The following is a 288,358-nucleotide window of genomic DNA, read 5'->3' on the forward strand; positions in this document are numbered from 1 at the left end:
TGGTAGAGATGTGGCCAGATTTAATTTGCTTGTTACTGATCTTCCCATGGCAGTTGCTACGAAGAGACACAGCAGAATGCATGGACATGCATATATGCGTCCCGTCCCCCCCTTTATTTTTTTGTAGAAAGGTTAAGACTACATGAAAAGCGATCAACTTTCTAAAATCTTAACTGAGATTACAGCTACGGGAAACATATTTCTGAGGTAAGAATTAATTATTTACGTAATGTACAGGTCTAGGAAAGAGGCTTTAAAAGCCTTTAACTCCGAGGCTAAACCATAAGGAGTCCAAAAGCTTCTGTACTTGCTTCAGTCCAGCTTTCACAGGATTGGAGCAGAAGACTGCTAAAAATCACTTAAGGGGAAGAAAGTAAAACTTACTGTAGGTGCACTAACTGTGTGTATCAGCAAGTGAAAAAAAAACCATGGTAAACACTTAAATGTTGGAACTGGCTTTGTATTTTTTGCATAGCATTAGCAAAAATACACTCTTCTCTAACTTAAGCTTGTGCACTCATCCTCATGGTATGCACACAAGGCACAATCATTCAGGAGAAGTTACTTCTGCCCTGCTTGTCTATGATATATTTCCTGTTCTACAGATATTTTAATTTATATGCGACTATTTGACGTAACGTGCAGCAGTCTCCTTGATAAGAATTACGGGTATCTCTTAGGTCATTAAAAGTAGGGAAGAAAGTAGTCTGAGAGACAGGCTTATTAAGAAAAGGAATATGCTTTACATAAAGCAAGCACACTTTTTGTGGTGTCTGCTTTAGCTCATACTCTGTCAATTTAGCTTATAAAAACAGATGACACTTACTCAAGTCAGTCGAGAAATGTACTTTTCCCGTAGTTTTCACAAATCCTCTTCTACCAAGTATTTTAAAGCCTGAAATTGAGTTCTAACTGCCTTCATTAAAGACGTTGAGAACTAATTGCAGTGGAAGAGAATGGGACCAGAACTGTTTGCATCTAATATTTCAATCTAGATTTGCAAAAAATGTGAGCTTTGGCAGCATTTCCAAGTATTTGTTTAAATAATAGCATTCTGAAATAATTTCCTTAGAGAAAAGAATAAAAATGGAACAAATACTGAAGTTAGTCTGCGCATTAACTTTTCCTAATGGCTCTAGTATCCAGTTCCTGAAGTATACACTCCAGTTCAATGCTGCTCAGGCTGTAATGTCTCGTCTTGCTATGTTGTCCTTTCAAAATCAACTGAGTAACCTTGCTAATGAAGTTTCTGAAGTAGGTAGCAATATTTTCACTTAGAGGCTAGTGGCACAGCATCTTTCTTGACCCAAATCAAATAAAAAGAAAACCAATGCTAAAACATATGGAAGAATTCAGTTTTAGTGATGAGATTAAAAATGTCCCTCTGATTTTAAATAGTTGCATGCTGTGGGTTGCATGACAGTGGCCAGGATTGTCTGAACTAGGTTACCATTTCCATGCAATAATCTTACCACTCTGAGACATTGAATAACCTAGTGTACTTTTATTAAGTAAATGGAAGCAGAGGTTAATGAACATTTATTGGACCAACTTAACACCTTGAAATCACAGGCATCAGTCAGACTGAGAGGCAGCATACTGAGAAGATCAAGTTTTCTTTACAAATCTATGAGCCCCTGTACAAAAATAAAGTATAAAAGGGGCAAAGAGAAATATTTGTTTCTTCCCAATCCCAGGGCTGCTTCTGAGGTCACATTCAGCATAAATTTAGAGAAGTCCAAAAGGCGCTCTAAATCATGCAGTGATATTTACAGTACGAGGAGGACGCTTCTCCAGTTGGAGATTGGGGCGGGGGGGAATCATAACATTAGCTCTGCACCTGCATGAGTCTTCCCTATGGAAGCGAAGCTTCCAGCTGAATTTATGGCAGCCTTTTGCCCTCTATGTACCACACAAATAACAGAGACGCATCAGAAGGGTTTGGGCAGGGCAGGAGGCAGGGGAGGCGTGGATCGGGCAAACTGAGGAGTCCCGGACTTACTGAGCTTACTGGGCTGCTCGGTTCAGCTGTACTTAAAGCCTAAGGGGGTTCCGAGTTAATCTTTTGCTACTGAAGGTTCCTACAAGGAAAACAGTCTGTGGTAAAGAGGAGGCAGGACAGCATGCTAACGGATGTACTTTACAGTTTTTGTCTCTTGATAAAAGGCTATACAGTGAGAATAAACGAAACAAAGCTCTCCAAGTTAGTCTTTCTACTGTGTAATATTAACTGAATGGTAGCTCCACTTAAGAGAAGAAAAGCGTATTAGTTACATTAAATCACTACTTATTGTCATCTACATAAGGCAGAAGCACCCTCATGGGCCTTACGAGTTTTCTTTCCTTACAGGCTGGATACACAGAAACTCCAAGAAATTCACATTAACAGTCAAAAGTGTGTAGCCAAAACATTTATGGTGGACTATACCCGAATTATCAAAATTACTTTACCTGTTTAATGTCATAAACATTTGAGGTGAAGAATGTGTCACTGAAGTCACATACCAATGCTTACCAGAGAGGAAGTTTGTATTTCTAACATCAGAAACACTCCACTGCTTCATTTTCAGTAGGTCTTCCCATCTTTGTGCTTTACTGGGAAAAGAGGTAGTTTTGAGAGTGAATGAACCTGTCACTTCGATGAGCTCAGCTAGTCTGTAATACTACCATTGCAACAGCTGATCTTCAGGAACACCTGCTAAGGTTCATCCAGGACTAAAATGACATGGCACGACTACTTGAAAAATTACCTCTTACTCACTAAATAGTTCACAGTTCGCACCTATCTCCTTTTACAGGGGCTAAATTCAGAACAGATGAGCAGCTACTATTACTCCGATAGGTTCCCTCTTACTCGCTGGCGTGCTTACGTGAGGCCCACACAGACAGTTTCTCATCGGTTAGTTTCCAGCACTCCACAAACTACAAACTCAAGGGACTCGGTTACAGTACTTGTTTTGGGACGCAGTCGCAGAACTGTGATTCCAGCTGTAGCGTAAGTGGGTTCAGCAGGTGGGGTAAAGCGACGGATCAAGTCCCCTTCTGCGCTGCAGGCTGCAAGCTGTGCTGTCAATGTCGCACAAAACAAACACGTTGCCGGACCTGGCTGGATGGGATGCCTAGCTGGGCCTAGTTTTCGCCTAAGGATTTTACAAGAATAGAGATTTGACCACCCGACCTGCAGTAGGAGTAGGCAGAAGAAAATTAGCAACCTATGCACTTTATGGTAATTCCCCCTATGATAAAGGTTCAACTGTGAGAACCTTTTCTGATTACACGTGCAGTGGTCCCAAACAACTGGACCAGCCCACAGATCAATTCCAGCTGACAGGTCAACTGAGTATAAATCCTTTGAGAACACTGTATCATTTTAATCTAAACACTAAACTTCATACTATACAACAGCACAGCCAACCAAGCTTTGAAGATAAATCATTTTAAGGAACATCGTATTTCTGATGTTCCTAAAAAGAGGTGGCAATGCTTGCTTCTGTTAACCATTATCAGAAAAAAATGCAAACCATCTGGGCCAGTGAGAGCATGAAGAAGGGAAGCAAAACACCAGGTCAGCACATGGTTAAATTTCTTACTTGGCTCTGCTCTAATTCTAAATTAGTTGAACTTGTGCTTGTACAGGCGGAGCAGAGCCTCTGGAACAGACTACAGGCTGTGCCCTTACAAGGGCCTTCCCTTAACAGACTTTAAGAAACCTTTTCTCACTGCATGAGTCACTGATTTGTTCTTGAAACTCCCTGCAATGAAATGAAGGACCCAAAAGCATTTAATTGTTGAACACATAAAAGGAAGTATATTTAAAATAAAAAAAATTGGTCAGACTGTAGAGTCAATTACCATTTTAAAAGGAATTTACAGGGCTGTTGTAGATGAGTCTTTTGGAATAGTCAGTTTATCGCAATGCCTAAACTGGTTTCTTCATTGCACAGTATTTTCTTTTAAAATGTGTGCATTTTTAAACAATTACATACATATTAAAAATCAGCATTTCTTTGCTTAAACTTAATTAAAACGTTAATACTCTCAGACAACACAGATCTGAAATGGTGAAACCAGTAATTGCCCCCTCCCACCTTACAACAAATTAAATTGAGACAAAATTACAAACACATTTCACTACATGATTATTATTAATAAAAATCAGTTTTTTTTTTTTATAAAGTTGCCCAAAATGCAAGGGATGTGCATAGGTTTACAACTTAGTCAGAATAATATTTTACTTTATTCCCTTGGGTACGTGTTCCCATGAACGGAATGTACTTTGCTGTAGATTACAGGTTTTATCAACACAGATACACCAACGGCATGAACGCTTGCGACTGTCCACATGCATTAAGAGTCAAGACCCAATTTCAAATTTCTAAAAGTTTTACAGAGTTCTTCAAAGAGACAGTATCACATTATCTGGATGTTACACAAAAGTACTTAAAAATACTACCCTAGGGGGAAAAAAAAGCGAAAAAAGGCCTTTAAAATTATGAATTTGTTTCATAACCACTAGACTAATTACTTCAAATAAATAAAGGAAAGCAAAGTATTCCAATCCATAAAATCAGACTCTAAAAAGAATGTAGTGTTCCACCCCCAAGTTAAGGTAACAGAATCATATTATTATTACTATTAAAATAGATTATAGAAAGCAGCATCTATTTTGTGCAGTTTTTAGGGGCCTTTGAAATAAAAAGCTATGATTTCAAAAAATATAACATTCCAAAGGACTGAATAATACATATATTTAAAGATACATTTTATTAAAGTTTAGGAGAAATGATTAAAAAAAAGATACTGTCTCTTTAAATTAGTGTTTAATTTTTTTCCCCCTTCCTCCTATCTATTCGGACATGACAATAATTATATTTTAGGTCACACTACATCTAGGTAGTCTCTAGGGGCCAAGACCTGTTGACACAAGGTCAATAACGAAGAGGTTTTCCATGTATGAGGTGGTTCCCAGTAATGACAGATTTTTTTTTTTTCAATTCTCTTGTGACCGGTCTAGTAGACCCAGGAGACCGGGACCCACTGTGAGGCTGTACACACAAGCTCGATGGCTTCCTCCAGGTGTCTGATAGTTTCATCAATTTCATTGTTGATAATTGTTAGGTCAAAGTAGTGTGCATATGTTCTCTGTAAGATTTCAGACTCCTTCTGCAGGCGCTGAAGAGATTCGTCCTGTTCAGCGGTCAGAAAAGAAAATGGGAGAGAGAGAAGTTGGATCCTTTTGTACTCTTCTACAACAGCTCTCTAACTGTTGCTTACAGAGAAGGAAATGGGCAAAAAAGCCTTAGGGAGGCCTAGGTGGTTTAGATCCCCCACCTAAATCTATGGAAATCACACGGGAGAAATGGCACAATTTCTCTCTTGAAGCTGACATTCAAACAGCACTCGGTTATTGACATTACTTGAGACAAAACACAAGTCTAGCCTTAAAAAAGCAAGGCAGAGGATGGAAGCTTAGAAAAGCAGCACAGACACGAGCAACGGAGACCATATATGAATAAAACGTACAAAGTGCACAAATATGAGCTATTGGGCCTACGTCCAGGTAAGAACACGAGAAACAGGAGAGGGTATATTGTCAGGTATCAGCTGTTCCCGGTTTTGGTAATGTTTTCTGTTCAACATCAGTCTTCTGGGTCTACTTCCTTTAATAATCATTTACTGATAAGGAAGTTCTCACTCCGCATTACTCTGCGGTTCCTATTTCAGAGCATGCCGTTTCCAGCATCTCTTAGTGTGAGATCCTGAAGACAAACCATGCAGGTTCGTCAAGAACTGCGCTCAAGAAGGGCCAGCGACAGCAGACTGGTGCTCTCCATGGCTTTGTGTCAATGTCCTTACAGAAACAAGTGCATCCTCCTTTGTGGGTGTGCTACTGGGCTCTGTGCAGCCAGCAACACTACAGCGATGGGCTTTGTTAGTGAGGTCTGCCTTTCTGAGAGAATGGGATTGCAAAAGGCTTCTTTCTAGGGCTCTGCAGCAATTATAAGTTTGAATTTTCTTCCTGCAAATTCCCTTATAAATTAAAAAAAAAAAAAAAAAAAAAATCATTTGCTGCTTTCAGGAACCTTGAAATAGCCACAGGAAAGTAATCAAGTGCTTCCCGCCCCGCAGGTTTGGGGTGGATATGGGGCAAAACTACATATGAACAATATAGACTCCTGCTGCTCTGTAGTATCTATACGGTCACCCTACTTGGATCAATCAAGGGGATACACTTTATTATAACAGAGTTTTAGGCTGCAGGAAGTACAGACACAGTGCCTATAGCTGTTTTCACGAGAAATTATTCTGGGAACAGAATTTTATCCAGCTAATAAGAGACTCCCCCCCTCCCCTTTTTTCTGTTTAAACTTCCCAAGTATTTGTAATTACAGTGACAAGTAGCTGTGGAACAGCGGCTTTCAGGTCCTCTGAAGGGAACAACCTGCGCTGAGACAGTTCTCCTTCCCTGTAGCTACGAAACCAGCCACTTTTGGAGGAGAAGTTCTGTACCAAAGTTACAGTTCTGCTTCTCTCCTGAAGCTGCAGCCTCAAATGAGGGGGGGATGCTGCCTTCACTTCATAATCACTACAAATTTCATTCAAAGTCAGACAAATACTCCTCACATGCACTTCTGTACAAGGGATGCTCCTTGTATGGACCATTATGCATCGCCAGCGATGCCTGGAACTTCCGCAGAAAATACCAGTGCATCCAAATTTAATTTATGCTATTAACAGATCGGACAATATGGATCAATACTAATACTAAATATTTTTGTGAAACATTTCATGTGGCCCAGTGTCTTTAAGCAAAAAACCTAGTTAGGTAAACTGCCAGCTTCTCATAGATTCCAAGAGACATCAATTTATATCAGCAGAGAATCTAAACTTTTCTGCTTAAATTAATCTACAGAGGAAAAAAAAAATCATACTTGTCAAGCAGAATATTTTCAGTGTTTTAAATGTATCTAGCTAAGATTAATTTTATATTTAAAGCCAGTCTTAGCAAAATCATATTGCACCTTTAAAAGAGTTTTAATCTTATGGCACAAGGCTAACAGTACCTGAAAAATCCCCAGGAAGCCTCAGAGCTGTTAAGTCATTTGTAGCTTTTTAACGGCTATTCAGATTTCCCATCAGTGTCATCCTTACCTACAAGTATGAGAATGCACTTTTCTCACTAAAGCACCTATCTTACTGTGACTGACAAGAAAAATCTGAAAAACTTACAGCTATCTCATCTTAAAAAAAACAACTGGTAAGTAGAGAAGAATGAATACTAATATTTACCTTGCACACATTGATGTCACAAAACTAAGAGTTTCAAAAATTCATTAAATTTTAATATTTTTCTGATTTAGAGTCTCCTAGATCCAATTTTACTGGGATCAAAGTGGGCTGTATTTTGGAATATCTAAATTTCCTAGCCTGTTGGAAATGTAAAACATTACTTTTTTCATATACTTTTAGAGGCAGTAATAAGTTTGGGATAGGCCATTGCAGCAGTTTTCAAATAGGTTCAAACTTTCTCAAGTTCTGCAAAAAGAAAAGAGATTACAGTTCTTGATTTTTGTTTTATTCTGGGACCAAATTTCACCTGTGTTTGTGATAGAGTATCTATTTGTACATTCAAAACCACGTCAGACTTGGCTGTTTCCTCTGTGTCTGCAAGTCTTAAATGCCAAAATTCATCTTCGAAGCTAACACTTCCTCAAAATTTTTGCTGTAGTGAGTTCCTCTCAATTTATCTAAAATTTCTTAATTAAATTTTGAATAGTGAACATCCCAGATTGTTCTCCAAGAAGAATATTCTCCAGCAGTTGTGCTCTCAATAGTGTCAAGAAAGAAGATATTTATCAAAATGTTCAGCTAGCTGCAGACAGACACATGAATGGCCACAACTTCAGTAATTTCACATTTGGGAGCAGAACATCTGTCTTTTCTTCTTCCCTCAGCTCTCATGCAATAGGCGTTTTATGTGGGTCTAGTTGCAGCGTGTCCACTATTGGAACAGACTTTTCTTTCCTTTCACTAGAATTCAGTTCACTTTCCTAATCTCTCCTTCTCCACCATAGCTGGGACAGAAAGGAGTGAAACATGGCTTTTATCCATGCAGTCTCTCCCATGTGCATAATGGCCACCAGTGATGTCTTCAGTCTCTGAGGGCTGGGGTTTTTTTGGCCTTAAAGTACATAGGACAATAGCTGCTGCTTGTGACAGTCAAAGTACAGCCTAACAAATTACTAATATTCCCTTCTAAGGCTGTGAACAATGTATAAACACACCATCAGGCCTTTGCCTATTTTGCTCCAACAAAAAGAAATTCTCCTCAATTTAAACAGCTGGGGGACTGCAAACTTCTTAAGAAAAATTCCTTTTATTCTTTGGCTGTAGGAAGGGAGGAAGCATAGCTAAAATTCAGAAGAATTTGGCTCAATAAAGATTTACACATGGCTCAATAAAGATTTAGATCAAAAAAGTGGAGCCTGTCAACTCCTCTTTGCTGCTGTCTGGGCAATGGAAGGTAGAAAACAGCTGGAGGAAAGAGGAACTACTCCAGTGTTTCATGATATACTCTCTCCTCTCTCCGTTTTAGCACAGCAATAATCTGATTTAAGTTTCCTTCGTGATTACACAGGTGGGTACACTCTGGGAGATTTCCTATATATCATTTAAATTGGTTTTGTGCTTTGCAGAATTGCTCATAGTGCACTGCTATATTCAGTTGGAAAGCATAATATTTTGTCTCCTAACTCTTGCCGTGTGGTCCTTGATTATTGAGATATTTTGTGTGGTCTATGATAGGCTAAAGTGTCTCAAGAGAGATACTTTTAAGATTGGGCCTCTGCACTGATTTTACCACAAAGTTCAGATGTACAGCTGTAAGAGTAGAAATTTTATTCTCTAGATTCTTTTTACTAGCAGATAATTTTAGCGCAGATATCTGAAGTCATTATTACATTAAATTTTTATTCCAATGGTGAAAGCAATGTTGAATGGGAACGAGCATATCTACATTCTAAAACTACTGAAATAACCAGGACTACCTTGTCAGCCCCTAGCTGGTACTTACAGGCAATTTTCTGCACCATTTTGGCAGCTATGTACAATTAGTACGAGTGCAGGAAAATGAAAAGAAAAGCAAAGATGAAATTTAAGAAAACATAAGGGAGGAAAAAAGGACAGTAATTTACAGATGTGTTCTCAAAAAGCATAAGTAAAGTAAACAAAGCAGGATAAGAGGATAAACAGAAAGGGATAATCATTATGCAAATGAACCTTTCAAAAAGAAAGCATGAATGGGAAATATGAAACACACACTCTCCACCCTTGTTTGCTGCCTTGCAGGCTGCTAACACACAGACACAATTTGCATATCTCCCTTCATGCAGCCCAGTAAACCTTGGAAAATAGGATCCTGTATTCGGGTAAGGTCTGTTGCTATTGCCATTTCCTGCCCCTCCCTCTCCTTAAGTTTAATTGATTCATAAATTAGCATGCTTTATAAGTGTGGCCTCAGTTCAGCAATTCATGTGCCTGAGTGAAACCCTGCGTGCCCAGAGACTTTAGTCACAAGCGCTTAAAATAAAGACACAGTCTTACCGCATGAATGCAAATATTTAGAATGTAATACTTCTACTAATATTTCTTTGGCATGAACAAATATTTCCCCACCACTACTATAAAAGGTACATTTCTGTCCTCTTCCCAGCGTACCACAGAAAACATTTTCTCCCTCATATGAACTGTCCCAAATGTCTCTGTATTATATCCTACAGCTGGAAGATTAAAAGTTAAGTACACTGGCAGATGAGTGAGGCCAAGGAAGAGTATTTGGGAGCTGAGACACAGGTATGGAGGCAACAAACCCAGGCAATGACATAATTCCACAGGGTACCTGGCTGCCTGAGTGCTGCTGTAAGCACAATGCTTGCCTGACACATCCTAAGAACGATTCTAGCTATTTTTTAAGTGATGCCATGCCATTTGCTTGCACAAAGGCAAATTCAGTGTAGAATACAAAATTTCAGTATTTTTTCAAGTTCGTACTGATTTACAGCATACGCCAACACCAGCAGTTAGACAAACTGTCGCTTCACTAATATTGCAAATTGTGACGTTCTGAGAGCTCTTCGTCTGTACACTCGTGCCATTTACTAGTTAGGGTATGGGTCCATAAGACACAATGAAATGACATAACTTACTGCTGTGAAAGTTAAAAGATCCTTCTTCCCCCTCCCATCTCTCTTCCTGGCTATATGCTTTCACTGCTTGTTCTGGCATTGGTGCTTGTCAGAGCCTTTGTGAGCCGCTTGAAAACTGACAAAAATCCAGTTTAGAGCTAAAGTAGCTCACTAAAGGATCTGGTAAGTGCCATGGCCCTGGCAGTACATGTTCCAGAAGCAAGTTAGAGAGAATCACTCCCTTCAGCAACAGCGAACTACTAGTATGCCTCAGCCGCCAGTAAAATTGCAGCTCGAGGCCAATATTTTTTACTCTCCACTTGCTATTTAATAATCATTCAGGGTATTTGCCTTTAAATATGTTTGCCTTGTTCCTTATTTTCCTCCAAGTCTCTGCAGTGATGTCATAGTTTCATACTTATGATATTGTAATTACATTTCTATAGAAACAGGCTGTAGAGACAGGGCTTCTGACTTTATTTTTGTGTGATCAAGGAGACATCTAGGAGATTTGGAACAGATTTATGGTCAAATCCAATTGATTAAATACCTTAATATTATGGTTTAAAAAAGGCTGAGCAGATAAAGTGTTTGTATAAATACCGTTTGCCCTGTTGTGAGCTAAATCCAGAATTGCTTGATATCATCTTTGAAATCAGTAGCAAACTGCAGAGCGGATACTTTATAAAAACTAAGTAGGAAATTCAGGATGTGGACCTCCATGAATACTTAACATTATTCCACAAGCAATTACCCCTTTGGTCAAAGCTTCCAATCCTTAGAGAACAGTCTTCGAAATTAATAAGCCTATTTCTGATATATATTTGCTGTACAGAAAAAATACTAAAAGATAAAGGTGGGATGACAGCACAGTCACACACACCCATTTCTTCAGGTCAGGCCAGCTGTAACCTAGTGCTAGCATTGCAACTCAGAATTGAGTAATTTGTGCTAATGATTTGTCAAGGATTTGGAAATGGATCTTTGAGCTAGGGCAGGGAATGAAATAAAAGAATATGTATTTTTAGAATACATCATGTGGATCCTTCAACTTGAAGTTCATATTTTGAATTAGAAAAATCAGTTAATAAACAATAAATACATCTCAATCAACATAATAATGCTGCCATACAACTTACTTTCTGCCTCTCCATTTACAGACAAGGAAACAATTAAAGAGTCTTATCTGCATATTTGAATCTCATCCTTAATTCTGTCTCTGATAGGACATCAGATTGCAACATGCCATACCTCGTTAATGCCTGGGGTAATCGTAGGTGCAGCAATAAAAACAACAAAAGGAGCAAACTCTGCAGTTCTCAGGACCTTCAATGCCTAGGTGAAAAAAAATCAGAGACTTTAGAAGAATCCCCCAACAATCAATGTGAAATAAGTATAGTCACACAAGCAAAAGATACAAAATCATGATTTATCAATGCTGGTACTTGTTTTTAACTGATCTGGAGTCAAGACCTTAGTAATACAGACACGTAACTTTTTGCATTATTTTACATTTTTGGTGGTCAAGCTGTATATTTATCCTTAATTAAAGTGAGTTTTCAAGACAATGAAAGCTTTAGCATTTTCAGAGAGGTTCTTCCTATGCAGTCTCAAAGATTGCACAATTCTGTTTGCATTTAAATTGAATGATTAACACCAGGTAAAAAAATTCAGTCACGCCATAAATAGGGAAAAGAGCCAACTGTATTTTAGAATAAATATTGATTAGAATATCATTTTTTGTCTTTTTCTACCAACCAACACTTTTTTATTATTATTTTCTGAAACAAATGAAAATGTGATGTGAGAGGTTTGACGTTTTTAAACAGTAAGCATAGTGAAGTTTTTAAAAAGTGAGCATAGCACTAATGCAGTAAATGCAGCACCAATCTCCTGAACCAAATCTATGCAAAAGAAAAGAGTTCTCATTAAAAAGTTGACTTAGTCATGATTTACTGAGTGACACACAGAGCTGCCATACATGAAACTTTGGTACAGATCCAAGCTAGACTGAAGTGCAGGACAGCAAGTAAACATACCTCAGCTGAACTCAAATGGATGGACAAGATAAAGTAAGACTACTAAAGGTCAGTCTTTTTTTGTTCCTTCCACTTCCTGTCTTCTCCCAAGTTTTTTTTCTTTTTTTTAAAAAACAAACAAAAAACGCACCACAATCCATCCTTTTCCCAAGCTAAAGAGGTTTCATCTCTGCTGCTTGAAACCCACCTATATATATCATTTATGCCAACCTCCTCTAAACAAGAGATAAACCCCATATGTGAAAGTCAAGAAAACTCACATAACTAAGAGTACCCAAGGGAAAACAGGCAAGCAGTGTAAGGTAACTAAGTCCACAAACAGGTTGGCCTTAATGAGCTGAGATGGATGCATGAGGAAGCTGGTTAAGAAAGAGGCTTGCTAGACACGTGCTGGAGGATGTGTAGCAAAGGTGGCTGTTACCAAATGTAAATATATCGTAACAAAGATTAAAACAGCTTCTGAGAATTGTAATGCTTCTGAATAAAGCAAGTTGAAAAGGTTTATCAAGAGAGTTTGCTTTTAACAGCTGCTCTGTTTGAACTAACTATAAATGCTGCTCTCCCTGAAAACTGTTAAATGTGGGATTTTATTTTTCAGAACAGCACCCCACCAACATACTATGTGAACTGTCCTAAATAATTTAGTTGGGTATCTTATTTCTGTTATGAAGCTCTTAAAGAATTTGAACTTCTTGAATCCATTCACAAAGAAGAAAGAAGGCAGCAAATTTAAATAGATAACACTGGTCACAATTTTAATTTGTCTTTCCTCCCGTTTCCTTCAATCTGCTAGAACTATATAAACATCACATTTGTCCATATTCATGTTGTTCCACTTAACAAAACAAATAAACACATCCCTGTGAATTGAAAGTCATGACTACATGGATGCTTCAAAGGAAACATATCAGAATTTTCCACTGAAGATTTTATATAATGAATGAACAAACTACTAGTGTTTCTTGAAGAGCCTGATTTTCCTTCTTCCTCTTCCGAAAAGTATAATACCGCAACACAGAAAGGAGTTTATAAAGTAACAACACTGATCTGGTCATTGTGCAAACAGGATCAATATCGGTGATTGACCACAAATGTTTCTGACCATGCTCAATAGTGATATGGAGCCAAGAGTCAGTTAGGAACAAGATTACTCTCTAATACAGCATCAAAGAGAAATTTTTGAAAATATTGAAACATTACTCCTGGCAGGCAATGACAATCACTTGTTTTGATGTGTTTCACTGGACATGAGGCTAATATAGTAAGAAGTTACACGGTAAGTAGATTTTCAAGCTACAGTGGTTGCATACCAAGCTAAACTATGAATTTGTTTCTGCTGTACGTTCTTCTAACCAGATGATTACCAGAATTCTACTTCACAGATTGATACCTTGGTGTTCCAAGGACTTTTGCTCCACATTACTGTATGCATTACTTATCTCGTGTGCAATCAATAAAAATAAATATATCTCAATAAAATAACGTTGAAGGATTTGTGATGAGTCCCATTTTCATATACTTCTAATTAGTTACCTGAGGTTCTACATCAAGTATTGCAATTAGTCCCTGCTCATGGATCTTTCGTATTGTTTCCAGTTTTGTCCCATACATTGCATCCTCATGGCTGCCATATTCCAAGTATTCATTGTTTGATATATCCTGCATCATTTGGTCATGTGATACAAAGTAGTAATTTTTCCCATTTTCTTCATCTTTCTTTGGAGGTCGGGTTGTGTCTGAAAATACAAAATATTTTTAGTACAAAAGCAATATTAAGCTTATATATAGCTTTTTGTTTGGTTTAGCAATACTTATTCACTGATTGATGACCTGTCAAATCACATATAGAACAACAAAGCATGAGCTCAAGGTAGGCGGAATGACAGGGGCTGGGAAAAGCAAGAGTCTGGGGGATGTGTGTTGGGAAAAGCAGGAGATGAAGGGATGTGGAAAAGGTAAAAATCAAAAGGTAACAGAGGAAGAACAGAAGGTCATAAATAATGTTTACCTGGTCAAGACTATAAGACTCTATCAGATCTCACAGTTTTTATAGTTTCTAAACAATTCGATTAACATCTCCATTTTACCCCAGGGGCCAGTACTGGGTCCAATCCTGTTCAATATCTTCATTAATGATCTGGATGATGGGGTAGAACTGTACCCTCAGCAAGGATGCCAATGATACAAAACTGGGAGGAGTGGCTAATACACCAGAAGGTCGTGCTGCCATCCAGAGGGACCTTGACAGGCTGGAGAAACAGGTTGACAGGAACCTCATGAAATTCAACAAGGGGAAGTGCCAAGTCCTACACCTAGGGAGGAACAATCCCATGCACCAGTACATGCTGGGGGCTGACCAGTTGGAAAGCAGCTCTCCAGAAAAGGCCCTGTGGGGGGTCGTGGTAGACGCTCAGTTGAACGTGAGCCAGCAATGTGCCCTTGTGGCAAAGAAGGGCTAAAGGTATCCTGGGCTGCATTAGACAAAGTATGGGCAGCAGGTGGAGGGAGGTGATCCTTCCCCTCTACTCAGCACTGTGAGGCCACACCTGGAGTGCTGCATCCAGTTCTGCGCTCCCCAGTACAAGAGAGACATGGACATACTGGAGAAAGTCCAGTGAAGGGGCACTAAGGGACTGGAGCATCTCTCCTATGAGGAAAGGCTGAGAGAGCTGGGACTGTTCAGCCTGGAGAAGGGAAGGCTCAGGGGATCTCATCAATGAGTACAAATGTCTCAAGTGAAAGTGTAAAGAAGATGGAGCCAGTCTCTTTTCAGTGGTGCTCAATGACGGGACAAGAGGTAATGGGCACACACTGAAACACGGGAGCTTCCGTCTGAATGTAAGGAAACACTTTTTCACTGTGAGGGCGACTGAGTGCTGGCACAGATTGCCCAGAGAGGTGGTAGAGTCTCCATCCTTGGAGATATTCAAAAGCCACCTGGACATGATCCTGGGCAACTGGCTCTAGGTGGCCTTGCTTGAGCAGGGGGGTTGGACCAGATGACCTCCAGAGGTAGGGATCTCAACCATTCTGTGATTCTGTAGGCCATCTGCTCCTCTTTTCCCCACAGGCACGCTGATACCCACTTGCTTCTCTTTCTTCTAATATTCCCTCACAAACTGATTTACTGTCATATTTTTCCACTATCATATTTATGTTGGTGACATATCTGAAACACCACATCTCTTCCCTATCTAATCCCACATCTTCCAACAACCCTATCATAATTTCAAACAAGGTATCCAAAAATTGAACTCATCTTCTAATTATACCTATTACTGTTCTGAAGATTAATGAGCAATGTTCTGAGTATTAATTAGCATATTTCAAAGATGCAAACTTCTATAGAAATATTATAGATCACAGTTATTATTTTAAGGAATTCAAGAACAATGGATTATATAAACCATATAATATCACTCACTGCTGCCCTGTGTCTACTGAACTTACTCTTATATTTCCCCTAAATCTTCTTCTTTTGTAAAAACATTTCTGTATTTTCCTTTTTTTACTTAAATTCTTATGAGGTTTTCTTCTTGAGTGTGAAAGTGTAAGTCTAAAAAGTGGGTGAGGGCCTGATTACTTGTGGTCAAGAGAGATGAAAGCTACTTAACAATAACATACTTTTTGAATGTATTGCTTCTGCAGACCTATGTGGTAAGAGATGTACGGCCTACTAATCCTTTTAATTAACTACCATTGTTTGTGACGTGACCTTTACGATCAGGTTTTCAGGAGGTAGATAATTTATTCATTAAGCATTCCCCAAAACTCCACACCCAACTTAAGGCCTATCTCAAAAGCTACCTACTCCTATCATGGTTTTGTAAAAGAATGCAGAAAATGCAGCAAAATCCATCCCTGAGTGTCGGAGAGAATAAGTTCAATTACCTAGAGTCAGCTGAAAGTCAGATCAGGTTCCCATAATACTTAAAGAGTATGTGATATATTTTATATGATCTATTTATATCACTAACATAAGGAACTAATTTAGGTCTCTAAACACCAGCATAAAGTGCTATGTTAAATGCCCTAAATGCCTTAAATCTGAAACATCCATACAGGACTATTAGATATAACACAGGAATTAAAGGAGACCATTGCTCTTCTGGAGTGGGGCTGGAGGTCAGGTGATGTCTAAAACCAGCATCTAAACATCATACTGATGCTTAAGCACCTGAATTTCATCCTGATTTGCAGTCTAGTCTTGTTAGTCTTCTTATATAATCAGTAAAGCAATTTCAGTGCTTCCACAGAGCAGGAACCTAATGCAGACAATCTAAGGCATGGTCGTCGTGGTACAGGTGAGTCCATTTTAATAGGTATTTGAAGATAAAATAACCAGTTCAGCTTCTACCTCCCCACAGCAATACAGTTAGTACTTGAGAGAGATGGGGTGAAAAGAATACTGTAAAACATTTATTACTCTTTTAGTTCTTTGTAATGGAGAACATATCTGCTGGGTTACTACTCCCTTTCCCCCATATAATCTTGTCTGTATTGAATAACATAGGTACAACGTACATCACATACTCCTGATACTGCACTTTTAAAGTGTCTAATCCAGGATTTTAGTGTCTAGATATAAACAGTAGTGTGACAAACAGTGCAGTTTCACATTGCTGCTGGGGTGATCTAATGGCTCATGCTTTCAAAAGGGCTAGGTCTTTCTGTTTTCCTTCTGCTGGCACTGGTCTTATGTCTAACTCCTTAGTGAGCAAGCCTCGGGAACTTAAATCAGCAGCCAACTAATCCTTTTCCCCTTCCAAATAGGTTTACAGATAAGTTCTCAAAAATAATACTTTCTAGCAACAACAAAATCCTTATAGGTAGAAAAATACCTAAGTGCAATTTTAAAGTAAAGCACCAACAATGTATAAAGAAAATTATATTAATGCGTAACGGTCATCAGTGTCACTTCTGAGCCATGTATGGTGTTTCTGAAGTCAGCCTGAAATAGAGTGGACAGAGTTAGCTGCTGGATGCTCTTGTTTCAGAACGCCTAGCTTGAGGAAAAAGGGTGCATCTCCAAGAGATCGTGTAGTAGGATATGCAATTCCTGCCATGGTATTGATAGAGATTGTCATGAAGGGAAAACACTCCTGTGCTCTTTGTAACAACCCACTTGTAAGCAGAGACGTTAATTGCGTTTTCTTTTCCTTATTGTCATCTCTGGAAACTTAAAGTTATTTTAGTATAATACCAGTCCTGAAGGCTAGGCTGTGAAAAGTAGTTTAAAACATTCAGATAAGGTACACATTAAAAGTTTCTAAATCCAGTTTATATTTCTTCTCACGGGAATTATGCACTGTTTTAAACGTCAAGGCTGTTCTAGTCTTACCTGAACTGTAAATGTAAAATTAGCACAGAAAAATGAAAAAGGTTTTAGCCTTCATTCTAAATTACAAACATTTGGGGTAGAGAGACGTATGCTTAACAAGAAGTTTTGTGAATACTAAGAAACATTCGATGTAAAAGTGGTGCTACTTACTACCCCCCTGAAAAAACCAAAAGAAGAAATATACGCAGTCCTATCACAGTTCCCACCTTTAAGATAGGATACGTCTCAGCAGAACTGAACACATGTAGTAATACAATGGGTGGGTTGTCAAGGATGATACAAACAATTTTGCAGTACATTGAACATTGCTACTTACGAGGAATGGGGTAAGCAAATCTGTCCGGGTGTTTTGTGATGAGTGTGTTTTTTATGTGTCTTCTTCCAACACCGTGTGCACCTAATCCAGAACACAAAAATGAGTTATAAATTTTCCACCAGAAGGGGTTCAAAACTATGCTGTTATGTTCAGAATAATAACTCAAAATTACCTAGTAAGACTAGTGTTTTCCTTTTGAATGCTGGCAGTTTTACTACTTCTTCATATGTGACGAGATCTAATTGATCAAACACTAAAATACAAAAGAAACCCCCACAGGGATAAGAAAAAAAGGCATATTAAGGGTGATAATTAATTGTGCTACAAATTATAATTTTAGCAAGTTTTAGATTTACAATACAAAGTAATATGTTATGGAAAATAAACCCATTTCATTATGCAATTTTAACAAAAGTGTTCATTTAAAAAACTGTTAAAAAGCAATAACAAAGCTACTGAAATGCTCAGGAAAGTTTGCATGTCCTTTCATGCAGTATTCAGCAGACCACAAAAATTAGCTAAAATGGCATGCCATTCACGTTTGCATTCCTAAGAAATAGCAATACTAAAGAAAAATCTGTAGACAGTAACCAACATGAATACAATATGAGAACATCTATTTACAGTAAAGATAGGGATACTTTCATAATCATGTTTTAACAAGATCTATGAGAAATGTATAGAGAAGAGTGTTAATACTTTGCGGTATTTATTCTTCAAAACTACCACCATGTTAATTGTAATTAGAGTTCTCTTTAAACACACGTGCTAGTTAAATTGACATGCTTTTAAAGCTTGTTACAGAATGAAGAATTCTAATGAAAAGTGATGGCATTACATAAAAGAACCTCCACCATATTTAGGGAAAAATTGTAAAAGTATTATTTCGGAAATAATTTCAACTGCAGTTGAAATTGGATGAACTCCACCATGCCTATCAATCTGTTGTCAATTGCCAAGGTATATAATGATTGACAAATCAAGTTTTGTTCATTAAAACCAGCTTATTCCTCCTGTGCCCAATAACACAACATCTCTGGTAATTCTCGCAGAATTCTAATGAAAAAAGAAGTCAGGAGGCCGTTAATTATATTTATAAAGATTACAGCAATCAGCAATTGTGAGCAGAATAATGAACAAGAGTTTTCAGTTCTGTATTTATGCATACTATAAAAAGAAGGGAGGAGAGACTGCATCTAAAGTATGGGATCTTTGAGTGTTTCCAAGTCCTAAGCTGGGGTATTCACTTCAACTATATCCCATCCATCTTTTAGGATGAGTCTGGATATATCCCTCTCCCCCTATCCAAAACCCCTTAGGAAAGAAGGCAGTGGCGGGAGCTTTAGTTTGCTTGCTCCAGAAGTCCCCAGCCACCAAGATCAGCATTAAGACTGTTGGAGCCTACCAGAAAGCACATGCTCTTTGTACTAAGGTCCCAGTTAAAGGAGCAAAGGATTTAACTTAATGTATTTTTTTTTAATAGGGCAGATTTTTCAATTCAACGGCAGTCTTTCTACCCTAGAGAAAAAGTACAACTACTTCAATTTGGTCAAACTACAAATTAGTCAGTTGACATACTCAACTCTTTAAGACCTTGAAAAGATACAGATATGAAAACTTCCTAGTCCATTTGAAGCATTTTGAATTTCATCCTAAATAAGAATCTCTTTCAACCTTTCCCCAAATATTACAAGCAAGAATTTAGTAATATTTTTCTTCCATTCCACAAAGATGGAATTCTTACTACTGTCCTTTTTGCAACTTCACACTATTTAAACTAATTAATAATTCATTTCATATTAGAAAGGGTTAAAGATCTACATGTTAAACAGTTTTACCATTCTAACCATCTAGGCCTGCAAGTATCTTTTCCAATTAAAAAAAAAAAAAAAATTAAAAAAATCAATCCTTTATTTTCTTCTTGAACAAAACCACATTATGTTAGATACAAACAACAGGAACAAACAACAGAAATGATACATATTAATGCCTTCATCGCAAACTAGCAGCATGGAGAAGATGTGTCTCAGTCTACATGGATTTAACTAATGATTGTAGGGTTTTCAAATGCAAAAGAAAAAGGATTAATTTTTTAATATACGCAAGATATGAGGAATACAGGGCACATTTAAAGACTGAACTTTAATGCTTCTGTGTTACTAGCTAATAAAGAAAAGGAGTTCTTGAAAGGAAACAGTAAGAAGCAAATAAAGAGGCATTGTCACTTGACAGGTTACTTACATGCACAGAGGCCATTGGGAGTAAGACAGCATGAAAAATGTACAGGGGTCATTGAGATATGGCTTGTAATATATTAGTAAAATAAAAAGTATATGCACAAAATAAACTTTACCATGCAATAGTCTAAACACAAGGCAAATAAATCACATTAAGAAATGATAAACATATTTTATAAAAGCTTGGCAATTTTCTACGTTATGCATAATACGAAGCATAGTTCTAGCATGTTCTAAAGAGTGTTCTTTTATGAAGTCCTGCAATAACATTTCAGTAAAATAAATAAAAAAAATGTATCTAGATATCACTGCAGTATATCTCTAGAGCATTTATAAAAGTGTCAGTGAACCTAATAATGAAAAACATTTAATTTTTTTCTGTGACCTTTGGTTTAAAACTGACTTTACAATGATAAGATGTATGATTGTGAAATTGTCTCTCGAAGGACACAGTAGTCTAATATCAAGTATGGAGGAAAGAAAAACGGGATGATATTTTTCTTGTAAAGGAGAATATATTTGCTTTTAATTATAAAAAGTAACTGAAATATTCTCCTCTCTACTTCATAAACTATGTCTGATTTGCAGAGTAATTTCATTTCTAGTTCCAGTAATATTCAAATATATCACACCAAAATCTTAGCTCTCAAATCATTAGCTAGCCACACAAATCTTAGTTGACTATGAAGTATTTTACCAGGTCATTTCTCAGCACCCCACTTCAGTCTCATCCCAAAGACAAAAATAACAGGGAAGTCCCAATGGATTACATACTGCTAAATGATTTATTCAATTTTATACTACGATATAAGAGAAATAAATTCTACTTTCTTGCAAGAGCACTATGTTGACATCTGGATTAGACTTCTCAGTTCCAAATTAATTATACTTATTTTGGATCCAACAGAAGAAAAAATCTGGTTTTTATTCTGAGACAGATGCCCTGAAAGCTTGCAAAAGCCAGTGTTGCCATATTTCTGACTAACAATACCAGACGTGATGGAGAGGTTCAGAGAAGGTAAATTCAGTACCACCTTAGTTAAACTCATGTGAGCACCATAGCATATCAGTGAACCTCTTTATATCCTACATTTGGCATCATTCCCTGGAATATTACTGGCATCACCTTTAATACCTCAAGGACACTAAGATCAATAAACATTTCTAGGAGAAATCTTGATTCCAATCTGTGCTTTCATTAACTTTTTGACTTCTTAGGGGGAAGGGGAAGTGTCAGATAGTATTCTGAAAAGAACAGTTTCTTTTATGGTCATTATGATAATTTTTAGTGTTCATGTTTCTGATTTTTGGCAAACACTGTGCTCTGATGTTAAGTGACTAACGGCACTGATGATGGTAAGCACTAAGGCAGGCAAACTGTGTGACTCAAAGTGCTGTCAACCTTCTCCAAAATGTCTCCCCTACATCAAGATAGGAAAGTCTAGATTACCTTCCTTTCAAGGATTTGATACAAAGTCTTTGAGCTAGTTTTGCTCCTAAAGTATTGCCTGCTTCTTCTCCTTCCCTGGACTTCCTCTTTCCTTTGCTTATTCCTTTGTAGCAAGCCATACTTAGTCACACGGACATTATTAACTATGTAGTTGCACTGTGAACTGTGTTAAGAAATGTATCTGCCCTAAAGAAAAAGAATCAATGTTTTTTGTTGGGTTGTTCTTCAGTCAATCCAGTCAACAGCATGGCCACGCAAAGTTATACTGCCACAACTGAAAGGAGTAGCAATGCTGTGGGAATGTATGCTGGGAGCAATTGATAACACTTTAAAACCAGTATTGTCAAAGACTTTAGGTCATAAAATACAGTTTATTCTCAACACTTTTGTTAAGGTCATAATTAGTAAAACATGGTTTAGTGCTACTGCAATGAAGTGGAAACATTAAAACAACCAGAATATTGAACCAGTAAAAGGAAGAAAACAAAGCTTTCTATCTCTACTTGTAAGGGTTTTCAGGGTAACAAGTAATTTTGTATTTAACTGTGAACATCTTAAATGTGATGGTGAATTAAGGAGTATAAATGACAATTACTGTTCTTTGACTTTCTTAGATTTTATTTTCAAATGACTTAAGTAAACGTAAGTTCTGTAGTATTGATATATTATGAGCTCTTATACTGCACACAGATTGTACAGGTAAGGAGAAATGTGAAAATACAGATTTATATTGTTTAATTCGTGCGTTCAAGAATGCAACTGAAAATAACCCAGAAATTAATGCCATATATAAAATACTTTCATTACACTGTTTGGACAGGTATATCTTTTACTTCTAATAAAAATCTCTGCAAGTCTCCCAAGAGACCACAACAACATATTTATCATCACAGGATGTGATATCAATACAAAAGCAATAGAAACAGTTTCAACACATTGAGTATGTAATATTAAAAGACGAAAAGAACTAAATTCCACTCATGAATGAAGGGGTCTTCCTTCTTTACTACTAAGACTAATGAATTTTGCTCAGCAAGGATCTCTTACTCTACACTTCTGCTTTCAAAATTTTCTAAAACAATTCAATTTTTCAGCAGTCTTAATAGAAACCCAAAACTTAGGATTCAGGCAGAAATCATTGCAAGGAGGATAAACTTCCACAGTTTGTTCTATTTGGTAACTGTAAATAACACATTGACTACGTGATGGCTCTTGTTCTACTTCCAGCTGCAACGCTTCAAGAAAAATGCCCTTTCACGATGTTTTCACATATATAATCTATAACTATGAACACATATTAACAAGGATGCTACTGAAGTCTTCTGTAGAGCACAGTACAGTTGTATAGATTGCAAAATTCATATCCTGTTGGTTTCTAGTGCTACTTTAAATATAAAACCCAAAACAATGTAAGCCTATATTAGGATACATTATGATGCATTTATTTTGTTGCAGCTTGTCTCTCACTGATTAAGCTGTATGTTTAAATAGCAAAGAACAAGCAGAGTAATGTTGGCATAATTAGAATTTTACTTATATTTTCCTAAGTAACTCATTAGATTTATATAACAATGCCAGCTGAACAATTAGTGGCAAAGTTTAGATTGTAAAAAATTTAACCTGTTAAAGATACTTGCTTTTTTTTTTTTTTCATACCTGCATTGTGCTTTGCCAAATATTTGTCTTTGTACTGCTTTTTTTTCTTTCCAAACCAAGTACAGCTGGCCTGTTGCTCCTGTTTGGTCTTCTCCATGGCAATACAAGCAACTCGCCTGGCATACGAAGGAGAAAAAATTTTTTTTTGTTGTAATCAATGTATTTTTAAAAAGCCACACAGAAAGAATTAGAAAAATAAGACTTTGTAACAGTACAAGGGTACAGCAAAACTTTTCAAAGCCTTTTTTTTTTGATGACTTAAAAGCACTTATATACAGAGGTATTTTGATATAAAGAATACCTTCTTAGTGGTAGGTCATTAAAGATCACAGATCAAGTGAGCATGGGAGGAAGGGTAGCTACTAAAATGGCTGTAGACCACTTTGCAGCAGATGAGACTGGAAGAGCATGAGGTCTGAAAAGACTACTATGGTCTAAATTACTTCAGAGCAAGTTGTGTTGTGTAACTATTTTGAGGTCGATCTTCAGGATGAAGTATTGCAAATGTTCCTGTTGCAATGTATACGAGTGTCTCCCCCATATCAGGGCTTGCAAGAGGGCTCTTGAGATGGAATGAAATGTCTCGTCTACCTCTGTTTCTCTTCTAGCAAAATCTCCCTTAGCCAGTCCAGGTGGCACAGGTGCTGTTAAACCCTTTACAGCACTCTAATTCTTTTAACGTAGCAAATCTTGTGTGAAATATTTTGGGCTAGATTATCCATATTGATAAACTTTCTTGAGTTATGGCCATAACTTTCACGGCCCAGGACTTGCTTGCCAGAGTTTGTGCTGATACATTTAAAATATTTACTAAACAGTTTCCGCAAGACATTGTTTAAAGGCTCTGCATTGCTTTTGTGGTACTCAGTGCCATTGCTGTTCATTGATTTTGTTATTCAGGAATCTTTGCACTGTGATTTCTTTCTACTTTTTGGCTTTTACATGAAAAATGAAAAGGAGAGAAAACCCCAAAGCTCCCTCAGTGACCTTTGTGCTTGACATCTTGCTAACACCTTATTCCTGCAGCACTTACATGTAAGCTGTTCGCAATGTTTTCATGTTTTCAATAGAAAACACTATTTAGAACCTAAAAGAGAAATTAATTTGACCCCCTTACATGAACAATTTGTATGTTGCCTTCAATCCTAGTTTCCTATAGTATATCAGAAAGCACAAACAATGTTTACTAACACAGGTATTTATTTTTCTAATGTAACCACACATATGATATTGCATGCAACCCTTACTGCTATGCATATATGAGAAAAAAAAAAAAAATCAATGCCACACAAACTGAGGCAATATATAGACTTTATCAATGCCACACAAACTGAGGCAATATATAGACCTTTTTTTTTTGAAAAAAGAAAAAATTATACAAAAACTAGCTATACAACAATGAAAAGCGTGAAAGACAGAAATAAAAGCAAAGCTAAATTAATTTTTACAGAAAACTTAAGTCATACCATTCTTGAAGTTCAGGAGAAGGAATAAGACCCGCAGTACCATTTTTGGAGTTCTCAAGTTTACCCTGCCACCAGTTGTGATCATCTTTGCTAATGATTTGGATAATATCACCAACTCGGAATCTGATGCCAGCTTCTTTGCAAGGAATGAGGTCATCCTTTGCTGGATCATATTCAAATTGTGCTCTTACATATATCTATAAAAAAAGAGTTTATAAAAGACACTGCGATATTATTACTGGTACAGTATTAACAGTAACAGGTAAAAATTTGATCTGTGCATGTAGCTACACATACTGTTTGCAACAAGCAAAGGAAGAAACAGAATGGCAAAAGCATAAGTGATAGTTGAAAATGAAACAGAACCCTCCCCCAGCAAACAATGGAGACGTATGATGTTATTTTGAAAGCTCATGTCTTCTACATACTGTAAAACCTGAACAGCAAAAATGAACACATGTAATAAACGGATAGTCCCTCAAATCAATATTAACTATCATGAATCATTACAGACAATAAGCCAGCAGCTTACAATTTGAACTGTACTGTACCTTCCAACTGAAGTCCCATGATATGTTTTAAAAATTTGTATGACAGGAAATTTTATTGGACAGTATAAAGGACTTAGGCTACACTACTGATCTTTAGTATTTAGACTGAAAATTTAGTACCTTTTTTTAAGATTAAATAGGAAGTCCTGTGTTGCACCTATCACACAGAGTTACTTGGGAGGAATCTGGGAATTCTCTGCGTGGGTTTTTCAGTAAAAGTCTACTCCCATATAAATGAAAACTAATGATTTGAGTAAGTTATTCGCTAAGCAACATTAACAGAAAGAATTCAGATTCTGACTTCACAATTTAAAATAATATACCGATCCTTGCTTTTTGTGTTAGTGAGGTCTCAACCCTAGAAAATAAAAGTGATCTACAGTTTTGGTTGCTAATTACAGCCCTGATGCATCCAAGGATCTTAAAATTGGAATTAAATGTCATGTCCAAGATGGGTAATTTCTATAGTTTATGAACTTCAAACATCACCCTATAGCATCTCAGCCAGCCATGTATATTCTACTGCTGATTTTCTTACTAAAAATTGACTAGATTTTTAAAAAAAAATTTACATTGCAAAGTAATATCCTTCATTTAAACTGTAACAAACACTTTTCAACTTTGCTCAAATTCTGCTCCAAAAATAGCTGTAACTATGCAGTGTTAGCACTATTCATGGCACTTTAAAAAGTTCATTTCTATAGTAATCCAATCTGCAACCCAACATATGAATAAATTAACTTAAAATGGCTAATCACTACTATCTTGTACCTGATGCATTTTTATCTGTTTACACTGAGAGCATCAGATGACAATACCAATATAGAACTCAACTTTTAATATACTAAATCTGACCCTTGTTCTGCTGTGCATTGAGTGTGTGAGTTTAGACAAGCAACCCAACTTCTTTTAATCACCTGAAAAATAGGGTATTTTGAAACCAACTACGTTTATTTAGTAATTGGCTTTCTATGAAGTAATCAGTATTGAACCAATCCCTTATTTCTCCTCAACCTTATCTAATATAGGTCTAGAAATGTACGCAGTATTTTTAACATCTAGAAACTTCCTTGCTTTTCAAGTCCCTGCTCCAGTTTGAGCCATTATCCACCATATACTGGCAGTTCATGGAACATTACAGACTTCCTTACAGATAGCAATGTATCTGTTATCCAAGCCCTTACCATTCTCAAGGATGACAAGCTACCAGAAAAATATGCTGGTTCAATGGGAAAAGACTCTTGAAAAAAACAGGTAACTATAAATGCTGTGAGTATGAGGAACTTCATTATTCTGATATTGCCTTGAATAAAGTCTCTTCTCCTGGGAAAAATACCTTATGAGGCAAACGAAAACCTAACACAACAGCCTGGAAGGTCTTTCATGGAGCCTTTCCAGGGTTACATTCAGGTAGCTGGAAACTTCAGAAGACAACAAAAAGTTGAAAGAACCATATAGCTGTAAGCTTTAAAAATGGGAAAAGAAGTGAGAGCAATCCACTCTTGTAATAGATATTCCAGCCAACTTAACCAGACAGTAGTATAAAAAGATTTTCAAAGACAACAGCTCATGGACTTAATTGACTCTTTTGAATGGAATTGCAAGAGTTATTATTAAAACCCTTGGTAGAGAAAGAGGTTGAATCCACAGTTAAAGATTCAGAGGCAGATTCTGGAAGGGCTATATATAAATGGAGCAGTTGCTGAAGATGAATCACAAATCACTTGATGGTATGTGTTGATTTGGAGGCTGCAGTAAAAAAAAAAAGTTCTTAAAATTGCAAAGGGAATCATAGGGAATCCTCTGCAGAGCCTTGAAGGGCTTTCTTGGAATTCTCTGGAGAGGGAAGATCTTTCTTTGGTCCATGATGACATGTACTACCATCAGGTCAAGGTAACAAAGTTAAGGGAGGTTACTGAACCTGGGCCTTAGGACTGAAAATTTAAGAGGCTATCTTCAGACTTATCAACCCTTAACAGAAACTGTCCTTCATGTTTTTCTTTGAAGAGCTTTGTTAATGTTAATAATTAGTTACAGATCAACTCAAGCTTTAAAATCTTTGTCAGTACAATGTTTTAGAATAGAGTGTTAGACGCTTGCCCTACTAGTCTCCATTTCAGCTAAAATATAAATTTGAGCTTTCCTCTAAGATGAAAATCTGCACAGGTCACTGCACAACAGTAAGTCTATTAATGCATTCTGAACTAAAACAACATCTCCAGTTAAATTTACAATGACTTTGTAACTCTCACACATATGGACACATGAAAAAAATGCTATTTTGAATTAGCCACAAACAAATGAGTTAAAAAGAAAAATGAAAAAAATGGAACAAATTTTCCAAGCTTAAATGTTTTAGTCCAGCACATACAGAATACGAGGGGGTAAAAGATAAGCAGGGATGTTCACTAGCAGCTAAGTTTACAAAAATTCCCATGGAAGATATCTATTCACCTGTCGTCCTTTTGGTTGTGTTGTCGATGGCAAGTCCTGCAGAATAAAGTCAACCCAGGAGAAGAAATTTTCATTTTACTTTTTAAGGGTATACAACACCATTTGTTAGTGATTCATACTACATTACAGTAAAATGGTAAGTCAGACAAAAGTATAAAGCATTGACCCATGTTTAGAAATATTTTTTTTCTTAAAGAAAAATCAAACCCAGGCTGTTTAGCAGCAAGCTGAAGAAAGCAGGTAAAAAGTTTAAGCAGATAGAGAATGTGCTTTTTAATAAATAATTCAGCATCTTCAACACAAAAGCACTGTCAAGTGAAAGAGGCTCTTTATGTGAACGCCTTTTCCACTTAATACTTAGTCTTGTTTTTAAAAGAGAAGGATGGCTATTATAAATATTAAAAAAATTATTATTAAAAATGTATAATGTGATTAATTGTGCCAAGGAATAAGATTATAACTACTAATCATGTTACAAATTCAATTTAATTCACAAAAGTTTCTTAAATTTTTCATCCACACAATTGTTTTTCATTGCATTAATTAATAAGCACTTTACCTTGTGGCAAATAATTTCTAAGTTGTAATTTTTTTTATAGTTAAAGGAGTAGTTACTCAGCTGTTTTTTTTTTTTAGCTAGTCCCATGAACTCATGATATTGACAGCACTCTTACTGAAGGAACTTGCATGTACAGTGACTACAGTGGTCCAAACGATGACAAATGATAAACAACACAAATTTTAACATTAATATATTTTAGAAAAGCAGGAGATCAACAGCACCTTTCTACCTGAATACATACGAAACAGAAGTACTTTGTGTTAAAGATGTGATGATAATAGCTTGGTTTGTAGTGCAGTTTAAAGCCGCTTCCTTTTGCTTTTCATATCCAGGCAAGGCTCATATTTCACAAAGTATGTGCACGTACCACAACAGCAGAGGGCACACCAATTCGTTAACTCAGATAGCGGAAACCAGTACACGTTCCAGAGGTCTCTCAAAACACAAAACTTAAAAGAGTCTAAAATGTCTTGAAATACCAACTGCACAGTTATTCCTTCTTCAAACACTGCTTCCAAAGTTCAGGATGGAAATAAAACTTCCACTTTAAACCTTTGCATAGTTTTGAGGAAACTGCTAACAGTGATTTAAGGATGACTGAAGTGTCACATTACAGTTATTAACATTTAATTCACTGGATGGCTTTTAATGAGAAGAATATGTTGGAAAAAACCCTTAAAAAAAGAAAATGGGGAGTTACATATGTAATAACCTTGGTTCTATCAGCAGGACAAAATTTTCCACTGACCACACGATAAGTATAACAGTAATGGCAGATGAGCACCAACAAAACTTTCACACTTGCTCTGTGTGGAACTGGAAATCTTACCGAAACAGAATTGTTAGTGCTGCTATGACCATTAGCTGGGGACTGTCTGGATGTAGAGGGGGAATCTCTCTGAAATAAGACACAAGGTTCATTAACAACACAACACTATCACAGGAACACAGATATATTTAAAAGAACAGTTACATCCACAGCCTTATAACCATTTGCTTAGCTGCTTCATCTGTGAAAGTTTCCACACTACAAACTCTGTAAATCTGAAAAGTTTTCCATAGTTTAAGACTCAGGTTTGACATTTTGATGTATCCTAGGTAACAACTATTTCTAGATTGCCTTAGCAATCAAACAGCTTTTTAATTACTGAGTATCTGGGACCTCTTAGATGTCATGTGGCTGACAATGCTAAAGGCCATTAGTCATACTGGTGTCTTTGTTAAAGGTAATTACCTGAAAGCTATATGCTGAATAATACTTTGGATAGAATGAGGCACATATTCCATTTTAAAAATGCTTCTAAATCTTTTTTCAGCTATGTGGTGGAGGTCAGTGTTGATCAGTTTCTAATCTGTAAGATGCATCTCTCTGCAGTGCCTCAAAGACACTGAAGCTAACGCCTGCAAAGGAAGTTGGATACTCTTTTCTCCCTCCTCACGCATTTTACAGCACACTGAGGTTTTTTTCCTCCAACGTTCTTACGGGCTTAAAAGTATTAAACCTTGCCAAAATATATCACTTTAAAAAAGCCACGTCTTGTGACTCAGACTACCAGTGTGGTCCTATACTTCAGTGACGAGACAGCAGACGCAGGGTACATACTGGGAAATTCTACAGAAAGGATAATAGGAATTTCTGACTGGGTTTTGCAAAGGCAAGGAAGTCACTTGTAGAGCAATCTTTTTCACATGCCATTTTGATTGTGTAGTCCTTAATTCCATAAGATCTGATAATTGAGCCATCTCTTCAGGAAATAAAATAATTCACTCATATGTTGTGAAAAAAAAAATCCCCTTTACCCCCAAAGGAATTTTGGAATATAATATTCCATGTCAAAGGTCAATTTAGGAATGTCTGGTAACTTTGCATAACGTCAAGGATAGCATAAAAAAAGGGCTAAAACAGTTTTCAAAGAAAACAAAGTTATCCCTGTCACATTTTATCAATACAAGTGCCCTTTGTGAACAAATTAAAAACCAGAATTGGAGCTAAACTGTTCATGCAACATTAATCAGGTAAAGGTCTTCTATTAATATTCTTGAACTTATACTAATTATGTGATAGCACTCATAGCTATTTTAAAGCATCAAGAAAAGTTAAAATGACAGGCAATACTTTATCCCTCTTTCTGCCTGTACGCTTGATGTGCAACAAACTCATGTGGATCTTCTGCACTTTTTTGTGGACTCATTAGATATGATTTCACAGAAAGTTCCATATGTAGCTATCTAGATGCTTTCTTTGATTTTAACACAGTTGGGGACAGATCTGACAATATTATGGCTGTAAGATCATTGTGGTTCGAAGTATGTAGGTCTGTATACTTCTGCTACATGCATAAGAACAAAATGCTCATTTGGCTCCCACAACTATTTGCAACATGTAATGGACTGGGGGAAATCAGCTCTAATTCTATCTACAAAATCACTCCAGCATAACAAGTTTAAAATGTTCAAGTGAGACCAAATAAGTTATTCATTACTGAAAAAAACCCCATAGAAAAAAGAAAAAAGAAAAGCCTAAAGGCACCATTATTCCTTTTTTTGTGTACGGGATTATCAGCATCACCTTTATCAAACAGCAGCAGGAGATACTTTTTTCCAAAAAAGCAGTGACTTCCTTCTTTTATAAAGAGATTTTCTGCTTGCTCTGCAATTCTGTCTCTGCCATTTTCTCACTTTCAAGAAGAGGTGAAAAATTAATTTTACCTTTTTTCTTTTTTTTTTTTTAAAAACCTAGTTTGTTATGATCTGCTAGTCAGTGATGGTTTAGCAATGGAAAGCTTTGCAAAGTAATGCAAGCACCCAAGTAATTTGGGGAAAAACAAGTTTAGAGTAACTTGAAGAATGCCACTATTTCTGAACTCTCTTGAAGGCTTCTCCCTTTGAAGGAAATTTTCTTGGTTTGAGAAAGTTTTGATTTGTATTCCTCCAACAATTCTCAACAGAACACAGCATATTACTCAAAGCAAATGTTCATCATAACACTGAGGAAAATACACATTTTCAGGGCTATTGGTGATTTCAGTACTAACTGTAAGAAATTAATCTATCAAGCTAGTCAAGAGGCATATGTACAATTTTTAAATAATTAGGCAGTTCAGCCACAGTTTCAAAGGCATTTAGATTCTTAGTTTCCTAGGGACCTGGTCTTTCTTTCAAAAAATATCAGACTCAAAAGTTAAGAGAAAAACTGTATTATGCACAGCCTCATGAGACAAATCAATGAGTAGAGAGTTCCTTGTAGAATGCTAGGACTGCTTAGAACTGGACTGGAAAACTTCAGCTTTGGTTGTGAGTTTGTTTCTCCAGTAAATCGGAAAAAGCCCTAGTTCTCCTGGGGATAAGAGCAGAAAAACACTTGGAGGATCCAATGATTCTGAGTAGTGTCGAAGAGTTATCATCATATTTCAGTATAACTTGACTATCTAGACTTCCCAACCTTGCCTAGCCCCAAGGCAAATAACAAAACGGCAGTCTTTTGGATCCTTGCTCTTCAGTTGAAGCACCACAGCTGAAGCCTTAGAGGAAACAATCACAATTATTTCCAAATGATGGCAAAACTAGTTTCCTGTTGATTCCTTGTTCTTAGGTGTGGATTATGAATGATAAATCAATGCATTTGAGATACAATCTTACAGCAGAAGTCAGTTATGTCTGCTAGATGTGGCCTGATCAAATTAGACAGTGACAAGAACAGCTAGATTAATGACACTGTTGCCAGATCCACAAAAAAAAAAGAGAGAGAGAGAGAGAGAGAGAGACTTCCCAAAAACCTGAATACACTTCAATTTCAGTCTTGCTCAAGAAACCTTTCTGGCAGTATTTTTAATACAAACGTAAAAAAGGTTTAACACTATAAAAAGTCTTACAGTCTGAGCACTAATGGAAACATTGCAAGACAAATGGAAAAAATCCATGGTGATTACCACCAGATTTTTAAAATCTCATATATGTAAGGGCTTTTCTTCTTAATGAAACAACTTCAGTGTTTCGTGAAGACAATCTGAAACATAAAGGGTGTTTATAAGGAAAGTTTTTTCGTAAAAAAAAAAAAAAAAAAAAAAAAAATTACTTCCCTTACCATTCTCACATATCTGACACTATAAAAAGTTACTTGGGGTATTTTGTCAGTACAAAGTAATAATGCAAATGTAGCTAGAGCAAAATGCTTACTCCATTGGATAAAGCTGAAATGTATAAACAGCATATGCAGTCATCAGCCATAAGAAGAATGTGTTGCAATAATTACTTAAGTTCACATTTATATAAGTCTGTAATTTCCTGGGTATCTGAAGCAGAAAACACAACATCCTGACCTCTGTGTTATCTAGATATCTAAGTAACTTAGGCCATTTGCCACACCAATGACAAAACAGGTCACACAGCAGATCAGCTGATCAGATTTTTATACAAGGGAATTCATAAGTATTATGTTTTCAAGCAAAGTCTACTCCACAAAATAGAAGGCCTGGTAACTGAATGGAAGGCATGGGTGCAGGAAATGCCACAAATCCCTAAGAAACTTGAAATTATTCAGCTGAGATTTTGGAAACTGCCTACTGACACTGAAGTACCATTACATACTATAGGGACAAGACTTCCCTAAATATGCAAAAGTGGCTTAATATTTAGAAAACACCACTAGAACACTTCTCTTAAATGCCCACAAAAGAAGAAAAATATGGCAAGTGAAATGCAAATCTCAGTTACTTAAAAATATAACATCCTGTGCCCCCCCGCCTTTGTATATAAAGGCATATAGACAGATTCTATATACAAGGCACATCACCTCTGATTCTACTAATATTTAGTTTTTCTTATTCAAGATTAACAAGATGTTTTGCAATTCAATGACGTGATCATGGTAGGAGCCTCAAAAAACCCCTAGTTATCGGTTCTGTTTTATATTCCTCTTCTGGTAAAACTATACTACATGAGCACCAGTCCATGACTGAAGGGAGGGGGGAAATCAAACATAAATTTATACTGAAATATTGCCAAAAAATACCTTAACTAGTGAAGACCCAATATGTCTGAATTTATCCTGCTAGAGAGCATGAGAAGCAAGCTTTCTGTGTTTTAGTAATGTCATTCAACATTCATTCTTAGCCTTTATCAATGGTTAAGGATTTGATTCATCGTCTGAATCACAGTCCTGAAAAATTCTGTGAAAAAAATTCTCTACCAAAGGACTAGTGGTGCTTTAATAGGATGATTTAAAAGTGTTGGCTTTTTGTGTACACTTGTAACAGTTGAAAATCTAGCCAAAGTCTAATGCGGCCAAGCAGGTGGAACAGACTCAGCCACCTCTGATTAAATGAACGCTAAATGCCACAAAGTGTGATAATTAGACATGCTTATTTTTTTCCTCTGTCTTTGATCACACATTTCTAGTTTTGCTGTTTTTTCCAAAGGAAGGTAAGAGTCCATTTTCCTCTCTTCTGTGAAATAAATAGTCATGAAGAACCTAAGGACACAAAGCCAAGGAAAAGAGATGACCTGCTACTACTAAAATAACACCTAATGGTATTAATTTAAAGCTGTATGTGGAATTATTTTTTCCAAATAATCATCTTCCCAGCAGGTCTACAGTTTCACCAGTTTCTGTATTTTAATATTGGGAAGTGAGATATCTTTTTATTATTACAGCACAGCTGTCAATACATAAATTTGTTGGCACACTCCAGAATTTCTATTTGAGGTTTTTTTTAAAGCCTTTGCATTTCATGAAAAACTTTTGCTTCCATATTTATACCTTTTCAGAAAATCGGCCTCATAGGTGAAAATTTGTCAAACCTTCTACCTCTAAAACCTTTTAGTTCTTGTTGACTTCTATTAGAAGTACAAAAGGCAACCAAAAAACAGTAATTTTTTTCTTGCAAACAGATTGTTCTGACAATCACACTAGCAGTTTCTGTGTGTTCTAGCATCTGCTGAGACACAAAAACAATTAGGGTGAAATCACAGCTCTAATTAAGATAAGGTGCTTGACTTCAACAGGGATTGTGATTTCACTCTCAGAATTCTAATTTGGGAACTGTTTGCGCAGTTAAGCATGTGGCACAGAAAGACTGGCATCATCTACATAGTCTACATCATCTACATATGCCATCTGTATGCTTAAATTGGAACAGTATCTCTCAAGTAGCCATTTTCTAGAATTTAATTCCCTTCAGTTGCAATCTGGAACAAAACTTTGTGAGCAGAAGGGAATTAAACGTTACTGTGCAAAAACCATAATACAAAGTTTCTAGTTCAACAAGAACTAACTCCAAATCTGTTTATCTTCTGTAATGACAAATACCATTTTTTCATGGAAACATAATATTAAGCCACATGTAACTGTTACAGACAACCATCACAAATTTACCTCAACAGGGTTATACAGAAACAGATTCTTCAATTAACCCTTAACAGCCCAAAGCAGTAAAATAATGTTTAATGCCTAAAAAAAGGAGGATTGTTCCTCAGCTTAGGAACTTTAATAGAGTTCCCGAGAATGAGTTTAAATTGTAATTTTTTTAAAGGGGCTTCCTAAACGCGTGAGTTGAGGATCCCCTTTCCTATTTTTTTTTTTTTTTAAATAGGCTGTAAAGAGTTAGTTAAGGTGCTGATGAGATGAATATGAAGGCAGGGCTGAGTAGGTAGGTGGGACCTACTCGTGTTCCGTTATCTTTGTTGTAAAATTGGTGTGCGTGATCTAACAGGACAGGCAGAAACAATTTCCCAGAAAGCAGTAACATTCAGCCATCAGCAGGCAGTTAGTTACAGGACTGAGGAAGAAATGGGATGGTTCATTAAATTCATTACCTCACAGGATGAAGATTGCGTGCGATAACTTGGCACAATCTTGAAGGTAATACTTCCACGCATTTCCCTCTGCAAAAAGAGAAGCACTTCTTTAAAGACCAGGACACTGAAGATAAAATCTCCAAATCACTAATGCTTGAAAGGAAAGCATCATAGTTCAAGAGCAGCAGTATGTTTTCCTCAAGTAGAAATTCAATAAAGCTAAAACGCTACAGCTAATTTGTCATTTCACTTATAAACATTTAAATCGTCTCTCATTAATCTAAAAGATAAACATACACTATTAGTTTGTTCACCTGACCAGTTTTCAAATGCCTAGAACCTACAGCTGTATTTTAAGGTGCATTTACTATAGTATAAGAATATTCATAACAAGTAGTAACTGCAGAATAGCAGCAGACTGTGGCAACATATTTGCTCGGCCATATTTTCTTAAACGACAGTTTGAATATAAGTGCCATCACATGGCTGACAACTGCAGGACTTGATCTGGGCAGAAAGGTAAGCAGATCACTTCAAGCGATCTTGGAGTTTTTCCCCTTTCTCTCTTTGCCTGGCTTATTGTAAGCCAAAAAAATGCTATTTGCCTGGACTCACTTAAGCTTGTCTATATGGTTCTGGACACAACAAAAGGATTAGTGATATCATCCAAGATCCCAAGGTTAGGGCTGCATGCAGAAAAATTTGCAAGTGCTATGGAATGAATATCAAACTGACTCTACTAGCAAGGCCCAAGATGGAGTTTTCCTTCAAAAAGCCAGACTGTCTGAGCTCAAAATATTTTTTTTTTTCTTTGTAACATCAATAGCCACGAGCCACAATAGTTATAAATTGAAAGAAGGGATGTTCCAGCTACATGGTGAGGCACTGGGACAGGTTGCCCAGAGAGGCTGTGGATGCCCCATCCCTGGAAGTGTTCAAGGCCAGGTTGGATGGGGCTTTGAGAACCTGGTCTAGTGGAAGGTGTCCCTGCCCATGGAGGGGGGTTCGAACTAGATGATCTTTAATGTCCCTTCCAACTCAAACCATTCTATGATTCTATGATATAAGGAACACATTTTTCCCTATCATAATAATTAAGTATTGGAACAGGTTGCCCAAAGAGGCGCCTGTCCTGTCAAATCTCTGTCCTTGGATATTTTCAGGGCTTAACCAGACAAAGCCCTGAGCAACCTGGGCTGCATTCAATGTTGACCCTGCTTTGTGCAGGAGATTGGACTGGAGACCTCCTGAGGTTACTTCCAACCTGAATGGTTCTACGATTTATTGTCTTTGTATTTGTGTAGCAATTATACCAATGGTCAAGAAAAGTTTCTTTTCTCTCATAGTATATTCAGTGACTACACTTGGTGTAGATTGAAGATTTAAAATAAGGGCGTGATCTTTATAGACTAACTTGGGATGAGTAATAGGAGGAAAGCAGTATTTTTTGTTATGTCCACTAGAGACAAGAGAAGAAACTTCTGCATTTCAGCAAAGGAAACTCAGACATTAGAAAAAACTTTCTAAGACCTAGAAGAGTTATACACCAAAGTCAACTGCCTGGAGAGTTTGGGGAACATCCATTACTCAAATTTTCTTAAGAGCTGGTCAGACATACATCTGTCAGGAATGGCTGGGTGTCAATGATCTTTTCTGCGGGACTAAATGGACTAAATAAAATGACACCTGGAGGTGCCTTCTACCATTCCTGCGTATAAGGTGCAAAAAAAGACACTCCTAAAAAAGGGGAGAGCCTGTAGAAGGCTTTAACAGCTGAACACAGGAAGACTTTGTGTTACATGCACATGTAGGCTATCAAGAATAGAAGAAAAAGGGGAAGTCACAGTGCAATTACATAAAAGTTTTGTCAAAATAAGACAGGCACTTTTATAAAGAACATGAGTAAGATTTCAGGCACTTACAAGCATCTTTTGTAGTTGCTCTACAGTTTGATTTGCCACACTGATTCCGTTTATTTCTCGGATTTCATCCCCTACATGTAGCGTACCTGCGGAGTTAAAAAACCACACAATCACCTCAAATGTGTTTTTACAAATTGAGATAATTGTAAGACAGCACTAATATTCATACAAAGGCATAAATATGAAACAAAACTAAAATACGTTTTTTGGCTAGATTCAGAAAAGGAATTTGGTAGCTGTGTATTAGCTACCACAGACTATGAATCTGTCTTTCAGAGTGCACTCAATACACTAGCATGAGATGCCCAGGCACCCTATAAAGTACACGGGGAAAACATCAGTCCCTTACAAGGACACCACAAAAACCCACACATTGAAAAGAAAGTCACCTGCAACTAGTCAGCTGGGAACATTCAACAGAGATATTCAGGGAGTATTTTATCAGATGACTACTTAATGCAGTTTGGCTTCTGGACATAGTCTTAATTTTATCTGTCAGACTGCTGTATTTTTTCATTTCTCTGATTTTGATTTGCCGTAGTTAGAGCATGCATTTTCTGTATGTACACTTGACTTCATCTTGAATGTAAATGATTGGTGTGACTACCTACAATGTCAGATGATGAAACAAATATCTACTTAGCTTAGGCAAGTCATAAACTGACCTGCTGAAGCTGGGATGGGAATGGCATGCTACAACATGGCTCTAAGACACTACAAAAGCTCAACAGGGAGGAGGCAGCGAATGAATTAATTATCTTCAGGATTAGAAGCAACCTAGGAGGCTCTTTTTGGATGATAATTTCTGAATTGAGTAGCTCAAGCCCACCTAATTCTCTAGCAGTTCTCAAAAAAACCATGTTTTTCTTATAAAATGAAATATGACAAGACCATTTACTTCACATATATTTCTTTCTCCTGTATGATTTAAATAATTTGTGCAAGTATCCTTTTGTAAATACTGTACCTAATATAATCAATCTTACTTGGAAAACTAGCAACTGGCAAACATTTCCTAAACTAAAACATACCTATGGAAAATTACCTGAAAAAAGTCAATCAACTAGAATCCTGAAAAATCCTTAAAATTCTTTTCCTGAACCAAAATAATCAGTTTTTCCAAAGAATACCATACAAGCAAAACTTTCAGCTGGACAAACGTATGAAAATCAAACTGTGTGCCTGCTAAACACAAGCACAGCCTGAACCAAGGAGAAGAATCCTGAAAAGCTCTGTTACTATGATTCCCTTTGGGCTCTCTTCTGCGAAACAGAAGCTCACTTGGCAGTGCTACAGGAGAGAGCCCGAAGTTTACAAAAACTTTCAGTACTCTCAAGAGTAAGTCCTTCAGCCACTTTAAATGCTCCAAACAATTCTACAGGAGCTGATCTGCTGATATGAAATTATAAAAAAGGACTCATCACAATTCTTCTTCCACTCTTCAGTCGAAAAATTATCACAATTAATAGTCTACTGAATGTGAATGCAACAGTCCTGCATCTGAATTTCAAATTAATCTAGTTCACACCTAGAATATTAATGACCAAATCTCTAGTGAAACACTTTGAAAGTTCAGTTTTGGCAGACTTTCTCAGGAAGGCATTCAATACTCAATTCTTAAAAAAATATTAAAAAAAAAAAAAAAAAAAAAAAAGAGCCTCTGTGTTGACTGTATCATGCCAAAATTAAATTGTGTTTGAAGTGAGTGTGATTGTTATTAAACAATAATACTGAATCAGAAAGAGCATATGCCTTGGAATAGTATAAAGATTCTTTGGCATTATTCAAAATATAAATCTAATGGAATTAAATATTAGAATGAGAATCAGACTCAGTAATATCCCTGTATCAAATCGTTTCAACAGTGCACTTAAATAAAATCCCCTCTTCTGGAGCATTTCCCATTTCTTCTGACAGAAGTGAATATTGTTCTGTTCACGCCTGGAATGGAGCAGTATAAATAAAAGTTGGTTATAAAGCATGGACATTTAGCAGTAGATGGTCATTCTGTTTTGGGGGGTGGATGCACTGATAAACCATAGGAAGACATTTTCAATCTGAGGGAAGAGGCTTTTATTATTTGCAGAAACTTTTTCCTCTTTATGAGTATTTGCGTTGGAAAAGAGTATTCTTGACATCTTTGAACAACGAGTCTTCCATACCATTTGTAGCTCCCATGATACCTATGCTTAACCATCTAATTTTGGTTGTTTTTGGTTCCTTTTCTACTGACAGTGCAGTGTTTATTCAGAACTTAAGCTATTAATGACTTATTGATGTATAACACATCTGTAATAACAAAGAATGGATGTATTTCTGGAGTAAATGATTTCCTTCTTTGTCTTTGCAAGCCAGAGTGAAGACAGTTTTAGGAAGTGTGTGCTCTTGCTCTGCACAGAAGTATGAGAAATCCTACCCTATTAGGAAGAAGACAGAACAAGTTCTTGGAATCCCTATTTGGAAACATGTTTTGTAGCCAAAAGAAAATTCTGTAGCTTGGAAAGCGAAAGGCTGGGAATGTATAATCATATTTTCACCAAGTCATCACATATATTTTGTTAGAGTTGAATAAACCTTAGCGGGGTATCAGTGTTTTAAAAATTGGTGTGACTTTTACATTAAGTCACTTTGAGAATGTAGCATAGACAATGTACAACTGCTGTTTTTCTGGTGAGGTTAAATGGGCAGCCAATAAGTCCTCTCTCTTCTTTGGAAATCTTTTTAAATGCCATACTGGGACCTCTTCTTAAATGCATCTTAAGAATGAATTCACATTTAAGCACATATGCCCCAAAACCAGTCAGCAGCAAAAACCCCATGGGTTAAGATACTGAGAGCTGCTGAGAATTCAGGTGGTATGCAGATCCCCTGAAAAGAATATTTACACTATGAGTGGTCTAAACAGAATCCACAGGTAAAAAGTGAATGGACAACTGAGCTAAGTTAAGGCACAGACGCAAAGGTGAAAGCCAAGACATAATTAAAAGCCTGAGATCTAAGACACAATTAATTTACTTATCCTAAAAAAGCAGACAAGTCAACAAAAAGACAATTTGTAATGACTGAAACAGGTGTTTTATTTTCATTGAGCTGAATCCCCTGGAAGGTGCAAGTAGATAGCATCTTTACAAGCCTATCTTCCCACTTCAACTCCCTCACCTTTTGAATAAGGACAACTATAATCAGCAGAACTAGATACAGCTGGCATAGAGATAGGAGGCAGACTTCACAGCAGCTACTATTTCGTGACTGGGAATTGTGCAGTTTGTACTTAATATTGCTAGACTTGAAATTATACAGTTCTTGTAGCCCTCCCAGTAGATCTATTATCTAGTCATTGCTGTTATTGCCTGGCAGTTTTCCATATAGCAAGAGGAGACAGCAGAAACAACAACATAAAAAAACCCCCAAAACAAATAAAAACCACAGACCCTGTCAATAGGATTCAAAGACACGTTGTGCTCGAGATCAGTGTCAACTTACATTTGCATTGTTCTATTCAGTAAAAATATTCTAAATATAGGTATGTTGAATGAAGCAGTGAAGCTAAGAGGCATCTAGAGCACTAACAAAATTAGAAACATAAAAAAAAAAAGATGACAATACTATGGAAACACTGAAGTATAGTTCATTTTCGAACTAAACCCATGTGCAGAAGAGCTACCTTAGATGAAGCACATATAGAATAGGTTAAATTTCCCAAATCTTTAGAAATAAAAGACACTGTATAATTAAAAAGAAAACAACAGAGTTTTAATGGGCATAGTTGGATTTTTTACCCAGTTTTAACAGGTTTTATTACCCCCATTATGGAACAGTCACGTGAAACAATACTCTGCAGAGAATCACCACTACCTAAGTTAAGTACAGTTGGAAGAAAACCTTCCTCCTGTGAATCTTAGAGCGATCTCCTTTTAAAATTCACTTCTAGAAGCCAAACAAATTTCAGTCCAGAGGGTCCTCTAAAGGAATATAGAAGTCTATATGAATTGCATCTTTGCTTGTATGAAAAGTTTTATGTTTCCTGCTTCTTGACAGGTTTGATCATATCAAGGAGACAAAGTGAATATATCAGGGAAAGGATTGCTGTACCCCTTCCCTGTTTTATGTTTTGTCTTCCTAATTACCTGTTCCTAGCTTCCTTTGAAACAGAACAGTAGGCCAGAAGGAACTTTGGTCTGACAAATGATGAAAATTTTTGTGTTCACCAAAAGAAAAAGTTGGCAAACTGGAAAAACTAAAGTAACCCTTTTAAGGGTGCAATCCAAACTTGCAGCTAACAACCTAGCAGGGAAGTTCATCTGTTTAAAGTAGGACAAAACCCAGCTATTTTTTGACACCTGATCTGGACACACAAAATGGAAAAAAGGAGTAGACTGGAGATGAGAAAAGAAGTATGTTTGCAGGGTTTGCTATAGTAGTGAAAACTGAAAGTAAAGATTCAAGTTCTAGGCACAAGAAATATTTTTATTTCAAAAATCATTTGTATGAGCCTCAACATCAAAAGTACAAAGATCCTCAAGAATTGTGTGAAAATACATGGAGAAATTTAAATTTTTTGTTGAACAAAGCTCTTTCATTTTTGCAAGGAAAAGTACTGTAACTAGTCTAAGGATTTTTTTTTTAAACAGAGGATTAAATAAGTACAGCTCCAGAAATTATTGGCATTTCAATCTCTTACTGAGCTACTCCCATTATCCTAATTAAGGCCTAAATGAAACATAGTGGGCCCTTATCTCAAGAACGCTGGCAAACATCTGCAACTGGAAGGTAACAAAGACAGTTAACAGGACTCCATCCAGATTCAGAGGTATGTACCATTACACAGTTTGTACAAAATGATCTAAATAATTGCGTTTGAAGACAAAACCATTCATGACACATGATTACCTTGCCGATGAATCATTCCTCCGTGCATAATTCTTGCCACAATGCAATGGTTCAGCTCATTCATTTTTAAAGTGATTCCCTAGAAAAAAGAAATGTTTATATTTTTAAAATAAAACGTGAAGCAGTGTGATTCTTGAGTGGTTAAGAACAGTCACTTCTCCTAAAAGCTTGAAGGCAGGGTATAAATTTTAAGGTTAAAATAAAAACTTTGCCACTCACTGAAACATAAGCGATGAAAATAGATACTATTTGTAAGTGAAGATGCAATACTTTAATATATGAGCATATAAGGCTCTAGTTTGTTAAAAATGTAATTTTGAAGTGCAAAGTGTCCAGTTTGGTTTAAAGCCTAATCTGCTATAACTACTACAAGGTTCTTTTTAAACACAACCGGCTCTAGTGGTACAGCAGTAGTATGAATGCACACGTAGCATTTTAAATTAAGGATATACACAGGCGGATAAGTATCTACAATGGCTGCTGAACTATTCCAATTATACTGGCAATCCTACTTCAAAGTGCAGAAATGGTCATTAACATCATTATAATACTGGTCTTTACCAGCACAGAGTCAAGAGAAATACTGAGGTTCCCTCCATACCATTGGTTCATCTGTGTTCTTCTGGAACTGCACCAGTCGAACTCGTGTTACATTCTCCATATCCATGTCGCCGTTGGCGCTTTCTGGAGAATCTCCGTTTAAGTATGGAGAGGTGGGAGGAGGTGTAACTCTCAGCGCTTCATCACTGTAAACTTCATGTGCCACTACATCATGAGTTTGAAGTAAGGCCTAGAGGAGATTACAGCAACAAAATATCAGACTACCATAATCTCTGATGCCCCCTACTCATTCCTTATAAGTATTTTTGAAGCTGTTCAGAAATTAAAGGAAATCCAAGATATTTGTACCTCACTTTCTATATAGGAACTTTTCCCTTAAAGTAAGATAAACTTCAGCAGAATGCAAATGCATACGCACATACCTAGCCTTTAAAATCTGCATGAGTAAACCTGATTTTCTACTGTAGATACCTAAATGAGAATGATGCTGCTTCCCTCTCGCGCATCTTCTAGACTCCTGCAAGGTGTCAGAATTAAGCCATCCTTATTTATGTGTCTAGACACAGAATTACGAAGCTACCTTTCTGAGCAAACTATTCTATAATAATTACCCTAGTAAAATGGAAAGGTATTCAGATCCCATGGTATTTCATTCTAATAAAGACAGACTGTGGATCGGTATTGACTGAAAGACTGAAATACTGTTTTTTATTGTTTACTAGCATAATCACTTCCATATTCTCCCATTCCCCTAGAGCATGGACCCAGCACAGCCACACTGAGTTCAAAATGCCTGATAAAAATTACAATCTAAACCAACAAACTGCTCAAATACTACTTCATTAGTTTTACTCTGTTTCTTGATGCAAAGAATGGTACAACATGTAATTGATTAAATGTATTTAAATATCTTTGATAAGCAGAACAACTGACTGTGTAAGAACTCTAAGCTAGGGCAAAGACATGAAGCCTGTATAACTGTAAAAAGTGTAACATAGTATTATTACAAGATAAAAGTTGGACAAAGTGTAAACATTTGCAAAGCAGTATTCAATAGTACCAGGCTTTTTTATGGTATGACATTCCACTGTTCTCCAGGATATCTTTAAAAACCCCGTAACACATCCATTTCACATTTGCATTCAACTCTTAATAATGAGTATGTTATAGGTAGTTTCCTTCTGTCCAAAAACTAAATACGACTTATATGTGAACATGCTAGTTCTACTCCTATACTAACTCATAAAGGACCAGAGATAGATCCTGCCTCTTTATCCAAATGGACAGGTTTCTCAGATAAGGATTGATAAATCAAGCCTAGTTCTTACAATATCTCTACAATAGTAGAGATATCAGCCACCACCGCAGTTAGGTCAATCTACATTATAGTTAACATCTTGTTAATTTTCATTTAAATGCTCATAGCTCTTAATTTGCAAAACCCATCAATCTTGCAAGGCTTGAGATTGACCATCTAGAATTTGTTTTGGCAGGAAATCTGACTTTGCAATGTCTTAATCTTCAATTAAAATGTTTAAGTAGAACTTAAACTGAAAAAAGTGATAAAAAACCATCCCTACAAGATGTATTTCTGAAGTGGAATCCAAGGCAGAAATGGGATTTTCACGGCCTCTACAAAATCCTAAATTTGTTCCCAAGGTAACACTTCTAAATTGTACCATGTTATAAAAGGTAACTTCATAAACAGTTTAAGTTGCCTTTCCTCAAATCAGTTTCAAACTATAGTTGGGAATTCAGCATTATAACGATGGAACGGAATTCCCTAAAGTAGCAATGGTCTGCCCACATTCCCTCCTGTTTTTCCAGTGTTTCAAGCCCACCTACACAAATACTGGTTTTAGTTAAATACTAACCTGTATCTGCATTTTCTGTTTTTCATCTTACTTTGTCAACCACTAAGCACAAACTTGCAACCACTCCTCTGCATTAGTCTGTACTACTGAAGCAACGTTTTAGATTAGACATCTGGACCATATATGTAAGTTAAACCACTTTAATTAAATCAATTCTTAATTTGATTTATTTAATTGGGTATAAAGTTATGTGTGAATACTCCTATATAGGTTTAGGGATTTAGCTTAATTCTCATTCTAGTATCTGAAAACTGTTTGCAGTTGTCCCAAATAAGACAAGAGCAGCCACGTGCAATCATGCCTTAGCTCTGGCTGTTACAAAAAAAATCCATTCTAGGAGTGAGTGTGGTCTTGGCTTTGCGTGCAAGCACTCTTTAACAGAGTAGGATGATCTTCCATGCTTCCTTCAGCTCAATCTACTCAAAACTACTTACTCAACTTCATGCACCTGCCGGTATCTGTTATACTCTCCACACTTTAATATTACATTTCTTATGTAATTCAGGGCCTTACATTTGTTTCACATCAAATACTTGCCTGGCTTTATACTATATTTTTAGCAACAATATACATCTTGTAGGCAGTTAAAATATGGTAATTTGAACATTTTTAAAGGTTCATAATTATACTAGATGACTTCTGAAAGTGTTAACAAAAATTAACACAAATTCAGAAACACCAGATACTAAAGTACAGCAAGCTCAATTTAAATACTGAAAACATTAAATATAAAGGCTGCTGTTGGACTTTACTTAAAGATACCTCTTCTCATGCATTTCTGTTAATTTTGATAATTTAGATTTTTTCCCTCTCTTTTTTATTTGCAGAACATGATAATCCTGCTGAAAATAAGTTTAGTGAGAACAAGTGCTTTCTACTATATTGCAGGGTCATTTTCTGCAAAGAACAGCATAAGAAGACACACGATGATGCATAAAACTTCAATATGTAATTAAGTGTCTCCTAGTACAGCAAACATTTCAATTGCTGCCACATACTAAACATATATAATAGAACCTTTTACAGATAAAACTGGCACATTTGAAAAGCTACTCAAAGTTGTGTAATGGAATAAAAGCTCCTTGAAATCTGTACACAACAAATGAGGTACTGGATAATCTTTTAAAGAATTCTTAAATTAATTATCTGCTGAAAGACTTCCATGCAAAATTTACATACATTTATTTAAATTAAAATGTTAAGCATGTACAGACTAAATTCATAATTTATTCCTGTACCCATAAGGCACACAAGGGTAAAACAAAACTAAAACAACAAAAAAACTTTGAACTCTAAGATCTCAGTGCCAATAAGAGTACTTACAAACGCATACTTCATTGGCTTTGGTTCTGTAAAGGCCTATACATTGTCTGAACCACTAACACTGTGTTTAAGTAAACGAGACAGACCATACTCCATTGTCTTCTGATTAGTTATACACATTAGATAATATGAATAATAGCAAAATACTCTGTTATCATACAGGTGTTAATGCACATGATCCTACTTATTACACCTCATTGCTTCAGTCTGTGCGTCAGAGCTCAGCAACTTACTAACCAGAGTATTGGTCTGTACAATGCTTGGTACACACATTGAGTGTAGGCTGATGATATTGTTCTATACAATTATTTCCTTTCCTAATAGTATCTATTTTAAAGGCTTTGGCTCTGAAGGAAAGTTTGGCAGAATGCCACATACATAAGAATAATTTTGTAAGGTCTGCAACCTTATAAAAGGTGTATCTGGGAGCAGGAGTGGGAATGATGGGAGAGGATGGGATTGCCTCTTTGACATCTGGAGACTCTTTGGTATCCGCACCCTAAAGGTATGGCTCCACAGCAACATATGCCAATTTAACTGCTGCTTTACATGTTTGTGCCATTCCTCCTGGACTGCATGTTTCTGTCCCCTTGCTCATTCTGGCTCTGGCAGTATTCCAGTTGTCCCTTATTCTTTTTGCTAAAAGGATCATTGTTTTGTTGGAGCAGTTTTCTACTAGTTTAGCACAGTGCAATACCGAAGTGCAGTGTCAGATGAATATCAGAACAACTGCAAGGGAGAGGATGAAACATGGGGAGAAGGGATGGGACTCCATCAACTAGCAATTTAGTGTGGGATGCCATAGACTGACTTACTGAAATTACTCCTCATCAAAAATACTTGTTATGGAATTGCAGCTTATTCCTTATTAAAAAATACTTTTTATAGAATTGCAGCAAAAGAATTCAGACAGATGGTTTTAAATTTGTGAGGATATCAGGTGGAAATAGAGATATCTATAAAAGATGATTTCCAACTCACTTTTCCTGTCGCTTGATTTGATACATGAAATTTTTACATGCCACAATCATTTTTGTTGATGCCTACCCTGAAAACAATTTATACTTAAAAAATGCTTTCTCCACAGTGCCTAATGTTTTTGCAATACTGTGTGGTAATTACACAAAAAAAGGTAAATCAAATGAACCTGTCAGATTCCAAATAAAGAAGCTGAGTACCAAAGAGTATTGTTCTTGGTTGGTTTTTTTTTTAAATCTTTCTTACAGTATGGCTGTGTACCATTCCACCTTGTTTTACATTCTATTTCAAGCCAGTATTCCTGCTAAAAGTTGAACCAGATATGTTACAGACTTCAGAATAGGTATCATCTCCAGGCAACGACATATCAGTGTGTTGCTGAGTACAACATAAAAAGCCAATGTCTGCATTAGCAATTAGTGCAATGAAATAAGAATGAATCAATAAGTAAAACAATTGGGTTAGGGAGGACACAATGTACACACTGAACGCATTGCAGGAGTTTTTACTTCTGACCAGCTTCCATCTTGCCCTGTGGACTGAATGCCCATCAGCTGCTGGATTACATTGGCTTCTGGCATACATCTTAGAGTTTAATTTTATCTGAAAGGAGTCTAGTTTGCATACTCTGAGACCCTTAGATGATACAAACCAAAGCATTGTAAGGGGACAATCAGGAGATTCACTTCAAAAACACACTCCTGATCTGATTTAAAGTACTAAAATAAATGCACCCAAACCTACAGTGGCCATGAAAAGAACACACTGGGACATGCAGCTATCCAGATTTCATCTTATACCTGAATATGAGGTTGGTTTCAGTTCACTCTTTCCTGGAAATTAGGTTTATCCTTCAGACTTACAGTAATTCAGCTTTCAGGTATGCAAATTCCACAAAGCCCCCTGCATATAATCCTTGTGTTAGGGAAAGTCAAATTCATGATTTCAAACTGACAATAGTGTATAGTAGATTTAAGCAAACACTTTTATTTCTAAACTTATGAACTTTATCCACAGCGCAAACAAAATAAATCCTTTAAGCAGTTTCAAAAGACTGGACTTTAGTAACTTGAACTAAGTTATTAAGCAGTCACAACCTGAACTTAGGACAATTATTGCCCACAAATCAGGTTTGTGAAACAGACACAGTAGGAGTTGATATGTAACACAAATCCACTAGGCTGTACAAGCTATTGATTTATTATAAAATAATGTTAAATAAACACTTATTTTGCAATGAATTGACACACCTTTATCCTAACAAGATCTTGGGAAAAACAAAAAGGAGGATCCCAGCTCTACCTATGGACATCCAAAAGGATTCATTCTTCCTTCTATGTGCAACACAGCTCCCCCAAAAAGACAGTGAAACTGCTCTATAATTAGCTTACTCCAAACTGCTGACAGTTTTCAGCACAGTAATGGGGACCAATAGTAGTAGTAATAGTAACTATTTTGCCGGAACAGCAGATTAGAAATATTTATTAATACGTATATCGTATTGTATGCAGTTTCATCACTTGTAGATTTTAGGGAGAACTTACTGAACTTAAGTTTTCTAATATGAAGAATATTAAAAAAAAACCACCAACCAACCCAACAAGAGTAACATTTGCTCACCATGAAATGAGGTTGTGTTAAAATACGCTTCAGCTCCTTTGCATCATTGTTCTCTGGGTAACATGAAATTTCTTCCAATACCTGCAAAATAAGCAGGAGAAATGCCCATAGTAAATTTCTTTTAAATAAAGCTATTAATCAAACAAATGAAAACCCTCACTGGTCAGTCAGAATATCTCCAAATTATACAAAAGAATATTTTTGACAGGAAAGGGCTTAGGAGAATGTGCCTTCCCCGCAAGAGAATAAAATACCTCATTTCAGTTTTCTTTCTGAGAGAGATTAAAGCAGTAATTTGAAGGAAACAGTTGCTCTTTTTTCAATTGACAGTATTCTTCCAACAGCTAGATATATGGAGGTAGAAATGAAGCGCTAATAGGTGACACATCACCACCACCAATTGCTACTTTCACACATGGTCTCAATTTATTAAAACAATCAGTTTAAAAGCAGAATAAAAAATACTCATAAAACCTACTCTCCACAAATTAAATTGTTAAAGACATCAAGTGTAGGTGGTCCATCTGGTATCCCACCTCCAAGCTCCAGATTTTATAAAATCTGAGCCATACTTCAGCTTATCATTGGAGGAAGGAGGAGGGAGTAAATAAGCTTTAACTCATTTGCCTGCAACCTGATACTTACACTTTTATTTTCACATGCAACTACTTGGACAACAAAAGCAGAGTATTTTGCTTCTGGAAGCACCTTCCAGAATTAACTGCCAGAAAATTTTGCAGCATAGGACTTGAGGGTGTCTATCAGTGTAACTTCAGTAATTACATAGTGTTTTAAGGTCTTCCTGTTAATTCTGTTTTAATAGCACTATGAATAGTGTTTTCCTATGACATTATCCCCAATAACTGTGCTTATTTTTACTGATAATATATAATACAACTATTTTTTTTTTACTACTTGCAATAAATAAACAAATAAAATACTGTTTGTCAGGTATAAGAATTAAGAACATCTGTGTCTATTTATCTTTCATCTTAATGGGCCACCTTCATTGCATTTCTAGGTCTGCTCTTCTTAAAACTATCTATGATAAACTTGGTTTTTCAATGTAAAAAGCTGATACCTAGAAATATATCTTTTTTTGTGACTAAGTCATATAAACATCAAACTTCTGCTGCAGATAAATAAACTGAACATGAAAGATACTGCACTTCCCCAACTGGAGTATTCCTTTTAATACCACTATTGTTGCAGCAAAGGTTAAATGATGAAACTGAGTAATATATATAATCCTTACAGACATAATGGAATTCTGGAAGTTTATGCAACTTGTTATGTAACTTAAAGAAGCAATGGTAGAATTCCAGAAATAATTCAGATTATGAGCCAGAATACATATCAGTATCTTAATGAAGAAAAAAATGTTCCACTTCAAATACAATCAAACTTTCAAAGTAAAAAATGTATTTATAGCCATTACCTCTTTGGCTCTCTGTACAGCATCACTTGGAGGATTCCTGATTTGTGGTGAAGATTTTGTGTTTATTTTGTCATAAAGCTGAAATAACAAGAAAAGAAACTACTGAAATCATATGCTACTTTATCTAAAGTAATGATGAGCACTAACAATAGCCTGCTTATGTTACCACGATTAAGATGACTGTTAAACCGCAAGACCGACAGCTGTTTTGTATACAAAATCTAGCGGCTTAGGGTTTTGCCTTTTCATTTTTAAACATTTCCTGATTTGAACAGTGCCATAGATTCAGAGTTCATAGGATGACATGGGAAAGTTCAAGAGGTTAAGGGATTCTGCAAACCTCCCATGATTTTTCCACAGATTTACAGAAACTATATTCTTCTACTAGAAGCGATCCTATGAATCTTGAATAAATGCTTTAAATCATACATTCTGCTATAAAATCAAATTAATCTGCATATCCAACTTCTCAATAAATCAAATCATCAAACATTCCGAACAGTAATTTAAATAAACCTCAGAATATGGGAAAATGCTCTTGAAGATAGAATGCCACAAAAGCCAAAGACTTTGGAGAAGAGAAAAACAAACCTTTCCAAGAAAGAGTGCTCACAAAAAAGAGAATCTGTATTTTACTAGGATTTTCTATTGGACAGAAGAATGCCAATGTATTTAAATAGGAAATTGTAAACCTTCCAGGTTAATTATTTTTTTAAAAAAACTTTTAAAAACCTCTCAGCTATGCAAAACACAATAGAAGAAAGATCTGTCTTCAGTTTCAAATCAGAGATATTACAGGCTCTGTTTCATACAGACCTAACAGATTGTGCATGTTTTAAAGGAATAAATGTATACTGAAGAATAAACAGGCACTGTAATATATACTATTTTCAAATAAAAAACTTTTGGCTTACAGTTCAAACAATATAAAGATGGTCATACCTGTAATTATTTCCTATTTATGTTAGACTATTTCTTTGAAATATAAGACAGAAAAAAGATACAAATAACTATTTTTAGGATATTAGAGAAATTTTTATCACAGTGAGGGTGGTGAAACACTGCAACAAGTTGCCCAGGGAAGTTGTGGAATCTCTCAACTTTGGAAATACTCAAAATTCAAGTCAAATTCATAATAGTGTATGTAAACAAACATTCAAAATACACAAGGGACTCTTAACACCTTCAGCAAATCCTAACACTGTAAAGGATGAGTTGATAAGAACGCCCCATTTAGGCTGCTCAGCAAGGAGTTCTCAGGAGCCTCCTCTGAGAAGCTTACAGCTCCATTTTCTGGCTGAGGACGGCCTCGGATGTTTGAAAAAGGGAATCTTGTCAAGCTACAGAAGTGCCCTCTTCTCCTTCTCACATGAAATACCATTCAGTTTTAGAAGAGATGTAAATTGCAATAAATGCAATCCAATATCATAATCATTCTTCTTGTGTCCCTTAACAACCTAATGCACATGTTGAACATTTCGAGTTCATACGCAAATAAATACAAAAAGAGGAAACAACGTCACTTCCAAAAAAAATTGCCTGCAGGACAGTTATACTACTATCTTGGGGAAAGAAAGGTAGAAAAGCCAAGCTAAATCAGTTTCTTCCACATCCAACAACTTCACCTTGTGCTGCCAAAACACTGCTATACTCTACAGTTTAAGCACCCTTGACCACTGCTGAAGTTTTTAAAATAAAAGCTTTCTGCTATCTTATAGTTCAGGAGATACTTTAGTTGCGTACACAATTATTTGTTTTTACCTTTTCTTAAATAAGTAAACAAAACCTACCCAAACTCCAGCAACTCCAAATTATTAAGTATCACATTTATACACCTGTTAAGAAACTGCATCAAGCATGGTGTACTGAGTAAAGCACAGTAGGAGCTGTTGAAAATGCATGATACCCAACATCAACATTATTGAATGTATTTTTCTAAAAGTCACACACACATCCTGTTTAAGATTAATGAAATTACAGAAAAGTTAGCATGAAAATATTTTCATTAGTTATTTCTAGCAATTGTTTAAAAGCTAAGTCGCTGAAGTTGCTGACTTCACCCAAGTCACTATGTTATTGTGATCCAAAACAACCGGCAGTTTACAGAAACAATTTTTTCTCACTGTCATGGGTGAGTTATCTTCTGAGACTACGAAGGAGGCAAAAAGGAAAGCAGGAAGCAAAGTGCCTCTAAGAATGTTTAGAAAAAAATCAAGGCAAAGTTCAGACTAAACAAGGGTGCATTTATTTTTCCGTAGTGCCTTCATGCTGAGGCATGGCACTTAAATTTCATCTTCTAGGACTGCTACTTACTGAGATTTGTTTCCCAGGCACCAAACCATTAGGAGAGACTCTGACAGTACTTAGAAGAGAAACCTTCATATTTGCATTAAGGCTTAAAGCCTATATATTACCCAAGCCACGGGATCCATTCATTGTTTCTGGAGGTAGAAGACAACCTCAACTAGAGAAAGGATGTATTTTTGGCAGCTTCACTAGCACGAGCAGATCTCTTCTAGAGAATCTTCTTGGGTACTCTACCTCCAAAGCTCATTACAGCGGAAGGCACTCATTCCAGGGTCTAATGGAAACACTACACAAACAGCCTACACCGCATTATGTTTTAACCATGAGTATAATGTGTTTTTCTCCAAAGTTCTGTCCAATCTTAACTCTAAAAAGCAAGAATCAAACAAAACCCACAATAAATCTGAAAAGAAACTTGAACCTCTCCAACTTGAAATGCATTTTTAAATGGTAAATTCCTAATTAAAACCAGGGACATTTCATGAAGGTATACTGATGTAAGAAAAAAAAAGAAATACACATTTTCATTTGTTTAACTGGGTTACCATTACTTTAACCTCTGCATGCAAGGAAAAAGAAAAGCGTATTTTCTGCCCAAATAAAAGACCATACATCTACGAACAAAGAATACAAATAATACTTACAAGAGGGGGCACTATCTTGGCATGGGGAAGGAGGTATCTCAGGCAGTTAGAAAGCATAAAGTCAGCTATGTATGAGTTTCTCCCAGGGAAGACTACAGCCAAATGCCATTCCATAATGAGAATATCAACTAAGAAACAAGACTGTTATATGTGTTTGTGGCATGCCCACAATAGACCACTGTTCGGTTCTACATTCAAAATACAGGAAGGATGTCAAGAGGCAGAGAGGGCTCAGAAAAAGCTTTCCAAAAAGATGAATCATCTCTCCCTCTAGTACATTATAAAATGCTTAAAGACAGAAGTTTGATAACATAAGGGAAGTCAGTTTAAATGACAAAACTATGACATGATCCGAGTAAAAGGAAGTAGTCAGGACAAATTCAGAGCAGAATTAAAGCACAAATATCAACACTGCAGGTAATTAAGGGTGTAATTGATTTACTCTCTTGGGAATTTTTAAAAAAATCAGAAACAGACATTTTTGAAATGGTATACTCTAATTCAAGTTAGTTCATGGAATTTTTAGCTTACAAAGGGACCGGGCTACATAATTAAAATTGCTTCTCCTAGCCACATACTCCCTAAAAAACAAATTAAGCTTTAAAATTTAAGTGTAAATAATTTATTCTGTAATTTGTTGGAAAATGATATCTATATCAATAAAACCGGTGTTTTACGAATTATCCTAAAAGGAGCCCAATAGCAGTAGTGAAAGATTTATTTTTGTATGTGAAGTTATCAATGGTCAAAGAAGATTTCCACATGAGAAAATCCAAATGACATAAAGAAAAATGTAGTTTGTCAATTCCTGTACAATATTTTTTAAGCACACTGTAGTTCTTCAGCTAGTTGTTACTATCTCTGTGCTCTGAATTACTTTTAAAACAGAAGCTGACTGTGGCTTTCATCATGTCAAGGTTTTTTTGTCTTTTTATAGATGAGCCACAAATTCTTAGGTTTTAATTGTGGTTCTTGAAATGATGGTGAACACTGTCTTGACCTAAAACTGTTTTTAATCCCTTTTTAGCAACAAAACAGCTGTACTTATTGCTGACATTTGATGTTAGCAACAGAAAAATTTCCTAGTGGAGACAACAAGTATCGTTACCGAACTGTCTCAGTTTCTATTTTCACATCTCATCTGGAAACAACCTTTTGTTCAGGCCATGCAATTTCTCTCTGGTATAATGCAGTATAACACTAAATTATTTTGGAGAGTAGTGGCACAAATTACAATACACGAGACAAATGCAATTATTACACACTGAAGACAGTAAAATAACAAGACTGTTTTCAAATCTATAAATACATACACAGCAATACCCCATGAACCATTTATCTTGTTCAGGTTCACATGTCATTACGTATTTCTAATGCATCCTTAGGAGAAATTAAAATAATATCATGTACAAGATTGTATCAGAAGTACTATTTCTACATTAACTGTTTATGTAGTCAAAGCAAAAATAAGAACATACAACCAAGATGTCTCTTTAAAAACATATGAAGTAATAATAAGTAAACCCAGAAAGGAAGTATTAGTACCTCTCAGTACTTGCTTTATATTTTAATTTTTTCAATATGCCATTTCAACAATGCTTTCACAGAATTTTTTTGGACATTAAAAAAAAAGTCTGGTTCTAAACTGTCTCTTGTTTGGTATGTACTTGTATAAACAGAAGGATGAATCCAGGACATTATTTTGCATCTCTCATTTCCAATTTTAGTAACTGTGTATTCAGTCTGGACAGAATCTTTTAGCATTATGTTATTAAGCCTATTTAAAAAAACACATTAACTCTAACAATAATTAGTCTTTACTGGTTACAGAAGATGATTAGAAGCTTTCCGCCAGAACACAGCAGAAGCTGGTAAGAGGAGCAAAGATTATACTATGCATTAATGCACCAGAACTGGTGAAGCAGTCCTGCCTTCTTTGCAATCTTTGAAAAAAGACTGTTTTGCAATACTTTTCAAATATTTCTGCACTTAAACAATAGCTATAGCAGAAGCAATTTAGAAGAAGGAATTTACAGCTCCATAATTCATCTCTGAAAGCACTGAAATTTAGTGGTTTCATTTAGACACATTAAGAAGAACATTTGTTCCCTTAGACACAAGAATCCAACACACCTTTACACAAATGTTTTACAAAATGTTTAAGAAAACTCTGAATGAAACCTGTTCGCACATCATAGATTAAAGTAAACATTAATGACAATTACAGCCAGGCTTTATACACTCCTGTAGTGCAGAACACATTACTATGTGCAGTTAGCTACACAATTTTAATCACAGAAAACCAGCCTGTTTACAATGCGGTTGTCTTTCAGCAGCCCTGCAACTCTAAGTCCTTCAGGGACCATACCAAAGGTGGTTTCTTGTGGAACAAAATGAACCGGTTCATTCTTCACTGTCCTCAACAGAATGCTTTTCTATGTAATACCAACAGACTTTCAGCAGGGCAAAATCTGTATGTGCCCTAATGATGGGCTTTCTTTTTGCTGGGACACTCTATTTTCAAGCAAATAACTGCTTGAAATATAATGCTTGAATAACCCCAGTAGCCCAACCTCCAACAATTTCACTCAGCAATAAGCATAAACATAAAAATTAAAAATTTCTAATAATTAAAAAAACCCCAAACAACTGTTGTAAAACACCACAGCAATTGTAATCTTTGGAATTTCCAGACTTTTGAATACTTTGCATCACAGTCTCACTCCTCAGTACCAGTTCTTCTGTGTTTGCTACACAGAAAATTAAAATTATGAGCTTGCTCTAGAAAAGCTCAACAGTCACAACTGATACATTAACAAAACGTGATATAACAAACATAAATTGACATTATAGCTAATTAACAGAATAGTACTGCTTCTTAAAAAGACAAGTTTTGCTTTAAATTTTGCATGCTAGAACACAAATGCTATGAAAAGAATACCCACAACAAGTCAAGTAGTGTCACTATCAGTTGACCAGCTTTCGTAGGAGTCCAGACTTTTTGTCTTCTGCCTGTATAAAGGGAACTCGTTTCTTCTGATATTGAAAAGCAGACAGCCCAAAGCCTAATCCACAATCAGGCAGGCGAGACAAAACAACAAACTCTTCTTTTCTGACTAGTTTTTCAGATGTGTAGAAATTCCTTTTTAACCATTTCCTGTAAGAGGAGTCAGAATACTGTCCGAACACAACCCCCATTCAATGTCACACTGAAAAATTTAGATACATCACAACTAGCAGAAATTTAGCCTCACTGTCTGGTCTAATCTTGAATGTAAACAAAGTTAGATCACACAGTGAAATCAGTAAGTATTTTATCTGTCCAAAATCTGGAAGTTTCTGTGATGTAAACGAGAAACTTTTGTTAAAACAAGAACTACTGAACTGCTAGAGCATAAACCCGCATGATCTTTCAACACAAATACACATTTTGTGAGGATTCAGTTAGAATTCAGACAGACAGATACTGGGTTGCCAACCTCAAATATTAAATCCCCAAATTGAAACATGTAAAAATAATCATTAAAACATGTCCTTATATATTTGACTTTTGCTTTCTGAACAATATAACCATATGCAACATAGTGATATTAGAGGACTGTTTTTTATCACTTTTAGGTTTTTGTACCATCTAAAAATTCTCCGGTGGAGGTGCTGCCCCTTGCACAGCAACATTTACTGACAAACAGGCTTGTTACTCTGTTACCTTTCACAGCTCCCTATCGTGCGTGGTACTCCGTTTACCCCAGAGGATTCATGTACTGCAAGTCTGAAAGAAATCCATGACCTACTGAATGAAATAATATTCACAAGCAGTAATATCAAAGAAGCTCTAAAATTAAAGAGCAAATTAGATAATTGATAGATCACTTCATTCTTTCTTCTGCCAGTTCTGTTTCATGTCTCCTTTTCCATGCAAAATGTTACAACCTTCCCATGGGTGCCTCTTTCCTTGGGATTCTATGCCCTCAAGGAAACACATCCCTGAAGGTAACAATTCCTACTGGAAAACACACTGAGTAACAAGGTCACAGTCAGCAGGGGCTTTATCTTCAACTTTGTTTAAAGACAGTTTGTTCTTCTAAACCCTCTGTTTTTCACTGTTAAGGACTGTGCCTGAAGCTCCCTGTCATCATTTTAGCATTAGTGACCTAACATTCATTTCCCAGCATAACTGTACAGCACACGTTACAGTCCCATCCCGTATGAAAGTCCGAAGCATATTTAAGACTCTACTTTGTGACCTCTAGAGCATTACAGGTTACAGCTCTCCACAGCTTCAAGCTTTCTTCTGTGTGATACACTTATTGTAGAATAGGAGTGTGATCAACCTTTGCATTCAAGTTCCTTACACAGCGAAATGCTGTGCTATTGAACAGTGAACAAAACTACTTCAATAGAAGGTTTCAGGAAGTAGTTTATCAGCTAAAATGACGATTCCCTGACACAGTGTTCACAGAACAAGACAGTCTGAAGCAGTACATTAATTCTGTCTGAACAGACAAGTGTTTGCTTCTGTCATGCCACAGAACTGACAGCTGTCATCACTGCAGCTTGTTACTTCAGGCACTCAGACTTTCAGTAACCCTGACAGAGGTTATGTTAATTTGAAATATTCAATTTCTTTCTACATATTCACATTCATGCAACACATAAATTATCTTTTATGTAAAAAAACTCTTATAGTAGCAAAGAGAACCCCGAATTTCACTTTAATTTTGATTATTTATGTGATAGAACTGAAATACACATATTAATTTTTAGAGGAACTTTTACGTGCAAAATTTAAGCCAACTGTAATTTGTTTTTAGAAGTCATCTGTATTCTTACATATTCATAATGTGTCACTTGTAGAACAGAGTTACACTTGCTGCTACCTGTGTCAGAAATGAACATAAACCCAGATTTTCTTATGCCTTTACTAAAACAACAGGTAAGAAAAAATGATGCCAGGTAAATTCAATCAACTCTATGGAATTTCAGCTTTTACTCCAAGCTGCCTCCCTTTTTTTGGGACCATTCCACATTTGGGCTTCTTCGCTTGTTTTACTTTAAATCAAGAACTTAACTTTTGAGGGGAAGAAGAGAGAAGAGGAAACCAACCAAACTGGGCAAAACATTTTTCTCTGTGTATTAGTTCAATTCCCACTGCACACAATTGGCAAACAATTGTCTTCTAGAGAGTAAGAATGACAAATTTCATTGTATTGCATACACAAAACATGAAATTCTGACCACACAAAACTGACATACCAATGAAGCTAAATGCCAACTGGAAAACGTTTAATACATGTTAGCAGGTTGTTAATGACCACATTTCTGATGCATGCAGAGGATACTACATGTTTCTTATTGGTCAATGCCTTACTACTGGAGAAGGAGGAAATATATTAACTGATCTACTTCAAGAACTGCTAGAATAAAATTCCTTGACCCTTCAGTGCGCTATACATGACAACAAACACCGCCTGTCAGATGTGGTCCTACTGCGTTGCCAGAACAGCATCTTAGTAAAGCACAAACTATCAAGGTTCATTCTACTGAGGATGAATATAAATTAAAGGACAGAAGGTGACAGATATGGTATCTGTTTTATTAAGGTGGAACCCTGAAATGATCGTAGGCTTCCTTTCAGAGAGAAAACATATCCCTCCAACCCCTAAGAAGTCCACAGCCAAAGGACTGTGTATGCACTGCCTTCGTAGTAATTCAAGGGGTAAAAAGGAACCAAGAAAGAAATCCTCCTCATTGCCTTCACAGAGTCTGTCTATTGGTAGCAATTTGGTTACATGACAGTTGGAAGGAAAGCACACAGCCCTTTGCCAGTGTTGGCAATAGGCAAATATGCCAAGTGGCATTACATACATTACTGCTCAATATTTTATTATCTAAATCTTGCATTGACATATTTTGTATGCTTGGAAACACCAGGGGAACTAGAAGGTTAAGGCATAGAACACTAAAAAGGTTTTCCATTCTGTTATGTAGCTAAATGGGATATCTGTTGTGTCTATCTTTTGATCAAAACTTAAAAAAGTGAAAATGTATCCAAGTTTAAATTCTCTCAATAGGTTACAATCCTGTAGCAAAACTGCAGGCAGTCATGAACTGTGGGAAAATCACACAAAGCTGAAACTAAGACTGTACAGATCTGTGCAGCTCCATACACTAAATCCACTGTGCTTACATATGTGGGTGTAACCATTTTTCAGCTGTAGTTCTTATACTGCTAGTTTGGACAAGCAGCAATTTTAGCTTTTAAAATGATAAAGGAAATATTTCTACTTATGCATATTACATGGCACATTGCTTTTTACAGTCTTCATGGAACATTAAATATTTTCACAGTTTGTTCTAAATCAATCTTTGATCTAATTTTATTTTTTAAACTGATATAGTTAAAAGCAGATTCAAAGACACACTTATGCTTATACTGGTTCAGACCACATAGTCAAGTGTCAAGATGTTCACTAATATCTGACTTGTATGTTCTATATCTTTGCAAGGGGCTAACTTTTTACCTTCAGCATACATGAGCTATGAACAAATTTTAGCTCTATTGTAGAATGTTTTCCTTTTTAGCAGAAACTACCGTGTGCTATAGACTTACTCTGTAAATTCAATGCCTTCACACTTCAGAAGTAAAAGAGCTGAGGAAAGGACCATATTCTTACAAAATATAGTGCAGGGTGTGTGCGGTTTTTTTCCACAACTGCCCTTTTAAATTGTGCCTCTTGATTTGCGTCATATTTACCAAGAAGTTTTTTTTTTTTTTTTAATTGTGTGACGGAAGTACTGATAATAAACAGTAATGCTACTCCTCAAAATCACACAAGACATTATTTTCTTCTATTTAATTTCAGGTGCCCATAAATGCCTCATTCATGTATAATGAATCCAGACTCCAGTACCTGACAGCATTATATTTCACTATAAAATAGGACTCTAACCTAGTAATTTGTCTCATATTTTAAGAAAAACCCATATTAATACTCATCATAAAAATTCTATTGACTGTAGAAGCTGCAGTTCTCAACAAGTGATAGCAGATGTTAAAAGATATGCCAGACAGTACATGTACATAGCTTGCCAAAGAGGAAGAGCTTACAATTCAGCAAAATTCTATATCATATGCAATACGTGTAGGTAAACATGTTCTCTCAAATTGGAAAGTGTGGTAAGCAAAGCCTGGGATTGAATAATCTTAAATAAATACATGCTACACTTTAAAATCATAGTGACAAAACAAAAATGATTTAGATTTAAGTAGACTAAGATGTTTTCCCACCTCCTCAAAGGAGGTGAGAACTCTTCAATTTCTGCTGCCATGAGCTGACTGCAGGTATCCAGGGTACCCTTCAGTCCTCCACTATACACTGCAAGACATCTTCAGTATGCCATCTAATCTTTTTCTATTTCAGGAACTCTCTGCCACAAGTCCCTCCAGCCATTTTTTGGGGGGGTCTCAACTCCATTCCTATGTCATAAACTGGATTTTTCTCTGTTAGCTTTGCAAACGTTTTAACTTCTTTTGGAAAGATGAAAAAACTAAAACTAGGATGAGATAAAGGTACTGCTTTGCACATAGCAGTACCAAGAAAACTAGCACAGCTGTCAGAAAATCAACACAATGAAATTCAATGGTCCCAATAAAAAACCCCCACTCTCATTCTGGAACATACCAGTAGTACTGTTGTGAAAGACGTGGGCTTAGATCATTATTTCACAAGGTACTTTAACATATTTGTAATTTCAAGGACACAAAAATCCCATTATTTCAATAACATAGTCACTTAATTTTTTTTGCTACATCAGATATCTAATTGAAGCTGATCTTAACAAAAACAAGGCAAACCACCTTTTAAAGATGACACCAAGCAGCTGATGAGATAAAAGTAAGCATAAAAGACATTGAGGTGCTGGAGCATGTCCAAAGAAGAGCAGCAAAGCTGGTGAAGGGTCTAGAGCACAAGTCTTATGAGGAGCTGCTGAGGGAACTGGGGTTGTTTAGCCTGGAGAAAAGCAGGCTCAGGGGAGACCTTATTGCTGTCTACAACTATCTGAAAGGAGGTTGTAGCGAGGTGGGTGTCAGTCTCTTCTCCTAAGTAACAAGTGATAGAACAAGAGGAAATGGCCTCAAGTTGCACCAGGGGAGGTTTGGATTGGATATTAGGAAAAATTTCTTCACTGAAAGGGTTGTCAAGCATTGGAACAGGCTGCCCAGGGAAGTGGGTGAGTCACCATCCCTGGAGGTATTTAAAAGACGTGTAGACATGGCGCTTAGGGACATGGTTTAGTGGTGGACTTGGCAGTGTTAGGTTAACGGTTGGACTTGATGATCTTAAAGGTCTTTTCCAACCTAAATGATTCTATCATTCTATAAGTACCAGGGAAAACTAAACCCTCAACACAGGAAGGGCTATAAAAAGAGTTATGTTACATGGACAACACCTCGATACACCCCACAGAATAACCTTTGCCCCCATCTTGCCCCCCCTTCCAATATGGACTAATGACCTATAGCAGGAGCTACAGACTCAGGTTAAGCCTAAATAGGCTTCATTCCCAATTCTGTCAGTTGAAGTAACTCTTCAGGGTTAGATCACCATCTTGAAGAAAAGGATGCTAATGACCACAAACCTCATTTCAGGGGGATATAGAATCCATATAAAACTAGTTAAATCCACTGATTACAGTGGGTTGGCAAAGAACACAGCTTCTCACCTGCTTTGTGACATTGAGCACGTCTTGCACCAGGAGGTGCTAATGTTGGAGTTACAACCATTTTTGTTCCTCCCTATCCATGTAAATTTTTTGTAATGATATACTGAGAATAAAAATATACTGCAATGAGCTCATTAGTACAAAGAACAGTCAACATGTACCAGCCAACTAGTTGAACAACTGGAAGTAGGAGGCAGTGAGGCCTGACTGACTTCAAAGATAGAAGCATAGCTTACTGGGCTGTTACTATATTGCCTTTGGGTATTTTAATGTAAACTAAGTGTAGACTGAAATATCATTCTGAAGAAAGCTCCCAGCACCAACAAAGCAGAAGTATTATTCAAGATTTGTGGACTGTATCCCAGGTGCTGTAGCATTTCTTTATTTTTGTCATTTCTCAGAGTAAGTCCCAAGCTCCTGGAGAAACAATAAATCTGAGAATCTGAAGTTTTATAAGGAAAACAACCCCAAACAGGTAGCCCTTCTGGTTAAAAAGGAACTGAAACTAAGTTGAACTAGACTCAACATAAAAAGAAGAGAAAAAAACGTGGAAAGTAAAATATGAAAATGACCCTCTTTACCTCAAAACAATATCAGTGAAGTTAATTAACTGTTCTGCAAGTGCCAGGAATACAATTCTAGAGTTCTTTGACAGATCAGGGCCCAGTAACATAAAAATACACTGTAATCAAGGGAATTTTTAATTGCACATACTAAAAAAAATAGTCTATGGATTTATGCTTTTGGAGTAAGATATGTTGGTGCACACAGACACACACATTTGCACGGACACTCACAATGACACACCATTGACACAGGGAAGACGACGTTAGGCCAAGAGGAATGGGCTAAACAGTACAATTCTCATTTAAAGTACATACTTTATTAAGCTGAATTTCACCTGATGATTCACCACATCAGTACTATGCTTATAAATACTCAGAAATGACAGAACATTAGTTAGAAAGAAAACAGGTTAAGTGCAACAAAGCAACTATCACAGTGTCATGCAATCTGACCCAGAATTTTGCATCGTTGGAAAGTGGTGGATACACAAATTTCTCAAAAATGAATCTTAATCAATACAAAAGTTACTGTTAGCTCTTATTTGTATTAGTCTTGTGTTTAAGAGACCCAATCATATATCAGTATTATATAAGATATTATAAAAACATGGAACAAAAATGGTTTTTGCTCAGAAGACTAAATATAAGACAAATTCTCTGTATAAATTTGTAAGACAGAGAAACAGGAAGAACAAGAAAACAATGAGATGATGCTGACTAGCACAGTGATCTACCTATCCCAGGAACATAGAAAATGAAATGCAAAGATATGAAGGAAGTTGAAAATGGAAGGTATTTTAGAGAATGATTATGAAATAATGCAGAAGAAATTCTAGAACAGCCTCTGCTTTTAATGTTCTTTCAGATATGGCCTTCCAGAGAAGTTACCTTTCAGAGAAAAAGTATACTGCACTGGTGATGATGATCCAGCCCACCTGCTGAAGGAATTCTTCAAACAGTTCTCCCTAAGGTTTGGTCATTGTTCCTTCTACACTACTTGGGAAAGGAGTATCCATTGCAGTATGAGAGACAGTCCCTCCCACGCCCTGGGGCTGAGCATGCTGCCTCTGCTGGACTGGGATAAAAGCCAAATTTGATTCCCCAAATAGCAAGGTGCTTTCCTGCCAACATAGTTTCTTTTTCTTTTTTTTAACAAATATTTTCCATTTGCTTTTGTCTTACAAACATATCAATTAAAGGATAATTAAAAATAGGAAAACAAGGTATTTTAAAAATGAGAAAGGATTATTTCACATAAGCATAACACGTTCTGAGGGAGTTTAGCAAGACATCTAGCACACATACACTTTCTGATCTGTTTTTGCAAAAGAGACGCATTCATGTTTCACTAAAACATGTTCCACTTATTAGTTTTAACATAATCAGTATTCAAGAGGGTAAGGACCAATGTTGATCCAAAAAACTTGAACCACACTATGTGATTAACATAGAAAGCCATTCTTATTCAAATAAAAACATAGAAAAATTAGATGATTCATGAAAATATTTAAGCTTTTTATACACAGCTGCTGGTTTAATTTTCTTTTCTATATCATATAATATTCCACCAGTCTATTTATGATTTTAAAAAAAAGGAAGAAGGAAATGAAAGCATCCTGAAAATAGAAATCAAAATGTCTCTTGCTTTGTTTTTTTCCAAAGTATGTAATAGAATAGTTAAAATTAATACACTTTGCTCAGAAAAGAGTAAATCAGGGATAAATGTATGATGAGTTTAAAACATTTTCAAATAGAGAACTATAGTATCAGCCATGGCTGGACACTGCTGAATAACTGCTACTTTTACAAAAGACGTTCAAATTTACTGTGCCAACGTCGAACGTTGGGAGGGTAAACAGAACAAACCAAAACAAATCCAGTAGAAAGCTTTAGCCAGCCATGTAAGAGGCTAAACTGAGGTCCCAACAACATTCATTCTAGCAAAAGAGAAAATATGTTTCCTTAAAAGTCTGGACTTCAGGACCAAATCTGTTTGGATGACTGAGTTCAAAAGAAATACTAAGGGAACTGTGAAGTGTGCACAGATGCATGTTCCTTTGAAACATTACCATTAGCAGCAAAGGATAACAGACATAAAAGCGAGATTCTCTTGAAAAATCAGTATGCCTTAAATATATGCACTGTGAATATAAATTAAACTCTAAAGGGAAGAAGTGGCCACACATATAGATAAGATACACATAGTTACTCCAAATTTTATTTAATCTCATTTAGTTAAAACCATACTTGTGTAATATGTTACGCCAGCAAAAGGTAAAATAAATTTTCTTAAAAGTTCATAACGCTTCTATCGCAGACACACTTGCAGAAATAACAACACTTACCTTAACGATTCCATCTATGAAAATAATGTAACAAACTTCTTAAATTAACAGCCAAAAGATATCAGCCTAGAGAACTATCGGACTTGGGACAGACAGACGCAGACAAAGCCAGTAGCATAGAGAGGCCCCAGTCACACAAAAGCTGATATTGTTCTCCTGCTGAGCGAAAATCTCACTTGTAAATCGAACGACATCTGCATTCAGAATCACCCACTGAAAGCGTCCCTGGAGAGGTGACCAAACTACTTGACTCAACAGGAGAGTGATTTCTCTTGTCTCCTTCAATGTAGGCAGCTGCATAAAATAGCAGCTTCTGGTTTTACTTTTTAGCAAACCTTGCTTCCTTTGATGCATCGATACAGATGAAACATAATGTGTAAAGTTCTTCCCCATTCGGCACAGCCTTGAAGCCCAGTATACTTTTCGAAACAAATAATCATTAAAGTAAAATCTTTTGTCATGATACAGAAAATAGCCAAACACTAATGCCTCCAGAATTAGTAACCTCTTCACATTTATTTCCAACTTCTCTATCAGTACTGCTGACACAAGACAGCAATGCCTCCCACGATCTCTTTCATGAAAGTCAATTAAAAAAAAATAAAATCTTAATTCAAGCATTTGATAAGGCTTCTAAAAATCTGTCAGTGGTAATAAAAAGCTATTTCACTACTTAAATTTAACTCTGTTTTTCCATAAAGTTATTTATATCCTTTACTTAACTTTATTACATTCTTTATGATCTAAATTGGATACCAGAATGAAACAATCTATAAAGCTTTATATAGGCATAAACCCAGACAGTTCTAAGTCACACACAGGAATGTCCTACAGCATTCACCAGAATTTTGCTCATCACATTTCTAACAGAAGCGAGAAAAAAAAAAAAAATCTGTCCAACCCAAAGTTACTCTTTTACTTTACAATAAAGATCAATTATTAAACAATAGAATTTTTTTTTAGGTAGTGAATATTTCTAAATGGTTGTTTCTAGAAGGCCCTTTTCTTTACTCTCTCCAGTAAATGAAATTAAGTTTTTAATAATGAATTGTGTAACTTTTGTAACAATTCCAAAAAAGCCACTCAATACAACAGAGGGATTCTGTAAAATTATGAAAAAATCTCACAATGAAACTATTCAATAAGCCCACATCAGGATATGCTGGTGTATTGTAGGATTTGGCCCAGAGTGAATATAAGTTACTTTGTAAGTAGTTGGCACCTTTTCCCCCCCTTGTTTTGAACAGCTTTGGCACCCAAGTGGAAGAGAGTCTTAAGATAGCTATCTAAACAAACATACATAAATGAATCAATTAAAAACAATCGATGGGATGATAGGAACCCTGCCTTCTATGGCCTTCAGAAGTGCCAATCTTCATAACATCTAAGTTAATGAATTACTGAGAAAGACGACTTCTATTTTGTGATCTATAATACCTGAAAAAACCAACATGTGGGTAACTTGCACTCTTAACACAAAGGTTGTCCTTTCTTTTTTTTTGCTTTCAGAAAAAGAGTTAGTTCAGAAGCAAAAGAAGGTACTTCAGCAGCAGGAGTGATCTATCATCATGTGCCTAATCTAAAAATAAGGATAACTCTTGAGAAAGAGTAGGAACATGAGAACAAATTTAACTGTGGAAAAAGGCCAAGGAAGAGGAACAGTAGTTTTAATGCAATGTGAGAGCCACAACTTCACAACAGATTAGAAAATTCCTACTTAGTGGAATATAATGCTTTACAGGTGACTTGTTCTGGTGGCTTCATTAACCCCAAATACTCTGAGAGGAATAAACAGTTTCCCCAACAGAACTTCATCCAAGTACAACTGATGATTTTTTCAGAGTTCTGAGAGAAACTGGAATAGTATCAATGCATAAACAGAAATCAATCTCCCACATTCAAGTTACTGAAATGAAAAAGCTACCCTTTCAAATAATACTGTCTGTAACTTGCTTCTGTCTTTCAAATACGTATTTCATGACATTGCAATCTTTTAGAATTTTATTTTGTATTATTGTAATCAAAGTATCTTTGGGAAGATTCTATCATCCCCCTTCCACATAGCATAATAAAACAAAAATGCTTTTTGATAGTGTTTTGTTCTCACAAATATGTTATTATAGTGTGCATTTAAATGTATCCCTTTCTGTCTAAGAGAATGATCATGACTTTTAAGTAAAAGAATGGCAAAATGGTATGAATTCACTGCAGTTTTTTCTTGTTTAAAAGGCTACAGCAGACCATTACAGAACTAATAGATCATTAGTGAAGTACTATGAACCAGACTGGTACTGTAAAGAACAAAAAAAAGTAAAAGCATTGCAGAGGCGTGAGTTAATGTCCAGTAGACCTGTCATACAGCAAAACACTTAAAACTAAGGCCATCTGATTTACCAAAGCCCAAGAAGTTATATGACAACATAATAATGGTTAATAAATATCTAAAACCTTTCTGCATGAGTGACACAAGTGTTTTGGTTCTTATTATTACACTCATGTTATTCTCTTCCTGTCCAGATTTTTATTTCTCATTCATATTATCTGATCACCTTTCTATACTGCAGCACGCAATATAAAAAGACAGAGCATTTTAAGCATCTGGAGCACAAGCTAGATAAACTTACACTGGGATAAAAAGATTCATATTTTAATGCAAATTGCAAGATGAGTTGTTGGAGATGCAACTCAGGAAAGTCATGAGCTCCTAATCCCTTCTTCCTGCATGCTTCATATAATTTTATCCAATGACTGTTTAATGTAAAATGCATAAACAGTTATCAAGAACAAAGATTAGAACCGTAGAGTCTTGTGCCAGAGCAACGCCTTCATCACTTAACAGCTAACTATCGCTGGTTCCTCGAGTCATACAGGCAGCTATGTTGTGGGGAAGCTTTACCAGAAAGCTTATGTTCCCATACAGGCTAATTCAGAACCCTGCAGCTGGGTTTTTGAGCATTTTGATTTGATTCAGGAGTGCATTTTTGAAATGAATCTTCTAATTATGCCCACCTACCGTTCTTTGGTTTTCATTGTACAGTGTTACCAGAGCATATTTACTCTCGAATGACACTAAAATAGAAGATGCTGTTCACCTACCAGTGGTTATTCAGTCCATAGTCCACTAGCAGTATAGCTAGTAAAAAGTAAAAGCCCTCAAAATACACAGAATTGTTGACACTGGGTCCTCAGTGTCAACTGCTTTGCTTTATAGGTCTGCTATTGTTATGTTGGAGTACTTGCTAATGTGGACATAGCCTATGCCTCTGTGGATTTGGTTCCATGGTGACTTTTTTTCTCAGTGGAATGTGTAGATTGCTTCAGAAAAAGTTTGTCTTGCCAGAAAGCAAGTCTTCTGTCTTCAACATGAAGTATCCATATATCCCAGAAAAAAATCAGGGAAAGGTTTTTCTGCTTCTTTTTGACTTTTATTTTAGACTCCAATACTGTGTAGACACAGAAATCAATGACAGCATGATATGCTTTTGAATTTGTCCTTCAATGAGGGTCTTGGCACTCAATGTGAGGGATGGAGTGTAAGCCTGCAGTGATGCCGAAGGTCCCTGTTTTTGCAGAGAGTTGAAGTTCAGCAAATACTTCTACCTCAAAACTATATGTATGTTTTCCCAAATTCACATAATTTTGGAGAAGGTACAATGTATATGCTTGTTAGGCCTGCTTGGTTAAAAAACTATTGGGAAATATAAACAGGATTTCTGCATGTGACAAGATAACAGGGAACTTTGAAAACAGGAAGTTCTCAAGGCACAGAAAGATAAGTAGCGTGCAAGCATTTTTCTCTCAAACACCAGACTACTTGCTTTTCAAACTAATTTTTGCAAAATAGAGTACTTTAGTTTTCTGGAAGAAAATAAATAAATAAATCTATGAACCATCTGATATCACAGTCGACCTGTACATGTAGCCAGACAGTGAACTATGCTTACAGATAGGCAGTGAAGAAACAGGAACCAGATCCTGATTATGCCTACCAGGAGGCACTAACCTGTATCTTCCAGCTTTGTCATTTTTGCTCACTTTCTTGTGGAACCCCCACTGCTGTCTTATGGAGTAATAGCTCCCATGAACCACAGAATAACACAGATTTAAATTACCGAGCCTATTACATACTGTGTTCAAGTATAGGACAGAAACAAGCATACCTAGGTGTTTCACACAAAAAATGTTATACTTACAAGAATATCCATAGAACTGGTCCAAGATTATTACATTACTTAAAAATAATTAAAAAAAGAACGAATCTGTACAGTTATACAGTTACAATTCACATTTAAAATAAAAAATAAAATCCAGCCCTTATCAAAACAAAAAAGCCTATTCTGATGAAGTATTTTAAAGCAAAGCTATTAATTCAAATCAAGTCATTAACCACTTACATATTCTAAAATATTCTGTATGTATAGTCCTAAAATGTATTTTTGTGTAAAGTGCTAGTTGATTGTAATATTCCACACCTAAATAAATTCATTTTGGTATGAAACAAAAAAAGAGAATATATTCGGGATAAAACAAAATATTATCCAATGAACAACAGATACAGAAATGCATTCAAATTGTTTATCACAGAAAACTTACATCTAGTAGTGTGTGAAGATGCTGATCCTGGAAAACACTGTGAAGAAAATCTAAGTCTTTTTCGCTGCAGTCTGTAAGCGCATGAATTTCTTCCAGGCTGTCCAGCACCTGTGAGACTGCTCCTATGGGGCAATAAACAGGAAAAAACCAGAAAAAATAAAAATCAATAAAGCAAAGACTCACGGTAAACTGAACTTTGGAAACTTTCACTTCATCTGCTACAACTGGAACAGGAACTTTAAAAAGCTGGAGTTTTTACAGAACCTCACTGAATAAACTTTACGTATATCAACAGTGCCCATATATAGGGTAGTTATACATAAAGCTGGTTTTATTAAGCTTAGCTTTGTTCTATTTTAGACTGGTTTCCAACGATGTCTTACGAAGTTACTTGGATTATCTGCCCAACTGCCTGTCCTCACCATTCTCACCCTAACCTTCTCTTTTTTCACTTTTTGAACTGCTGGCCAATTTCAAATACATATTCCAAATCAGTAAAAATTTCAAAGAACCAATGCTCTCACAAATTCTTTTAAAATCAGCATCTGGATAGAGGAGGGAAGAGAGAGAAAGACCTGACTGCTGTGTCCTCCAGAGGAGGAAAAATGCTGTAACTGAGCTCCAGTTTTTGTTCTGTTTGTTCTGCTTGCCTGGTTATCTCAGACCCAGTTATAGCATTTGCTGCCTTTTGACCAGTGGATTGTTTTGGGTCATAGGAAGATGGGGATGATTTTTATATGGTGTAAGGGTGAAAAGAGAAGCTAGGGATATGGGGACAAAAAGGAGAAACAGGAGGCATTATGGAAGGTGGAAGTCCATGAGCAGAGTTGAACTCACAGCAGGGGAGGATACAGAACCACAACACAAATCCATAGTAAACCAGCCCATATTGGTTCCTTGTGGAACAACTTGTTTTAAAAATCAGGTATCAGTGGTGGCTGCCACTTGTGTGCATTACTGGAATGCTAACTTTGGCTTATCTAAACACCCACAGCCCATGTCTTCAGTTTTTCCACAGTGGTATAAGCATCTGGAAAGATGGTAGCATATCCAGTGTTAGTCTGCAAAAATGCTGGTGTCTGACAGTGAACTGCTGAATGCTTTTTCATAAATGAATTCTTAATGCTGGATACAGAATTCTACACATTCTATATTTCACTAATTTCTCCTTAATATGTTTATTCTGTTTACTTATTAATTCACCAGTGTCCTTTTGTCAAGCTAGATAATATCTAAAAAATTGCCATAGTTTTTGTAATTCCATCCTCCACAGTATGAACAATTCTTACTAGCCTTCCTTAACTCACCCTTTGGCATTTTCAGACTGTAATAAAAAAAAAAAAAAAAAAACAACCCCCTCTTAACCACACAAGGAAACAAGTTAAATTCACTTATTTCTCTGAAAACCTTGAAAAACTGGAATAAACAACAAAATACACAAAAACTACTATACAAGACTTGTGACCTCATGGCTTAGAAGGACAAATAAGTTACAAGTCTAGAAACTCTTGCATCACATTTAGTACAAATCTCAACCTAGGATTCTCCTCGCAGTTCCTCGTACACCAAGGTTAAGAACCACAGTACTCCCCTCACAACTCATGGCTCAGGAGCAATAAGACTTCTTAGTCCTCTCCCATTAAACGTGTCTGACTACTTATTTCCCCAACTGATGTATTAATTTATGTTCCTTTAAAAAAGCGGTGGCCGGTCAGCAAATGAAACTAATGGTTTGCCTTATCGTAGTTGCTGCACGAGGTCAGGTGCACTGAAGAAGAGAAAAAACTGCTCTGTCTTTGCTAATGAGTAAGCGTGCTCAACTGAAAGGAACTGTCCATATTCCTTTGCCTGCGCCACAGCTTCCACACTGGGAGACACAGCAGGAAACCTGAGAAAATACAGAGACTGGGAATCTGCTGGTAAGAGCATGGAGAGATCACAGCTAAGCCTCAAAGGCGAGGAAGAAAAACATTACCTAGGGACCCGAAAGGGACTGCGCTAAGTTTCTTCTAGCATTTTCAGTATGTCAGTTAAAAGTTTATGAACTTAGTGATCTTCAAGCCTGAAGGAAAGTGCTTGACTTTCCAGGATGCAGATGGCAGAAGGAAATTTGTTAGAATTCTCTTTTATTGCTATTCTTGTCATGCTCAGAGTTTAAATTAATTATTTTATTTTCTAGCAAAACTTTGCTTTCTGGGTTCAAAGCCCTTTCTGTGTATTTGGAGTGTTTACTTTAAGGAAAACTCAAGAGAAGATTCACTTCAGAGGCTTGGATATCTTAAGAGTCTCTAATACTGCTCAATGTTGCTCATAACTACTAAAACTTGAGCCAAAACCAGACCAATGAGAAGTACGTTCAAAGTTGTCTGCAGTGCTGTATTATTGTGACACACTAAATGCTCTGGACCATTACATTATTTATTTCACAGTATTATTTATTTTGGGAAGTTTATTTTGTGGAATACTTTGAGGTCTTTCAAATAGAAATAAAAGTTACTATTTTTTAATATGTGCATCTCAACAACCTTTTGAATATCTGGGAATTTCAAAACATTAAGCTTTGTTCATTAGGTCTTTTTTCTCCTGTCCATTGGTCACATTGCATAGATGGCTGTAAAAGAAAGTTTCCAAGCATATCCTTAACAAATTTGTTGAGAAGTTCTGACAGTGACTTTGCTAATCCCTTAAAATCATAGTTCTACCTTATGGGTTTTTTTACCTACAATCTTATGCTGTATCTACCGCCATGTCTTTCACGCATTTACAAATAACATGCACCTGCATGAGAAAATGGCATAGTAGCTATATACTGACAGCCTGTTATTGCATAAAAAAAGTGACAGAACAATTCTACAGGCATTTTTGTGAACACCTAAACTCTCTCTGTTACAGACATCTGGTTAAAAGAGTACCTTTCAGAAAAGTTTTAAATGCAGATAAAAGATACTACATAAAATAAAATTAACCAATCTTTACAGCACACCTGTCCCTAAAAAGATTCATATTCTATCATATTTAAGCGAAATTTCTAACCTTTGGGGAAAGTGTAAAAGTGCTCAATATTTGTAATTAAACCTTGTATCCTCTAGAAATAGGATTTAATCTCTTTTCATCATTGCAAATGCACCCATTTTAGCCTCAGCATAGAAGATAAAAGAAGGACTTAAGTCAGTTATTATACAGTCGTACAATATAAAAGCTCAGATTTCTCATGGTCTATAGCAGTTACAGACAGAATCTATAAATATAAAAATTAGAATGATGCACAAATACTAGGAAGCCAGGAAAAAAAGGAAGTTGACTAACCTGACTGGCTTTGTTTGTTTGTTTTTTAAGACTCTTTAAAGTAAACTTTGTTAGAAAATGCTGCTTACTGCCACAGAACTTTCAAGTAGCCCCAACCACCTAGGTAAGATGAATCTCACCCTGCACCTTAAGTTACTATAAAAATATATACACATACGATTGTGCAGGAAAGGTTGTAACTCCAGTGATACAAGTAGAAGACTCTTCTCCACAGTAATAGTAACAAAATCCGCACCAAACATGGTTCTGTGAGAAGACTGTGGTAACTGTGGATCCTACTGTAATTGCACAAATGTCCTCAGTGTGCAAATGAGCAGTGATATTCTGGGCCATGCACACAACCTTGTCTTTCTTGTATTCCCACAAGACTACCTAAGAAAGGATGGCTGCAACTATTCACAGCTCCCTTGGGGCTGACAACTCTGAAAAGTGAAAACTATGGGCTCTCACTATATTAAAAAAAAAAAAAAGTCAGAATGCTTATGACAATCTTCTGCAGTCAGTACTAGTGCCTGAAATACTATAGTATTTATAGTTAGTGGAATGACTTCTTAAGAATGATACCAAATTGCTTCTAAGAAGATGGAGATGAACTGAGTAGCTTTCTGCCTACTGAGGCAGATCTATTTTTTTGTCAGACATATTTGCTTTATAAGGCAATAACTTGGGATTATTTCTTCACCCAGTGTGTAGTCAAAGTTATCATAGGTATTTCCTGCAGGATCTGTTACCTCATTTATGGAGATGGCCATTCAGAAATAGTTCTCTCTTACAGCTGAATTGTATCTCTAGAGTCTTTGTAGTTCTCATACAGTGCCCTTAATACCACCTCAATTTGGTAGGGACACTGGTTCATCAAGTTGCAAGTAGGTAAAGCTTTGGTAAAATAGACTCCTGTTATTACATCCTGGCATCTAGCTATTCTAAACTGGAACAGGTGGTTTGGCTAGAGAAACTGAACTTTAGAGGTAGGCAGGAGTTGCTTACTTCTCTCCAGAAGAGGAGAGAAGAGAATAAAAGAGAATAAAAGAAGAGAAATCTTTAAAATACTATTCCAAGAATTGCCTACATATTCTCCAATAGTAATATGTCTCCACCACACAACACCCCAAAAGATTGCTTTTCTGAGGCTCCGCAAACAAGGCAGGTACAATTGACTTCCTCTCTTACGCAGCAGGCAGTACAGAGAATTATGAGCTTCTTTTCATGCAGCAGTGATCTGTGATAGTATATGACTAAAAGAGTGCTCAGGTAAAAAGACTTAGATCTTGCTGCAAAACACAAAGACTACATTGTGACTACAAACACATTCTGAGAGAGGGTAAAAGAATTCTTTGGGTTTTTTTTAAATATTGAAGATTACAAACGCCCATTTAAGTCTTGGTCAGTCATAAACCCTCTTCTGAGCAATGAAAACTTGTTAGAGGAAGCCTGACCTTGTTTAAATACAAAACTATAAAACCGTGACCTTTTTGCAAGTCTCCTGCCATTAGTACTCCAGGAAATGACTCTGCAGAAGACCTTATAGCAACCATTATAATAATAGCATATTTTTATTAAAGAGACACTGACAAAATCTAAACCCCTTAGATTTGTATAAAATGAAGTTCCTGACACCAACCACTTATTTTAATCCTGTTCATTCTTATAAACTACCTTAATTTGGATTGGCTTTTCAACTATTCTTTATGTTGTATAAATAGGTAAGTAACTATGCCTTGAAGATTTTACAGTGGTTTTTAAATGACTAACCAAAGCTTAGCTGCTATTTGCAATTTCTCTATATATCACAATTCAGTCCTTATGCCAGTCAATCTACAATCAACACAACCTGATTTCTCACCACTTCATCTCCTGGCTGCCTTCTTGTGTGCAGCCGCTGGAAATGAAATTAAAAAACAATCCTGGCTCTCAAAGCACAGGCATTTCAGAAGGTAGGATTTACATTTCACTTGGTTTATGAAGAGGTCTGAGGCTAGCACATACAGCAAGGACAGAAGAAAAAAACCAACAAAAATTGTTAGATTTTAGAAAGATCAAATATTAGAATCGCTACATGAAGTCACTGGATACAACCTCATAAAAACCAAGCATAGGCATTATGATAAAGTGCAGTTATTTTCACACACAAAAAAATCTTATAAATATTGTGAGATTCTGATAAGAGCACACGTGGTGAAGTGACAATGAGATAATTTTTACCAACTCCATAACGTGAGATTCAAGTTTAATGGATTTTATTTTTATTTTTCACGTATGACAAATAAAACAAAGATTCTTTGCTTCTGCTTTAAGACTCCAGTGACACTTATACCTTTAAATGACCTATTTAGTGATAACTGTATAAATCAGTGCCTCCAGTAGTTCTGTTTTGCTGGCATCTGATTACGATACCCTAAAAACACAAGGCATAAATGTTTAACACATTAGGTAATTAAACACTATATCAAAATGCTGTGGAAATGATGGGGTGTCTGTTAGCTGAGGTTTTCAAATCACAATCACATACACATTTAAAACTGCTCACTTTAGCAAAACATGAACGTCTAAGCTCGATATCAGCATAATTGTGAAATACTATGCCCATGTTATATACAAGGCCAGGTTTGCCTTCATAGCAGCGGACAGGAGTTAAAAATATGTAAGAAAGAACACCTCTATTTCCTGTTCGTCCTGTAAAGAAAATACTATACATATGCTGTTTCTGTTAAAGGCAAGAAAACAATCTTTTACAGAGATGGGACCTTTCCGCTCCTTCTGCTGATTTAACTTCTTAGATTAAGAGAAAGCCAACTGAGTACCAGATGCTCTTCATCACTTTAAACCACATCTGCAAGAATCGCTGGAGTTGAGATGCCCCTAACCTCACACAGCAATTTGTTGCTCTTTGCTGTTCACTATATTCCAGAGCAACTATCTCTGTAAGAACAGATGACAGCCAAAGCATGTGTATATATATGCCTATAATAGTTTAAAATAAGGTGGGAGATACATGTTTCACATACATACACAACAGTGTAATTAAAACGAAAGGCAAGTAAGGACTCTATCCTCCTCAAATTTGAGCTATGTAGTGTTTAATGACTTCTTCCTTCTTGGATGGAAACCAAACAGCCAAGTTTAGACACTCTCTAAATTTACAAATCAGCTCCTACATGCACACAGTTCTGTGAATGCTACTGGGAAGCAATTAAGACAGTAATAATATATATACACACACTATATATATATTTTTATGTCTGTGTGTGTATATATATATATATAAAAAACAATCAGGAAGAGTCTAGGGAGACAACTAGAAAGATGGAGGTTTATGGAGACTACAGTGAAACTGCAGAAAGAAGGCAGTTGGTGCGATGGAAGGGTATCAGGATTTACAACTAAATTAAAGAAGGTAAGAACACCTAAGGAATACAAGAAGGGAACTAAAGGCGTGTAAAAGTCAGAGAAGAAAACCAAAGGAAATAGGTGCAGGAGAGAAAAACAGGGAGAAAGAGGAAAAGACCAAACAAAGAAAAAAGAAAAAAAAAAAACCCAAACCAGAAGAGAGAAAGTGTTCCTAAACAGAAGCAGGAACACAGAGGAGAGTACTATATATGGAAATACACAAAAGGAGGGGGTGAGGGGGAAGTGGCGGGGGAAGAGGGAAGGGGCTAGGGAGAAACTGATGCTTGATTTTGAAGATAGCCTTCGTTTTATTCCGCACGCACAGGGGCACTATGTGTATGCATGTCTCCAGCTTTCTCCTGTCTCCATACTTGGGACCTTTACACAAAGTTTGCCAATTCCTTTTCCCAGTTATCTCTCACTGTAAAACTAGCCACAGATATGACAGAAGGCAGTCTACTGTGGTGGTAAAGAAATACGTAGTGAGAAGGTATTGTTTTTCAGACCAGACCTGCACCTTACAGGTAGCACACTCACATGCAACTAAACAAATAAATATTTTAACAAATGAATGCCCTTCACTATTACTTCCTTAGATACTTTCTTCCTCATTGCAAAAATACATGGAAACCCTCTTCTGACCAGTATGAGGGCAGCACACTCTATCAGTCAATAAGTTTACGAAGAAAGTCTCTATGCACAAACAAAAACCAAAAATCAGTGGCAGAGGCTCCGTATAAGGTTTCTTTTTTCCCTACAACTGTATAAAAATAATACTGTTGCAAAAGTTTTATATAAAAATCCACTGAGGTCTCACTCTCATATTACTGGGCAGGCATTCTGAGACAGGGAAACAGGAGGACAAGGAACAACATCCCCCACAACCTGTAAGATCAAAAGAATAAACCAAACAACAACAACAACAACAACAACAACAAAAATCTATGACTTTGATCAGAAATGGAGACATGGACATATGTCTTGCTGCCCTGACCTAGGACGGAAGAACTGTTAGCCTACAAATCTCAAAATGCTGCAAGAAAAACCCCACTTCTTATAGCTTGTATTTTGAGATGCTGAATTTGTTGGTTTTGAAATGGTTGCGGTTTTTATCAAAGGGTCTAAAATTTCACACCTTCTCCTTTGTCTAGTATAGTCTGCAGGTTTTAGAAGTGCTTGCGCTTTCAGTCTCTGACGAAGCGTGCAGCTAACTTGCAGCAGAACCTCCTCCCTACATGTCAATAATACTCCTTCACTAAGGAGACACATATTGGATAGTTATTTAAATCAGGTGTATGCATATACACAATGCATATGCATCTATCATGTATCACATCACCACAGAATGATCAAGAAAGTTCATGCAAGGGTATAGCAAGAAAATAATATATGACTAATACTACAGTATATATTTAGTGTGAGGAGAAAAAAGCCCATTAGCCCATGAAAACATTAATTTTGGAACTAAAACACAAAACCAAACCATTTTATCCTTTATTAATTTAATGAAAATTATATTTTCTTTCAGTTGTGTTGCAAATATTGAAAACAAAAAACCAGCTAATTTTAATACTGCCTCTAAACTAGAATCTTCAGAATGCCCTGGAAATCATATTACTTCTGGTTAATTATATTTTCAAAGTTATAGACAGATTTAGTCAAAAAAAATACAGGCTATTTTTCTTGAACAGGCAGTATTAAAACCGAAAATAGCAAAGAGAAGAGAAGAAAGCTGATTTTTAAACATGCAAAGACACACATCATAGCTGAATGATATGCCTTAAAGGAAAACAAAGGGATACCTACTTTCTGCTGCTAGAAGTCCTAGTAGGAAGGCAGCATTTGGACAAACAACAAACAGTATGAAGATTTCAGAACAAGCAATTTATAAAGCTGCAACCTAGCATGCTAGTTTAGCCACAAAATAGTATGAACAAAGTGACAAGACCCCCCTTCTATTTTTTTAATACGGTTTCTATGTGTGAAGCAAATGGGACTTGCGGACTGGGATGGGAGGAAAACAAACACTTGGCAATGGGAAGGTAGCACATGTACGCAGTGTTAGGTATCTACAATACCAGACTTTTTCCAGCCTTGGTTAAACTATTTTAAAAAACTCATGGACAAAAAATGATTTCAGGTAAGAATATCGTAAGAGGTGAACTGACAAACTATTTCAACTGCAAACGAAGCGTAACATCATATTAATTAATATATTTACTAACTAGAATTTAGCAATATATTGAAATAATTTTTTTTACAAAAGTTTCAGTGAGAACCATTATGAGAACCACTTAGAAATACAACCACTTTATTATTGATTTTAATTAACAGTGACTTTATATACTTACAAGTTTTTGTATTTAAACATACCAGAACAAATATTAAATAGCTGAAAAATCATAAAGATAATAATGGAGTATTGGAAACACTCAAATTAATGATCTCAAAACTGATAGTCAGCTATACCTGTAATACTAGATAAGGAATTAATAACAGTAAATGATAGGGTGAATGTAATTTTTTTTTCCAAGCACTCATACTTAAAAATGTTACACAAGACCCTTTGCAAATATTTACAAAATCAGTGGTAATTTTTGCATAAGAACAGTATTTCTTTTTCTTCCTCGTGTCAATGAGACCGATAATTTTTAAGATATGGGCTTATATTGCCCATATTTCACGGAATCTAAATCCCATAAAACTACTAACCACTCACTAACTTGTGAGTTAAGCTAGTTCCATGTGATGGAAACAATGATCTTACAACTTGGGCTACATTTGTTGTTTGATCTCACTCTGAAAGACTATCAGATTTAGCTCTTTTCCCATTATTATTACTTTCAAATTTGAAAATCAAGATCTCATACTGTTAAAAATTTCTCATTTGATATGACAATATAGAGTCTAACGATAAAAAAGAATGAAAATTTCAATTTACATACAGCAATCCTGAGACAAAATATTAAAATGCATTTGTAAAAATGCCATATGAAATTTGTACCTTGCAGTTTGAGAAAACAAGCTAGAAACACTGATGTAGACTTAACGTGCCTGCTTTCTGTGCAATGCAAAAGCACTGCTGCTATGTTCATCGTCTTACACCGTTACCACAGAGCTCAGAAAGCAGATAAATGTTCAGGAAGTACTGCAACAGTGTTATTTGTTAGCCTAGGCTAAATAAGTACATTTGGTCAGTCTGCTATAAAATATGCTCCTGTACATTCTCTGTGGTTAAACTGAGACACAGCATTATAAGATGCCTTACAGGAATCTAGAACTGTTTGCAGCAAAAAGCTACTCTGAAACCTGTTAGTCACCTTTCAGAACATGAGCACTATAAACCAAGCAATTCAAGCAGGCATTATAGAGGAAAGTCCTTTAACCAAAAGGTAAAATTTGCTTTAATCTAAAAATCAGTTATGCAGTTTTTCAAAGGCTATGGACTATCCACTGGCTTAACTCCAACACTGACTCAGTAGTTCTGAAAATGTGGCTACAAAAAGGTTTTTGGAAATACAAAGTTATAAAAAACCTCTTCAATTTATGGGCTTTTCTAACTGTTGGCCTAAAAACTTAAACAACCTGAAGCTACTTAAAACTCCAAAGTAAACTAAATGGTCTTCCTGAATTCAGCTTCCCAAGTCAACACGTCAAACAATTCCACAGCCTTTCCTTGGGCTGCTGCAGAATGGGGGAGCTGAAGAAGCAAAAGGAGGAAAAATGAAAAACTTTACACTGGTGATATTCATTCTTCAGCCTGAGGCATTGTTATCAAAACACTTGAAAATTATACCTCCGTGCTCTCCATTAGGGGACAAATGGTCAGCAGATGACACAAGCAGAGGAAATCCTCTGTCTTGATCTAATGTGCAATCAGGTGACAGGAGGGCCAGGGAGGGCAGGGGAGAGGGGAGGGAGTTGGATGGGGAAGGGCAGCAGAGAGCAAACTGATCGTGAATTTCTCTGGCACCTAATTAATTTCTTAGTCCACTTCAAATACTCTCTACTGGGCCAATTTTTCTCATGTGCCAGATTTAGCCTTTAGGGCTGTTGATTGCTAACTTCTGATTTATGTTTGCTTCAGGATATTAAAAATATCCAAAACATTCACTGCCTTGGGAAACTGACATTTTACAATGTCTTGAAGACAGGCAACCTGAAAGTCAAATGTTCTACATTCTAGCAAAAAAACATTTGCAAGATGCTTGTCATTTGTGCTGTTTAGTGGCTTTACTAAAGAAGTTACTGAACACAGCCTATCAGCAGTAAAGTAATATTTTAGTTTAAAAATATTTACCTAATTTTTCAAAACATTTTAACAGCCTTTATCATACTCTCAGAATTCAGCAAGACTGACTTCTGCCATGTTACCAACAGAATGATAGCGGGATTAAGTTAAGTCCATCAGAGGACAGTTGCTGACGAAAGAGGAAATAGATCACCCAGAAAAAGCTGTGGGAACCAAGAATTATTAACACACTCTGAACAAACAAAAGGAAGATGTGTACAGAAAAATACCTGCTTGACTTCAACTGAAATTTATCTGTGTTCATTCCCATCTAATTTAGTTATGCAATTTGCTGACCCTCATTGGAAAGCTCTCTGACAAGAATATCCTTTGTGATTCTGCTTCTAAGAAAGTCACCTGACTTGCTACCTATAATGCCTTCATATCCCCGGCTATTACTCTGGTAGTATAGAAAGATGCTCAAAAGTTCCAGCAATTCCAGGTTCAGTGAACTCTGAGGAAGAACACCTCTAGATTCATCTGGAAAAAAGACAGAACTGAAATTTTCCATTTCTGTGTTTAGAAAGACCTGGACGACAACAGGATATACAATTTGCATAACCTAATAAGCATTTATATTTCTGCATCTTTATCTCAGTAGGAGTTCCACATTTGCCCATTTCTGATAAATCATTTAATTTTAACGGTAAGCTTCATGAAAAATTATGGGAGGATTAAATAGGCAGCAACATTTAAATATTAAATGCTTTTCATTAGAGTTTATGATCTGGAATAACATCATGAGATGTTAGGAAGGAAACTTAACCTTAAGATAGTCAAGTTTCTACTGCAATTCAAGAGTTTTATGTCTAATTTCTATGAACTAGTTCAGTTTAGAATCATCACAATAGTCTATCTTTACAAGCTAGAAATATTTGAAAACTTTATTAGTGTACTTCTGAAGAGGAAAGAAAATAGATTTCCATATCTAGCAATTTCAGAAGCTGAAAGTTGCAGTATCTTTTCTTGCAAGCCTCAGTGTTTACCCTGCGATATTAAATATTTTATCAGCTAATGCAGACGGTCAGGGAAACATCATGAAAACTACCCACTTAGTATGGTTTCCTGATCACTGTGATCTCCCATCAGCGAGATCAACAATGTTATTTTAGAGAATAACTACGCTTTCCTGAGAAATCCAAGCTATTGTTTCAGTTATTTCAGAGATGAACACAAGATAACAATGGATCCAGCATTCTGGAATTCTGTAGAATTTACATGTGTACTGGATTCATGTATTCTGTGAGCAGAAAAAATAGAACTTGTACCTTTGCTGTATACTGATATCTGCAATTACATCACTCTACAAGGAAGACACATGTCCTGTTGATGTGAGACTGAAACTGGAAAGAGGAACTGCAGTTTTTAGATTAGGAAACTTGCCACTGCCAATCATGTCGGTGGCCTATTCATGTTATTGAAATGGGGGAAGTAGCTGGAAACAAAAATTAAAGCACTGCAAGTAATTCTGGGTGAAGTAAAACCACCTTATTCTTTCTTTAAAAGAATATATGGATCCTTACTTACAAGTACATCAAGTATTCAAAAGCTGGCTGAAGTTAAGCCATGAGGCTGTGATTACCCATTTGCAATAAATGATCTGAGATTCCCATTCACTTCTATGAAATTATGAGCAGCGTGCATCTCTAAGGACAAAGCAATCTTTTAATTTAAGTACTCAAACTTGAACTCCAAGAAGTAAAATTTAAGAATTTAATAAAAAAAAAATTGCCCCCAATTCCTATATTAATGACATTGAATAATTTATAAAAATTACTCGCTCATATGAAAGAGCAGAAAAGGAACACTTAACATATGCAGTCAATAAGCAATTTTCTCACCTATAAAAACAATGGGAAAGAGAATTATCACACATGTCCTGGTTTTGGCTGGGATAGAGTTCATTTTCTTCTTAGTAGCTGGTACAGTGCTGTGTTTTGGATCTAGTGTGAGAATAATGTTGATAACACGCTGATGGTTTAGTTGTTGCTAAGTAGCACTTATCTTAAGCCAAGGACTTTTCAGTCTCCCGTGCTCTGCCAGCAAGCAGGTGCACAAGAAGCTGCGAGGGAGCACAGCCAGGACAGCTGACCCGAACTAGCCACAGGGATATTCCATACCATAGAGCATCATGCCTGGTATATAAATGGGGGGGGAGTTGGCCGGGAGGGGTGGATCGCTGCTGGGGCATCGGTCAGCGGGTGGTGAGCAATTGTATTGTGCATCACTGTTTTTTTTTTTTTTTTTCCTTCCTCCCCCTGCCCCCTTTCTTTTTTTTTGTTATATTCCTTTTAATTACTATTATTATTATATATAATTATTATTATTGCTAGTATTATATTTTACTTCAGTTATTAAACCGTTCTTATCTCAACCCACGAGTTTTACCTTCTTTCCCGATTCTCCTCCCCATCCCACTGGGAGCGGGGCGGGGGAGTGAGGGAGTGGCTGTGTGGTGTTTACCTGCTGGCTGGGGTTAAACCACGACAACACAGCAGTTCAGCACATGTAATTAAGTTCCTGAAATGTCTTCTAGTAAAGTCAGTGTATAGCTAAAATATTCTGCAAGTACTATTTAGTTGTTTAGAAAAATAAGAGAGAGAGTCCTATTGGCCTTAAGTTTTTCTTAAAAGTTCATTTAACTTGATCCTAAACCCTAATTTTAGGTCAGATAGACCAACCCAGACTTTTGCACTGGAAATGTTGTGAGTAATGTTATGTCAAAATTAAGATACATAACTGTGACAGGGCTGTGTTAGTATAGGGACTGCCAGGTTATTTAAATTCCTGTATATGGGCCGAGGACAAAAAGACTGCTTGGAGTAAGGTCACCGTCCTGCCCAAGGCCTAGCTACATGCTCACAGCACAGCAAAGATATTATCTTCCCCTTTGAAGTATGTTGGGAGGTCCCTGAAGTATATGTATTGTCTCTCTCTGAGGATTTGGGGGTCGGGTTATAGTATCAGAAATACTGTCCAGTGTGCTTTAAAGAGGAGACATCTTAATCATACTGTTCTCTAAAACAGGAGGTCAAGAAACTCTGGTACACAATGGTTTCTTTTTATAACTAACTATTAGTAAGGTATGAGAATCTTGCTCCTACCTAAATTCAAGACAAAATTTCAATAAGCTTTTACACTCCAGTAATATAAAGAGAAATATGAGGTTACAGCACTATGTGTAATTAAATGTACATACACCAAATAAAAAAATCAGACAGAATTTCTGTAGAAACTTACAACTGTGCAGAGATTTTATATTCATCTTCTCCAGTCACTAACACCATTATGACTGAAAATTATTTATGCTTTCACATTTAAACATTAACTTAACATGCAACTTTATGAAATCATGAGAAATTAGTAAATACTTGGTACTCTAGTCAGTATAGAATTAAGACAGGTTGACTGCAGTAAATATACTTTCTGTTAAAATACCTGAGGAGGTGGGGTCTTCAGAGAAGTCTGGCAGCTCTTCAGGGGGGTCACCATAGAAGGAGTTGAATTTGTGGCTTGACACAGCTGCTAGTACTGCCCCCTGAATAAAAATACCCACAAAGTCTAAATTACACAAAGAAGGATAATGAAACATTTCCAGACGTCTTGGATCACTCAATCTCCTGAGGTCTCTTGTGTGTTGACCTTCTCAGTGAAGAGTACATAAATTTTATAGTCTTCAGCTCTGTTTCACTGTTACCAGTGACCATATCTAACAGAAGAGCTGGTTAATAAACAGTAAATATATCCTTTGCGAGGGGATTCATGAGAACAATTCTTTATGGGAAAGCATTTTAAAATAATAAGTGTGAGGCATGAATTCCCATAGTACAATGTAAACAAAATAACAAATGTATTTCTCTTTCCCTCTTACCTAGACTGGGTGGCTTAGCAAGTATAAAAATTCACTCTTTAAAGCAACACAATATGTTGTTATTTGAGAAATTGTCAGAATCTGACACTGACAGCACTAGGATATTTGAATTCCATAATACATCTATATGAAAAGGTAATAATCTCAGACTCCCAGAATGAGTGTTACACAGGAAGTTACAAAGCCAGAAAAATGGTTATCTGCTCTGACATATATTTACTTGTTCAAGTAAATTACAATTTAAGCACTCAAGTTTTAACGTCTTACAGTTGTGGCAGTAGGCAAAATGGACAACAAATAATTTCAGGAAACATTCTGCAGAATGGTGCTTTGGATAAAATGGTAGAAAACAAATAGCACAGGTATAAAAGCTCTCAGGAAACTAAATACAGTGGCTTCCCCAGGAAGAAATCTGGGAAAGATCTGAAACTGCGTCTAGAGCAAGAAAACAGGTCGTATTCTAAAATGTACTAGCTAACATTTTAATGAAAGCATTACCTGGACATACAAACCACCTAAGAGAAAGTGCTGTTTATCATGAACTACGGCAACTGTTGCATCCTAATCATCAGTTGTTTTTGCAGCTACATTAAACTTTTGCAAAGCACTAACTCAACGTGTATATCTGATTCTGTGTTTTATAAGAACTTATAAAAAAACCCTCATGAATTGTAATGCTGCACATTTCTGTTAAAATTTTCTCAACCTTTCAGTGAATTTAAAAATGTTTCAGCTAAACTTTCCAAGACAGGAACTAATGGGAAACCATGTTCTTTTGAGCTAAAATGTTAACATTCTTTTCAATACGGCTGAGAAATAATCTTGTGCATAGTTAAACATAAAGGGGATAAACTGAAGAATACATCTTTGCTCTTCTTGAAAAGACATTAAAACATTATTATGTTCCTTTTATTATAAACATAACACAACAATAACAGAAGGCATTGTACTATTCTCTCCTGTCCAATAATTCATATTACACAGAATTACTGAATTAATTTAAGATGAAGACCTCATACACACCTTGGTTGATACCAGACAATTTGTGCTGAAATTTAGTTTGAAAACTATGCACTAAGAAAGAAAGGACCAACACCCTTAACAAGACATCATTGCAATAAACAACTGTGAAGGCTTGTTTCAACTTTTTATTTTATTGCCAACTTCAGAGCATAGATTTCTCTTAGCACTTTTAAAATGAATAAAGTATTACACAAAATTCAAGCTATGTAATTACACTGTTTTAACACTACAATCATTTTACCTTTAGTTTTCGTCTTGCATTGAATTTTCTCAATTGTTCTACTGTTTCTGGAAGATGAATCTTGTATGCATAGCGATCTCTCTCCTTAAAAAAACCCACAAAAAACAAAACAAAAGAAACATTAAATACAAGCTGTTAATATTCTCTCGACATTAAGAAACTAGACAAGAAATGTATCAGCTAATAAGTATCCTAAGAAGAATGAGGATTTGTTGCAACTTAAGAAAAACTTCAAGAAACTGAGAGGGATTAAAATATTCTGAAAGAATTCTTAACTTGGGCCAGGGATATTTTCTTTCTGTAATTTTGTTTCCCACTTTGTAGTAAGACCATAGCCTTTTGTTTTACTGTTGTGTTGTTAGTCAGCCTGTGGCTAGCATTGAACTTTGAAGCTGGCAAGCACAAAGTAGTTCTGCTCTTGGGATTCACAAATCTCAGTGAAGCAATGCGTTCAAGCACTCTTTTAAGGAGTGCTTGATAATTCAGGTAAGCTTGGGAGATGGGGTATGTGTCCAACAGAGCAGGAAGTGCCAGCTCGATGGCTGGTGACACTAGGTGCTAGCTTACAGGAAGAATTCTCCATTGTAGATGCAGATGAAAAATTTGCCAATGAACAGTGGACAGTGGGGGTAGAACTTGCAGCAGCTGACTACTTTCTTCCCCTGACCCAATCATCACAGAAGCTACATACACTTATTAATTTAATGTAAATGTTTATCACATGCATCTCCTGAATCAGAGTGAAATCACTGGCAGAAGTAATTCAGTCTCTCTGTGACACTAATGATGTCTCTCTCTCATGCTGTATTTGGCTGCTATCTGTAAATGGTTTAGAAGAAAATTCTGAGTCAGCAGGGAAGGCAGTTTATTGTAGGCAAAAATAAGAGAGGACTGACTGACAGAATGCTGGCCTAAGCTTAGAAACAAAGTTGTCTCAGACTAAATCTTCTCTCCTTGCTTTTCTTTCAACAAGTATTGGCAAGATCAGAAAGAGACCACAGACATCAAAAGTGCTATGCTATATAGGCAGAACTTGCGCATTCGCATTACAGAATTATCTTTTTAAAAAGCCTAACCAGCTTAGTTGCTCAAACAACAAAAATGGCAAAGTTGTATGCCAAAATGACCCTCAACAAAACCCTTGCTTTGGCATCTAAATGTGGGTAAGCTCACAAAGTGAGGAAAAAGTCAAATTACAAGCAGGTAAAACCAGATCACCTGTGTTTACCACAGACTCAGTCACTGGAGTATGATCATTTGGGTGTCCATTCCTATGCTCTTTGAAATATTTGATGCACTATGTATGCCCCAGATGAACAGACAGAACTTCGTCTCCTTTCGAGTGGAAAGGTTTGAACCCATAGTCTCCCAGTATTCAGAAATGTGCCTTAACCACTGTTATTCCCGAAAGGCGCACACTCCTGCCCTCCTTTTATAAGCCAGACCATTCTGCAGCTTGGAATACAAGAGTCAGAGCCAGAAAGAGAGCAGAGAAGTGGAAGAATGACTCCATTCACTAGTAGTTAGACCATTTACTTGGAGGGAGAAGAACATATGAGCCTGTGCTTCCCAGTTTCTTTTTTTGTGGGTTTTTTTGTGTGTCAATATTTGTCTAACGTAGAACATATAAACAGTCCAGGAGCAGACATCAGAATAGCACCCTTTACAAGTAAGTGTCCTGTTTAAGTTAATGATATTAGGACTCTCTCTACCCTGGGCCCACACTATAGAAAAGAAATAGGGGATAACAAAGAAAAATAGTTAATTAATCAGTTTCTGCCAAAGAAAATACATTGCTCTGAACCAGTACTTGCCACCTTTTACATCTGCAACACACCCATCATTCTCCAACTCCAATGTTTAGCACAGCCTATTAATGGGACTGCTGAGAAGCTAGGTGTATATTCTCCTGCTCCTGTTGTTAATATTCAGTGTCCAGCAACTACTATTCCACTGGCTCAAACTGTGTTGTAAATTCTGCCACCACTGAAAAATAATTTGATTGCAAGATCCCATATAATTTTATGTAGTTACAGCAGCCTTTGAGCAACACACCACTACATACTTCCTTCACTCTGGTGGGATATTTCAGGAATCTAAGGTAAGAAAGCACCACAGTTAAGCAGAATAATGTACTGCAATGAACTGCATGGCTACATGCATAACAAGAAAAAGATCTAGATATGACTGAGCAAAGAAGACATCAGAAATTACTCCTCTGGAGTTTGAGAGCCACAGAAAGACACATGAATACCTTCTTCAAGCTTTATTCTACGTAGCCCTACTCCCTATACTCTGATGTTGCCAAAGATGCCTAAGTGAGTTTGCTCTTGCTGTTAAGCAAGAGTTCAAGCCTGGCAATTATCAAAATATCAGGCTCTAATCTTACAAACCATTTAAAACATATTATCACACATTTTGTACAATGTCATGTCTACTTTGAAAAGTTCAAAGAAATAAAGAAATAAATCTTTTTCTCCCTTGAAGAGGAAACTGGTATGTAAACAGCTGCTTTTACTACCTTTAACCAGGGATGATTCAGTGCTTCATATACTGTTATCCTTTCTGCTGGATCCAGCATAAGCATGCGGCGTACCAGATCTTTGGCACTTTCAGAAATATGGCTCCATTGCCTAGGATTCATCTGATTACAAGCAAGAAAAAAGAAATTAAATTAGTAATAAGAATATAGAAAAGAACCTACTTTTTATGTAAAGTAATTGCAGAGATTTAACAGTGGTTGGTACTTGTAAACATTTTATTATAATAAATGTAAAAGGAAGTTTCTAAGTTTTTTTAATAACTTACAAAATTGTACATTAGTTGCTATTGAAATGGCATAAAAAATTGAAAACAGTGAGCACTATCATATAAAAGCTGACATATCCTTGGTATTATGTTATAATTACAGTATAATTTTCTACCTATGCTACATTTCGTTCAGATAAAAGTGACCCTTCACTAGAAAAAGAAAAAACAATTAGGCTTTGTCTGACAGTTAACTATGCATATGATAAATTTAGAAATTAAACCTACTCCTGAAATCAATATAAGGAATGGCATGACAGTCTATCTATATCAACCCACAATTTTATGCCAGTGATGCCGAGTAAGAAGGGAGTAAGCTAATGCCTGTTGTGAACTACTCTGGTCCTGTCCCACAGGTATCATGGACTATGGCTCTTCCCAATAAATTCCTTTCAACTTTACAACAGTTAAGCATCTTCAGCCACTCAGGTAGGAAAGCACACTGACATGTGATCAACCATATAAGCAATTGCAACACTTTTTAGAGCAGAACTGTATCTTTAGGAGACAACAATGTGAAGGACAATTTAGAATATATTTTCATCTTGTGCATATGCAGGTTTGCATCCGACTAGTCAAGATGATGGACACCCGATAAAATCATACTAAAGTAAGAAAGTTCTTTCTGTGATAAATATCCTTAAGCTATTTCTAGTATTTCTTTAGTTTATGAAGAACTTAAGTTTTATTTAGATGATACACTGCTAATTTTACAAGGTACTAAATGAAAATTCAAAATTATAACCAGATGCTTTTCAATGTTATAATCTGCTCATTTAAAGAGGTCCATTTTATTTAAAATCAGTCTTTACGAAAAACGATTGCTTTAAATCGGAGCACTCAGGAACATTATCTGGCTATGAAATGCACATTTATAGTTGTGATTTGTCATTTCTTTTTCAGCTCTAATGGAATGAAGGTAATTGCAAATTTGCAGCAAGACTGTTTTGAAATCCTTATAGTATTTCCACTGAATAAACATATTATTGTGGAAACAGGAACAGAAAAGGAACTGAGAAGACACAATGTGCTAGCCATGACTTTTTTTTAAACAAAGAAAAGTTAACTTGTATGCTTCCAGAAGGTTTTAGCTGCTTAAGAGATTCCATAAAGAAATCTTCCATAAAGTGAAACTGGAACTGTCTACCAGTCTATGCAATCCCAAATCTAGTGCCATGAAGAAATCCCGCTGTTTCTAGGAATACAAAATTTAAAGAATGAAAAATGTGCTCCTGACCAAGTGCGGTACCACTGCTGTCACTTACATTTTAGCAGACTACTGTTAAGTTCATAAAATAAAATACTTCCTAAACCATATTGCAGACTATCAGACAGTTTTAGGAGTTTCCACTCTTAATTCACTAATATACAGCTCATGCATGACCTTGGTTGCAAAGTAGAGCAAAACCAATCTTAGACAAAACCGCAAAAATAGCGAAGTCGAAGCTTTCAATTTGTCTTCGTAATGGCTCTAGGACATTTATGTTGCGAAACACGCTTATCTTGCATGTACACCAATTTGCTTTCAGTTGCAAGTGGCTCCTTTTGAATCATCAGCTGCACTTTGCTACATACTGTACTAAAAAGAAAAATGCATAACTACATTTTTACAGTAACATGCATTTTGTTTTAAAGCAAGGCAATATGATGACCAGCCTTCATGATAGTTCTTTCAGTTGATTAAAAAGTTTAAATGATCTATAAACCTAAGGTAACATACAGTATGTTATACTTCACAGCTAAACCTTATGTAATCCTACTGATCTCAACGGATAATTAGGGGCTAGTTGTTGCACTCATTTATTATTTCATCTGAGTAAATATTTAGTATTCTAATTCCTAACAGATACAAAACACAGCAGGAACAAGGTAGACTGGAGAGAGAAAATCATCTCTCTTTCTGTGTAACACAGAGACATTTCTATAAGCTTCAAATTTAAATCAGCCTAAATACAAAAATCAACTTCCAGAAATTTTACCAGCAGAGCTCATCCCACTGGAAAAGGATTCAGATATACTGTCATTTACCTTGTATTTTCCTTTAATAATGCCTTCAAATAATCTTTCCTTGGTTCCATAAAAAGGCAAACAACCGCTTAGCAGGATAAAAAGGATCACACCACAACCCCAAACATCTACAGGCTTCCCGTAAGGTTCCCTTTTTACCACTTCTGGGGCCATAAAATGAGGTGTTCCTACACGTCCTAAATGGAAATAAAACCAAAATTGAGTCAAAATGATGTGTATCAAACATGGAAATGAAGAATAGCACTGCATTAAGCTAAAACAGTTTTAATAAGTTTTGTTCATGAGTTAAGCTTTTAACACAGTCCTTTTTTCCTTAAGTTTACTATTTATTAAATATAACCAGTAAGACAAATCAGTAGTTTACCTTTTGCTTGATTTATACTTTTATAAATTGAGGAATATTCTATCCTACCCTGCAGACTGTGAAACAACACCTATATAAGAGCACTAATATTCTTCAGTGAAACATGCCATATAAAAGTAAAAATATCAATTTGGACAACCTTTGAAACAGGAATTATTTATCCAGAGAGCACGTAGAGTTCTAGTCTACACTGCTTACTTGAAAAAGCTGCCTCTAATTGGCAAGAGCATAGTTTGGTCTAGATGCTCTGCCCAAACAGTAGCCAGTCTACTGAAACTGCCTACAGGAATGCAAAATGCTAGCAAATGTGTTGTTCATTTATTTGAAGTAGGCAATATCTTACCATGGATAAAAAGACAATGCTAATTTGTTTCACAGAGTGCTTTCAATGAGTGCTACACAGTAATGGTTCTGGGACAGTACTGATTCTGGATTGGTAATGAATGTACACCCATGGAAACAAAACATATTTAGTACTAACTAATCTTTTGAGTCGATAAACTGATTAGAATGACTTCATTCAATTTCTACGTAACACGTTAAGCCAAATAAAAGCAACAAACATTTTACCTCTCCCTATAAATGTTTCCCATTGTAAAGAGGTTTATTTCCACTGCAAAGGATTTGCAAGAATTAAGCTTTGAATGCTCAGGGCATCAACACTTCACACTTACAAACACTGTAGTCTTTGGACTACCCTGGTTCCACCAAGTACCAACAGAAGAAAAAACCCACAACTGTAGCAAACTGTTACCACTTCTACCACCTTCATAAATTATTCTCGCTCACTGATACTACAGTGGACTTCAGATGCTCCATTCAAGGCTTGCACCACCTTTGGGCTGGCTAGGAGAGTTTACAATGCAGCCTAGAGAATCTGAGGTGTGTTCGCACAGCATGTATTTAATTCAGTCTTGTCTTGTAAAGAGACTCTTGCTAGACTAGCCTATCTTGCACACCACTTGAATGTGCGTTAGCTATGTCACAGCACTGGTAACAAACACCTAGGAGACTATCTGGCAGTAGCTTACTCAGTAAAGACCATCCTTTGTTTATACCACCTAATGCAGGAATACGATCTGACCATGCTCTGTTAACTAGTCCCCACTCACTCCTTTTTGCATCTACAAGGATTAAAACATTGACAGAAAGACGGTAGCTTTTTCACCATACTATTCTTAAGGAGAAACACCAGCATTGTCAAACTTCTTCACCCGGCTTTGTGTTAAACCTTTGCATTCCCACTTTATGAGGCAATCCCTCTGCCAAACAAATGTTAGGAATCTGCCTGTGACAAAGGAACGTTACCTCACCAATAAGCTAGGCTGGCATCTTAAAAAGTCCATGCAGTCTAGGCTGACATGATAGCAAAGGGGCAGTTCCTTCCCAGGCTAAAAAAAAGAGTAAAACAGCAAGATGCTACAAGTCCAGCTCATCCCTCATATCTCTGGGGGAAGAGGAAGGATATTTACTCTGGACAGAGAAAGACAGAGATGGACATGGGGAAAGATTACTAATTCTTCTTGTTGGTTATACACAATTTATAGGCTTATGATGTAACCTCAAAGCCAAATCTTCAAGATCACAAATATGAGGTAAAGAATTATCTCCTTAGATGACCCAAAGTCTCTCTCTTTTAGATGCGTGGTGACGGGGAAGGGAAGGAAAATGGAAAGTATATATATCCAGTATGCACAAGTTGCTGAGAACTCTGGGTTTTTTGCCCCCCCCCCCTTTTTTTTCATGTGCCTACAAATCTGTATCTATGAGGGTTTCCTAACTTTTTTCCCCCTAAGATGCCATAATTTGTGACAGCAAAAACATCAACATTTCCCGCTCTGTATCAGGCTATGCATGTACATAAGCAGCAACACCTGCCTGTTCAAACAGTATTTGTGTATTACTTAGACTGCTCATGTGACATTAGTGGTATGCATACCACAGTCCGGAAATCTTTAGTACAGAAGACATCAGGCAAGACCGCAGAGCAGCCTGGCTTACCCAAGTCTTGTTTATCTCAGTGACAAACTTCCTGGCATTTGGGTGCAGAGGTACCCATTTGCAATTTTGGAGCAGGCGTAACCTTTCTTACACATTGAAAAAAACATTCGTGGTAATAAAGCTCGTTTAAATCTTTTTTATCAATATGAATGGGAAATCATATATACTCTGAAGATTCTGCCTTCCTACCAGGCCTTCTAATTGCTGTTATGAAATCTGGGAAGTCTAGAGAAAAGTGATTATTCAAAAGACAAACAGCAGAAATCACTAGAAGACAAGATATCATAAGGACAAACAAAGCTGTTTAAAAGAGGCATTAAACTTCAGGGAGATATACAGTCGTCTGGATCATGTAGCTAATGAAACTAAGAATCCTATGTATCAAATGATATCTAAGTTGATTTAATGTGTATTTCCATTAATTGTGTGCCACTCCTCTCAGGTTGGGACCTTCTTTGTGTTTTAAGTAAACAATTGCAGACATGAACATGGTAAAAAAATGACTATGTGCTGTGAGAAGTAGACCTAAAGGTTTGGGGTTTGCTTTTTGTTTTGTTTTGGGTTTTTTTTGCCAGTGCATTTAATTCTGCTGGGCATTTGCAGTACAGTGAAGGCTGACCTACAGAACATCTTGTTCTGACGAAAATGTGTCCTTGCAAACAATTACCCATCCTACATTTTCTCCTGGGGTGTAAAATAGCGTATTTAGCAGCAACACATGCTACATAAGCAATACAATAGCATTATTGGGTATAGGTGTCTAGGTGTCAAGGTGCTGGCAGTGGGGGGACTGCAGGGGTGGTCTCTGTGAGGAGAGGCTGGGGCTGCCCCATGCTGGACACGGCCAGTTCCAGTGAACTCACTGCAGGGCACAGCTGAGCCCAGCAGCCAAGATGGTGGTGCCTCAGGGAAAGTGTGTGTAAGAAAGGGAAAAACGTTGCCTGGCAGTGAGGAGTATGGGAAAAAGTGTGAGGAACAGCCTGCGAGCACTGAGGTGAGACCAGGAGGAAGCAGAAGCGGTGCTCCAGGTGCCGCAGCAGAGATTCCCCTGCAGCCCGTGGAGAGGCCACGGTGGAGCAGGTACGCCCCTGCAACCCCTGGAGGACCCCACACCAGAGCAGGTATCCACCCTGCAGCCCATGGAGGACCCCATGCTGGAGCAGGTGGATATTCCCTGAAGGAACTGCGGCCTGTGGAGGACCCACGCAGGAGCAGGCTTGTCCTGAAGGACTGCAGCCTGTGGGAGGACCCAAGCAGAAGCAGGGGAAAAGTGTGAGGAGAAAGGCACGGCACAGAGGGGCTGTTATGGACTGACCGCAACCCCCCATTCCCCATCCCCCTGCGCCACTCGGGGTTGGGGGGTAAGGGAGTCAGGAGTGAGGGAGTAAAGTTGAGCCTGGGAAGGGGAGGAGAGGAAGTGGTGTCTTCATTTTTGCCTTTGTTTCCCACTACCCAAATCTATTTGAATTGGCAATAAATTAAACTGGTTTTCCCCAAGTCAAGTCTGTTTTACCTGTGATGGTAACTGGTAAGCAGTTCACATGGATTTACCTTGACCCATGAGCTTTTTCATCCTATTTTCTCCCCCTGATCTGTTGAGGAGAGGGAGTGAGTGAGCAGCTGGTGGGAGTCTGGCCCTTAGCCAAGGTCAACCCACCACACGTGGTTATGCTGGTATTAACATACAGAATACTGATTAAACGGGGGAAAATAAGATGAATCTTCCTCCAAAGATACAGCTTCTTTCTTTCATTTTTAGTTTTGAAATGTCATCTTATCTGATTTAATCATGGGCTGTATAAAATAAGTAATCTACAGTGTCAAGACAGTATCAAAAGTGCCTATTTTTTTGCTTCCTTCTCCCCTTCAGCAAATAATGTTTCAAATTAAAATTACTTTGCAGAAATTGAAAGCAAGAAAAATCCTTCATTATTTACACGCATTCATAAATATACGCAGAACAGAATAGTTTCCTGAAACTGAGTATTAATCAGGTTCCCTAAATTTTGCAAAGCAGGGTCTTGATGGTGGACAACAATTTCAGATTTCCTTTCCCCCTCTACTTCACTTCCTGAGCACACGGCAAGGAAATACAAAAATACTTACAAAACTACTGAATATCAACAAGTAGCAAACATAACTTGCAACAGTACGCTTATCAAAATTGCAGACAAAACATAGTATGCAAGCATTTCTTATGCAGTAGCCATCCACTGCCAGCACTCTGTTCATTATCAATGACCTTCATCATATTATAATTTTTTCCCATAGAAACATTTTTTTCTAACAGAACAAGCTTCTTGAGGTTTATTTCCTACTTTCTATGTGACAACAGACAAATTATAGCCTCTTGATACTTCAAGGTTCCTATTTCGCTTTATCTGGTGACCTCACATCAGAATATGAGGCTGCATGTTTACTTAGAACTCAAGTGCTCTTACAGACAAACTGACAGACTTAGAAGTTATGGTTAAAAAACACTGTCCCTCTCTGATCATCCAAAATTTTCTTTCTCCTCCCTTGGAAGTTAAAGAACTTAGATTACAGGCAGAAGAACTGTGTCACCCTGGTTCAAAACTAGTATACCATAAAAATCCACTTTAATGAACTGCTTGATGTTGAGCAGAAGGAATAGACTAGTTCAGTAATAGGTAACATTCTACACAGCTTTTTAAGACCCCAACAGACTGCTGTTATAAACTAGATGAAAAATGGATACTACTTAATAGCATGCTGAAAAATCATTACTACTAAACCTTAATACTCACTTTTAAATTTAAAATAAGAACTCCATAAATACAAATGAAGAAGGCTAGGCTAACTTAATAAAATCCTGCCATTTACCTCTGCTAGATTATAATCAGTGAAAATAATTACAGAATGATTTGGTTTTGTAACCTTTTTAGTGCAGATTACAAGATCCTGATACTTTAGACCGGGGGGGTGGGGGTGGGGGGGGGTGGGGGCGGTGGAAATCACAATTTCATCTCTGTGAAAAAGCAAACCCAGAACAAACAGAAATTTAATTGGTTGAGACTGAACTGTCCAGTTAAACAGGATAAAAAAGTGCATATATATGTGTATGTATGTATTAGAAACTTAATAAGGCTAAAGTCATTTCTGCGGCAGCTGTCATCCTCGTGACAACTAACCACTTCATTGGGTTCATCAAAGGAGCAAATGATGATTTCGAGGTTATTCTAAAAACTGACCTGAGCAAGGACAGCTGAGCTGCAATTCTGAGCTGCACTTAGCTCAGCAAAATGAATGGAGTGCGCACATGAACTTACATAGATAGGGATTTTTCCTGTGTTGCGACTACAAGAACTGTAAGGTGAACATCAGTAACAGGATAAACAAAATCTATAGACAGCAAAGTTTTCTAAAATCATGGATACTCACTGCTCTTTAGACCAAGTATTACTTCTGCTGAAAATTATCTAATAGAAAATTTCCTTTCTAAACATGTCCAGTGTAATATTTTAAAATTGTTCTCAACAGTTCAATCGTTTTAAAATATTTTAGAAGCTTTTGAATTTTCTTTGGTGTTTTGGGAGAAGCTTTGCATCTTTTTGGAGGCAGTGTGAGAAAGAACAGTAAGCAAAGGCATTTTTCTCTCTTTAATAGATAACTTCTGCCTTCCACAGGTCTTTTATTCTTCAGGATATAGGAACACTTATGGATATATTCGAACGACTGCCCATGAAAAAATAACATTTTATTTAAATAAATATTGCATGCATGTACACACACATGATTTTTAGTTGTATCTGCATGTGAGACGAAATCATATGGAAGACTGGAATCAATTTTCTGTCTATGTGCTTCTAGGTTCTTCTTATCTGTTCTAGAGTAGCATTAACTGAAAATCATCACTATATGAAGACTCAGCAGTGGTATGTATTCAATGTGATACTTGCCTCCATCCAATTCATTGTAAATAAATGCCTACATCAAAGTGTTTGCTGACTTAGGAAGCACTCAATGCCTGAATAGGTACAGGCATTAGACATCTTATTTCTAGAGGTAAGCTTTCTTATCAGCCAGTTTTGAGGCATGTTGGTAGTCTGGAAATTTATAAAATTGATAATTTTGCTGATTTTTCCTGTGGATAAACAGAGAGCTTCAATCTTCAGGTGTTGTCAATCTGATACCATTTACAAGCACTAAAGATAAATTTTGACTTACCTTTGACAATTTAGTTTCTATGACTCTTTCCATATTATTCCAGACAATAGGGCTATGCTTTCCACAAGAAGAAGAGTATATACAGAGACCCAATCAGATTTTGTCATCCCTAAGGCAGGGGACTGATGACCAAGATATCAGAAGGAGAGTCTTTCAACAGCAGTAGTATCTGAACGATGTATAAGGAAACAACTGGAACAAATAATTTTTAGGAAAAAAATGTGAGGTACTAATAAACATCACCATCTGACCTCTCACAATAGTGTAATAAGAAATATGTTCATAAATTAAGGAGTTTCTAAAAGAGTGGGATGTCCAGAATAATGTGGAAGGAATCGAAGTCACACACAACAGATCAGATAGGTCAATACTTTACTACTTTTAATTCCTTTCCACATTACTCCAGACAATAGAGATGTTTAAAGCAGGTGTACAGAGAAGATGAATAGATTAAAAAAAAAAAAAAAAAGAAAAAAGAAAAAAAAGGCAATTCAGCTTCAGCACAGAAGATTGTCTGAAGAAAACGTATTTTAAAAGATGCATCAGCAGACAACTGGACAACTGGATATTAGTGTCCAGAAAACGAACAAAGCAAAGATCACATGTTAACCAGACAAATTATAATAATTGATTCAATGGCTTTTTCAGCCATAAAACTATGATGGAGGAAGTAAACCTAAACTGACTTTTCAACACATTAGCCTCCTGTAAGCACTCTCAAATTGACGCAGACGTGAAGTGGAATTTCTGAGAGACAGTAAACCACAGTTGTATCTTTTAAATAAAACAAAGTCTATCAGAGGCAAAGCTTTGAAGAGGCTCACATTTTTTTATTTTTCAGGGGAAAAAAAAATAATAGTGAAATAGTGCTATTGCTTTGCAGAGGTAAGAAACAGTACCATTTAAGTGAAAGAAGAACACTAGTGTAGGACCTCAGCTTACAAACGTTCACCTCTCCTTGGAAAACAAAAGAAAGATTTGCTATGTCATTCAGACACTGATGACAAAAAGGCAAAAGAGTCTATGCAGTGTAAAAAACCCAACATTTCAAAAATATGATTTTTAAACTGGGGTTTATAAAACCACCAAGAAGATCCAGTTTGGTGAAACACTGGAACAGGTTGCACAGAGAGGTGGTAGATGCCCCATCCCTGGAAACATTCAAGGTCAGGTTGGATGGGGCTCTGAAAAACCTGATCTAGTTGAAGATGTCCCTGCTCATTGCAGGGGGAGTTGGACTAGATGACCACTAAAGGTCCCTTCCAACCCAAATCATTCTATGCTTCTATGATCATTTTTACACTGACGGGAACAAAACAAAACTTAAAAGATTCCACAACCCCCACCCCCTGCCCCCAATTCCATAGTCTTATTTGCAGGGAAATTTATGGTAATGCCTTCCTTTGCTGTTTTTGTAGTAAGTCTAAAAGGCTAGCTGGTGAAGAACCAAGAACACTTGATATTTATGCACTGTACTTCTATTAAGAACATACAAGATGTTTTCCAGCAACATGATGATGGTTGTGTTAGGATACCTGAACATGCTATAGGATTCTGAAGCAACTTCGGGGAGCTAACTAATACATAAAAATCAATACTGGACTGGATTAGCATCATGGTACCTGTGACATTTTGCTGCTAAAGGTAAAAAGTGAAAAGCAGTTAACTATCCATAGGTAAGACTTGACAGTTAGTATAGAACCTCATATCATTCAGGTCTATACAGTTATCTTATTTTGCACTAGTTGAAACCAGGAGAAAATAAGTAGATTAAGTGAAGGAAATAGCACTTGTGGACTCAATGTCTTTTGTTCCTTCAGACTTTTATACCATATACTAGCTAAAAATACCAAGATGTAGCATCCAAGATATCTGATATCTGATAAATTTGATGTCACATTTATTTAAGAAAATATTGTTACAATTCATACCACATTCTGAAAGAAAAATTGTCCAAGGAAGAAGACAGAGATCATAATGTGAGATTGCTCCATTAAATCACTGACTTCCCAGAGGTTCCACTACTCCAGCTGCATCATAACCATGCAAATATGGACTGTTTCCTGTCTACATCCTATTCCATAAAAGAATTCACTTATAAATTATGATGATCTGTAACTACAGTGTATACTGCCAGAATTCCATCTTAAAGTACCTACTTCAATGCTTCAGATGAATACACTTAGCAAAATTTTCCACTTCTGATCATAAGAACTGCAAGAAGAGACCTTCAGAGACTGGTAGCTCATGAAAACAATTTCCTGTTACTCAGAAGATGACACATGCATTGCAGCTCATGGGCAAACATAGTGGAACAAAAAGTATTTCCTTACATTTTCCCTTCTGGTCTTATGAAAAATGAGTTATGGCTATGTCATTTTCTTTGGTACTTACTTAATAATAATTAAACTCTCTTAAAAATAAACTTGACTGGGTTGTTAGCTGATAAAATACAGTCATGTTCCTAAAATCTGTTCCACAGACATTTTCATTAATGACTTCTAGTATGATGTCACAGCTTGCTATCATGAGCTCCCTTACACTTCTGTTAAATAACCCTCTATCTGCTCGAAAGAACACTGTAGTTATAATCCTCCTAAACAACACAAGCCTATCTTTGGACTGACATCAAAAGATTGGGACTGGTCTACTTTCAATACCTGGGACTTAGTTTAACTTTATTACAAAAATCCCCTTTCCCCCCAAAACAACTTATGCACACTGGAAAAAAGATGTCTTTTGTTAAGTTAAAAAAAATCCATAGTCCCAAACAAAGCAAAAGCTGTACCCTAGAAGGCAGGTTTCAAAGACATTGAGGGAGAAAATTCCCTTCTATTTGTGTTCTCCTGGGGCTACACACAATCTGGGCTTGCCAGGCACAGGTGTGTCAATGTAAAAAGGTAAGCAAAATGGCATAAATGCAAATGCATGAAAGCAGGAAAAAATTTTTAGAACATTGGTAACCCCTGAATGTTTTAGATATAGTAACTCCTATTCTAGGAGGAAAAATACTACCAGAAAAGACAGTGATCATCACAGATATTGAAGAGCTTTTGCATAATGGCTGGGGTTTTTATGCAAGATTAAGGGAAGAGTCCTATCAGCTGAACTTTACTACAGTTACATTACTTTCAATGTTGACATGCTTTTTCTAAAGGAAAGCTGTCCTTTTCTGGTTTAAAAGATAAACTCCTCCAAGCAACGTAAAATAAATAAAGATAAAAGATTTCTGTTCTTGAACACCAGGGTCATCTACATAGGGATTTACACTAGTAATGAGTATATTCTGCAAGGGTATCGTGGTAATACACATTACCTAGATACAGAAAGATTAATAAGTATTGCACTTTCTGTAAGTATCAGGCAGTGTGCTTTCAGTATTGTAAAAATTTTAAGGTGTTCTGAGCACTGAAATGGGTTAGAAGCACAGGGTGTTTTAGGTCAGTAAGAGAACCTTAATGCCATAATAGCTTTTATTTAATAGAGAATTTCTTTTCTGATATGTTAACCACCAAATACAGGAATTGCCATGCTGAAAGGGAAATAATTGACTATGTTAAGCTGAATCAATGTTTTTCACTAAAAATTTTTAAAAAAATTTGAAAGTGAACAGGTACTGCTCAAACTTCCCTAGAAGGAGAGTTTCTATTTCATTTAGGAGACAATTGAGAAATAAGTAGTGCCTGTAATTTATTATTATTATTATTATTATTACAAAACAAAACTTATCCATAGGGCATATGGATAACCTGCTTAAACAAATATGTAGATAAACAATTTTTTACAAGAAATTTATAGCCCAGTTCAAACAAACAGTATTGTTAACTTTCATATAACACATATGGGGTGATATTGCAAAGTTGAAGAAATAAAATCTTGCAAGTGCTGTGTAGGGGACTGTCTAGTAATATGCCTTCAGGTAGGACTCTGGAAGGGAAAAGAATTGCCAGATAACAGATGTAGTTTGTGGTATAAAGACTGGAATGGAAGATGGGAAGAAAGAGATAAGGAGTCTGTTAAGGAGAAAGCTTGAAACAAGTAGTAGAACTGAGACCTTCCATGGTATATAAATGAAGTGGAATTACTCTGCGTATCCCTGAAAGCGAGAGGAATTTGGAGATGAAAGTAACGAGTGCATACGAAAAGGCTACAAATTGGAAATGACAGTTGAGAGAGAGGGGGAAAAAATACGGAGGGAGACTGATATGGCAGAAGTTGAGATGGATGAGGCAAAAGATACAGATACAGAGAAATATTATACTGATGAGGTTTAAGAAAGAAGCTTCTATAAGTACTGCAAATAGAACCAGAAAGGAATGAAAACATTTTTACATAGAAAAGAAAAGACCAGACCAGCAGTGATAACTGCATGGAGGCTGAGCACATGAACGATGAGTGGGACTGCAGAACAGTGAATGGTAACAGGAAAGGAAGGACATGACAAATTTGGGGAAAAACGCAGGATTTTTTTTCCAAGTTGAACTTGAGGTTTCTTGCGAGACAGCTAGTAGTCTGAAAGAAAGTACACTGTATCTGACTACCTCCAGAAGAGCAGCTGAAACAGAAGAAATGGATAAAGTTGCTCAGTGAGAATATAAAGAAGAAAGATGAGAGAATCATAAACAAAAGTGTAGGAACTATCACTAAAAAAAGCAGTGGCTGAGGTACAGAAAATTTGAGAAACACAGGAAAAGTAAAGAAAGGAGTGACCTTTTTATTAGGGAAACAACAGTAGCTTAACTGAATGGGTATTTTCTTTGAAAAGATGTATCTAGGTCTCTAGGTAATAAGATACTTGGATATTTCCAGGGTATTAGCAATATCTGGAAGGGAATGGAAGCTGTTGGTATGTTTATATTGGATTTGCTTTTTATTTTAAAGAGCATATAAAAGCCAAATTGACGCAGACCTTTAAGTAATTAGATTAGGAAATCTGAGTTTTTGAAGAAGCATGGTACTGAGAGGAAGTTACTCATTTTGAAGAAAAAATATTAAAACTAACAAAATCTTTTGTTGTGGTCTCCTACTCTGGCAATGAAAGCATCAGAAAATTGATTGGGTCTTCATCTGTGCAGGCTGATTAAAGCATAACCCTATTGTCTGGAACAATATGGAAGGCAGCTAGAGGAAATAAAATCCACAGAAAACAAAACACACTTAGTCAAAAAATATACATACGTATCAAGATATTGATGTCTTATGCAATAATTACAACGAAATATTAAAACACAGAAAAGAGTCACATGTGAAAACTAGTAAGATTTTGCTATTAAACAGCATAGCATTCTGACAGAAATTGCCTAAGAAACATAGGGGAGCATTGACGATGCTGTAGTAAGTCCTTACTCAATTGCTTTGACATACATTTCAATCCTGATAGCATTTTTATTTGATTTGCTTTGTCAAGCATGGAAGAATTACACCAAAGATTGTATTAAAGTGGAAAATTCTTTGCTTTTTTTCAATTTTATTTTGATCAAACCAGTGTAAGCTCCTGTTCAGTAACATTTAGAGGGATTTAATACTCAGTATATGTACACACAACAATGTTACATTCTACTAGCAATTTAGCTTAACTGTGTGCATTTATAATGTTAACAAAGTCTTGAGTGAAAGATTATTTTTGAGCTCTTGTTTTGCAGGCCAGGCTGTATCAGAAGAACAGAACTCTGCAGTACAACATGCATAACATTATATAACTTCGAAGGAAAATTTCTTACCTCCAGCAACTAGCCCAGACTCTCCTAACTGAATTGCTACCCCGAAGCCACCAAGCTTTACTGGGGCTGAATTCTCTTTTGAGGCAAGCAGTACACAGTGTGGCTGAAAAGACAAAAACCCAGACAAATTATTATATTACTTGAGAAATACAGTTTGCATTTTAGAACTTATCTTCATAAATTTGCAAACAGAATCTAGAATTTTTGAGTTTTTTTGAAAGAGTTTCTTAATTTCAGATTATTTTTTTTGGCAGGGACTCCTCTTTTTTCATTGGCTTCCCTTTCAGTTGTCCCAGGCACAGCAAAATCCTTTCAGGACTTACCAGAACTCGCAAGGAACACAAAGTGAAATCATAATAAAATGGAGATAAAAGTTAACGCCTATAATTTCTTACCTGGTATTACTTTTTCTTTTTACCTTTCACCCTTAAGCCTTACCCTGTTTCAATTCTCCAGCAGAAATATCCTGCCTATGATACACTTTGTGGGATCTTATCCTTCACACAGAGAACATAAAACACTATTTTGAGCCTTAACCACAGAATTGACTGATCACTTTCCAACTGCAGGAAAGAAAAGGAACATCCCTTTGATGTTTCTAATAAATATTCCAGTGAGGGGGGAAATTGTTTAGGTTTCTGAACTGGATTCCAGGCACAGTCATCCATACTTTTGATTTTCCACAGTCTTTCCACTAATAAGAGTGAGGTGTAACGTATAAAAATGGAACAATGTTATACAACAATTTGGATGGATACTGACTGGTGTAGGAGGAAGCAACACACAGACAAAATCTATTAGAATGCAATATAGTATTTAATACAAATAGCCAAACTACTGCATTTAATATAGAACGACTTCCTGCATTTACTCAAAGCTTCCCTTTGCAGTCAACCATATTATTTAACAGGAAGAATCTCAAATTTGTATACTGCTTCTTGAGAATACATTACCGCTTAAATTACAAAACTAGGAACTCAAAATATTGCAAAGGTGCTACAACAAGCTCAATCTGACTGCCTGTGAAGTCATCATCTGTAATCACCCACGTTTTCTTTTTAAAAGTTTCAATTGCATGAGAACAAGCACCTTCAAGTAAGAATGCATAATCTGTTTACAATTCTAACTGAAATCTGCAGAATGCAATAAAAGCTTGATTCCTAAACAGATGATACATTAAGAAAGTTAACATGGAAATTCTCATTTCAAATACTAAGGAGAATACTAAGTCAAGACAATGTTCTTGAGATGATCATTAAATTTAGGCTACCTTATATCAGGACTTCTAGAATCCATTTTTAAATTTGCAAGTTATAAATGTAATTTTCAATCCCTTACATCCTATTTAAAATAGTATTACCAGGTGGTATTATCTCTGCATATTGTATTTCACTTCTGTCTTATTGAAATTGTTAAGCTGCACACTTTGGGCACTTTCACATTCTCTCATCGCTGTCATTTTGAGTGAGAAAGATCAACCTCAAATTTCTAACCCCAGGCAATGAGGAAGGTAGATGGGAGAATGGCACCAACATAAGCAAAATGTACCATTTCACTGTGGTGTTGATTTACCTTTACCCTACATTTGAAAAAGTGATACTATTTCCATGACAGTATTAAAAAGAAGACAGGCTGTACCAACATAATTGTCATCCAAAAAGGAAGCCACTGACACTGCTCACCAGAAACAAAGTTTCTAAGAAAAAAATCCAAATCTCCAATTCAGAGTGAAATTCAGAGAAAATTTTATTACAGAACCTCTCCCAGAAAAGCCCAATTTAACAGCAAAATTGATCTTTTCAATAAACTGAGTTTTGCTAGTTAAAAATATCTTTAAAAAAAACCAGTTGCAACACTAGTGAAACTTCCCCTTGTTGCTAATTGTACTGTGTCAGCTGATTCTCATCACTTTCATAGACAAGCTGGTACTTTAGCTTTCTAATAAGAGGACTTGCACGTTACTCCTCCCTGTCTTCACCAGCGGTTTTGAAAACCAGCAGAAGTTCTTAATATATAAATGGTAAGTGGCTTCTTTTATACTTAAGCTATAGTAAAACAAATTTCTATTAAAATTTCTCTTAACTGCAAAGGTACTACTGACCTTCAAACCCTTTCTTAAATATACCTAGGTTTAAGCATGCCTGCTTGCTTACAGATGACAAAACTTATGACAGCGAAAAGTTATGTTTCTAATGTATCTGCAGTGTAATCGATTTTTCTCTCTCTCATTGACCTGAAACTTGTCACTACTTATGCAAGTCATGATGTCAAGCATTCTTATAGAAAAGCAACATAAACAAGAAATTATAGTAGTAGATAGGTTTCAAGATGTATTTGAAAGCATCACATTTTTTAATCAAACTTTTAAAATTACTTCTTGCTCTGACAATATGAAATGGCAAATATGAAAAAAGAAATATTTCTGAAACTGCTAACATATTGTACAAATTTAATGCAATGGTAAGGTCAACTAACATAGGATGTTAAAGTATTTTAGACTGTCCTCTCAATAATTCAGATTCTGTATGTACATTAGGTCTTACCAAGAATTTTAACTAAAGTGCTGCCATTTTCACTGCTGTAGCTATATCACACATTTAAATGTATATTTGCATTTTTAAGACCTAGCAAGCAAACAAAAAACTACTTGAAAGTTATGTATATGGCAGTGTTTTGTTGTTTTTTTCTTGCTACTGCTGTTGGACAACTAAGTTCAGAGTACCAAAACCAATTCTGAAGTTTTTGTGGGATTAGGGGAAAAAACCTTGCCCCTTTAAAAAAAAATTCTAAATAATCTTATTTATGGAATCTTTTATCGCTATGACATAGAAATTGAGGACAAAAGTTGTATCATTACTAATCAGTCTTAACCATCTCTCTAAACAGCTCATTGTGATTCTGCTGTCCTAACCACACACTTTTTTGGTTTTCCTTCTTTGGTCAAAGCTGACATCTTCCAGATTGCACCTTCCTGGTCAAAATAAGCTTAGTGAAATTAAAAACTTTGAAATGAAAACAAGGAAAACAATGAAAACAAGGAAGATGTGAAAACAATCTGTTACTGCATTAATGCTCTTTCCAGCTAATATTAGTTTCTTTGCATAATATTGATTTGTGAACAGTCAAGAAAAGGAAAAAATACTTAAATTTACATGAAGATATAAATTATTAAAAACAAGCTACTTAATAGTACTGACTCATAGTGTTACTTATAACAGATTACATAGCCAAATAAATATTAATTGATAATTGTTTTTCTAATTGAAAACTAGTGATTTGCATGCTAGAGATCCTGGGTACTTATTTCAAATTAATACTGATGAGTTTAGAATTGTTTTGATATGTTTCTATGTACTTTGTATCAACACTGAGAATACTTCACTTAGCTATGCTTTCTTGCATCTTAATTAAAGTTTTCTGTGTTAGAAAGACTAATTCTAACATCTGAACTTCAAAAAAATTATTTGTACTTATAGATAAAACAAAAAATTTAAGTTTCTAAAGTTTGCAGCAAAACATAATAGTTGATTTTTAAAACAACACAAGACAGTAATAAAGATGTAATTACAAAAATAGTTATCCGTGTGGGTACTCTGTACCATCTGTTCTTGCCTGCTTCACGTGAAGAAAAACAGGGAACCGATTACTCTAGACTTACATTGTAGCATGATATCCGGCTGAAAGTCCTGCTTCTACTCAGCTACAGCAATACTTTGGTGCATTTACCTTTTTTAGTTATTGCCTTTTATGTTTATATCACATAAGACTGTACACAATAAAGAAAGCAAACATGTGAAAATGATTCAATGGCGATTTAATTCTGAAAATTTCTCTTTGCATCCCTACAGAACAGCTAAAAAATCCTCACAAATGATGGCTGCAGCTTCAGCTGATTTACTGACCATTATTCCACACATGGAAGTCTTCTGGAGTAACCAAACTAACCTAGCCATAAATGCCTCGGAAATTCAAAACAATGCCAGTTGTCCCTTAGATGACAACTCATTGTCACTTGCTTTGATAATTTTTTACTCTATTATTTTTATCGTTGGATTGGCTGGAAATATTATAGCCCTGTTTGCTTTCCTGTGCATTCATCAGAAAAGGAATTCTATCCAAGTTTACTTGCTAAATGTAGCTGTTGCAGACCTTCTGCTGATCTTCTGTCTTCCCTTCCGAATACTCTATCATGTTACCAACAACACCTGGATGTTTGGACTGATTTTATGCAAGATTGTAGGAACTCTATTTTATATGAACATGTATATTAGCATAGTACTGTTGGGACTAATTAGTCTAGATCGTTATGTAAAAATAAATAAGTCTGTGAAGCGTCCTAAAATGTTAACTACTGAACGAAGTATATATATTTGTTGCATGGTGTGGGCACTTGCACTAATAGGATTTATAATAGTAGTTGCACCATCTTTCTTTAAGAGTAAGGACAGCAATTCTACTATGTGCTTTCATTACCGAAATAAACAGAATGCAAAGACAGAAGCAATTTTAAATTATATTATTGTAATCATTTTTTGGATAGTTTTTTTCCTTTTGATACTTTCATATGTTAAAATTGCCAAGAACCTTCTGAAAATTTCAAGGAAAAGAGCAAATTTTCCCAATGCAGGAAAATACACCCAGACAGCAAGGAATTCCTTCATTGTACTCATTATTTTCACCATCTGTTTTGTTCCTTACCATGTGTTCCGGTTTGTCTATATTACTTCACAGTTACAAAATCCATCTTGTTATTGGAAGGAAATCATTCACAAATGCAATGAGGTGATGCTCATATTTTCATCTTTTAACAGCTGCTTAGACCCAGTTATGTATTTCCTAATGTCCAGAAGTGTCCGTAAGACTGTATTCCAACTTATTTGCAGAAGACTTCATGGAGATTCAGGCCTAACTCTGGAAAGCACTTCAGAAATAAAACTTGGACAATATACACAAGAGCGATTATCTACTACCACTCCCCACTCAAGTTCATTAAAGAAGAAGTCTGATTTGATTGTTTAAACGAATGGATACTAGTTTCTCTTTGGCACTCCAGGACATCAATTTAAGAGTACCAAATGCTATACTATACAGCTACTAATCCTGCATCTTTCTTCCTGTTAAAAAATGAGAAGTCTTACTTCCGTTTGTGAAAATGAGAAGTTACTTTTCAGAAGTATTTTGCTCTTGTTTATCCAAGAAAACAAAATAGGAAGTTCTCAGACATCTTCAGCTGGACTAAACTAGAACACTAACTCTTTAAGGAGATTTCCACGGAGTGGTTTGAACCTGTATAAGGAATCTTGTTTATAGACATTAATATTACCAACCTGTATATGTAAATAATAGATGAATTTTGCAAAAAGTAAATTGTGTTCTATTTGAAAGAGCTATATAAACCATTACAGATTTTATGTACTTCTCTGTTTTAATAGCTTTCAAAGAGATCAGCATTTTAACTACATTTATAGAAGTATTTTTTCGAAGAAAATATTTGAGAATTTTGCAACATATGTGGCTTAAAAGTGAGGTGAAGAATACAACTTCCATTAATTCAGTTATAATTACAGAAGATACACTTTGTTTTATTAAACAGCTAAATTAAAATATTCAAGCCTCCTAAGCCCCTTATTATCTTTTCAACATTTTAATGAATGTCAAGGTCAAACACCTGAGGAAAAGTAAGCAATGCTTTTGGAAAATTAGAAATTAATGAAGGAGAGATGACATACGGGTATTTTCAGTTACCTAAGATTTCCTTCAAACTGACAAATTTGTGACTGCAGCTACACAAAGTAGTTCAGCAAGGAAAATAAACTCACAGAACTGAGCATAAAGAGCAGAATAGAAAAATTAGCTCTCGCGAACACCTGATGCATCAGGTCTGATCTTCACTCAGGCTCAGTCACTGGTCTATTTACAGATTTCCAAAGCCACGCGTTTCAGCTGCACAATTCCCCCCTGGCACAGGCCTTCTCTTTTCTTGTGATTAAAATAATCTTGATAATTGCTGAGGCTATGTAAATGGCAATGTAACAGCAATGTCCCATAGATACATAGATAGATATTCTGAGAATAAAACCAAACAGGTTTATGTATTTAGGCACAAACAAAAATTCAAACTAACATTGTTCAAAAAAAAAGGGGGCTGAAGGTGGGGGTTGTTTGACCCAAAGACGAGGAAAGATGCAGTTATACCAAGAACAACTTAAATGTCTGGCATGACAGGCCAGAAAGGTGAACGAATTAGAAACTAGAAGTTAAGCTCCATAAAATAAGGATTTATTATCCTGAACACATACAAGCAATATTGCTCAAGTAAGCTGGTGTAAAGAGGTTGGTTTTAATTCGACTACCAGTAACTTCTCTGATGGATCATGTGACTTTTCATGCCAAATCTGTGTCAAAACTTGTGGATTTTTACTAATTCTGCACAATATTCTGGTTTTACAGAAGCTACTCATAAAACTCTTATTGAACAAAATATACATAACACTTCACCTCTGCTAGATATAAACTTGGTTTAATTTTTATGTGATTTTACTTCATTTAGTTCTGGCTATAAACATGTTAAACAAATTACAATGACTAGCCAGTGTTTTGTTGGTTGTTTTTTTTTTTTTAAACAAAAAAGGGTGGTGTTTCTTAAAGACAGAGTGTCCTACAAACATGTAATTTTCATAAAAGCATGACAGTAACTGCATTTTTTCTTAAACATTTCAGCATACAATTAAGATACTTGTACAATAATTTCTGATTGATTCTCACAATAATTGCATTATATTTTTTCACGATCTTTATCTATCACCTTGTCATCCTATTATATGTACGCTGAAGCAAGAACTGTCTTGCCTCTGTGTTTGTACAGTGCGAGGAATAGCATGTTCCTTGTCCTCTGCAATTCTCCTATGCAGTATAGTAGTTCTACATAGTTACATCAACTCTGGTAAATCTAGTGGAGTTTATAAACCATCATTTCGCAAGATATATACATTATCTCATCATTCTTTCTTTGCCTATACTTGTGCTACTTTGAGTAATTGATTGATGACACTGATCACCAGGCCAGGGGAGTGGGGTGGGGAACACGGGACAGGACGGACACGAATGACACGGTGCAGCTTGAACAAAATTTGAATTCTAAAATTCTTTTGAAGAAAGTGTTCTGCTTAAACCAGAATTTTCATTTACAAGGATTGCAATTCATCACTGCACAACTGCAAAAATAGACTCAGATCTCTTCAGAAGATCAAGTAATAGTACAGGGCTTCAATGATACAAATGAAGTTGACTTTTAAAGCCAAAGGCAAAGAGAAATGTGTTCCACAGGACAAAAAAAGACCACCTTAGTGTTCTAGGCGTACTTTTGTAAATTATGTAGTGTTTACTTGATTACTATAATATTATTTTGTAAGCAACTAAATACATAAAAGGACATCAGGAAAATAGTCATGCAGTACAAGTTCAAGATTCTGGTCCATCATGTGAATAGTATTACATGGGCTTTTTTCTTTTTAATAATTTTAACAGTGAAATCTAGTTAGTATTTTCTTCAAGAAGAAAGCCTTAAACACCCATACCTATTTGCATTGATCAGATGTGTTCTACATGACAGCCATTCTGTACAGATTGTAGAAGGTGCACCAACGAAGCCATGCACAATATCAGCAGACAAGGTTTCAGAAAAAAACATTTTAGAAGAAATATCGAAGAGTAACACTTTCCCAAGACTACATGCTACACATTAAACTGTTTCAAAAGCGTTTCAATACAGGATAATCTATTGCTTAAATCAGCCTCTGTACACAAGCAGCAAATATGACCCAAATCTTCTAAAGAGATTTCAGGAGCTACAGTCTAATGTTTGTATTAGGCAAAGCCATAGCACCTATAAAGACAAATAAAATCAGGCAAGCTTGGGTGTATAAGGTACCCTAGGGAAGAGTGAATAGATTTGAAGTCATGTACCAGAAAATCATTAACAGAGGAGCTCTCTGGAAGAGCTGAGAAGCACTGGGATAAAGGTGATATGGTGTACCTGGACTTCAGCAAGGTCACTTACTAAAGGCTCTAAGAAACCCTAGGATGTTAGATGCTAATTCTTGTTTTAGAACTAGTTAAAAATTGGAAAGAAAGCTTAAAAATACATAGTCTTTTTTCTTCGTGATATTCCCCAAGAATCTGCAAATAGATACGTTTATGAACATGTTTAACACTACAATCTGGAATGAGTAAGGAGATGACAAAGTTTTCAAACAACACACAATTATTCAGGGTAGTCAAACATAAAAAAAGTTCAAGATACAACTCTCTGCTCAACAGCAATAAAAAAGCAAACAGACTGTTAAAATTAGGAGGAAAAAACCTGAGAAGACATCATTGTGCTATTGTATAATTTATATGATACAGATTCTATACAGATTACATTAAATAAATCAACTCTTCAGCTCAGAAATGAAAATCTGAAAGGGAGCACAAGTCTATAACAGCAGGTATGGCACAGAAGAGGGGAACAGGTATGGCTACATGATCTTTGTCAGAGTGTGACATTAAGGGAGTAGCAGTTAGAACAAAAAAACCACCCCAAAAAGCAACCAGACAAGTGAAAATACTTATGGATTTCCACAACTATGTAAATCAGTGCTTCAAGATGTTAAAGGCCAGATGTATCTAGTGGCTCAGAAAGGGATCTGAAACTAGACAGCACTGTCATGTAGGAAACAATTACTACTGACCAAAAAACAAAAGCAGGTATCTTTATTTTTAAAAAAAATATTTAATCCTTACGTATCTTTTTCTGCAATCAATTTTCCCAATTTTGAGGGTAAAATGCCAGGCTCTGCAAAACAGTATTACTGAAGAGCAAACAGTCCCGAAGCATCTTGGGAGGTCTGCTGAAAGTTACACTGTGACATGTCAAATGACCATATAATTAGTCACTTTAATAGCGTCTCTTACTTCTCATCTTAGCAGTGCTTCCTAAGTACTATCAGGGCCAACTATGTCAAGTCTTCAGCTGAATTTCAACAAGAAAATAATTCTATTTATTCTTCTTGCTGTAAGTAAAGGCTAACTCAACACACATCTCTATATAACCTGCATGAACTTCATTTTCCTTCTTTATTCAAATCTACAACACATCCTCAAATTTCAGTTGGTGTACCAAAATGTCACCTCTTTTTTACTATGTAAAAAGGAGTGCATATTCTTCATTAGAATAAATACTAGTTACAAAATGCATATAAAGTATACATGCTGGCTACTCACTTCTATACCCTTTAGACTTGACAAATACATTAATAGCTACATTGTCATACATACATTCCTTAAAATGAATGGCAAACACAAGCCAAGAAACAAAACTGTTCGCCAGATACAAGTTTATAACTTGAATCATAAACATTAGAAGTGCACTTGGTTTGAGTAAACAGCTGTACTGGTTTTGGCTGGGAGAGAGTTAAATTTCTTCACAGTAGCACGTATGGGGCTATGTTTTGGGTTTGTGATGAAAACAGTGTTAACACAGGAATGTTTTATTTATCACAGAACAGTGCTTGCACAGCATCAAGGCATTTTCTTATTCTCACACTGCCCCACCAGCGAGCAGGCTGAGGGTGCGCAAGAAGTTGGGAGAGGACACAGCTGGGACAGCTGACCCCAACTGACCAAAGGGATATCCCATACTGTATGACCTTGTGCTCAGCAATGAAAGCTGGGGAGGAAGTTTGCCAGGGCTGCCATTTCTCAGGAACTGGCTGAACATCAGTCAGCTGGGGGCAGGCAATTGGGTTTTTTTGCATCACTTGTTTTTCTCGGTTTTGTTCCCCCCCCCCCCCCCCCCCCTTTTTTTCCCCTTCCCTTTTCTTTAAACTCATTAAACTCTCTTTATCTCAAACCATGAGTTTTCTCACTTTTACACCCTACCAATTCTCCCCCCCAGCCCACTGGAGGGGGAGTAAGCAAGAGGCTGTGTGGGGCTTAGCTGCCTACTGGGATTAAACCACAACAACCCTTTCTGGTGCCCAACATGGGGCTCAAAGGGTTCGAGACAATGACAGATTTGACCAGAGTATGTTAGAGGGAGCAGGAGGGAGCATGAGAAGCAGCAGCCTGTTCTGCAGCAGAGCAGCCACAAGCACAGGAGGGGGAAGAGACAGAAATGATAAACAAGTTTTCGCACTTTTACCTTTCCGATTCTCTTCCTCATCCCACTGAGGGGGGGTGAGCGAGCGGCTGTGTGGGGCTTACCAGCCTACCAGGGTTAAACCACAACATCAACTTTCATTTTCACACTGAAATTAACTGTAATTATGGTTTTAACCTGCAAATTGGTATTTTTCATGAGGGCAGACAAGTATCAATTGTTTTGATAACACAACATGGAAAAATTTAATTGAGCAACTTCCCTCACAACATCAGTCAATGAAACCATACAACAGGAGTGTAACTTACATCACTGATAAACAAGCGAGAGTCACATTATTCCTGGAACTGGAAAATTCACATATGGACACTTTAGTTTAATGGTCTCTCTGAAAGCACATACAGAATCAGGGTGGAGAGGAGGGAGTTGTGTTGCACAGTACAAATAAAGTGTACAGAGAAAAAGAACCCACTGATAATGTTCCACCAATCCAAAATGTATTTTCAATGTATTCTCTGTAGCGCTAGGAGCCTTCTGCCAGCCTTTTTCCACCCCTTACACAAAATCCCAACTACTCAGGGCCCTGTGGAATCCAAGAGAATGGAGATGGTGCTACAAAGCTGTCACCATTCACTGCTTGTATAGTGAATCGGTACGAAAAATCCTTGCACAGTTGTTCATCACAGACATCATGAGAGTGAGAATAACTGGGGGAAAGGGATGAAGCTGGAAAAAGCCTTAACATTCAAACTGCACAGTTAGAGCGGCAAGTGTACAAATAAGAACATGAATGGCAGAGAAATGGCTAATTGTGTATCATAGTACTGCAAAGTGAGAAACAAAATGAGGAGGAAAAGAAGCTAGGGTTTACTTACAAGCCTATGTTTTAACAAGCTGAATCAATTACTTAAAATATACCACAATAATATATTCTGGTACATGCTACCTTCAAAAGTTATCTTGCTTTTGTCTGTAAATGGTGAGTCCTGGTTCCTTTAAGTTTGCATACAGAGAAGGGTAGTAAACCTTTGCACTTATTACAAAGCAAGGCCAGCTTCTTCATAGAACTCTCAAACCACAGATATAAATGACTGTGCTTTAAAAAGAAAAATATACTTGCTATTCCCTCCACAAAAATTCTCACTAGGTAAAGATGTTAACATAAGCACGGTCAACAACAAATTAAAAGTCTGATGAAAAGACAGGATGGCTTTTGTCAGGGGGTATAGAAATGTTCTTTAATCAGCAAGGAATTAATTTTGCAGTCAGAACTCCCCAGCTTGCAGCCAATAGAATCTACCTTTTAAGTATCAGTTTTGCTTTTACTGCCATGTTTTAGGTTTTTATTTTTGCTTTATTCCTTTTGTGTTTTCACAGAAGCTTAAGAAGAACCTGGAAAAGCCAAAAAGCTGTTATACACAAACATATTTAACTTGAAAAAACAGAAATTATAGTATGGTGCAGAAAAAAACCAGAGAAAGCTTCCCACTGCTTTTTTAGGAGCAAATACAGTTAAAGAGACCTCTGGGAGCTGCATAAAGAATGTCATTGGGGAAAAAAAATACAAAGTATTTAGCATTAAAGCCCTGAAGTATAAAAATGTTGGAAGATTAATTTTGTTAGTACCGTCAACTTCAAGCTAAGTTTTCCTGCCTAAAAGACATTGTTTGGCTTGTGTTTTGTCTATGTAAAACAACTACCTGGAGCCTGCGAAACATTTAACTTCGCATATTTTATGACAAACAAAGAATTGAAGCTATGTGTGCAAAATATCCCCATTTCTATATCCCTAAGGATGCCACAGAGTTATACTGCATACACCTGTAATTCATCAAACGAGAAATTTCATTCTGGGTCTATTTTGCTGAACCACAAGGGCAGTTCTAAAAGTGGTGAAAAATCATTAATGAACAGCAAACACAGACCCATCTCAAACCTGCCAAATATTTTATCTTCACTGATTCAGCATAGTGCTCGACTCAACTAGAGTAGATTTAAACGTGAGCTTAGATGATCTTGCTTTGATAAGCACTTCTTACAATATTAAATACGTATACTGACTATAGCTAAAATCCTCATTATATCAAGTCAGGAGAAGAGCTGCACACACACTGGGTCACCCCTGCACGGAAAGCTGATGAGCAGGCAGACAGGAACCATGGTGCTCTGCAATAGCTCTCCTGATACAGATGTCCAACTGAAAATGGTTATCGTGTAGCGCATCTGTCTTAAGAGTCAAAAAAACTTTCAATTTTAATGTTTAAGGAAAAAAAATCCCCAACAAAACTAAGCACCAAAAGTCAAAGTTCTAGGCAAGCCACTTGGTAAATGATTTTTTTGGAAAGAAAATATGGATTGTGCTTGTGTAGTAGCCAGTGCATCTTAGAGACTTATCTTGGTATTAAACACTGTACAGCAGATCAAATTCCAAGTACATGAAATTAAATCTTGAGTTAAAGGCTGCTGCACGTTTGGTGCATGCTATACATTATTCAGTACAATTCATCCTCAGCACCCATAGTAGCCATACCCAGGGTCGCACACTTTTCTGTGCCCTATTCTCAGCAGTTGCCTTCCATCCTTCAAGATGCAGAGACTGAGCACATCTCTTGGGCCTTCCACAGCACAGAGAGCCAGGACTGCTACAGGAGCCAGAGGTAAATGAGCTGCTGCCTTCTTCCATCCTACAAGGAGCAACTGCTGCCAACACATTATATACTCTGTCGTACAGCAGGAACAGTCCAGTTCTCCATTTGGTATGTGACAGGCTCAAGGAGATATGAGGTTGACTGGGCTGTCTTCTCTCATCTCAAGCAGGCGGAGGGGAGAGGAAGTGGCCAGGCAGCCTGCAAGTGGATCACTCGGTCATATAAGATTATATTACATAACATGCTAGGTATGGGTTATAAATGGCTAATCGAACTACCTTTCACCACTGGGAATTTCCCTGGTTTTGTGCTTTTGGTCCACAAAATAAGTTGTCGGCATACAATGGCAAAATGCAACATATGCTGCCTACTGGCATATAAAATCTAGTAACATGTATAAATTAGAAAGTGATCATGGTTTAAGAGTAGAGAAAATATAAATAATTGAGGTGAAGAACGCATGTGAAGGTCATTATGAAGAACTTAACAGTGAATTGCATAAAAGATGCACTTGTACCATTTGAATATCATCAAATATATTTTAGATAAAATATGCCATTTATAAGTTAGGTGAATTGAAATAGTCCACTAAAAGAATAATGAAGGTGCTTACTACAGCTTAGAACCAACTGTAACAGTATTTCTGGGTTTGGGTTTTTTTAACTTATAATATCCCATTCCTTTGTTACTCATTTCACTGATCAGTTCCAAAATGAAGTCTGATAGACTGCAATTCACTATAATAATCTATTATCATACAACAATTCAGGAAAAAATGTAGCATTATCTCTTCCTACAGCAAGAGTTATGTTCATTAAATTATAAATACTACAGGCTACAGTTAATAACCAACCAAATAATAATAATAATTCAAAAAACCCCTGCTAACTGGAATTGCTCACACCATTTTTTGGGATGTCTCCTCTTAGCAAATTTTCAGTATATTCATTCTTGTGTCTAAACCTGGATGGAACACCACAGTAACAAGGACTTCTAAGACTACTTAAGAGACTATTAAATATTTAATTAATACAAGACTCTTTCTGTTAGAACAAATTTTAATATAACTATACATTCAAAAGTGGAAAAAATAAAAACAAGGTATAACTAATCTAACAGGAACAAGAACTAAAGCACATGCAAACTAATTACAGCATTACAAATGAATTACTAATACTCCACAGCAAGATTCCCTCACTGAAGTTTAATCTTAAATGAGATCAACTATGTAGTCTAAATAGGAGGCCAGCATACATGTCCATCACTTCAGTAAAAAAAAAAATAATAAAATGAGTAATGAGACTGAACAATAAAATTGACAGTAGATCACTGAGGTGGATTCTTACGGTGTATGTTTAAACATAAAGCAAAACTAACAAAACAAGAACCTTACCAAAATTGCAGAAGTTTTTATAGGGTATCTCCTCTGTTCTCATAAAGGAACTTATTTATAGCTGTTGAAAAGCCGTATCTGACAACCACAGATGTATCAGACAGAAGGAAATTCAAAGGTCTCAAACTCTGCAGAGCTAAACAGAGTTTGACTGATCTGTGATCAAACCTTTCCTGTGGAGGAAAGAAATTGTCCTGTGCACACTTCTGGATGATTTGTATAAAATACTGTATCTCTTGGACACAGAGTCAGTTTTCCCCAACTGATGCCTAGAACGCATCAGCTGTAAATTGCTTCCACACAATCCATCACCTGACTAGACATACGAGATGTGTTCATTTGGTTACTCATATAAGGACAGACATGGATACAGTATTATTGCATGTGGGCTTCAGGAATAGACAGTCAGCTTTGTGACAGCTCTTGGAGCTGAAGAAGAGTTAAATGTCACTGAAAATACAAGTTTTCATGCATAAAATAGCAACTTTTTTTTTTTCCCCCTCCACTCTGGAAAGTGGGCAGTCCTAAAGAGAATGACAGTAACAATCCCTCCACCCCCAAAAAGAGGACAGCACTATATAAAGGATTGTAAGGTGTTTCTGTGCCATACCTACATGACCAAAGGACTGTTACAATCACTCTTCCACACTATCTCATTCTTTTTATTTCTCTAATGGAGCTGCATCCTGACCTAATTTCAAAGTCCTTTTTGCACAGACATCATCATCTTGTCTGAACTTTAAATGCCTAGTTGCTTTTTGACACTGTAAAAGAAAGTGTACATTCTGAAAACCTACTTATGTCAGAGAAATATTGTTCTTAACTGTACTTTGCAGATTCCAGTATCATCCTTTTCATTGCAGCAGTGGAGATAAAAAGGACATCAGACTGAAAAATTTCCTCTCTGCAAAGGAAGGTGCCTGCAGCTTGCATAGGTAAGCTTAAAAATACTACTACTTTGTCTCACCTGACAAATTTTGGGCATTGACACAAAAATGATCATTAGACTTCTAAATGACTGAATTCAATAATTACTTCATGAATTTAACTCACTAATAAAAGAATTTAATACATTTTCGTTCAACAATCCATATGGGACTTAGTGTACACTAAAATGTACTATAAAAGCTCTAAAAGTTAGTTTAATTTGCAAGTTGTCAAACACGGCCTACAGCATAATTTTTAAGTATGACTTTTACAAGTTTTTGCTATCTAATCAACTTGGTGTCTGGGCTTTTTATTGCAGCTACACAGAATCCTCTCTGGTATCTGAGTTCATTTGCTTACAGCTATTTAAAAAAAACTATTATCAGTCTGTAAGTTTGAAATCTGTTAATTTTTTCCATATGATTTTATATGCAACAAAAGCTAACTAGGATACACTTCACTAAAGTAGTATCCATACAACAATAAAATCTCTCTTTACTACAGGTCAGTAAGCTGAAATGCCAGTTTTTATATGCAGTCATTGTATAGAGCTTTGATTTCTTATTTTCAGTCTGGAAATTGAGAAAAGATTGAAAACTGAACTTGGAAAAAATAAAGACATTGCGGTTTTCAACAATCATTTCGTATGTTTAAAAATACAGACTAAATTGTTTATGGAAAATGTACATCTAAGATTAGAGCTCTGAACAAAGTAACATTAGATACAGACATCAGCGCAAAATAAATGCATCTAGCCAGATTCCTGCATCATGTACAGTTTAATTTGTAGTTAAATGGAGGTACAGGATACTCCTCTGCATTTCTGCAATTAAAGTAATACTTTGCAATTATTTTGCTTATTTAACTTAAAATAGTCTAGAAGTGGTTTCCAAAGAAGGTTACAGATGTTCCAGAAGATTGAGAAATAAACCAAGACCACACAAGTTATTGTCAGACTCTAGCTTGAACCTTCTGTTTCCTAATTTATTTTATTAGATTTTATGCACATAAAATCTTTTGAGGTTTAACATCAGCCAACTTTTCTTCACAAAATCTCAGTGGAAGAGAACACCCAAACAGTAACCTCATGGCAAACTCAAGATGATAACCCCACAGGACAAACAGTAGTTAGTTACACTGAAAAGTATGGGAGAAAAAGGAACAGTTAAGATAAAAGCAAAGAATAAAAGAGATGTTAGATGCACATTACAGAAGAATAATTCTTTTCATTGTGTTTCAGCTCTGACCATTCATTCAAGAAATATCGGCATAAATGAGAAATTCAACATGTCTTCTTCAGCCATCGTTAGCTACTACTGTAGCTCTACCAGTCATCTACTCTTTCCTATTTCCTGCTGGAAGTTTTGGAAACATTCTCGCTGCCTGGATATTTTCACGGCAAGCACCCACAAAAAGAACACAATACATTTACCTGGCAAACCTTGTCACTGCAAATTTACTCGTATGTAGCACAATGCCTTTTCTGGCTGCCTATTTTGCAAGAGGGTACCAATGGACTTATGACTCTGTAGCATGTAGAATAGCAAATCACCTTGGGACTCTCATTATGCATGTCAGTATGTATGTTACGATTATAATTTTATGTTCAACTGCTCTAAGTCAGTATGCAACACTGAAGAAAAATAGTGACACACAATACTCTCAAGCAGTTAATGAAAACTTTTACAGATGTGTACTTGAAAAGTTTCGTCAGCCAAAATTTGCTAAGTATTTGTGCATCATTATATGGCTTACTGTGTTCTGCATAACGGTAATAGCTATAACATATAATGTCCAGGCAAGGGCTACGGAAGAATTTCACAGATGCTACAACATCAGGGTAGAAGCTGGTGAATTTACCGCAATGATTGCAGCTTCTCTTGCCACTGCATGTTTTTTTGTATCTTTTATGACAGTTTTGTTGTCATACTATTCTCTTACCAGACATCTGAGTAAAATACAAAAAAACACCTGTATTGGAGAAAAACATCTAATTTACAGCACAGTGAAAAGAAACATTCTTGTCATCCAGATGATATTAACTGTCTGCTTTCTTCCATATCACATTTTTAGGCCAATTTTTTATGTACTGCTTACAAATAATGACTGCCTAAGGTTAAACTATCTAGTGGAAATTAAAAATTTCCTTACTTGTCTTGCTGCTGCTAAGAGTAGTTTAGATCCAGTTATAACCCTTCTGCTAGACAAAACATTTAAGAAAAGTCTGTATGGCCTGTTTACAAAATCCACACCAGAACACCACAAACGTAAAGCCGACATTTTCACTGAAAAGACTCCTGAAATGAGAATGAATATGGAAAGATTTTAGTAGAATATAAGTAACAATAAACTCATTTTAACTACCCATAACCAGACTTTGATATGAAATGGTAAATATCTAAATAAAATGATAACATATTAGTTTTATTTTTTTTCAAATTATCTTGCTTGCTACATCAACATTAGCCATAATAAATCTGATGTGTACATCCAAATGAATCCAAGTAATTTATACAGTGAACTGTGTAATATCCCTTTATCCATGCAATGCAAAAGACATTTTATGCTTGACCTATGGACAGCATTTTCTACCTAAATAATCAAGGAAGAAGGCAGAAACTAGGCTGAAGTTGAGGACCCAGTTTTCTTTTATCATCAGTAAAAGAATCCCAGGTTTTGGACATGGGTTTCCTTTATAAAAAAGGCTGAACAAAGCACAGACATTTTCTCTGGAATGGCTGAACCACGTATCAAAGGCTTAAGGAAGCAGGCACAGAGAGCTACAAAACACATTCAAGATTAACATGTATGTTTTGTTCAGGAGTATTTGGGTAAGAGATTGATTCCTTTTTTTTTAATGGGAATGCATCATGAGATGCTAAAACTCTTTAGGGCATAAAGAAAAGTTCTTGATGACATCTTATTCTAAAGTTACTGAAAAATGCCATTATTTACTTTAGCTATTGTCCATCACATTAGGGTTTTGATATAGTAACTGTTCTTTTAGGAGTAAAAAACTGTATTAAGAAATGATGCACTTTTTTTATTCTAGCCTTCACAGAAAAAGCTTTACTACAGCTTTGTACTAAAATGGCAGAAATCTCAAATTTAAGATTTAATTGATTTACCACCCTGCTCTGACATTTCCTACCACGGCCACAGTGTTACTGAAATTACATCTGCAACAGGGTGACTCTGAAGAGAAAAGTTTTGATGGTGACGGATAACTGCAGGGGTGAAGTATCCACAGATGAAGAGAAACTCTGGCGGCCTAGGATTTTATTTAGTGTTTGAGAAGAATGTGTTTTACACGTGCTCTGTAGCTTTGTCAGGAATCATTTTTCTTGCAGTCTTATCCATGGCAGTCACATTCAGCAGCTGAGGCAGTGGCTTCCTTATTGGTACGCAGCCCTGGTGTACTTGGAATACTGTACTCACCCAAAAGTGCTACATACTTATTCCACTTCAAAGGTAGATTAACACACGCAGCTCCCTTCACAACAATGTTTAAATCCAGACCATTTATAGAAGAATACATAAAGCACAAAAGATCTACAAAATTGCAACGTATCTGAACGTACAATAATATTCAGTGAAGAAAAAAAGGATGAAATGCATACATGCAGTTATTTCTAACCTCTGGTACTACTTATGATTAAAAAAAAACCCCAACAAAACAAATCACTGGAATTTCCATACTCCTAGTCTAATCTTGTGAGGTAAATTCTATGGTTTAATTAGGAAGGCATAAATGCTTATTATTTACTGGTATACAAAATATATTCAATGATAAACATTTAATGATCATTAACAGTATGAGAGCAGCGCAAAACAGGAGATTTTGTGGTTGGGTTTTCTGGTTGTTTTGGGTTTTTTTTTTGAACTGTAGAAGTTAGAATATCATGATGGCTTAAGTAGAGATTTCAGTTATTTTGAATCTTTTCTGTAGAAGACACTTAAGATTACATAATGGTCTTTTCCCTTGCACAATCTTCTCTGCAACTGAGATCAAGAGGAGTTTACTGAGTGTAAAAAGTGCTATATTCTGAGGTATTCTGAGAAATCCTATCACTCACCCAAAACTTCACAATAAAATGTAGTGAGTAATTCTGTCTTCCCAACCCTACTACTGAGTTCCATGACAGGTACACTAAACCGACCCAAGTGCCAGTAGACACAAAATATTAGGTCTTCTCTAGGAGGGACCCCAAGACTTTGTATCATCTGACAGCTGCTTTGTGTTCTGCAGAAGTTAAACAAGGATGCCAGAAAATCATAGGAACGTAGTATTTTATTTAATACAATGTTACCCATGATAATAGAATTTAGCGATTGCTTCTTTCACAGGATTCCGATGTGATGCTTAGCATACAACTTATGGAAAAACCTGAAGTGGGCAGCTTCAGGGTCTAAGTCTACAAAGCGCTGTAGGAAAGTTGCTCTGTGAACACAGTCCTCGAGCATGGGAAGCCGGTTTGTGCAGGTGGGTGTTCGACTGCGCAACACAACCGATGGCCAAGTACCTACAGCAGGACTGAACACAACAGTTTAAGTCCTCCAGACGGCACAGTGCTGCTTAGATGACTGGTTTTAGATCAGTAGCTGTAAGTCTGGGTGAGCAAAGCTGTGTTTTTTACACATTTTTACAAATTTTTACAAATACTACCAATGTGTTCTTATAATTTGCACAGGCCCAAACTGAGAACCCACTACTTCTGTCTGTCCTTAGATACATTTTCTAGGGAATGTACTTGCAGTTGTTAGGATGTCTCAGCAGAGTGCCTGCCTGTGGATGTTTTTCTTAATACAGAGTTTTTGATGGTAGCATAGGCTTAAGTCATTCTTTCTCCACTTTTCTAGTCACAACCACTTGTTCCCCAGTGCTGCATTTATCAAAAAGGCAAGAAAATGGATGAAACTTTGGAAACTACTAATCAAATATAACTTTGTGATAGACTCTTAGCAAGATCCCATTCCACCATTTCTACATAGTACCAAAAAATGATATATACTTTACTTTTTTCCTATGTAGTCTGTTCAAGATGATGTCTCCTTTAAATTTTTGAATTGCATCAAAGTTTTTCTTGTTTTAAATAGTGGAAAAGCTTTCATGCAGTACAGGCAATCTGAGAAATGACAAATTGAGTAATACATTGGTCTAGCATTTGACAGAATAGTTCATGGAGGAAAAATTCCCCAAAACAGAAAGGCATGAGGGAGAGACAGAGAAATACTTCAGCAAAACACAGCTCATGTGCTAAACTTCTTGCACTGCTTAGACATCCTGGTGCCAAACCAGAAGTTAGCAGGTGACTTGTGAATTGAATAATAAAAAATAAAATAATTCATTAGCATAGCAGGGAACAAAAAAATGCCAAGGCAAATATGCACAGCACATGGTTTGCAAAGCAGTTTAAAAGACTGTAAGTGTCTGTCTGCTTTCTGGTTAATCCATTCAAATGTGCTGCATGGGTGGCCAACTCATTGATCAGAAGATACATGTTTTCTGACTGGCTGGGCAAATGACTGGTATATATAAACTTCCTGATCAGAAAGCAAGTAGATGTTGAGCTCTAAGTAGGCCAAGCAGCATAAATATACTTCTCAGCAAAACCGGTTCTGAACACCCAGCAGCCAGCTAACAGTACACTAGGAAAAGGGCAGGACAAAACAAGAATGGAGACTCTTGAGGTAGGAAGCATATGTACAGGAGTGGACATGAACAGGGAGGAAAAAGTACTGCCTGAAGAAACATTGAGGAAAAAATACTGAAAGCTTTATTCTTGGAGCCTCTTAACTTCTGCATTGAATGAGGAAGTGTTCCTCAGAAAAACACGGTCAGATAGGACACTTTAATTCTACCTCTGCTATTGATTTTGCAGCCTCAATAACCTTTTAACAGTTTAATATGTAACAAAATCCTCACAAAGCAGTTGCTACTGGATGTCAAGGATCTAATAACTTCTAGAAAATACAGAAAAAGCACCAGTTATTACTGACTGTCCCCAGAAAGCATAAAACAGGTTCCATGCCAAAGTGAAAAGAGAAAGAAAGTAACATGCAACAGATATCTTGTTTTGGACATTCAAAGATTGGAAAGAGAAGGTGGTCTTAAAGAACAGCTGCTACTCCAGTTATTTTTTATACAGTTGAACATACACTTACATAAACGCACACAAACACATATGTACAAGCCTTACTCATTTTCTAGATATACCTAAAAGCAGAAGTATAAGAGTCTTGAACTCTACTGGCAAAATCTGACGTGCCGAAATACAATTAGTTTAGGTAATGAAAGACAGAAGTGGTAACTGAGTGCACTCTCAGAATTCATATGGTTAATTAAGTTCTGTACAGCACATAAATCAACATGCAAATCTATCCACAGATCAAGTCTCAAGCCACCTGGACCAACTGAGATTTGTATATGACACACAACACAGTGCATAACGCTTAGTCCTACTCACTGGGAAAAGCGTTTTTACTTCCAGTCACAGAAATATTGAACTGAATCTTAACAGCAGAGAAAGCAGAATCTGGTAAGGGAAAAAGTTCTTGACATTCACATTTCTGATGCATAGCTGTCTTGAGTTTTCCACCTTCCTGCATTAGCATTTTCTACTTTCCTTATCATACGATCCAACTTCCAAGCAGTGAATGAATGCAGGATCACATCAACTGAAGGTGAAGCAAAGGTGCAATTCTCACTGATTATAAAGCCTTTAAGCAATGTTGAAGGGGGTCAAACGGTATAACAGAGGCTCAAGAAATGTCTGGTCTCACAGAGCAGTGAAGGAAATTAAGACAACTACAAGCCATCTTGTGGAAGCTTTCATGTTTTGATTCTGTCATCGGAGGTGAATTTGGGGCATACAGGAATTTATCATAGGCTGCAGTTGTGCTCCAGAGGCTTTGGTACAGCTTGCTGCTTACAGAAGTCAGGTGAAGTTTCTGGCACCAGACTATAGCAAACTGAAGTATTCCTGTCTAACTCTTCCTAATCAGTCAAGAGCTAAGGGACCACAAAAGTGTCTAAAAGACACCTAATTCTTATAGGGACCATAAGGTGCAAATTTTCCTATGCATCAGATAATGATCAAACATTTTGCAGTTCAAAATAACATTCACAGAAAGGGTTAGAGGGAAAAAAGGCAGGATGACTACATCAACTTTACAGATTTTTATTAATTCTTTCTTTAATTAACTTTCATCCATTCAGATAATTTGGAAATTGGTAATTTAGTCTACTTCTTTTCAAAACAATGTTTACAGTGACATCTAGAGCTGGGATATTGCAGTTAGCTTAATATGTTCTACACCCAAACCCTATAGTTATATTTCTGCACTGCTTTTGCCAAAATGAAACACTGTCTGTTGGTTTACAGTCCTTTAGACTGATACATTAAAAATTCTTACTCACTCATGTAATTGAACAGGTTTATTTCTAAGGATGGTATTTAATAAGAACAGTGATTTTAAAGCTTTCAGAGTCTGTATAAGCTGCAAAATAAATCCCCATTTTACACTCGGTAAAATGGGCCTCCCTCAGAGGCCCTTGAAACTGAAATTTGTTTTCATTCAAGAACATGGTCCAACAGAAACAGGTGCAGCTTTCAGGAAGATACAGCAACATAAAGATGATATTAATTCTGAAATTCTTGTGTGGTACCAAAAATGAACAATTAAAAGAATCTAGAACCTTCAAGACAGAACAAGATGAGACATTCTACCAGCAATTAAGAGGCCGTCTTTAGAATCTGCTGTAAGAAATGACTTTTAAAATACCAATCTTTAAAAAAAAAAGCCTATTAGATGGAATAATTTTCCTGATTTTAGAAGGAAAGGAAAAAGAGATTGGGAAAGGCCTGCAATGCCTGCGTATGCAAGACCAAATGACTCCTTAAATGAAAATCATCAGTTCAGTGTCCGTACTTTCTTTCCTCACAGATCACCTGTAGGAGTTGGAAGCACAGCTTACCCTCTCTCAACCTGCTCTATTCACTAAACCCCAAGATTCACTTCTCAAACTGCACCATCAGAGCTCATTAGAATTGTCATTAATTCCTATAGTGCTTGACTCACTTTGGATAAAAGCAAACTCTTAGAGAAGACAAGTGGGAATAACTATCTTAGACAATGACATTAACAAAGAATATGTATATTCAAATTGAAGAGAGTCAAACCCACTTAGGTTAAAACTCCCAATTACTTACATTACAGTACTTTGGGATAAACTAGTTCCATAAATATCCATAGAAATAGTACAAAATTCACCAGACCAAAAAGAATATGTACATACACTGTTTTTAAACACTGTATTTCTCCCCCCAAACTTGTTTGTACTAGAGAAGTTTTCATAACAATAAAAGTTTAAGACTACTTGCAAAAAGTAAATAATACTACCAATATTGTAGCATTTAAGCATGCGCATCTCTCTGAAATCTTAGTTTGGATGAAGACTATCATTATGCTGTCAAAACGATACCATTAATCTACCAATTCCAGTTTAATTTATGCAATTAATTTATATACACATTTTCCTAACAAGCAAAAAAATGCAAGCAGATTTCATATGAATATTCAAAAACTAGAAATTAAACTGACTTTCAAAGTAAGTTGCAATCAAATGCATATGTAATCTGTGAATAAAGACCTCCTAAATGTTCTATATTGATGGAATTAGAGATGAGCTTTAATCTTATATGACACAGTAAGAGTAAACACACACTCAGCAAATATAGCTTCCTTTTCTACGGCTTCCCCCTTCCTCTAAATTACAGAAATTAAAATTCAGTAGTTTGTATTATTGTGGTGAAGAAAAAAAAGAATTAACCCCCCTTACCTTCACATCCCTGTGAATTATATTATTGTCATGACAGTAACGTAGAGCTTCCAATATCTGTCTCATGTAATGACTGAAAAAACAAAGACATCATACATGACAAACTTGCAGGAAAAATTACTATACACATATAACAAACTAAGTTTTGAGAGTCTAACTATATAAAACTAATTAACCAACTTAACCTTAAATATACAGAGTTCAGTAGAATGGAGCTTGTGTTTATAATAATCAATAATAAAATCTAAAGTTTGAGGATTATTCTGATTGAAGCCAAGGAAAATTAGAAACGAAAAATCTGCATTTTCCATTTTGTAAATGTTTCAAACATTCAATAATTCTGCTTCATATGACAAGGAAGTCAGGACCCTTCAGGTTTTTTTATAACAAAACACAGAAAGGAAAAAAGTGGGTATCAGGGCCTGATTTATCTAGAAAGGGATAGAACCAAGATCTTGGCTTGCTTGATGCAGATTGAAGACTAATGTCTTTCTCCCCTGTGTCCAAAGGATCCCCTAACAGATTACTGACCATACTAGAAAGCCAAGAAAGCCAACAGCATCCTGTGCTGCATCAGGCAGAGCATTACTAGTGGGCTAAGGGAGACAATCCTTGTCCTCTGGAGGTTCCAGCTGGTTATAGGGAAACATTTTTCCATAGGAACATAATTATGCACTGGATCAAGTTGCCCAGGAAGGCTGTGGAATATCCATCCTTGGAAGTTTTCTAGACCCCACTGGACAAAGCCTGGAGCAACATGATCCAAATGCCATGTTGACCCTGCCTTGAGCAAGAGACTGAAATAGACCTCTTGATGTCTCTTCCAACCTGGCTTCTACAACGCTAAAAAATCTACAGTGTCGAGAAAAACAAACAAAGAATCTCATGGGCTTTGAGCTCAATTATCATGCCACTGGGACATTGGGTTTTGCTGTCCTTCTGCAATTATATAGACTCTTTGATTCTAGTTTACCTCGTAAGAGAAAAGTTGAAGTGACCACAAATAAAGTGATATATAAAAAAAAAAAAAAAAAAAGCGATTACTCCATCTAGCAAAATCAATAAAACTCACACCTGTCAGGCAAGTCAGCTAATGCCATCGTATGAGAGATCCATAAAAGGCAAAGACAGAGAATTAAGTATTGGATGTGAAATACTATTTTATTCAATAATCCCATCCAAATATACAACTAGTAAATGACAAAACACTCCAAACTTCTACTTTTATTATGCTAATTATTGTAATAAACATTCAGGCTGTGGAAACAGGATTATTTGTAGTATTCCAACTTTTAGCTACCAGATTGTACAACAGTATATTCCATTCTTTTCCATTTACCCTGTGGGATTAATTAAAATTTTAATACATACCTGGCTACAGCCTCGCTGTACACAAATCCAGCATCTGCTCTCTTCACAATTTCAAAACACAGATCTGCTCCATCCATACTGCAGGTAAAAAGAGGCAAAATGCTTAAGACAGATAACTACAATCAATTACATTAAAATGCTCCAAAAATCTATTTGCTCCACTTACATAAATCTTACATAAAATACTCTGGATACACGTACAATGCATTACTAACTAAAACAGCATTAAACAGGTAATCTGATAGAATATGGCTTGCCACAGGTTAACCGTTTTATGCCCCTCAGGTCATATAACAGTTCTCTCAAAACATTAGCAAAACCAAACATTTCTTCCATTGCTTAAACTGCTTACTGAACAAGGTGTGCAAGACAGCAGAAAGTCAATGCCCTGTACAAGAAGACTCTGCAAGTTAACAATTAATGCATGATATTATGTTGTGTTCTTAAAAGTATTACAAGTGCAACTCTCTATGTAATAAAGACTGTAGTTACACAAAAATCTTACTCAAACTGAATTTTAAATGAAGTCTTTAAAAAATACTCTAGAAATGTAGTATAGTCTTTCCAGTTAGCATTCTCATATGGATAATTAAGGAGCCAAGAAGATATTTTACACCTCACAGCCTCACCGAAGGCACCTGAAAACAGTGACAGCACACATACTATATCCCTACCTCTGATACTTGATACTTTGTTCCTTTTCTCCCTAATTGTCTGTAGTCTTTCTGATAACCTAACTTCCCACAATGAGTAGTATAACACTTTTAGATGCATGTATATTAATAGTCCTTAAGCTAAAATTAGACTACCATTTCTCTAAAACCAAAGCAGCTTGGTGTGGCATAACTGCCCTCCTTTTCTTTCTCCTGTAAGTAACCTAAGGCAGATTTATATCTAAAAATGTTCATTGCTTGATGGGGTGAGGAGAGAGTAACAAGAGTTAACAGGAACAATAAAAATCATATATTATAATTCATGCTTAACAAGGCACTTGCAAAAATATCGATTGTAACATGTCATTTTCAGCCTTCACACCTTTTCTTTTTCCTCTCCACCAAAGACTCAAGGGGGGAAAAAAAAAACCCCACAGAATTTGCAAGGTATCTAGAAAGCCAACATTATCAGGGCCATTTTGGTAAGCTATCCAGAATGTCAGCACACAATCACTTTTGCTTTGTTAAAAACATCTGCTTAGGGAGTCACAAGCAATGTTCAGAAGCTTTAATTCACAAATAAATCCAAAAGGTATCCCCATGCAAAATACACTATCATGTGGATAGAGCACTGACAACTGTAAGAGAGACTGGTGACCAAAATTTCCTGGCCAGTTATTTCAGCACCTGGTACCATCTTCAGATTTAACAAGCCCCACAAATCAGAAACCCATATTGCCAAACCATGACTGCTCATCACTGCATCAATATATTCCTCTGTAGGTTTTTTCTGAGTAGTTTTTTCTGTCTCACTCAATTTCATACAGCTAGTCTGTATACATAGGTAAATATCACTCAGACAGAGAATATACTGTGCTGCACTATGCATAGTACTGTATGGCAGCAATGGGGTCATTCAATGAGAACAGCATAAATCTGGATTTACCTAGCTCACTGGGAAAAAAACCTCATGTCAATCTCCCTTTCAATGCTTCCTCCCAACAATTTATTTCAGCTAGATGGGAAACAAAACTGAAACCCAAGCAACACCAAGCACTGCAGATAATACAAAATGTATGATTACACTACCAAAAATTAGGAGGTGTCATTCTCATGAAGCAGCAGAACCCTTTAGAATACTAATTTCACTCTGACTTGTTATAAACTACAGATGAATAAAGATCCAGAAGCACTCAAGATTTTCAGCAGTATCAATAGTTGCTGAGACACTGAGCCAAGAGTGTCATTCCTTTACACTAACTTTTCTATTAAATAAGGTGTTTATAATCAGAATGGTCTTTAACATGTATTTCTACCTCCCACTTATACATACCAGTATTCTTCATTTAAATTTTGTAACAGTAAGTGGCAGTTTGAATTTTTTTTGCAAATATTTGTCAATTAGTTTAAATTATGTCGATATTAAAAATTGCTACAGACTGTGAGCAGTAATGTTTGAAAGTCTTATTCCATTAAGATGAACTCTGTTGATCTCAAAAGTAGAAATATGCGGCAGGTGTATTTTAATCTCGGACTTCAACTGTCTTTTTCAAGACAAAATCTTATTTTATGAGTATATTTTTCTTCATGTATAAATAGGGCTTGTATCACCCCAATGATGTTGATTTTCATCTGAAAATCTTGGAACTTTTATCTAGCTGAGGCTGCAAAAGCAAGAGTCAGCCTCAGTTACGAGAAACCCCAGAAAATTCAGTGCACTAACAGACTAAAAACTCAGCAATATCACAACCACTTAAAAGATGACTTTTCAGAAACTGAAAGGCTTATGTGATATAAGAGCATTAAAGTTTTGAGATACCGATGAAATGAAAGTTCAGGAAGTCTCAAGGTTTTGTAAGGACTATCAGCATCAGGCATGTGAAAACGGTAGAAATTAAAAAAATTAAGATAAGTTAAAAACCACTAAAATAAACACACAGAGATATATACATACTGAAGACATAAGTGGAAGATGCAAAAAAAGTTGATAAAATGACAGCACACTCATAGACTGAGAGAGAATCATCTGACACCAGTAGAGGGCACTCATGGAAGCTACATAAACTGGGACAGTTTATGGTATTTACACTCAAAGTGCCAGCTAAAGCAACTCTGAACAGGGAGTTAACAGACAACACCACCACATCTGAATTGTTTTGGGTACCAGTACGAACTACGTTCCCTAATTTCCCATATTCTACTATTGATTTTTTCATATTTTTAGCAGAACTGTGCCTGGATCTCAGCCCTTTGGATAAATGTTTCTTTCCATAGCTCTGGATCAGTGCTACTGTGCACCTTGAAAATCTTTCTACTATTCTGCACAAAGCTGATGATAAGTTGCAACCTGCCCAAAAAAGTTTACTCCTGAGTCATATTCAATACAGAAATCAGTTTTGAGACTAACAGTCAGTCTGAAGAACAGATAGTATACTCCGGAAGAGATCTACATTTTAATAGTAGGGTATGATAGCTTTGAATTTGCAGATGACCTAATAAGATGTGGCCTACAACTTAACTTATTGATGAAGAATCAGACAGTTTGAGAAGCACTGCTTTAGGAAACTGAATTATTACTTTAAAAAAAAAAAGACTTGGCATATTGCTCGTAACTGAGTTTTCTACCACGTATGTTAAAGGTCTGTGCACAATGGCATTTTTTCCTTCAGTTGGACAGTTTTTATATACTTGCAGTCTTCACTTACTACAAATAAACTGCCATAAATTAACTTTAAAAATACAGTATTTAACTTTTTTTGAAGTCCTATGTAGTAACCTCTGAAAATTAAGACCAAAAAGTACAGAAACTCTTATTTCCTACATATTGCCCACGCATCCAGGGTTTAGCTCATTCCAGATAATTAAAAGATGTTCCCGAGTTTACCTTCTCAGCATCTGTTTAGAGGCTTTTCAGTACTTTAGATTGAGACATTTTTACAACTTTGCTGGCAGCCAAGAGATGAATTTCAGTGCTTTTGATAACCTAACTCATTCCATTTAGTCGCAAACAACGGACAAACTTCACTGAGTAATACTTAATTCCTAAATCACAGTGTAGATGATCTTAGGAGAAGTAAGTAGTTCTAAATAGGTATGCTCGGAAACAATTTTCTACTAGTGTTTTCACAGCAATGGTCCAACCTGATTATTAAATAGCATGAAAGAAAGAACATATGCACGCTTAAAAAGCACTGGGTTTGGTGGCAGTATAGTAGTAGTACTGTACGTAACCTGAAATCTTTAATCCATACTCCAATTTAACGTTAAAACCTCCATATGTCAGCCAGTATCATGAGGCCATACAAAAATACTCACTTTATAGCAATGCTGCGTGAATTAGTTCATGTTTATACAAACTCTTGAAAATACAAATACATGCATTAACATTGTATATTGACTTCTACGAGTTACTTTTGCTTAAAAGTGGGTCTTCTGAAGCTTTGCTAAAATAATGCAACTTAATAGCCTGTGATAATTAAAGTTATAATAAATGCCAATTTTTCAATGCATCCATGTCTCAATGCTCTGAATTCTCTGCTGCTCTGCCAAATTTTGCTACTTATTATAAAAGAGCCAAAATTTCATCCAAGATAAAAATCCTGATTTCTAAGTCTGGCCTTGTCAACAGGAAACCCCCAAAGATTGCTCTTTAAGCATTAAAACTAATGAAGTCTGGTTTCCTATAAATTCCTGTTCATCAAATGAATGAAATCAACAAATATTAAGCAAATGTAAGATGAAAACCTGATCTCTCTTTCCTCAAACATAAGCTAGCTTTAAATTGTCTGTCACTTCCTTTGACTGTAATCAGTCACTAGTTCACAGGCTGTTGCGGACAAAAGAGAAACAGTATACCCAGACCAGATGATTGCCTAAACTTTGTGTCCACAAGTAATGAGGCTACGATGTACTGAATATGCATAACACAAAAAATCCCCAATACAAACACAATATAAACATGAGTTTTATCAAGTCAAATAAATCTGTCTTTATGTCAAAGAGTTTGATATCAGAATATTTAATACTTGGTGGAATTTGGTTGCCTTAAGGATGGAGCTGAACTTGGCAAGGGGTGCAAAGAATAATAAGAAGGGCTTCTACAGGTATGTCAGCCAGAAAAGAAAGGTCAAAGAAAGTGTACACCCCCTGATGAGCAAGACCAGCAAACTGGTAACAACAGATGAGGAGAAGGCTGAGGTACTCAACAACATTTTTGCCTCAGTCTTCACTGGCAATCTCTCTTCCCACACCTCTCGAGTGGATGGATTGCAAGGCAGGGACTGGGGGAGCAAAGTCCCTCCCACTGCAAGAGAAGAACAGGTTTCTGACCACCTGAGGAACCTGAATATACATAAGTCTATGGGACCTGACGAGATGCATCCCAGAGTCCTGAGGGAATTGGCTGATGTAGTTTCCAAGCCACTCTCCGTAATATTTGAAAAGTTATGGCAGTCAGGTGAAGTCCCTGGTGACTGGAAAAAGGGAAACATTGCACCTGTTTTTAAAAAGGGTAGAAAGGAGGACCCTGGGAACTACAGGCCAGTCAGCCTCACCTCTGTGCCTGGGAAGATCACGGAACAGATCCTCCTAGAAGCTATGCTAAGGCACATGGAGGACAGTGAGGTGGTTTGAGACAGCCAGCATGGCTTCACCAAGGGCAAGTCCTGCCTGACCAGCCTTGTGGCCTTCTGTGATGGAGCGACTACATCAGTGGACAAGAGAAGAGCTACAGATATCATCTATCTGGACTTCTGTAAGGCCTTTGACACAGTCCCCCACAACATCCTTCTCTCTAAATTGGAGAGATGGATTTGATGGGTGGACTGTTCAGTGGATGAGGAATTGGTTGGATGGTTGCATCCAGAGGGTAGTGGTCAACGGCTCAATGTCCAGATGGAGATCGGTGACAAGTGGTGTCCCTCAGGGGTCCGTACTGGGACCAGTACTGTTCAATATCTTCATCAATGACATAGACAGTGGGATTAAGTGCACCCTCAGCAAGTTTGCAGATGACACCAAGCTGAGTGGTGTGGTTGACATACCTGAGGGACGGCATGCCATCCAGAGGGACCTGGACAAGCTTGAGAAGTGGGTCCGTGTGAACCTCATGAGGTTCAACGAGGCCAAATGCAAGGTCCTGCACATGAGTTGGGGCAATCCCCAATATCAATACAGGCTGGGGGATGAAGGAATTGAGAGCAGCCCTGAGGAGAAGGACTTGGGGGTGTTGGTTGACGAGAAGCTCATCACGACCTGGCAATGTGCGCTCGCAGCCCAGAAAACCAACCATATCCTGGGCTGCATCAAAAGAACTGTGGCCAGCAGGTTGAGGGAAGTGATTCTCCCCTTCTACTCCTGGCGAGACCCCACCTGGAGTACTGCGTTCATCTCTGGAGCCCTCAGCACAGGAAAGACATGGACCTGTTGGAGCCGGTCCAGAGGAGGGCCACAAAAAGAGATCAGAGAGCTGGAGAACCTCTCCTATGAAGACAGGCTGAGAGAGTTGGAGTTGTTCAGCCTGGAGAAGAGAAGGCTCCGGGAAGACCTTATTGCAGCCTTTCAATACTTAAAGGGGGCTTATAAGAAAGATGGGGACAAGCTTTTTAGCAGGGCCTGTTGCGATAGTACAAGGGGTAATGGTTTTAAACTAAAAAAGGATAGATTCAGACTAGATCTAAGGAAGAAATTTTTTGCAATGAGGGTGGTGAAACACTGGAACAGGTTGCCCAGAGAGGTGATAGGTGCCCCATCCCTGGAAACGTTCAAGGTCAGGTTGGACGGGGCTCTGAGCAACCTGATCTAGTTGAAGATGTCCCTGCTCATTGCAGAGGGGTTGGACTAGGTGACCTTTAAAGGTCCCTTCCAACCCAAACTATTCTATGACTTAAAATTAGTCATTTTAGGCTCCCTTTCAGTCCACAGGAAAAAACAGCATGTACAGAGATGCCTCAGATTTAGAGTGCAATTTTTGAACATCTGAAGTTAGGACAGACAGAATCTCTAATTTAATGACTTCTCTAGGTGTATCGTAAGCTTTTCAAAATGAATTTGAAAGTTTTTTCTTTCATTGAATATTTTGCAAATCTGGTCCAAACTTTAAATCTAGAAGCATCTGAAACTATTTTCTTTCAGTAATCACAGCAACCTGTTTCCGTGTGAAAAATACAGATTTTAGCTTCTTTTGATTTTACTTTTAAAAGTCAACATTTAAGACTTATTTTTATCCTAGATAATGCATTATGCAAGTATGAAAGAACAGAAGTACAGTAAAGCCATATAAAAGATGAAGGACTACAGGTGAGACTGCATTTAAAAATAAAACCATAACTGGAATCTTAACATGATTAAGTAAAATAATGAAAAAAAGTTTTCGCTCCATAAACTAGGAAGCTGTGCTATTTCACAGTATTGTAACAAAGCAGAATAAATAGATAGCATTCATTTTTTCCCCTTCTTTTTTTCTTAACACTTCAACAAAGCCACATGATTGAATGTACTGTCATTTAAACACTCATCAGCTTATGCTTAACATAAATGTAAGTAATTGCAACCATTTTAAAGTACTGCTTTTATGAATTTGAGATTTTAAAACTAAAGCATTTTTACATGTTAGCTAGGTTAAACAGCAAAGTTATATGTCTATAATTATATATATGTACAGCCTAACTGGTAAATCTAAGTAAGATTAGTTCTTCTAATAGCCCAAGAGATAAATCTCTCTATAGAATGCACTAAGAAAAGCAAAACCACCTACGTATAGTGGTGAGACAATATTCTACAAATGACCAGATACTAAGGTATCTGCAATTCATTCACTACTTACGTATCTGAGCTCATCAGCATGAAAGATAAGTACTCTCAGTCCACATACTTTGATTATGCTGAGGATAAACTGCATATAATGGACTCTAAGTCTAAAATGTGGTTTTCACATACTTCAGATGGAATATTTGCTTTGTTTTAGAAATACTGCAAGTAGCTGACCCTTCTCAAAGTATTCTCATTGATAAAGACCAATGGTCATTAGAAAAAAAAAGTAATAAGCAATAGAATATAAAAGCAAAAGTGATACTTATATACCAAACAGAAAACAGCATTCTATGTAAAATCAGTGTTCCTCCCCCTGTCCCATACACAAACTACCAAGCAAACATCATGTGACAGGGACAGCACTATCTAGAATAGCACATTATTGAACAAATACGAAAGAAACCAGATTGCACCCCATTTCATAAATGGAATTTTTAAATAGGAGAGTTTTGCACATTATTTTGTTCTTTGCAAGATACAGACTTAAAAAAAGATTGCTTTCATCTGTTTTGACACTGTAAAATATATCTGTTTGATGTCTTTCTAGTGACTACATGCTTGTATGAGGTAAAAGGCCACAGTTAACAAGACTAATGATGGATTACTTGTGTGTGGAAGATAACTTTCTGATACAGCTGGTGAGTGAGCCAACTAGGGAAGGGACCCTACTAGACCTGTTGTTCGTGAACAGAGAAGGACTTGTGGGTGATGTGATGGTTGGAGGCCATCTTGGGCATAGTAATCACAAAATGATAGTTCTTGATTCTTGGAGAAGTAAGGAGGGGGGTCAGCAGAACTGCTACCTTGGACTTCCAGAGGGCACACTTTGGCCTGTTTAGGAGACTGGTTGACAGAGTCCCTTGGGAGGCAGTCCTGAAGGTCAAAGGAGTCCAGGAAGGCTGGACATTCTTCAAGAAGGATATCTTAAAGGCGCAGGAGCAGGGCGTCCCCATGTGCCAGAAGATGAGCAGGTGGGGAAGAAGACCGGCCTGGCTGAACAGAGAGCTTTGGCTGGAACTCAGGAAAAAGAGAGTTTATGACCTTTGGAAGATGGAGCAGGCAACTCAGGAGGACTACAAGGATGTTGTGAGGCTATGCAGGGAGAAAATTAGAAGGGCCAAAGCCCAACTAGAACTTAATCTGGCTACTGCCGTAAAAGACAATAAAAAAATGTTTCTATAAGTACATCAGCAACAAAAGGAGGGCTAAGGAGAATCTCCATCCTTTATTGGATGCAGGGGGAAGCAGAGTGACAAAGGATGAGGAAAAGGCTGAGGTACTTCATGCCCTATTTGCCTCAGCCTTTAATAGTAAGACCAGTTGTTCTCTGGGTACCCAGCCCCCTGAGCTGGAAGACAGGGATGGGGAGCAGAATGAAGCCCCCATAATCCAAGGGGAAATGGTTGGCAACCTGCTACACCACTTAGACACACACAAGCCCATGGGGCCAGATGGGATCCACCCAAGGGTACTGAGGGAGCTGGCAGAAGTGCTCACCAAGCCACCTTCCATCATTTATCAGCAGTCCTGGCTAACTGGGGAGGTCCCAGTTGACTGGAGGTTGGCAAATGTGATGCCCATCTACAAGAAGGGCTGGAAGGAGGATCCGGGGAACTACAGGCCTGTCAGCCTGACCTCGGTGCTGGGGAAGGTTATGGAGCAGATCATCTTGAGTGCCATCACGTGGCACATACAGGACAACCAGGTGATCAGGCTCAGTCAGCATGGGTTTATGAAAGGCAGGTCCTGCTTGACTCACCTGGTCTCCTTCTATGACAAGGTGGCCTGCTTAGTGGATGAGGGAAAGGCTGTGGATGTTCTCTACTTAGACTTTAGTAAAGCCTTTGACACCATTTCCCACAGCATTCTCCTGGAGAAACTGGCTGCTCATCGCTTGGACAGGCATAATCTTCGCTGCATAAAAAACTGGCTGGATGGCAGAGCCCAAAGAGCTGTGGTGAATGGAGTTAAATCCAGTTGGTGGCCGGTCACAAGTGGTGTTCCCCAGGGCTCAGTATTGGGGCCAGTTCTGTTTAATATCTTTATCAATGATCTGGGTGAGGGGATCGAGTGCACCCCCAGTAAGTTTGCAGATGACACCAAGTTGGGCGGGAGTATTGATCTGCTTGAGGGTAGGAAGGCTCTACAGAGGGATCTGGACAGGCTGGATTGATGGGCTGAGGCCAATTGTATGAGATTCAACGAGGCTAAGTGCCAGGTCCTGCACAACAACCCCATGCAATGCTACAGGCTTGGGGAAGAGTGGCTGGAAAGCTGCCTGGCGGAAAAGGACCTGGGGGTGTTGGTCGACAGCCAGCTGAAGATGAGCTGACAGTGTGCCCAGGTGGTCAAGAAGGCCAACAGCATCCTGGCTTGCATCAGAAACAGTGTGGCCAGCAGGACTAGGGAAGTGATCGTCCCCCTGTACTCAGCACTGGTGAGGCCGCACCTCGACTACTGTGTTCCGTTTTGGGCCCCTCACTACAAGAAAGACATTGAGGTGCTGGAGCGAGTCCAAAGAAGAGCAACGAAGCTGGTGAAGGGTCTAGAGCACAAGTCATATGAGGAGCGGCTGAGGGAACTGGGGTTGTTCAGCCTGGAGAAAAGGAGGCTCAGGGGAGACCTTATCGCTCTCTACAACTACCTGGAAGGCGGTTGTAGCGAGGTGGGTGTTGGTCTCTTCTCCTAAGTAACAAGCAATAGGACAAGAGGAAATGGCCTCAAGTTGTGCCAGGGGAGGTTTAGATTGGATATTAGGAAAAATTTCCTCACCGAAAGGGTTGTCAAGCATTGGAACAGGCTGCCCAGGGAAGTGGTTGAGTCACCATCCCTGGAGGTATTTAAAAGATGTGTAGATGTGGCGCTTAGGGACATGGTTTAGTGGTGGACTTGGCAGCGTTAGGTTAACGGTTGGACTCGATGATCTTAAAGGTCTTTTCCAACCTAAACGATTCTATCATTCTATATACAGCTATCAGCAAATAACACCACAGAATGGTAAAGAAAATTGCGACTGTATGATAAAGACTAGGGCTGGCCCTATCTCAGATGCAAGGTCTCTCTAGAGCCTCCAAGGGATCTCTTCCATCAGTGGAAAGAGTCCATCACCTTTCTGGGGAGCAGCTGGGGTGTATGCGGGGGAGAATCACTTGGCACAGGCACATACTCTCTCATTTATGATGTAATAACATCTAAATACTTTTAAAATAATAATTTTTCTTTAAGAATAAGACTTTCTGGGACAGGATCTGCTTCTTACTCTACACATGCACTTCATCTATTACGACCAACTGCTTCTACACAGTTTATTAACAGCAGTACCTTACAGCTAATGGCAACCTACTGGTAACATGACATGATGGCTCCTTTCTAAAGAGTGCTTGAATTTGTGTATAAATAGTGGTTAAAAACATAGCTGATTTTTTGGTGTTAAACTTCATTGCTACTGTTCATGTTCATCAGTGCTTCTATGAATTGTGACTTGATTTTTTAAATGTTTATTTTAACAAAAGTTTTCAAAATTGGGCACAGATTGTATTTTTTCCTGAGTGGTACCGTTTCTTGTTATCAGATATATGCTGCATTTGCTTATTTAACTTGTACTTTTTCATAACAATAGATTTGGCAAGATATTCAGGGTCATTTTAGCAGCTGCTCCATGTAGCTCACAGCTTATGAAACAGTAGTGGACCTATGTATCATTTATGTGCAACTGATGGCACAAAGTTTTAGGTGTGGTTATTCCGCGCATTTCACATGCTGGACCTGAATTAATTTTCATGCAAAGCATCTGCCAGTCCACAAATAGCCCATCACCAGCTGGGCTTATATCTCCTCTGTGGATCTGTGTTGTCTTGCCCTTTTCTGTCATTTCAGAATAACTAGACCCTAATAAAATATATTTTATTACTATAGACAGAACTTTGTTGCAAAGTAGTTAAGTTTGCTATAATAATAGCATAATGAACAGAAAGCAGTATGCAGGAAAGTAAGTTATCTACAAATACATAGATGCTTTTCTTCTAACTACAAGTTTCTTATTATGGTCACAATTATACAGTATGCCACTAACCCAATCAAATTCAGACAATGCAGTCTTACTCCACAGCAAACATCAGTCTTCTGTTGAATTACTTTACCAAAGCATCCCCTCCAGCATAATACACTGTGCCCACAACTCTTCCATTCCCTGCTACATTTTGAGCACAGGTGTTCCTACTGTCTCATTTTCTATCACTGTTTGTTACAAAAGAGTGATGTCTTGTAGTGTACAAGGGATACAAGGACTTATGAGATGGTAAAGAATTATTATCCTTCAAATAATTTAGCCTCATATTTCCTTCTTTCATGTGGCCTGAAGTCAGGTACCGTATTTGTGTACTAATCCTAATTGTTCAGACTTACTTTTTATGTATACAAACATAAATGATAATAGGCTTGTCATTAAAAAATAATTACTGCTTTTGTCTCATATTTCTGAGCTACTGGCATGGTAAAAATAGAAGCAAAACCTTTTTTCCATTTCAAAATCTTGTTAATTATCACAGTATGTCTCCCCAAGGTGTACATAATTATTTCGTAACAGGATAATTAAAGTCCCTTGGTCCATGCTTTGGGATTTAAAAAATAAAACCCAAAGTCAGTACTGAATCAAAAATTATAGAAAGGAAAGCATAAAAGAATTATTTCACACAGTCATAAGTTTATGAACTCACCTAAAAAAAAAAGCAGACTTTCAAGCAACAATTTTCAGCTTTACATCTTTTTTTTGCTGTTACCACCTAACTTTTTCTTCACCTCAGTGGTAAAACTAACAATGTGAGACTAATTTTTTAAGTGCATATCTCAAGTCAAATTCTTGGTTCTAGTGGACTTGCCAATTCGACTTAACACACTGGCGCGATATGGCTTGCTCCAACATAAGCAGGCCAAATGCATCAGAAAACATAATGCAGGAAGATCAGAGAAATTAAAGAGGTGTAAACACATATGCCCAGACACACTAGGAATGCAAATATGGGGAACATAAAAAGAAGAGCTGGTAGGTACAGAGAAGAGAAGGAAGATTGAATATGGAAGATGCACAAATTAGCATTCTGCATGTCTGTTTTTGTTCTTCCCAGTTAGCTAAAACCTAACTCAAGAAGGACTAATGATTTCCCCTCAAAGAAGGAATGTGACAATTTAGGGGCTGCCTCCTCTTTTGTTTCTCATTGTCAATTAAAAATACCTGTACACTGCTGAAAAGTCATGTTTTGTTCACCCTTCCAAATGCCAACGGTAACTAAACTCTTACATTCAAGCTTCCAAAACATATCTTTTAGACAAATGCCTCTTTTCATATGATGTGAACAGGTATATCGATTTACAAGAATACTTAAATACACCAATAAGCTTTACTTTCTTATCTAGTAAAGGAAAAGCAGTGCTAAAGAAACAATAGTCTGGAAAAAAACGAAACTTCACAACTTGAATAGAATACCATCAGTTACCCAAAGATGATGACTATCAGCAGATTTTTAACTCGTTCTCAGGTACCCTGTTAGGGACACAGCAGCCATCAACGAACAGCATGTCTGCCCTTAGAAATCATGCTATAAAGAATCAGCCTGATGTTAGTCACTTAGCCAGCGTGACAACTTTTTTTATTTGGGACAACCTGTACTTGCCAGAAACACATATTTTCATAGCACTCAAGACTTCTGAGCTACAAAACAAGCAGGTGAAAGCAGACATACTTTTACGATTTTATTTAGCAAATGAAAACAAAGAAAGGTAAAATCAAAGAGAGAAACTTACAACTCAAAGACCATATAAAGCATTCCATCTGAGCTGTATGTCTCCAATAGTTCAACAATATGAGGATGCTTCAGCATGTGACAAATACTGGCTTCTCTCTTCAGATCTATGGAAGAGAATAAGGTAGTATATTAGCTATATATTCAAGCTGTTGAATAAAAAAAAAATTTTTGAAAACAATTAGAACACAATGTTTGGAAAGACGTACACATCTGAAATTTCTAATAAATTCTTAAATCTTTATAAAGAACGCTGATGAGATGATATTTAATTACTCTCCTTCAGAACTTAAGTGTGAAATTAAGTTAAAAAACTCACATAGATCTCAAAATATAAACACACAAAACTTAATAGGCTTTCTTGATTTGACCTATTAATAAAAGATCTCCTTGGTCATATTCTGAAGAACTGTACAGTAGTAAGTTCTTTTAATGCATTTATGCAGACTACACCAAGATTTTAATCCTAAATATCCAACATTACCGCAAAATTATCTCCAAATACAGAAGACAGGCTCTTTCACCACAATACAGAACTATTAAAACCTGGAGGTCTCTAGTCCAATCCCTCTGCTCAAAGCAAGGTCAACTAGAGCACGTTGCCCAGGACCACATCCCGTTGGGTTCTGAACACCTCCCAGAATGGAGACTCTACAACCTGTCTAGGAAACCTATACTGGTATCTGACCACCCTCATAAGTAACAAAGTTTTTTCCTTATGTTTAAATTTCTTGCTGTTCACTTCTTTAATAGTGATTTTAAAAAAAAAAAAAAATCACAATATATGAAATGACACTGGCATATATTTTAACCAGCATATATTAGCTCACATCTCTGTTCTAGAGAAGAGGCAGAAAAGCAGAAACAGTTGTGAATAAAGAAAGAGCAGAAACCACTGTGACATCTCTCAAAGCTTAAGAGATTTTGTTTTTAACCAAACAACACACTTACTTTTTCTGATCACAAATCAGTCCTTCTGCTAGTATAGAAACACAAAAAACCAAACCGCACATAATTAATTTTCTTCCTTCTTTGTTGAAACTATTTGGTATTTTTGCTATTTAATCATCCTTAAACTTTTTTTTTCTTTTAACTTACCACTAGTATTCTAGAAAAATAGCAAAATCCTGAATGAATAGCCTTGACGATAATTTGAGAAAAGGGGAAAATATCAAGTCTGTATTCTAAAGTAGACATTTTACCTTTCTATTCTCTTTCCACACAATTATTCATTCTTCAAGAATGACCTACATATGTATTTATGGGAAAATATAAATATGGTTTCTTGGTTTGAGAATGCTTACCACATTGTTGTGCTACACTAGAAAGAAATTTAAAATGCACTATTTTTATATGTGCCCTATTACATTTCTAACATGAATCAATAACATTCAAAAATACAAGCAGCGAGATGAACATTCTTTCACGTGAAGCATTTAACAAGTTACTCAGATTTATGCTAGACTTTTGATCTTTTAGTCATCTATAAATTCAGAAGAAATGCTCAGAATTTGGAAATGACTGAATTTTAATCCAAAAAAATTTTCAGATTCACAAAGTGCAAATTTTCTTACTAGAACTTTCATATTACACTTGCATTATGCGCTTCATCCCTCACATCCTTGCAAATATAATCTAAATGAGCAGAGCAACCCCTTAGAAACCATTATGTAACATCATCTTAGCAAGTGCAAACAGCAGCAAAAAGAAGCAAATAACTGTCACTGCTACAGAAGAAGTTTAGATAAAGAAATGCCTGTAAAATTTGTCCTTTATACAAAGATGAAGTTCTATCAAGTAAGAAAACACCACTATGTCTTTCACTATTGAAAATACTCGCATATCAGTTTTTACACCATCTTCATGCAGAGTAATTACTAAAACCACATTGTAACGTTCCCTTCCATCACACTTAGGCATTGATTCAACACTAAATGATTACCACCTCTTTTTTAAGCAGTGAGGTTCTCCTTGTCTTTCACTGAAGTACACATCCAGTCTTTCCTAAATAGGATCACAGATAAGCATACTGACGGATAGCAAAAGAGAATAGAAAACTATGTGATTCTGTGAATGACTGATCTCCAGAAAATACGGTGCTTTTATTTTATCTCTTACTGTATAATTACTTTAATGCTACCACACTTCACCATAGTATCTGATACCTATTTTAGATAGAAAGCAAAGTGAAAATCCAATAGGAAACTACAGAAAAGTTCTGCTTTATTTATGGGTAAAAATTGTGTTCAAAAGAGTTTATTCTGGCTGCTTACTTTATTAATTTCTTGTGGGCTTTAGTTATATTTTGAAGGGAAGTAGAACTGTGAGGAAGAAAATATATGCTGCCATTTACCTCGTTCCTTTGTGTAATATTGCATGAGTGAAACAATTGCTCACAGACTGAGCAACAGCAGCAGAGGAAGGAGAAACAGAAAGCGGAAAATAAAATCTCCAAACAGGAAAACAAATGAACAGAAGTCACAGAACAACGTTTTGTATGACTAAGGGGTCTTGGGGCTAAGAGCAGAAAAGTTCTATTTTAAAAACAGCAGGGACTTGTTTAACAGTAGACCTATTAAGGAAGAAGAAAACTAGGTATAAAGAGACAGACGAGTACATACCACATTGATTCAACAAAGCCACAGCGCAGAAAAGAGATGACAGATTCTGAAGTCCATTTGGACTGTGACCCAAATGTCAAAATATGTCACGTTTAAGACCAGTAAAAAGGAAAGGGGAGGGAGGAGAAAAGGCAGAGATGGCACATATATTTCGTTGTTTTCACTTTAAAAAATGACATCATCATCTACTCAATCCTTTATCAAATGCTTTTACCAGACTGAATTAAAATTCATCTCCACATGTTCCTCAAGAGGTAATTAAAATCCCAAGTGCCTACAGATACTATTCCAGTTTGGAATACAACATAAAACCAAGCAGATGTTTGGCTGCAAGCAGGTGACTGACGATTTCCTAAGAAATATCCCATTATTATCTTGTGAGCCACTGTATTATCTGTAACTTATCATTCTGAATATAACATCGTATGAACTATTTGCTGCCTCCTGTTAAGTTTTCTAAACCTCTGCTGAGTATTTTAGCCATGTCGTGTAATAACAAAGGTCCCGCACATCCCATATCAACATAAGCCTTTCATATCCCAAACACCTAAAAGAGCTTCAGAACAACTCTAGAATCTGCCAATGGAGTAAGCTGGCTTTAAGCACCAAGAAGTGACATGTACCATTTACTAATGGTTATGTATCTCATATTTAGAACACTCTCCTTCACTGGTAAACAAAATTTAGCTAAAAGAACATACCCTAAGGCAAGACAAGGTCTTAGAATCTAAAACAGTCATCTTTTAATTGCTGGACTACTTTACATTTGAATCCTTTTTGAACACTTAACCTATTCAATTTTCTCTCTTGATATGGCTGAAGAAACTACTTTCCGGTCCATTCTTTAAGACTTCTCTGTCAGCACTTCTTTCAAAATTAAACATTAATGCCAACAGTGATAATAAATAGAACAGCAAGGTTTAAAAGCACAAGCTTTAAAAGTTTCTCTGCCAACTGCATGAACGGTATTGTTACACAACCAGAAATAGGAAGAAAGATGTGATGTTTCCTTTAACTTGCTTAGCACACAGTCTGATACTTTACATCATAATTTGAAAAGCATTTAAAAGCCGTTGTTTTACACTACCGTTACCAATAAACGTTCCAGAATTTTAGTCTGTTTACAAAACTTTGAGGGTTTTTTTTTTTTTTTAGCAACTGGAGACACATTCAAATTTTCATTTTATACATGGCTAATTATTTAGAGAGAATCACTGAAGTTGTTAAAATGGCATGAAAGTTCAGACTTCTGTAACAAATAGAAAAGTTCTAAGATGGAAAAGGGAATTCCCAGCGATAATCACCACACAGAGAAAACGCAGTCTTGTGTTTGGATAGCGACACTGAAAATGAATTGCTGGAAGCACTAAAAAGATGACTGCTCTAAATAATCGTAAAGAAAGATATGTCAGTCTTTGATAGAAAATATAAAACATGAGCAGTACTTAAAATTTCCATGGGAGTTAACTACCTAATATCCTACGCATCTCTGACAATTCTGGCAAACATCTAATTTCCTTTCAAAATCTGGTACCCAAGGTTTTAAAACATCTCAAACATACTGAACATATTTTGAAAGTATGCTCATGGTATCCTACAGCATGGAAGAATTAGATGCTCTCTAGCAGTCTGGAGTATAGCACCATTTTAACATCTTAAAAGTGACATGCACAGACTGTAGCAGCCAAATCTTTTTTGGGGAAGGATGGCATCAAGTTTCTTAGCAAGATGGAAGACATAAGTCATTTTTAAACATACAGCATTCCAATTTTCCAGGTTCAATCCTTTAAAGGATTAGTTCTCCAGCCACAGCTTGGGTATGACAGTATTTTGAAAGGAAGTATCTACATCAGTAGTAAACTTCTGACTTAAAATGCTTCTATATATTTTGTACAGTAAGAATATTATTATATACAATTTAAATAGATGTGGTAGTACTAAGTTTTAAAGGGACATCAATATGCTTTTTTCATTTGGTTGTGTCATTCTCACCTACCATCCTTTGGTGCAGATCATGGAGAAGCTGCTGACCACTCCAACTGGAATTCTTCCAGATACAACTAAACTGAATGATGTGCTTCGGAAAATGTGCCTGATGCACACCAGTCTTGAACAGGCCACAAGGCCAGACCAGTTCTTGTTCGAAGTAACCCCCTGAAGCATGTGTAAGGCAGACACTGAGACCTCAGCACCAACTGTTTCACTCTACAAATACATTGTTTTTTGTCTTGTGGATTTGCCTTGGCTAGCTGCTAACTCCCACCCAGGCTCTTACTCTCTGCTCTCAGCAGGGCAGGGGTAGAAAATATGAAGAACAGGAACAAAAAAGCTCATGGGTTGAGATAAAGACAGGGAGATTGCTTACCAGTTACTATTGTGGGCAAAATAGCCTTACTTGACAAAGTTAAGTTAATTTATTGCCAATTAAAATAAATACTTATTGATTTGGGTAGAGGTAATAAAAAAGATAAACATTAAATCAACACATTTCCTCCCCCTTTCCCAGGCTCAGCTTCACTCCTTCACTCCAGACTCCTCTACCCACCAACTCTGAGTGGCATGGGCAGCGGGGGTCATGCTCAGTACACAGTGGTTCCTCTTTTCTGCTCCTTCCTTCTCACACGTTTCTGCTGATCCAGCATGGGTCCTCCATGGGCTGCAGGGGATGTCTGCTCTCTGCCATGGTGAACCTCCTCCTTCCCTGATCTTGGTATTCCCTCTTGTTCCACACTCCCTGTGCCTTGTTCCAGCATTTCCAACCCTTCCTTAAATATATTTTCACAGAAGCGCCACACAAATGGCTGATGGGTTCAGCTTTGGTCCGTTGGAGCTGTCTGGAACCAGCTGTGTCCAGCACAGGGCAGCCCCGAGCCTCTTCCCACAGAAGCCGCCCCTGCAGCCTCCCATTACCAAAAACTTGCCACTTCGATTTAATACAGGTCTGCTCCATTTTCTAGTAGCCAAGACTGTACTAGACACCATGCTTCAAGAGGCTCCAAAGGAGCTGACTACCTCCAAGCTTAGCACACCGCTATACGCCTCTGCCTCAAGACAGCACGTAACAAGCACACGACACATCGTGCACAACAGCAAACTCTAGTTTAACCAATCATACTGTACCTGAGGTCACACTTCCAAAACCAGGTGAACTTTCCGGGCAATACTAGCTTAAAAAGTTTCCCTATCCCCCCTCTGTTTGCTTGTTCTTGCTCCTCTGTGAAAATCACTTTTAGGCTTTATTATTCTAATAATATAGCAAGGAAGTCATAAAAGCTCTCAGCCCAGCCAACATACTGAAACAGGAATGAGCAGCTGGAGGTAGGAACATCCTATATTGACGTTGGCAATGCAACTCCTATACTACAGAACCACAGTGATGTTTCTGCCTCAAAGCTTTTTTTATTTTTTTATTCCATGAGTGAGTATTCCCCTTTCTCTTAATTACAACTGCACTGCCTGCCTTCCTGGGATATGTGACCGACTCCTCATCACACAGATACATCTGACCAGTTAATGACTCCTTGCCTCAACAAGTAGTAAAAGCTTTCCTGCCTCCCCTCCCATGCACTTTGGGGCGGCTAAAGCTCTGCGGTAGCCAAGCTGATCTAACTGCTGGCTGTTTCTCCCTTCATCCCACACACATTCTTGCCCTCTGTTCCACTGTACAGCAGCCTGGAGCTTATCACACCACACACCAAACCATTTCAGTGTCAACTCAGTAAAAAAAACATTCATGTTTTTTCCCCACTGGCTCAGTGTCATGCAGTCTTAGCATATGAAATGGCTCAGTGAGCAATCTCAAGTATAGAAGCTGGCTTGAAAGAAAGGAAAGGAATATGGAAGGAGAAAGCAAATAAGACTGTGAAAGCCAGCACTAGGAGCTGCTTAGGATGTTGCAAAACACAAGTACAAGCACATACACCAAAAAGAAACAAATGCATATAGCTTGTGAATGGCCCTTGATAAAAAACCCATGGTAATCAACAATTACAATGACAATGTGAGATAATCCATCTCCAATCAGTATCTTTTGTTTTAATGCTACTGTAGCATTTGGAAACAAAATGGTGACATGAAGAAAGAAAAAGAAAATGCAGTTACAGCTAATACTCAACAACCAGAATCCATTTCTGAGCCCCCCATGCAGAAACCTATGGAAATCTCCATTTCATGGAATCAGACTTTATAGACACTTGCTAAATTCTGAATAACTTCCATTTTCTACTCTATTCTTTCTCAGTGTTTGGACTTAAATATAAACATGTTAACGGCTTTTTAGCTGGAGCTGGGTGTCTTGGGAGACTTAAAAGGCAATTTTCCTTCCTCAGTTTATACTCCATCAGCTATGAAGAACAGGAAATTGGGTGTGAAAAAACACTTTCCTTTCCTTTTCTCTCATGAATTCTGATACATCCACCAGACTTGTCCAGAATCACTATCTGACAGACACTGTAAGTTGGTGTCCTGGTTTCGGCTGGGATAGAGTTAATTTTCTTCTTAGTAGCTGGTACAGTGCTGTGTTTTGGATCTAGTGTGAGAATGATGTTGATAACACTCTGATGTTTCACTTGTTGCTAAGTAGCACTTATCCTAAGTTAAGGACTTTTCAGTTTCCCATGCTCTGCCAGCAAGCAGGTGTGCAAGAAGCTGGGAGGGAGCAGAGCCGGGGCAGCTGACCTGAACTAGCCACAGGGGTATTCCATACCATAGAGCGTCACGCCCGGTATATAAACTGGGGGGGAGTTGGCTGGGAGGGGCAGATCGCTGTTCGGGCATCGGTCAGCGGGTGGTGAGCAACTGCATTGTGCATCACTGTTTTTTTTGTGGGTTTTTTTTTTTCCCCTCTTCTTTTTTTTTTTTTGTTACATTCCTTTTCATTACAATTATTATTATTATTTTCATCATCATCATATTTCATTTATTATTGTTAGTATTATATTTTACTTTAGTTATTAAACTGTTCTTATCTCAACCCACGCGTTTTACCTTCTTTCCCGATTCTCCTCCCCATCCCACTGGGAGCCGGGGAGGAGTGAGGAAGTGTCTGTGTGGTGCTTACCTGCTGGCTGGGGTTAAACCACGACAGTTGGTTTGCATGGTTGTGTCCATGAAAGCAAATCCTTGCTCCTTTTAGTCATTTCCTCATTTTTATTGGAATACAAATAAGCAATGCTTCATAAATAAGATGGTATATTTTGGGTAATGTATCAACTTCAACTAATAAAAATGTTTAAGAATGTCTGAAAGAATATTAACACCTGCCTATTGCAGATAATTAAAACCAATCATTTAATTTCATTTAATTAAATGATAATTCTTAGCAACTTTCTACAAAGCACCCACCACAATGAAAAAAAAAATCAAATCTAATCTTTCTCAAGCAGGAACAAAGATTGGATAAGCCCATAACTCTCCTCTAAGATTTTCTACATTCTGCATCCTCTTGGTTTATACTCAACAGCAGGTTCAGTGAGGTAGGGGAACAGAGGAAGAAGAGGGGAAACACAGAAAAGTGAAACCAACACTTCCTGGATTATTTTTTTTAGATGCATAATCTGTATTTCAAAACACTGGTGTTAGTTCTCCCTGCTGCAAAGTAGCAGTTTCAAAAGTGTTTCACAAACTTAGGTAGGGACAGGATAATCAGAAGTAGTGTTATAAACTCCATAAATTAATTTAAAAAAGAATAAGGAGGGTTCTCTCTGTCACAAGTCTGGACTTCCAAACAGAAATGGAGTTGCTGCTGAAGACATTTTGGAACCTCTGCTGTAAAATCTGAAACACTTTCCTTTTCTCCTAACATTGCTCTGTTTTCAATAATTAATGAAAGGAAATTGAAAATAGTCATTGACTCTCAAGCCATGATCAATCAAATTATGAAAGGGGGTTCACTACTGATAACCATATTGTATTAAATCTCATGTTCCCATCTGTTATGCAGCACTGCATAATAGTCTGAAACCCAACACCTTCCCAATTACCATAGACCACATGTTGTTAGACTACAAACCACAACTTAAACACTTTGTGATACAATGAATTCTTTAACAGAGGGAAGTGGAAGGGTATGTGCAGCAGCAGATCTGTCAGAATATGCTGTGAAACTTCTTTAAAAAATAAAAAAAAACAAAAATAGAAAAACAATTAGACACAAGGTGTGTATTTGGTAAAAGAATGCTACCCGCTGGCTGGAGCACTGAACTGGCAAAATGCTCAGCTGTAAGGTCACAATTGTCTTTATTGAAATGACTTGGAAGGTCATCTTTTCATAAAGTTACACAGATTGTTTTTTCTTGTAGTGAAAACTAACTGATGAACACTTAAAACTAGCAGCCCCAATAAAAGCAGCACTTGTTCCCTCTTCTGTCAGCTCATTCTCCCCTCCTGCACCATCTCTCCCCTTCATGCTAGTGCAACTGGTTGTGCAACTGCACAATAAACAAAATCAAGGAATTGATCTGACTGCAAACAATCTTTTTTCCTCTCCCCTTAGAGCTATTTTTCAAGCAGACTAGTTCTGGCTAGTTCTGGGTATCTGCACAAACACTTATGAACACAACAGTGTTGACAGCACAGCAATAGAAACAAATGGCCAGATTACAGCAGCATTGCTCATCTCAACAGCAGCACTGGCTTAAAATGTTTGACAATATGTCAAATCACAACTGTCTATAACATTGCTGTCCTCCTCCCAAACAGTAAAGAAGTCAGAAAACTAAGAACACTAGATTTCACAGTATTATCAGGAAATGCTAACTTGCAGTAGCTTTATACTTTTGTATATTTAACTGAAACTCAAAATTGAAAAGTGAACTTATAAGTCAGGTCCTATTTCTCTTTACTCTCTGTTATTTCCTGTGTTTATACAACTCCAAGTCAACATGCATACCTACAAATTTCTCACTAGGTGGCAACACAGCTCCTACTTTGATCTGGTATGTAGTCAGCAACTGAATACAAAAGGTGGCTGCATTTATTTAGCCACAGAGAGCTTTACGTTTGGCCAGTTTTATAGCATTGATCTGATTAATGATGATTACAGTTCAGACCTAAGAACAAAAAAAGTATGCCACCCTAAAATAATTAAGGTACATCCAGGGCTAAGCAACCTCTTATTCAGGTTCTGTGGAAGACCATTCTCTCCTCTAAGCCTAAAGAGCCATTCAGAGCTGATGACTACACCAGTAATCTACCACACTGCACACATCAATAATTGTGTTACACAACTAGAATACATTTAAACACAGTTTGCTCATGTAAGCCAGAAGTTCTTTGTTTAATCCACAAAACTATAACAGAGCAGTGTGTTTATTGCTTTGAAGTCCAGCAAAAAGCTTTAGAAAGCTACAACCTGCAAGTAGTTCAGTCTATATCACTGAATTTCTCCTTTTTAAAGGTTAATCACACAGGGTGGGGTTTTTGGTTTGTTTCTGGGGATTTTTTTTGCTGCAGGGGTGTGTGTGCATGCATGTATGTGTGTGTTTATGTTTTCTCTTCAGCCTTTGGCCAGGGCAATACAGGTAATGTATATCTCAGAATGTGCTAAGAGCATCATTATCAATGTTAAATTCAGATTGGTAGAAAATTTTTACACCAAACTTTGACATCTCTTTAATATTTTGGCCAAAATTCACTTAGGCAGATCAGGCTAACTAAAGGTTAGACTTTGCAGTCCTTTAAATGAGTTTTTAGTACTCATGTACTAAAATGTAATGACATTACATCAAGTAAGTGCCCTTGAAGGCAACAGAACGTTATCAAGAAAAGAACGTTACTTGATCCTGAAAAATTAAAAGTTATTTCTGTTGCTGATCAGTCTAATATATGCAGTTTTCTTTTTGTTTGAAACGTCTTTCCTTCTGTGGCTTAGCCTTTACCTGAACATAATGGCAGGGAAATTTACTTTCTGATATTAACAATGAATCTCAATTTTACAGTAAAAAGTCTGGAATTTGAAAGACACAAAGGAAGTCTATTCATAACGGATTCAGCTAGTCTAGACAAACTGTCCCTAACTCCTATTCTAGGAAGAGTTAAATAATCTATTACACTGCTGCTGTTGAACACTAACAGCCAGAAACAGAGTGCCCAAAGGCACTCAGAAGAGGGAACTGACTGCTTAAGATGCTTCTCACACAGACAAAATTTACTTGTTTGTTTGCTTTGATCAAAGTTTCTTTGGTCTTGAACTGCCAGGCTCTGCATAACCAATACTAAACCAGTTGCTCACTAATGCTAGAAAGGAAATAGTCTACTTTGCCCATACTAAGTCTAGACAACCCAGGCAAAACCAGCATTTAAAATATCAACCTACTCTAATGAAATTAATTGTACAATGTCACATAGCTCAGTGAGTGACAGCGTTTCAGTTGTTGTAGCTGTGGCATGCAGCACAGGTTACTTCACTGTTTTTCTCAGGTAAAATAGCACAAGCTGCATTATATGTACTGAGACAGCCTGAGTACCGAAAGCTCCCTCCACAGCACACTGAACTCTAGGACAAACAGCATCTACAACGCACTGCAGAGACGCACCCTGAGTAATAGATAACTATCTAGCAACTTTTAAGGATGATACCAATTCTGTCCAACTAGGAAATCCTGTAGCAGAGTGATGTCTGAACGCTGGAGAACAATTACCTTAAGAAAACTTGTTTTCTGGTTCAATGACAGAACAATGTCAGGAACCAGAAAACTCTTTTCAAGCAGTAGTAATCCAGAGTAAGAAAAAAGTTAGTTTTGGTTTGTTCCACTTCTGCACATCCTTCTCTTCGCAATTATTACCAAAAGTCATAGAAAATTTTTTTCTTTTCTTTGTTAACTGACACATCATAAAGCAAGTTTTGTAAAACAGGTGTGCATGTCTTAGTTCAGTAATAAAAAAACATTCACTACAGAACGTATTCTTTACCAGCACTTCCAGGATTTCATGCTAAGAACCAATAAAGTTTTAACTAGACCTGTTGTTACTTCCACATATTCAAAAAATACTTTTAAATACTGTCTATTAAGGTTGTAATGCTTTAAAGAGCACATTTTCCCTTTTCCGCTTGTGCAGTTACAATACTCCTCTGAGCCTCTGAAACCAGTGCCCTTAAAATATATTCCCCCTTTTATTCCACAAAAATCAAATGTTAGTGATGAAACCACTGCAGCTGAGCTCAAACCTGTTTCTAGCAACATTCAAGTCACAGCTGTAGGAATAAGGTTTTAACTTGCCTAACTTGTCTCTGATTGTACAACAGGCTGAAAATACTGCAAAATTTTACAAATAGTCACTTATGCTTTTCTCTGTAAAATAGCCAAAACTGACAGAGGTAACATATCCCCACAAAGAACCTATCCAATAACAAGTTTGCCCACGAACTGATTTTAATCCTTTCGCAATTAAAAGTCATCTGAGAAAATTTTCTTTCACAATATTCACACACTTCTCATGACATTTAAAGGACAATTCCTCTTCACCAATACAGATATGAAGAGTTTACTTCTTTAATGTCACCCAAGTGTTAAGAAAACACTATTTCATTTCCCCTCTTTATTATCTGGTGATGAGCGAGCAAGGAACAAAAAATACCTAAAATTCATACTTAGCAAAAACTGAGTTAGAAACAGTTTGGTCACCTAATCCAATCTGTGAACTTGGAAATTATATCAGAAAGCAGGAGATACAGATTTGGAAACAGTACATCTGCATGGCTTTTTAACTAAGTTTTGAGGGAGTTTCCCACTGCCTCTGGAATTCCAGGTGATGCCAATGGCAAGAACCACATAGTAATATACAACAATTTCCTTCACTGTCACAGTGTATTTTGAGGGACTGACATTGATCTATAAAGCCTTGCAGTAGCCAGCTGGGGATAATGGATTGCTCCTCCTCCTTGACAGAGCAAAGATTATTTAAGTACTTACAGTTGTACTACTTGCATGTAAAACACTCTCAGAACTGAATGAACCTTCTTCAGGTGTTAAAAGGCTTGACTCAAATTTGTTCCAACAACCAACCTGTACTATCTCACTCCTGCACGCTTAGCATGAGATCCATTTTCTTTCTTTGGTATCCAAACACGAAATGATGATCAATTAGAGTAAGAACAGAAACTTATAAATTCTGCCCATTTTTCTTGCTCTAAAGTGCAAGAGCAACAATAAGCTTGCATATATATTAAATGGTCAAAGCATATGTCCACTATTATATTTTAGAAGTTCACAGAAGTAGAATAACTGACAATAATCCGTATCCTCTCTGCAAAACAGAGCTTTATAAAAGCACTGGAATAAACAGTTAACAGGGTTCTTTTGTTAAAAGAAAGAACCAAATTTCCTTTCCTCAGAAGTTAAAAAAAAGATTAAATATCTGTCTACATTAAATACCACTAGGATAAAGAATTTCATTGACGTGACGAGGTACTTGGAAACATAAAACATAACGCTCACATAGGTCAGCTAATTAAGAGAGCCCTGACCCAAGAATTCTGCAGATTCTTCAGACCACCCTTCCTGTCTGCACAGCTATGTTGGGTTCGTGTGGCGGGGTTTTGGTAGCTGGGGAGGGGCTACAGGGGTGGCTCCTGTGAGAAGCTGCTAGAAGCTTCCCCAGCTCCAAGTCGGACCCACCTCTGGCCAAGGCTGAGTCCATCAGCAACGGTGGTAGCGCCTCTGGGATAGCATATTTAAGAAGGGGAAAAGACTGCTGAAAAACCTGTAGCAGAGAGAGGAGTGGGATGTGAGAGAAACAGCCATGCAGACCCCGAGGTCAGTGAAGAAGGAGAGGGAGGAGGTGCACCAGAGCAGAGGTTCCCCTGCAGCCCGTGGTGAGATGGTAGGCTGTGCCCCTGCAGCTAAGGAAGGTTAACGGTGGAGCAGATTCCCCTGCAGCCCGTGGAGGACGCCACGCCGGAGCAGGTGGCTGAGCCCAGAGAAGGCTGTGACTCCATGGGAAAGCCCACAGTGTAGCACTTCGTGGAGGGCTGACCCCCGTGGGAGGGACCCCACGCTGGAGCAGGGGAAGAGTGTGAGGAGTCCTCCCCCCGAGGAGGAAGGAGCGGCAGAGACAACATGTGATGAACTGACCGCAACCCCCATTCCCATCCCCCTGCGCTGCTGGGGGTGGAGGAGGTAGAGAAAATTGGGAGCAAAGCTGAGCCCGGGAAGGGTGGGGTGGGGGGAAGGCATGTTTTTAAGATATGGTTCTATTTCTCATTATCCTACTCTGATTTTATCGGTAACAAATTAAATTGATTTCTTTTTCTCCAAGTCGAGTCCGTTTTGCCTGTGACCATAAGTGGTGAGTGATCCCTCCCTGTCTTTGTCTCGACCCACGAGCCTTTCACTGTATTTTCTCCTCCCCGTCCTGCCGGGGGGGAGGAGTGAGCGAGCGGCGGCGTGGTGCTTTGCTGCCGGCTGGGCCTAAACCACACAACAAAATCAAACCCATGTCTTAACATGACAACACATGACTCTCAGGCTGAATGCAGCATTGTCCAGATCCCCAAAATAATCTGAAGCACAGTTGGTTGCACAAGATGTATTCCCCAACCCTTCCTTGAAGGAAGAAGCAAATACTAGTTCTGAGCTTGACCTCCCTTCTCTCACAAACCTCTTCTGGTGAAACAACCTGTTCAGTGCGTCTCATGCTGCACAACCATGTTCTCATTTTTCCAGAGTACTGCAGTAGGCAGACAAAGACAAGAAACTGAGGCAGGGAGGAGTGTACTCACCACTACTGGAAGGGGATGAGTTATGCACCTATGACTTTGACATAAAAAGTCAAATTTGCAAATTCGTGAGCTGTTTATGCAGGTTGTATATGCACCTGCAACAATATTAAGAGCCAGCTCAGGTCTAGCAGAATTTATTAGCTTAAATGCAGTATATGCAAAACAGCTATGCTGCTTCAGGGCATGATGATACAGTATAGTCTTGCCCAGTCAATACCTGAATTAATAAACCATGATGGACTTGAGCTAGCTCCATGTAAGGTCACCTGAAAGTCATAGTGACTCTGATTCTTGAGGATTTATTGGCCCAGCTAAACACAAGCTGTGGATATGCTAATAAACACTCCCAGAAACGGAGTGCCAAGAAATGGGGCTGATACTCTCCAAAGGGTCAGTTCTGGACTGGTGCTAAGCTACAGCTCACAAATCTCAACAGATAAAAGCACACTGTACATGTTTTGCACATCCACATGCTTTCTAACACATCCCACTGTACCTGTATTATTGCACTTCTTTTTTCCTATTAGCTACAGTACCTCAGTCTCCATTTACCATAGAGAAGTAAGATTTGGCTGCTTAAACCATCCTGTTGCATAAATCTTCATTCATGAACAACTAATTGGGGAAATAAAATGGCCTCAGACCACAGAGAAATTAGAGATAGATATATATATATATATCTATATATATATATCTATCAGTATTATCTCCTGTGTTTTACACATACTGCAGTCAGTCTGGAAAGCCTATTTGTAATTTCTAGGTAAGCAGGATTTTAAAACATAATGAACTGCATCATAACATTCTTAAGCTGAAAAAAAACTAATTAAAGCTCTCAACACATTTTTTTAAACCTTTGAACCTTTAGCACTGAACCTGAGCCTAAAGCTTTGAACTTTTCAGCATTCTTGAGATGTGCTTTATTAAATTAAATCATCTTTCATCTTTTGTTTTCCAAATGCCATAGAAAATCATGAAACTGGAATCCATTTAAATCTCTTGTTATCACAAGCAATACAATCATAGACACAAAAGTGCCATATGTTGCCAGCAATGAATACTGGAATCAAAGAATGGTGAAAGCAGACAATGTATCTGTCATAACCCATTTTTAAGAATTTTTGCAAAATACATGTACCAAAAGTCTAAGAAGTTATATGCCAAATTAAACTTTGAGGACAGTTACAATGGCCCATGGATTTTAATGAAAACATTGACTGAACTTTAACTTACTGTATGTAAGTATAAATGTAAATACTGCACAAATATAACAACCATTTCTCCTACAGACTATTTTCTTTGTTTTGCTGTCTTTTAACTCTGCAAATTTATCTTCAAGTTCCCAAAATACTGATAAAATTCACATGATAAAAATGACGTAAAACCAGTTGCCTGCTAACAGGAATTAAATCTGATTCATCATCTCCAGTTTGGAAAAGGATTTTAATATACAAATCTATTATTTACACATAATATAATTAGTAAGCACAAAAAACTTGTAAGAAAATTTACTAAAGCTTCCATTTTCTAATTTTAAAAGTTCAAAAATTTTCTTCTGCTTCTTGTGTACACATATGCCTCATTACTAGAACACATTTTCAGTATGATCACCTAATACTGTAAGTTACAAGACCTTCAGCAATAACTGATCTTTGAGTTGGACTTTGACCACTCTTGGAGTGGTTAAAATCTGTTGAAGAATGGACTTGGACATTGAAATAAAGTATCAGCATAGTATCAGATGAAAGGGAAAAAAAAAAATCACTTTCTATAATCTTTCAAGATCTAAGGAGCCACAGAGTTGCAACAGAATCCAACAGGGACCTGCCCAGACAGCAGGCTTAAGAAAGAAAGGCCTAGAACAGAGCTTGCTTGTTTTTACAAGCTTTTTCTTGAAGTCCTGATACGTGAAACACGCCATCCTTTTCGGAAACAGTTCAGATGGATAGAATAAACTCCATTGCTGTAACAACCAAAGCAAACCACCTGACCTCAGAACACTCTTCCGGGTTAGCCTTTGTGCAAAAGCCTCCAGACCAAATAAAAATGACAATTATACATCTCAATAACAGAGGAACAACACAAGTTACTCTACACAAACAAAACTGCTCCTTTGTCCTCCCCATACCACTTCAGAGAACTGACAGCTACTGAGATCACCATTTATACAAACAAGTAATAACACATATCACATTGCAAAAAATTTAAGTGTTGCCCCATTGTAGTCCTTAAAACCTCTAAACTCTGTTGGGAATTGGGTCCTTCTTCAATAGCTTCAACTTTTCCTATATGCAAACATCTAAGTGAACACCAATTAACTTCCTACTAACACATGACAAGAATTGCTGCCAGACAGACTCCATCCAACTATGAAAGGAACAAGACTCCTTAAGCTCTCTCAGCCCCAGACAACTGCAGTGGCAAGTTCAATCTATTGGAATACTAAGCCAGAATCTAGTCCACTTGGACAGGTAAGGAATTCTTACCTTCCTCGTAAGAAAGATCCTCATTAATAACAGGAAGGGCAAAACAAAACTATGCACAAGTGCCACCCAGCATCTACAAAACATAAATGTGGCAAATGTGGAGTGATGCACAACTCAGAAATTCTGTACTAACCGATAGAGAAGGAAGACAGAGTCTTCTGAGACAGATGAAGCAAAGCCTGAAATCGGCATTATCTCAGCAAAGCCAGTGCCCTCAAGTTTAGCAGTTCCTATTTGATACAAGTAACCTCAGAACTAGACTAATTGTATTCATTTCTTTTTTGGGCCACTGTATCATGAATACAGCCAACAAACTGAGGAAACAAAGCATGTACAGGAACTGAAGGTCCAAGGCTTGTTACTAGGAAGAGTAATCACAATTTCAGAAAAACAAAGGATAGCAGAATCCTCTTCATCTGACATGACATTCTTCAGAGGAGCTACTTCTCTTGGGCAAATCCAGCAATCCAGTTGCAAGAGGTAAAGGTGATAGTGAAGAACAGTGCTGAGAGCAAGGAGAAATCAAGTTACTGCAATGTCACTTGAGGGTACAGATTTGATTCAGGATATGAACCTGCCCTCCTATCAGCAAACAAACTGTCACCACAGCATGACCAGCTCTAAAGCTCTGTTCTACAACATAACATTTCTAAATACTAACCCAGAAGATACCCAATTTTATAAAGAAACTATCTCTCCCCATCAGTTTTTACATCGCTGAAGAAACCGATCTTTTGCAGTAGTTGGTACTACATGGAAGACCTAAAAAGAAAAAGGTTTCAAAATGTAAATTATTTTTATAAAAAACCAGAACAGATATTAAAGATTTTTTTCCTCTCCAAAGATTGTTGCATATCTTGGCACATGCATGCACCCTCACTCCTCAGACCAGCATTTGCAACTCAGATTACCATGCCCTGAAGCTGTGAATAGCTTTGACTGTTAGTGAGTACAGCCCATAATTCCTCAAAAGTTGTTACAAACTATAGGGGGAAGTTACTAAATACAACAGAACCAAGGTAGAACTTTCTCTTATGTTGTAACACACAAAGGGATAAGCAAGGAACAAAACAGTACCCTGCACTGAACTCCAGTTGTATTTTCCCTGTAATCAATTTACCCCAACGTTACCTGACAACAGCAAATGACCAAGTCTTCAAATAGGACAGTGAAAAAGCAAGACTGGCAAAGACCAAAAAGAGAAAAAGAAGAACAAATTAATACAAATTCATAAAAGAGTGGTGGGGCGTGGGTGTGTGCGTGGGGTGTATTAGGCATAACTGGCAAGGTGTTAGGCCTAATGTAGCGAGGGGCTGCAGAGCTGCCCTCAGTGGGAAGAAACGAGGGGCTGTCCCACGCCAGACATGGCCAGCTCTGCAATGGACCCACCACAGGACACAGCCGAGCTCCGTCAGCCACATGTGTGGCGCCTCTGAACCAAGGGACTTCATAGAGCCTCTGTGAAAACATATTTAAGAGAGGGCAGTAAACACCAAAAAACCCAAGAGGAAATAAAAGGAACAACAAGGCCAGAGTGGGAAGAGTGAGGAGCCAGAAGAAAAAAGGAGCAGGCTGGAGCAGGAGGAGAGAGCAGGCGCTGGAGCAGAGCAGCAGCCCGAGCAGGGCCGAGAGGTATGGCTCCAGATGGGCTGCTACCGCTGCAGGAACCAGCATGCACTGACCCCATCTCCCGCCTGCCCGCTGCCTCTCCAAAGGGACCGAGTGCTACATGTGGCCAGGGGAATGCAGACCAGGAAGGGGGGAGGCAAAGGATGTTTTGCCTAAGCTTGTGTGTGTCTTTCAATACCAGAATCAGTATTAAAAGTTTGTTAACTGACAATAAATTAAACTGTTTGAATTTCCCCCCAAATTAGTAAACTCTTCTTTTGGCCATGTGAAGGGGGAGGGAGGGGATGATGACACAAAAGCAGCAAATCCCAACTGAATGAGCGCTTTCAGTAAACCAGGTAGTGCCCTTAAGAAGAGCTAATCGTACAGACGGCTCCACACCCACAAACAAAACAGGACATGACCAAAAATAGGAAATTGGGGGAAAAAAGCCTGGTAGTCCAGACAATTTCTAGAATGGAACACATATCTTTAAATCCTTAATTGATATTAGTTGCTGACCAGTCCTACCAGATGGACAGGAACACAGATAAAGATAGCAGCTTTGATAATATTTGAGGTTTTTTCCTCTCACTCCCTTCTTAATGTTACCTTGTGCATGCACTTTCTCCAGCTAGCTTGCTTGCTTGCTTAAGGCAAAAAGAAAACCCAAACAGTGCCTACGAGCTATTTAGGAAGGAACTGAGGTAGCAACCACAGCTATTTACAAGACGTGCTCCTACAGTTCCCACTCCAACCTCAGCTTGCATTCATGTGTTAAACAGAGTCACTGGTAGCCCTTAGAGAAGTGAACCTCTCTTCTGTTTTCTAAGCATCCCACATTGGTTTATTATCTCAGATTCTAGACTAACACACAACACACAGAAATATTTTCCTCTCAAGACAATATCAAAATTCCCAGCTGAATAAATTCAAACTATGCTTGCTTACACTTTCCCCTTAACAAGGTAATTCTTCTTTAATCCTAACAGATTTCCAAATAAGGTGCATTTAAAAAAGGAAGCAAGCCAATCAACAAGAAAGTAAAGACTAGGAGACTTTGGGTGCAAGTCCTCTGTTCACTTTTTTCCCCAACTTGAGTTAAAATAAATCAGTCCAAAGGTAAAAAAAAAGTACCAAAGCCAATGCAAATGAAGTGACAGGACTGCACAGTAAGGAGCCTGGGTTGAAGATACGGGGCTTTCCCTCCCCCTTCAGCAGCCAGGAGCTGTTAAATCAGCTCAGCCAGTGTTATTGAGGGGAAAAGGGGTGGAGATGCAAAGCAGTGAGACTCACTCACACACTACACAGATGGTAAGTGGTATCTAATAATCCTAGATGTTAGCATCCTACATTTCCAGGGCATACTAGTTTCTTTATTGCTTTTCCCCTCAAACAGATAAGCTTTTGAGAGACAGATATGGTAGATGCCCTCTCACTCTGCAGCACAAGAAGAACAGAGGTACTTGTAAAACTACAACATCAGAGATGAAAAGCTTCTTTCCAAACACGTCAACCCCACTTGTCCAGCCCTGTGCTGGAAACACAGGCTCCAGTTTGGCACAGCTTTTCAGAGAGAACTACAAGGACAAAAGAGAATACAGCAATGATAACCTGTACGGACCTGAAAACACTGATGTGTAACACATACATATTGTAATAAACATTTATGTGGTGGCAACTTGGATTCAAATACTTATTTGATTTGGCAAAGGAAAAAATCTACCTTATTCAGGCAAAGTAGTATTTCATAAGCCATTTTCACTATTTATGATGCTATAAACTAAGGCGATATTTTTCACCAGGACCTGCAATTGTTAATTGTCACTATATCACAGGCAATGTTAAAAGTGATAGATATGAAGAAATTTACAATAACTGGTTCTGTCACAGTAGATAAAACAATATATTTTTTAACCTAACTTTATTTAGTCTTCTGGGAAACCAGAGGAAATCAAGAAGCTTGGGTTTTATATTGCTGACTCTGCTAGTAACTTTCTGTGGAACTTGGAATATATCTTTAAAGCAATTTCTCAGTTCTGCAAAGTATTAAAAATAAATCCTCATTTAAGTGCCTTAACAAATGCCAAGACATTCTGGAAGAATAAAACATTACTTTTTAGCACCGGTCTCATTTGCAATTGGGCTTTTTCTTCTACAGCAACTCCAAAAAAGAAAGAATTTGACCACTGAATATTTTAGGCAAAATAAATACAAAGAACAATCCCCTCCCCCAACCAAGAAACACACCGTAAGTCTTACTCATATATGAAGTGATCTTAAAAAACAACCTCCAAGAAAAATCTCTGTCATAGATTTTAAGTAAACCAACTATAGGTCACTGTATTTTTATTTACATTGCCAATTTACTTACTATCACTGTGTATATTTGTTGGTTGGATTCGTATTAGGAAATCAAGTATATACAATACATTCAGCATAAGCAGGCTATCCAGGTGTCCCTGATAAGTGTCTTCACTAAAATAAATGACTTGTAGCTGGAAAATGCCATGCCAGTAAGTGCTGTTTCAGAGTGCTCAGACTGCAGTAATACACAGAGCTGTTAAAAACAGGTCTCTCTCTTAAAGCCTTTGGCACCTAAAAAAATCAAAATTGCTAGGCTATAGCCTAAGAAAATGCAAGTATCTTGCAGTGCCTAGTTAGATATGCTTAGTTAGATATGACATAATATTCTCATCCTTCTATCTTCTAGGTAGTTAAGTGATCGAAGTGTTTTAAAACTATACATCTTCCATTCCATTACTCTGCAGCAGGGAGAATGACAGGTGTCTCAGTCAAATTCTTAAAGTTACTGCTTATACATGTAATAGTTTTAAAACAGAATTAGGAGGAAATTCAATGCAGTATTAAAGTTAAAAATAAAATTGAATTCATATAACATATGTTCATTCAAGTTTTTTTAAAGTGGATTTTTATCTTAGATTTAACTGTATAGACAATCACTTACTGTTTCTACCTAACTTCTTTCATTCTATTAAAATAATTAATATACTGGAAGACAACTGACATGATAATATTTGACATGGTAGAACCAGAATAGCAGATAAAATGTAGAAAGCCTTTAAGAAACAGAATTAAGTTCATAGGTCTCCTCAGGACCTCCAGGTCTTTGATTTATTTAAATCAAAATGCTTCTCTTCATTGAGAAGCTAAAAATCTCCAATATTCTACTCTACATGTTAGCCAAGATCTTTTCTTTAAACTATTCTACAAGATAGCTTCCAAACAACAAATATTTCCATCTGCCTTCATATCAGATAGACTTAATTGTTTCTCTTAACATTTTTTTTCACTTTTCTCCAAAGATTTTCTTTACTTAACAAGATTACAAGATTTATTTTTTTTTTCCCTACTGAAGCAACTCTTATCCTGGAAAACACAGCCATTGGCTGGCAGTGTTTACAACTGGACTAAACCCATTGACTTGCACTCAAGAAAGGCAGATATCTTTGCATCTGTACAAGTTAATATGTGCTAATGTGACCTAAAGTATTTAATTCTCACAAGCAACTGACATATTGACAACTTCCTGAACCCCATACATTTTGAACTTTCTTCTCAAAGTATTTCCATTCTCCCACATAATGACATACTACGGAGATCTCTCAACTTCCATATACTTCATGTATTAGTCACAAATACTTACTGATGCAGATGTTAGAATGAAAGTTTCCATGAAGATCAGTGTTCAGCTTCTACAATTGCAGTATAGATTGTGATAGTTCGTCACTGGTCTTTAGCTTTACCACTTTTTCCCTACTTAATTTTTCACTTTGAAGACAAGTTAGGTGGTAGGAGGATTATGCTATGTGTTTTGATTTTAGTAAACTGTTCTTACTATCACCAGTGCATATGCAGCAAACTGACACATGAAGGTAAGAGGTTCTGTGTATAAAGACTGATACAACTTACAGCAATTGATATCAACCATTAGGTAGCTATTTCATATTTTCTTAAGGAACTGATCATGAAGCAGTCAAGATGAAAAAAGATGTTGATTTGATTAAAGGCATGCATTCTTATTTATTTCCTGTATTTTGACTGATTTATAAGCAAGTACTTTTAGTTTTGAACTACGAAAGACAGTATCTGATCTAGAAGGTGTTCAATCAGTACATATATGGATATATATATGAATATAGACATATAGATATTACATATTAAAAATATGCCCCCATTTTAAAAGCTATCATTCTTTCTCCCGTCCTATTATTTAGGGGGTCCATCAAGGTTTGCTAACACATCTTTACTTTTGCAAATTTCCACTGCCTACAGCTCAAAACCATGTTCATCTATAATCCAGTAAAAATATCAATACATGCTGAAAAGCTCCAAGTGGAATGTTTGTAGCTGATTTGTGGGAAGATTACCCGAGATCATGATGTACCTATCTAACTCAGCAGAAAACTCAGGAGAGTACAAAAGAATAGGAAACTATGGATCAAAGATCATGAAATCTCTCTTTTGGAAAAAGAAAGATTTTAGACCGGATTTTCACAGGATGTAAACTATCCCAAGCAAAAAATCACACAACCTGAAGACTGAATTTTTGCCAATGTCTTACTGCTATGGCAGGATACAAGCTTGTCATTCTAACATGAAAAGCAGTTCTGGAAGAGTGATATTGCACAAGGATCATTATTTATCATATCACAGTGACATATATTTTTAGATTCACAAGACAATAAAACCCAGCATTGAAGAGTCAAAGAAAGTTCTCTTTGGATCAATGAATTAACAGAAATTGCAGCTCAGCTGCAATTAATCTCAAGTTTTGTTGATTGCACAAACCAGAACAGAATACATGCTCGCATCCAAATAGAAAATATTTGAAAATACAGCTGATGCTTATTATCTTCCCTATGTTTGTAACCAGCCTGAATTACAGCAAGCACAGTTAGAAGCCTATTTCAGGACTATTGGCAAGAATCATGATTCGTTAGACAAGTACAGACTGTGTACAAAGACAGAAGTGTTTTGGAAAGCGTTTTCATTTTCGGAACAGAAGTTGGACATATCTCATGCATTCTGCAAAGAGATTAAAGACAATAATGTTTAGGAATGAAGACTTGAGAGTGTTCTCAAAATAAATCTTTTAAAAAGCATATTTCCAGATTTCTTTGCATAAATTTAATTATGACTGCTTTGCAAAGAGGGTGAAGAAACACACCTTTGTCATTTGGCTTATTGTACCAGTAAAAGATCCAGACATTGCTTACTCCTTTAGGAACACCAAAGCAGGAATATCCTTGCTTCCCTCTCCAATCTAGATTTCTTTTTCAAGCACACTTGCTTTTCGCAAACTCCTTCTAAAACAGTTTGCTTTCTTAAGCAAGAAGGCAGCTATAATTAAACTAGGGTTTTAGAAAAGAAAAACATTGTTAGGTTATGTAGTAAAACCTCATCTGCACACCCACAAAAGAGCACAGAGAGACAATGGCGTGTGGGGCAGGGGGTAGCCTAAATAATACCCTGCTCAGCTGCTCCCAGGCCCATCACAGGAGAGCCATCCACCCATCAAAGAAGTTATGAAGCTGCCTTTGCAGAATCACAGAATGGTTGAGGTTGGAAGGGATCTCTGGAGGTCATCTGGTCCAACCCCCCTGCTCAAGCAGGGCCACCTAGAGCAAGCTGCCGAGGATCATCAGCTTTTAAGTATCTCCAAGGATGGAGACTCCACAACCTCTCTGGGCAATCTGTGCCAGGGCTCGATAACCCTCACAGTTAGGCACAGTAGACTTCGTGCCACTGATGAGCACACTCTGGGCCCAGCGGTTCAGCCAGTTTTCAATCCAGCTCACTGTCTGCTCATCCATCCCATACTCCTTCAGCTTCTCTATGAGGATCTTATGGGAGACAGTGTCAAAGGCCTTCCTGAAGTCCAGGTAGACAAAATCCCTTGCTCTCCTTCATCTACCAGGCCAGTCGTTTCATCTTGGCAGTGTCTCAAGTTGACCAACATGACTTCCCCTTGGTGAATCCATGCTGACTACTCCTGATGACTTTCTTGTCCTCCATGTGCCTGGAAATGGTTTCCAGGATTAGTTGCTCCACCACCTTCCCAGGGGTGGAGGTGAAGCTGACTGACCTGTAGTTCCCTGGGTCCTCCTTCTTGCCCTTCTTGAAGATAGGAGTAACATTTGCTGTCCTCCAGTCCTTAGGCACCTCTCCCAATCACCATGATCATTCACAGATTATCCAGAGTGGCCTTGCAATGATATCTCTCAGCTCCATCAGCACTTTTGGGCCCTGATGGAATGGACCCACATCTGTGTAAATACACTTAGAGGCAATGAACACTTTAACAAAACGTTATCCTCATATGTACTTCAGGCCTGTTTTTGATTGACACAAAGCAGAGAGTTCTTAGACATGTGAAGTATTCAGTAAAAGAGATATTTAACTACCAAACGTAAGCACATAAGTCATCATACTCTTAAACTACCATATGCATGCAACTAAATATTTAGTAAAGGGACAGATAAGATTGAAATAGTATCAGATTTTAAAGCCTATTTATGAATAATAGCGAAGTGTGTCTGTGATATTTTATTTCCCTTGTTTTTCTGGGGAGAGAGAGGATTAGTATAGAAGGCTTTTTAGAACCTTGCTCATCTACAGTCTTTCTCATTACAGTTTGGGAGATACATTTGGAAAGCAGTGTTGGGTTCAGAGTGACTGACTGAGGATGCAACTGTAGCTGACTGGGATGGACATTTCAATGACAGGCTTACCATCGGCAAAAAACCCACAAAACAAACCTAGGACAGTTATTTCCAAGACTTTTGTAAGCTATTCAGCACACCCCAGGATGTCCCAATTACCTGGCAGGCATCATTTTGCTAGTCTGCTTGGAATAAATAGTATCAACTGCAGCTTACCCTTTTGGGTTCTGTGATTTATGCTGAACCACAAGCACTATCTGAAAATGTTTTTCCTAAATTCAAAAATTCTATTAAGAATTTAAAATATTTTCAAGTTTAATTTTCAGTGAAACTCGCATTCTAAATGGTTGTGAGCTCCCAGGTACAGATGCAATTCAAACAACAGATTTAAAGTACCAACCAGTTTTTGTCCAGATTAAACAGAATTGATGCATAAGTACAAGTCTCTACAGAAGTTTTCCTCAACTAGTAAATATCCTTTATGACTTGAGATGACTAAGATGTGCATAAATTATGTGTATTTCTTTGGAAAAATGGTTCAATATTATGTATTACCCAAAAAGATTCACATATTTAACAATACTAGTTATTTCAGTAAAGATTTTAATCAAATGGTCACTAAGCCCTATTTTATACGTACAAAGAGGAATTAACTTTTAAGTGACAAACCATAGTCACTGACTTTCACTGACTTAAATGACAGAAAGTTTAAAGAAAATTTTCATAACAAGATTCATTTGCATAGGTCTTATTTTCTTGTTCACATATCTGAACATATTTTCTTGTTCCACATATAAGGAAGTGGGATGTAAAGTGAGAGAAAAAATTATAGCAATGTTACTTCAGAAGCACTTTTCAATCAATTATGATTAATTTTTAAAAAATCCAGGTCAACTGCATACTCAGTTATAGAACAAAAATAACAGTTAAATTATATATTACCTGCTGTATAAATTCTGTTTAGTGCTAACTACATAATTATTTCATTATTATATGTGTTCTAAGAATTTCAAGATACAGCAATTTTTAAATTAATACTCTAATATGTTATTCTTAGAATGAATAATTATTAAAATGACAGTCATACACTCCATATAATTGCATTTTGAAACCTATAGAGGATATCGTTTACATTTATAAAATTGGAAAATGTGTTGACTAATCTTGGTGCTCAGCTGCATGATACCATCCTCAAAAACAGTTTCACAATAACGTTATGTAAAGACCTATCTAATCTGGCAATGCGCAACCAGTCCATAGTGGTTTCAGCCACTAAATGTAATAGTCATTTTTACAATGTTGGCACTACAGTGAAACCAAGAACAGATGAACAAAGTTATCAGAGCAATGTGTAGCCAAGTAGTAAAGATTAAAAAAGAGGAGGGAAGAGGTGCACTCCCGCAAAGCCATTGTGTGTTAGTACTATAGTAAATCCAGTAAAAACAGATACATATTAAAGGCAAGGGACTGAAGTCATACAGCAAACAAAGCTGTCCTCATTTTGGAGACTCATTAGGAGGAATAAAGAATCAATTGCTTGCAATGCATAAAAACTTAACGATTTTCCTTCTATTTAAGCAATAGTTCATAAAAAATCAGGTAAATATTCTTATGTGCTTTAAAGTGGGTGTAATAAATTCAAAAGCTATGCTTTCCCTTCTGAAGATGGAAAGGGAAAGCATTACGTCAACACTGCTGTGAACACGCTTGCATCAAATTTCAAGAAATTTTATGTTCTTGAAATAAAATAATACCATATAGTTGTTCTTTATTACTCTTTGCTTATGATCTGGATGAAAGGCCATATTTCCTTACAGAACTTCATATTTGCTTCCCTGGACCAATCAAATTCGTATGTGGGACTCCAAAAGAGGTCAAAACAATGATAATTTGACCAGTGACACTTAGTATCCCACTCCTGGAAGCCTGTATCTGGGCACATGCTAGAAACAGCCCCCAAAACCGCACCTAATATATAACGCTGTGCTTTACACTTTTTTAAAAATTATATTATGTGAAGTGTTGCCCAAGACCGAACAGTTAAAGTGTTAAAAGTTCTGTATTTCCAACCAAAAAAACACGTGTACCATTTCTGCAGTGAACTGACCTCCAGTAGCAAGAAAAAAAAGGAGTCCTGAAAAAGAAATCCTTGTTATGTTTTCATGCATTCCTGTGATTCATTGTATTTACTATACGGTTAACATGCTTCAACACTTATAGAAATGTCTTCTGGGGAAAAAAGCTTGGTTCCATCTCTTATGTTATGTTTCTGCACAGAAGTATTTAATTCTTATGAAATTTGTTTATGAAAGTTATAGCAGAACTCTAAAACAGTTAGACACTTATGAAATTTATATGTACAAATCAGTTGAACTCAATTTATAATCAAACCAGCCTATGGCTTCTCCAGAAAAAGAAAAGAAGAAAACTCAAATCCTTCATTAAGTTAAAACAAGCAAACCCCTCAGAAAGGCTTAGGTAACATTTCCTGTACCAAAACAGGAACAGTTCTACCCATGTGTGAAAGAAGTAGGACTAAGCTAGGAACTATGCACTCCCCAGAAAGGTAGACTCTTGAAATGACAAACATCAAAAGTGGTTTTAAGCATCAGTCTTCAAGTCCTGTTGATAGGCACAAACTCTAATACAGGTCCCTTTCATCATGACCTTGACACCTGTTTTTTTTATTTTCCTAAAAAGCATTCTTTTTATACTTGATTTTGTATTACCATAGCGACATGGTAAATTCAAATGCTTCCTACCTTTTTACTCCAACCTGCTTTATTGTTTGTACAGCATACACAGAAACTATAGTGGTATTTAAAAGACCAGCACCATGAACTCCATGACAGGCAGCTACCAACATTTTAAACACCTTCACTTCAAAATTCCGTATTTGTGCATTTTCTTATTAACAGAAGTGTCACTAATACCATGTGATTTTTGCAGTCTATAAACAGATGCCTCAACCTCTTCAGTACTGAGACATACACACTCAATGAATTTTCAAGAAAGCTCCTGTATAATAGAGTTATATCTGCAACACTACTATCACTAAATACTTTGATTAAGATTTCTCATAGGGTTAAGATAATAATAAAAGAAAAAGCAAAGTCAAGCTGATGTGTAGCTTTTCATTCTCTGAAATATCCTCATATTTTCTACCTTCAATAAAAGAAAACCTATAATGGTGCCTTCCTCATATTTTCACTAAATCACAGAAATGCTGGTGGGAAATGACCTCTGATGGTTATCTGATCCAACTCCGACTCAAAGTGAGGTTACTGCTAACATTAGATCAGGACAGCTGTGCCTTCATCTAACAAAGTCTTGAAAACCTACAGGGACAGAGGTCCTACAACCTCTCTGGGCTACCTGTACCTGCCGCACTACCCTCCCAGTGGACAAGTTTTTGCTCATGTTCAACCTGAACCTTCCAAGCAACAATTTCTGGTGATTACTCTTTGTTGTAAGAGCTGTCACTGTTAAAGACAGCTTGGTTCTGCCGTTTTCGTTATTCTTCAAGTAGTTGTAGACTACTATTTTATCACCCTCTTAGCCTCCTCTTCACCAGACTAAACAAACCCAGCTCCCTCAACCTCTCTTTGCCCATCATGTGCTGTAGGGTCCTGACTATCTTGACAGTCCTTTGCTGGGACCTTTCCAGCTCTTCAGCATCCCTCAAATTGTGAAGCACCAAACTGGACATAATAGCTCAGGTGTGGGCCCAATAATGCCACACAGAAGGAAGTAACTTCCCTTGATCTGTGAAATATGGCACAGCACAGAACTGACAACTACCAGAAATTCCAGGTAAATTGGTATTTCCAAATCAAACGCAGTCACTCACTCTTTCTTCAAATCCAGTCTACACATGGTATAGTATCACCAAACTTGATGACATACAGATTTGTAATATTTTTTACTCAAAGACTTGAGCTCAACACTGACACTGCATTTTTTGCTTAAACCCTTGAAAAAACAGGGAGGGAGGTGCAGAATCTTACACACAGACACTTTTGAAAAAAATAACTTGTACTCTGTTGTGCATCTTTAGTCAGAATTAAACAAGGCTTTTCAAATGAACTGCAGAGACTGTCTTCACAGCTCACTTCCAGTAGAACGATTTGGGGTTCTAAAGGAAACCTGAATCTTTCCTTATCAGCTCATCTATCAGCTTCACAGTGGCTTGCATGCATACAAACCTGTACAGATGCATATATCAACCTAATAAATAAGGTCTTGCCTATTAGAAGGTTGTGGAAGTAATGGTAATCACTTTCTTTGTGAGGACATTTCTATCGAAATGCATTACAGATAACTGAATCTAATACACGATGAATTAAATCTTGAAAAACAACTTCAAAGAGACATGCACTGTAAGCACAGGGCACTGCCCTTTAAATTGCTTTAAAAAACACTCAGCATGTTACAAGAGAGCAATCTGACATTGAGAAAAGGCAGACAAATAATGTATATTGGCTTTTACTAAGTAGTAAGGAACCGATCACCATTCTCTTCCTGAGAAATAGTGTCTGCACTTACAGATATTTGATGTTAGAACAGCTAACTAAAAGCAAGATATGCAGGCCATGCAGAGAAATATAAAAGAAAAAGAAACTGCATGGGGTGTGAAGAGAGCAGCAGAAGAAATGGACAGTAACAGGTAACTATGGTGTGAGCTGTAACAAATACAGAAATAAGGAACATGCTTTTTACACTTTTCTATGCTAAAAGTTCTGAGTATAGCAACTAAGAGCTGTATTTGAAAATAAGTTTATTTACAGATTTTATTAGACCTCAATGAGTAAACTAGCTTCTGAGAGCATCAAGTACACTTCCACATGAATCCTCTGAATTGAACTGTACAAAAGTCTCTTTTATATCTAAAAATATTCAAGCTTCGCATTTTCTTATGTATATTTTTAATTTTTTGTATCTCTGTGATATGAAAGCATAGTGAACTGTAGTAGAATCTGTCATCATGTAAAACAGCCAATGTTAATCCAGTAGATCACGCGGCCACTTGAACAGTGACAAGGTGTCAATATACTTCATTAGTATGGTTGAATTACAACACTACAGAGGTTGATGACACACAGTATGCAAGGCCATGAATACTAATACTTAAATCCAATAGAATTTAGCCTGAAGTAGATTTGTTAGCTGTCAGGCATCATTACAGAGCATTAATTTTTTTTTTCGTATTATCAAACCACTGCAGAGATACACACAGACATAAAAATCACTTGAGATGTCCGTGTCTATACACACTACATGTATTGGGCAGCCTTATGGAAAGAATGCTATACTAGATAAAAGTTTGCCTTGCAAGCTAGTGGCTTCTCTACCATATACCACAAATGCTTACGACAGTACCAATTGATAAACACAGATTAGCCTAGAGAAGTATCAATTTTTCAAGCTTGATTGCTTTTGTTACTGTGGTAAGGCAGATACCATTATTGTAAGAAATCAGGATAATTTTTTTTTAAGGAATTGTTTAGACCAGCAAATAGTCCTTTTAAAACATATTGCATGCCCAACCGCCTCACAGGTTAAAGATATTGAAACATTGTAGCAAAACTGTTTAAATTAACATTGTATCAAGACCAGTTTAAAAGTAACTCTTAAAAATTGAAACATTGTATCAAACCCAGTTTTAATTTAACTCTTTTTTAAGCACAGTACTGTTAAGCCCAAATTTTCTCCCTAAATAGTATTAAAACTATATTGCCCCACAGATTACATGATTGCTACTAATACCACAGAATCACAGAATCATGTAGGTTGGAAAGAACCTCTGGAAGTCATCTAGTCCAAATTCTTGCTCAAAGCAGGTCGAAGTAGATCAGGCAGCTCAGAGCCTTGTGCAGCCCAGTTCTGAGCAGCTGAGGATACTCTCCGCAACCAATCTGTGCAACCTGTAGCAGAGTTTTACCACTCACAGGGTGAATTTTTTTTTCTTGTCTCTAATTGGAATTTTCACTGTTGCAACTTGTCCGCACGGCCTTTGGTCTTTTCACTGTGCGCCTATATGAACAGTTTGGCTCCACCTGCTCTATACCCTTCTATTGAGTAGTTGAAGACAGCACTAAATCTCACCTTAGCTTCTCTTCTTAAGGCTAGACAAACCTAGTTCTCTCAGTCCATCTCTGTTGGACTCATGCCAGTACATCATTGTTTTTCTTGTACTGTGGAAACCAACGCTGCACACAGTGCTCCAGATGTGGTCTCACAAGGGATGAATAGAGAGAATAATCACTTCCTTTGACTTGCTGGCTACACTTTGCAACAGCCTACTATGCAGTTGGCTGCCTTTGCCATAAGAGTACACTACTGACAAATATAAAGATGAAGTTCCTACCCATAAACACATCATCCCACATGGGTACTTACGCGAAAGCACTCAAGAACAGAGACTTTTTAGATTTAATCATAAGTGTGGAGGCATATTGGGCTCTTTACCTCTCAGCGCTCTACATGTATGTGAAATTCATGGAAGGAATTGTCATCAGCTCCCTCACATGCAGAATGTCCTGTTCTCCCACTCCTGTGCCTCAAAAGGAAGACTGGAGGTGGAAAGTTGTACAAAGACAACCTTCAAGGCCAAAATGGTCTTGTGCAGAGGGCAAAACTTTGAGATAAAGAATGTTCCTAAGGATTAATCTTACCATTCCATTCCAGCTTATACTTTAACACAATTTACAAATACAGCTTCCTCCCAGGTAAATTATCTAATATTTATTTTATGCAAGTACCACTGTCATGGCCTCCCACCATGTGTTTAAGGAATGCCATATCAGAAATAAGCCAAACAAATGAAAAAAATTTAAGAAAAATCTTTGAAAAAATAAACCTAGAACCTGGATAGAGGCAAGGTCCAAAAAAAAAAAAAAAAAAAAAGGCACAAGATGGAAAGAGTCTGTGAAAAACAGGCTCAGATTCTTATGTAGAGTATCTTATGTGTCTTAATATTACAAATCTAATGCATAACAATTTAAAACCTTAAAAAAAACCCCAAACCAAAAGAACCTCAACAACAATCCACAACCAAAAACACAAAACAAAACAAAAAACCCACTAAACCCAGAAAGTGTTTATGATCTGTTAACTCAGTGACCTGCTAGCTTGAATTATAACTATATCATTATAACACAAGTGGAATCAAAACCCCAAAATTTCTTAGTATACTCCCAAGCCTTTCCTTTGACCCAGGCAGCAAATGCAAACCATCAGCAGCTATCCTTCATTTTTTCAGTGAATCTATTATTACTGTTGGCTTCTCTTTTCCTCTTGATGAGTCCCTACTCTTTCGTCTACTATTTCTACCTTTCAGCAATTCCTTCATGGCCCCAAAAGATTGAATTTTACTGTCATGGAGCAAGGAAAGTAATACTCCACTAAAGGTAGAAATGTATCCTAGCATCAGTAGTTAAGATGAAGCTGAGAAAAAGACTAGAATACAGACAGAACTTTAAAAGATACCAAATCTTTTTAGTAAAAATACACTAGCTCAAAATACAATGGTTTTGGTATAACCTGCCAAAACCATAGTGCGGCTATACACAAGCTGAATATTATGGAAAGCGTGGCTTATATTTTGTTGGAGGACTAGGAAAAAGAAACTAGCAACGGCGTTATCAGATTTAAATGAAAATCTTTCGTAAAGTCTGAAGCAAGACCTGTGATTTACCTTGTAAATCAAACTAGCCATTAAGGCTTAAGATAATGTTTGTTATAATTACCAACAAAAGTCATTGACCCTTTTTTGCTGCTGAACTTAGATTCATAAGGACTTAGATGGCACAAGTGGAATCCCCAAAAAACATTACTGTACGAAAGAATATGATCTCCAGTAAAAATACACTGGACATGGAACACACAGTGATTGTCATTCAGTTACTATGCTCTTTTTCATATAGCGTAAAAGCAGCACTTTATGCACACACGAGTTGCATATACAACTTAGAAAAACCCATATTGTTTTACCCTAAAATAGGAAATGTTAAGAGTTACAGCCTTCTATTTACACTATAGCAATTCTGCGGCATTGTTTTAAAATCCTGACTATATGAAAAATGTATACATTTTTTATATAATTTTGCACACTTTAATTGCAAGTTTTCACTTGCAATTAAATAGCAAATCACTTGCTAAATTTAGACTAGTAAAAACAAAACTGATGTGCCCTTACTTTACTTCCTTTGTATGCTTTTTTGATTCAGAATTAATTTTATTCTTTAAGAAATTCACATTCTTAAAAAAAAAAAATCCAAACAGAAATAGCAATGGCTTAGAGTTAGTATAGACCTACTATTCTTTCTACTATTTATTATTAACAACTGAATAGCTGTAGGAACTACTTAAAGATTAGAAACGTATGCTCTAAACTAAATCAAGTTAAATCTGAGATACAAGACCCTGCTTTAAAACTTCTACAAAATATAAAACAGAAAGGATCTTACAAAACAAGCAAACATAGAAAAGGTTGACAAATCAAACAACTTGTCTGCTTAGAATTTGCTTAATTGTTCGTTCTTACCTTCTGTGCTTAATCCAGGACTTGACGTGAATTTTGCTACATCGACAATCTTTACAGCAAACTGTTGCCCTGTTTCCCTGTTGATACATCGCCGTACAACGCTGAATGGACCCCTGAAACACACACACACAGAAAACAGCAATAAATAACCCATTCTCTTTTATGCGTTGAGCTACAATTCCATTATTTCTAAACAAAGCTTAGATTCCAACAGTCAAGTGTAGTATTTACACAAAAGCTTATACCTCTCATCCTTGCTGCCCATTAAATGTAAAATTAATAATTTTAACTACAGACTAGTGTAAAGAACACCAAATGAGTTTTGTATTTTCCTATATTAAAGGCACATTCTCTTACCCTGCCACTTTAGAAACGCTATACTCTTAGAAACCTTATATAATATACTGACATTATCATTAAATTTTAAGTAGACTTTATTTTCATGCATAATCCAAACAGGGGGGGGGGGAAATAGAGGAGAGAAACATATTCTTGCTTTCAGTCCTAAGCTAGAGTTTAGAAATTACTATTTGAAACAACTGAATGGATATTCCTTCAAAACAATGATAAGAGTAACAGAATTGTTGAGTCATGCTATTTGGTTTTATTTGTTTGTTTGTTTTATACAAACTAGGTTTATTTTGAGCTTATTTGACATCACTAGATATAAAAAAAACCTCCATTACAATATTTCAAAATTCCACAAAAGCTTATAATTTTCTCTCATCTATGGCACTTAAAGAACCCCCACAAAAGTTACAGATAAAAAGATCTATTAAAATTAGTTCAGACAGATGTTAGTATTGCACTCATTTAATAAAAAGCTAGTTATTTTTCAAAACTGAAATTACGTTTGCCAAAACACAAGTTAGAATAATGGCAACCTTTTAAAAACCATCACCACCAATATGCATTTTTGGAAGCTTCTTTTAGTAGATGATTTAAGTTTTTGGTGCCTTGACTTAAAATATGGAATCTTCCATCCCATGTTAACAATACAATCAGATAATTATGGTAGGTCAAGCTTTCAAACTTGAAAACTTAATAGGTTATGAAAACAGAATAGGATTGTTTCAAGACTGCAATAGTTGTGGCAAATCAATCCTTTTTTACTGCTACTTATTTAATGACTGACATGATAGTTCTAAAGAAGTCCATTCTAAAGTCTTCTCAAAAAGACATAAGGGAAAATTTGAGGCTGGAAAGAGCCTTTGTTCAGAAGTTCATCTATTGAGTGAACATTCACCTGCTGAGTGAAATAAATGCTTAAATATAGCTTAAAAGACAAATTCTTCCATCCAAGCAGTGAACTGGAAGTTAGTTTACACTTTTCTGAGCAATGAGACTGCAAAGCAACACAATTCTCAAAAGGTTCCCTGAAAAGGGAGAAGTGTCCCTCTGAGGGCACTTACAAACCTTTATAACTGGCTTTTGGTGTTCCTTTACAGACCAGATGATTCAAAGTATGTAATTCATCACACTACCAAACCTGTACTCCCATAGCTAAAATCCAATTTTTGTACTCTTTAAACAACAGACTTGCAAAGATTTCTTGAAATAGGGTCATTTCTGACACAGAACATGAATACCAAAACCAGTCAATGAATCACAATCTAAACATTCACAAACAAGGAAAATATTTACTAGCACAACTATATACATGTGAATTATGCTGATGTGCTCAAACAGAACTAACTATACAAGAAAACGTATGTTGTTTTTCCTCTTTCCTTGCTCCTAACATACAATGAAATCCCCCATATTGATGGCTATTTTCTCCTCTGAATCCACACCCCACTATTATTCAGTATCTGGTGTTTTACCAACAGTTACCACAGATATCTTTAAAAAGATGTTCAATTAACACTCTAATACATAGAAATCCACTTACATTTGTAAATGCAAAAGGCTCAACTGACTTCATTTGGCATCAGAAGGACTACAGCTATTGACTTGGAATCCTCCCCCCACATTTCAAAAAGTACTCTTTTATTAAAAAGTCCCATTTTATATAGATCAGTGTCACCTTCTTATCCCAAGTCTCTGCTTACTCTTTTAGCATCTGTCAAAGTAAAATTGCTTTAAAATAGTAGAAACACATTTAAATTACGGCAATTTAAAAATACCTCAAAACCTAAACCACAGCTTTGGAATAACATTGGCAATGCTCGTTTTCATTCATAATTGTCATAGATTACTAGAAACTAAATGTATTTCATTAAAATGATCCTTTTTCTTTTCATTCTCATTGTTTTTTCCACACACAAAGCCTTTCCGAAGACATTAACGTTTTTAACATAATCTGATACAGAATGGTACATCACTAGAGCGTAGAGACGCCTGACAAGACCGTATCCTTACTTACAGGTAGACCCCTGACTTCTGTTCATTCACATAAACTCTATGAATATAAGTATTTCTCGCTGTTGACCAAGCTACTTCTAGATTTCCTGGTTTCCTCAAGTCTGGGCTGGAGAGCTTGCCCAGCCACCTGAATATGTGTACATACTTCGAGCAGACAAGGAGAGATAGTTGGAGGAATCTTAAATCAAAAAGGAGCATACAAACTGCAGCTCCAAGAGGGATCAGACTTGTGGTCACCCCTACCTTTCTCTCTTGTAACCATGACTTATTTTTTCTTTCCATTATGTATTAACATTTTAGAACCCTGACTTGAGCAATTTGCTTCCTGCATATTAAGTGTGGGACAAAAAAATTAAGCATTTTATTCAGTTCTGTAATAGAGAGGGTACAAGAGACACCCGTACAGTCTCAACCTTTACGGCCATATTGAAACTTAGCTATGGTTTTAAAAGAGCCTCCTCTACTTAGACTGAGGAATGCCAAAGACTCTTAAGTAAATCAAAGGTGCTGGGAAGCACATAAGACAAGAATTCAGTGATGCCCACAATGAACTCATTCCATTAAAAAAATACACCAATTTAGAGTTTCATATAGAAATAAAAAGATTTTTAAACATAACCTGAAGATTCAGCTATTTACAAGCCTCGGGTTTCCAACTTTTTCAAAACTAGCTCTCATATTCAAGCCACAGACAGCCTCAAAATAGGATATGTTATGACAATACACGAGATGAATACATTCCATGACAATAGCAGCACAATAAAGGCTTGAATTTTCCAATTTCAGGTAATTTTAAAACACCCATGAGAGGTGGCCTCATCAATTAAGCAGACAACATTGCTTCCACATGCCAAGTAACAGGGACAGGAACAGAAGGGAACTTTAAATAAATTATGGTTGCAGTTAGCTTTTTGACTTTTCCTCATAGCTGCAATGACACACAGCAATTTTACAAATAAAGTTATAATAGCCCACGGTGATACTGTCTAACCTGAGTCAGAAACCAAAAACCATGCTTCCTAACACAGTAGTTTCAAACCTTATTTGGAAGTTAAGTAACAAAAGTCTTTGAGGCCACCCTCAGTCTCAGCACTAAAATCACACTCTTCTCAGTCAGGAAAAGGACTACAATATTTCATCTCTCAAATGAGACAAGGAATTATTCAACAGTTGTGTCTGCCACTGGGGAAACATATATCACATCCTCACTAAATGACAATTTCTATAGCTCATTTTACTAACCCTGCAGCTCAGGTTATACAGATCTAAAATACAGAGGTGATGCAGACAGGGGAAGGAACAACTGTAATGCTAGATACAGATCATCAAAACTGTTATAGACAGATCAGACTACTTATCTGTTTATTTATTAAAACAGAGGAACTGAGTTAAGTTGCATAATAAGACTTCATCTTGTAACAGTCATACAAACTAAAACTATAATGTAATGTGTTTTATATTTCATTTCTCTCTGTGCTACCTTTAACAGACATGCCTGCCGAGATAAGCAAATCTTTGGTTTCAGACCCATCCTCCCGCATCCCCCCAAGCTTTCAAAATCTTTTACTGCAGTTAGCATGCACACAACAGACTACACTAGCTCAAAGTATGAGAATCTTTAAAATATGCAAGCAGTAAGGACAGATGATCTTTTCACTGATATTTTGTCAACATTGGCAGCAGCACATTCCAACACCTGCAATACTTTGAATCCCATCTGCAATATATACCAAAAAGCAAAATGTATTTTCTTAAACTGAAGTTGGGATGCATGCTGATTTTTGCTGTCTACTGTAGACGGAAATCAAAGTATTACAATACATTATTAAGGAGGTTGTTGATTACATGTAGGCCATAAAAAAGTGGATAGGAATGCTGAAGCACTGCCTCATAACCAGTTCTTTTTATGCTTCCAAAATTTCAAGTAAGCAGGGCAGGTCCTGATGTAACCTTAACCCTAGTGAAACTATTTTCTGGTGATTAGCTTTACCGTCTAGCACAGAACAGTTAATTTTATATCAGCTAGACACAAACCTGAAGAAAATCAATTATTAATTACTTTCTCCTTCAGGAGTACAACACTTGAATTAGAATAAAATCCTAAAAATTTGAGACCATCAAAGCCTTTTTTATCATCTCCTTCACTTTAAATTATTTTACTTTGTGTATGTCATTAGGACTTCAAGGATAAAGATCATAAGCTGATATTTTGCAAACTTTATTTTTTTATACTAGAATCTTGTTGGTTTATCTGTCTGTTCTGCTTCCTTTCCCCTTTCCTCCAATCCATGTTGGTGTGCAAGAATGAGAACTGGTTGTGATTAAAATATACCTTGCTGGTTCCTAACAAGCACAAATACTTGCAACCAGTAACTACAGCCTGTTTTCTTCCCGTGTGCTGAATGAACTGAGCTGACCTGTGGGAATGGAGTTCCTGCTGACAGATGCTATAAGGACACTTTCTGAAGCCCTATGCTTCTGAACCCCAAAACTTGAGATTTGAAGTCATTTTCATATCAGATCACCAAGAATTTGCTCAACATCTCTCCCAAGTGAGTCACAATTTTTTGAGGAACTTAATATAAAACAATGCATTTTGGCTCTCAAATTCAGTTTGATTAATTTAAGTTAAAAAAACATTTTGTCAGTAAAACCAATAATAGTGAACAACACCTCTTCCAATGAACAGAGTGCTCCTTTAAAAACGAGCTTCCATTTAGAAGTAAAAGGCCTTAAATTCTTTTTCCTTATTTAACAGGGCTTAACTATTAAGAATTTGAAACATGCAAAGCAGGTCTTAAAGTTACCTTTATTCAACGTTTTAAATGGAAGATCAACATTTCCTAAAAGAGATTATGTCAGTTTGTTGCATTAAGATACTATAAACGTATACAGATAAAGTCACATAAGAAAAGACATATATACCCAGATTTATTTATTTATTTATTTATTTTCATTTAAAGGCTATACATTTGCTTACCTAAGCAGCAGACAACACTGCTTTGTACTAATTTGGTTAATACTTCCAAAACAACTGTATCCAAATTGATGAAAATTGTTGGAAAGACAGCAAATTACAACCACATTTTAAAGAGATAGATCTCTTTCCCTCTTCACTCATCCATGTCATTTATAATACATACTTCTTCTTTAATTTTCCCTTTGATTGAAGTGAACCTTTCAAATATTAAATATTTCCAAGATTAATTAAACCTGCAATCAGTCACTATATCAGCTCATTTGCACATGGAACTGCAGCCTAAAACAGTGATTGAACCTCTCTGTGAACTAGCACATTGGATTAGAGGGCATCCACATTTAAAAAGCCATCACTGGCAATGTTGGGTAGACATTTTTTGTTTTATTCTCAATGGAAAATTTAAAATACTGCATTATTATGACTGTGGCACAGAAGAACATTTGGGTTGAAGATCTGATACTTCTTTAGAAAATTAGATATCCCAGTACAAGTCACAAAACTGAGTTCCCAAGCAGCAACATTTCTATCACAAGTATGTTTCAACAGTTCACATCTTCTAAACCAAGTCTGTATTTTAACTCAGCCTTAGGATAAAACATACAAAGAACAAAGCACAAGACAGCAGTTCACTGGATCTCAGCCCAATATGAATACGTAATTTTTAATATTAATCCAACAGAAAAAAGAATATACAGAGTAATGAAGCTGTGGTTCTAAGGTAGGAAAAAACCCCAACAACTCACAAGTCTTGCTTTGCCTTCATGATCATTTTTATGAGACATGATCACTTAAACACCTTTGAAAGTACTGAATCATAGTGCTTACATAATAGTTGAGTACAATGTAGATTTTCTTTTCTAATGATTTTGTAAATAATGAAATAACTAGAGAAAGGCTACTCAGTAAAGTGGTAGGGTTTGAAACAGGTCATTTAAAAACAGTGAAACTAAAGTCAAGAAAAGATTTGGAAATGGCAGATATTTTTTAAATAATAGCATTTAAAGAATTTTAAAAATATTAGCTAAGTGATAAAATATGATTTGTAAGAAATTATTGTTACAGCTTAAAAATATTCAACTACCATCTATTTTAAAGGCTTAAGTAAGCTTTTATACATAGGAACAAAAACTTCAGGGAAAACACTTGTCAGAAAAACCCTAGAGTAACTTAAACTTCAGTTATTCAATGTAGAAATACCTGATGGGGGGTGAGGGTGGGGAAACATGCTAAAAAAAGCATAGTCATATCAATGCAGTGCACTATAGGAGCTAATTAGACATCCAGAGTGACCTTATCACTCAGTCTTCCTACTGTAGAGCTGTGCAACTCCAGTCAGAAGCAGCGGCTGCTAGTGTGGACCAGAAACCCAGTCATGGTCCTTCTTCCAACCTACTGCCCTTCTGGCAGCGTTCCCCTCATTGCAGTGTTATTAGAACCCACTTTCTCAGCCCTCCTCAAAGCCTTATCTAACACAGAAAGGGAGCAAATGAAAACTAAAATTGAAAATACCACCACACAATTATGTTCAGCACCAAAATGTTGGCAGAGCTACCCCAGAGAAAAAGAGAGAGCAGACAGTAGGAGCTTCCAGCCTTTTTTCCCTTTTTTTTTTCCTTAACCATTTCTTTCCTTCCACAGGAAACGACAGAAGGACTAGCCACTCCAGTGCTTGTGAAAGGGAAACATTCCCCAAGAAAACCTTAGGGTATGCTTAGAATTTATGCAACACACTGAAAAAATATTTACTTTCAATTTTAAGATTTTCTCCATAATTCAGAAGCTTGTTTACATGTTTTTGTCACCACAAAAGCAAAACACTGGCAGAAAGAGATCTCTTCTGCTATCCTGTCTTTCCTATCTCCAACCTGCAAGCTATCCTTAACTGATCTGTAACCTCTATCAACAGAAACGCTAAGTTTGTGGCCTGATTTTTCTTCTTATCAAGCAAAAAAGCAAGAATGAATTTATCAGTCATTCTACATTTTAATATATGAGGTATCTATCTATCAAATCTCTTAGGCATACATATGCTATAAACAGATGCTAGTATGTAAAAATATCTCTAATGTATCTGTAGTTTGTAAACAACTCTTATTTTACATTGACTGGCTGGGATATTGAGGGGATGGGAAAGGAAGAACATTGAGATAAGATGCTCACTAGGTTCTCTATTCTATTACCATGAAATAAGAATTTCAGCACCAGTCACAAACAACATTCTTCACATGCAAGCTATTCAGAAAATATTTTTATGTTCACATATACTACAACACCCTTCTTTTTCAGAATTCCATAATTATCTGTTACACTGACCTTATTCTTGTAAATTCTCCCATTTTATTCATAGACTTATAGAAGAATTTAGGCTGGAGAGTACCTCTGAAGGGACATGCTTAATAAATTTTGTCAGAACATCTACTTGTTGCTATCAAAAATGATACTACCATGCTACTATTTTTTTTTTAAAGAAAAGAGCAGAAACTACCTCACTCTCTGAAAACAACCATTTACAAATAACTATTCACCTCAGCATACAGACAAGCAAATTCTGCTTTCAATAATTATTGTAGTAATAGGTTTCATGGTCTTAAAAGAGTTGGTCTGAAAGCTGCAGCCGTAGCAGGTATAGTAATAGTAAATGTACTTTGTTAAGACCTATAAGCTTTTTGGAACAAGATCAGACGTTAGCTGCTGGGTGGCTCTCCGCAGGGCATGCTTCCACAAGAAGGGCCCCATACAGAAGATTACAGCACATCATTTCAAGTTCATGTTTGGATGATACTGAAGTATGATGACTATTTTAAACAGAAACAATACCTATTGACATAGTACAGCTCTTTCAAGAGACTGTCCTCAGATCTTCCTCTACATCCTGTTTTTCAACTCATTAAAGGTCATTTGCAATAGAAGGGTCAAGATCTCAAATTCAAATAACTCCTAAATAGCCTTCTTAAAGAGTTCAGACTCTTGGCTCTATGGATTCCATTTTTAGCTCACTTCTTCCTTGATAATCTGTTTCCAGTGATTCACTACTAATTTGCTTTTGCTGCAAGATTAGACACTGGACACTATTCTTACTTTCCTAAATCAGTATATAGGTCTAAAATGCCATGCTAGCAGCCTCAGTCTTCGAGAAAGTGACTGATTATGTGTCCTATTTCCAGACGGATGAAAGAAGGAACAAAAAATTGTTTCTAAGGCATGTATGCACTAAGCATACACTGGTAAATTATGAGACACTCTCTTAACTGAGAGATAAATAATTATAAGTGTCCCAAAAAATTGTACTGTTTTTTAACTGTTGGTGAGAAAGAAGAATGAAAATTGGTTTGTTAAGCTGAGATGAAACATCCTGTCCCCTCATCGGTAAAGAACTCAAGAAACTGATAACAAATATGACTCTCCTCTCTCTTACTGGTTCACCTTAATGTAAGTGAGAATCTACATCTCATGCAAGAAGTGATTTCAGGCAGGTGGAGACTAGTAATTAAAGCACAAAACCTACTTCTTGAACAGGAGAAAGGGGAAATAAGGAGAGCTTTGTTCACTGATAAATTCCCACTAGAAATACTGCAATAAAAGCATGGAATCAAAATCCCCAAAATTTTATTTTTACACTCTAACATTCTGCAACATTTCACAGAAAAATACAACACACCAGCAGCTGAATCAACAGCATCAGTTCAAAAGTGTTCAGAAAAACTGATGCTGTTCTCCTAACAGACTCCTTTAATATCTGACCAAATCTTTTGCCCCTTTCTCTTCTTTGTGAAGAAAGACCTAGTGCACAAAATCAGGAGGCAGTGAAGGAAATCTGGAAAAAAACCTGTAAAACTACATTAGGTATGAAATCATTCTACAGTGAGAAGAAAAGCAGCAAGAATGAACAAATGTGTTAAAAAGAGCACTTCAATCGCAGGAACAAAAGGGAATATATTAAAATTAATAGCTTTGCCTCCAAAAGAATAGAGAAAGGTTGTAGCGTATCTTCAGTCTCATCAGCTAGAGACAATGATCATTACTTTTCCTCTTTTCCCATTCAGAGAACCTTTTTATCCCATTCATGTATTAACACAGCCTTGTTCCATCTCAGGCTGTGGCTTCACCAGCATTTCTTCAGCAGCAATACTGGCCAAACCAGCAACCCTTCTAGCTATTTTGTCATCCTGAAATAGCTTTGGCATGGTTACACTGAACCAAATCAAAGAAGAAACAAAAACCACCCAATTACCCCACACAAACCACTTCTCCCTTTTTTTACTGTGTTACTTTTCATCCAGAGCAGTTGCTTGATTTGGCTTAAAGCATGGCTGTGCAAAGAGCTGTGTCAAGACAGTCAAAACCAGGAACAAATGGCTAGGACACAGCAGGTGCTTAAGCAGTGCTGCTGCTAAAAGTGAATCCAGTCTCAGACCACAATGATTTTTTGGACGGCCCTACAGCCACCTGTAGGACCTGTACTAATACAGCATATGTGCTCTCATGCAATGAATCAAAGGAACTCATCTAACTGAGAAAGTCTTAGGTAAATCCACATACAGCTGGCTCCACTGTGCAGTTTGTCTTGCAACTACAAGTGCTTTTGACAACACGTAGCACACAGAGCAAGATGAGAAAGAAGAATGGGAATATGTCAGCCACCACTGTTGCCAAAAATTCCTTCATCAGATTACACCCTCAGGTGAACTTACATGCATTAACCACTCCCTACATCATCTCCCTCCTGCATTGTGGTTCTATTTTAAATTTCCACTTTAAGATTATTAATGTCTACTTTATAGCTATTAGTCCTGCTAACAAAACTGAGCTTACATACTACTACTTCTCTCTCTCACTCTCAGGTTTTGCCAAGCCTAACAAAATGCACTTTTTTATGATGGGCTCTCTCATTTCAGAATCTCTTCCCTGCATCTATTCCAGTTTTAATTTTTCTTAACAAAAGCAACCAGAACTGTGCGTAGTACTCCAGATGAGGTCTTAGCAAAAGTTTGCACAATGTTAATGATGCTTTCTTCTCTACTGGAAATATTGTGCCTGGTACAACCCTGTACTTGTGTTCTCGACACACATATCATATAGCCACCTAATATAGCCGCACTCTTCTCCTCAATTGTTGCCAACCAACCAGCCTTAGCCTACCCCAAAGTCTGTTACTCGTTTTTCCATTCTCAAGTGCTGGATCTCATATTTAGAAGTTCATAATTTCCACTACTAAAGTCCTAAAGTCCTTGGTTTTTTTCCTTTCTGGATGATGTCCAGATAATCCTCTGCAGCAATTATCCTCAAATGTTGCATCAAAAAAAGCATAGTTTAACCAGTACAGTTCAATTTAGTGTTTTTTCTTTTGAAATAACCCAACAGACAACTAATCCAAAACTGACCAATGACAAACCTTCACTTTTGTCACTATTTCCTCTTTGAATGCCCCATTTTAATTTCTTCTTTAGTCCAATATGGAATACTTCACATTTATCATATTGTAATCTTTTTGTCTGTTTTAAAGAAACCAGCAACCCAAAGTACAAGAGGGAAGTGAGAGGGAAGCACTAGCAGATCTGACTGATAGAAGGGGTTCTCTCATCGCTTGGCATACACCACCACTAATTCAGCTGCCCCAACACTACTGCGTTACAAAAATCAGAAGTTTCCTACATGCTCATGACAATGGAGGAAGGTACACTTAACTTGCATGGGCCACTACAGAAGTAGAGAAGAAACTTAACATTTTTTAGGGAAATAACCTCATTTAAATACTGTTATTACATCTGTGATAACATATGACAGTTCCTCAAAATTGAAAATGTATCCCCTTTATACTGTAATATATGCCAAAGGTTCAGAAATTCTTTGAGGGCCTCTCTCTTCCCCGTATCTGACTAACAACAAAACTCCCGTTTAATTTGCTACCACTACACAATAGTTAAGTCTCAAACTTGAAAGATAGCAATAGTCAAACAAAACAATGTTTTTAAAACACACACATATACTAGAAAATTGGTATCTCCCACAAAACCAATACTAGAATCTAAACAGAATTTATTCTGGTAATCAGTTCAATCAAAATTGTTTCCTGTACAGCTCAATATTTAAATTTTGCTTTTAAGAAATAATAATAATAAAAAACTCAGTTCAGTTTAGCTGTCACTTAAAATCATAGCCTCAAGGACATTTCTGTGTGCCTATCAATTCACAAGACCCTTTGGAACCAATAAATAGAAGTTACTGAGGTCAGCAAGAGAGACCAAGTTTCTAAGTGAGAAAGTTCTCTGGTGCGGCACTAATCAGTAAAGCTAAATTATCCAAAGAATCTTGATCCAACCAGACAGCTTCCTGTACTTCTTACAGGAGTTTGGCCTCTGAACTGCCAAACACCTTCATGTATTAGGAAAATGAAAAGTATCCTGAAAAGAAAGTCTGTCTTGTGCGTCTCAAAAGTATGCAGATTAGTATTCAATTTCATAAGTTGTCATCAAGATCATGTATGAAGTGAAAGAAAACATAAATACTTGAGGTTTTCTTTTAAAGATGTTGGAAGACTTCCGAAATTTCAGAAACTGAATTTATGACTCAAGTCATCAGCCTTTAGGGTGATTCATAACATTGTAAATTACAGAAGGATTATGGGATTTATTAAGAACATTCAGCTGAATATTGGGAAAAAAATTCCTGGTTATGATATTTATAGAAGGTTGTTGAATTCTCTCTCCAGAGGTGAAATGAATGAATTCTGACCTCTTGAAATCTGAAGCTTTCAACAACGTACTGGAATGAAAAATCTGACACAGAGAAGATAACAAAATTTAGTTTCTCTCTTCCATCTGGATCTGTTGGATTTCTGAACAGTAGTTCCTTGTATTTTTATATATTTAATGCATATAAACTACTGTTCAAAGTCAGGGTGTGGTTTTGGTTTTGTTTTTTAAATTTTTTTAAGTACAGATTGCATTTCAACAGCCTAGATATCTCTATGAAAAAAAACATTAGTCTATACCATTTGTACTAGTTCAGCCTTTTTCTAAACTTTAAACAAGTTACTTCTTCGTAGTTTATTTAGAATGTCATCTCTCTCGCTAACTTCAAAAATTAAAGATGTCTTGGAAGAAGCTAATGCAGCTACAAGAAAAACCTTTAAAACTAAATAGGGCTATTCATCTTACTAAATACTTGGAATGTATATTGTTATATAAGTATAGTAGGAAAATTAACCTTTGTTGTTTGTAAAAGTAGCAAATACCCTAAGTATTTAAACATGAGATACCACTTTCCTGTAAAACAATTATTCATTAATTTTAATTTCAACTCTTCTCTTCATGTGCTAATTTACAGTTAAAGGTCTCTCCTTAGGATGATCTTGTCATTAGAAAGACTCTACCATACAAAATATCTCATATTAACTACAGGACAATTATTCCTATATGAACTACAATCACCTACAAGACAGTTATTAATACACATACAGCATAATGTATTGTATGATCATTTCACAATTTCTTTATTGAAAAAAACCACAACATTATTTTTCTAATTGCTAAACATTTAATAGAACTGTTAACAACCTCAAACTAAATGTAAAGCCTTTACTTAAAAGCCACATTTAATATTTTTCTTTTTTTTCATTACAGAAAAGGAAAAGCTGCCTGGATCAATTTCCCAGTCAGCTCCGAGACACAGGTGTACTACAGTTTGTGCCAGTACCAACGTGAAGACAGCACAGGGGTGCTAGCAACCTGCCAGGAGAGGACAAGGTTTTTAGTACTGCTTTTTTAAAAAGACCAAACAACAAATTACTCCTGCAACTGTGAAGTTAGCAGGAATCGGAGCACTGACTCCATCTCTGCATGACCATCTAAGGTGCACACACTGAAAGATCCCACACTCCTGCAAGTGATTATTTGACCTTTAGGACACTGACAAAAATAGGAAGTTGAATTCATGGTCCAGGTCAGGAACAGCATCTGACATTTCACCAGTTTCCAGCTGCCCTTCATTTATTTTATTCAAGGACTGAATAGTAAAATGAGGCAGATCAGCAAAACCTTGGGTCCAAGAGTAGATGTCAGTTTGTTTCCTTACATATTCTCACACCAACAAGCAAAAAGTCAAAGTATTATTTCAGTTACGTCACTCTAAATTCAAATGAAACTAGAAGTGATTTTAACTGCAGTGATAAATGCTGTGGTCCCTGATTTGGACCACAGAATCAAAGGAATTCCCTAAATTACTGTCTCAAAGCACCAAACCACCTGTGCACTGATATTTTTAAAAAAATAAAAAATAAAAATCCAGTGACACTGGTAGAAGTCCTAAAAAAGAATTAGGAGACTGTTCATTAAGAAACTTTCTGCTGCCTATTTGAGGCATTCCCAAGCTTAGCTTGCTTGGCTGCCACAAGTAGCTGGTGGCAGCTGCTACTGCTGTCACCAGAAAGGAGCCCAGCAATAGAAATGCAGGTTCCAGCTTTGTTCTAGGCTATGTACACACGAAGGAGTAAGCACATATCCACACCAACTTCCCTGTCTTTTAAAAAAAAAAAAAAAAAAAAAGCAAAAATAGAGAATTTAGCTACTACTATGGTTTGAATGATGGCACAAGCTCGGAGCTATGAAGAATCCCAAGTATTCAAACAGTGAGGTTACAAATTTGAACAAAACTAGGATTTAAAACTGCTAATTGCTTTTGGACTAAATGTATGAACATGTGCTATGGAACCCTACCATAGCACCCTCCTGCTTTATACTAGAAATTTCATTGTAAATTTAAGTCTAACCATATTTTTAGATGAATCAAGGCTATACAAAACAGCACCAGAAGTTAACTGCTAAGAAAGGCAACATTTAGGAAAAAGTGAATGAGGAGAAAATCACTGGCAGTTGAGGATGAGGGAGAGGGAAATGGGAAGAACAAATCAAATTATAATACTATTTTTTATTCATTATGCTTCTCTAGTCAAAATAATTTAAAGAGAGAGAAAAAGAGAAAGAGAAGTGCTATAGATAGCAAAGAATACATAGAGTATTGCTCAACCACAGAAAGCAACTTCCTGTTGGCAGGATTTTCAAATAACTGTACAACTCTACTTGTAAAGATGTAAAAATATAAATACCCGACACCCAATACTTTGGGTGAAACATGTACAAGTGAAAACCAAAACCCAACCAAAAACAACCCCCAAAACTTTAATGAAAGCTTATGATGGTATTTATTCCCTTCAAACACCCATCCAGCAGTTTTTGAGTCATACTAACTGGGCAACTGGTTATGCAGCTGAAGTTGGCAACAAGGACTTATTTGGCTTTTAGGAGTATGGGATCCTCTTTGAGGATCAAGGACTCTTAAGAAGTGACAGGTTCCGCACAAGGAGGGCAAAAAGCATTTTTGCCAACAGGGTGGTCATCCTGGTAAAGGAGAGCTTTACACTAGGAATGACAGGGGAGGGAAATGAGGACCAAAGTGAGCAGGGTGATACGGACAGCAGAGACCTTGTAATGACCCATTTCAAGCTTAATAAATAAGGAAGCACCTACAGGACAGCACAGGGACAGCTCTCATACCTCTTTCGGGAAATCACCACAACTAAGTGCCTTTCTGAAGTGCCTGTACAATAACTCATGCCACATGGGGAAATAACATGAAGAGTCAGAGGTCTGCATGCAGGTGCAGGGCTGCAGTCTCATTTGGTTCACAAAAACATGGTGGGCTGGCTCACACAACTGGAGTGCTGCAATGGGTGGGTACAAAGCTTTAGAAAGGACAGGCTGGCACTGTAAGGAGGGGGAGTTGCTCTTTATGTAAGACAGCAGCTTTATGTATGGAGCTCTGCCTTGGGACTGATGAGGAGCCAGGTGAGAGACCATGAGCCAGGATTAGCATACAACCAATATGGGAGACATTGTGGTGGGTGTCTGCTACAGACTGCCTGGTCAGGAAAATGCAGAATCATAGAATGGTTTGGGTTGGAAGGGACCTTTAAAGATCATCTAAGTCCACCCCCCTGCCATGGGCAGGGACATCTGTCACTAGATCAGGTTGCTCAAAGCCCCATCCAATCTGGCCTTGAACACCTCCAGGGATGGTGTGTCCACTTCTCTAGGCAACCTGTTCCAGTGTCTCACCACCCTCATTGTAAAGAATTTCTTCCTTATGTCCAATCTAAACTTACTCTCTTTCAGTTTAAAATCGTTGCCCCTTCTCTTGTCACTACAAGAGAACTACTGTAGTAGTTCTACACTGAAGAGTGTTACTACACTGTAAAAAGTCTCTCTCCATCTTTCGTATAAGCCCCCTTTATATATTGAATGACTGCAATAAAGTCTCCCTGGAGCCATCTCTTCTCCAGGCTGAACAACCTCAACTCTCTCAGCCTTTCTTCTTAGGAGAGGTGTTCCAGCACTCTGACCATTTTTGTGGCCCTCCTCTGGACTCGCTCCAACAGGACCATGTCTTTCTTGAGCTGAGGACCCCAGAACTGGATGCAGCACTCCGGGTGGGGTCCCCTGAGAGCAGAGTAGAGGGGGAGAATCACCTCCCTTGACCTGATGGCCACACTTCTTTTTATGCAGTCCAGAATACGAATGGTGCACATTGCTTGCTCATGTCCAGTTTTTTTGTCCGTCAGTATCCCCAAGTCCTCCTCCGCAGGGCTGCTCTCAATCCATTCATCTCCCAGTCTGTATTGATGCTGGGGATTACCCTGACTTGGGTGCAGGACCTTGCACTTGGCCTTGCTGAACTTCATATGGTTTGCACAGGCCGACTCCTCAAGCCTGTCAAGGTCCCTCTGGATGGCATCCCTTCCCTCTAGCAAATCAATTGCACCACTCAGATTGGTGTCATCTGCAAACTTGCTAAGGGTGCATTCAATCCCACCAACTATATCATTGATGAAGATATTAAATAGTACTGGTCCCAGTATGGACCATTGAGGGACACCACTCATTACTGGTTTCCACTTAGACATTGAGCCACTGACTATAACTCTTTGGACGTGACCATCCAGCCAATTCCTTATCCATCTAAGAGTCCATCCATCAAAACCATCTCTCTCCAATTTAGAGGCAAGAATGTTGTGGGGGACTGTATCAAAGGCCTTACAGAAGTCTAGGTAGATGCCATCTGTAGCTCTTCCCTTATCCGCTGATGCAGTCACTCCATCACAGAAGGCCACTAGATTAGTCAGGCATGACTTGCCCTTGGTAAAGCCATGTTGGCTGTCTCTAATCACCTCCCTGCCTTCCATATGTTTTGACATGTCCTCCAGGAGGTTCTACTCCATGAAGCAGATGAGGTCTTTTTCAGAGAACTGGAAGAAGCCTCATGTTTACAGGCCCTGGTCCTCATGGTGGACTTTAAAACACCCCGATATCCGCTAGAGGGACAAAGCAGCAGGGTGCATGCAATCCAGGTTTCTGGAGTACATTGATGGTAACTTCCTGACACACGTGCTTGAGGAACCAATGAGGGGAGATGGTCTGTTGAAACCTTACACTTACAAACAAGGAAGAATTCATAAAGATCGGAGGCAGCCTTTGCTGCAGGACCATGAGATGGTGGAATTCAGGATCTCAAAAGGAAGGAGCAAGGCAAAAAGTGGTATCACAACCCTAGACTTTAGCACAGAAATGAGAGCAGGAGAGGTACTTTTTGTAGCTTACCAGCACACCTGGCTAGGCATAAAAATCAAAGAATGATGGCAAATACAGAGCAACAAAAGAAAAAACTGATGTCAGAAAGTAGCTTTGACATCTTGCAATACCAGAATTAAAAGGGAATTTTAATCAGGCTGTTTTGTATTTAGTCATTTAGATACAAAATCTACTTGTTCAGATAGCTGTCAGAATAAGAGTTTTGCTCGTAACTCAGCTGTATATTTTAGTTTCCAACTTACTTTAGTGTCTGTGGCATCCCCAGATTAACTCTTATAACAAATTACAGCTTCATTAGAAGCTCAGCAATACCTCTGCAGATGGAAACTTTATTGGCTGATAGTACTAAACTAAGTTTCACATTAAAATGAACGTGTGGCAACATATTTAGAGCAGTGACTCCTGCATACCATGAGGAATTCCTACCCCCAATTCCCTGGCAAAACTGCTAGAATACTCAAAAAACTCACTCGAAATAACAGCAATTTCAAGGAGATACCCAAGCCGGATCTAGCCTTTCCATGGAGTTTCAGTTGAGGTAGTTGAATAAGTACATTATTAATAATATAAATTGGCATGATGCATATATACACACACACCTCCCTCCTACATATGTACACACACACAGAGTTAAAATGCAGTATGCCAAAGTAATTCCAATATATGTTCAAGTCAAATCTTCTGCAAACACTTTTGAAATCTAGTTTTATTCTCTGAAAATTAAGTGCATCTGAGACTGCATTACTGAGCCATCATTAAATAGCTCAGATCATTCTTCTATATTTAATTCTACTGGAGTTCTTATTCTGCAAAGCCCAAGTATGCAAGCTAACTCATGGTCATAACAGAAAGTTACCAAAGTTATTTCATTCTGAAAAAAAAGCCTGATAAAAGCATCATTATAAGTTTTAAGTTTTCAGTTCCATCCACTCTTGCATAAAATGCAGATGTCTAAGGTATAAAATTTCACTACCTTAAAGTTACATATTTTAATTACTGTAGCACACCTGCACAAAAACATCTTGTGTAATGGGTCAACAATGAGGCAAAACCCCAATAATTTAAGACTTAGTATTAAATTTCATAGTGTTCAGAAGCATTTATCAACAACGTAGTTGCTGATCAGACAACAATTTAATCCATCCTGTAAAAGTTATAGCTGAGCAAAATTCAGTCACAGATCTTAGTTTGCTAAGACAGAAAAGTGCTCATGTCTATGAAGCACCTCAAGATTTAGCTTCACAGAACAGCAAAAAACAATTCAGCAAGATTGACTTCGATACCTCATCAGCTTGTCAACTGATAAAACCTCTTTCATTAGCTGTCCTATGTTCTTTACTCTTTTCACCCTTTAGCTAAAATCTGCGCATTCGTACAAATAGAAAAACAAGGATAGAAATTTTCTTGTTTCTTCAGGAAAGTTAAAAAAAATTAAATCCCAATAAAACTGTAAACTCAGTGCATTACTGAAATTTACCATTCCTCCTGGCAATTACTGCTGTGTAATTCTCAAGAATAACTCTGTAGCACACGGAAAACTCCACTTCCACAAATTGTAAGCTAAACAGCAACACAAGGAGCCCGTTTCAGTTTTGTGAAGTCTATATTCCTGATTTATAATAAAGACTTTATTGTATTTTAGTCAAGCACAGATTTAGATTTTTGGTTAGAATGCACAGTTATGTCCCATCTCCTCTGTTTCCCTATCCATCTTCCCCATCTATTGAAAAAGGTTTAGCTTCAGATCACAATCTTACAGAAGACAATCCTACACAAATATTTTAATCAATATTTTTATGTTGTGCATCAGATCTTTATCTAGGAACACCAGGCACTGAATTTAAGTTTAAAAAAAAATTCCTCCACAGACTGCAGAAACGAAACAACAGAATACATTTAGAATACAGACTATTTTCAACAGCTGATAGTTATTTAAATCCATAGGCAAGATTTAAAAGAAATAAATAAAATTCTCTGAGTACTGCAGAAGTCTCATTTCTGAAGTTCTTACAGAAAAGGTGTGCTAAAGGCTTTGAAAATCAGTTATGTTTCTATGTTGATATGCATACATATTCACAAGAGCACACTGTAGGTATGCAATGATATCTGGTATTCATGTTCTGTCTCCCCAGGTAAACCCTTGGTATCAGTTACAGAAGAAAATCACAGGGGACATTGCTCCTTCACCTCTCGGTTCTTCAGGAGGCACGAGTGAAATGTAGAGCTATAGAAGTTTGCCATCTACCAATATTATATAGCAGAATCCCTGTATTTTTTTAAAATTTCTCTAAAAAACCCCAAACATTTTAAAAGCCACATCATAATCTGCCTAAATTAAGTTTCCAATTGCTCTACTGAGAGCAAATAAGACCACTTCGGGGGAAGAAACCAGCAGTTTATGGAGTTTTTCCATTCAGAATTTAAGCAGTCCTGTGATACCAACAGAGAAAAAGCTAGCTCCTGTGCTTTCATGTATACTGGGAAAGAAATATGGATATCACAAATTTATCAATAAAGAGAAAATACAAATGGACGATGCTCCTTTTCTCAGAGCATTCTACTCTTCTACTGTTTGCAAAAGTTACGTTGAAAGCTATGAAAACAAATAGAGCTGCTTATACAGCAACAGATTAGAATCTGCTCAGATCTCCTTCATATTAGGAGAACTTCGTAGCAAGCTCTTAAAATTCTTCTCCTCTGTATGGTCATGAAGTTTGGCAGAACCATGACAGTTCTTCTGTTATCCACTTTGCAGCACTCAAAACTACCATATTCTCTAGAAATCTTTAGAAAAAGCTCCTTCAGTAATCAACTAATGTTGCCTTATTAATGGAGGCACTTCCTCTTAGCAAGAGCTACAGTTTCAGTATATGGTTTTTCCCATATATTTTACATATTTGTAACATAATAAAAAAGTTCTCCATAAAAGCTAAACACTCAAAAAAGTGAAAACCAGACAACAATTAGCGACAGGTTATCAACTACAGCTCCTGGAAATGCATTATTTTTAATTTTAAGCTGACTGCTTGCCTTATACAGAGCATCTTTCTTTGCACCTTAAAATCAACATAGGCCACTCCAAAGTGGTTGAACATTACAACTGTGACTGAATGACAACGTTAAATAGGCTTCACAATTCAATATAAGACGCAAAAACATTCACACTGTATCTGAACAGAAGTCTTTCAAGACTGGCTGCTTTCCCAGCAACCTTCCTTCCCAAGAGCAACCAGAGAGCAGGTTATGCATTGGACAGACCGTAGGAGCAGCAGTCTACTAATAGCTGTCAGGGGCCTCTAACCCCCTTCTACAACTGTTCTGCCAAACACAGAATGGGGTATTTTATTATAAAATGCTGGGCATACTGAATCTCTGCCTATACAGTAGGTTTGATAGCCCTTCACCCCAGTCCCATACACAGGTATTGCAACAGAACAAGGACACCTCCTTAAGGCAGGAACAAGTTGAGAGATTCAAGCCAGCTGCAAAAGTCAAATTCTCTAGCACATAAGTATTCTCGTTCTTCACCAACTGTCTCTGCTACACTTGTATTCATACCTCTGCCAAGCAACAAGGGTTAAAAAAAACCTGATGAAGTTGCAAATCTTCACAGTTCAAACAATTATCAACAAGTTCAACCAAGATTAACACCTGCAGGATATCCAGTTCCTCTCTGGAGAACATCAGTCAGTTCTGTGTTGCTTCTGGTGCTTTAAGACACAAGTACTGAACTAGATTACCTGTAAGAAATTTATTTTCACACATAAGAGATTTTTTTTAAAAAGAGTTTTTGAAATGTAAGTTCCAGGTTCTGCATGTATCTGCAGCTTTTATCACTACCTTGCCTATAGAACCATCTCTCTTCTGCCACTGACAAGTGGCTTTTGCAAACACTGTTCAGAATTTTAGCAAACGTAGCTTAAATATTAATAAAACAATTTATGGCCAAAGCATATTTAGCCAATTAGCTCTCCAGAAATTACAACAAAAAGGTTATTCCTGGACATGTAATTAGCAAAGCTGAAAATGTAATGCTTATGCATGACTTGGTACTATGATACTTATCAAGACTAAAAAATACACTCGATGTTGTATTATTTAACAATTTTGTACATGTTAAGAGTTCAGACTGCTTCTTTGCATCTAAAATACAGATCATAAGTGCTTTCATTTTATTCGAAAGCATATTTCCTGTCCTCAATGCATCAAATAACAAACAGAACACAAGCTTACTAAAAAAAAAAAAAGGTATAAACATTTTAATACTTGCCTTACAATAATTTAAATGTAATTTAGGTACCATATTGGGTCAAAAACAAATAGCACCAATTAAAAAAAAACTATTACTTAACATGAATTTGCAGCACAAGCAGCCTTCCATGCTAGCCAAGTATGCACTTCATTTACACACAAGCAGATTATTTTGGCCAGACTTCAATGACTCTTTCCTGTGCTCTACTACACCTCTGGACCTTTTTAAAGAGCAGAAAAGATGGGGAGACGCCAAAAGTAACTCCAGCTGCCACCTGGACTACGGCTTGATGACTGCTTTAAGATGAGCCATTATACAGGTAGTCATCAAATGAGGAAATCCTGTCCTTCCAGGCATGCACTTCTGCCAGGTTCTTTGTATTAGCATTGGCAGTTGTGTGGCCACAGGAGTGAGACAGGTAAGAAATAGTGAAAAACAACCCATCACAAAAAAATGAGCTTAGATGAGTCGGTTTTCAGTTCTCTTCTGGTCACTGGAAGGATAACCTCTTTCCGAAACAGATGTTACTTCAATCAGCTTGAAACAAAGAAATGAAAGCACAACCCAAGTGCTTGTCAATGTTAAAGGACAAAAGACTGCTAGCAGAACCACACAGGTCTTAAAAACATTTGAAGAATCCTATTTACAAAACAGGTTTGACTTCTCTTTTACACCGATACTCTTCTATTTTACACAAATTAAAATTACAGCCACTGCTATCACTAAGATTACTCCAGCCAGAAACTTAATTATAAAAGTAAAGCTAAGATCTCACTCGTATGAAAGCAAAATTGACATTTCATGACTTCTTTTCTGTCAAAAGCTAATTCACTTTTGCCTAAAGTTTAGATGCAAAGAATTAACCTATCATTCAAAACTATTTTTAAAATAGTTGAGAATCACACAATACAAAATCCTGAAACAAAACCTTTTTGCTGTTCCTACAAACAGCTATTAAAATAGTCATGAAATCTTAATATGCTTTAGTATGCACTCAGATGATCATTAAAAAAAAGCTCTCCAAAACACATATTTCATTCTCAATTAAATCACCCACACTGCACCTCTGTAATTACGCAAATTCAGAGGTTATTTTAGGCATAACACCTACCTGAAATAATCTTGCAAGTCACACGTCAAATGCGACAAAAGGAAAATAATTTTAAATGAGCAGTATTTGGTCAATCTTCCAATATATACTACCAGTTAAATAAGTTTCCTAAATGATCTCCACAAAAACCTTCCTTTAAAGCAGAAGCAACTATTTGAAACAATCAAGTGTTACTTCCCATGAATTTCAGACCACCTGCATTTTCTACATTTGTTTTTTAACTGTAAAATGTATTTCACAGGTTGGAAGGGATCTCTGGAGGTCATCTGGTCCAACCCCTCTGCTCAAGCAGGGCCACCTAGAGCACGTTGCCTAGGACTGTGTCCAGGCAGCTTTTGATTACCTCCCAAGCATGGAAACTCCAGAACCTCTCTGGGCAACCTGTGCCAGGGCTCGGTCACCCTCACAGTAAAAAAAAGTGTTTCCTCACATTCAGATGGATCTTGCTGCGTTTCAGTTTGTGCCTACTGTCTCTGGTCTTGTCACTGGGCACCACTGAAAAGAGCCTGGCTCCATCCTCTTTGCACCCTCCCTTCAGGTATTTGTACACATCGATGAGATCCCTCCTGAGTCTTCCCTTCTCCAGGCTAAACAGACCCAGCTCTCTCAGCCTATCCTCATAGGACAGATGCTCCAGTTCTTTCATCATCTTGGTCACGGCCCTTTGCTGGACTCTCTCCAGTAGCTCCATGTCTCTCTTGTACTGGGGAGCCCAGAACTGGACACAGCACTCTGGGTGTGGCTTCACCAGTGCTGAGTAGAGGGGAAGGATCACCTCCCTCCACCTGCTGGTAACACTCCTCCTAAGGCAGCCCAGGGTACCGTTAGCCTTTTTTGCAGCAAGGGCACATTGCTGGCTCATGTTCAACCCCGTGTCCACCAGGACCCCCACAGGGCCTTTTCTGCAAAAATGCTTTCCAGCCGGGCAGCCCCAAGATGTACTGGTACAAGGGGTGCTTCCTCCCCACCTGCAGGACTTTGCACACTTCCCCTTGTTGAACTTCTTGAGGTTCCTGTCAATCCATTTCTCCAGCCTGTCAGGGACTCTCTGGATGGCAGCACATAACTCTGGTATATCAGCCATCACACAGTTTGGCGTCACCTGCAAACTTGCTGAGGGTACACTCTGTCCCATCGCCTAGATCATTAATGAAGATGTTGAAGAGGATGGGATCCAGTATTGACTCCTGGGGTACACCGCTAGTTTCTGGCCTCCACCTAGATTTTGTGCCACTGATGAGCACTCTCTTCAATCCAGCTCACTGTCTGCTCATCCATCCCATACTCCTTCAGCTTCTCTGTGAGGATCTTATGGGAGACAGTGTCAAAGGCCTTCCTGAAATCTAGACACACAATATCCGCTGCTTTCCTTCATCTACCAGGCCAGTCGTTTAATCTTGGAAGTTTCTCAAGTTGGTCAAGCATGACTTCCCCTTGGTGAATCCATGCGGACTACTAGTGTAGCGTCCTTATTTAATTCAGATCAATTTCCAATCATTTACATAATCCATCACACTATCTTCTCAAAAAATGAATGCAAACTGACAAAAAAGACCAGTAAAACTACAATATTTATACTATACAATGCATTGTACATTAAACTACAGTGTTTTGTTCTGCTATTACAGGACAACCCAACTACACACTAAGTCATCTCTTCACATCTGTGTTGACGTCACTCATGATCAGGTTTGTGTGAGTCTTGACACACATCACAGCCAACATCTGGAATGTTACAAATCAAAAGCTGTTTGTCAAAAGCCATCTCTCATCCTGGCACAATTCGGTCGCCTGCACACACAAAGGAGCGCAGAACAGTTTCCCTGGAGAAATAAGAGTAAGCTACCATCCCCATCAATTTTTCCAGACAGTAAACCCCCCAGTAAAAGTTACCATATTTATGTCTGTCAAGATAAAACTTCAAGGTAAACAGAACAAAATTCTGTAGTCTCTTTTCAACATCTAGCCTGGCTAGCACAGGAGGGTGCACTGAGCTATATGAAGTCCAAAATCCCAGGAAAAGGAGAGTCAGTTTGAAAGTTCTTCCTTAAAAGTATAAAAGCAGACAAGAGTAGTTTCAAAAGTGTTTATGTAAAAGGTGACAAATTTCTGCATTCTCAGGTGTCACTTTCATTCCTAGTTGTGTGTGATAAACCCATCCCAGGTGGTGCCTGATAAACCAAAAGTACAAGACACTGCAACTGAGCCAATAACTACCACCAGACCCATCTGTAATCCACCAGCAATATCCTTGACTTTGGGATGGACTGTCCTTTGTCAGCGTTTCCCAGGGCCAAATAAAGCTGTCTTAACCGTCAGATCTGGCCTTCAGCACACCAGCTGGCTACCCCGGTTTACTTTGGCTTAAAAGCTGTCAGTTTGCTGTCTCACTTTTCTCCACGCTTTCAGAAGTTAGAAGCAGCTAACCCACAGAGCAGCACAGGCCTTCAACCTGTCCACTGCCACACAGAAGACCCAGAGCACAGGCGCACTGCCCTTGAGCAAGCCTGCTATATGCTGAATGCCCCGCCAAAGCAAACATCCCACACACACAACAGTTTCACTTCAATAAGAAATCACAGTCTGGTAATGCAAGACAGTGCACAGGTTTGTCTTTAAGTGAAGGTCAAACTCTATATAAATAGACCACTAATAATGAAACTTTCACTTTTGTTCTTCTGATTCGAGATATGACCAAAATGTGATGAGGTTTAAATCAGTCCAAGCTAACTAAGTCAAATCCATGTGCTTTCCCTCTTTGGAAAGCAGAGCTACGGTGAAGGTAATGCTGGAAGAAGTTGGTTATCCCTACCCTTTCCCATCCCCTTCAGAGTAGCGATAGCTCCCTACCTTTAAATGGTAGTAGCCGAATACCTAAAGCAATACAACCACTACCCAACCCGACATCCCTCATACTTTATTACCACTGCAATCATATGCTCTAAAATGTTTCAGTAAATCAATTTGTATCAAAACTTTGATACCATATATATCTGAAAAGAAAGACAACCTAAGAGATAAAACCACTTGTCAAATTCACTAGGACAGCTAAAGATTAACATTCTGCAACACCTCTCCTGTCAAAAAAATTCAAAATATTTCAAATTATGTACCAGAGCACAAGTCTACATTAGCAAGAGGTGCAGTGCAATAAGAATAGATTGGTAGAGTGAAAGACTATTGAGAATCCAAACGTTCACACTGGAAGTGTTTTCAGAGGTTTTGCTCTGAACTAGCTCTAGTCTGATCCCATGGACTAAATACCCATTAGTAGTTGGAGAGCATTATGTTCACCTTCAGAGTGCATTATTCAGTTTAGTTTAATTCAAAAAGAACTCAGTGAGATCACTCTGAGATCACTCTACCATACGAAATGCAGCAAAGCACATTAAGGTTGGATGATCAAGAGACTTAATTCAAAAGAGCACTCATGACCTGAAATAAAACACCAGTTGAGACACACCCATATTGCAGGTCTGCTGACTTAAAAAATATTTTTCTGTTACAAAGAAATCTAAAACTCACATTGGAAATACGGAAAAATGTTTCACATACTTTGAAACAACCTACACTGCAAACAGAAAGGGATTTACTGTGTTGTATCTTTCTTGCACATTTGTTCTTGGGGAAGGTGTATGCTAATTTTCATGTATTAAATTGGTAAATTCTGAAGCATTTAAAAATGTTTTGACAAAGTCCAGAGAAGTAGTATGGCCTACACAGTTCTGATAAAGCCCCATGTTAAGAGCCATCCTCTCCTCTCAAACACCGTTAAGAGTTAAACTATGATATATATTGATGTGACTTGGAAACACTAAGTCATAGTGTTGTGAGGCAGACATCTGGGAAAAAAACAACAAAAAAACCAACCCAAAAAATATCAGACAAATGAAAAATTCTAACAAATAATAAAAATTTAATTGTTTCCCTTTGAAGAATTAACATAAGAAGTGACTGGAGAGTTCAATATGCTCTATCTCAAATTTATTTACATCGCCTAATTAATCTCTTGATTTTTTCCCTTTTTTCCACAGAATTCACAAGGGGAACACTAAATTAACTTTAACATTTAAGTGCTTTTGCAGCAATCTTCTAAAGATACTCTATCAAGAGATGCACCATGTTTATCTATGGGCAGAAATACTGTTACACTCCACTGTTATTAGACCTCAAGAGATCATATCTGGTTTTCTGTACTCCAGCTTTTGTACATGTACTTAATTTTTGCTATTTTATGCCTTTTTTTTTTTTTTAATGAATTCTGACTGGCTCTCCACCTCCTCCCCTTGTAATCACACCAACCTGCAGTTTAGATGATTTGGGAAAATAATATTTAAAATACTTACTCATACTGTACTTGCTACAGATAATCTGCTATACAGTCTGGAACACTACATTTGTAATTGCAAGCAATAACTAAAGTATTTATTTCAGCTAATAATTTTGTACCTTCAAATCTAAGAAGTTAGAAATTGACCTTTGAACTGCTGAACAGCCAAATAAGAGACAACCAAAGACCCATTCCTGGACTCTAGGTCAAGCAACACCACCTGGCTTATATATGCATTGTTCACAGCTAGCCAGCTCTACAGAAATTTTTTTTTTTGAGAGAGACAGTGGGAGCAATCAAAAACTAAGCCATGGAGAGAATTAACAACTATGCAATTTAAACATTAGGATTTTATATTTGAACTTATTTACTGGCTATTTTTTAGGATCACAGGTCTATGCCCCAAAGCATAATATATACAGTTGGACCATCTAGAGGGCAAGATGCATACAGGATGTATGAAACCTATCCGCATTCACTGTATTGGTGTTAAAAAATAGATATATTAAGAGAACTTCTTTCACTGGCTCACATTCTCACTGTTAATTAATAATGGTACTATGTTGGTAACCAATACAGAAAGAAGTTTCCAAAAAATGACACTTAAAAAAGTTAGTGGAATTTGTGTAGCCGTACACTACAGAAGTCCATAGAAGTTTTGGTCCCAGACATCGCTGCTCAAGTTACAGACTTAATCTGCCTTTTTTTTTCCCCAGTCCACATCAGGATCTGTAAGAATCTGCTACCAACAGAGGAGATGTTTCAGCTAGTTCAGCAACTAAAATACATTCTGCAAAACCAACGAAATCAGCATACAACTCATTCTGTTCTTCAGTTAGAAAGGTCAGACTCCAAAGCAAAGAGCAAGTTACTGGAACCAGGGCTCAGAACAAAACCAAGGTATTGTATTGAATGCTTGATCAGCTTTGAACTGCATAGGTATGTACAGATAATACTAGTAACACAGTAATGTTAGAATGTTGGAAATTTAAAACACAGTTCTGTTTTGTTAATAAAATCAATACGCCAAGTTTGCTAGGTACAACATTTCTCAACTTATTCATAAGCACAAGTACTAGCAGGGCAGTTTTTAGTAAAAACGATGCAACTCAATGAAAGAATTTGTTATAGTGAAAATATCAACCCTAAGTTAGCTGCAAACAACCTTGAGATACACTATATTTACTTCTATGTATTTAGAAAAGACAATACAGAATTCTATTTGAACAAGGGGTAACTCAATTTACCCAAAGTATTTTAACTGCAGGAGTAAAGTAAACCATAATCCAGAAATGGTGAAATCTACTAAACGCCTGTATATCTGAATTATAGTCTTACTGTTTATCTGAATGATGGCCTTACTGTTACCAATATTAAAGAAGTTAAGCAAATACTTCCAGCAATAGTGTAATATGCTTAGACCATAACAGCTATGAAAGAATAGTGTCTGTAGGAAGAAGTAAGTTCTACTCATACAGGCTTAAAAAAGCATTCAGACAATACTTCCTCTAATGAGTTCTGACAGTAGAGTTTAATGTAACTGTAATCCCATAACAACATGCACTTTACTGATTGCATTCCAATTTTGTTAGAATATTTTAGCATGAATAAGCAGTTACTCTAACAATATTAAATTCCCAAAACACACACAAATTGTAAGGCCAAAACACTTGTTCCAACTAGTAAAAATTCTAGGCAACCAATAGTTTTGTCTCAGAAACAGAATTAAGTAGCTCTCATTAACTCCTAAAATTTCATAGACATGAATGATTACATGAAATGACACAAAGCGGGGCACTCTCTCCTCTGGTCCAGTTTTAACCATCTGTCAGTGACACAGACATGCTAGAAAAGCTACACACTGTTACAAAAGAGGAGTTTAGATAACTGTAGTCTGCGTATCTAACACAGAAAATAAGATGCTACTCTTAATGGCCACAACAAAATAAAGCCCCTTGCAGACCAAAGTGGTTTAATTTGAGACACATTTAAAACTAAATACATAGAACTAAGTTCTGCACATATTCCTTATGGTCACCATATTCACTTAATGTTATTTCATTACTTGAACCACTGTAGAACTTCTGTACACATGGAACGTGGCTCTTCAACACAAAATGTGTATTAGTTTGGGGAGGGACTGTATGTTGTGCGTGTTTGTGGGGTTTGTTTGTTTGTTTTGGTTTTGTTGTGGTTGGGGTTTTTTTGTTTGGTTTTGTTTTGTTGTGGGTTTTTTTGTTGGTTTTGTTTGTTTGATTGTTTTTAAACAGACTAACATTTAGGTCACAGTTTCTGCACAGGAGTATTATAAGAAGCACTTTTAATTGTGCTTTTAGAAAAGCATTTCAGTATTACTTTGAGATGTATTTTAGCTGTTGGAGAAGATGGATGGAGATCAGTTCATTATAATATACAGTAGTAGTACAGCAATTTTTACAGCATACAATAAAGAAAGTTACCTGGAAAATGTACAGGAATTCCACAGGCACTTTAATGATTGTTAGCTGTTTGATACATATCTGCATCTACTTTTATGCAGTATCTCAAATTATTCTTCGGTTTTGAACAGAAAGATTAACAGATCCATAAGGAATATAAGTAAAGCAGTTACAGGTAAAGTTATAAAGAAGAAAAGTTCAGAGTTAAGAAAGTTGTCAAGAAAGTTGTCAAGAAAGTTGTCATTGTGTCTAACTTACTCCATTGTGCTTGCAATCAAATCAAAACCAGTAGCACTGTTGTTTTATATTAAAGAATCACTGCTCACTGGTAGCTGAATTGGAAACTATTTCATTTCTGTTTTCACTTAATTGAAAATGGTCCGGTCATTCATAAGTAGCATCTGCTCAGGCCACAACCGCGGGTTTAGAGAACCTTAAACAAAAGAAATGAAACCACTAAAATTACTGCTCAAGCACTGTGCTATAAAGCATTACTGCGTGCAGGATAAACTCACTTAAACATTGCCCATATAAATAAGTTACACCATTTCCAAAACAACAGAACCTGATTAATTATAATACTTGTTTGCCTCTGCTAGTGATGCTCCTGTCATGAATATCTCTTACATGTGTATTTCGTACACAGATCACTTTGATGAAATAACGTATATGGTAAAATAAATCAGTTCAGGGAAACACATAAAGCAAACACCACATAGTCCTATTGTCTTGGTTTTGGCTGGAATAAAGTTGATTTTCTTCCTAGTGGCTGGTATAGTGCTGTGTTTTGGATTTAGGATGAGAATAGCGTTGATAACACACTGATGTTTTAGTTGTTGCTAAGCAGTGTTTATACCAAGTCAAGGACTCTTCAGCTTCTCATACCGCCCTGCCAGCAGAGGCTGGGAGTGCACAAGAAGCTGGGAGGGGACACAGACAGGACAGCTGACCCAAATGAGCCAAAGGGGTATTCCATACCATATGACTTCATGCCCAGTATATAAACTGGGGGGAGTTGGCTGGGGGACACCATGGCTCGGGGATTGGCTGGGCACCTGTCAGTGGGTGGTGAGCAATTGTATCGTGCATCACTGGTTTTGTATATTCCATTATTATTATTATTATTTTCCCTTCCTTTTCTGGCCTGTTAAACTGTCTTTATCTCAACCCAGGAGTTTTACTTTTTTTGATTCTCTTCCCCATCCCACTGGGGGAGCGGAGTGAGTGGTGCTTAGTTGCTGGCTGGGGTTAAACCATGACACCTATGTTTCTTGGAAAAGTTCAAGCCTCACAAAATATCTAATATGGTTCAATTTCAAGTACATGGAGTTCCCAAGACAATGCAAGAAAGCAATGACAAACGTTAATTTTTCTCCATAATGTTTCAAGATGAACCTTCCAACAAATTTGTATTCAACATTTTTCAAAGAGACACTATTAGATACCTTATAAATTATGTTTACATGCATACAGAGTACACACTACAGAACACAACTCTAGAATACTGTGCATGGTGATATCAATGTAGAGCCATGCCTGAGAAATTTGTATCTTTTTTATTTCTCACTTAGCTTACACTAAAAGAAAATTAAAGTTCTAAGTAAAATGCCCAAATAACACATTCTCCAATTATTAGTGAAACTAATTTATTTATTTCACTCTGTATTTGCAAAAGCAGTACTTTTCAGGATTGGGAGGGGCAATGTGCTCATGAAATTAATTGTCTTTATGTACCGATATTATAAGTCTTTGCCACAATTATGTTACAAAACAGCTTTGTTATAGAATAATAGAATTTTCTATATCATGGCTGGCATTAAGGCTATAGCCATCTCCTTAAACCCCAAACAAATTATGTTCAGAGGAAATGCATGTATGCGTTAATAACACTCTACACAAAGGAAGACAGATAAAAAAACAACTTTTCCCAAATTGTTATTTGCTGCCATACTATTTTTCAGCTCACAAACGTAATGAGATACTATTAGTTTCCCAGCTGTTAGTTTCAGTAATTTTGTTTTAAAATTAAAGTTCTGTGTGACTGGGTTGGAAATCAGGAATATGCCTAATGTCCTAAGCGGTCAATACTTCTAAGCACGTGGCTACTACAACTAATTCCAGTATTAGATACAAAAGCAAAACCAGCTTACAGACAGCATATAACTGACAGGTTTCAATACTACTGGAAGTTAAACAGAGATCTTGGCACTGTTAATCAAGAAGTTGCTTTGTCTCTCATGAAATTCTTCCCTCCATTTGTCACTGTACTGTGCAGAAAACAAGCCATGGTGCTTTGCATAAAACAATTACAGTCTACAGTGTATCATCTCAAATACGTATCTTGGGGTTTTGTTTTTACGGCTAATGCATAATAGAGAACAATTTTGACGCACTTCAGCCACTTCTATATATGTCTGTATACTCATTTTAAGCAGATTCAGAAATTAATCTAAATATACTTTCTTTAAAGACCTAATTATTCATCAAATGCCTACAAGATCATTTAAATGAGAGAAATAGCATCATGCTCTCCTGAAAAAGATTTTTAAATTCTATCTCTTGGTAAGAAAATTATTTCAATCTGACCCCCCATTACCTTAACATTTCTCAAAAAATTTAAATTATGTATCTAAAACAGTCCAGGTGATCTCTGGTTTCCCATTCTAGTGTAGCAAATTTTGAGTACATTCTTTCCAATTACCTTATTTGTGCTCTAAATTGGGACACATGCTCAAGTGTAATTTAACTATGGGAAGGGGTTTTTACGTTTATTCTTCCTGAGTAGCAAGTCTGGAGCAGGTGATCCTTTATGCTCTTTTACATATCAAATTTTTAATTTTTTTTTTTTCAACCACTGAGGAAATTATAAACTGTATCAATTGTGATGTGTTAAGTGTGGTGTACTCAGAGAAAACCAGAAGACTCCTTGGATATTTGATGATCAACTTATTCATCTAATTACTGAGGTAACACAGGCATGCTGTTAACTCTTGAAGCTTTTAGAAGAGCTAAAATCACTAGATGGATCCAGCCCCCTTCCTGTTTTCCCATGACTATAAATTTTACTTCTTTTCTTATTTACTTCTGCCATTGGAAAAAAGGTCCATTTAAAAAGTGAGCTTACCCACCAGGTGGGTCTCCCAGACATACACAGCTCTAGCTGTAAAGCCACACAGAAGCCTGTTAAGCGGCCTGCTGCCAAGGACTGGCTTTAGATCTATTTATAGCATAAACATGGTGAAGGCCAGATAAGTCTTATTAGCCTATTTAACAGTTATTTGAAGATTTGTTTATTTAAGATGCAATAACTTAAAAATAACTGCATAAGCCTCAGTTTCTTCAAAACATTTTAAAGCTTAAGCAACACCCTATTAAGTTTGTTACCAACACTACTCTTGAAAGCCCTTCACACATTTAATAACTACAGAGTATGTTACATTAAAGAATGTCATGAATTCAAACAAATTGAACAATCACAGCAAACAAGCCATTCATTACATCACCTTCAAGTAAAAGCCTGTATATGCATACTAAATCAGCAAGACAAATTCAAGAACTAATACCTTTTTGTAACTGGATTTAAATAAGCTAATTATGGTCTTTGGCACTGGGTGTCAGTAACAGCAGAGAGGCTTAAAATCATAGACCCACATGGCTAAAACAGAGAAGAGTAAACATTACTGCTGCACAGATGTCATTGGAGGCAGAAAGATGCAACTCAGAAAAAGAAGAAAAGAATGTGATGAAAAGATTTAAAAAAAGAAAAAAAAAGAATCTGAACTCAATGTATGCGATGGGGTGAAAAGGAAGATACTTGAAGAGCATGCAAAAAAAAAAGGCAAAGAAAGCTCTATTAGAATCACTCATGGCCACATTAGTGTAAATCAGAGTCTTAAGAAACAAATTCCTCTCAGAAAACACAAATTCTTGATTCACAATTAAGAAAGAAAAAAAAGAACAAGCAGAACTGACAACTATTTATGAACTGCAAGCAGCTGGGCACATTTTGTTACAGGAAATAAAACAATTAATGATGACCTGAGTTTACTAACTCACACTTTCAATGTGAGGTGTATTTTAGTATCACATCCCACTGGCTTAACATTTCTGTTTAAATCCCACTATCATTTGAAGGGGAGGGAAGGGGAAATCAACTTCGTAATTAAACAAAATTAAATAATGGTTTTAAGTTAAGCTCATTTTTTTTCCACTCCTGTGCAGAAGGATTTTCACTTCTGGTTTACTAAAGGTGGTCCAAAGACCTAGTCAAATGTCTACATTAATTTCGTGGAGACTGAAGCGGAAAAAAGAACTACCTTGTACCCAGGTGTTTTTCCTACTGTTATTATCTCCCTTCTCTATAGAAGTTCACATGGAAAACCTATGAGAAACATGCATGTTCATTCATGTTTCCGTGACAGATGCAGTGAAAGACTACCTTTGAAAAACATTCCACTTCTTGCTTCTGTTTACAATGCAAAATGAGAGGAGGCTGTGAAGCTACTAAAACTTTAACAATTAGGTTTACTAGCACATAACTCCATGCAAACCTTGTCCATGCTCACAGCTTCTATTGTAACAAATGTTAACTGGAATGTGGTGTTCAGAAGGGGGAAAATATTAGGATCCTTCTTAGCTGTAGCTCTATTGTCTTATACCCTTTTAAAGAATGATTTATTTCAGTTCTGTTACTAGCTTTACAGAGCTAAACACAATAGCACCACACTGTGGGAGAAAGCATTGTCATACATACACAGTGAATGAGGCAGCAATTAGGAATTGAGGCATCATAAGAAATGTTTCCAAATGTTTTGGAAGTTGTGTTTGCCCCCCAGGTTTAGAAGACATATGAGGTCTGGAATTCTGTCTGATAACTTTCAGTACTAAATGAAAGATCCAACTTAAGATGACAAACTTGAAGGTATATTACAGGCAGATTTTCAACATATTTCTGATCACAGCAAACCTGAGCATGTAGAAATATGCATCCCATTCCCACTATTTTTATAAACTGCAAGATACTGAATATAGTATCAGAAGCCATTGCACTCTCAGAAACATCAAAAGCAGCTGCCACATGCAAACCTGGGTTGGATCCAATTAAAAACTCAAGCCTTCAGCCTACTTCTGAGGAAACTTGCCACAGAGCTCATAAAAAACACGAGATGTACCATCTATTTCTCTAAATTATGTACACAGAATCAGAGAATGGTTGAGGTTAGATGGGACCTCTGGAGGTCATCTGGTCCACCCCCCCCGCTGCTCAAGCAGGGCCACCTAGAGCAAGCTGCCGAGGATCATCGGCTTTTAAATATCTCCAAGGATGGAGACTCCACAACCTCTCTAGGCAATCTGTACCAGTGCGCAGTCATCCTCACAGTAAAAAATCCTGTTTCCTCATGTTCAGACAGAGCCTCCTGTGTTTCAGTTCGTGCCCATTGCCTCTCTCTCCTCCCTCAACCTCCTGGTAACACTCTTCCTAATGCAGCCCAGGATACTGTTATCCCTTCTTTGCAGCAAGGACACATTGCTGGCTCATGTTCAACTTGATAGCCTTTTCTGCAAAAATGCTTTCCAGCCGGGCAGCCCCAAGATGTACTGGTACAAGGGGTGCTTCCTCCCCACCTGCAGGACTTTGCACACTTCCCCTTGTTGAACTTCTTGAGGTTCCTGTCAATCCATTTCTCCAGCCTGTCAGGGACTCTCTGGATGGCAGCACATAACTCTGGTATATCAGCCATCACACAGTTTGGCGTCACCTGCAAACTTGCTGAGGGTACACTCTGTCCCATCGCCTAGATCATTAATGAAGATGTTGAAGAGGATGGGACCCAGTATTGACTCCTGGGGTACACCGCTAGTTTCTGGCCTCCACCTAGATTTTGTGCCACTGATGAGCACCCTCTGGGCCCAGCTGTTCAGCCAGTTTTCAATCCAGCTCACTGTCTGCTCATCCATCCCATACTCCTTCAGCTTCTCTATGAGGATTTATGGGAGACAGTGTCGAAGCCCTTCCTGAAGTGTAGATAGACAATATCCAGAACGAGTGGCGTTCCTCAGGGGTTGGTATTGGGACCGGTGCTGTTTAACGTCTTTGTCAGCAACATGGACAGTGGGATTGAGTGCACCCTCAGCAAGTTTGCCAATGACACCAAGCTGTGTGGTGCAGTCAACACGCTGGAGGGAAGGGATGCCACCCAGAGGGACCTTGACAGGCGGGCCTGTGAGAACCTCATGAAGTTCAACAAGGCCAAGTGCAAGGTCCTGCACTTGGGTCGGGGCAATCCCAAGCACAAATACAGGCTGGGCGATGAGTGGATTGAGGGCAGCCCTGAGGAGAAGCACTTGGGGGTGTTGGTTGATGAGAAGCTCAACATGACCCAGCAATGTGCGCTTGCAGCCCAGAAAGCCAACTATACCCTGGGCTGCATCAAAAGAAGTGTGGCCAGCAGGTCAAGGCAGGTGATTCTCCCCCTCTACTCCACTCTCGTGAGACCCCACCCGGAGTACTGTGTTCAGCTCTGGGGCCCCCAACATAAGAAGGACATGGACCTGTTGGAGCGAGTCCAGAGGAGGGCCATGAAGATGATCAGAGGGCTGGAGAACCTCTCCTATGAAGACAAGCTGAGAGAGTTGGGGTTGTTCAGCCTGGAGAAGAGAAGGCTCCAGGGAGACCTTATAGCAGCCTTCCAGTACCTAAAGGGGGCCTACAAGAAAGCTGGAGAGGGAGTTTTTACAAGGGCATGTAGTGATAGGACAAGGGGTAATGGCTTTAAACTGAAGGAAGGTAGATTTAGATTAGACGTAAGGAAGAAGTTCTTCACTATGAGTGTGGTGAGGCACTGGAACAGGTTGCCCAGAGAGGTTGTGGATGCCCCATCCCTGGAAGCGTTCAAGGCCAGGTTGGATGGGGCTTTCAGCAACCTGGTCTAGTGGAAGGTGTCACCGCCCATGGCAGGGGGGTTGGAACTAGATGATCTTTAAGGTCCCTTCCAACCCAAACTATTCTATGATTCTACAAATATCCCTTGCTGTCCCTTCATCTACTATGATTTTTTTTCATAGAAAAAAGAAAGATGGAGATGTGCCAACTGCAAGTAGGGACCAAAGGTTCTTGAAAAAAACCTGACAAATCTAGCATCCGATTAAATTTCAAACATTTGGCCTATGAGGACAAGTTGAGGGAAATGAGCTTCCATAGCCTAGAGAAGAGAAAGCATAACAGGGTACCTAGCAGTAGTCTTTCAACACCTAAGAGGTTATCGAGAAGATAGAGCCAAGCTCTTTGCCGAGGTATACAGTAGAAGAATGCACCACAACAGTCATAAAGAGAAACAGTGAAGGTTCCATCTGGATATAAGAAAAACATTTTTCCCTAGTAAAATAATTAAACACTGGAACAGGCTACCCAGGGAAATTATGGCTCTTCATCCTTTTCTAGACCCAACTGGACAAAGCCTTGAGCAATCCGCTTCGAGCAGATCAGACTGAAGACCTCCCAAGGGCCCTTTAATGTGAAAGATTCTATGAAATCAGTTTTACTTTATGTTTGCAGTGGCCTAACAGCACACACGTAGTGAGCATACACAGTATAACTCATTCATTCCCAAAACCTCATTCACTTATCTGAGTCTTCAGGGTTTTTTGTTTGTTTTTCCAAAGGAACAATGCAACACAGATCTTATTTATCCATCCTGCTGCCTCTGGACTGATGGGTCACCATACAGGAAAGAAAACTGCCACAGCAACAAAGGCTTAAAGGGATATGCTTCATTTTCTCACCCATAAATTTTCAGAAATTCAAACAAGCCAGCAGCAAGAGAGTTTGTACTGCATTCATACTATATAATACATTAAGCATCTCCAGTCTCATTAGTCTGAGGCAGACAGCTGACAACCACCTGCTTCTTTCCAGCAGCATAAAAGACAGAAAAAATCCATGGGGAGGAGGGACAGAGCACCATTTCCTATTATTGACTGAATATAAACAACTGTCTGATTGACAAAAAAACCATCCTCTGACTACATCCATACATGGGAATCTTCTTTTTCAGTGACAGATGAGACCATCACACAATTCTATAGAGACGTGGAAAGCTGAGTGGCATCACAGTATCTTGCATATTTTTAGGAAAGAAATGTAAAACTTACAATGCTTGATTTCTGCTAAGCCAGTATACAAAAATACTGTATGAGCAATGGCTAAATTTTTTATTATATCTATAAAGAAGGTTCTTTTACTGAAAAGCAGCACTTAAATAGAAGGTAATTTCCAGGTTTATATTTGTAAAATGGGTATTTCTATATGGCAACATCCTTCCAAGAATGTTTAATCAAGTGCTCTTTCTTTGTAACGTGCCATCAACAACAGCAGCGCTGCAAGCTGAATTCTATCTGTTGGTAACCTTGTACAATCCTACCCTTACTCAAGGAGACTGCAAGGATATGATATAGGAAATCATTGCCAGTGTAACAACCATATGCTGACTTCTATGCAACTCATTCAAGTCTAGATGGTAGATTTAAAAAGCCACTCTGGTTATAGTATTCACACTGCACATCACAGAAAAGGTGGAAAGAGTCACACTTGCTGATTTTAAGAGTCACGCTTACTAATTAGTCCTGGCTAATTTTAAGTCTGCAATACTAACAGGATCCTTCCCCCCCCCTTAAACAAATGACTGAATTACATCATGCGGAAATGTTAACAAAGAACAAAATACGAAGAATCTCAAGAAGCGGACAAACTTAATTCTTTCAGAAGAAAGACAATAGAAGTACCAGTATGTAGCTAAAAGAAATCCACAGGACTCAGAATCATAATGTTAACATGGAATATATTGAGCACTCAGCTTTAGGAGAGTAAAAAAACCCCACAACCCTCCCCCCCCAACCACCAAAAAACCAAACCAATCCAACATAAAACAAACAAAATGTCTGCTGTGACCTCAAGATTTAAAAAAAGTCTGACTATCAAAAGATAAAAAGTCTTCTGTTTTCTGCGCTGTCTGAAAACAATAGGTCTGTCAACTGGGAGTGAGTCACCAAATTCTGTCCAGAAAACGTCTTCAAGCTAGGTTGTACCAACAGATAAATATATTAATAATATTTTTAATATATTAAAAATCTGCATAACCTTAGCATAATGTTATGGAGTTTGTATTAAAAAAAAAAACCTAAATAACTTTTACTAAATTGTGAATTTGTATGTATTCACAAGATAGCTGCAGTAAGATGCATGTATATAGGATCAGAGAATCCAAGTGGGCACAGAGCTGTCAAACTTAGCTATAACCAACTGTTGTTTTCTGTCAGAGTCGAAGCATGCTTTCGTTCCTCTCCTTGGCTGTTCATGCAATTGTTCCCTAACCTGCTTTAGTCTGAATGAGCTAGGTTAGCAACACACAATATTTGAAACATTTAAATTAACCCAGTTCATTTAAAATGAAAGGTGCTGTGCCATAAGCACTGGGGACAAGGGGGAAGGAAGAGCAAGAATGAAGATTCAGAAGGAGTAATTTAAGCAGTTAAAATATAGGATTAAGAACTGGGGAAAATAGAACTTGAGATGGCTGACAAAAGTCAACTGTTACCACCCACGATTATCCCCTGTGATTCAGCTCAGTACAGTTTCTGAAGTCAACATTTTTGTTCATAGCTTACTTTGACATACTAATAACCGCTACCCTGTTTGCTCATATGGCTAAGCAGCACAAAAATAAAGAAATAAATCACTGCAATTAAAAAACATTCTACTTAAAAGCCACTAAATATTGGAGAAAGAATTGAATGCAATAACCTTGTCAAACATTCCATCCCTACTCACAAATCAATCTTTACACCCTTCTGCCTACTTTGCTTTGGGGAAATGGTCTCTCTCATGTCCGACTATCACCTCACTAATCCTAATCTTGCCTTTCATGATTCTCATCTCACTTCCATTTCTCTTTCCCCAGACCTTCTCAGGCACCAGCTGCTTCTTTTCCACAACCTTTAGCTCAGCTGGGATGTTTTTCCTCTCACCTTTACAAACATTCTGTTATTAACCTGTAAATTAATTTCTACTTGCTGCTCCTTTTCCCTCCTTCAACCCATTTTCTCTGTCCTTGCAGGCTGGCAATCACAAATCCTCTGCCTCTGGTTGGTTATTCAGTTTCATTTTTCAAACACAGTTCCTTATTCCTTCCTTCCTATCAACTTACTCTACTCATCTTTTTCCCTCCCTCTTCCTCCCACATTCACCCCTGGTAGGAATCTTTCCCTCAGCAGCTTCCAATTCCAACTTCTGTTCCCCTCTTTCTCATCCTGCAGCAACTGCAAACACACTCCTGAGCAGAACTGGGCTGGAACATGCTCCACTTAAAAAACAAGCTTCCAAAATCCACTTGGCCAGGATTTCAATGATTCCTGCTCCCTCCCCTTCAGGAACAAAAAAAAAGGCATAATGCTGAGAAGTTATGCATTTATTTTAAACTAGGATTTAGTTTTTAAACAAAATATATACATTTTCACAGATTGTTATAGGAGCCCTAAAATTTGAAGTCCTTCACTTACCAAACACACATCAATAACAAATCAGTCGTATATTTAAAAGTTGTTACGAGAACTCTTAGAATTATTATTTTTCTGATGCATTAACCTTATATGTACCAATGACTGCTTTTTCATACTTTTCCCATAAAATGTTATAATTCTGTAATTCTTAATGAGAAAATGATGGGGTTTTTACACTTTAAATTACTCTGTATTCTCTAGAACCTATTTGCTTGTTCTTTTCTAGTCTTCATTTCTTTGTATTTATCCTCCTTACAAAGTTTTGCATATTGAATCTAGAATGCAACTATAACCAATTTCACAGAATTCTAAGAACTTAAGAAGTTCATTTCATTTAAATATTGACATCTAGTCTATATCTTCGTTTTCCTAACATTTCTTCTGAAGTTGTTAAAGCTTTCTTTAAGACCATTAATGAAATTCTTCGATTTTTACCTTTACTATTTTCATTATCGTATACCTTATGTCTTTTTATATGAGCTAGAAAGTGTTTTCTATTATTGCATATAAGACGGTTCACCTGAAAAACTGATTAAACCAATCTGTCTCTCCAAAGGAGAAAAAAAACAAAACACCAAACCAAAAACCAGCATTCATGAGCTGAATTGTACACAAATAGCCAGAAGGAGCAGATCATACTTTTATGGATATACTGAAATCCTAGATGGCTCTAACACTTCTGCCCCAAAGACTTAAGCACTCTTCATTACAGCAGCATTGAACAAGATGCATAACCAGCATTAGAAGCTCCAACCTGTACAGTGCAGTTCCCTTCACAGACAAGAATACAATCTAAATTCCCCACTATCCATAGCCCTGTAATAATCTGTTATTGGGTACAGAGTCACCCAGCTAGAACAGCAGGATTGTAGAGCTCCACATCTAAGTCTGACTTCTAACACAGTACTCAGGGTACTCAGTCAAACTCAGGTCTCCAACAGCCAGGGCTGGTGCACTAACCATGCGCTGGACAAAAGGAAGTTGCTTCCTACTCTCCCTCCCCGTCCCCCCTTCCCGCAGTTTTGATCAAAAGTAACCATGCTTGATGAGCTCTGCACTGAGTTCAAGATATTCTAAAATGGCCAGACTTGATCTGAGAAAGCTTATGTCAAAACATTCAAGGGTTGCGAAGCTTTGCACTGTTGCCTTCACTGCTGCAACTTAACAGAGCTCAAACCGGTCCTAAGCAAATACCTCAGCAAATCAGATTTGAGCATGAGTTTGTAGACTTTGCTGAAGCACACTGCTAATTTATTGCTCCAAAATGTAAGTATCAATTATTTTCAACACCATGAGAAATTAAGGTACATACAAAGCTTTAAATAAATAAATAACAACAAAATAATAATAATAATAAAAAGCAAACCACAGCCTACAACTGAGGCTCTGCTAGGCTTCTGAAAGTAGAATTTGGGCAAACTCCTTGGTCTAAATGTAGCCCTAAATCAATTCCGTTTAACACACAGATGTAGATTTTTCCTGGACAGTTCTATTCAAGCAATGACTGGGACTGACCAATAATTTAAGAAAGTACATTATACGACTAAAGCTAATTCTGTGGGGAAAAAAAATTAAATGACACTTTAGACATATTAAGCAGTATTTTTTTTTTTTAATGTAGAACTTCATCCCTAGAAACTGCACATTTACTCTTATCAGGACAAAAAGCCCAATGATGAACTCAATGCTGTTAAACCACAGATAATAATCTCTTTAGTCTGTCACAATATAAAAGCTCAAACTTTTAATTTGCTTTTATACCTTATAATCCAAAAGAGATGTGAATATGTTTCAAAAATATCTGCACTGAGGATATTTAGAAAAACATAATCGTTTCATTCATCTTAAAGCAGCAATGGCAAAATACTAATTAAGATAATACTCAGCAGCTCAATATGAGTGATAGGTACAAAAAAAGGAAAAATTACATCTTTTGACTGGACAGAACAGCATTAAAGTATTTCAGCAGGTAGTTTTCTCTGAATATAGATTACTTTTTCTGATGTAATGTATCTGATAGTCTTCAGTCTTTGTTGAGACTTTCAGACAAGCTGGGGTGGGGGTGGCGGAAGTCCCAGAAATGGACTTAAAACAAATTCCCACAAAATTTAACATTCAGTTACATTTTGAATAAAAAAGGGTTTGCAGATACTACAGTAAGTGCATCTACCTGCCTCAAGTTTGGGTGCAGGCTCAGTCTTGGCAATGAGTAACTGGCAAAAGAGAACTGAAGCATGCATCCTGACTGGTGGTGAAAGCCTTCTGTAGACATGGTAGCAGATGATAAATCTGACGCAGCCTTCTGCAGAGATGCAACTTCAGTACAGCTACAACAAGTAGAAAAAAGTTCCAAGGCTGTACTGCATGAACCGTCACAGCTGGAGTAAGGTTGAACGTTGAAAGGAAGGATTTACTGCCAAGCAGTTTGTACAAAACTCCCTTTTTTTTCCCCAACATACTAAAAATCATGCTATGCATATGCTTTAAAAATAAACAAATGAACAAACCCTTTTTTCCCCCCACAGACCATTATCAGCTTATTATAGAACTCTCTTGAGTAAGCTTAGGCCATATTTCAGAAGTTAATGTACTAATTAAAATAAGGACTTGCAGCAGCTAAGTACTTTTCTTTAATCAGTTTGTCCAAGCATTCATTTCAAATCTATCCTACCTTGCAAAAACCAAGTCTCATTTACTTCTACCTGAAGACCCACTGATACGTTAGTAGGAACTAGGCAGAATGACGGTCACTGCTATTACCTGCTTTTTCTCTCCACATTCAATTCAGAAGCAGCTGAACAGGTCTAGAACTGCCACCTTAACTAGCCCCTACTAATGGAGATCCCATTCCTGATTCTCAATGCAAACACATACTACAAATTGAATCAAAGCCCCCTTCCTCATTTTTAGGTTCAAGTGGAACTGAAAGAACTAAAGCAACCCTCTGCACACCTCTTGAGATTCAAATCTTGCTTCTTTTCTCCCCTCTGGGTGCAGACTTGGAATGCAGAATAAACATGTTCTCCTCTATACCTAGGGTAATTTCCCTCTGAATACAAAGATGATCCCCCCCATTTGTTATGGAAATCTTACTCAACACCAACTCCTATAGCCAAAACCAGATCCTACCATGGCCAAAACCAGATATATAATCCATTAAAAGTGTGCTTTAAGATATCTAGAAATCATTTTACATAGTTCACGGATGTCATAGTTCAACCGCATGTCTAGGGTAACAGCATTTTTTTTTTAATGGTTGAGGCACACTTTCAAAACTGATTATCTATTTCTAATTGATTGCTCATTTCCTATCTTAAGGAGAAAGGACTCCTTTCATAAGGCTAGAAAACTCCATCTTTACAGTCTTGTACTTCCTGCAAGAATCTGCCCCAAACAAAGCTTTAAAACCACTCCTTTGTTATTGAGAGTCTAGTCTGGCTTCAAACACAAGCTGGAGGAAGATTATGCCAAACTAAAAGAAGTTTTTTAAAAATATGTATATTCAAAACTGCTAATGAACTCCTGGTCCTCCTCTTCCTGCGCTTTTTTGGAACATTCAAGGAAGGTGCTGGCCTGGTTCTCTACAAAATAATTTCTACACGTGGGATACTCAAGGGATAGATAAATCTGTTTACTACATGACACTCTTCTGTGACAAACTAGATTCCAAATATCACACATTCCATGCATCACTAAGGTAGCATCACTGAAAGGGAGCCAACACCAAAAGCCCCTTCCCTCACTAACGTTTTCCAGCATGTGACAACCACACATAATCCACTGAGAAACAGAAATATTTGCCTGAGAGGTAAAAAAAATTGATATCATCTGTGCTTTCCTTCTAAAAACAAAGACATGTAATCTTTCTGATAAACTGGTTTCCTGGCTTACCTGTTTTCATGAAGACACATGGCTGTTCACACAGCAATTTGCTTTCCAGTGCTCCCTGATTCCTATCCAGGTAAAGATGAAGGTTTTAAGAGTAATTGCTCTGTATTTGGGAAACTGGCCAAAATCCCTGAAGAGAATGACTCAGTGGGAAACTTATGAAGGGGGGGGGGGGGGGGGGGAGACACTCTTTTTAATGTTGCTTTTTTTTTCAGTCTAGTTTAGGCCCCAAAACAGTAAGAACATGAACAAAAATGACAAGGCGGGGGAACACATCTGAAGGAACACTGCTTGACAGATTTTTTTAGAACTTCATTATATACATTTTACTATGAAATGTAAAAATCTTTGAAAGTGAATATTTGCACAGAAATTCTTTTCTGGACATGAAGAAGATGAATTTGATCTGCAATATTAATATTGTGAACATTTTCTACTATTTGCTGTCAACTTCCTCACAAGGAAATAATTCCCATTTTACAGAATTACCTATGTAAATCTGTAAGATTTTCATATACTACATAAACATTACAAACTGTTTACATAGACCAACATGTACTATAATTTAAATAAACTGTTTTTATGACAACTGTCTGGCTACAGTTAGAATCTTCTACTACTAGACAGATTTTTTCAAGAATGTAAATGAGAAACCATTTTAACTGATCATGCTAATCAATTTTAATTAGCAAGTCACCTCCAACATAATACTGAGAAGCTGATCACGATTTTTTCAGTCCACTCTGAATGGCACCAAACATTCATAAATACACTGACAGTTTTGGATACTGGATCATTCCGAACCATATCAGCATATTTACCTTGTTGATTACTGGCTTGCTAATACTGAGCAATAGTCCTTCCCAACCTACCTGTTAGAAAAGAGGAGGTAACAGATTACACATGCTTTACTGAGAAACAGGACTAGGGAGGATATAGAAAACATCTGAAACAACTGGGGGGAAAAAAAAAAAAAACCAAACCAAAACCCACCAAAAAATAAAGGATACTTTTACATTAGATCAATACTGTCCACTTTCTCATTCCTACTGCATGCATTAAGTATGCCAGGATCAAAAATTTGCTCAAGATACTGACCATAACAACTCAGCTCATATCCATTAAAGCAGATGAGAATACAAGGTTTTTGCATGTTTGGCAGGGTCTTAACTCCAAACAAGAAAACCACCTAATTAGCACTTGGTCAAATGTGAATTTGGACTTAGCACACCTCTGCGCATTTGAGCCACTCCAAAGAATGCTGATCAAAAGATTTTTGCATGTCATTAAAGAACAGCGTACTTTCTGAAGGTTTATAAGCAACAAATAGAAAAGCTCTTTCCCCTACAGCTTTACAAATATTATTTCAAAAAAAACAGCATCACATATTAAGTACCTGAACTGTCATCAGGACTTTCAGGAGGCAGTAACAGAACAGGTTACTGTGTGCCACTCCCTCTAAGGAAAACAATCCAGGTCGCAACACTACGGTCTGCAGTTGGCTGCAGATTCAAAGATAAAACTATAATAATGACACTTTTTCAAAGGTTCTTGTAACTATGAGGACTAGAGAAACTTTTTGTTAGTTTTGATTTCAGAAACTGAAATTGTAGTTCGATTCTGCAGCAAGCCATCTTCCATGGGAGCAAAATTCTGATTGACAGACATCCTACAGTCTGCTGGGAGGCCAGTGAGTATGAAGAAAACTAAATGAGATCTCAGTGTAGGCCAGCACATACAGTGTGAAACAACGTACAAAAGTATTGATATGAAAAAGAAATGGAAGGCAAAGTGGGGAAAAAAAGCCAGAAAGAAGCTTTGGCAGAGCTACCGAGCAGCTTTATATTATAAAAGAAATGCTGAAAGAATGAAAACTGGCAGAGAAATGCTTAAAAAAACATTAAGGTATATTGACAGTCAAATTGGAAGTAAAATGTTGGTACTGAAAAGACTAGCAAAAAATAAAACTGTTCCATATTCATTAACCAACCAACAGAGAAGGCAGAGTCAGATCCAGTATAATCTTTTCTTCAAGATATTCTGAAAGCACTCAAAGGTGTAGGAAGGAGGAAGATAACAAAACTACTTCTTACAAAAGATATAAATATGCATAAAAGTGGTATAAGACAGTATATTCATCTCTAAAACCAAACTATAATCTTTCTGAAATGTCTCTTAAAATTACAGAAAACAAACTAAGATTAAAAACTTAAAGTATTGTACCATAGTAAGAACAGTATCAGGAGTGTGACTTGCAAATTTTTAACGGCCAAAACAAGAGCAAAAAGTGCTGAAAGTCTGCTTATTAACTGCAGCTGTATCTGAAGATGAGGCAAGGAGGAACACAAGATACTTCACTTTAGAGAAACTCCCTAACGTTTTCTAAAGGAAATAAACACAGGACACAGCTATCTTCTTCACTGATACAGGCTTTACAAAACAAACTCTTCTAACAGCAGTCAGTCATGAAATCCAGTCAAAAATTGTCTTTTTAAGTGTACAGATGAAAATGTAGGGCCAAATAGCAGCTCAAGAAAAATTTCATCAAGAAACTAGAGATGGCAGCAAAGTCTCAAGCTATCAATTGAGAGTAAGAGAAGAAGTTAAATTAAAAGGAAAGTTCTGAATAATTCTTACAGCTTTGTTCAAGCAGTAAACATTTCAAGCTGTTTTTTTCTTTTTCCTTTTCCAAACAGTGACAAAAAAAAAAAATGGAAACCCATTAGAAAGAGCAGGTATAAACCACAATATGGCTTTATTTTCAAATGCAATGACTTCACAGATCAATTTTTAGCACTTATCAGAAAAAGCATTTAAAACAGCTTTCAACAAAATATGCATGTTTAAATCTACCATGTATGAATATCCTCAGAAGTCACCACTGATTTCTGAATGTTCCAGCCATGTATCTGAAACCACATTTCAGGAAGGTATTATTCTCATGCTTTTCCTTGCCTTTGCAACTGTAACAAATATTGAAAAGTTGGGTGTAGGCTCAGTTTCAGGAAGAGAATTTTCAACTCTTAGTTTTCTGCAACACTTTAAATTTTTTAAAAATACATTAGCAATATAGGAAACTAAGCCCTATTGTGAAAAACAACAAATATTCAGGGAAAGAATCACAGAAGTTTCACAAAGTGATCTCACCTTTCTGCTAAATTGCATCCCTGAGAATACTCTAAAATTCTACATTTCTCAGTTTGCTGTTTAATTCTAAAATGAAAGGATCCTAGCATATTGAAAAGCACTGTCTCAACAGCAACGAATAGCTCAGTATCTCACAACTAAGGAGCATACCCAGACCAACAGTTCTGCTACATATTTTGCCTAGCTACTAACTGGGACACGTTCTCAGAATCAACCTGCCAGTCCATGCCCAGTGCAGTGGCAGCTGCTACTCACTCATCAGTGCTTGGAACATTCACTCCAAAATTGGGAGGCACATATTCAAGTCCTTCCCTAACACACAGCACCTGAAAAAGCACTCACCAGGCTAGAAGATATGGGAAACGAAGGTATTCTCAACACTCCCAGCTGATGTTTTATGGAATCATTTAATATTCACCAGATCACTAAGAAGGGAAAAGAAGCATCCATGATGATCATACTCACTAAGCAAAAAGAAGAAATCTGATTCCCCGTCCCTGTTCTGAGAGAACTGTATTTCATACACACAACACAAGGAAACCAACTCTACAGCCAGCAATCTATTTGAAAACATCCCTAACCAGCAAACAGACAATTCAGACTTTTGAAAACTTCAAACAACTAAGAAACTAAGAATCCAAGAAAGAAGATACATCTGCAAGAGTTGAGAAAGTATCCTGTCTCAATGGCAGCTATGAAGTATTGAATACTTTCCAATTGGAAGTGCCTGCAGCTGATAAAAAAAATTGACACACTTGAGATCTAAGATTAGAGAAAGAGCTCCTGATATTTTAAGCACCCTGTTTACTTTATGCTTTTAAAGATAATTGAACCTTAAGGGCTGAACATCCGAGAAATCCAGCCAACAGGTAACCATTTTTTCCACAGAGGAAAAAGTAAAAAAAAATAATCTTAATCTAATAGCTGTAACTGAGCAAAACAGTTCTGTCTGACCTTCAGTTTTCAAAGCCCCTTTTGTTGCTTTCATCTCTGTAGTGCTGAAGCTCTGGAATTAAGATGCTTGCAGGAACACACTAAGGAAGAGATTACCTCTAGTTTGGGGGCTGTAGAAAGGAAAACAGTGTTTTCTGTAAGCAGAAGTTGGTACTTTTCAATCTAAACTTGATCTAGATATACTAACACAGAACTTAAAAAAAAAAAAAAAGCAAGTATTTTAATTGAAACAAGTTCTTGATCAATGCAATACATTTTAAATTTAGGTTTAGAGTAAAATCTGAAAAAAGGTAGCTCAGGAAACTTTTGAATTTCTTGAATTTTCCTAAATATGCTATCAGCATTTTTGCACATAATCACATCAGAACCAGAAGTAACAGACTTAGATTTGGTTTCTATAAAAATTAGAAGCACTCACAAACATTAAGCATGCTTGCGGTTCAGAGTACATCCAAGTGCTAATATTCAAGTCCTGAAGGACCCAACAAAATACATGCACGCTTGAAGAGCATCTAACCATGTCGTAAGCTAATATGCTTCAAAGAGTTAATTCAAATATTCAAAAAATAAAAATCCCAGATTTACAGTTGCCTTCCTAACTTTAATTTGACTCTATTGTGTGTCCAATTTAAATCCTGAATGAGGTGAGGTCCTGACATAAAGTTAGTGCTTGGTTTTAATTACGGGGAATGTCTATGTGTACAGAAAGAAGGAAGAAGCAAATTAAGAACATAAAAGCAAATAAGTGATTTTTTTTGTGTGTGTGTGAATAATCGTTTGTTAATTTGCAACTTATTTTTTTCCTTTAAAAAAAAAAATCTCTTTCCCTTTTTCCTCCCCTTTCCTTACCATTTTCTGAATTATTGCAGGAAAGAGTTTGGAGTCTATCTTCCTGCTTATTATGAAAAAAAGCCAAACATGCTTTAAAAAACAACAATAAAGCATTTTATGACATGGCCTTAGTAGTTCATTGTTGTCAAAGGTGAGGAGAGGGGAGGGGTCCTGCACACCTTCTCTCTCTCCATCCCTAAGTCTTCTACCTTGAGCTAGCCCTGACTGCATTGTAGGTCTAGTCAAGCCAGTGAAAACAGCAGAAGAATAACAACCCATTCAACAAGTGAATATTTTTGTAGTGCACCTGGCTTATACAGATCAGATGAATGCTAAAGCTGGCACAGAGGAAGGGTGGATCACGCAGGGCGTGGAAGCACATAAAGAGAGCAAGACCTCCCTCTTCTAGCAGCAGCAAACTTAATTCAGCTCACATCACAAAATTGCATTCATATACTCCCACAGTGCCTCACACAGGGGCAAAAAGAGGAGAAAGGCTACTACTACCATGTTTACAGAATATACAGACCACCTACAACTTGATACAGCTCTCCTTCAGGAATCATGATATACTTAAAGAGGCTGCAGGATTACGGAGATGCAGGATTTCACCTCAATTCCTGTCCTGGTTAGCTGCTCTGCAGCTAGACCAGCGCTGACCAGACAGATGTTTTCTCTGAACTCATCTGAATCCAACCTATCTGATCCTGCTGGACTCAAGTTCAACCCTGGCAAACCTAAAGAGCTCCACAGAGACCCGCTCTGTTCCAGGAAAAGTTACTAGGTCAGATCAGTATTGATGCAGGAAAGATTCTATCACTGAAATATATCATTCCCTAATTTTTTTGTAATCTTCCCAGGCTACCCTCACCCCCACCTTCTATATCATCCTTTCCTAACCAGTAAGATTGGGGTAGAGGGGTGGCTTGGAGAAGGGAGATAAGATTACCTCACTTGCTTCTTCACTGTCCCCTCCATTTACAGGTGTATAGATCCCTCTAATCAAGTGCAAATTAGTGCTTTCCCACTGTTCAGAACTGTTCCCCTCTGTTCAGTATCGGCAACAACAACCTGGAGCGAAAAAAAAGGAGAAAAGTGGGCAGCTGACAACTCCATTTGCAGCAACAGCTGCAGGATTTCCCTGGAGCAGGGTGGAAGTAAAGTAATAGCAGACCCTTTTGGCTGGCTTCTCTAAGCTAGAACATCAGGAATGCAGCCAAAGGTTTTACTCATAGACCCAAAACAAAACTCACTCCCCAAAACAAAATTGGGAGAATAAAGAACTTAGAGGAACATGTCTGAAGATGTTGTCAGGACAAGTTAAACTTCCCTTTAGGAGAAATACTAAGAACTTTTTTCTTTTGGTTTGTGTTTTGTTGTTGTGGTGGTTTTTGTTGTTTTGTTGCTTTTTTTTTTCCCTCTGGAAAGAGCAATACAGTACTCCATCAAAAAGGCAGAAGCGTTGAGGAGAAGTTTCAGGGTGAAAAACGATGAACTGGGGACCACCTTTCTAAAGGCTTTTTTTTTTTTTTTTTTTTTTTTTTTTTAAAAGACAACAGCTCTAATACTGGGAAAGTCCCTAATGAATACTGAAGGCACAAAAGAAAAATGGATACTTTACGTACCCATGTAAAAAGACATCTAGAGACAGATTTCATAAAGTTCTGAATATCTTAAAGGCCACTGTACCTGAGAAGCCTCAGTCTCACTACAGCTAAGACTTTTTTCCTTACCCCTAGAGCTCTTTGGATCAAAAATTTCCAAATGTGAACTGCCTTCCAAACCCTGGTAACAGTGAGTTTAAATGAAGTCACGAGTTACCTAAGAATCATGTGCTCCCTAGAAAAGGCACACTTTAAAATTGTAAGGGTTTCTCAATCTCAGCTACAGCAGAACTGACACTTTGATGAGATAAAACTGGTTTTTCAACTTAGCTGAAAGTGCTTCCTAAACTGAACTGAAATAGAACACATTCTGTACCAGTTTAAATGCCCATATAGGACTTATACCCCAGCTTTTACTTCTAGAAACTTTGTTCAGAGGCAAATACTTTACAGCTTGCTTAATTCACATATCCTAGGAAATTTACTCAATATTAAATGCTAGGAGTAACTGCTTATGTCCACACTATCCAGAAAAGAAAATGGGGATGTTAGTCAAAAATGAAATCGGAGTACCTGCAAGCAGTTACACATGCCATTGGGTAGCCAAAGAAAGAGGTGAAGGAGCCAAGTGAAAAATCTATTTAACCAAATGCTATTTAGAAACCTCTGGTGGAAGGAAAATATACAGAACTTAAGGGGCACACAATGAACTTTGTAAGTGTGTAAGAACTACGCATCAATTACAAATGTCTTCATATGGTGAAGACATGTTTTAACTACTGTTTTCTGAAAAAGCTAAGTCAATATAGAAATTGACAAAATATTGACAATACAAGAATTCTGACAAATCCTAAGCCTGGAAGGAAAGTACAGCCCCACTGTACATTGAATATTGCAATAAAAGGCAGAAGGTATGTAGTAACTTTCTGGCTACCCCTTCTCACCCTATTCTAGCAAAAAGGTATGAAAGTAAGAGAGTAAGGCACTTGTTAACCAAGGGAGGGTCACTTCTGTCATTTGGGAATACATTAGGAAACAGTCCTTGGTCCTTTTAGTCCTAAATTTATCCTGTAACAGTTTTCTAGTAGTTTCTCTGAAAAGACGCCTTTGCTTCTCATACAAACTGAAGTGAAAAATTAAACCCTTACTATAATGCAAAGGTCTTTTGTGGTCAAGCTCCAAAAATTATTCCAAACCTTATTTAGCTGTTTTCATTTCAGAAAAAGATATTGGTAAGAATGGGGCTTAAACACTAGTAACACTACTGTACCTGAAACACCAAAGCTTGCTGTGCACTTCTGTTTCCGACAAGGGAGGCATTCCTTTTACCAATAGACATCTCCCAAGAAACATTGTAACTCACTCTGAATACAGCAGAAGTTTATTAAAAGAAGTTACTAATCTGACACTCTAAAACACAGTTCAGTTTACAGCTACATTGAAGTAAAGGCACTCTCTTCCCATGCTTTGGATGCCTCACCTAGGTATCGTCTTACATGCCTATCTGATATATGCAAAGAAAAAGAAAAGGGTTTCTTGATGTTCTTTTGGTGGGCATATTAGCTGAATAGTACACTATTTTAAGAGATCAGTCTAATTTTTTAAATGACATGGGATGATAATTCTGGCCATGCATGTAATATATCCTGTATATACATTTTCAAACTGTATATTAAAAAAAGGTACTCACTCCTGGAAAAAGGAGAATTCATAAGAGTTATTTTTATTAACTCCACAATTTGGCATAAAATACCTACTTTTAACAACAACCACTTTCAATTCTGAAGTCACCATTCTTTAGATGGCACATTTAATATGACTACAGGTTTCTGAAAAGTGATCTTTGGAAACATCATATTAGGGTTAATACTGCTCGATTACCTTTCATTGTCATAACATCTGTATAAGAGATTATAAAAAGGCCACTGTATCAGACAGAGGGCTAAGTAGGTGAGTGGCTGTTGACACAAAACACAGGTCTTTTCTTTCCCTAATATTTCTTTATCCTGAAGCATTTTATCTCAAGCATTGTGTTTGAACTGAAATGATTAACAAGGATCACTTGGGTCCTAAAGCCTAGCCCCCATTCTTGAAGGCAACAAAGTCTGAACTTTTTATTAAAATAGTATGAAACTCTTAACTTAGCAAATCTTCAAGATGAGGTAGCTTTTTTTGTCCCGCAACTTCTCAGAGACAGCTGCTCCAGAATCTCAGTAGTAAATTGGTCTAAAATCTTCTAATTTTCAGCCTCAAATTACTCGGGACTAGTCTGCACACATTTGCTCATCTGCTCTCACCTTCAAGGGCTTCCTTCTCTTGGGTGTTTAAGCACAAAAACATATTTGCAAAGCCCTTGCACAATCTTTCTCAGGTTGCATTTTCCTAGATCAAGTTCCTTCAAACTCCCCTCTTAAGCGAGCTTCTACTTCCCAATCATTACAGCTGTCTTGTTCACATCATAAGGATGTATGCAAGAATGCAGCTGCTTATCGAAACAACACTAGAAAAAGCCACACAAATGGAAAGGAGAGTACTAATTAAAATGTTGTACTCTGCAACTAGGTATATTAATTCTACTCTGTGTTCAGCTACAGTTGAACCTCTGAAGTAGATAGAACCTCTTAAGTAGAAACAGGTCACTATTACAGTTAAAATCCATAGCAGAATAACTTAGCTAAGGAGATATTCTAGCAACTATACACTTGAAATAATCTACTGTTATTTTCCTGAAGCAATGTACATTATGACCTCATGCTTAAATCAAATATTCATTATAATCTGTTACTCTTAAACACTGCAACACAGAAAACAGCTGAGAATGTTTTATTAGTACACTAGTATTTCAAACAGTACTAAAATACGCAAAAGCTAAACTAGACAAATCACTTCCCATATCCCAAAGAAGTTCCGTTCCCTTCCCGCTCCCCCCTTTCCAAACAGTGAGTACATAATACAGTTGTTTCACATCTTCATTTGGTTTGTCAAAGTTATACCCATCAGTTATTTGCATTGGTTTTACAGGAGATGCAAAATTTCAACAGCATACTAGAGAAAAAGTATATTTGAGAGTCAACAGTATTCTCACTCCTGTGCAGAGAAAATGGAGGCAATAACGAAAAACAGTATCACTGAAACCATCAAAATACTTCTAGACAGTTTTGCTATCACAGTACTTAAAATTATTAAAATATTTCTTGGACAAGGAATCCATGAGCGCTCTCCTCCCTTTCCTAAACACTCCCAGACTGGGGCGCGTATCTAAGCATCTCCATCTCAAGGTAAGAGCTTAGGATGGAACTGCAACCACCATCCTCTTGTCTGACGTCAATGGGATACAAGCCTTCATACTTTAATGCGACAAAATCCCCTGTCCCACTTCCTGCCCCAAGACCTCGCATCCTCACCTCACATCTCCTGCAGTGTTCCAGCAGTCCTGGTAGGCTGCAGAACAGAGGAACACCTGCAGGCTCTAGGCACTTTAACTCCTCATTACTAGGTGGAAGAGCCCAAGCAGAGAGAATCATCCCATCACAGGGGAAGGAGGGATGAAAACAAACTAAAATCCTTAAGTGTGCAGTGCAGAAAAGGACTAGACTGAACCCAGTCATATTGCAGAGAACATCCTGAAAGCTACGATAGTATTAGCACCAATCATCACATTATACTTAGGTACCAAAAATACCAACAACTGCACTACTACTATGGACAGTGATTGTACATATATGTGGTCCACAAATGGAAGACAAAATTACAAAAATTTACTGTTTAAGTGACTATTAATATGAAGACTAATGATTTCAATTGTGACCAATGCCCTTTTTAAAACAAAGTTGATAAACTTTTATCAACTTTATCACATAGTATTTACAACTTAAAAATTTGGAGAAATTTTTAAGCAACCTGCAATTCTACTGTTAGAAAGATCAGACAATCTTTATGGTACTCCTCTAATGCTAATATAAACCGACATGAATCTTAAGAGGTACAGAAACTCAAACCCAGATAATGTAAAATAAAGTCTTTACAGAACAAGGACTCTATCTATCATAAAAGCCATGCTTCGGTCTTCTAGATTCAATACCAACTAAAGACAGGCCTTCTCTCTTTCACATAAAGAAAACTACTGCTATGTGTATGTGGAGCTCCTATGATAAATTCAGAACAGTTTTCACTTCAGATGAATACCCAAGATGTTTCAACTCTACACCTACTAGGTTTTATAAACTATTGAATGCATTTTGAATGAAAATTTCAATAAAAAAATAAAGAAGTACGCTTAGCACTATTACCTGTGAATTGTCAATCAAATGCATGGTCTGATCAACATAACAAAAGGCTTAATATTTTAGATTGTGTACTTCTCAACCAATATACAGGGAGAATCTCTTCAAAGTTACCTGGAAGCAAGTTTGGGGGAAAAAAAAAAAAAGAAAAAAGGCACACCTGTGTTTTTCATCACTACCAGTTATCTTGAGATACATTAACACATTTTTGAAGGGTAATACAGAAATCCTCAATTTACTCCTTGCTTGAAGTGTGTTTGTGTCAGCCAAGTCTGAAGACAAGACAGTAACCTAGAACATAACACATCTGGTAAAGTAAAACTACATGACTAACGTTAGTGTCATAAATGCCACTTCAAAAAGTTCAACAAGAGATCGGGACTATTATTCCAATTTTTAGCTCCGTATAGCTTTCAGTGATGTAAACGTATACTGGAAATATATGCAAATGAAGATTTCCCTTAATTTTTTTTTCTAAAGGAAACATGAACCAGAATTTCTCTCTATCCCTCCTGGCCTTTCTTTTCTCCCACACCCATTCAAAATGAAAAATGCATGCTTGCAGAACTTAAACACATTAATGTCGCATAATAAACAGTTTATCACTGTCATTCCAATCAATTCATTCATATACTATTGCATTGTAATTGTTCCACAGTCCACAACACCAAAAGCTGTTATCACTGTGTTTACACAAAGTCTTATCAGTTTATTGTATTTAAAAGTGTTTAAAGTTTATCCTAAAGATCAGAATATGCCTCAACAAATCGGACCACATGCTGTCAGCTAAGAAACGATGTCCTTATTTCTCTAGTAAATTGTATAGGAACTTTGACTAAATATTCAGACATTTTACAGGCAAAGATCTCTTTCCCACAGCCTTTGTGAAAATACCTTTTACTACCTTAAATGGCAGTGGTAACTACCTATTTATGAAAGATAAATTACGTGTTTTAATATTTCATGTGTCTGAAACGCAAATCTGGGCCAGATGTGCTATTTGCAAGAACTAAATTACTGTATCAATCAATAATAAATCACAAGAATGTGCAGACATTTAGTGGATGTTTCACTGAAAGATATTTAGTAAGATGCATACGTAGCAATTCAAAGCAGATTTACAGCAGCTTTCCTCAAGTTGCTTAAAGACGGGCAAGGTGGTACCCAAAATGTGTAAGCTAAATAAAGATGCTGCATCCCTGGTTCCCTGGAAGTCACCTGCGTAGTATTGCAAAGAAACAGGAATACTACTTATACAACTGTACATGAAACTGTGTCTTTATTTTAAATGTTTTTTTAGAGGACTGACATGACATCTGTGTGGAAAAGCCTGAGCAATCACAACGAGCTATCAACCCTTCACACCATCACTGCTGCTATTTTCAGTGATCCACCCTGTTTTTGCCACAGTGCTCTTGGCATCATTATGCTACTGTGATTCAATATTTATCTGTTAGATCTAGTTATATCACAACAGTATCTATACTACCTAAATCTCATGTGGAACTTCTGTAGCTAATACCTAATCCACAGTTTTTGATCTCTTCTCTTCAAAATTCTCTGATCACAAAACAAAAAGTCATTTGAGATGTGCAAACATCTGGACCCCTGTGAATCATCCATTCTCTAAAAGGGTGTGCGGTCACGCATAATCACTGCACCTACTTTCTAACGGTAATCAGGTATGAATAAAATAGTGTGTGAACTGCAGTGGTTAGCATAAAACCACTTGTGAAAGGAGTGTGCCAAAAAATGTCTTCAAAACATGTTTAATAACAGAGTTTTGTTTCTCAGCTACAGAAGCTCCTCACCAACAACCAGCATTAAGCTAAAGCAATCGCTTACCGTTTATGACAGCAAACAAGGCCCTTTAAGCTTAATATTTTAAAAAGTTTTTTGTGTTAAGAGAAAGGTAGTAATACCTTGCGAAATGACAGAACTGAGTGCTGAAACTTCTGCTGACAAGTCACCTGCTAAGTCCAAGACTAGCATTTTAGTATAATCCTGAGGAAAGATTAATTCTAGAATATTTTTAGCCCTAGCTTTGAAAGTAGACAGCACTTGATATAAACTGAAAAGCATACTGGTGGAGAGCAGGCAAGAGAATACATACAGAAAAAAATCTTTTTTTATAATCAAAACACGGTGAACAATTATTCTTATAAAATTCATTATTCAGGAAGAAAAAACTGCAAACACACTGAACAGTGTCAGTACTAAGGCTTCCACAGCAATCTCAGCTTCAGAATCAGAAACGTACAGAAAACTAGGAAGTCACAATATTGCTACATCTTTCATGTCCATTTTGCAACACAGACACAACTACAGAACACACATGAAAGATGACGAATAAATAAAAAATGGATTTCGAAACCGGGCAGTCACAAAAATATGGGGGGGGGGGGGGGGGGGAACAGAGTTCAGCTTTAATTCTTTATCACCACCTGATTTGGGGGATTCTATGCATTTTATTGGTGCGATTACACAGACTGAGACTTGAACTGTCATTTTCATCCACCCTACAACAGCGGTAACCCGAAACAGGCAGCTGGGGAACGCTAGCAACTACCTCAACTCCTAGGTTTGATACAAGCCTCGAACATCGGTTTAACAGCAGTTGCATAAGACGACTCAGAAGGCCAAGCACTCCTACTGCCTTATACATCTCTTTCCACGCGAATGAGAGCGGAGGGAAAGATCTGGACGAAAACTGAGCAGTACCCGAGCGTCACTAGTACTGCCACTAACAAGGCTGGTTATTATGCAGCAAAGAAGAGGAAAAACCAACACCTGGCGCACAAATATGCAGACACCCAGTGAATAGGTGGATCTACAGAGAGATATCTTCCCTTTCCCTTCCGCAATAGGCAACCCTTGATGGGTGTGCCAGGAATGGGATATAGGGGGGAGGAGAAGAAAAGGGGTGGGAAGTGGTTGCCGCTCGCTGCAGCCAGCCTGAGTGATGGTTAGGTGGTTAATCATGGTGGCTGAGGAAACATCGGGTCACTTCTCCCCCTTCCGCCTCCCGCGCAATAACGAAGGTGGGCAGCGCGGCGGAGGCGCTCGCCCTGCCACCGCCACCAGCCACGGGGGGACCCGGATCCCGCACCGCTCGCACGGACGCGCCGGCGGCGGCGACTCAGGTGGGTGCCGAGTAGAGCATCCCTCCCCCCCCCGCGCCCAGCGGGAGGGGCTGGGCACGGGGGCACCGCCGCCCCCTCCCCCGCTCTGCCTGGTGGCGCACACGCCCGCCCTGCCCTGCCCTGCCCTGGCCGCCTCCCGCGGGACTCACTTGCCGATCACCTCGCAGAGCTCGTACACGTCCTCGAACAGCACGTCGTCGTCGGCCATGGTCCGGGCGGGGGGGATCAGCCCGAGAGGCGGCGGCCCCGGGGAGGGGGGGCGAGGGAGGGGGGAGGGGGGGCCGCGGGCACGGTCCCTGCCGCGCGGCGCGCTCCCCTGCCGGTCAGCGCCAACCGCCACCACCACGGTAAATCCCAACCGCTACGGCAGCTCCCGCCGCCGCCACCTTCCTGGGGCGCCGCCGTCCGCCCGCCCGGGGGCTCCCGCGGCCGCACCGGGACTCCCCGCTCCTCCTCCCGCGGGCCGCAGCCGCCGCCGCTCCCCGCGCGTGTCACACACTCCGCGACCCCACCTTCCTCCGCCCCCCACCCCCCTCCCTCCCTCCCTCCCTCCCCCTCCCAGCCGGCTACTCCCCAGCGGCAGCGGCAGCGGGCGGGCGGGCAGCTCCGGCTAGCGGGGCGGCGCGAGGTCCATGGAGGGGATCGGCGCGGCGGGGAGAGGGGCCGGCGGCAGGCGGCAGCGCCGTCTCGCTCCCTCGCCGAGCGGGCGGGCGGCCGCGCGCTCCCGGGCGGGGGGGGGGGGGGACGCGCGCGCCGGGAGGGAGGATAATAGTGGGAGGGGGAGGGGCGGGGAGTTGCAGGCGCGGCCGTTGATTACGCTCCCAGGCGCGAGGAGGAGGAGAAGCAGCAGCAACGGCGGCAGCGGCCGCGATAGGCGCTTGCTTTACTGGAGGGCGGGCGCGCGCTCCCAGCCGCCGTCACGCAAAGCCGTCGCGGCGCGCGCGCGCGCGGGGGCGGGCGCCGGGGCGGGCGCGCGCCGGCAGGCCGAGCAGGCGCGGCACGGACGCACGCGGGGGGCTGCGTTCGCTTCCGCTCCCTTTCTCTTCCCCCTCCCCGCCCCGCCAGAGGCGCGCGCGAGGCCACGCCCACCATCCGTTTGGGGGGTCGGGGGGGGTCGGTCGGGCCGGTGTGCGCAGGCGCGGGCTGGGATGACGTCATGGCGCGGGGAGGGGGCTCGGCGGGGCGGCTGTGGGTGCCGGCGGCTGTGGTGCGTGAGGGCGCGGCCGGGCCGGGGGGAGCGGCGGCGGCGAGCAGGGGCGGGCGGGGCTCAGGTACCGACTTTCCATATCGCCCTACCGCCGGGCCGCTGAGCGCCAGCGGCAGAAGGAAGGAGCGGCGGCCCCGCCGCGCCGAGGCCGCGGGGTGCGGGGGAGCGCGGCCCTGGAGCTGGGGGGTGTGCGGTGCGTAGGCAGGCGCGGGAAGGGGAGAGAGGAGACTCGCTGCTCCCTCAGTGGGTCGCGATGGCCGCTGCTTAGGTGAGGGGTACGGCGCTTCAGCTGCACGCACACGCGTGGTCTGTGGTGACGGGCGTCCCTTCTCGTTTTCACAAACCCGGCTGTAGTAATAAAGAACCTCTGTGCAAAACCGGGCTTGTAGCGCTTTGTCCAGGGGCGGTTAAAGTGCCTTTTTTTTTTTCGAGAGGAAAACAATCATCTTCTTATTAGCCCTAAAAGTAGTGAATTAAAAGAACCTTTTGGGAGTGCTCTTGGATACACTCTTCCAGTTGGGCGAGTTACTAGTGGCTGTCGTTTCTCTTAATAGCTACTTAAAAACTATGTCTGAGACATCTGGTGAATTTTAAAACACTAAGTACTTACGTGATATATTGTGTTCCATGATTTTTTTTAACATGTTGCACAGAAAACTATGTACGAAAAATAGATGTAAGTTGCATGTGTGTGCTTTTCCGAGTTTTGAATTAGATGGTTTGTAGAAGAAAGCAAAGCTCTTTTGAAGGAATTAGTCAGGAACTGTTGCAGTTTACAAAGTATTTATTTTTGCCAAAGTACTTTAGCACACATGCAACTTCTTAAAACTCATTAACAAAGGTAAATTATACAGCTGTTCCCCACACAGAGGAAAAAACCTGCCAAAGCAGAATTATCTGATGAAATGGTTTAAAGGTTAGCTTTAAAATGCAGAGCTGACTACACTTCACCAAGAACGCCTTGTTCCTGTCTCCAGATGAATTCAAAAGAAAAAAATAAAGAAAAGCAGCGAAAATAATTACATCTATCTCCTGCACAGTGGTAGCATATAAGGTGAGAGACATTCCCATTAGGCTGTGCTCTATGCCGTACAAACCTTTAAAAAATATTTAAAACACCATCTGCTATTTGGAATGCAGACAAAAAGCCAGTATATTTAGATTGTTCCCTAAATTTCACACCGTTAAACATGTGGGCAACCATTTTTTCCTTTTGCAAGGCCATCGGGCTGAGTGCCACACAGGCCTCACAGTAGTAAGTTTTAGACTGGGTGAGTGTTCACTTACTTTTTGAGCTGAAATTGTCATCTGACTATATGCGGAGCCATCATTAGAAGTTAACAAGAAAAGAACGATACAAAAACGCACAAGGAAGAAAAATGGTCATAACGGATCCCTTCCCAAGCTGAAGCAAAGGCTTTTGCCACTCTAGCGGCATCACTTCATGAAGGTCTCACCTTCCTGTAGATGCCAAGTGCTGAGAGTCACACCGGGCCACATCCCCAGCTTGTGACAGGTTGAACTGAAAACAAGGAATACCAAGCATAATACATGGGGGGCTTTGGGCCAAAATATTGTGGTAGAACAAACCCTTTAAGAACTTTGGAGGGCAGTTGGGTCAGTTTTGGGATGACACAGCACATCATAAACACGGTTTTCTGCTGTTGGACGGGGTCTCAGAGCACAGGTTGGGGATGTGGGAAGGTAGTTTCTTGGAAGACGCTGAACAAAAATGGGCTTTCGCTAAGAGAGGTGGTTCATTCCCTGGCATCTAGCCTACCTGAAGGCTCCTACTACCTTCCAGGAAGGAGGGTAGTAGCTGCTTTTTTATCTGGTGGGCTGAGCTTCCTATTTTTTTTTTTTTTTCTCCATTCTGGAGCAAAGACGACACGCTTGTTAGAGCAGCTGTAGCATTCATTGCTTAGGCTGGCAAGAAGCAAGGCGAACCTATCAAAGCCTGCAGACGTGTCAGTTGTCCACATTCAGCGCAGGGGGAGAGCGAATATGGGTGCTACCTACCATTTGAGTTGCATGAGAAGAATCTGTCTGAACTAGGATTTGCGTGCAGATCTGTATCATAAAAAAGTTGCATACTGAACCAGCAAAAGCAGCAAGGATACCACTAGATCAGCAATTACTAGAACAAATGAGAACTATGCTGTAACTCAGTTTCAGATTGAATGGGCTCAAGAAAATATGAGCATTAGTTTGCCAGCAGCCAATACGCAATAGTGTGACCATCCAAGCAATGCATACACAGATATGTTTGTGATCATTAATTTCAGCCACAAGTTTGAAAGTAGTCATTCCCTTTCCCTTTCACAGGCAGGCATTCTTGATTTTCACCCATGTAGCCAATACATCTCCTTATAGATTCTGGGTTTAATTTAAAAGTTTAAGGTTAAAGCCTGAAATACGCACATCTAACTTCTCGTTAAAAAGTATGCAACAATAATGTTTGACATATACAAGCAGAAGAAACTTTACACTTGAGACCAGGAATGATTTACTAGTAAGGGTAATGGTTGGTCTGAAAACGGTTCAGGGCATCAGTCGTTTCAGGGCTGGGAGAGGGACTTCTTCGTAGGGAAATAGCAAGAAAAGGACACTGACTATTCACAGGAAGGGAATGCTTTATAATCCCTAGTAGCCTTCCCCAAACCACTGCACGTGTTTTGAGCTGCCTGTCAGATTCTGAACTGCCAGGTTAAGGTGGTGTATTTTTAGGCAAACCACTATTGTTGTTTAATTCAAAAGTTTATTTTAAAGTCCTAAGAAATAGCTGAGTGTGGGCTTGGGCACTAGAAAACCCATTTCTTAAAATTTTATGGGGTTTTCAAGTTTTATTTGGCTGTGGTCTTCGCAGGGTGTGCACATACAGTCTGCACGCTGTTGGTGAGCCACGGCGCAGGTAAGTTGTTCAAAGGTTGTTTATGGAACCATAGTTATCAGTTACATCCAAACAGCCTTTATAATGTTTTCATTTAAAAGTGTGATGTAAAAGTACGTGATGATGAACAAGAAATTTTAACGGTTTGACGGTGTTCTGTAATCCAAAAGATGTAGGAAGCACCAAATTCTGTGCCTCAGATTCCCGGTGTAACAGAGCCCTGGGTACTTTGATCTGTAACCCGGGTATTAATTCACTCCCTCTTACAAAGTTTGAGGATGATACTGACACTGAAGATGAATATGAACTGTTAGTACTTCATAAGAGAGAATATTGGAGGCCTACCAGATTTCTGACAAACTGCCGTATTGTTTAGGAGTGCAAATTCTGTGAGCTGAAAATAGTTCATATTTTGGGCAATAGAAGTGTATTTTGGTTGCAATGAAAAGAGACAATGTTTTGATCACGACAGACACAGACCTTTTCAACCCTTGTAAAAAATGTTGGTCAAAAGAACCCTAAAAAGCCATCAGCCAACCCTGAATAAGTCTGGATAACTTCTTACAAAAGTATATAATTAGATCAGCTTGGAAATCTACTGTGTGGCAGGGCAGTCTGCAGCTGCAGAGCTCAGGTGTAGCACACTGCACAAGTCATGCCACACTTTAATTAAGGAGGCCAGGTTTCCCACGAATGCGTGTCTTAACAGGTGAATGGTGTTTGTCTAGGAAGATAAATCTCCAACTGCATTTTTCTCCTTAGTGGAGTTTTTTTTAAGTTCCTCCACAGTGTCAGTTCTCCGTTGTTCAATGAGAAGTGGACTTTCACTGCCACCCTTCCCTACTGAAGACACTATCAGGTCTCTTTTCTGCAGCCTCCTTTCTTCAAGGGACCGTTGGAGCTTATCTGTGGTACCCGTACCTTGCCCCCGTCTAATTCTGTTGAAATTGACCCCCCAGGTTCAAAAGTTCCTGGGAAAGATACAGGCTTGTATGTACACGTGAACATGGCAAAGCATAAACGTCATTTCCTCTGGCAACCAGCTAAGAGCTGCCTCTTCTGAATGAGGAATTCTTTTTCACTGCCCTTCAGACATGGTGACCACATCCCCATCGCCAGACACTCAGCTCATACTGACCCAGCCACCCAGCTGGGAGAGAGTGCCAGGTCAAGTAATCAGCCAGGTCTTGGTCAAGGAATGGTAAGGGAAAAAGTCACGTTCCTCATGGCCGTAGTCATAATTAAACATAAATTACAGTAACACTCCTGAAGATGGGTAGTAAAATAAACCAAAGCTGAGCCTATCTGATACTGCCAAAGAAGCTCACGGTCACCCTTCAAAAAAGGTGAAACAGTGCCAGGTAGGAACAGCTGGCAACATCAAAAGAGAGGGGAAGGCTTAAAAATTACACAAACCCCTACTTAATGGAGTTTCTTTTTTAGCTATTCCTTGCCGTTCTGGTTGTTTTCCCCTTCCTTGTGTACTGTGTACCTGTGAACAATCTTGACTGAATTACTGGAGATGATTATTTCTTTTCTCCCCAGTTGTAGCTTTTCCTCATTGATGGGTATGGATTAAATAATAAGAATTGTGGAGGAAATCCCTCCATGATGCTTTTATTGAAACTTTTTTAAATTAAAAAGATCTTACAAGATGTACAGGGGATAACACCAGGTAATAAAATCAACTCAAAACTCCAATTATCTTTTCATCATTACCCTAAACAGAAATTTGCAACCATATGCTACAGTCATGCACCTATATACAGAAAAATAATTAAAAATCACATCATAAGGACAGTGTCAAAATGCTACATACTAGCACTGAAATAAAAAAAAAACAAAACCCCTTATGTTTTCCTTTCATATCTTTCTTTTCTTCTTTCTTGCATTTCTCACCCTCCTACTATCTTTTGTAGAAACGTATTAAGCTCTTTTGAGCAGACAGGTGCCACTCTAATAGTTAGGAACTCCGGAAGGGCTCTGCAAAGCAGAGTAAGTGCCCAGAGGAGCTTTGGTGTAGGTAAATGGCAAGGAATACTGCATCTAGAGGAAATCCTCACCTACACCATCCCTGCATGATGCTGAACTTGGAACTGGCAGTTGCAGCTCTGGAAAGAGCCCTCAGACTCACCCTGGCAGTTCTCTGAAACCATTGTTGCAGGGTGCAGTGATGGTCAAAAAAAGCCAATAAAATATTGGGCATATCAGGACAGGCAGGAAAACAAGGCAGCAGGTGTCATTTTGCCTCCATATAAAGCTCTGGTGCACCCACAGCTGGAGGGTTGGGACTTTTCAGGCCTCCCCGTCTCCGGAAGGACACAAAAGAGCTTGCAAAGGAACGGAGAGAGAAGGGCAATGAGAAGAAACCAAGGATGAGCCATCTGCCTTGCCAGGAGAGGGCAAAAGGCTGGGACTTGTCAATTTGTGGAGGAGACACCTGAGGTAGGATATGGTCATGGTTTACAAAATCATGAAGGTGGTAGATAAGGTGAAGGCAGAACTGTTGTTCACCAAATCCTGCAATACTAAAACTAAGGGGTGCTCAGTAAACAAGGAGGAAGGTAGTTTAAGACAGACACATGAAAGTGCTTCTTTTTGAAAGTATACACACACACAGGATAGTGAACATTGAGAACTTTCTGCCACAGGAGGCTGTGGACACCATAGTATCAGCAGGTTCAAAAAGGAATTAGACCATTTCAGGGATGACGCATCATTAGAAACAAGTACTGGAAGGAACAGGCAGGGGTGTGCCATGGAGCATCCCTAGTACAACAAACGTAGATGCTGGGGAAGTGAAAGGGGAACAGACTGCAGATAGTGGCTAGGCTTTCATGCACTTTCTAAACGATTTCCTACTGTCACTGCTCCGTTTTCATTTTTAAAGGTGTAAATACAGTCTTTGACTACATATTATGCAGTCAGCTTCTCCACATTTGGGGAAATCACGAGTCAGCATACATGGAATGCAAAGAATATCCTTACCCAGGAAGGCCACGTTACTGATCTCAGTCTTTCCCTTGTTGGGTAAGTAGGGCTAGGTGGACCCATTAGGGCATTTCTTACATTCTCAGCCTTTTAGTTTCATGCTGTGTTTGATTTTTCATTCCCAACTTTGTCCTTCATTTTGTCCTCATTCTGCCACCAATTTATTTTCCAAACCCTGTTTATGAGGTTTGAGATACCTATTTTTTCTTACTACATTTCCCAGATCACTATTTCTATTAGTGTGCAGTAATACAATCCAAAAGCTGACAAGGCTTAGAGTTGAAGACTTCTAAGACACAGCTATGGCTTTGCCACTTATCCTGTAGCCTCAGGGTAAGCCAAGCTTACCACATTTTATAACTTTAGAAGAGAATACTAATTCTGTAAATAATTATTTGCCAAGTATTCTGTCTTCCTCCTTGTAATCCAGCTTTATTTTCCTTTCTTCCTGATTTTCTCAGCCTACTTTTTTTTGAGATGGGCTATAGCTTCACAGAAGAGAGCGAATACCGTTCTGCCTCGCCACTTAGTTACTTCGCACTTCCTTCTCCCTCTTCCTTACTCTTTCCCTTTCTGAAGTGTTACGCTGACACTGCATGATTATTCACACCCAAACGTCGAGGCTCTTATCCTTCAGGAACAAAACCACCTGCCATGGAAGGCGTTAGTATCAACTTCCTGATTTGGACTGGCCAAGGTACCATTGAGAAAGCTTCTTGTAAATCTTTTGCCTCCAGAAAACCAATTCGTAGATTGTTTGCAACAGATCTTTGAAATTTAGCAGGGAAAAAGTCCTAGAGGGCAAAGATGTATGCTTTTCTGTGTCCCATGAAATTCTTTTCAGGTCTGACAGAGGGAGAAACTGGGAGAAAAATATCCTTTTTTCCTACAGCTTATGTTGGCAGCAGCAGCACTCTGGCAGCCATCCAAGGGGACCGGCCGTGGGCATTCTCGTCCCAGGCAGCATCCACTGCACACAGCATTGTGCTGGGAGCCTGACACTCTGGCTATAGCTAAAAAGCTGTAGTGAAAGTGAAGTTTGGAGACAGGAAACCAGGACACAGAGAGAGAAAAAACAAAACCATGCTCTGTAATAGCGCTCTCTAAACCCAGCACATAGTATCTCTTTGGTTTCTTCCTTTATGGGCTCAAGAGCACCCTTATTTTGAAGAAATTTGAGCCATACTCCCCTGACAATCACCTGTGCGCTGCACATGGTCTGAATCTCAGCAGAGATTTTTATGAGTAGCTCGGGGCCTTTTCATTTAGGAGCAAAAAAATACTTCCACAAAGGCAAAATATTTTTTTCCTTGGGAAAAGGCATTTGTGTGCTATGTGTGAGACTATTTGCAGGACTGCTGCCCTGTTTGCTCTCACTATTGGAACGTCAATGGAGAGTGTAACATAAGGTGGGAAGAAGTGGGAGGAGGATCTTGATGTTAGGACAGGAGACTGACACACAGGTGAACAAACTGTTATTTACCTTGCAGTAAGCTGTGGTCCCTGGTGATGCTTTGCTCACTGTTTATACATGAGGCCAATATGCTCAGCTTCAGTTTTTTTCAGCCATCAGTGCTCATCTGGAGGCAAGACTTTGCCCTCAGTTTTCTCACAGCTCCAGTTGTACAGCAACATCAAACACATCTCTCTGCTCCTTCACCAATGTAAAATCCATATGTTATAATAGGAGCAGAGGAAAACCAAGGATCATGGAAATATATAAACACTTTTTAAAAAACTGCGAATACCTACTCTAACTTAGTATGTATTTTACGGATGATGACTCCTAATCAGAAGATCTGTCTGATGCTGGTGACGTCCTTAGCACAAGTAACACAAAAGCATCTAGCAGAACTAAATTCTGAAGGTTATATTTTTACTGTAAATTAAGGAGGACAAAGCTTTAGGAGTAATTATGTTTTCTGTGAGGAAAAGAGACAGAATTAACACTTTTTGATGAATTCTAAATAATTTCTACTTTCGTCACTGTAGAGCTGGGCCGTGGATGGATGTATTGGCTTCTTCAGAAGGAACTTAAGAAAATTAGGGCTCTGATGATGAAGAAAGGGGGATCTACTTTAACATCTCATCTTCCCCAGCCTATGGAACAGATAGCTGTGTTGCCTGTCACTCAGACTCTGAATTACCCACTTACAGTGCAGAGTTTTTTGGCTAATTAAAGCCATCCCTGTTGCTGACAGTCCACCTAAACCTCTGTGCTGTAACAGGCACAGGAGCAGAGAAGCATTTCTGAGGCCAGCCCAGAACAGAAATACACACTGGTGTCCTCACCATGCTGTCACTATATGTCATTCGAATCGCTCAGACTCCCTTGCTGTTTGGGTTTTCTTTGAGGAAGATTTACAAATACCTTGATGTCCATTATGCACTCCACACCCAGGCTTTGGGTGTGCCTGTGCTCAGTCATTACAGTTTTGGATAAGTTCAGTCATAATAACTGATTCTTTCAAATAAGAACAAAACAGGAGCAAGTGTTCTCTTGTTTCAGAAGAAAGGAGATGCTATCTAAAAAACTTCTAACTTAGCATTGATATCTAATAATTAACTGCTAAGTACTTATTTACAGTAGTTGTGAGAACAATGGGTAAATCATACCATGAGTGGAAAAGCTGTGACTCATAGTACTAGGCCTGATGGTGGTTGTGTGGTCCCTGCTTTGTTGCCTTTGGTTGTAAGTATGAAGATAATCACAGAGCAGATGTGGCCCACAGTAGTTGTACCTGTCCAGAAGCATGTCAACTCAAGAATGTGAAGGGCATGCACACCAGGAATGGAATATGTAGGGAAACACACTATTATTGCCTCTGCTGTATAGCTACAGCCAGTGCCCAGCGGGTCAGGTAAACCAAGATTTTGGCAAGTGATCGTTGATTCTGTTTTCTCATCTTGTGGGTTTCTAATACGAATTATCTCATGTAACTTTAGACACCAATGGTATAGGGGTCTACATCTGAGCTAGTTATCTGGGCTTCCTTTACAACCCCTTTGATCTTTCAGAGGGGATGCTTTAAACTATTCCATGAATATAGTAATGGGTGCCCTAAAAGAAAAGGAGAAAATTACTAGCTTTTTAAAAAGTAATGAGAAATGTATTATTTTTTCCTGGTCTGTCTTTCACCTTCTACGGAAGTGAAAAAGATGTCTCCTCCATATGTCTGGGTTGTCCTGCGACCAGCAGGCACCATGGAGTTTGATAGGGATCTGCCTTACTTGGAGTGTGAGCTCTTAACAAGAGCATTGCACTTTCTAGCTTGTATTTAACAACTGGTTCAAGCCAGAACCTCTTAAAAACATGGTTCTCGGCAACTTCCCTCTGCATCCTGAAATTAAACATTAACATAATAAAGAAGTTCAGATACTAACTTAATCTAACTTAATGAACAAGGACACGTTCAATTAGTCTCTGAGGTACTCTGGACTGATTCATGGAATTGGAAATCTCTCCTGGAGTATCAATACTCTTGCTGTCAGATGGCAGCAAGTCTGTTAGTTCCAGTTGTGCCGTGTCTGGAAACTAATTCATCTCAGCCTGCTGTGGTTGTTAGCTGTCAGAATTTCTCAGCTAAAATGGCTGTATTGGTACTCCTCCTTTGGAGAAAGCGTCGCTTATTCCTCTGCATATGTCCACCTGGTGTGTCAAGTTTGTCTCTGACCACGGGATATTTCTTGTGACATTATTGCTGTTTGCAGTCATTGCTTTTCATTATAGATATTCTTACAATTGTTTTTCACAAAGTGGTGACAGCTCCCAGTACCTCAGATTATGCTTCCCTTTTACCTTCTCCCCACCCCGTCTTTTTTCCTGTATATCTGCTGGTTGCCGTGACTTTGACATGAGCTCCTAATAGACGCTCAAGAGCAGGCACTCTTGTTTTCAGTTTTCTGTTGAATAAAATGTCAGCAAGTAACAAGTCGTGTTATGTTGGTACCACTCCGTTGTTTAACAGTACCAAGTACGGATCAGAATAGGCATCTGTTCCTGTATATTCTTTAACATATTTTCTGCTAGCCTTCAGAGGCTGGAGATAATGGCAGTTATGGTTATATGACTAAACTTATATTTCAGAGGAGAATGGTTAAACATGAACCTGATAAATGTCAGACATTACTATATCAGGTATACCAGGCCTAGCATATCCAATCAAATTTGGGATGTCATCTTTCTAAGCTGTTATGTTTTCTAGCAACACTATCTCAAAAAAATGAGAATAATCTAAATACATGTTTAGGAGTAAGGGACTGCTGACTGTATATTTTCCTTTTCCAGCCAGGACATGCAAGTTGGTTTCTCCTTTGCATTGGGAACAAGTACTTGCTGTGCCATGTGACAAGTCTTACCACTTCCATAATGACATCATTTGTCTAGGATCAGGACAAATCTCTAGTCCTTCTCTTAGAGTTTTCAATCCCTAAATGAGTTTCCTCTGTCCATTTTATCATTTTTCAATAACATCTTAAAAATGACTGCTCCAGTGTCTTTAAGCATCCATCTGGTGCTAAGAGCTTCCCCTAACTCTAGCATGATAAAGATTATCAGTAAAGACAGTATAATGTGCTGGGCATGGTATGTAAATAGTTTTAATTACATTTTGTAAGAAACTTGTTTGTAAGAGCAGTTTTGACAAAGTTCGTAATCTGTTTTTACTGTTGCTTTTTATCTGCCTGATTCATGTAAAATCTGACTCTGGACTTCGAACCACGGCCCTATTGTTAAATAGGAGAGTGTGCCTCCAACCACCAAAACTTTCCTAGGTTTACATTTAACTTTCAAAACCCATATCTGTAGCTGAATATCCCTCTTTAAAGTACTATCGCCCAGGTCCCTGTGGCTGACAGTCACTTTCAGCTAAAAATGAACTCTGGGGAATGAGAGCGTGAACCTTTCTAGCTATGGGGCTGTTGACCATTGCCTCCCTCTCCTTTTGAGGGCACTGGCATTTTGTTGACACTTGCGACACGCACGCCGCTGCCGTGCAGCTCAAAGAGGACTTGTGCCACTACCTTTCTTGGAGCGGGTGTCAGAAAACTTTGTGTTGTGATTACTTTTACAGGCCTCTCTAACTCCTTCAGTTTCTCAAAAGCTTTGTCACTAGTGGTGGCGCTCGTTTCTCAAGCACTTTGCCGTGTCCTCTGTTTTGTAGAGCAGCAGGCTTACAAAGCTGGTTCTGGCAGCTCCATCAGGCACAAATTTGCCTACAACATTCGTCTCTCCAAGGAATCTTTAAACCCTTTCTTGTCTGTCAGGCTAGGTATACTAATGATAACATCAACCTCCCTCGTGTGATCATTTCCTAAACCATTCTAGAAAATGAGCTGGATTAATGAAGACTTATTATTTAAATTGCTGAAGCTACCCAGCTCATTTTGACTGAACACAGGAGCTTCTGCCACGACTGCTACAGCCGGAATGGATGTCTATTGGTCCCTAAGCATCCGGCACGTCCCAGTTGCAAGATTATATGCCTTAGTTTAAATATCATAAACTAAAGCAGCTATGACTAAATTTCTGAGAGCGTGCTCATATGCTAAGCTAGTTGTATGTGACAGCACAAAGCTCTGCATAGGTTAATTTGCTCTGCTGAAACCTCACTAATTTAAATTTGTCTCAGATATCTGTGCTGTCCGTTGCAGTCTTCAGTGAAGTTATACCCTTAGTTCATTTTATTTTTGGTCCCAGGCTTTGTTCTATAAGCATACAGAGCCAAGACATTTGAGTGAAATCCGAGTCATTCCCTGTCTGATATCTCAGTGATGGCCATGGCTTAACCTGGCCCTCTGCCCCAGCTCCTGGCTTTTTCCAGAGCTCTGGAAAGCTGCGGTTCCCCGTGCTGGCCAGCCTTACAGCTGGTACTGACAGCTAACAGCAGCTGCGGTGCAGAAAATGTTCTCAGGTCTTGTACTTCGAAGTCTATGGATGGCACTCATAACTATCACTCATCTCGGAAACATGCTCCCCAGTGCTGAAAATGTTTACAGAAATAATTTGCTGTGGATAGGCAAAAATGCTGGCAATTTAGTTGTAATTTTAAAATTTTCATTTCAACACTCGAGGGATTCCATCTTCGATGTGAAAATGTCACAGGTCTCAGCAGTCCTGTTACTCTCAGTAGACCTGTGTGCTGTTACTCAGCATACCCTTGTTTTACTAGAATTACATTTGAAATCAAAAGTTAAGATTTTCAAAAGAACTTCTGCTTTTTGTTTTCTTTTGGGTTTAACATCTCACTTCAAATAAGAGGAGGCTGGTAACATTGTTTGCTCTGTTTCTTAGATACTACGTTACGCATTTGCCTGATTTTTCTTTTTACCTTTTCCTCTTTATGCTTTGATTTTTCATGTCACACAAATGACACAGTAGCCCTAAATATAGCAGGAGATTGCTCATGAGACTCTCTTAAATTAATCTCATGAAAAGAATTGATTAAACTTAGTTCTTGACTAAAAATTAAATCTTCTTTTTTTCTCTTTGTTTGACTCAAGGTCAATTTTAAGCACCTTTGTCATTCTTCAACAGATAGGCAAAATGTTTTGGAAAACATTTTGAGAAGGAGAAATAGCATAGAAAAAGCCTTGTTCCCACACAATCTTAAACCCCTGGGGTTCAATCCTGCAGCACGCTGAAAGATCACATCTATAATCTGTTCCTTAAACTTGGGATCTCTCATATGTGCTCAAGTACACTCTGAAAGCATGCCTGGCTCATTTTCAGCCACTGCAGTAAAAAGACCTTCCTCCAAGAGGGAGATAACGCAGGAGAGATACTAACCGAGGAATCCCCCACCAAATTCAGCACGTAGCCTGCCCTGTATAATTATTTCTGTGCTGCTGCTTCTTGCTGCAGAACACCAAGCCTTTAGAGTAGATCTTCAGGTCATGTAGACTGGACATACAACATGAAGAAAACATTACTCTCAAACACAATTCTGTGTATTTTTACCCCCATCTTCTTAATATGCTTATGGGGGAGATGCTAAGTGAAATGTGACCCAAGCGGGACCTTCTTTACGGTATGACAGGTTGTTGCCAGGAATTCAGCATGAACGATCAAACAATTTTACTCTTCTGTCTTTAACACAGCATACTGAGATAAGGAAAAATAGTGTCCTACACAAATATAGTACAAAACCAGCACAATATTTTCTGATTCAAGTAGCAGCATGTGGAAAAGAAGAGAAAAACTTTGCTCTGAATTCAGCTGTTCAGATGGTGCTTTGGCAGAGAGAAAGTCAAGAGTTCTGCTGATATAAGGAAAGAAATATGTGGAACATGGAGATCAAAGCCAGCCTACACTGTAGGAGGACCAACTGGCATTGGCTGATGTCTCTGATGTATTTATTTAAATACAAATTTAAATAAATATGTATTCAAATAGTAATAGTTCTACATTTCTAAAGCTCTCTTCTATTTGCATATTGGTCTTACATCATTTTGAATGGGACTAAATTGCTTCACTAATTTTGATGTCAGCTACTAATATTTTAAATGAAGCTGCCAAAAAGTTACAACCATAATTTACCCAATAGAATTACTGCTATGAACTTTGCTACAGGCTACTGACTGAGTAAATAAATTCAAAATTCAAGTGGTGTAATTTATCTCAGACTTTCTGCAGTTAGGGTCCTATGCAATACTTCATGAAGTTGAAAACCAATACAGTGTTACAATGACAATACTGGAACAAATTATTCAGATTCTCTAATTACGTTATGTATGTTAAGACTTTGAAACTAGTATCTGCAGCATACCAGTGCATTAATACTAAGACTGTATGGTTCTGGCTTTGAGAAAGAAGGTACACATTCAACAAAAAATGTTTATAGCCATGATTACAGTGACCATTTAAAGGACAGGTTAGGGCAGGAAACAATGGGGACTATTGAGACAGAAACCAGAAAAATGAACAGTGTAAAACATTTGTCCAGCAAGAAGATTTGGGTTGTCATGAAAATTCCCCCCAGCCCAGCGTTAGAACGGTTAAACTCGAACCAAAATGTTTGGCAACTATGCCCTGCTTGGAAATATTTATAGAAGGCTAATACTTAGCAGGTGGTAAAATTTTCCTACCAAGGATCTCCAAGCATTTTACAAAACGTTAATAATCAAGCTTCATAAAAAATTCATGTGTAGCTTTTCCAGATGTGTCTGCTCCCACAGGCGGAGGGTTCGAAGCCCCGCTGTCTGGCCCTGCGGAGCCAGCCTCCACTCGGTGCCTGCAAAGTGTTCCCTGTCCCATCCAGAAAGGAAATCCTCGGAAAGCTGGCAGGTATTCAGAGACGTACAGAGGAGCAGGGTACCCTGCTGGCTCTGCGCTCATGTACCCCAACTTCCAGTGCTCTGATGGAGACATCTAACAAGCCCCCAGTAATCGGCACTAAGACAAACACAGACACTTGTCAAATCTATTCCTGTGATGCTGTTGAGCACCATCTGCATTGAAGAAAGGAGGGAGATGCGGAAAGGTTAGAAAACTTACTTAAGGTTACACTGCCAGTAGCTGGCAGAGCCAGAGCAAGAATCCAGTGTTGACTCCAAGCCTTCTGCCTGCATTGCCGGGCTGGCTTTTATTCCAGGGAGGTACAGCACAAATGGGAAATGAGACACTGCAAAGGTATTAGACAGCTGAACAGATTGTAAGTGCTCTGGACAGTCTTGTGATTACAGCCCTTGTGAGCTTTGCTTAACTGCTGGGTAAATTGGATTAAACAATTATGAATAGGTACACGACACCTAAGTGGATGTAATGTGGTAGGAACAAACATTTTTCCATCAAAGAAAATGCAAGATTTTCTACAGAAATGAATAAAAAATATTTTATTTCTGAAAAATTCTTTGTAGGAACCTGTGAAAAAAGCTAATTGTTGTGGGGGAAGAGAAAGTTGTTATAGAAACACGGTGAGACAGATAAAGAAATGTCAAAACAAATGGTGGAATGGCCTGAGGCTGAGTACCAGCACTCAGTGATTAATATAATTCACACTCTGTAAAAGAATGATCAGTGAGGTGGCAACGTTTGCAATATGACAAAATTGTTTGGGATAATTAAAACAAGAGAAGACTGAAGGGCACTACTGAGATAGCTAAGCTAGGTCACCGAGCATCAGATGAAAATTAATGTGGGTATTGCATTTTGGAAGAATTGCCTGAACTGTTTATACAGATGTCAGAGCTCAAAGTTAATGGCAACCAGTAAAAAAGAAAGTTTTGAATGAAAACTTCAGTGCAAATCTAGGAGTGGCATGGAAGAAGGTATGGATTTATATGCTAAATAAATCTGTGATATGTTTATTTGGAACATTTCAGTTCTGGTTGTCATGTAAAAAGAATGAACAGCAGAAAAGAAGAATTTAGAAGCAACTGGGAAGAACAACAGGGAAAAATTTCCATATAAACTTGAAATTAGGATTATCTAGATAAGAAGTGAATGGGTAACTGTAGAAGTGCACATTAAAAATAGTTAAGGGAAGACATTTCATGTTCCTGTATTTTTAATTATAATACAAGAGCAAGGAGACGTTCAATCAATCCAAACATCAAACAAAAAAGATAAAACTTACTGTATTTAAATAAAGACAGAATGGATAATGGGTAGCAATGGATGCAATACTAGACTATAATCCTGAGGCCAGCAGTAGAACCAGATGGAGGAAGTTAAAAGATATTTATGTCCTCAATTAGAACATACTACAGTATGCATAGGACTGAAGAGGAAGGATAGTAAACATAATCATAATTCAGGGACTTAAACATTAAAATAAGGAAACGGACTGGCTGTTTCATCTTTGCACAAAGAAGAGGGTTTTGTCTTCCTCATCTGAAGCATCTGGGACTGTCAACAGCTGCTGACATGATCCTAGATTAGATGGTGTCATCTAGTCTACTCACTTGGAAGTCAAAGGTGCTAATTAGAGGAATCAATATGAACAACAGGAAAAAACAGCAGATTGTGTCACTTTCATATTTTGGACAATCAGATGCTTCATTTTGTTTAATCGGAAATTATTTTCACAGGGGGTATATAAAATTGAACATAATAATTAGTTTAGGCAGTATCTTTATCCTTAGATTCAGATATTTCAGTTTATAACGAGTGTTTTTATAGTTATTCTCAGTCTTAGTCAGCAGGAGACAGACAATGTGTAGGCATGGAGGAGTTCCTTTGTCAGCGTTGAAGAGCACATGACCTATATATCCCTGCCACCTGCCTGTCTTTTACCCCAAAGTAAATCTGCCTCAGTAAAGTACTTCATAAAAGAAAGGAAATACAGCTATGGCCAATTTATTAATAACCAGAAATCCTCAACTGTCATATAAACATCAGAACAAGGATCAGAACAAAATGGTTCTACTGTTGCACCACGACCATGGCTGTACCTAGCTGAACAAACCAGAGGTCCGAAATATTTCCATTTAAAATAAACAATCATTTGCAAAATTACAGGTTATCCCACAGAACCTCGGAGACTCCTGTCTTCATCTTTGTTTTGTTCACGTCTGCTTTAGTGGCTGGGTTTTCCATCCTGGAGAAGAAAAAACCAGAAAGTGCCTAAGACGTGTCCAAGCTCATAGTCTTGTCCTCTTGTACTGCTGAGTTTATGTCTTTTCCATTTCCCTGATAGTGTGGATGTCCACAAACTAAGAAGTCTCATGCGCTGTGTCTTGTCAATTGATCTTAAATTTTGATGGTCTCAATGTAATGTGATATAAAGGCCATAAATCTCCTGGAAGACAGCTTTCACTTTTTGATGTAATTGGAGCGGAGGCAAAAATTAAGCAGTACAGACCATGAGAGGACATCAATTACACGGTTCAGTTTGAAAACCTTTTTTAGCATATGTTCCCTTCAGAAAGAGATTCACAAGTTGTGCGTGCTGGGCAGGCAGAATACATGACTAAGGGGACCTGCGTGGTGACCTGAGTCCTCTTGGTCATGTACGATGCAGCAGTACCTCAGGTTACACCATTACGCAGAAATGGCTGCCCTGGCTGCAAGCTGTGAACCCCCATTTGCCTGGGGCTGCCTCTAGCTCACCGTAACTGGGTATAAATAACCATGAGTTTCCTAATCTGGGTGTTACAGAAACCTTCCCCCCCCCCACCATATTATTTAAACACCTTATTAAAAGTAGTCACCTTGCCCCTATGAAAGGGTTAGGTTTCGGCAGAACAGGGTCACACATGGACCCATGGAGAGCAAAGTTTGTAGAGCCCTTGCAGTGCACTGAAGAGTTAATGTTTTTCTCATAATGAGGAATAGTATTGAGTTTTGTGTTTAAAACATGGATCAAATAGCATATAAGAGTTGCATTTAAGTAGCTTGCTGTAGCTCTTCAGTCCACATTTACATCTTTTATTCCCCCCCCCCCAAAAAACAACTACTGGTTCCTATCTTCTGCTCTGTTATCCAGTAGGTAGAGACTTTTGCTGAGGATGTACCGGCATTACGGCTTCCCAGACAGGAGCGCTCAGGTGTAGCTAACAGCTGCACCACGGCAGCTGAACTGGGACCCCTTTGCTCTCCTGCCAGAGCTGATCATGCTCCACCTCTGCACTCCAAAGACAGTGGAGTTTGCTCACACTCCACCAGGGTGAAGAAAGTAAGAGATGTTAGGCAGAGGAGAAGACATGGGCTCAGCCATTTGCTGCTCTATAGTATGAAGCCGCACTGGATAAGTGCACTCTGCCAAAAGCCCAGTTAGCTATTTCCACAGCATCCCTGGAGGCATAAAAGTGTCATTCCAGACCTCCTCAGGCGTTAAAGCTTGTTTAGAAACATCTTCATCCTCTATCGCATGTTATAGCTCTTGCTCTAGAGACCTGAAGTTGATTGAACGTAAGTTGGTGAGAGTCCTTATTATAGGATGTTCACAGCCTAGCTCCTTAAATATGAAGGGATTCTAATCTGAGAGCTTGGTCTTCTGTTATGGGAACAAGGCTTATATTTACACCGAGCCTTTTCTTAGTTCTGTATTTTAAAACCAATGCTTACAGCCTTTCAGAGTTTAATTTCAGGTTTTTAGTATTCCTAAGCTTTCTTTGTCCTCTCTTTGGTCCGAAAATGTATAGGTTTATTCTTTACTTGGACCTATAAATAAAAATGCTTTTCTCTTCATCTCAGAGTCTATGGCTCTCTGTCCATATCAGGCCTGATCAAAGGTACGCTTTTGAACTTTAAAATCTTTTCTATGGAATATTCCCATATTACTCTGTGTGCCTCATTCTGATCTTTAACTCATTTCTTATATTCTTCTCTGTCCTGGTTTCGGCTAGGACAGAGTTAATTTTCTTCCTAGTAGCTGGTATAGTGCTGTGTTTTGGGTTTAGTAGGAAAAGAATGTTGATAACACACTGATGTTTTCAGTTGTTGCTAAGTAGTGTTTATACTAAGTCAAGGATTTCTCAGCTTCTCGTGCCCAGCCAGCAAGAAGGCTGCAGGGGCACAAGAAGCTGGGAGGGGACACCATCAAGACAGCTGACCCAAACTGGCCAAAGAGCTATTCCATACCATATGACATCATGCCCAGTATATAAACTGGGGAGAGTTAACTGGGAGGGCGGATCGTGGCTCGGGAGCTAACTGGGCATCGGTCAGCGGGTGGTGAGCAATTGCATTGTGCATTGTGCATCACTGGTGTTTTTTTTTTCTTTTGTTGTTGTTTGTTTGGTTTTTTTCCCTTCCTCCCCCTCCTTTTTGTTATATTCCTTTTCATTACTATTATTATTATTGTATTTCATTATTACTATTGTTAGTATTATATTTTACTTTAGTTATTAAACTGTTCTTATCTCAACCCACGAGTTTTACTTTTTTTTCCCTCTTTCCTCCTCCTCACCCCACTGGGAGGGGGAAGGGGGAAGCGGCTGCATGGTGCTTAGTTGCTGGCTGGGGTTAAACCACGACATTCTCATACCTACTTCTGATCCCTTCTCTCTCTGTTCAGCTTACCTTACTTTCTGCATGAACCTCACTCTACCTGAGTATCTGTCTTGTCACACTGGAATCCTACTGCTGGGACCTTCTCTTTAATGGACAGTTCAGGTTTCCAGAGTTTCCTAATTTCCCTTTGAGCGATCCTTTCCGAGAAATATCACCCCTTTTAACTCAGCCATTACCACCTACCAATAGTAGGGCTTTGGGGGTTCTTTCTTTTTTAAGCTATACCTTTGTTGCATTTAAAGTCTATAGATTTTAATAGCCAAGTCATTAAAAAGTCACAGAGTGAAAGCTGTAAGAGTAATATACAGAATCTTAACTTGACTGTTAAAGGAGAGTGGTTTCTAAACATAAGAAGTATTGTCAGTGAGACACTGCCCAGGGCCCTGGAAACACTCCAACCTACAGTGTATGAGTATTTTCAGGGTGGCAGCAGGGCGTGTGCAATTACATCTCTACCTACAGTTCAGCTTAGATGACCGTTGTGGTTCAGTTCAGCTAGCTAGCAGTGCCAGAGACAAATGCCACGAGCAAGAGGTCACAGACCACGACGATTAGACAGTCACCTGACGTGAGGATATAGTAAGGACCTTCCAGCCTCTTTAGGGCCACGGTGCATGTGCTGTTCTGTGCCCCCTTACCGCTCTCTTTACCTGTCCTCTCCTCTCACAGGAGAGTTTCTAAGATGGTGCCACAAAATCTTTTTTATGACGGAGTGATTAGAAGGTGAGTCTCACCTGCTCTGATTAAATCAGGTTCAGCAGGGTTAAAGCAGCCGCTTTAACCATCGTCTGGCAGACTGGGGGAGGATCTCCCTTTTGTCTGGCTGGGCTGACTTCAGACATTCCCCTCCCAGAAATCCAGCTGTTTTGCTAAGCATTTGGGAGATTCAGGTCCCAAGTCCACTGTTTCTGGGGGGATTACCAATTGGTTAGCTGGCTCTTGTGATCCGAACTGATGGACGCTACCAACTTGCTGTGCATTCAAGAAACCCCTGGCCAAAAGTGCTGTTAGGATACTGCAGCTCTGGACTGAAACAAGACTGTAAAATTGGTGACGGGAGGGCTCCAGACGGACTGCCTCTGTCGTTCCTACGTCAGATGTATTGCTTTGTCAGATACCAGCTTAGCAAATGTATCCTGCAAATTAAGATTGTGTTTCTCTATAGCTTGTGAATGACCAGCAGCAGGATTTCTGAATTTGGGACACAGTTAATGGGTTTCATTGCAATTCTTGAAGTCTAATGATTCATAAAGACACCCCAGTTTAGGTTCCCAGAGGTGTATACAAAAAGTAGTAAAGACTAACATTTGTCTATAAAGATTTGGTGACTCAATCTATAAAGGGAGCAGACAAATTCAACTGAGAATTGCCGTTTCTACAATAATTTCTTTCCATAACTGTGTTACAAGTTACTTTATTGGGAGATGCTGTTTACACAGAAATAAAAGCATGTAATTTCAATTTCACAATGAGCAAAGACAAAATTTGAAATATACATAGAATAAGTTGTTTGTATCAATGAGCAATGGCAAAATACTGAAACCAGTAAGGTTCCTTAAATAAACCCCCGTGGATGAAACCCTGTGCTTAAAAAGCCAATTGCTTTTTGATGAGCCTGAGAAAAATGTTGTTTTTTCCTCCAGCCCAAATACCGTCAAAAAGATATTCATATATGCATGCTCTCTGGCTGTTTAGTAGGAAGATTGCTACAAGCCTTGCTTATCTGGATATTTGTGATGTATGCGTTATGACATCATCTCAAAATGTATTGCTGGGAGTAATGGAAGTTTGTAGAAAGTATGGAAGTTTATGTTTAGAGTGTTTAAATTTTTCTGATTTATCCACTAAACTTGGGGATTCTTTTGTCTAGCATCCTTGGTGATGTTTTATGTGTATGCTGTCACTGAAGATATAATGATGAATATCTCTAATGGGCAGGGTGAGGGAAGTGCCAGTAATATTTACAATATCTTTACAATATTGGACAACTTGCAGGTTATCTATTCACTATTAACCTACCTAATATCCAAGAGGTAAATCAGAAGAGGGCAGTAAAGGAAAATCACATGGGAGATGAAACAATGGGAAAAATATCATTCCCTAAGGAAAAATAGCAGAGTGAGGAAAAAAACCCCCACCATATGCCTGACTTCGTCCAGTTTAGGAGTGTTTACTCTTCCCAAGGCTTGAAATAAAAGGGAATGCTTAAACCTCACAAATTCTCATCCCAGGTATAAGTGGGTTGTCAGCAAATAGAACCTGATAGCCACAGAGAGAGGGAGGTGGGGAGAGAGACAGACGCAATGAATATAACAGCTTGTTAATTCAGAGGTGGGTAGAAGTGGGTCTCCTGGAACTAAGGGTGGTAGAGATTAAGCCAGGGCAAGAAGATGTACGTCTATGGACATCAGTCACTGTGTGAGTGCACTTTCCCAAATATCTTGTACCTTTCAGGGAAATGAGTTACCTGTGCTGAGATTCATGGCATCAGTTTGGGATGACATTGTTAACTTGGTTGGGTACCTACACCCCTTCTGGTACCGTGACTTGATTACCTGGTTTCACCCGGGTGGGGATACAGGGAGCCATACCCGTTACCTACCAGTGCAGTCCAAAGAGACAAAATAGGCATTGTTTCCCTAGGATACATACCCATATGAAATTAAATCCTGTGTGAAATGATGTACTTAAAGCACTGCAAATATTTCAGTAGCAACTGATTCAAATTCCTAAACAGTTGGTAATTTCTTTTGAAAAATTAAATTGCAATCTAGACAAGAGACTTATTTACTGAGTTACAAGTCATATTCAGGTATAAATTTTTTCAAAAGTAAAACAAAAATCATTATTATTATTATTAAAATGGCATCACTGCATCATAAGCCCTCATAAATGCAGTGCTGTTGTTTGATTTATAAAAACCTGCAAGTAGTTCCCTGTGTTCCAACTAATAAGCATTTGAAACAGAAAGAGGAAGATTTTAATGAGAGCGCTTCTACTGTAATCGAAGTTCCACTTTTTACCTCTGGAGTGTATAACAAATGCCAGGTTGGGTCTTTTTTGCTTTCATTACTGTACTTCTTTCAGCAGCCTAGTGTTGTTCTGACCTTTGTGCACCCAGGGTTGTCAGCATATCATTCTTGCTAGGATGCAGGAGAGGTTCGTCGGTCCGTCAGAAAGGGGAAATTTCGTCTCTGCAGAGTCTCAGGCAGGACCTGAGCTTGGCGACTCAGATTTGTGGATCCTGGATTTCTCCTGAAAGGAAAAATTTCTAACAAAGGAGAGCCTAAAATATTTGTCTGTGTAAGGATTTTTGTTTAAAGAAAGGAGGGCTTTATTCAGGTCTCATTCGCATCGTGACTGCCCTGGCTATATGGCTCCTTAGCTTGATCTCTCATCCTTACCACCAGGAGATCAAGTTTGCTCCTGTCTCTGAATTAGTAGACCCATGCTGGCGTGTTCCATACATATCTCTGGGAAGAACCTGAAGGACCAAACCTACTTTTCTAGCACCGCTTCCCTCCCCATGGCACATCAATCCCTCTGGAAGGGCAGCAGCTGCTGCAGTGTTGATAGTTATTGCTTGTGTACATTTGGAAATTGCAGCCTGCTCTACAAAGATTGCTATCGTCATGCAAGTGTTAGAAAATGGAGCTAAATATTTTAGACCAATTATTGACTGCACTTAACAAGTGTGCAGGGTTAGAGAAAGAGCAAGGTTAGCCTGATCCCTGCACACTCTCATTGCCATGTAAGCAAGGACACGAATACCACCATATTTTCCCCTAAACTGGCTGGTAGCTTTGGGCCTGGAGCATACACTGTACCTTTCAAAGACATGGTTCTTGCTATCCCTCAATTTGCTATCTACTGAGCATCACCAGAGCATCACTAGAAGCATCCTGGCAGTTAGTACTTTTGGATACCCTAATTGCCTTTAGGAGTTATGGATTAACTTGCCTCCTTATTCTTACGCCTCATTATTGGATCATGCACTCCAGTGAGAGGCTACAGTACGTCTCTCTATGTTGAAAAAAGCAATAGTCCAGTTTAAAGTCTAGGGAACAAACAGTTCACTATTTTTTTGCTGCCTAAGCAATTATTTATGCTGTATAAAGTGGCAATTATATGCTGCTCCTAAGAATAATTACCCGTATTCACTTGTCGGTGCTGCAAGGGGCAGTCAGTGATGAACCTGACTATAGAAGACCCTTCAAAAAAATTTTCATTGACACAAGATTACCCCAGACTTCTGACAGAAATTTCACTTTTCTTTTCTGGAAAGAATTTCTTCCATACATCGTTAAATTGAATGCGCTTGAGCTTGTATTGTGTGGTACTGAATGTTTAAGCTAAATATTGAGTGTAATGCAAATTTGTTTTGTAAGTTGCAGTTTACTCTTTGAAGACAAGGTTGTTGTAGCTCATCTGAATAATGGTTTTGTTCTTAAGTGAGCTAACGGCAGTGCTGTCCCAAAGCACCAAATTAAGAAGCAGGAGACCATGTAGGAGTTTAATTTGTAAGTTGATGAGAGGGTATGAAACCAGCTCATCTGTTAGGAACACATAGATGAAAGACAAAACTGGTGGATCTAATAATCCTGTTCAAGAGTAAAATGTTTGGGAACTGTAATAGTTGGAAAATTACAGGAATCTCTCTAGGTTTCCATGAAACTGAAGCTGCTTTGGAGAAGGAAAATATTTCCATTTGTACTGTATATTCTACAAAAGGAAAGGATATTGCAATTATGATTAACAGGTAAACTTTTAGAGGGAACAAGCTAGTAAGAGGTTAATTTTCATTTTTCAGATAGTAATGATTATTTTTAGACTTACTAGCTCAGTAGAAACTAGTTGCAAAAAATGTCAAAAAACCATTCCTATGCCTTATTAAGGCAAATAAAGATAATTTATATAACTAAGATTAATTTGGCAAAAAGTACTGACCGTGCTAAATGTACTAAATTTTGATTAGCTTCAGTTATCATGTTATAGTTGAAGTTCCTCCTTTTCTTCAAGTCGTCTATCCCACATGTAGGAGCATGACCTCTCGTGTATGGCTTCAGCCTTCTGGTCCGTACTCGTCTGTTGCCGAAGCTGCATGTTTGGTTGCAAAGTCTGGTTTAATGGTAGTATGCTTTGGGGTTATCATGGCCTCCAAATGTGTTCTAGTCATCTTTTTGAAAAGTAACTTCGAAATATTGTGCTGTGTTTGTTTGTATCTTAACAATGTTTTGTGTGAACAAATCTTTAAGGAGATGAATGATAGGTGTCCCGTATGTCCTAAGCCTTTCCTCCAGCAGTCCAGGTCTGGTGGTCACCACTGGTCACAGACTGTCCCTCCAGCAGAGTGTACAGGGGCATGAGGGAGTTCCTTGTCCATCTGTTGGTAGTGGAGCAGGTGACCTCCATGAGCCCATGCTGCCATCTCCTGCATCCTCTCCTTTTTCTTTCCGTGTTTTTGGATGCAGACCTGTAATGCTGGTAGGCCCTGGTTTCTGTTCCCTACTGATTCCTACTCAGGTTAGCTGAGACAAGAGGTGCTCAGCCCATCAGAAGAAAACACACTTTCTGTCACATCTGCTGCCTGTCATGAACTTTTTGTTTCTCCTTCTAAGAATGAGGTGGAATACCATTCTTGAAAGGTTTGGTACAGTTTATCCCCATGTTATTTTGTGGCTAAAAGTGTCATGTGTTCCTACCTGTTACAAATTTTCCAGATGAGATGAAGAGTTTTTAAATGCGATGAAAAACTCAAACATCTCTGAAGTCTGGGAAGCATCAAGGCTCCATCTGCCCCCAACCTCCGACTGACAGTGTCTCATTGCAATACAAGCATTATTCTAAATATAGAGATAGCTAATTGCTTCCTGTATTTTCAAAAAAACTTTAACATTGGGGAAGTCACTCGTGTTGCTTTACAGCTCTGTCCAGCTGGCAGCACCTTCACTTGAACCGCAACGACAGCAGGTAATTGTAACAGAACAGTCCCTGTCAAAACAAGGAAGATATACTATGCCGGTGGATAATGAAATGGAACAACTCATGCAAGCAATAAAGAAAAAGCACTGCCAGAAAGATTGGAAAATCATATTCAGACCTTTGAAGACTGTAAAAACAGTACAGTAAAAGAGTGAGCTGTTGGGTGTATCACTGCTCAACATCTCAGGACGAAAGGAGAGCTGCATTCACAAGCAGCATCTGTAGAGTCGTGTTGCATCTGGGAAATGCTTGCTGAGCAACTGTGATGATCATTCCCAGCATCATTAGCACCTCCCATATCAAATCCCGTACCGGGAACTCCTCTATTCCAGTATGCTGTCAGTTTCTGAGACCAGCCCACACCAAACAATTTAGAAAATGGTGTAAGAAACAACTATGAAATATATTGTCTGTAGTCTTCCTAAATCCTAACAGTTAAAAGAGAGTTTTTGCTGTTTGCTTTAGCATTAGTTTTTTCAATATTTATGTGTGACTTGTCTCTTTCACTCTCTTCTCACAGTTTATACAAATCTCTACCGTTTTTTGAAATTCTTCTGATTTGTTGGGCGTAGTAATGTGTGCTGGAGAGGAACTCCATCAGCTAATTATGCCTCACATGCAAAAGTCTGTCCTAGATGTGTTTGTTTTCTATTTTACTGACACTGTCCTAGTGCTGTTTTATGCAAAAGAGTAAATAAGGAACACCCATCTATCTACTGTGCATTAATCATTATTTTATATATAATACTCTTATACTTTTGTAATACCACCTAAACAGTTCACCGAAGTCAGTGCTATTGCAGTGCTATACTGGAAGGATGCTCAAGCCAGTCTTAAATTAACTCTCACAGCTGCTGCTTGCAGCTTGGTGGTAGCAGCTCCGAGTACAGCTCGGGCTGCCAAACCCACCCGCGAAGCGGTTAGCACAAAGTCAGATCTGCACTGCTGCACTTACAATAGCGATTGCAGCTCTATCACGGACGGCAGTGTGGGTATACCTTGATCTTTCCAGTCCTTCCCCCTACAGCTGGTTTGGCACCTGATTCAGAGCTCATTTATTAGCAGCTATCTTTCTTTCCGGGAACATGTTTGCCGTTATGTTTATGTACACTTCTTTTTTCAAGGAACATGCAAAGACTAAGTTCTTGAGTGTTCTAGAAATACTGCAGATAAAGTATAAGGATATATATACATGGGTAGAAAGGACTATCCTTTCACTTCATTACTCTCAGTATTTTTTCCCTCTGGTAAACCGCAATGTTTCTTTCAAACTGTGCTATGCTGAGGACCTTCCAGTGGCAATAGACACATCCTTAGGATAACAGCAGGAGCAGATGACTGTGACATTGCAAGAGGGAAGAGGTGAAGGCAGCCCAGTTCCTCAGCCTCTGAGCTGTCCTGTCCCTGCTCCCCCTGGAGTTTCTATTTTTATTTCTGCCCCTGGGACTGAGAAGCAAAACCAAGGGTTGTATCTCTCTTTTTGCAGTTGCATAATAACATTTCCAATAGGGTCCTCTTGTGGACTAAATTCTTATCTAAGATTTGGTGTCAGGGGCATTATATATTCTATTATTTGCTATGTAATGACAGTAATTTTTAATATTAATTGCTTTTTCTACTTCCTGGCCTTTAGGAGTCAGAAAGTACCAGAAGGAGCAAGAAAAGGGAGAAAAAACTCTTATTTTTCTGTGGGCAACAAGCTAACTTTTATTTAAAAGTTCATGCTATATATATATTCTCATGTGTTTAGCTCAGGCAGCCTACATTTATTACAGAGACAGCGTCACCACTAAAATCTTTACAGTTTTGCCTTTGAGAAAAGATAAGATTACCATACTTTTCCTTAGGTGTTCTCTTTCCTTAACTGAGGGAATGCTTTCCGTATATTAATTACCTGCAAAAGCATTAATATAGATTTGAAATGTTGACAACTATAATGTTTATAATGTTTGCATATGATTAATTGCACTTTGGCAATGTGTATATAATTGGATACGAGTTATAGTCAATAATATTTCACTATTTGAAGCACGTTTCACAAAAATAATTGCTTTCCATATTTGTGTGTTGGTCTAACTAAGTGAACAATCTCGAAGCATAGGGCAAAGTCAAACAAAGCACCTTCAGCTGCATCTGGAGGACACCATTGGAGAAAATAATTCGTATTGCTCCATTCTCCTTGGTTGAGAGTAGATATGGAGTCTGTCTGTCCTTTACTGTCTTCATTTCATAGCGGTGCTCCCTTTCTTCACACTGTCTCTTGTTGCTCCTTCTCTCCTGCTGGCATCAGTGTTATGTAGCCCTGTTGAGTGCAGTAAGAAAGATGATATCTACATTTATGTAGATATATACAAGTTAAAAATTGGACAAAAGGTACTTCTACATGCCATCACTTGGAAGTTTTTGTCTGCTCCTGGTAGCTGTTTTCAGATGAGACAAGAATACAGTTTAAAGACATATTTTTTCTTCTTTTTTTCTGCAACACTTCATATAATTCAATAAAGCTAGGAGTTTGTTTTATTTAGTGTCAAAAAGTGCTGTATTTTAAAATGAATCTAACTTAGACTTTGAGGAGTCTCCAATGGCAGCTCCCTGGAGTGGAAGCATATGATGGAGAATGTTTGCAGAGCATTCGGCCGGTAGCTGTGTGCCCTCAGCACTCACAGATTAAATGCCTACATGGCCTTTTGGTTGCTGTTACATTATTGATGTGGAATGTAGTGAAAAAACCTGCCAGAAATGTGCAGAGCAAAGGTTGCTAGAAAAACACCGTTTTCTTGTCACGCGTCTTGTATATTTGCTTAAAGATGCTTTTGCAAGTATCTTTTAATGAGAAGATACAACAATTACATGAACCAGTCATCTGTCAGGCTGGCAGTATGGACAGTCAAAAATTAATATAATTTAGATACGGGCTATAAATGCCTGGCAACAGTGCGTTTAGATTGACAGTGTGCATTAATTTGCCTGCAGTCTTTTCTGTACAAGTTCCTTCTACATCATATCCGAGATTGACACCTTATAACCTTTCTCATGGTTGCAACAGTCAATATTCTCCTGATAAAATCAAGAATTCCTAAATAAAGGAGAAAAGGAAGCCTTGGAGTGCACAGGAGCTTCTACCTGTCAAAAAGACTGCATACAAAGCATTTCATACACAGGAAAATAATTTCACAAATCAGTCCCATCTTCTGCACTGTTTAAACAGCCAGCTCATCACTGAGCTGTGGCAACGGGGGGAAGAAAGAGAGGACAGCCACCGTGAGCAGACTGCAGTAGCACTTCTATGCAGTGCTTTGCTTTTCTTGCCCACTTCATGGACCTCAAGTGAAGAAATGAAGTTTAGGCCCTCCCTGGGTCTGCAACCTGGCACATCTTTCTTACGAGTGCAAAAGTGTCGGGCACTGCGGGCGCTCTGTCTTCAAAATGCAAGTCACAAACCATGAAGTGTTTTCCCTACCTTCCACAAGGCACTAGGAACTGACTTTCTGGAACAGGTCTGCATTCAAGAATGCACTTTTCCAGTTGAACTGCTAAACAAATATGCTCCAGCTGATGCATCCTCCAGGTTCACATGCAAAACATGACTAATTATTTCAGACAGGAAAAATTAAAAAAAAAAAAAAAGGGAAAGAATTAAATCTAAAAGTTAAAAAGAAAACTAAGAGATATAAGGGACTAAATATGCTCCAGGGGAAGTTCAGATTGGGCATAAGGAGAAGGTTCTTCACTGAGAGGGTGGCTGGTCACTGGAACAGGCTCCCCAGGGAAGCGGTCATGGCACCAAGCCTGTCAGAGTTGAAGGAGCATCTGGACGATGCTCTTAGTCATTAGGTAGTTCTGCGAGGAGCAGGGAGTTGGACTCAATGATCCTTATGCATCCCTTCCAACTTGAGATATTCTATGATTCTATGAAATGTTGAGCTCTATTACAGAATCAGTGATCCAGCACGGATAGGTCCCTTCTCTGAAAACAGAATTACCACTTCCTCTCTAGTTTCACCCATGTGATGTAGGAATAGGAATCTTCTCTTTTCAAATTAGCCACTGAAGACGGAGAAATCCAACTGTTTATTTAAATAAGCAAAACAATAATACATGTGAGATACAGATTAATATATTGACAGAAGGGCGTACAAGTCACACCCTTATTCCCCTCTATGTGGTAATATTTATGTTGTCATCCATTTGTACTTTATTATTTTTGATGCTGGAATAGCCACTTAAGTCTCCTGCCATTTATTTTGTTCTGTAATTAGATGACTATCTTGTTGTTGTTTATAAAAGTGCTAGTGCCTTCACATGAACTTGCAAACATATTGGTTGCCTTCGTAGAGAAAAAAAACCTTTATATAAATATTTACAAGGACCAAAGGCACTGTAAATATCACAGCAAATTCCTGATTTTCAATTCAGACTTACACTTGGAAGTACGCTTTGGCATTGTTCACCTAAGTCAAGCTAATATTTTTATTAAAATATCTTTGCTAAAGATATGAAAAAGATACATTTGTGAATCACTGGATTGCCAGGCAAGATATGAAAGTGAAGGGAAATAAAGTACTGTTTGATGGAGGGAAATTAAAAAACAAACAATGGAAGTGGCCAGGTTGTAGTTTTTACTCATGTCACAAACAAAGCTGGATTGACATGGTTGGCTGCTATTTTAAAAAAGGCAGAGGGCAAAACTGTTTTCAGTTCCACCAGCATCCCCAATCAGCCTGGGCTTGCCTGGATCAAGTCACAAGAGGGAAATGCCCTTTTATTTCAAGGATTTCCCAAGTACTGAGCACCTCTGAGCAGTTAACAGAGTCTGTACAGGGGAATTACGTGGTGGATGCTACATTCTATTCAGTGCTTTCTAAAATGAAATCCGAAACATTTTTTGCTCTGTATTGCACTGATACTTTGCAAGTTGTCCCCATTAGCGACATGACGTCAAGAGAAGTACACTGCTGACAGCCATTGCCAGAAAGCTGATCAGATGGTACGAACAAACAAGAAATTTGGCCTTCTTACAATTTGAAGACAAAGAAGGGAGGCCAGGGAGCTGTGTGTCTGGTGAGATGTAAAAACCCAAGTTTGCTGAAGCCAGAAGCTGTATCAGCAATGAATTTAATTCATTTAATCTCAAGTATTCTGTTTTCTCCGTTTGCGTGTCTGCTGTAACCTATCATTATTCCCTATGAAGGTGCTTGGTTGGGCTATCTTCTGCTCCACTGCTGTCACAGGCCGTTTCCAGAGAGGATAGACATGGGGTTTTTCCCCAGGCTAATCCGAGGGGGGTGTTGGGTTGAACCCGAGTTCCACTGGGCAGTGCCAAGCAGATTTGGGTGCTGAGTGAGACTGAGATGTCGCAGGAGTCTGGGAATCTCTATTGATACCAGAGAAACTGGATGCTGAGCACGCCGGAACCAGGTGACGGTTTTGTCCTGTCCATAAGCAGGTCATACCTTGAAGACAGGGAAACTGAAGGACTCTCCCGCATGCTTATAAAACAAAACCATATCTTGGTTAGTTACATTAGAGGCAAAGTTTATAAAGCACTTTTGTATTTACTATGTGCTAAAAAGAAGTGGGAATTACAGGGCAAAGAATAAAATGATCAGGAGTTATACACACTCAGATGTAAGAAATGCTTTCCTGAAGAGCGCAACTAAGCAATTAACAATACTCCCACAGCCTGTTAAAAAATGTGTGTGCATTTTGGAATTTGAAGCAGGGCTCATTACAGCAGAAGACATTTTGCTCAGAATTGGCAGTACTAACAATTAACACCTTAAAATACTGTCAATTCGTCCTGATGGATTTGTTACATTGTAGCTCCATCTCTCTTTCTCTAATCTGGGCACTATTCTTGCTCTGACTCAGATAAGGAAATCATGACATATACCTTTCTCACATTTAAAGTAAATAGTTAAACTGCTCCAATGCTAGTTTTAACTATAGTCCAGAAATAATAGTCGTTATTGCACACAATTTGTGTTGCAATAGCCCGCAGAGACCTTTGCCCAGACTGGTTGTGCTTGGGCTTTGTGCAGTATGAGCACACGGTGACCGATAGCTCCTGCTTGAGAGAGCGTACTGTCCAGGAAGAAAGAAACCTGGAGGCCTGTGTCACTGTGTCCTTGTGTCGCTGGCCGGTCATCCTGGAGGTTCACACTTAATTTTTTGGAGGCTCTAGCTTCACAAGGATTGCTGGTATGTCAGTATCACAGTTTTTTAATTGCTTGTGGAAAAATATCCCCCTCTCCCTCCTCCTGGTGAGGTTCTGTGTCTGACCTCTGTTGGTTTCTTGTGTTTCTTGCTACAGAACGGCCATTGTCCCAGGAAATATTGCAAATCCCTTTCACAGTGCCTACTTCATGCCATTTTATAACCCATCCCCTAATCTCTCTTGTGTTCATTCCTTCAGATCAGAAAGGGAGATCCTTGCTCCTGAAGTGCAAGACTTGCAGGGACCACACCACATGTGATCTCTGAGGGGCAGTGGACGTCGTTCCAGATTCCTGCCAGGGTTTTGATACCTTTCCGTAAAGACTTATTTCAAACCCTACATCAACTTTGAAGATGCTTTTAAGGAGCACAAATTATTGAATAATATTTTAAATAAGGAAAACCTGATTATGTTCTATAAATATTAATCTCAGTGTAATTGCTCTACTACTCTATTATATTACAATAAGCCTGCTGGTGTTGCAGCATTTTAAGTAACTGCTAGATGATACAGTTTCTTCTTATGCTCTTTGTAGCAACAATCTTCAGTCTGAAACAAGATTGCAATTTGCTGATTAAAGAAGTATCACCTAATCAAGTGAGATTGAGGATTCTTTTTTTTTACACTTTTTTCTTTTTATTTACTCTTACGAAATGTTTCATTTTTGGAACATCTTATGCCTTTTCTACTCTTGCTGTTTAATTGGCATTAGTAAAATGTTCCTAACCCCATTCACCCAGGAGGTGTCACGTATCCAAGGCACATGATGAAGGTTTGGTTTGGAAGTGCTAGCTTTGAGAAACTACGCAGTGGCAGCAGGCCCTCAGGATGTAATCTGTTAATACGAGTTCTGATGCAGTAATGTTTCGTATTTGTTTTACTGGCTGCGTATGTGACTAGTTGGGAGACTTTGGGGAGGGGAGCTGAGAAGTGGATTATATTTAGAGCTAATTCTGCATCAAAATGGTCTGGAACAGCATATTGGAACTTATCTTTGGTAAAAATACCATGGTATCATTTGATTGACAGGGGGCATCTGGCTATTCTCTCCATTCATGGAGGAGGATCTATATGTGAGGCATGAAAAGAAGGCAAATTCCATAGGATGAATAAGGCCGCAGCAGGTTTTTTGGAGTAAAATAATTGAGTTGAAGCTGATATTTGCTTTCTTCAGTCCAAATGGAGCGGTGGTGGAATCCATGTCAAGAGAGATGTTTCCCATCACATCTCATTCAGTTTAGCATCTTATCAGTTACAGTCAAATATTTTCATAACTCACGCCTGTGCTCTTAATGATCTTTTCTTCACACACAGCTGAAGTGAGAAATGAACCTACACATACAATAAAAGTGAGTTTTTACTTTTAAGTAGATGCTCTTATAAACATTCATGCACCATTCTTCGCCCTGTGGCCCATGCTATTTTTCAGTCCCCCCAGCCAAGCCCTTCTTGAAAGCTAAAGACATATTATTTGGAAAAGATAACTGCTACTGGCCCTGTGGAAGTAACTCAGAATGAGTTGGCTTGTTGGCATCGTGGAGTACCTGAGGCTTTTAATCTGTCTTTTTGGTGGGCCTTCTCATTATCTTTCCTTTCCCATTTCTCTCTCTTCCTATTGACCATGCTATATATGTCTTCTTTTATCATCATATCAAAATTGCTCTAAGTACTGCAGAGCACTTCCCTCATAAGACATCATGTGGCTTTTACATATCATTAACAAGTGATGACTATATGTCCACATGCATGTGGACAACCTCACTGGAGGACCTTACCTTCAAGGTGGAGTTTGACCCAGATGTGAGGGCAAGCGCAATCTAAATGAGTGGCAGGTAAATACCATAAAGCCATGTGCATAAGACTTAAAGTTGTTACCACTGTGGTCACTTTTTAAATTTCTTAGTTTCAAGTTTCTTGGGATAAAATGTCTTTATAGATCTTTGCAGAACACCTGGCCTGACGGAGCCTTGTTTATGATAGCAGCTTAGTATGTGGCACACACCAATGAAGGACGATCAGCACAAACATTTGTGCAAGCAAAATGAGAGTTGCACAAATACCTGCAGGATGTGAAAACACTGTGGATGGGCTTAGGAATATGTGACAAAGATCATAGTCAATGTATTTTCTTTCCTTCTTGAAGGGCTTGCTAATATCTGTGTACCAAAATCTATTTTTTTTCTTATGGAATAGTTTGAATATCCCTTTATTAATCATTAAAACACTAGATTCTTATTTGGGGTATAGTCTGCATTGAAAATACAGGTATGAATGGAGAGCAGAACAGCAATACACAGCCTAACTGTAAATTAACAAGACATAGTAGTCTGGCTGTAGCAGTGCCAAACTCAGACCAGTGTAATTGTTTCTGGTGATACATGCCTTTTAATTTTGATGGACAATGTTTAATCAGCCAAATTATTTTAACTGTGAAAACTTTAAAATAAGAGAATAGAAGGTATCTTAACTGTTACTTACGACTGGCTTTCCAGCACATTGCTGTAAAAACTAGGTGATTTTAGCTCTGTGATGGCAACCTGGTGGTGACACGGGAAGACAGATTGCTTTCTTAGGGTCAGTTATGCTTTAAAAAAATCTTTATAGTCAATGTAACAAGTGGGTGCAACTGCAGTGTCACACATATTTATATAACAAAACACCTAGTAAATGAATGTATTTGAAAGCAGTTCTTTTGATCTTTTGCTCAGGGAGATCTAAGTGTCAACTAGTGGATAAATATCCATTTTCTTTTAAGAGCAGTTTGTCATTTTCTCTTGGAATGAAAGATTTTCCCAAATTCAAGCACATTTATTTGCTGCAGTTAAAAGCAGAGTGAACAAAACTGTATTTTTCAACTAATAAATCCCCTAAAAAGGAAATCTCATTAGTGTAATGAATACATTGAATCGTTGTTTGTTATAGACAATTAACCTCCATTAATTGGAGTGGTGTGCTCACAGAAGAGGGATTGTTTATTTGACAGAATGATTTTTTTGCGGGGAGAAGACGACATTTCAGATAACTTGCCAAAATAACTTCATCTCTGGCTGATGGCACTAAGTTACCATGGGCAGTGCAAATGAAAGCTGTCTGGAGAGCTGCAGAAGGATTTCTTGACACTGAATGACCACGTAGTAAAACAGCAGGTGAAATTCAGCGCTGATGGGTAGAAATGTGTGTAAATGGAGACTTTCTCCAAGCTTTACATCCACAACAACGGGGTCTGATCTAACTATTACTGCTCGGGAAAGAGCTTGTGCTGTAACAGACAGTTTTATGAAAACAACAGTGTTCAGCAGCAGGCAAGAGGTAAAAAGAAAAGAATCTGCCTGGAATTGCTGGCGCAAAGAGCAAAATAAACTTCACCGTTACGCTGCTGTATAAATCCTCAGCTCGGCTATCTGTTGAATGCCAACCATCGCTGTGCTCTCCCCGGCTCAGAAAGCACCTCTGCTCCCTGGCTGCTTGGTGGGACCCAGAGGCGCCCAGCCTCTGGGCTGCTGCGGGGCACATGCCGGTAGCCAGGATCGACGTCGGGTCGGTCGTGTGCGTGGGCTCTGCTCAGCTGACAGGATTGTGCACGGGTCCAGGTCCAGGTGGACCTGCAGGCTGTGGTTTCACTGACCGATACCTTCCTTACCGATTCCACTTTGTGCTCACAGTCCCAATTACTTTCATTTAAACAGGCATGCCCGTGAAATGCAAATCAGACACAAATGAGCATAGATGTCCCTGCGTGAGCCCGAGGATCGAGCAGTGGGGTAATTCCGAGAGCAGAGGACCGACCGCTGCTGCCTGCCACGAGAGGCACTGACCTCGGAGGGGTTGAGGGGTGTTCGAAGCCCACCTCCTGCCTACCCCAGCCCACTCCTGTCAGCATGCAGGGTCACTGCCAGGTCTGGTTTGCCCATTGCGGAGTATTTTGCAGAGTTTGGGATGTTAGTGTGTGGAGATAAGGGGGAAGCAGGGCGTTACAGTTCCATTGAGAGCAGTGCCAGGAAGATGTCTAATCTTACAATCCACTTATGTCCTTGGGAAAAAAGCGTTACCGTCTCTGTCTCCCTTTGTTTAATTTAGTGGCCTTTGGGGGTAGTTGCTCAGTCATAGAAAGATGAGTTTCAGAGGCTGGAGCCATGATACCACAAGCTTTCCTGCTTTTGCAAGCACTGGAGTTTGATATATATGCAGCGGAATGGAGAAGGTACTAATTAATATGTTTTTGCTATTGATTTTGCTTTTTCCTCTGCTGCTAGATCATTTTACTATCAGCTTTATGATTTTATTGGTAGATCTGCATAGTTTCTTTCTCCCATGTTAATTTTTCCTTGTTTGTGAGATGGAATTCATGCTGCTATTAGGGATCTCTGCTGTTTGTTATGATCACACGTGTAAGGAAGGCATTATTATCTTTTTAAAACTTGCATTATCATTTACTGTTGCAGTTAATTCTTAGGCATTCTGTATCAGTGTTGCTGCCTATTGTGAAGCCGATAAAATGCTAATGAAAAATGGGCCAATTCTAAAGTGCTGTGATCAATATGCAATACTTTTTACATGTTAACCTTTACCATATGGATTTAATATCACATCTGATTTACACCTAATAAAATAAAAGTCTGCCTCTAGAGTCATTCTCTCTTATTTTTTTTAGGATGGAGCATTTTCCACTTCAGGTGTTACTGTATGTCACACTTTGCTCAAGGAGCCATCCTATGGCCTTACCCAGCTGCCTTTACTCAACTAATCTGACTTCAGCAAAAAACTTCCTGACTTCAGTTATCTGCCAGCCATGGGCAAAGCTGGATCCCTTGTTCCAAACTCTGCTTGCAGTCCCAATGGTTTAAACCTGGGGAAAAATGATCTACCTAAACAGAAGTGCTCTGGGCTTGCTTACTGGAGTAACCAGCGTGAACATTTGCCACACCATCTCTAGATTTCTCTGTAACATTTTAACCAAACTCTTATACATTTCTGGATATGATCATTAGATTTAGTTTGCAACTTCGACAGCTAGAAGTGGGCATCCTGCTCTCCTGATTTGTAAGCCTGTTCAACGCTACTAATTTCAGTGGGATCACGCAAGAGGTGATTCCAGGGCAGGTCTGGCCAGCCGGCCTTACTGCTAGCCTGCACGCCTTGATACTGCAGAAATGTTTCCCTGGAGCTTACTACGTAAGGAGCATATCCCATGGCTGCTTCCTTGGAGACAGTGGTGCAGCTAAATGATGGAATATGTTTACAACCAGTACGTCCTATTTCAGACCGCGGATCTTTTTTAACAGATATTCTGTGTTTTTCCTCTTCAGTGTTTTGATTTGTCTCTTTAGGTTATAATACTTTGATTGTTGACTGCATTAAAAAGATATGTGTTGATTTTCTTCTATTTGATTAATAAACATTTAACCCCAAGCCACCTGTGCTCTGGTAGCACTGGAAGGGTACTTCAGAATGGTGACACCAGGTGCATCGCAAGATATATTCCTCCCTGATATGCCAGGGCCCTATTTCCCAGGTGGAGGATACTCCTGGGCGCTAGCAAAGCACATACCACAAGTCCAGGATACCTGTATTTTTTCAGAACAGTTTTTCCCACCTACAAATCCCTGTCTGTAAATGTGGTACCCACAAAGAAGCAGGTCCCTGTCTTCTCCAGACGTTGATCTCAAACACTGTGCACACGCCATGTGTAGGCAGAAAATCTAGAAGCAAATGAGAAGGTTGGTTTGCAGCCTGCTGTTACCACATTTTTGTGTCAAGCCACAGTACTTAGGGGCACAGCACGTGGGTGTGGGGGACTGCAGCAAGATGAGGGCCTTGCTGGGGTACGCCTGCAGAACTGGAGCAGGCCAAAGGCATCCCACTTAACATGCATGTACTCTGAGGGGTCAGTCCCCACCAGCTCCAGCCTCTCATCTGTACTCAAATTTCCCTGTCTAGAGAACTAATTCATTCTATAGCAAAGACTCGATGCAAAGTATAACATGTACGTGCTGTGGGCAACTGGGATTTCAGGACCATGGTTGAAAATGGGGAGTGCTCCACCTGGACGGCATAGATGTCTCAGTGACTCATGTCTAGGCACCTCATGCATCCTTCCAGGATGCTCCTGTCCGAGATCAGGCAGCACCCAGTGAAGCAGCTGGAACAAGATTTGTCTCACACACGCCACAGTTGTGGACTTCCCTGCTGGTCTGCTTGAGACAGGAGTCTCCAGGGATTTTACCTACTGTTTTGAGGGGAACGAAATGCTGCTTCAGGAGCTCCACACTTTTTGTGGGCTTTGACTTACATATTTTCCATTCATTCATCTTCTTCGCTTGTTTTCAGAATAGTACTATCTATGATTTTCTCCTCTGTAGGCCTTACACCCCTCTACAGAGGCAAACAACAAGAACTAGCTTAATTCCTACCATACTCATCTATTCTCTTTTCTTCCAGCTTCCTCTGAGCTCTGTATCACACCTGACCACTCACCCTGTTAGGAGTCAAAAAAATTGTGAAGACTTAGAAAGTACTAAGGCCCAATTATTTCAGTTGTGCTACTGAATAATAGACTGAAAAGCAAGATGCCTGGAGTGCATCAAAGACCTAGTGAAGGTCTATAGAGATGCCTGTGTTATTTTAGGAAGAAATATGTGCAGCCTAAGTAATGTATAACTACTGCATTTAAAGATCTATGGCATGAAGAGAACACAGGGTTCTTCTAGTGACAGGAGCTTGAGAGCATCCTTGGCAGAGGAATAAAGTGACTAACTACAAAGTGTATGATATTTCCATGATGGAAGATGATAATCAGTTGGAGAAGCAATATAAAACAGATAAGGAACAGGATAAAAGTAGATGGAGAGGAGCCATAGGGTTGAGGTGCTGGACAGTGAGGTACCTCCGCGAGCTGTGCAAGTGCCCGTACCCTGTGCTGCACTTTCCGCCCTCGGCAGGGAAACCTGGGGGAAGGTCTTGTGTTGAGCTGGGCAGCTGGGCGAGGCGAAGTGTGCATTGTCCCTGCAAGAGAGGGGTTAGAAACAAGCTTGGAGCTACCCACCGCAGTGAGCAGCTGCCCCAGGGATGCCAGTAATCTCAGTGGTGCCCTGGGCGGTGGGGGGCAGGGGGCCGTGGGGGAGGCAGCTTTGGGAAGACGGCCACCACTTCAGATGTGGCTCTGCTGGGTGGCTGCAGGTTGTGGCAACAGCTCTCCAGGACATGCGGTACCAGCACCTGCTGAGCCTGCACAGTGTGCAGCTGGATGCCGCTGTGTTAAAGGAGTTTTAAATTCCTCCCTGAAAAAGCAGTATGTGGAAGGGCTTCTACGGGTTTGAATCGGTCCTTGCTTGACAAGCAGGAGTGGCTCACGGCATTCTCTGAGGCCAATAAATCCTCTCACAGACCTGTCTCAAGCACGTGGGATATTGCTCTGACCTTGGGGTCTCTGATGTCAAGTGTGGGCTCACAGTGTGTTGTGGTTTAACCCCAGCCGGAAACTAAGCACCACACAGCCGCTTGCTCACTCCTTCCCGGTGGGATGGGGGAGAGAATTGGAAGAATAAAAGTGAGAAAACTCGTGGGTTGAGATAAAGGCAGATTAATAAGTAAAGCAAAAGCTGCGCACACAAGCAAAGCAAAACAAGGAATCCATTCACCACTTCCCATCGGCAGGCAGGTGTTCAGCCATCTCCAGGAAAGCAGGGCTCCATCACGCATAGCGGTTACTTGGGAAGACAAATGCCATCACTCCGAACATCCCCCCCTTCTTCTTCCCTCATCTTTACATGCTGAGCATGACATCGTAGGGTATGGAATATCCCTTTGGTCAGCTGGGGTCAGCTGTCCCGGCTGTGTCCCCTCCCAACTTCTTGTGCACCCCCAGCCTCCTCGCTGGTGGGGTGGGGTGAGAGGCAGAAAAGGCCTTCACTCTGTGTAAGCACTGCTCAGCAGTAACTAAGACATCCCTGAATTATCAACAATGTTTTCAGCCCAAATCCAAAACATAGCCCCAAACTAGCTACTATGAAGAAAATTAACTGTATCCCAGCCAAAACCAGCACACAGTGTGAGAGCAGAAACAGGTTTGAGGTGGCCCCTTGTGCCTCTTGCAAAAACTCCTCAGACAGTCAGTGAGGACCAAGCCACACTCTGAGACCAGAGAGTTCGGCGTTACATGAGGCAGAGTCATATTATTTAAGCGGGCATTAGTGGAACCCGAGATCCTGATTGTATGATCTCAGTAATGAATTAATTCTTTATGGCCAGAGATGAACACGAGAAAAGCACACAGGAGGCCAGGCAAGCCGTGCACAGCCTTTGTGGCGAGCGGCAGGAGCTGTTTCAGAGTGATAAACAGCTGAACACTGTGCTGGTGTTAATGCAGCCACTGAGAGAATTTCTCCTATGTTAATCTATGAATTTCATAGCCCAACACTCCATTACTTATTTATAGATTTATAGCTCTTCCCCCTCCCTCCCCCCAAGCATCTGGCTGCTGTATATGAAACACACAGTTGCAATTACAAAATGTCTTCTGAAAAACTATCACCACCCCTGTCTGCTGCTGCTGCACGTCGGTGTAGCAGGCAATTACAGACTTTGCACGGTACTTGTTGGCTTGGCACCTGTGGGCTCAGGAGCACCTGCTGAGCACCCAGGGCCGGACCAGTGCCACCCAGCGCCCACCCCACACTCTGGCTCAGCTTGTGCCAGAGCTGGGACCAGTTGCCGTGCCAAGGCGCAAGACGGGACCCATGGGCAGGGACCCTTTCCTCTGGCAGCAGTAACAGAGGTCTCTGTTGCACCTCAGAGGGACGTAGGTGGCTTTGGTCCTCCCTACTGTTCATGTCAGAAATAGAAATAGATCAGTTAATATATTTTGGGTCTGCTGCATCATCTTCTCCCATTTGCAGTTTTTTTGTTATGCATGGGAGCAATAATCCTACATGTGGCAATTTACTCCTCTCAGGGACTGTGTTTTGGGCTGTCTCTGGGCTGGGGCGGTATCGCTGCATGTGTTGTGTAGGGGTGTCTTTTAAATGATTTTGCGCATGTATTTTTATAGTTTTTAATTTTTGCTGTGAGCTACATCTGAGCTGTATGTTTCATTGACTGCAGGAGCTGGGATCCTCTTTGGAGCCCTGCAAGGGGAAAGGCAACTGCGGGACCGTGGCCCATGCATGGAGGCTATCTGGCTACTGGCATCTCCAGATGTAGTCCTAGGACTTGACAGAAATAGGGAAGCAAAGCATTGCTACTGCTGTGAGAGATTCAATGAGAAAAGCGGTCTTTTGAAGATAAATGTGTTACATATGCAGCACGAGTTTAGGAGGGTAACTGGTACCTCTAATAACAGCCAGAAGCAAACAGATAGCTATGAGAGAGTACAGCGCATGCTTGTATGTACCACAGTAGGTCATGCACATAATGTTTTCTGCCAGACAAGATTTCTCTATGTGTTTCAAAGATAGCCCCAAGAAAAGTGTTTTTCAGCAGTCAAGATGTGAAGCTAAAAATGCAAAGAATAAAAACTGCACAGTCACTGGCAGAAGTCAACATTCGCTACCTGTTATCACATTGTGCTTTCTAATGTGTCTCTATTATTTCCACACCGTGTGCTGTGCTGAAGTGCAGAGATCTTGGTTATGGCAGCTACTTTTGTTGCAGTGCTGATGGGGGGTTCAAGGGCCTGACATCCAGCTGATACCTGGTTCCTCAGTGTGAGTGCAGAGGCTTTAGGAGCAGCTGCCTCATATTATTATATTTTACCTTGCAAGTGCTTCAGTTGGGATGTATTATGCTGCAAAGCTCTTTTTGTCTTTTTAGCACTTCTGCCTCATCTACTTTTGTGTTCTCATTGAATATATTTGTGGGGTCTAGGTGTTACTGCTGGCATCTTTGCGTTTTTCTGAAGCTGAAGGATACCACATAGGTCTGTAGAGATATACTTTTTTCTTTTTTTCCAATATATTTTTAATGATTAGTTTTAAAGATATCACATTTGTCTTTTAAAGATTATTGCTGAACTGTTCTGATGCTGTTGACAAAATTGCTATGTAATATTCTTCTATGGTTGTGTCAGTGCTTCATAATATTTTACAAAGATTCTGTTCTATTTAAGTGAATTTGATTTTCTGTTGCCCATTAACTTCCCAAGTATTTTTATATAATTGTTTCACTTACAGAATAATTAAAAGATTATTAAAAAAAAAAAAAAAAAAATCCTGTTTCTAGTCCAGGCAGGTTTGCAAGTGTTAGCAGGAAGTTCAATGGCAAGAGCTGAGTCAAATCTAAAATCCTTGATTAGCAGCTTTAATCCTACTCTAAAAGGAACTACACAGATAGATAGCTCTCTGCACCTGTCAAAACCTCTATCGTAGTCATAATTTTATTTATTTTACCACATTATTGAAGTCCTTTAAATTCAAGTCTTCTGCACAGGAGAGCTGTGTCTCATCATGCCATGGACTGAGTAGGTGAGATAAGCCCATTTTCCTCTAAGGAGGTGTTTCAGTAGGAGAAATAATCAATGCAGGAAGAGAATAATTTCCTAAGTTTCAATGCTTTTGTTACACAGCTGTCATCTTTAAAATTCAAAAGTTCCATCTAGAGGAATCCTATTTCATGAGCTTGGTTTTGCTGGCCTTTTAATGTGTGTCATGTTCACTGGCTGAAAATAGATTAATTCATTCTTTTTTCTCAGTTTTCTTTGTTGAATACCTATGAATTCCATTGTTTCTTCCTGGCAGTTTTTGAAACAACACTTTAACATCAGTATTCCCTGCTTACACTTAAGATATCGTTTCCATGTTTCTGTTTATCGAGCGTGCTGAAGAGAGAGAGAAATTCTGTTCATGTCTCACTGTCACTTATGAATTTGTAGCCCAGAAAGTTACAAGGCTCAGATTTTCCCATCAACAGAAATAAAATATATCCTTAAGCAAAAAAATATTTAGAGTAGCTGAACAGACTCTGGCAACAGTGAAACCATGTAATAATATAGAAAATACTGAATGCAGACATACCCACTGAGAACTAATATTTCTGCAAATAGACATAAATCTTTGTTCAGTTTGTTTTAGGAGTCACTGTTTCCAAGTCTTTTTTTCTTAACCTGTAGAGAAATCTGGAAAAAAAATCCAGCTGAAATGCCAACACAAGCAATTTTCTATTATCTTTTGGGGTTAGGAGTTAAATTCCTGTTGATTTTTTATCTAAAGAACCTTTTAGGCCCTTCTGCAGCTCAGATACTTCAGTTTATCTTTTCTAATATTCTTTGTTTGTCAGACAGAGATAAAATACCTTGGTAATGTTTAATAATGAAGTCTCATATCTAAAACTATACTAGGATGATCTTTGTATTCAGATGTGTGGAATTTGCCTAAGACAGAAGCCAGCTTTCTAGGTGTCAGAGAGAGAAGTTTTAGCTCTCAAAACCATGTTAGCAAAAGGCTGGCATGGTGCAACTGATGGAAATAAATAACTTAAAAAATAACTACAGCAGAGGTGTAGTGTACGTGGGTGCTATACTAGAATACTGAGGGCAGGGCAGCAAGGTTGAGATTGTAAAAGCAAGTTACCCAGGCTATGTCTGTATGGCTCAGTAAAACTAAGGGGGCACTACAGCTGAGTTATGTGGAGTAGTCTGAATTTATAATGCTTAGAGCTAGTCCCTTAGTAGCAGATTTGTGTTGGAAATATCTGATTGAAACAGTCCAAAACAGAGCTTGCAAGGCAATAACCCAAGAATTAACTAGTATGAATGATCAGAAGGCCAGTGATTGCACTGGATCCTTGGTTATCTTTTACTTAGAAGTAAAGATTTCCCTTTAATGACATGGTTCACATAAAAAACATAGGTACCTTTGAACATACAAGCAATGTGAATTCAGCTGAGCACAGGAGGTAAAGTGCGTTTCTCCACTTACATATTTTTTTCTTTCAAGCTCAAGGTAACATGACTTAATTTTTTCCTAATTACCTAATTTTACCCAATTAATTAGAAGCCAGATCATATTTCTGATTTTCAACCTAAGGCTTATTTCAATTTTGATTATGTTGTACAAAAAATAGAACTTCTTTACAGTGTTGTCTAGTTTCTTTTTCTGCCAACATTTTCTGAAATTTTTAGATGTCATTATGAAGACAAATTAAGGTCAATTTCATAACCTCAGGCTTAAATTTGTTTGTATTTTTAATGAAGCCACATTGTAGTATGCAATCACAAGTTACTTTATCTAATCTGACACCTGCCACCTGGTTTCTGTCAATGTTGACTTTAGAGTTTATTGTAGTTGCCCTCAACTTTCTCCCTCTTCATTTTGTAACTAGCTTTGCAATTAGGTAATGTTAGGAATTCAGCAGAGGCAAAACGTACGTTTTCATGATTTTTACTACGTGTTGTACTGTGCTTATGAGATGATAACCACGTGGATGTTTCTGAACAATTGGATGCAATTAACTGTGGTGAGAAGTTTGCTTAGAAGATATTTCATGTTCTGCTTAAAAATGTGGACAGCTTTACAAAGATGCCGAAGGACTGCTGAAGTCTTTTCTTCCTCAGAGTGTCCAGAATTGGCTAATTACACAGCAAAGCCGGGACGAAGCGCTTAGGTTTAGCCACTGAAGTGGCTAAAAGCGGACAAAGTCTTCCTCGGCCTTTTTTGATTTACAGTTCCTTTCAAATTGCCAGTGTAAGCTGGAGCCCTTCTACAGTGAATTTCATCCCACAGACTATGGGATTGTTTTTCTTGGTTACCTTTCAAAACCCCATCAAGAACTATTTCATAGCTGCCTCTGGGTCTGCAGGTCACAGGCTGAAAAGCACATCTCTGTGTCCAGTGAGGGGAGTTGGTGACTACAACGAGTTTTGAATGGCAGATGATATATCTTGGGTGGTGAGGTTTCTGAAGTAGACATCTCGGGTATCTCAAGGTAGGTGGAATGGGCATGGGATAAAATACAGAGGTAGAAAGTTGAAGTAAATGTTCACAATCTTTTGAGCGAATACTGGTGGAAATAGTATCTCCTTGATATTCCACTTGAAACAGGAGAAACAAACTCTGAAAAAAGTCATCATAATGAAAATCTCAGCACTGGCAATCATTAATTTCAAAGAAGAGGACCTTCCAGTCTTTGCCAGGACCACGATCTGATGCTGTGGCCTTGTAGTTAAATGCTACTCCGTACAGTCTGCACTAAAACCCAGGGACTATGTTCTTGTTTGCTCTTCACTGTGTTATTGAGGTGGTGAAATTATGGTTCAGTGCCAGCAGAAGGCCAAATTAATGGATATGTCCAAATGTATTAAAAAATAAGTTGCTCAGTGAAGGTCACCCATTTATTTGCACGTATATTTGGTTTACTCACTAAGCATAATTTCATCTCACAAGTAATAATATTTGCACAGTGTAATTTCAGAAAAGACTGTGGTCCATAAAGAACTTCCCAAACAAGATAACTGTGAAGCAGATTTAATTGCAAGAATTTATTGTTCTTCAAAACAATGAGGCTGTTTAATACAGGTGAAACACGTACTAAAAATCCAGGAAGCAGGCAGTGCAAAGTCTACAACATCCTTAGTTTCACGACCGTGTCTGTACATGCTCACCATCCATCAGCTGAAGTTCCTAACTAGCTGTCACATGAAATGTCACTCCAGAGTATGTGCATTTGCTTTTTTCATGACGGTACTTGCACTGAAACTTACTGTCCATTAAATCTTAAGTTGTGGTCTAAACTGATAACAACTCCAACCCAGAGAAACATTTAAATATACTTTAACAATTAAGTTAAGCACAATTTAAGTGCTCCCTTAGTTGGGACCCAGGAACTGATCTTTGAATCTCCCATGCCCATGACTCATTATTTAGAAGCCCAATTTTTTTAAGGCAGTAAACAGCTGATTGGTGCAAAGTGCAAACTGCCCTTGTCTGAACTGTGGAGAAACCTCAGGAAGACGGACTGATGCTTCCATAAATACAGAGCAGAAAATGGACTTTTTCCCAGTGGAAAGTGTATAATTTAATCAAGGTGGAAACATTGCATGGGAATGCTGTTTCCAACATAATTTTTTTTTAGAAAATAAAATCAACCATTCAAGTATTTTCACTGCCGAGTCTTGGAGTCTCAATGCTTAAAGGGAAAGTTTTTTACATGAACACACATACAGGATCAGGCTATAGCTGGCATTTGAAGGAGAATGAATGAATTACTAGAGGCTACCAAATAAAATTTATAACAAATTCCCTTCCTGAGAAAGCAGCAGAATTTAAATGACTACTTGAGTGTATTCATTGCCAACATCTGCCAAGAACATTCATAAAAGGAGATAGGCTAGAGGTGGATTTCAGGATGATCTTTGGAGGCTGAGGACTTCACTTTCCATTAGATAGATACGAGGGCAGAGATAGGGGACTTTTATGTAAATTTGATTAATATAAGTCCCCAGACATATATAATGTATCTCCAGCCATCAAAGTATGATAGAATTAGAAACAGGACAGGTGATGTACTTGCATCCTTTCCCTAAAGTTCTCATGGGGTTATATTGAGTGCGGAGATCACTTTGGTAACAAATCCTCCCCAGGGCTCTCAGCAAAAAAATGTTCCATGTCTTCATTGTCAGCATGACCAATGAGAAAACTTCTGTTCAATTTTGTCTATTTTGGACTATGAATGGGCAAAACTTTCAGTATGAAAGGTTACAAATTGCTGAATTTGTGTTCTAAGAAAGCAGCTCCTCCTAAAACCTGCAACTTCCAAATATTTTCCTCTGATTGGGAACTAACCATGGAGCAGCACAGAGAAAAATGTGCTGAAAGATTCTAATGAAATGAACTTTAAAGCAAAAATTGTTCTGGAACCTTAAATAATGGGTCACTACCATTACTGTATTTTTATTTACTTACACATCAGACGACTGTTTATTTTTGCCTTAGCATAATGTGGCTCTCCTTAGCTATGAAAGCAAAATATTGATGAGTCAGGTAGCTAAACCAAGATGCAGAATGCAGGATGCTTCAAATAATGCCAAACATTTTATGTAAGATCTATCTAATTAGAAATTAGTTCCCTACTTAGTAGCAGACAACAGATGTCTCCAGAAGTAAAGTACCTTTCTTTCATCAGTCTTATCTACATAGGCTGGATCTGGATCCTGACCATGCAAATTTATTTTCTGTAGTAGTAGCTGTAGTTATACATGTTGTATATTTATATATCATATATACTTGGGTGAATTTCCTTTCTTTTAATTGAACTAAATTTGAACTCCTAGTTCTTTTCTTATCTTTTGGCGCTTCAAAATGAAAAATATAATAACAATAGTAATAGCAATAACAACAAGGAGCTTCATCTTAGAGGTCCATACAGACTTTAAAACATGGATAGAAGAAAATAATTTTCACTTTTTCTGCATTTGGCTTTGTTTCAACTTTGGAAATTAGCTGATAGGATTACAGATGAACATATACCAGCCAGAAAGTTGCATACCACCAACTAAAACTCACCTGAAGTAACCCTGATGTTGTACAGCAGTGTCTTTCAGATGGTAAGACTGCCAGAGCAGGAGGATGACGTAAACTAGCTGGGAACTCTGTGAAATTACCAAGTGAAGACCTTCACCTCCAGATTTGAAACCAGTGACTGATACCTGTGCTTGCCTGACGTCTGCTAGCAGAGGGAGTTGGGATCCTGCATTTACTCAGACATGTTCAATAGCGTAGCCAGCCGCAATGGTCTTTTTTTTGCCTCCCTGACACATTGCTGACCCTTTAGCGCTATTGGAAGAGGTTTTGTGCTGAAAGGCAGATGTAGGTACATTCGATGAAAATGCCTTCACAGGCCTGAGAAGCTCTTCAGTGTTTATTCTCTCTGTTTTGACATTAGGTGCTTCACCTCATCTGTTTTGCCAGCTGCCTTGGAGAGATGTGTTTCTGTAATGGCTTATCCTGTAAGTTAAACGGCAACAGTTAAAGCAGATCGTTTGTGGTACGAGCTGCTTTGCATTGATACATATCAGAAGGTCATTAAAATCCAAATAGCAGTAGGTGAAAAGCTCACTGGCACAACAGGTACTGTGTTTTGACATAAATGATAACTCATTAGCAATTTTCAAAGGTGGGCTTTTCAAAGTAGAACTGTCCTTTGAAAAATTAACCAGGCCAGAGGATCGCAGAACATGTTACAGGTTTTTAGCTTCTTGCCATCGTGTTTGGACAAGTATCTCATCTTCTCCTAGCACCACACAGGTCACTCGCTGCAGCTGAAATAGCAGAAGCTGATCCCTCTTCTGCTCTTTGAAAATTTGCATGCTCAACACAAATATTAAAAGGGCAACATGCAGCTTTATTCCTCTCCCAAAACATATGGGAAAAACATTTTTTTTTTCTGGTAGTCTTTTCTACTTTTCTTGTCATCTTCTCTGGGGTATTTAAGAAAGTAATCCCAAGGATATTCAAAGCTAACAACAGTGAGAAGGAGCAGAACGCTGCTAAGGCTTTAGATGTTCCACACCAGGTCCTTATGGCATTAACTAATGAATCCCCACAGCACTTCCAGAACTGCAGCTTGCGCTAAACATTTTGTTGTCTGGACTCCATCCTATATTATAAAAATCAACACACAGATATTGAAAGTAACTGAAGAGTTTATATGTCATGTACAGCGCTAGCCAGCTGGTGACTGGGCACCAGGATGAAAATGTAGGAACCAGGGATCTGACTTCAGGTCTGTGTGAGTTGTTACGGCTTTTCTACGTTTCCTATTGCCTGAAGTGCTTCTGAGTATGGATACATATGTCAGAGCAAAACACAGACATGCACCAACCCCTCACACATTTCTGTCATTTGTAAAAAAGCCCAGGCCTGGCAGGCTGAGCAGAGTCATGGTGTGCTGTAGACAAGCAAAGAATGAGGACTACAGGGCTCATATCCTGGGCTATGTCAGCAGCACCCAGCTAGTAAGTATAGACACAACTAATTACTGTAGGGCAAGTCCTTTTTCCTCTGTTTTTCTTCCCCTTTTTAATCACCTTGTATTTTTAATTGTAATCTCTGGTGGACAGGGAGAACAAGTGTTGCTTAGAAGTGTGGACAAAAGTTTAGCATGACTTTAGTTGTTCCAAAGCCAGGAGTGACTTGGCAGGACTTCCCAAGAAACAATCACTACGACCTTAGAGGCAAGGCAGCACTATTCTGTATGCTCTATAAATCCTACTCTGCCACACATCTTAGATATTTTAAATATATTTTAGAGATGCTCAAACAGTGTATTAGCACTGTGCTTTCCTTGTATACATCAATATGTAAGGTGACTAAGCAAGTTCCTGAGTTACCATGGAACCGAACTGCACAGATCTTGGGAGACAGTGAAAACTAATAAAACAGAATGAGAGAATAACTCCCTGGGAGCTGGATTTCCAAAGTGCAAATAGCTGAACGCCGCATCAAATATACTTTTGCCCCTTTCTTAAAAGATAGCAGATGTGGATGAACTTTGCTGGTCAGATTCCATTGTTGGGCACATCCATGATGTACAGCTGGGGTATTCTTTGCAGAGAAAATACAGCCTAGCATTTCCCCTGAGGTGAATTTCTTAAGCCTCTGTGTCTCTGTTGGACTCTGCTAGAACCTCTCAACTTGAACAACACATGCAGCTTCTTCCTCCTTTCATCCCGGCAAGCACTGCCCCCAGCGCTCATCATCAGGGGCACTGCTCTTGCAAAACAAAATTTGAGCACCCACCCTCCTCTTGGGCAGCTGCGGTGCAAGAGAAAGGAAAGAGTGTTCCCTCCTGAGCAACTCAGGAAATGCAAGCAGCCTTAAGAAAGGGTGGGATTCATTTTGCTAAATGCGAATACTTTCCTGTGAGCAAGAGGTCCAAGTCACTGGAGAGAAACGTCTGCTTTTAAGCTTCTATTTTTGCCTGAGATGAACAACAGCATAGACCCCCTCATCATTGTATTGATTAGATTGCCATCGATTATCAGACCTTCAGATGCCTGCTCTGCTGGAAGCATCAACACTGCGGGGGAACCTCATGCAAAGCGCTCTTCCCCAGCAGCCTCTGGACAGCCTGTCTGGTTGCTCTGAGCATTTTGTCCTGGATGTTCATGTGGCCAGGGACTTGGTCCTTGATTGACAGTATCCCCTCTTGCCATTGTCACCTCTTCTCATAAAAACAGTTAATTTTGCTCCTCAAAATCTGAATCTGGGGAGGGAAGATAAAACTCAAAGGATGGGAGTGGGGACTGGAAGATCTCTGGAGACCAGAATGTTTCATTCTTTCTTCACAGAAGTAAAATGTAGAAAAGCTTTTATTTTTCTGTTTCGTGTGGGCATTTTATAAATGACTGGGTGGATTAATTTGTTTTCCAATCCAAGCAGCTTTGTTAGCCAATTTAACATAGATTCCTGTGTGTATTGGGAGAAATCAGCTATACTCCCATTGATTTTCTCAAAATGTCTCAAAAACCCTACAAGTAAATGCCACAGAAATGTGTCCAACTTTTAGTGAGGCTAGAAATTACTTAACAATCTCAGGTAGATATTAGGAATGGTTGTCCCTGTGGGTCAGGTCTTGCAGGAGAAGTAACCAGCTAATCAGCTATTATTAACTACTTTTTTCCTATGAACAATAGAAAAATCTGAAACACTGAAATCTTCAAACCCCAGAATGGCTCACATCAAGCTTCTGCTTAAAATACTGTCTATGTTGGACTCTTTGGTCATATGCAAGGGGGACACCAGAAACAGCCAATACTCTACAAGAAAGGTGTTGGTTTATTTAACCAATGCCTGCTTTCTTTGGGCAAAGAGATTGTTGCCTGAAGAGGGGAATGGGATGCTGCTGCTGTTCAGCTGTGACCTTCTCCCTTCCCTTCACGAGATTTTCTGCTGGGGGATTGTAGGTGGGGATGGGGGAGCTGCTTTTTGTGGCTGCTTGTCCTCGACTTCTCCAGGAGCAGTAACTGCTACTTGCATTGCAGGAGACAGGACTGGGGCATTCCCATGTTGGAAAATACAGCTATTGAGCATTTGGGCAGTCACTCTCCCACTTCCATGACTCATGAGCTACTTCACCAGGACGCATGCCACAGGAGGCAATGACCGGCCAAGGAGCCCATGAAAGCAAGGAAACCAGGTAGGACTTATCTGCATGTGATTTTGGACTCTGGAAAATCTTCTGAAGCCTTCTAGGGACTGAGTCCTCTTACTGTTCAAACAGCAAGGGATGGCAACATTGTGCCAGGCCACTGGGATGCGTGGTTATGCCATGCATGCGAGTTTGTGGGCTGTCACTTCTCCACTGTAAGAAAACTCTGCAAATAAAGTGATCTTACCTTGGTATGTTTTGTTGCCCTGGCAATCACAGGGATCGTTTGAAAATGGAACAGAAAAGAATTTTAATTTTTTTGTAATGAAGAGACAGAATGAAGCCATTTGGAAAAACACCCACACAAACAAGAGAAACATCTTCACCTCAAGAATTTTTCTCTCTGGGATCTGCATGGGAAACTTGCTCCCAGGAAGGTGGATGTCTCAGAGCACCTGGCCTTTTTGCGAGACAAGGGAAAAATACCTAAGTAGAGGCTACGGTACTTTGTAACTTCTCATGTACTGACTCATCTTGAAAACCCATGAAGGCTGTCTAGCTATCTTGGGAAGCATCTAACCCCTCATTACTCTGAAAAGTAATCCTTCAAGACTCACTTAAACCAGTGAACTGGAGGATTATGTTCATTGTAGTGGGGAAGTTCTGCTTGCGGCAGATCAATCTTCTGATAGCCGGCATGACCCTGTGACGAGGAGGAGGAGGAGGGAGGAACATGATGCTATTTTTGAACTTCATAAAGCTTCCCCATAATCCATCATGAAAATTGGTGGATCATGAGGGATATCAGTTAATTTAGCTAGAGTTCAGCTGAGTTTGTTTTTCCTAGAGAAGAATTTTTACTGCGTCCATTAGGGATTTTTAAATTATTTTCAGCGAAGGAGATCACGGAGGTTCCCATCCCCTCCTTGAGAGCTGGTGCTGTGCAAACAAACAGCAAAATTCACTTCGCCTTGAACAATTTGCAAACTATAAACAAGTACAAACCCCAGCAAACAGATTCAGCAAACAGGCTGGGGAAGCATAAAATAACAGCCAGACAGTTATGACCAGCATGAGATTATTATGATCAACAATCTAAATTATTATTGTACATCCCTAAGTAGCCTATTCTGGCAGCCCCATAAAGTATGTAACACACTGTACCTTCTGTTGCTCCATATCTTTATAATTGGTTGCCGGTAATTTCTGTCTTCATCACAGTATTTGATGTTCAGTGCATTCTTGATTATTTCTTCCGCTGAATGTAGTCAACAGATAAAATTGACATTCACAGCGCTTGCAGTTGCCTGGGTTCTGCAAAATTTTTAAGTTCCAGTAGTTGCAAACCAGTCTTGATTTAAGTTTAAAATAAGTAAGATACAATTAAAATAATTTAATTGACCATCAAAAAGCTTAACTTCAAATGAATTAAAACCCTGTCTAAGATATATTGTCACCTCATAGTCCGTTTGCTATAATTTGAGCACTTTTATCAGCAGAGAATCTTACCAAAGGCTTCATGAACATGAGAGACGATGAAAGATCAAAGCATGCAAACAAATCCTGCTAACAAACTCTAGCAAAAGGGGGTTGGTTTGTAATTAAATATGAAGCCCACTCAAACAAATATTTGGAAACATTGAAGTGGGATCCCACTGTAGCTTTTGGCGGGGTGCACGATACGTATTGTGAAGACGCCTTTGTCCTGTTGCCACTGGTCTGACCAGAAGCCATGTGTGGGGAGCCTCATTGCACCTCTCTTATCTCCCACCAGCATCTTCCTTTTCCAATGCTGTGCTTCCAGATACCCTCACAAATCAGCAGCTAATTCAATAGAGTAAAGAAGCAGCGAGCTTGAAAATATTGCATTAAACCCCTCAGCTCAGCATCAACACGTGGAGGTGCCTGCTGGGAAGAGGGAGAACTTGATCAACTCCATCTCCCACGATGGAGTACCAGTCATCTGGGGGGTTTGACAAAGTTTCTCATGCCTTCTGGAAAAGGTTCAAGAAGCAGAATTTGCACTATGGGTTTTTGTAAATCCTTTTGCCACTAATGGTACTACTATTAAACAAATCTTTTGAGGTAGCATGTGAAGGCTGTGACTAATTTGCCTTTGCCCATGGTTAAGCAATACAAACTGCTTCCCTGGACTCAGAATAATAGACTGAAATATTCCCATTTCCTGCAGATGAGTGAAAATAAACAGATCCAATCTCAGTTGAAAGAATGTAAGTAGAACAGGCCTTCATTTGTAGGGGAAAATAAACTCTGCTGATCCCTTAGATCTGGGAGTATAAACAGCATTCTTTTTCTCCCAGGGCAGTGTATAATGTGAGTGCATGGGTTGAACGTCTTCAAAATAAACAGCTAATCACCTTTTCTGGCCTAATTAGGTTATGTTCTGGCCCCTGGCTCTAGGCCTCATGCAAACTATTTTCTCCAAAGCAGTATTGAGGGAAGCCCTGCTCCTCTCCCAAGAAAAAGAGCCCATCCAACTCTCTGTTTGTTAGTTAACATTTGCTCCCTGAGGAAGTCCAGCTTGGGGATCTTCCTTGCAAGCTTGGCAGATCCAGGGAGAGAATATTCTCATCGCTTCCCGCCGGGAACAAATGTAACCCTTTCTTCCTCTCTCTGCTCATCGTGACAGATGAAATGGGAGGATGAGCAAAATCAGGGGTTTTTATTCTCTTTTTTTTTCTGGATTTGGGCAGTCTGCCTGTTCGTTGTGTATCAGCAAATTGTAACTTGCTAGGTTTTTCGTATGGGAGTTTATTCACTCTTTCCAAAAAGGTGATTTATCAGCTGTATGACTGTCTGTGTCCACTGCAAATGGTAACTAGTTAATCCATAAGGATTGTATAGGGCCACTGTTATTACTATGGTATGGCAGACAGGGGACTGAAGTACAGATGTGTTGTAAGACTTGCTCAAGCCAACACTTTGCAAGGAAAGACCTGGGAGCGCAGAAGTTGCTGACTGAAGCTCACGGGCTGGACCCTGCACTGCTGAGTCCTTAATGGGGCTGCTGCGAGTGCCGGTGCACTTCAGCTGCTGCACTGTGATTATTAGCAAATAGGATTAATACAGAGAGAAATCAGTGGCAAAGGCCAAGTGGATTTTTAAGCTCTGGTTTATTAAGGCTTTCTGGAGCGTAGGGTCTGTAAGAGGAGAAATAGCTGACCAGATTCAGAGCATTTCCATATTTGCACTTTTCTAGATTTCTCTTCAAGTGTGCTTAGATCTCTGAATACCTTCCCATTTTCCATTGCTCTTTTTAAATAGCTGTTCTTCCGTATCAAAACCACACCGTCCTAACTTTAATCCCCCTTTCAAAGTTTCTTTTCATCTTAAGAACTGCTAAAGGTGCTTAAACTGTAATTTCTGGAGGTGCTAATTTCCTCTCTTCTCCTTTCTGACCGAGGCTTGCAGTGGGGCTGGGACAGAGCTGCTGAGGACCGCAGCGGGGTCAATCTTTCCCAAGAAGTTGTCCATAGGTGGGTACCAGCCTCGTCATGGCCAGTTCAGTTTCTTCGTGGCACCACTTCTGCATCCATTGGCTGCAGGAAGCAGTTACTGCATCCAGCGCCATGTCTAAAGGCACAGACCCTTTTTTAGTGCCCTTTCTCCAGACCGAGGAATGTTTGGCCGTCCTGTTGGCAGAGATCCTGGTGCTGAGCCTCAGCTCTTTTGAGCCTCTCAGATGTATGTCCCCTCACAGTTTTTCTTGCCTGTGACTGCCTTTTAGTAACAACAAGCCAAGGAAGATAAGAAAAGCTGAGCAAAGACATTTCTGAGCCACAGGCATTTAATTCTCTAGGACGCCCTTAGAAGTAAATGTTTATATATGCTGCCTGGTTTGGTCACACTTCTCTGTAAGCGCCGTGTTTGTTGCCCTGGGGGCCAAGGTGAGACACTGCCACTGTCCCAGCTGCTGCCCCTGAGCACCCAAACCATCCCTGCCCCCTCCCAAAATACATCTCCCTCCTCTCGCCGAGGAGCCGCGGCTCCATCCGCAGCTGGGACCCACTGCAGAAAATTGTATAGGTCTGGGGCGGTGGTGGAAAGGGAGACGAAGCCGCGATAACCCCATGGTGAGGGCTCCTTGGGGGACAGGGCGCGTGTGCTCAGCACAGGATGGGAGGCGTAATGAGACAAGGAGGCAACAGCACGAAGAGCTTTCACAGTTTAATAGACGTATTTCACACTGTCACAGCATCTTCGCGAGAGCTTGGTTCCCGGTTTAGGGATCTGAACAAGTGACAGACTGCATGGAAGGGCTGTGACAGGGAGGCGTCTCCCCTCGAGCCGCGCTCTCAAAAATCTTGATGACGGATGCAAATCACTTAGTGCCAAATTAAGAAAAGTATATTTAGGCACCTAGAGAAGTAAAGAGGCACTTAATAGGATTTTCAGAAGTGCATAAGCAGATTAGGCATCCAGCTCCTATTGAAATCAATGCTGATGGAGCATTTTAAAAAAAAAAATCTTGAGGTATCTCAGCACTGTTACAGCCTGGGTGTGTTTGCAGGGGGTGAGTGGGCTTAAAGCCATGTTTTGTTCAAGATAAGCCTTACAAGTAACAGAGCTCCCTGGTTGTACCAAGTCTCCAAAAACATAGCAGCAAGTTCTTAAGCTCCCGCAAAAGCTGAATTGCGTCGGCCTGTGAGGATAAAAGAGCAAGCCCTGGAGGGAGAGGTAATGAGCTCTGCATGCCTGCCTGTGTGGGAGAAGGAGCAGGACTTCTGCAGAGACAGAGGCAGAAAGTAACAAAGACCGAGACAGAGCAACCACTGGATCTTCACTGAAGAAAAGGCCTTGCGACAGCTTTTTTTGGTTACAGAGCTGGCTGGCAGGGGCTAGGCGAAGAAACTGCTGGTTGTTCGATTTTGACAGGGAAGCAGTGCTTTTGCAGTCCTTGTAAATAAGCTGGTTTGACCCAAAGAAACATCTTCCTCTGTGGCCAGTTTCTCCCCTGGCTAGAAAGTACTTGTCAGGACCTGGATTTTGCCTCACTCTGTGATTTATAGGTGGAGTATAATGCTGTAAAGTCAGTTCCTTTCTCTGAAACGCAGCTCCCAGTCTGTCGAACTGAAATCAGTCCTTATTTGCTTTACTGAGCAGTAGTGAGGATACATACATTAAGGACTGTGAGGCACTATGGTAACTGGGGCCAATTAGCTGCTGCCCGAGGACAGTTGCTCCC

General features: G+C 38.2%; 3 protein-coding genes across 9 annotated transcripts; 2 read left to right on the forward strand and 1 right to left on the reverse strand.

The window, feature by feature from the left end:
* Nucleotides 1–3,773: 3,773 nt before the first annotated feature.
* Nucleotides 3,774–232,258, reverse strand: CASK (calcium/calmodulin dependent serine protein kinase). Of its 7 annotated transcripts, none has more exons than XM_050915212.1 (27): nt 231,983–232,258; nt 174,313–174,425; nt 140,649–140,754; nt 127,387–127,464; nt 126,016–126,088; nt 102,065–102,167; nt 89,792–89,967; nt 87,477–87,599; nt 84,956–85,039; nt 83,259–83,358; nt 77,336–77,353; nt 68,837–68,958; nt 49,658–49,735; nt 48,220–48,300; nt 42,465–42,653; nt 41,864–41,942; nt 36,974–37,059; nt 35,070–35,138; nt 29,086–29,154; nt 27,695–27,730; nt 24,690–24,886; nt 23,224–23,339; nt 18,053–18,118; nt 17,881–17,961; nt 13,757–13,959; nt 11,436–11,519; nt 3,774–5,187 (listed from the first exon to the last, which is right to left on the reverse strand). In XM_050915212.1, exons 1-27 carry the CDS (start codon nt 232,039–232,041, stop codon nt 5,011–5,013), a joined length of 2,766 nt encoding a protein of 921 aa, XP_050771169.1. In that variant the 5' UTR covers nt 232,042–232,258; the 3' UTR covers nt 3,774–5,010. The 7 variants fall into 7 exon arrangements, with proteins under 7 accessions (XP_050771169.1, XP_050771167.1, XP_050771166.1 ...); XM_050915210.1 differs by having other exon boundaries at nt 18,053–18,133; XM_050915209.1 differs by lacking the exon at nt 77,336–77,353 and having other exon boundaries at nt 18,053–18,133.
* GPR34 (G protein-coupled receptor 34) lies at nt 105,935–107,169 on the forward strand. Its single transcript, XM_050915220.1, has one exon. The coding sequence runs from the start codon at nt 105,935–105,937 to the stop codon at nt 107,081–107,083; it is 1,149 nt and encodes a 382-aa protein (XP_050771177.1). The 3' UTR covers nt 107,084–107,169.
* GPR82 (G protein-coupled receptor 82) lies at nt 118,447–119,502 on the forward strand. Its single transcript, XM_050892387.1, has one exon. The coding sequence runs from the start codon at nt 118,447–118,449 to the stop codon at nt 119,500–119,502; it is 1,056 nt and encodes a 351-aa protein (XP_050748344.1).
* Nucleotides 232,259–288,358: the final 56,100 nt, after the last annotated feature.

The sequence above is a fragment of the Gymnogyps californianus genome, chromosome 1 (genome assembly GCF_018139145.2).
Source record: "Gymnogyps californianus isolate 813 chromosome 1, ASM1813914v2, whole genome shotgun sequence".
Lineage (NCBI taxonomy): Eukaryota > Metazoa > Chordata > Aves > Accipitriformes > Cathartidae > Gymnogyps > Gymnogyps californianus.

Excerpts from the sequence above, each read along its gene's own strand:
- CASK (XM_050915210.1), bottom strand. The coding sequence starts at position 232,041 with ATGGCCGACGACGACGTGCTGTTCGAGGACGTGTACGAGCTCTGCGAG. Across the intron at positions 127,465-140,648 it reads CTTTATATGGTCTTTGAGTT|TATGGATGGAGCAGATCTGT; the intron begins GTAAGTTTCTCT and ends TTTTACCTGCAG. Across the intron at positions 5,188-11,435 it reads TTACCCCAGGCATTAACGAG|GACGAATCTCTTCAGCGCCT; the intron begins GTATGGCATGTT and ends ACCGCTGAACAG.
- GPR82 (XM_050892387.1), top strand. The coding sequence starts at position 118,447 with ATGAGAAATTCAACATGTCTTCTTCAGCCATCGTTAGCTACTACTGTA.
- GPR34 (XM_050915220.1), top strand. The coding sequence starts at position 105,935 with ATGATGGCTGCAGCTTCAGCTGATTTACTGACCATTATTCCACACATG.